The following is a 270,133-nucleotide window of genomic DNA, read 5'->3' as shown; positions in this document are numbered from 1 at the left end:
CTCCATCTTTGACGCGCTATAACTTGAGACAGAATAGGACAATCACAACACTGTCAAAACGACACTTGTAGCACAGATTGTCGTCTTTAAATAGCCGTATAATATGACCCGATGTGATAAGTACAACACAAGATATGTTTAAGTATTGCCATATATTGACAATATACGACATATCTTTTTCCCCAACCCAATATGTAGATGAAGTCATAGTGTCATATGATAGTTAAAAGGTTCGATATCTGTTTGCAGAATAATGGTTTTTATTTCTCTAAGAATTGCGAATGTATGTGTGAATGTATGAAAATTGGTTCAAACCCATAATCGTACTCTGGTTGAAATTTCAACTCGATTCATAAGGCGTTGATCAATTTCAGAATTCCATCATTAGTATGGTATTCCTTGTTGCAATATCTTTAGCTGTCTTTAGCCGTTATCTACGAGTTTTTTGGTGCATTCGGAAGGAATTTTCATCCATTTTTTGATCAAGTGGTTTTTAAATCGTTATTTTTAGAAATTTGATGGTTTCCAAATATCCTACACAGTTAACTTCCATATTTTTTAACTGGGATTGATGCTGGGAGATTGGGGAGAAGTATCAATAACTTTTGAGCAATTATAGACCGTTCCAGAAAGTATGGGCACGCTTGGAAATGACTCTAACATGCGTATTTTACGTTTTATGAAGAAACTTTATTCAGCAAATATGTTCCCTATTATCTCTAGATACAAAAAATAATAACAAAACCTTCATTTGATTAATCATATCCAAGATGGCGAACTTTTCCTCGTACGTGCGCCATAAGCTTTTGCACAGATGAGTTTCCGACGCTTGCGGCTGCTTTTTTCCAGTCTTTTTGAAACTGAGTCACTGTAGTCGATGGCTTAACATGTTTCCTGAGGTACGCCTTCACTAGAGCCCAAAAAGTTTCAATTGAGCGTATTTCCGGGCAATTTGGAGGATTCATGTGCTTCGGAACAACATTGACCTCATTATCTTCAAACCACTGCAGCGTAGCTTTGGCGTAGTGGCAGGATGCCAAATCTGGCCAAAAAACTACTGGATCCTTGTGTTGACGGATCAGAGGCAGCAATATTTTTTGCAAACACTCTTTGATGCATATTTGTGTATTCAAAGTAGCAGTTGTGACGAAAGGTTGGGAAAATTTAACCACACTGACATATTGCTTGCCACACCATGGCTTTTTTACCGAATTTTTCGGTATAAATCGATGTTTCCGTTTCCTCAAGACTTTTCCCTTCCTTTACCGTATAAAACTGCGGTCCCGGCAAAGTTTTGTAGTCCAGTTTTACATAGGTTTCATCATCCATTATAATGCAGTTTTTATTCTTGCTCAGGATACTGTCGTACAACTTTCTGGCCCTTGGTTTCACTGATGCGGCTTGTTATGGACTTCTCTTTGGCTTCCGTTGCTTCCTATATATTTTTAGGCCAAGTCTTCCCTTAGCACGCACAACATTTGAAGTAGGTGTTGTCACTTCTTTTGCTACGTCGCGTACCGATGCCGAAGTTTTGGTAGTAAATACTTCTTGTATCTTTTTGTCGAGTTTTGGGCATACTGGACCACGTTTCCGGCCAGTTTTCGGCAGATTCAGAAAGGAATTCTCCTCACCATACTTACGGATCGCAGTTCGAACAGCTTTAACGCTTACGCCTTTCTGTTTCGCCAGTTTTCTCAGGGACAATCCATTAACTGTAGTCCATTTGTGCACAATTTTTTTACGATGTTCTGCGGAAAGTTCTCGAATTTTGAAAGGATGTGATAAAAATCGACTGTGTTTGCACCAAAATGAAGCAGAGAGTGTAAACAAACGGACGTATCCAAACACGGTCACAGAAAACTAAAGGGTGTGTCACATCAAATTGCATCACGGAAAAAACGCTGTAGAAATTTAATTTTTAGGAATTATATCTTCAGCTTTCGCTTATAATCAGATAAGAGTGTATAGGTCACGTTGGCCATGCATCACTGTCAATTTTTCGTAAATTTGGAAAAATGTCGTCGAACGAAAAAGAGCGTCGTGAATTAATCCTGCGCACTCATTTCGAGAATCCGGAGTTTTCACATCGGGACATCGGTAAGATGCTGGGAATCGTCCAATCCACGGTCAGCAGAGTACTAAAACGATACTTCGAGAACCTAACCATCGACCGGAAGGTGAAGAACGGCGAAAATGGATACTCCGTCAGTGAAAAAGATCACAAGCGCGTAGTTAAGCAGTTTAGACGTGATCTGAGAAGTTCGGTCCGGGATGTCGCCAATAAGCTGAATTTGTCAAGTTCATTCGTCCAGCGGACCAAGCAGCGGGAGGGCCTGCGTACATACAAGGTTCAGAAGGCTCCTAACCGCGACGAAAGGCAAAACATGGTGGGGAAGACGCGAGCCCGGAAGCTGTACACCGAAATGCTGACGAAGCCGCATTGCCTAGTAATGGACGACGAAACCTACGTCAAAGCGGACTTTCGTCAGCTGCCGGGCCTGTTGTTCTTCTCCGCAGAGGATAAATTCAGCGTTCCGGAGGAGATTCCCAAGCAGAAACTATCCAAGTTTGCTAAAAAGTGCATGGTGTGGCAAGCGATCTGTTCTTGCGGAAAGCGGAGCGCCCCCTTCGTGATGACCGGCACGGTAAACGGGCAGGTTTACCTTAAGGAGTGCCTACAGAACCGCTTACTACCACTATTGAAGCAGCACGAGGGCCCGACCATCTTCTGGCCGGATCTCGCTTCGTGCCACTATTCAAAGGACGTGTTGGAGTGGTACGAAGCCAACGGGGTCACCTTCGTGCCAAAGGAAATGAACCCGCCCAACGCGCCGGAGCTTCGCCCAATAGAGAAATATTGGGCGATTATGAAGCAGGCCCTCCGGAAGAACCCAAAAGTTGTCAAATCGGAGGCGGATTTCAAGAGAAAATGGATTTCTGTTCAAAAAAAACTACAACCTGACGTTGTACAGAACCTTATGGACGGGGTAAAGAGGAAGGTGCGAGTATACGGGCTTGGGCTCGAAGTATGAATAAAAAGAAAATGCCAAAAGTTGTTTAATAGTTTTTATTTTACTGTCTAAAACTTTCAAAAGGATCGGTCTACTGGGCGAATTTCTACAGCGTTTTTTCCGTGATGCAATTTGATGTGACACACCCTTTATTTACAATTGAACGGCAGCGTTCTTCCAATGTGCCCATCCTTTCTGAAACGGTCTATATAATGTGGAATTTGGAGTTACTGGTTTATTTTGCCGTTGAACGGTTTTCCGTCTGTGCTCGGACATTCAAGTTGTTCTTCCTCGGCACATTACTTTTTTTTTTGGTTCAATTTGATTTTCATCAATGGTGTATTGGATCAGAATGTTTACTTGAACATCCTAAAGAAAAACATGTAGCAAAGTGTGAACAAAATGAGATTGAATCGAGGTTTCAAGTTTTACCAAGACAATGGCCCTGAGCATAAGTCATATAGTTCGCACGTGGTTACATTATAATTACTGAAAAAGTCATTGATACTTCTTCCCAATCTCCCAGTATCAATCCCAGTCAAAAAATATGGAAGTTATCTGTGTAGGATATTTGGAAACCATCAATTTTCTAAAAATGACGATTTTAAAAATCACTTGATCAAAAACTGGATGAATATTCCTTCCGAATACACCAAAAAACTTGTAGATAACGGCTAAAGCCAGCTAAAGATAGTTGCAATGAACAAGGGATACCATACTAATGACGGAATCCTGAAATTGATCAACGCCTTATGACTCGAGTTGAAATTTCAACGATTCAAAATTTCAGTACGATTATGAGTTTGAGTCAATTTTCATACATTCGCACATACATTCGCAATTCTTAGAGAAATAAAAAACAATTATTCTGAAAACAGATATCAAACCTTCTAACTCTCACATGACACTATGACTTCATTTAAATAGAATGTTCCGAAACCTTGTTTTCGACTTCCAAAAGAAGGGAAAAGAGATCTGCATGATGGAGTACGACTACGAGTTTGTATCACTGTATATAAAAATGGAGTGATGCCTTTCTGTCTTTCTGTCTGTCTGATTCTTATGGACACGGAAACTACTAAACAGATCGACAGAAAAATTGGTGTACAAGGGTTTTTGGGGTTCGGGAAGGTTCTTATGAAAGTTCCAGACCCCTCCCCTCTCTCTTAGGGGGGCTGCCATACAAATGAAACACATATTTCCACATTACTCGAGAATTAATCAAGCAAATAAAACGAAATTTGGCATGTGAATGTTTTAGGGTGCAATAAATTATTCTATGGTGGATAGATACCCCTCCCCCTCTCTTGAGGGGGGCAGCCATACAAATGAAACACAAATTTTTGCATTACTCGAGAATTAATCGAGCAAATTAATCCAAATTAGGCATATGGAGGTTTTAGGGTGCAATAAATGTTTTTACGGTGGTGAGACCCTCCACCCTCCTCTCTTAGGGGGGGCTGCCATACAAATGAAACACAAATTTCTGCATTACTCGAGAATAAATCAAGCAAATGAAACCAAATTTGACATGTGGAGGTTTTGGAGTGCAATAATTGATTCTACGGTGGATAGAAACCTCTCCCCCTTCTCTTAGAGGGGGCTGCCATACAAATGAAACACAAATTTTTGCATTACTCGAGAATTAATCAAGCAAATAAAACCAAATTTGGCATGTGGAGGTTATAGGATTCCATAAATGTTTTTATGGTGGTGAGACACTCCACCCCCTCTCTTAGTGGGGGAGCTGCCATACAAATGAAACACAAATTGCTGCATTAAAGGGTGTGTCACAACAAATTGCATCACGGAAAAAACGCTGTAGAAATTCGCCCAGTAGACCGATCCTTTTGAAAATTTTAGACAGTAAAATAAAAACTATTAAACAACTTTTGGCATTTTCTTTTTATTCATACTTCGAGCCCAAGCCCGTATGCTCGCACCTTCCTCTTTACCCCGTCCATAAGGTTCTGTACAACGTCAGGTTGTAGTTTTTTTTGAACAGACACCATTTTCTCTTGAAGTCCGCCTCCGATTTGACAACTTTTGGGTTCTTCCGGAGGGCCTCCTTCATAATCGCCCAATATTTCTCTATTGGGCGAAGCTCTGGCGCGTTGGGCGGGTTCATTTCCTTTGGCACGAAGGTGACCCCGTTGGCTTCGTACCAGATCCGGCCAGAAGATGGTCGGGCCCTCGTGCTGCTTCAATAGTGGTAGTAAGCGCTTCTGTAGGCACTCCTTAAGGTAAACCTGCCCGTTTACCGTGCCGGTCATCACGAAGGGGGCGCTCCGCTTTCCGCAAGAGCAGATCGCTTGTCACACCATGTACTTTTTGGCAAACTTGGATAGTTTCTGCTTGCGAATCTCCTCCGGAACGCTGAATTTGTCCTCTGCGGAGACGAACAACAGGCCCGGCAGCTGACGAAAGTCCGCTTTGACGTAGGTTTCGTCGTCCATTACCAGGCAATGCGGCTTCGTCAGCATTTCGGTGTACAGCTTCCGGGCTCGCGTCCTCCCCACCATGTTTTGCCTTTCGTCGCAGTTAGGAGCCTTCTGAACCTTGTATGTACGCAAACCCTCCCGCTGCTTGGTCCGCTGGACGAATGAACTTGACAAATTCAGCTTATTGGCGACATCCCGGACCGAACTTCTCGGATCACGTCTAAACTGCTTAACTACGCGCTTGTGATCTTTTTCACTGACGGAGCATCCATTTTTGCCGTTCTTCACCTTCCGGTCGATGGTTAGGTTCTCGAAGTATCGTTTTAGTACTCTGCTGACCGTGGATTGGACGATTCCCAGCATCTTACCGATGTCCCGATGTGACAACTCCGGATTCTCGAAATGAGTGCACAGGATTAATTCACGACGCTCTTTTTCGTTCGACGACATTTTTCCAAATTTACGAAAAATTGACAGTGAAGCATGGCCAACGTGATCTATACACTCTTATCTGATTATAAGCGAAAGCTGAAGATATAATTCCTAAAAATTAAATTTCTACAGCGTTTTTTCCGTGATGCAATTAGATGTGACACACCCTTTACTCGAGATTAATCAAGCAAATGAAACGAAATTTGGCATGTGGAGGTTTTAGGGGGCAATAAATGTATCTATGGTGATTAGACACTCCATCCCCTCTCAAGGGGAGAGCTGCCATACAAATGAAACACAAATTTCCGAATTACCCAAGAATTAATCAAGCAAATAAAACCATATTTGGCATGTGGAGGTTATAGGATTCCATAAATGTTTTTACGGTGGTGAGACACTCCACCCCCTTCTCTAAGGGGCAGCTGCCATACAAATGAAACACAAATTTCTGCATTACTCGAGAATTAATCAAGCAAATGAAGCCAAATTTGGTATGTGAGGGTTTTTATGTACAAGTTTTTTTTCTATGATGGTATGACACCCCTCTCTCTTCTGGAATGGAGAGGGGGTCCCATAAAAATAATACATATATTTCATCCAAACATATTCCAACCAAACATGACAATTGAACATTTTCGGAAAACTCTGAAGGAGAATGAGAAAATTCGGAAAATTCAATTCGCATATGTTCTATAATTACATATTGACAAGCGTTTTTAGTCCATTTGATGTTTGCGGAAAACGTGGATGTGATCACGAAAAATAAATTTTGGGCGGGACGAAGTTTGCCGGGTCAGATAGTTACATATATTTCTCAGTAAAAAGTAAGAAGAGAGGAGTAAACATTTAAAAATACATTTGATGTATGTTTTAGGAAAAGTAGTGTAGGCAAATTATGTTGTGACAATGTAATTTGCAAGAAAGTTTTGACTAAAAGTTTGAAATGGGTCATTTGACCCCTCGTAGTAGGTTTAGTGTTAAAGAAGTTTTCTTAGTGACCTTCTCAGGTCAGAATGGATACTATCTTTGAAATCTCATTTCGCCGAATAATTGAGAGTTAGCATTTGCAGAATCATACCAGTCACCACAGTGAATCCTGATTCTTGTTACCCATTCCCACTAACATTTTTTTCCTTTCATGATAATCGCAAGCGAACCACGCTATAGACGCGACACTTGGGTGACTGTAGCGTCATTTAGTGTGTTCATTGCGCAAATTCGCTGGCTCAAGTCAATCACGGAGAGCAACTACGAAGTGTATAGTCTATCCAAGCTCAAGTTCAAAAGATGAACGCTTCTTGAGGGAATCCGATGGATAAAAGCAGTGGCTAGCGATGAACAAAACTTTGAATAATGTTTGAATTCATTTTATCATTCAAATAAATGTGTTTTTCATGCAAAAAACGGAACGAATTAAGTTGCACATCCTATATTATGATATAAAAGTTTTCATGGCTTACGTGTCCCGTTTTTATTCCTGAACTATTTGGTCAGCCTATCTCTAAGCCATTTTGAAAACGCTCAAATTACTGGAAACACGTACGGAAGCATGTCATAAATCGTAATAATGTGATAATTGAGGAGCTTAGAATACAAGGGGTGTAAGTGCCTTAATCGATTTCTCTTCATCAACTTTTTCTTTAGTTAAAAACTCAGCTACGAGAACGTTCCAATTTGAGTTTGCTATAGAATCCGATAGATGAGGTTTTGACCTATTTTCCACATTGGTAAATACAACTGGGGATGAGTTTGTAGCTAAGTTAAGAGAGAGTCGATGTGGCGAGCTTTCATTGTAAGCCCCTCAACTATAATCGAGATTTTACGGGTAAATTTTTCATTCGTAGGACTACGTTTTTCAGTGAGGGTGCAGAATCAAAAAACAGGTCACGTGTTTATGAAATAATTTTAACGCGAGAATATCAATCGAATCGGACAATTCTCTAAGATTGGCTTAATATGCTGTGCAATACAATTCTTTGATCAGTGAAAGATTCAAATTGATGAAAATTGGAAGCATTCCCATATTTCCGTACATTTGTTCTGTCCATTTATGTGCTTGTCTACCCGTAGTGTTGTCATAACGAGCAACCAATGCCTCGGTAAGGTACAATATTTATATATTGCGAATCTGGTGCGGCTAAATACCTCGCTCATGATGCAAATGCAGCGTTCGTTTTACGTATTTAAGCTTCGTACTATAGTACGTACTATAGTTCTTACACACTAAGTAAACTGACGCTTTTTTCGCAAAAACAAGGGAAATTAAATTTTCCGAACCGATCTCCATTTTTTTAACCGATGACAGCAACACAACAACAAAACACTGTCAGGTTGCAGGCCGATTCTATACTGAAAGCAAATACAAAAACGTTTACGCGCGTCAAAACAGTACTAGAACTGCTTCGCCGTTTTTGACAGTCAGGTTTGGCCTATTTTCATATATGTTCACCAAAAGTACTTTGACGCAAACGGGTTCGTTCGCGTGAACGCTTCGCTTCGTTTTAAGTATAGCACCGGCACCGGCACATGTTGCATACTTAACCTAAACTGGATCATCCAATGATAAATAAAGTTTTGATGTTCGCGTGAAAATCACGGATTCATTTTTCCCAATTTACATCTTCAATGATTATTAGATGCGGTAAATTTTCCTTTCTTATATTTGAAGCAGTGTTCCACAAATAATGGTTCAACGGCGACGGTTTATTCCTAAGTCTTTTAGTGCATGCGAAGCCCTGTTCTTAGTTTTTAGGATAATTCACATTGCTTGCAAACGTTTTGTAACAGCTGTTCAATCCACGTTGAATATTGCTACTAGTTCTGGTTGTGCTACAATCTTCAGCCAATGCTCCTACCAAATCAGCGTTTCAATTTTTGGGAGATTTTTCATGCTGTCTGTCAAAATCATGATTTCGGAATCGTTGTTTCTTGTTCTGATCTAACTAGAAAAACCTTCTTCTTCTTTAATGGCACTAACGTTCCCAGTGGAACTTTTGCCTACTCAACGTAGGTATTACTTGCGTCAATTTATTAGTAGTACTTAGCTGAGATTTTTATGCCGCACTGGCAAAATCTAGGGAATTTGAATATGCTTGTAACTTAAATTTCAATTAACCTTCAGTGAAGTACGAAAGTCCGTACGGTCCTCCGGTTATAGTGACCATGTGCAATAAAATACGTCTAGGTTTGGTGTCGCGTAATCAATGGCGTGAGCTTTGCATATGTTGAAACGAAGATATACAAAAGTCGCGCAAGCTGAGATCAGTCAGATCAGGCAGTCTTCTTGCTATAAATCAAATCCTTTATCAGTGACGTGATGTGTGGAGCACAGAGAACTAAATCTGCGCTCTAGATAATCATCCAAATTGTTATCTTTTTATTTTAACAAGTGAATGTGAAGCTGGCGTGCAGTTGCATTTAATGGCATTCATTATTGCGTGGTAGTTCGTCCCATATTAGTGATACAATAATGTCTGGAGGGGAATCATCGACAGTACCGCTGGAAGGTGTATCGGAAGGGATCGCTGCGGATGCGGACGGCCATGGCCAGAGTGTTGACGAACTTAGTCGTTCGTTGCAGAGGTTCAACTGGCCGGATTATTTGGTGTTTGTGCTAATGTTGGTCAGTTGCATTTTTATTGGAATTTTCTTCGGCTATAAAGATCATCTGAAGCATAAGAATCGAAAGACGGCTAGAAGAGACTCCGAAGCTCTGGATTATTTGGTCGGTGGAAGAAAAATGAAAATATTTCCGGTGGCGGTTTCCCTGGTGGCGAGGTAATTGGAGATCAGGTTGCATTATTTTTGTCCTTGACTTTATACAACAATTGTTGCAGTTGGATATCTGGGATATCACTTCTTGGGACATCGACAGAAATTTATGTCTACGGCACACAATACTGTTACATTGTGTTTGCCATCGTTCTCATGGGATTTCTGATGCATTACATATTTCTGCCCGTATTCCACGATCTACAAATTACGTCAGCATATGAGGTATGTATACGCTTCAATGATTATTTTTACTAATCCATTCATCATAGAAGTTTCGTTTTATTCTATCGAAAGAGAAAACATATTGAATGATAAATGAAAATGATTATGGAATGATTATTTTGTTGAGTGTGTTTAGATACTAAACGTTTCTTATAATTGAACTGTTTTATTTGTTCTTCGACTAATTTGACTAAAAACATCACCATTGAGTGATTTTGAATGTGACACTGCCGGAGTTGTGTCATTTTTCAATTGGTTTTGCAGAAAATTCTTTAGGTAACGTTATTCCTGAGATCCATGAGGCTCAGTTTAGGACCACCCTCTCCTATCTCCTACTTTCTGTATGAAATATTGCAAATATTGCATCTTAGCTATTTGAGTGACAGTCAATCGAGAATTGTTTCATATGCCTCAGCACAAAGTTTCATAGCAACCCACTTAGTATGCGATTTTCTCAAGCTTGTGTGCAACTTTGAGAGCGAGCAGTTTCGTATGGAACATTTCATGGGCATGATGTGAGTCGATGAAACATTTCAGATTCTGTACTGTGGAGCGCTATTTTATACGGTCGTATGTCATATTCGCTGCGGAAATTCTCTAATTCAAAATTTATATTTCTAGTACTTACAGTTACGTTTTGATAAAAGGATGAGACTGTTGGGTTCGATTCTGTTCACTTTAGCATTGGTAGGTTTAATTCACCATATTCCACTCTAGAGTTGTACAGCGTTTCTATTATAGCTCTTGTGGCTTCCGATTGTCATTTATGTTCCTGCATTGGCGTTTAATCAAGGTACTCACACAAAATAAAATCCATCGCTTCTAAATACGGCTCTATTTCTCAACAGTGTCGGGAGTCAACATTCATGTGATCACGCCGATTGTTTGCTTAGTTTGTATCTTCTACACCAGCGTTGTAAGTTCATTTTTTTTTAGAAAATGGTTATTTGATTGATAATTATGATGAGTCCACTTTTTAGGGCGGTGTGAGGGCAGTCGTATGGACGGATGTCATTCAAACAATGGTTATGGTTGGCGCTATGATCATTGTCATCGTGAAGGGAACCATAGATGTGGGAGGGCTTGGAGTAGTAATTGAGCGAAATTCGGCAGGCCAACGGTTCGACAAACCAGAGTAATACTATTCACTCCCTAATGTTTGATGTTCAACTCAAACGATATTTGGTTTTAGTTTCGATCCCGATCCCACATCTAGGAGTACTTTTTGGAATCTGTTTATCGGTGGAGCTTTCTTCTGGACCTCAACGAATTCCATCAATCAAAACATGGTCCAACGATATCTTTCGCTTCCCACCTTACGCGCGGCTCGTAGGGCAATGCTTCTGTTCCTAATCGGTACAACTTTCGTGTTGTCCCTTTGCTGCTACAACGGTCTGCTGATCTATGCAATGCACTACGACTGTGATCCTCTGAGTACCGGATTGGCCAAAGCGAAAGACCAGCTGGTTCCCCTGTTGGTGATGGAAGTTTTGGCTATATACCCAGGTTTGGCAGGACTTTTTGTGGCGGGTATTTTCAGTGCTGCTTTGAGTTCACTCTCGACAGCGCTAAACTCACTCTCGGCTATTGTCCTGGAAGATTTCTGTAAACCATTTGTGAAAAGGCCACTAACAGAGTTTCAAACTCGGTACATCATGAGAGCCACAGTTCTAGTATTCGGAGCTCTAGCAGTTGTTTTGGTTGTGGTAGTCGAGAAAATGGGCGCGGTGCTCCAGCTATCGATGAGTCTTGGACCCGTCACCCTTGGACCATTGTTCGGATTGTTCTTAATGGGTATATTCTTTCCTCGGATCAATGGAACGGTAAGTTAGATGATTTGCTTATCATTGACTATTAGTTCATTTGTAACACTGGGTGTTTTTCCATATTCAATGGAACAAAACAATATGATATCAAATATGATATCGAACAATGATAAAAAGTGACAGTTTCACATTTGGCTTGGACCAGGCTTTGGTTTAATCCTAGCTGGCGTCGTTGGGATTTTCTGAGGAAGGATGTTGCCTCAGCTTATGTGTTGTACGCTGAGGAAGAAGCGGACTCCACGTCTCCTCATATGTCCGGTATAACAATACCAGTACAGAAGGTAGTGTATGTTCAACAAAATTCGGTCAACGGGTTTCGCTATGTCCTAGTATTTCGAGCTTCGTGCGCAGCGCCTCGTTAGCCAGTTGAGCTAGCTTACCCTACTGCGCCAGGGTTAACACATTTCTTGCACCAATTCGTGTCCGTTGTTTCATGCTAAACGTTGCCATTAATCCAGTTCGCACTATTTCTATTTCGATTTTCGTAATAAATTTGTTTTCGGAGTCATTGATTTATTAGCCCAAGGACCCCTATCCCCTGTAACGGGGCTGCCATCTTGGGTATAGCTTCGGAGGAAGAGTATTTCAGATTCAGTCGTTGGTTGGCAGCTGTTGAACGCGGAACGTATCTCTAAGCGGTCGAGACTTCATCGATAGGTTCGGTTTAGCTCATGATGGATTCATGAACATGATGGCTTGGGCAGAGAAGTTCATTAAAGGCTACGATAAAGAGCGGGATCAAGCACAGTTATCCATTCTAATGGAAGAGGTTTATAATATGTGAGCTATGCTAGAGGAGTTGCAGGCACAGCTGGAATATCCCGAGTAGACTGCGGAGGGTAAGAAAATCGACTCAGGACTGTTTAAAACGAATGTCAATTCGAAATCTAAATTACATTATACTGTATTATGTTTATTATGACACCGCCTATATTGATGTAATTGTAACGCTCACGCAACAAATTCTAATAACTTCTACAAAAGTGAACCGATTTTTATTTTTAAAAAACGAAAATAAAGCTTATTTTAGGACATTTTCGATGTGAACAACATTCTTCATGCACAACTCTAACATTACGACTTCGATGCTGTTGAAAATCCGAGTTATTTCTTCTTTAAGATCCTCCAAATTTTGTGGCTTATTAACATAGCAACGGTCCTTCACGTACCCCCAGAGGAAGTAATCGACGACGAGAAAAGTTGAAATTCTTACCATAAGCGGACAAAGTTCCATTAAGGCTTCGGTTGCTCGAGTAATACGATTTCACTAAAAATACACGTTTTTGTAAATTGTACATCTAGACACTAAAAACCATCCGATCAGACTGAACGAGTAGCCGAATATTGTCGTTCCGAAGTGGGGAATGCAGTATTACCATCGACGGAGCGAAAAAAAATTATAAGGAGCTATTCGATTTTTTTTTGTGTGAGCGTTTAATCTGAAAGACCCTGTAGTATGAAACTGAACTGACAGTCGCATTTCCTCAGCTCTGTCCAATATTTGATCAATAAATTACGGCCATTTTTCTTATGGAGAGCACAAAAACTCCGGGTCATTGAACTATTACAGCTGAAATGCGGCCCACTGCACACTACGAACGAGGTTTTCTGAATTGGTGATAATTGAATGAATGGATGATAATTTCAACGGTCCGCTTGAAGAGACAGTAGCGTGACTAAATTGTCATAAGACTTTTTGAAGGGAAAATGGTGGTTGGCTTGAACGACTTTTATCATTCTATTCCCCAAAAGGCTTTTTTGAAGTTCCTACTTTGGAATAGTCATAGGTTTGAGTGACATCACTTCAATCTGTGCGGCACAAGAATATGCGAACAAGTTTGCTCCTACTTATTATTCGAAATCGAAATTGAGCTGGCGAACCTCTGGAAACACGGAACTCTTCTTCTTCTGATCCAAAACTGGTTTAGAAAATCGTCTACATATGTTCTCTCTAGAAAGACTTCTGCAGCTCCGGGAAACTGGTCACTGTGGGTCATAATAACTATCTTCTTTTATAAGACTGACCGTTTGAACTTTATTGTTGTGTTTAGGCGCGAAACATTCAAAAAACAAAAAATCCAGTGTTTCATAACTATAGAACCAGATGGGAAAACCCTCAGTCCTTTACAAAATTAACGTCAATTTCACATGAATTCCAATAAGTTTCTTATTCATAGGTCATCTTTAGTTCTCAATCAGTTCAAATAACCCATTCGGGGTGATTTTGACCAAGCTGCGCCATGTTGTAGTGTGTATCTCGTTCTAGCAGAGGATACTGCTTGTTTAAGCTCTTCAAATCACTCATACTGCTTGTAAGCTGCTTCTACTATTCGTACGATAACTCCTCATTAGTTCTTGATATGGTTTTGATCTGGTAAACAAGCTGACCAGTCCAGAATCTGAAGCCCCTATTCAATAAACCGTGCCTTGGCTTTCCGGGTTTTATGAATTGATGCCAATTAACCCAATTATTACGGTGTTTTTGTTGCAAAAATAGAAGTAAATGATTCTGAAGTACTTCATTGCACTTCTGACTGTACATTGGTGTTGTTATCTGAATCAGGCCGTTTTGAAAATAATTCCATCTGGTTCTATAGTTATGAAACACTGAAATTCCTGTTTTCTTTATGTTTCGCATCTGAACACAACAATAGAGTTCAAATGGCTAGTCTGTTAAATGAAGATAGTAATTCCGAAGATGTGTTTCTTTCAATGACGTTTTTCTTTATTGATATTTGGTAATTTTTGTAATACGCTCCTATTACAAAGGAATCCCCTCGTCTGGAAAGTCCATACTTCTACTGATGACACTCATATCGAGACACTTAACAAAGATTAATCCTCGATACGCGCCACATTATTCGCTACAGCTGTCTTGAACCACGGTTCTTTAGCATGGGTAAACCACCCGGTGATGCATGGGTACAAAAAACGCTACGATATATGGACTACATATCAACCCACATTCCAGAACCCGATCGAATTTGACATATCCCAATCCGAACGATCAAGATCAATTTTAACATTCTGCCATCCAAGGTTGCAACATTCGCGAAACCCGATAGGATTTGACTCGATCAGATTCAAGAATGCAACATTGTGCTAATTTCGAATCCGACATTGCAACATTTTTTACTACTCGAACAGTGCGATTAGATCAACATCGTTTTTATTTATTTACATCACTTCTGTATTGTTTCGACGAGTTTCTTTGATATATGCCAATAACTATTCTCAAACAAAGCGCTTGATTTCATTGTTTCATTTTTTGATACTCAAATAACCAACCAGCTTTAATGAATATACTCGAGAGTAGATTCACAAGTGATATTTTTATATGAATATGGAGATAATGAGCTTCTCGGACAATCTTGAAAATCATGCGTTTTTCTGTCCACGTGGTATGTGGAAAGCCCCTATCCTACACTATATACTTCAATTCAACCGACTTCTTACATATCTCTGGAAACTCAACTCAACAACAACTTGGCATGCATAGTTTCCCGAAAGTTTATCTAGAATAACATATGGGAAGGGCTAAATAATTTTGATCATTTTTTACTCAAAAATAGTAAGTCCTACAAAAAAGTGATCTATGGAAGAGAAACCATGTACCCAGCCTACAATAGTTTTTGATCAGCATGTAAATTCCCAACGAGTTCCTAGAGAAGCATAAACTTCGGAAAATGCGCATGTGGATTGATGTGATAAAAATATATATAGTAAACCTTATCTTTCAACCCACCTTATGACACCCATTACCAGAGTATTGGAATGCTTTAACGCAATCCGCGTCTTTGTTTACTTTGCCTTGTTCCGTGAAATCAAAACAATCATTTTTGCGTGCTGACTCAATCGGTACGAAAACACTGATTTTTTTTTTTTAATATCGCTAGAATTGCACGTCAGGTAATCAAATGGAGATAATCAAGTGTAGTGGTTTTGAAAACTAGACTGAAAAGTCTTTTTCCGTATTGCTCTGAGCATTTAAACTCTCCCCATTGTTTTTTCGACCCTGGGGTATGTTGAAACCAGAGACAATCGACTATTTTTTAAACATTGCTGCAGATGCCGAACGTTATTTGTCGGTGATTGCTGTATTGTGGAACGAATATTTGAATGATCCCATAAACCTGATTAGTGGCTGTTTCTAGTCCACACAATCCACACTTCCATTTCCCCCTGATACTAATTTCATACCCGCGTACACGATCTTATTTTTACGTTCATATAAAGTGAAACGAAAACTTGATTTCTGATGCAAAAAGTAGTTACATCATTATTGGACGGTTTATTGTCTATTCACCGTGACATCAAACTAACGAACAGTTATGAGGTATGCTATAAAGGTATGCCTCAGTGCCACTCTGCAGACTACCTATTGGACTCAGGAGTGTGGTAATGGATCCACGTTTCATCTATTGTTACAAAACATCGAAAGAATTCCACTCGATTACGCTTCATTACGCCACACCGGCTGTTGAATCATCAACGCGCCGCTGTTATTGGTCGATTTTCAGCAAACGCGGCACCCATCGCGCGGATAGTTTTTTCATGTCAAAAATGTCGTGCAAAATGTATCCACTCGTTCTTTTGAAATGCCTATGGCCTCAGCTGACTCGCATTTTCTATACGAATGCTCAGAGAGTGACACTTAAACAACTGTAGTTTGTGAACAAATAAACGAAATGTCATTAAACTTGACACATAAGCTAGTGACAGATGAACCTCTCGAAATGAATCTTGTTCATTTTTGAGTGGCGCTGTCTGTTGAAAAATCCCGGGATTTTGCAGCCCACCATCTACAGCAGTATCTCAGAACTCCACAAACAGACTTCATTCATACATTTGTAGGCTGCCTTTTTCGGGTTTTATCATTGTTAACGCAAATGTATTGTTCAACACCATGCGTATTTCGAGATTGAATTCATTTGAAAATATGACGGCCCATGTTATATCAAAAAGAACTAATAGTCTACTAATAAATTTTACATTTTCTAACTTCATAATGTATGTTTCTAGTGCGCCATTATCGGGACAATCGGAGGTCTAATAACCATGTCGTACATAGTGATCCGATCCCAAATTTCCATAGCCCTGGGCGAAATAGTTTTCGCGGAGAAACCTGTCACAGTTGAGGGTTGCGTTTATGACTTTACCCCCCTGAATAAAACTTCCTCGTTTCCGTCCGATGGTTTCAACCCAGTCGGCGAAAAATCCCTTCACCACGTGTCCTTCCTGTACTACACGCTCATTGGATCCCTGGTACCTACCATAATCGGTTACCTATGCTCGGTGATCATGAGTTTCACGGTGGGAGTGCGTGCGGAGGATATGGACATTGACCCGCTGCTACTGGCACCGTTTTTGCGTAAATACTATCAACCAACTAGAGTGAGAAACATGTCGGAAGTCATACACGAGTTCGAAACAAAGGACATACAGCTTTAGATTATATGAAAAGAATTCAAAATGTATCCTATGTAAATAAAACGAAATTTCGAAAAAGATGTTTCTTTTTTTTTCGGAAAACCTGTTAGAAGTGCGATAAGCATTAACTAATATTAATATTCAAAAACAGTACTTGCAGTTGCGGTTCGACAAAAGGATGAGAATATTTGGTTCTGTGCTTTTTATGGTGGCTTGCGTAAGTATATCTAACGATGCGGGAGTAACTTTCCTGGTCCAATGGTATTGATAACGTATTCAGCAAAAAAATGCAACGAAATTAGTCTTCTGGCGAGCCAATTGGCGGATTTGATTATAATCATAGATCTTGTTTTGGCAATATCATGGTATCATGGTGCAGGTATCATAATGTAAATGCAAATTTCTTGTAATTTTAGCTTTTATGGATGCCCATTGTGATTTATGTACCAGCTCTTGCGTTTAATCAAGGTATTGCTTTTTGTACTCTGAAAATATTAGGCTGTCAAAAAAGTCCTGCGGTATTTTTTTTGAATTTTCATTTGTTCATAAAATTAGTTACAATCATCTGTTTTAAGTCAAATATGCGCCGTTTTGTTCGATGACTTGTTCCCAACGAGATGCCAACTTCATAATACCCCTATTATAGAAGCTCGCTTTCTTATTGGCAAAAAACTCGGATAGCCAATTTTCACAGGCCTCTTTTGTGACTAACTTCTGACTACCTAGCTCGTTCGGCATGGCCAAAATAGGTGGTAGTCACTTGGTGCAAGGTCCGGACTATACGGCGGATGCAAAAGAACCTCCCATCCGAGCTCCCGGAGCTTCTGGCGCGTCACCAAAGAAGTGTGTGGCCTGGCGTTGTCCTGATGGAAGACAATGCGGCCTCTGTTTATCAAAGATGGCCTCTTCTTCATGAGTGCTACCTTCAAGCGGTCCAGTTGTTGGCAGTACAGGTCCGAATTGAGCGTTTGGCCATAGGGAAGCAGCTCATAATAGATTATTCCTTGACAATCCCACCAAACACACAGCAGAATCTTCCTGGCCGTTAATGAGGGCTTGGCCACCGTCTGAGCCGCTTCAGCGGGCTTTGACCACGACCGTTTGCGCTTCACGTTTTTTTTTTCCAAAATATATATTTTTATCAAGGCTCATAAGGCGTTAGCCTGACGGGGCCGGAGTTCAATATTTTGACAGTATTTCTTATTATCTATGTTAGTAATATGTAACCGATTACTCGCGGTCGGCTCGAGGTTAGTATTACAAGTGTTCTCGTAATTGGGATGTTGCTGTCTCCAATGCTCTGTACGTGTGCCCGACACGGGATACTTCCTATTGGGATGCAGCTGACCATTAATCAGCAACGCCCCCCTAGTATGTACCTCATATCTAGCGTGGTGCGTCTTTCTCGACTCGAGGAATCCAGGATAGAATGGTCACTAGCCGGCGCAATCATCAGCTCGTGTAGAGTTGTCATGAGCGGTACAACCTTTGGCTCTTGTTGAATCATCAGTGGACTGCACAACCTTTGGCCCGTGTATCTGTAAAGAGTGTGTGTATGTATTGCCGCGACTAAGTAAAAGTTTTTATAGATCGGATAGGAGGGATATGAAACAGGGACACAACGAAGGAAACATCATTAAACGTTGACATCGGCGTTTCTGAGGAACAGGTATAGATGAAGCAGAAGATCAGGATCACGGCTACCTAAGATATCCCGGACGGGGATATCCGATTGTCTGCCTTGTGCTCTTAGTGCTCTAGAGAGCTGAGAGCGAGCAGCATGGAACCGGATACACGACCAGACAACATGCTCGATGTCGTGGTAGCCATCGCCACAATCACAAAGATTGTTTGCTGCGAGCCCAACGATAGAGATGCGCGTTTAGGTTGTAGTGATTGGACATGAGCCGAGATATCACGCGAATGAAATCACGACCTACATTCAATCCCTTAAACCAAGCACTCGTCGAAACCTTAGGGATAATCGTGTGTAACCAACGACCGAACTCATCTTCACTCCACATGCGCTGCCAACTAACGAGTGTGTCCTGACGAGGAATGTGAAAAAATTCAAGAACATTTTATCAGATCCAACTTTCCCATATTTTTCCGAAAATATCAACGGAATAACATTGGAGCGTAGGTGATCTGGTATTCCATGGATTTTTTGTCGCATGGACAGATCAAAAATGACAGAGGAATTGCAAAAGTATGGGAAGCAAACTTGGTTGGAGATGCCTGGTGAAGGGTGCACGTCGTGGGTAAGGTACTCATGGTATATAGCTTCACGCTTCACGTTGTCGTAAGTGACCCACTTTTCATCGCCAGTCACCATCCGCTTCAGAAACGGGTCGATTTTGTTGCGATACAGCAGCGATTCACATGCGTCGATACGGTCAAAGATGTTTTTTGCGTCAACGTGTATGGCACCCATACATCGAGCTTCTTTGTGAATCCAAGCTTCTTCAAATGGTTAATAACGGTTTGATGACTTATCCCCAGCTCCGATGCTACGGCTGCTACTATGCCGGTCTTTCTCGGCTAATTCAGCGATTTTGTCGCAATTTTCGACGACAGGCCTTCCGGAGCGTGGCGCATCTTCGACGACCTCTACACCAGAACGAAAACGTTGAAACCATCGTTGTGCGGTGGAAATGGAAACTGTATCGGGTCCATAAACTGCACAAATTTTATTGGCAGCTTGAGATGCATTTTTGCCTTTGTCATAGTAGTACTGTAAAATATGTCGGATTTTCTCTTTATTTTGCTCCATATTTGCGACACTATAACTCACGAACGACTTAATCAAACAAAACACTGTCAAGGACTATATTATAGCGCGCAAAAATACCTTTCCAACAAGCTATAGTATGACTCGATACAATGAATACAACTAGAACTACGCGCTTACAACGACACCTCGCGGAAATACCGCAGGACTTTTTTGACAGCCTATATATATATATATATGTTTCAAATACTCCATTTTATGTATTTTATTTTCATTGTAGTAACTGGAATCAATATCCATACGATAACTCCAATTGTATGCTTGATATGCATATTTTACACAAGTGTGGTATGTAAACGATAAAACTTGACCGTAATTTTTCTGAATTTGAATTTTCCATCTCACTGAATTCATCCTTCCATCGTTCGGTTTCCTGACAGGGTGGCATGAAGGCAGTTGTCTGGACGGATGTGGTTCAATCCGGTGTAACACTGGGCGCTCTGTTGGCGGTTTTCGTAAAAGGTACCATAGACATCGGAGGACCGGCCGTAATTTGGGAACGCAATTGGAAACACAGCCGAATTGAGCCACCAAATTTTGATCCAGATCCTACGCTGCGCCATTCGGTGTGGACGTTGTTTGTGGGCGGAACTGTTTGGTATACATACGGAGTTTCTTGCAGTCAGGATATGATTCAACGGTATCTGTCGTTGCCAACGCTCAGGGATGCAAGGAAGGCATCTAGGGGATTTATTTTTGGAATGATTTTGGTTCTCACAATTTTATTCGCGCTTGGATTACTGATTTTTGCTACGTATTATGAGTGCGATCCCTTATCCACTAATGTAAGTATGAATGAACGATTGAGGAAAAGCAGAACTAACTTCTCCTCTGATATCTTATAGTTAGCGAAAGCTAAGGACCAACTGTTGCCTCTGTTTGTAATGGATATATTTCAAGAGTATCCTGGAGCAGCTGGTGTGTTTGTAGCAGGGATTTTCAGTGCGGCCCTCAGTTCACTATCGTCTGCTCTGAATGCTTTGGCCGCAATAGCATATGAAGATTTTTGTAAACCTTATTTTGTATCGCTATCGGAAACACAAATAGGGTACATATTGCGAGGATCTGTTCTGGTGTTTGGAGCGATATCCGTGATTTTTATTTACATTGTTGAACATTTAGGAGCAGTAATGCAGCTGACGATGACGCTTAGCTCTACTGCAGGAGGGCCACTTTTCGGGTTATTCGTGATGGGTATTCTCATGCCATGGGTGAATGCAACGGTAGCGGTTCTATGTGTAGCTAAACCAAAAAAATTACAAATATTCTGTCATTGTAGGGTGCGCTGTATGGCGGAATAGCTGGACTATTATCAATGTGTTATATGTGTTTCAGATCACAAGCATCTATAGCGACCGGTGAGGTGATCTATAGAACCAAAGAAGTAATCACCTCTGGGTGTCATTATCAATTTGTTAACGTTACTAAACCAGATCCAACGTTCGATGATATGGAAAAATCTCTTCATCACATTTCCTATTTATATTTCACACTTTTCGGGACGATTGTTTCTTGTACCGTCGGCACTTTAACCAGTGTAGTGAAAAGGAAAACAACGTCCGAAAAAATTGATCCACAACTATTGGCTCCCTTCATAAGGAATTTTCTTGCAGAGCAGACACAACGTGATGAAGAGTTTCCACTAAGTTGTACGACAATAAAAAATGATATAAACATAAACATACATCAGCCGGAATAACTAGTCGTAGATAAGCCAAAAAATACTTAAAAGTGGTTTCAACATTTTAGTCAATTGGTTTAAGATTTATGTAATAAATTAAACGCTACTCACTACATTTCCGGTATAGTTCCTCTCATTTTATGTGTTTAGAGATTAAATAGTTAACGAAAAAACTAGAAGAGACCGAGTCTAGAGCCACGGACGTAAGTTTGACGTAGGACTGGATTTTTTTTCATCCCATTTATTTATTTAATTAGGCTCATTAATGTTGTAGCTGTAACAGAGCCGGTTTTTAATCGTGAACATGTTACATGTTATGGTTTCCATAAATTGTAAATTACACAGTAGTCGTAAGAGTATTGTTTCTTTTTTCCATTGTTCAGCAGAGACAGGTGATATGATCATTGTTGTGTTATTAACCCTTCCGTACTCGCGTGCAAAATCATAACACGTATACTCGCGCACGGTGTCACAGACCGAAAATTGAACTTCTCTGTAATGTTGCCATTGTCTATTTTTCAGGTTTGTGTTTCAATGTTTGATACTCCAACACAAATAACGAAATTCGAATTTTTCACTGTTATTAATCAGAAGTAAGGAACTGAATATAATTCATGGAAGTATAAAGAGCTGTAAAATAACATAAAAACGTATTAATCGATTGTGGTTTCTACAATGGTCCAGGAGATGCATTTAAGTGGAAATTAGCATTTAGAACTTGACAGTTATTCTCTAGACAAAAACTGTCTTAGACAAAGTTGTTAAAAATAGGGTGACCAAAATTGTCGATGAAATAAAAAGTCTAACTTTCTTATCTTTATAGATAGAGGTGAATATAGTTCGACAATATTGTAGCTCCAATTATTTGAGACATCTTTGTAGAGCAAAGTTTTTCTCTATCTCTTGAAATAACCGATATAACCATGAAAAAAACTATTTTTACAATAAACTTTTATATTTCAAATTTTACATGCTTTTAGAGCTTTACTAATACAAACATTTTTCAATGCTGAACTTGTCAATATCTCAACTTTACTCAAAGTTATTGATATTTCTTCCCATAAAACACACTCTTTTCATTTGTTTGTCATTGTTTCTGGGACAAACATAAAAAATGTTTGTTGACGGAATTTGAAAGAACGGATTTCAGTCTATATAATATGTGATTTTCAAAACTATGTTATTTTTTGAGTTTGAGTAAATTAAAATTGAAATCATGAGTTTTTGGATGAAAACCCATCAATAACTTTGAGCAGGATTAAGATATTGACATGTTCTGCATCGCAAAAGTCTAAAAGTCGTACGAAGACCATTTTGATGTAGAGTTTTAAATATAAAAGTTATAGTAAAAAACCGTTTTTCCATAGTTACCCTAATGCAACTCAGATAGAAATCGCTAAAAACAACTTTGAGGGAAATAGTTATTGTTTAGACAGAAACTGTCTTAGACAAAGTTGTTACATATGATAGAGCGCTCATTTTTATGTTATCAAAAACAGAGTGACCAAAATTGTCGATGAAATGAAAAATCTAACTTTTCTATCTTTATAGTTAGAGAAAAACATAGTTCAACAATGTTGTACCCCCGTTATTTCAAACATCTTTTTAGAACAAAGCTTTTTTCTATGTTTTAAAATAATCGATTTTGTGCTATTTTCTAATTTGCATTAGGGTGACCATGAAAACACGTGTTTTTTCTGCTGTAACTCCTATATTTCAAATTCTACATCAAAACTGTCTTCGTACGACTTTTAGAGCTTATTGATACCAACCTTTTGCGATGCAGAACATGTCTATATCCTAATCCTACTCAAAGTTATTGATGGGGCTTCATCCAAAAACTCATGATTTCAATTTTAATTTACTCAAACACAAAAAATAACATAGTTTTGGAAATCACATATTATATAGACTGAAATCCGTTCTTTCAAATTCCGCCAATAAACTTTGTTTACGTTTGCCCCAGAAAGAACGACAAACAATTGAAGAGAGCGTATTTTTTGGGAAGAAATATCAATAACTTTGAGTGAAGTTGAGATATCGACAAGTTCTGCATCGAAAAATGTTTGTATTAGTATGTTCTAAAAGTCTTTTGAAGACAGTTTGCATGTAGAATTTTTTTAAATATAAAAGTTAGAGCGAAAAAATAGTTTTTTTCATGATCACCATAAAGTAAACTTAGAAAACTTTGCTCTACAAAGATGTCTCAAAAAATTGGAGCTACAACATTGTCGAACTATGTTCACCTCTATCTCTAAAGATAAGAAAGTTAGATTTTTCCTTATAAAATTCGAAATGCGTCAAAATGACACGTAAATCTAGTTTTAATGGGAGTCGTACCTACTATGGTCTCTACAAACACTTAAGGTCAAACAAACTTATCAATTGCCAAAATGTTCCTTGTACATAACGCTCATAAGACCGGTTGTCCTCTACGGGCACGAAACTTGGATAATACTCGAGGAGCACTCGAGTCTTTGAACGACGGGTGTTAAGAACCACCTCGGCGGTGTGCAGGAGGACGGCGTATGGAGGCGAAGAATGAATAACGAGCTCACGCCACTCACCGGCGAACCCAGTATCCAGAAAGTGATCAAAGCTGGAAGGATACGTTGGGCAGGACATGTTGCAAGAATGTCGGACAACTGTCCTGCAAAAATGGTGTTCATCGGAAATCCGACAGGTGTGATACGACGAAGAGTGCAGGGAGCATGGTGGTTAGACCAAGTGGAACAGGACTTGGTGAGCACGGGGTGCCCGCGGAATTGGAAAGAGAGATAGCCGTCCCCTAGAGGCGAATGAACTGAAAAGTTTAAACCCTCTTAAAGCAAAAAAGAAGAAGAAGAAGAAGAAGAGCGATAGCCACGAATCGAGTTAGTTGGAGAAGAATTGTGAATCAGATCATGTTGTAAAGACGTAAAGCCAAAATAAATAAATACAAATCAGTAAACCAGAAGTCAAAATAAGATTATATTCGTTTTCCGCTCGTCAGTTATTTCCATCTCTTACATATATGATGGGGGTGTATGTCATCAATTCAGGTTTACGATGGGGGGTCGGTCCCCATTTTTTAAAGTGTCGAAAAGGGGCCTTCGATGTTGACCTCTGTTTTCCCTATTTTAACACGTCTCATATCTGTACCGGGGTGTAAGTACGAGGTTTCGAAACGAGTGCAAAGTTTTGAACGATAATACTTTGCCGGCTGAACGGAGTGGTATGATAAACACTTCATTCATTCGAAAGACGAAATGTCCAAGAGTTATATGCTTGTTAATTATCGTCCAGGAAACTTGTTTCAATAGGCTAGTGAAATCACGCTAATCTGTATATAAGTCGGTGCCTGCTCGGGTATCCATTTAGTAGTGATTACAAAGTGACAGGGAAAAAGTCTCGCTCACTCTCCTTAACACTAAGTTCTCTCCTCCTAATCCTCCTAATCCTTTCAACGGACTGAACGGTGGCTTTGGCGAAAAACGAAGTATCGATGGTAATTTGATATAGATTTATAAATGGTGTCATTAGCTATGGATTCGAAAGCAGAGAATACGAAATGTATCATATGGCGTACAGAATATTCCAGCATATCAAGCAGTTGTATTATAATAATAACCTATAATGTACACGACCGTCGCCGCTATCGATTGATGATTCAAATTGTTCAGGAGGGGAAAAGAGGGTGGGCGGGTCAATTTTGATTTACGCTTGGTTTTTCCGAGGGAGAATCGATTTCTCTTTTGGGCCATACTATTTATTTTCCTGCTCAAAAAAGTGGTATGATAATCACTTTATTCGAAAGATGAAATGTTCAAGAGATTCCAGTTTTTAACAATCACGAACCATGTCGACTAGCAAAAAAGATAGATAAAGAGTATACACTTCAATGTCAAAGTCAACAAGAATGTTGTGTGATGAATGGCCGTTGCATTTTAGGGGGTCGGGTCAGGGCCATCTTCCCCTTTTCATACGGCATGATTTTTTCCTGATATTTAGTTTAGTAAAGTTCACAAAATATTTCAAATACTAATCTTGGATATATGAACACGATTGTCTCCAAGAGGTGGAAACATGCTGATACATGACATAGATACAGTTTGGATCGGTCAACTGGTTCTCTCTCACGCAGCTAGCTAAAGGTATTCTAATACATGGATTTTTTTGAGAAGCCAGATGACAGAGGAGCTAAATCCGACAAATAGGGCAAGTGTTGCGACACTGAAATAGTGTAAAAGAGTTCTTTATTTTGTCAAGAAACTTTTTTTCTCCCGTAACCGAGACTTTTCGTAGTCGATTACATATTATTGGCCCAAAAAATTACCACATTACCCTGAATTTATTACTTATGAGCTTTTCCAGTTTGAAAATATTTCATGGGTGTAAAAACCTAGCATTTCTGCAAATATGTCATTTTTTGACGTGGGATTACATTTTCGGGAACATATTGGGGTACAAATTGAAAATCGAAAATCGAGCACATCGTGAAAATTGTCCAATTTCAAACGTTTATTGCTTAATCATTTCATGATGGATTGATGAGACTTTTACGTCAATCGATTTCGGCACTCCATAACAATATTTTACATTGAATAAAAAAATGTCATGCAACTAACTATCGAAGAATTAAAAAATCTCAACCCCTGTCCTAACGGAAACACCCACTTCTGATTGGTCGAAATTGACGACACATGCGGCGGTACATGTACTTTTTTCCCCTGTTGGGTGTGAACCACTGCGTCCATTATTTTGAACTATTGTGGTATACCCCTTTTTTATACTACACTTCAAGCTTATCTACTACTTATTGATGAAGGAGTAGACTGAAAGCTATAGCGAGATATGTGCCAATCAGGAATAATCTGTTTGATAAAATTTATAATCCTGATCGGCGACGCAGACCAAATTTCCTTGGGCTCCAGAATAGCTTTATCAAGGTGTTGAAGTCTGCGTCTAGTTAGAGCTCCGCTATTACAGAGCAAATGTTCTGAGGTTTCGTTTTCGCCATTACAAAAACGACAAATCTCATCTTGTGCTAAACCTATGTTTTTGAGAACAGGGCAGTGTCCTGTTTCAAGACCAGTGAATGTGCTGAAAACTTTCTTATTGAGGCTTATCAGCTGTTGAGTAACTTTAATACTCGGCGTAATATTTTTTTTCGCCTGTTTAAGTTTTGCGGCCATCCAATTGGCTGTCACTACCCGGTCTTCCCTTTTATTCAGCTCACTTTTCAACACACAGTCAGAAAGTCCACAGAATGGTTCTGGACCAGTGAATAGGAAGTTTGAGCCGTTCCTGGCAAGTTCATCTGCTCGCTCGTTGCCCTCTATACCGCAATGGCTAGGAATCCAGTACAACTGTGCCGAATTTATCTGACTTAATTGACGTAAAAGGGAAATAAATTCCCAGACAATTTTTGAAGATCATTCAAAAGCATTTAGAGCTTCAAGTGCCGCTTGACTGTCTAAGAATGTGCAGATGTTAGCATCTCTATATTTTCTTTTGAGACAGACATTTAAACATTCTATTATTGCAGTTATTTCACCTGAAAAACTGTTGGCCAGTATCCCATAGCCACAGAGATTTTTGTGTTGGGACCATACACTCCAGCACCTGTTCTGATTCCCATTTTCGACCCATCAGTGTAGAACATGATTGAACCATTACGAACGTTGGGACCACCTTCATCCCATACTGAACGAGAATGTTCGATTACTCTGTATGGAATGTCATAATTAGTCCTAGGTTCCATCCAATCACTGATCATCTCTGAGGCTGGTCCAATGAGTAAGAGATTCAGGATGCTCAAGTGACCAGTTTTGTTCCCGTCTAGTATTTGTACTTACAACTATTGCTCAGTTATTTCCTGATGGATTTACGAGATATTTGTATCAATCGATCTGAGCATTCCATAACAATTCATCACAATGAATAAAATAATATTTCATTCCATTCTTAATATTTCATTGAATTCTTGCAACACGTAATCCTGCCCCTCATTGAACCATTTTAAATTAACTTTTAATATTTTCACTAAAACCTCGTTGGACATAACTTTCGTTCATGGTTTTTAACAAGTTGCAGAAAACGATCCACTCTATTGCACATAAACCATAGTAAATTTTCATTCAGATTTTTTAAATGTGTTCATTACACATAAAAATCCTGTACCATTTAAGCTTCATGCCAACGGAATACGACGCCCAATGTCGTCCACGCGAATTGAATTCAAACCGTCGCGCGTGGCTTCGTGCATATCTGCTCGTAAACATCGATTTATTTCGTCGCTTTCGCAGTGCTCGCTTGATAAGTAGCAGACAGTTAATAAGATGTAAAATTGCCCAGAGGCGAGCATTCAGACAGCCACACGATCACATCAGAGGACTAAAACCAAGTGCCCGTCAATGGTGGTGAAATTGATTCTGCAGGCTACTGCAGATATTTTACGAGATGCGTTTGCGTATTGTGCAAAAAAGGTAATTCAACTACGCACCTGTATCCAAAAAGCCGTTAATTAAAGAATGCAATTTCAAGCGCTGGACCGATTGTAAACTGAAACAAATTATAATGGTTACTCAATAAACATGAACAACTTCTTTATGGACGATAATGAGATCGTAAAGTAGTGTTATTACCACTTAAAACTTGACCGATGCTTGTAAATGATACGGTAATGACTGTTTTCAACGACGCTTGCCGCTTGATTTGTGTTGGCGATGTAAGCACAGCTTTATTTTACTTACCTACTTAAAGATGAGTAATGCGATAAATTTCGCATATTTTATCACATACCTAAGGTGGGAAGAGTGTACGTAAACTCGCCGTGCGTTGCTTGTTGACATACAGACTTTTGAACTAATTGGACAGTGAGAACAAGTATTTTTTATTCACATAATTCCCGAATAATGACAATTCGATGGAGTTATTTAAGATAATTGGTTTATTTATTAATTTACAAATATATCAACATGATACATTTTCGCAATCTCGCCATCTATCCAATCACGGTAATAAGGAACATTCACGTATACCCCCGGTACACCGTGAGCGCCACATTCTGCTCCGAATGCAACGATTCCAACCAGGTAGTACTGATTTTCCGACTCTGGAATCTTACACACCAACGGAGATCCACCGTCTCCTTTGCAGGCATCCTTACCTGATTCACCTCCGGCGCAAAGGAAACCTTCGTGGAGCTGGAAATGTCGATCGTTCAGCTGTTTTCTGAGAGCTTTCTGGCACTGGCCTCGCGGCACAATCGGCAGCTTCGTTCGCTTCAAGATGGATGAATTTCTACCGTTGATGTCTTCTCCCCAGCCGGAAAAAACACATCGTTTGTTGTCGAAGTTTGAATTTTGTGGCGGGAGGCAAACCGTTCCGACAACCTCGGTGAACCATACGTGATCATCCAAGAAAAGGATTGCGATATCGTTTTGTAGCAGTTCACCATAGAAATGGGGATGGATTATCATTTTCAGTATGGCACGGTCCTGGGGTGGGTAGATTTCAATCATGTCCTCTAGGTCCCATTCTCCGAAGCGTACCCGCAGCTGGCTCGGGTGTTTTCCCTCGATGCAGTGGGCAATAGTGAGCACCACCTTCGAGTGGATTAACGTTCCTCCGCAGAGGTAAATTTCATAGTCCTCCTGGATAGTGTACACGAAGGCCATCCATGGGAATTCTCCTGAAAAAGTCAATTCCACTTATTAGGATTAGGAGAAAAATTGACAGAAAAGTTTGAACAAAATAAGAAGGATGGTCCAAGACACGAAGGTATTTTGACGTAGGACTACGTCTTTCATTTTTATACCGGGGTGTAAAATCAAAGTTTCGAAAACGAAAGCGTTACGCCGGAGACCGAGATTTTGAGCGTCAATAGCTCTTAAACAACTGACCGAAATGATATGATAAACACTTCATTCGAAAGATAAAATGTCTACGCGGTATATACTTGTTACTTTTTCATGCAAAAACTTGTTTCAATTGCCTTAAAATTGCTTTCAAAACAGGCTATTGAAATCACCAATCGGTATATAAGCGAGCGCCGCTCGGAAATCCACTCAGTTATAATTGAACAGCGATTGGAGCATGTTGTCGCTGTTCTGGTGAAGCTGACTTCGTTCATCATGAAAGCGCTGGTGCGCTTATTACTTTTATTACTTTTTTTTTATAGAGGTGAGGAACGCTCTTCCAGCCTTATCTGGGAAGGGATAACCCAGACGTCGAGTGGGGATCGCACCCACAAAAACCAAGCCCTCTACTCGTAGCCTCATTCCCCCCGGGACCACGTCTAGGCGACTACTTCAGAGGGCGGCTGTGCTCATGCACTTCACGAGTTTTCAACGCTAACTAGCGTTGATCCTTCCCTTTTTCTCTGTATATCTCATTTACGAATCCGTTGTACTCCGCCGCGCACATCCGTTGCAAAGGATTCCTTTTACCCGTCGAGACGTGTACCGATTAGGAATTGCCCTCCAACTTGACGCGCAACCCGTCACAGTCACCCTCGCAGGGTTTCTCACCTGTCGAGACGTGAACCGATTAGGAAACGCCCTCCAACTTGACGCGCGCCCCGTCACAGCCACCCTCGCAGGATTTCTCTTCCCAACGGAGCGCCGATTAGGCAGTGCCCTCCAACATAACGCGCACTCCGTCACAGCAGCTCTCGTGGGGTACACACCGATCTGATGACGCCCTCCTAGGCGCTCGCTTCGTCTAGACGACCCTCGCAGTGTTCCTCCATCCAATCCACCAACAGGCATTGCCAGCCTTTTGTTGTCCTGCTCTCCAGATTCCACTTACCCGTCGAGACGTGTACCGATTAGGAATTGCCCTCCAGCTTGACGCGCAACCCGTCACAGCCACCCTCGCGGGGTTTCTCACCTGTCGAGACGTGAACCGATTAGGAAGCGCCCTCCAACTTGACGTGCGCCCCGTCACAGCCACCCTCGCAGGATTTCTCTTCCCAACGGAGCGCCGATAAGGCAGTGCCCTCCAACATGACGCGCACTCCGTCACAGCGACTCTCGTGGGGTACAGTCCGTTGCAACAGCCCTCGCAGTTGTTTCTCTTCTACGGTCAGGGGTTATTACCACGCTGGTCGACCCTCCACTTCCGCTGTAGCTCGGACATGATGTGCACGATTACACTGTTCACAGCGTTCCAGGTGCCCTCCTCGCGACACATTTCCTCCACTATGTTCCCGGCATGAAGGGCAGGCAGCCCCTCGCGTCTTGCGGTGAACCTGGGACACTCGAATACCACGTGTTCTGGTGTTTCCTCCACGTCTTCACACTCCGGACAGAGTGGCGACGTTGCGTGCCCGAACCGGTGCAAATATTGCCTGAAGCAGCCATGTCCAGACAGGAACTGTGTCAGATGAAAATTCACCTCCCCGTGCTTCCTCATCCGCTAGGTCGACCGGTATGAGCCCATACGTCCACCTACCTTTCTCCACCGAGTCCCATTCCTGCTGCCACTTCAAGAGTGATTCTACTCTCGCTGTTTTCCGGATAAATCTGATTTCCTTCCGTCTGTAGCACTCTCCGTCTTCCGACAGAGTGATGCCAATCGGGATCATGCCGGCGATAACGCAGACTGCCTCCAACGAGATCGTCCTATACGCGCTCGCAACTCGCATCGCCATGAGCCGAAACGTACGGTCCAGTTTTCTACGATTCCGGTGGGTTTCGAAAGCCGCCGACCAGGCTGGTGCTCCGTACCGCAGTATGGACGAGGATACAGCAGCCAGAAGACGTCTTTTGCTACTGCAAGGTCCTGCGTCATTCGGCATTATTCTCGCTATCGCGCTAATGGACTTCTCTGCTTTCTCGCAGACGTAGTCGACGTGGTTGTTGAAATTCAGCCGGTCGTCGATCATAACCCCCAAGTATTTCAATCTACGCTTAGATGGTATCACGTGTTCCCCGACTGTAATTTCCGCTCGCTGCACGGCTTTGCAGTTACTCACCAACGATACTTCCGTTTTATTATGAGCAATCTGCAGTTTCACTGCTTGCATCCAGTTCTCTACTGAGACGATGGACTCGATTGCAAGCATCTTCACCTCTTCGAGTGTCTCGCCTGCCACTGTGAGAGCGATATCATCCGCGAAGCCCACGATCTCCACGCCTTTGGGAAGCTTCAGATTCAGTACTCCGTTATACATTACGTTCCAGAGCGTTGGGCCCAGGATAGAGCCTTGTGGTACGCCGGCCGTTATATTCAACGTTGTCCGCCCCATGCTCGTCTCGTAGACTAGGACGCGGTTCTGAAAGTAGCTTCCTAGAATTCTGCACAGGTACCCAGGAACCTTCATACGGTGTAGGGACTCAGCGATGGCTTCCCAGCTAGCGGTGTTGAAAGCATTCCTCACGTCGATCGTTACTATAGCACAATGTCGGTCGCCCCTCCGCTTTTGCTGTGATGCCTTCTCTGCTTTTTCAACCACTGTCCGGATAGCATCAACGGTGGACCTGCCTTTCCGGAATCCAAACTGCATCTTTGACAGACCATGGTCACTCTCCGTACATTTCGTCAGTCTGTTGAGGATAATCCTTTCCAAGAGTTTCCCGAGCGTATCCTGGTTTTGGCAGCAACACTAACTTTTGGATCTTCCATTTCTTAGGAAAGTGACCATCATCCAGGCATTTCTGTAGCACTATCCTGAAGATGTCCGGGAACGCCTGAATCGCCGTTTTCAAGGCCGCGTTGGGGATTCCGTCGGGGCCGGGCGCTTTCTTTACCTGCAGTCTCTTCGCCACTGCTACCAGTTCTTCATTGGAAACTTGAGAACGTTCGGTAGCTATTTCGGCGTACGGTGTCGGTGGCCATACCGTAGGATCATGCATCGGAAATAAACCCTCCACAATGACCTTCAGCTTCTCGGGACACGATTCGACGGGCGTCACAGGTCCTCTGATCTTCGCCATCACGACTCGATACGCGTTGCCCCATGGGTTGGCATCTGCCTCTCGGCACAGCTCCTTAAAACAGTTCGCTTTGCTCATTGTAATTTCCCGTTTCAAGGCGGCTCTAGCTGCTCGGTACACCGTATTACGTTCCACTCTATCAGCACTGTTTCGTGCTCTCTGAACGCGTCTTCTGGCTCGAAGACAGCTAGCGCGAAGGTTGCGGAGAGAGTCGTTCCACCAGTAAGCTGGGCGTCTTCCATTTTTTGGTGCAACTTTCCTCGGCATGGTAGTGTCGCATGCTCTCACCAGTAGATCTGTCAACTTTTCTGCGTTCCAATCTGAAACTCCGCTATCTAGACGAAGTGCTTCGACGAAAAGGTCCTTGTCGAAAGCATTCGTCTTCCATTTCCGCTCACAGCTTGTTGTCCTCCGAACTAGCACGTGGTTTCGTTGACCGATTCTGTACCGGATCGCCTGGTGATCACTGTGCGTATACGACTCGCACACTTTCCACTCCGTACTCGCCAACAGCGATGGACTGCAAAAAGTAACGTCGATGATGGATTCGCGCCCATCCTTCCGGAAAGTGCTGGTGGTACCTTCGTTCAGTAACGTTACTTCCAGCTTTGCTAGAGCTTCCAGTAGACTATACCCTCTGATGTTGGTGCATCTACTTCCCCACTCCACCGCCCAGGCGTTGAAGTCGCCTCCAATGACGATCGGTGTTCTACCAATTAGTTCCTCGGTCATTGCGTCTAGCATCTGGTGGAATTGATCAGTTGTCCATCTCGGGGGTGCGTAGCAACTACACATGAAGATTCCATTAATTTTGGCGATTACGAAACCTTCATGTGAACCTCCAACCACTTCCTGGATAGGATAACTGCCCATCACCTGTATTGCAGCAATCCCTAAACTATCCGTCGCCCAGCTGCCGTTATCACGGGGTACTCGGTACGGCTCCGCTATGATTGCAACGTCGCATTTTGTCTCTGTTGTCGACTGCCTCAACAGTTGCTGAGCTGTGTTGCAATGGTTCAGATTGATCTGAATTATCTCCGTTACTGCGATTCTGCTAACGCCTTCTTATACGAGGGACACTTGAAGCTTCCTGTCGCATGGTCGCTGCCGTTCTCTGGTTTGCAGAGCAGGCATTTCGGTTGCTTCGTGCAGTCTCTCGCAACGTGCCCTTTCTCACCGCATCTCCTGCACAGTTCAGACCTATCGGGGCCTGTGCAGCTTCTTGCCTGATGTCCAAAGCCCATGCACTGGAAGCATCGCTCCATCCGCTTGGTCACCCGGGGCACCATCTTCAGCGAGCGAACCGACCAGCCAACTTTTATTTTGATCGTTTCTACCATCTTATTGGCTGCGACTGTTGAGAGCCGTATCGACGCCGTCTGCGTACCACCATACGCCTTCCTCATACGGATCGTCATTGGTGTATTGTCCAGCTTACACTGTTCTATCAACTCGCGCCTTAGCTCCTCGTCTGTCGTGATTTCGTCCAGATTTCTGCATTCGAACACTGATTCCTGGGAAAGAGCCCTCACCTTCACCTCCTCACCGAGCGACTTCGCAACCAGTTCCTTGAAGGCTGAACTTTTGACCGCCGGATCCCTCTTGAGCTCGAAGAGCATCTCTCCTTTCTGGGTACGCCTGGTTTTCACCACCTTCTCTCCCAGTTCTTTCAACTCCGGATCGTCCCTCACTTTCCGTAGGAGTGATGCATAAGTCACCCCTTCCTTCACCTCGACGATCAGGGCCTCTCCCTTACTTCGCTCGCCTCGGGACCTAGGTTTTTTTGTCTCCTGCACCCCTTTCTTCTTTACTTCTTTCTTCTTTCGTTTCTCCGTCTGTTTTTCGACAGTGCGCCATCCACTGCCTTCACCTTCCTTTTTGTTTCCATGGTTATCATTTTTAACCTTCTTCAGGTCTTCTTCATCCCCTGGGGTATCCCTCTTCCTTTCGTCCGATCGTGGATTTCGTGGCGTCTTCGGCGTCTCCTGCATCTCGACGGACATCTTCACCCTTGCTTCAGCGAGTGCTTTTTCGACAACCTCTGCTCGCGTGATCATCTCCTTCTGTTCACGGTCAGCAGCCGTAACGGCCGATTTGATGCTTGTGACTAAATGTTTTATCTTAGTATGGACATTGTTTTTGTCCTTAATGAACTCGTAGAGTTCGTTCACTTTTTTCTTGACCTCCATCAAGCTTGATCTCCCGACCTGCAGCCCTTCTAAAGAAGTGGTGGTGTTGGCTTTATGCGTTAGCACTTGTATCAGGCTACTCTCTCCTTGTTGTGGATCCTGTTGGTGTCCTGTAGGATTCGCTATGGCTGTCTGGTTGCGAATTGGTGATCTCTGGAGCTTACCGCTCCTTGCGAACACGCTCGCCTCTCCTGTTGGTGTGTCTTCATTCCCGTCGTTTCGTCTGTTGAATTGTTCGAAAGTATTCATGTCTGTTGGGTCCCAACTTCGGGCCGCTATCTCCGCTCGTTGTACATAGTCGCTATCAGTGATCCCATGGTTATCTATGCAAGCAGTGAGGCCATGCAGGGGTTGACACGATCCTTCATGGGGACCGTGTTCAGAGCCAGATCAGCGCAAGTCAGGAATGTGACATCTGACGCCTAGTACCTAGTGCCTGAGCCTAGACGAGCATCGAACGTACCCGAAGACTTGCCAAGTTATTACCGGGACGGGGGCAATCGCACTATTAGCCCACACGCCGTTTCAGGAAGGTGTCACTCTTCCTTACTCAGGGAACAGGATAGTACGACTGTCAGCCTTCAGCGTCGTGTTGAAATCGTTTCCGTTACGTGTCCATTTTCCATGTCGTAACCAGTATGTCGTAATCAGGATCTTACTGGCGTCGATCCTGATGTGCTTGGCACTCCTTGCGTTGCTCCTGTACACGGTATTTCCCCCGTGCAATCTCCAATAGGCTTTACCGCGCCCTTACTCGCGTTGTCACCCGATTAGTCGCCTCATACGACAGGGACAGGGACCAAGACCCGAAGTGCTATTCTAGGCCGGCAACTCCACGGCGTAACCTGACCTGACCTGACCTGACCTGACCTGACCTGACCTGACCTGACCTTATGTTTTCTAACCATATAACACTGCGACCAAATACATTTGCTTTTGTGATTTTTAAATCAAGTGCAATGAACTGGTGGTTATCGAGTTAGCATTAACCACTGGTGGGCTTCGAGTATCGAAGAGAATCTGGAAGGACGTTATCGTTGTTGAAAAATAATCTGCCAGTTCCCCTTGGGAATTGAAAAAAAAACATTCAAGCGAAAGAGTTTATTTTGATGTTTTCTATCCATATAACACTGCGACCAAATACATTTGGTTTTGTGATTTTTCAATCAAGTGCGATCAACGTAAGACCACGTCTTTCGGGATGTTTACCCAACAATTTCTCAAAAGAGAAATGGGTGTTCTGAGAAAGGATGAGCGAACGCAAAAATAATGTAGACTAATTTGATGCAACAGATATTTTGTCTATTGGAAATGTAATACAAATCATATCACAATACAAGCAATGTATTATGCATTATACAACTTTCGTGTGATTGCTTTTTTTGCTAAATATTGTGCCTTCAACGTAACGCTCTCGTTTTCGAAGTCCCCCAAATATTCATTTATTCATTCATTCAGAATTGATTTAGATGCAACTAAAAACAAATGATCACTGAATCAACGATAGTCCTACGTCACCCTTGCGGTTATACCACAGATATAATCTACTTCCTGTTTTTTTAAAGCAGGAAAAAGAATTATTGACGGCGAGAACAATCGTTATATAAATTAAAGAATGCATTCTTTAGTACACATGAGAATGCCAATGAAAATGGTCATCTCGAATTTTCAAACGAAACTCTCTCGGAAAAGTGGATTCCCTCGAAAAACTACCCTGCGCAAAATATCAGTTCAACTGGACTTCATCGACTAGTGTCGCACTTTGACAGCTGTGAGTTTTTTTTGAAAACCGAAAAAATACCCAAGGGTGGCTACTTGAATCGGTGTTTTCAAAAAAAAAAAATGATGTCAAATATCTTCAAATTGCGTGAAACGTCGAGATCTACTGTCATCTCAATTTTTTCTGAAACTCCCGATTTCATGTACTGCCCACTTGGGTGATTTTGAGGGCGATTGTGCTGATATTTTACACAGGGTAGTTCTTAGTGGGAATCGGCATTTTTAAGAATGTGCCGTTTGGAAATTCGAAGGCAATTGGTATACATATTTGCTAAACACACAACTACCAATGGATGAATGTAACAAATAGCAAAGCTATAAAAAGTCAATTTGGACAAATTGTCAAATTGAAACTAAGCATTCCATCAAAGAACGCATTTACTTTCTTAACATCCGGCTTGAAAAGCACTGATTTTTAACGCCACTAACGCCACACGGAAACGATGCTCGAATTCACGAAAATTGACTGATCGATCACAAAAGCCACCAATAAGCCCGAACACATTCTTTTTTCTCCCAAAAAAAAAAAAGGAAATTTCTTTATATTACTTTATATTACCGTGATATCACTATAGAATGCATCGAGGTTTTACAAATAACCTGTGTTTGCCGATTGATCCTTTCACTGAATGATTCGCTTTCCTTCGTTCAAATATGATCTTACAGAAATCATTTCCCCCAGTGGCATTCTTTTGCTTTTACGTGCTACAAATCACGACACAAAAGAGAACGGGACAACTCTGCTTCGGTTCGCGCTTCATGACATACGAGCCAACAAACCAAAACCGTCATGTACGGTTTCGGTGCAGAATGTTTATTTTCTTCTTTGCCTCTAACATATAGCGGAAAAGCGGTTAAAATGAACACCCTACGCAATATGTCCATTTACTGCGTCCACATACCGCTACAATCTCTGTTCTTCGGACAATTTTACAGCTTAACTATTGTTGTTGAAGATATCAAACGGGTTTTATTATAAAAAATTGAAATAGTACATATATCTTTAAGGGGGTATTCTAGTGTAGGGATACGAATTTAGGACGTTTTTTCGAGATCCGTAAAAATGAAACAAAGGGTATTTTTACGATCCATTATATCATTATTTTTTCATCTATTTTTTACAAATAACACAAAAATTGAACGGAAAAATTGAATTACAAGCTAATGAAGTTACGGGGTTAAAAAAAAGTTGTGCCATGGCGTACACAATTCCAGCCCTTCTGGTTATCTAAAACAAAAAAAAAATCGAACAGATTCTAAATTAGTATAGATGCCGCTATCGCATGAACCTCGGACAAGTCAAAAACATCTTTTTTGATCAAATGGCGGCCGTTTGAAAAACAAAATGCGGTTCAAAACGTTTTTTCTTGCGTTTCCCGATTTTTTAAAAATTGTAAAATTTTTAAAATATCAGTTTTCTGAATGTCATGCGATAGAGAGATGCATACAGATTGTATTCATATAAATTCGATATGAATCGGTTCAGTAGAACTTGAGATATCGTGTACCCCAGTTTGAAGAAACTAGTTTCGAGAGAAACGCGTTTGTAGTTCATTGTTATGGCCGTACCGGGTTAGATACCGCATCACTAAAATGGCTCTAACTCGGTAAATAATGGAATTTTCGATAAGTCCTATTATAGATCCAATTTTCTTCTTCATGCTCTCTCAGAGCATATGACGGTAATCAGTGCTTGCGACGGAAATTAGCGCTTATAACGGAAATTAGTCCCGCATTCTATCACGATGCTTACGTAGATTTTAGGTGACCTGGTTTTCTTACGCGGACGTAACGCGGATTTTTTTATGAGGTACGTATCCCCCGCGCATAAAAAAAAACAGGGTGTACGTACACAAACGTAGAAACACATAAAGGTGGAAACAGAATGCCGCGCTATGCGTCGCGTTGCGACAATTGTGCTTTGACACTTCATTTTAAATATGAGTGTTTCCATTTAGTCGAACACAATAATGCGTTGCGTCATTAGCATCGTTGTACTAAACGCTAACTTTTGTTCTAAACTGCTTGCGCCGAATTCGCGATGACAGTGGTATGGTGTCGACGTCTGGTGGCAACTTCAAATTAGGGCCATAATTTGGGTCCCGAACTCGTTAGTGTAATCTCTATCAGATTAGAAGACACGAAGCCGGTTTTTAAATTTTAAAATTTGAATGAAAATTTTCACATCATGTTAATTGATTACTTGAAACACGTGTTTCTGACTTTCATTCAACCATATGGCTAAACAATTCCAACATTGTTGCTGAATTTTTTCATCATAATATAGAGTTGTCTTCATAAATAATTTTCATATGAGACTTTTTCAGCACCTGCAAACAAAAATGTTTTTCATTTAAATAGCTAATTTCATTCATAATTTAATTTTGAAAACATGTTCATTCCGACTGCAAATCAGCTATTCTTTCACGCTCTCCTTAACTAGTAAACGAAGCTCAATATGTCGGATATGTCAATGTGTTATTTTTAAAAACATTCAACTGATCCCTGGGCACAACAAGATTTTCATACGACTTTTATTTTTTTTTGTTTACATGACAAGTGGTGACGCGAATGCTAGATTGTGACTAAATAAAAGGAACACCTTAAAGGGCAACATGTGATAAGGGAGCTGACTCCAGAAAACATAACATTGGAAGTCGTTATCCGGTGGTGGCTCATTTTTCCCCAAACAACTAAGTAATTTCGAATGCGAATTAACCGCTGAAATCAAATAAAATATCTGTTTGTGAACAGAAGGATGCCAATGAAAATGGTCATCTCGAATTGTTCGAAGTTGCCCCCCTCCCCCTCCGTGGACAAGAGTGGACATATTCTAAACCCCTCCCCCTGTTGTCCACGTGGACATTGCCTCTCTTCTTAGAATCAAAATCCAGGAAAAAAAAATGTTTGGAATTCCATTTGAATCCATTTGAAAATTCTGTTTTACTGGGCAACAGTTCATATGAATTGTTTACACAGTTCAGAACGAACTGTGTACGGTGATCGGTGTATAAGAGGAAGGCGAACGAACGAGTGATAAATGATTGGTGCTGCAAGGTAAACAGTCCTCAAATTTAAGGAATGGAAACAAACAATAGCCCCATGATACAATAAAAATAAAATGTCGGTATTATCGTCTTCATGATGAAACGTAACATTTCTGGATACGGTGTTTTTTTTTAAATTGGATTGTTTGATAAATGAATAAAAAATAAATAAAATGTTCATGTCATATTTTTAAGATGAGGTTAAATATTTCAGTAAGATGATATGCAACTCTACCTCACCAGGAAATACAGTTGAAAGCGAAACGATTCAACAGTTTTGTTAAACAGTAAATAAATATTCGCGTTGTTGATATGAATTTTTTTTTTATTACATCTTATAGTGCTCGATAATTTTTTGATAGATGTTTGCGTTTTGGTACAGTTTTTCTATAGCAGTTATTGCCAAACATCGTAAGAAAAGCAGCGCAAAGCTAGTTTGTGCACTACGTCTAACCGGAGTATATGGGGGTGAAATGAAAACCTAAACACATACAGGAAAAAATGCAAGATTTCGAATGCTTATAACTCGAACATTTTTTTATTGATCGGAAAGATGTTTGCATTTATTTCTACGATGTATTTCTACGCGTCTATCACAATTAATAAAATGCTATTCTTCATGAAATAAAGAATTGAACCACTGTGAAATGTCAAGCGTTATCTATACGCCATAACTGCCAAGTTTCGATTGGCCCGATTTAGGGTTTCCCCAACACAGACTTCAAAATCAATCTACCTGTGGGAATCCGCTTTGCCAGTATACATGCAAGTAGGGAGTATTTTTGTTCCCATAAAGCTGTGTTTCTCTAACACGGACTTCGTTTTTTAAAAATAAAAATCGGTTCACTTTTGTAGAAGTTATTAAAATTTGTTGCGTGAGCGTTCAATCTGAAATACCCTGTATTAGTTGCTCGTTATTGATGGTACGGGTAGGGTTAGCCCACAAATCGGCAGAATAAAAGTATGGAAAAATGGGAATGCTTTCAGTTTTCATTAATTTAAACCATTTACAGACAATGGGATTGTAATGTATAGCATATCAAACAAATCTTAGAGAATTTCCGAATCGATTGTACATTGTCAAAATCTGTCCCGCAGCAAAAATAGTTATTAACGATAACTTTATTTCATAAAAGTTGATGGGTCTGAGCCTAGGGGCACGGACGGGACCTTGACATAGGACTGTGATTGTGTGCAGTAATTGCATTTAAATTGAGTTTTCCATTGTTCAAAATCTGTATTTTTTCTCTTTTGATACCTCAAATGGCTGCTATGGAAAAACCGTTTCCTGTATGTACTTGTATCCTTTAAACGGATTAGATGACATAACGTGGTAGAATTCGGTACCGCATTCTGTCCAAAAATGTACACAAAAATACCATTAAACCCCTTTTCTTCTGTTTATGCAATCATGCAGAAGAAGACAAAGAGTCATCATGTATCATTTTAAAACACAAGTCTAAATAGTTAAGACCTACATAAATATAAGCCTGAGTCAAATCAATCTATGAATACAAAAATATATAATAGATAAAAATAGCATTATCTCCTTCGTTACCACGTTGTCCGGAACATTGTTTGTAATTGTAATAACTTTAAAGCCTTGTAAGATCGCGACTACTCAATCTATCATAATCTGATTTACGTGGGTATACCCTTTCGATCTTCTAAATCAGCAGCCATTTAAATTCATTTATTGTATTTTCACATAACCAAAAAACATACTCGATATTATGACATCCTGGACTACAATTACACAAATTGTTAGTAGTGAGACCTACACGACAAATTGATTGGACAACATACAATCTATATAAATAAAAATGTAAGGCAAAATCTGTTGGTAAGCAGAAAACCCGAAGAAGGGATGGTCCGATTTTAGCCTCCTATATTTTGTTGTATTCGTCTCTTCCCGTAGATCAATATAGTGAAGAGAAAAAACGGGAAATTTTCGAAAAATCCTGAAGGAAGGTCGGAAAATTCGGAAAATTAAATTCCCACATGTTCGAAAATTACATCATAATAAACGTTGTTAGTCCATTCGATGTTTGCGCTATTGAAATTGATCTTTGTTCTTAAGTGGAAATGGATTTTCAGGCGAAATAACGCATTTCCATATCTTATATATATATAAATAAAAATGGAAGGCCAAATGTGTTAGTAAGCGCAAATCCCGAGGAAGAAATGGTTCAATTTGAGTCATTTATATTTCGTTGTATTCGTCTTTTCCTGTAGATCAATATAGCTGAGAGAAAAATCGGAAAATTCGAAAAATTGAATTCCCATATGTTATACAATTAACTAAGCGTTGTTAGTCCATTTGAGTTGGCGCTAACGAAATTGATTTTTGTTCGAAAGTGGAAAAGGATTTTCAGACGGAATTACGCATTCCTATATCTTCTATCTATGTAAACAAAAATGGAAGGCCAAATGTGTTGGTGTGCTCTAAACCCGAAGAAGGAATGGTCCGATTTGAGCTGTCTTTATTTTGTAATATTCTCTGTATCAGACATGTATTCCATGCAACGGAGAAACATATTATTTCCAAATGCTTGAAGAATCTTGAACGAGAATTGCGTCCGAAAATAATTTTTTAGTATTAGAACGAATTTCTGTAGAAGTACTAGACAATTTATAGTAAACGGAAATTGTAAGGGTTAGAGGGTAATCAATCAATGAAGAGTTCAGTGATTGGTCTCACTAACGTTCACTTAGTAAGAAAACGTGGATGTTTGGAAGTATTCAAATCAAAAAATCTATTTTGGGCGGGACCAAGATCGTCAGGTCAGCTAGTATAATATAAAATTAATGCCTATTATCGGTAAATGGAGAATAATGAATTTTACCCATCAACTCACATTATGAGCTAACGCCCGAATTTAGGCAAAAAGATTGCTCGTTGCGTTGGGGAGGAAGCGAGTGGATTGTGTAATCGATAGAAAACATACCCAATTAAATCGTCAAATTGTTAACTTTTTTTTTGCTATATTCACTGTTCACGTTTCAAGCAAACAAAATTCTGGATAAATTTTCCTGTCTAATGATATATAGGGTTTGGGAAAAAGGAATGTCGTATTTCTGATCGAAATTTGACGCTTTATTTAACATACTTAAAATTATACAATTTAAGTAAAATATGCGCCGTTTTGTTCGCAAACTTGTTGCCATTTAGAAGGCAACTTCATTATCCCCCCCCCTCTCCCTTATAAAACCCTCCCTCCTTATTTGAAAAAAAATATATAGGAGGTTGTGTCCATGATACGACCGCATTGTTGACGTAGAACTACACTATTATTTTATATAAGTCGCTTGTTTATACCTTCGGATATTATTCTATAATGCTGTGAAATTTGCAGAAACTTGCAAGTATCAAATATCATGCTACATATTATTTAGTATTGCCTCAAAGGAATCGCACCTCTAGGCATTTTTCGTACAACGTAAACCAAGCGCCAAACAAGCGTTCGCCATAGCATGCATACAGAGCCATACATTGATTGCTTGAAACTACTAGGAATATAAACACTTCTCATCATTTTGCATCATTTCAAACACTTTTCATCATTTTGCGTTAATATTGCTGGCCTCGAAAAAAGTTGCATTACTTTCTCATGCTCGAGAGAAGCGAAACTGTCACCCTTAGTGGAGGAAGTTTTGCTACTGGCAAGCGAAACCTAATCACATACAAAATTCCAGAACGACATTTACTTTCTTGGAGACTAAACAAATAAACTTTTTTTCGCATAACTGCCTTCAACTAGTATTGCATTTGCGCTAATATTGATCATAATGAAGCATTGCTACTGTTTTCCAGGTTGTTATTAATAAAAAGAGTTTATTTCGCTTGTTTAGTCACCAAGAAAGTAAATATCGTTCAGAAATTTTGTATTTTGCCAGTAGCAAACCTTCCTCCACTAAGGGTGACAGCTGCGCTTCTCTCGAGCATGAGAAAGTAATGCACCTTTTCTCGAGGCCAGTTATATTAACAGAAGCGTTTCTTATGAGAATAGCGCAAAATTATGAGAAGTGTTTATATTCCTAGTAGTTTCAAGCCACCAATGTATGGCTCTGTATGTATGCTATGGCGAAGGATTGTTTGGCGCTTGGTTTACGTTGTACGAACGATGCCTAGAGGTGCGATTCCTTTGAGGCAATACTAAATAACATGTAGCATGATATTTGATACTTGCAAGTGTTGTCATTGTTGTTATTTCCATGCAGTGCCAAAGATATATTGATGTAGTTATGAGATGTGTAATAATGGTGCTGGTTCAACAAGTATATAATCGACTGTAGCCGAGTGTATGTAAATTGCGCGAAAGGTCACCGGAATAGCGTTCGAGGTAAATTTTCAATGCATTGACATGAAATAAATTGCGGCATACGATCAGCTAGTGTATTGTTTTGCAAGGGCAAGAATGAATCATCAATCAATTATCGTCAACTGATTTTACAATGAAAAAAACATTTCAGAGATTATTCTACTAAGCAGTTGTTTCTAAAATTTCACAGCATTATAGAATAATATCCGAAGGTATAAATAAGCGACTTTCGTAAAATAACAGCGTAGTTCTACGTTAACAATGCGGTCGTATCTTGGACACAACCTCCTATAATTTTTTTCGCTTTAGGTTGTCGTACGTGATCCACTTTTCATCACCAGTGACCATCATCTTCAAAAATGGATCGAGTTCGTTCCGTTTCAGCAGTGCATCGCAACTCGTGTGGCACCCATACATCCAACTTTTTTTGGAATCCAATCTTCTGCAAACGGTTCCAAACGATTTTATGGTCTATACCCAGTTCCTGACCAATCGAGCGAGTGCTCACATGCCGGTCTACTTGGATGATTTCAACGATTTTATCGGTTTCCACGATGATTGGCCTACCAGTACGGGGTGTATGTATACCCATCGTGAACTCAAACCAACGAACTTAGACATTTATCAAGTATGCTATGAAGGTCCTCGCGTTAGAATTAGTTAGTATTAGGCGTGCAAAATAGCTCACACACAGCACGCTATTTTATACGTGTGAGTAATTTTCGTGTACGATACAAAAAAAATTAGCTCACCTGTAGCGTATGTCAAACCACGGTGAACTCAAACATCGATGGATGCATAAAGATACATGGGAAAGAGAGAGAGGAACGAATTCGTTTTGGGGGAAGTCACTTCAAAATGCAATGAGGACAATTTGAGTGGGAAGAATGAATTGATATAGTCGAGGCGGCAGAGGGAGATAGCGACTAAACCCTCGACTGACTGTCCAGTCGTTTTGGCGGAGAAACTGCGTGAAGAAGCCAAATGCCATTACTAACTGAATACGGATATAGTCAGTCGGTTAGTCAGCCGACTATCCTCAGTTGTCTATGACTATGCCGTGCCCTGGTTATGACAGACAATTAAAACTACTATTAAAAAAAGAAAATACTGTCTCGGAACCCCCAAAAAACAGATTAGATGGTGTTCAAATAATTTAAACAAGAATCGAATACTATTCTAAGAAGTTAGTTATTAAGGTTATTACCGTTATCATGAAAACATCAAAACTCAGCAGGAAATGACAATCGCTTGGCGATCCACCTGAATGCCCAAACACTGCCCCACATCGTTGAGGGGAGATGGGTACAAGCAAGCGTCGGCGGTTGAATGAAGGAAACCTATTTTTGCGGCAAACGGATTTTGGTATGCAAATAATAAATCACCAATCGAAAAATCTCTTAAATTTGTTCGATGTACTACACATTTTAAATTCCTAGATGGGTTAAATTAATTAAAATTCTAAGCAGTCCTATTCTCCCATACATTTGTTTTGCTACCTACCCGTACCGTTAATTAGAAGCAACGTTAATTAGAATCAATCGCATGTAAATCGAAACGCTAATACATGTGAACGGACACAGTGGAGAGAGGAAATATTGTAATTGAGGCTCTACCCGTTGGAAACTTGCTCACACGGTCAGAGCTTCAAAGCAGATTTCTTGCAGAATTTAACCCGTCTTGTCATGTTGTGAATGAAATCGTAGTGCGATATTGTTCGCAATTTCGAATCCAAGGTGCAACTCGATGAAATGATATAGGGCATCGGTTTTCATGCCTCCTGGTGGAGAGCGCTTGTATGTTTATGCATAAAACGCACATATTGGTGCCGGTTTTGATGCGCTACAAATGAAGCTTGCGATGCTATCTAATTATTTTCGTCCTAGTCGTATTAATCTTTTAAGATTACTGATACTACAAAATCACGGCACTTCTCACACCAAAAAAATAATATCCAAAGTGACAAACAAGCGGATTGAATAAAATTATTTTTTAGTCTTACGCCGAAAAAGCGACGTCAGGAAAGATTGAACCCTCTACATTTTTTTTATCAAAGTTAAATTAGTATGAACCGTTTCGGCATTTTACTAGATGCAGCTAGGAGATAACCTTATTCAACTGCAGGTACTAACAATCAATGCCTTTTGCGGAAATGGGAATAATTAGCACATGAGCCTCATATAGATAAGGAATATATTGCAACGGTCGGTTAATACGTTCTGCTCACTCACCATACTTCGCCTTTGATCTGTCATGGTACATGAAATTACCGATCCCGCCGTTGTTCCTAGCAGCGCACACTCTCTCGTTTTCGTCTGGCGCCTCTGTGTCCTGTAAATTGCAAAGAATCATTCACGATACTCGAAGCTCGGTTGCTGCAGCTCTTATCAGCCAACAACAAATCCTACCGGCGCTCGCACAATGCGTTCGTATGGGCAACATTTTAAGTGACCTCGTCGGCACTCGTTGGAACTGGAACGATCGATACTGGTTTTTGAATCCCCAATTATAAACATGCATATTTTGATATCATAGATATTACCTGAAAAATTCCAGATGCATGTCATCGTAAACGTTCACGCTCACTGGTCGACACAGTTCCGGTGGAATGCAAAGTCCGCCAATACATTTCTGAGTTGTAAAACAAAAAAAATATTCACTTACAGATCACCATGAACTACTCATATACACAACGATTCTCACTCGCTTTTCCTTTGCTGAGATTGTTACAACGAACTGCAACAAAATCACCAGCGAACACAATCGAATCAACATCTGTTTACAATTCACGATGAAAAGTGCAAACTTTGCTTATAACTGCCGCAGGAGATCCCTTTCACTCATTTTCAGTTTACAAGTTTGCTTAATTGGAGCAAGCGCCAGTGGGGTGATAAACGTGAGAATGCACAAAACCTTGTAGAAACGCTGAATCGATCATCGACACGCGCTGAGATGCTTCCGCGCTTTCGAGTTATTGAACGAACTGTGAACACTTGGATGTCTGCAACCGAACTGAGAGATTGTACGCTGTTTCGCCTATTGGGATGGGAGTAATCGGGATGTAAATAAATACAGTGATCAGTTGATTTAGAAGTACATTTGAAAATGCGTAATTTTCATAGTCATCCTGAATATAATCAGGTTTTTGTGAATTCAAATATACCAGAAATTCAATAGTAAATTTCTTCGAATTGTTTATTGGACGGAAAACTCTTTGAGTACTCAAATTTTAAGTTACTTATGATCGTTAAAAGACAGTTCGACTGTTCGTTGCTATACTATTTTTAGACAGCGCTCGCATGTTCTTATCAACATAGTGAGCAGTCATTGAATGAATACTAGCCTGAGAATACACATAGTTTTAATATTGATAGGTGGGGTGTAATCGAACATACTTTTGTGTTGAAGTAAAACAACGAAATATGAAGATTCTTCGGGAGCTTCATAATTCTAGTTTCTAGTACCTACAATTTCTAGAATTATAATACAAGTTTATTTTACAAAATTGTTGTAATTATTAAGATGCAACCCAATAACACAAGTGCCTGAGAAGGTTTTCAAAACATTCCTGATACTCGAGAAGACGGCTTGATTTTGACGTAGGACTACGTCTTTCATTTCTATACCGGGGTGTAAAATCAAAGTTTCGAAAACGAAAGCGTTACGCCGGAGACCGAGATTTTGAGCGTCAATAGCTCTTAAACAACTGACCGAAATGATATGATAAACACTTCATTCGAAAGATAAAATGTCTACGCGGTATATACTTGTTACTTTTTCATGCAAAAACTTGTTTCAATTGCCTTAAAATTGCTTTCAAAACAGGCTATTGAAATCACTAATCGGTATATAAGCGAGCGCCGCTCGGAAATCCACTCAGTTATAATTGAACAGCGATTGGAGCATGTTGTCGCTGTTCTGGTGAAGCTGACTTCGTTCATCATGAAAGTGCTGGTGCGCTTATTACCTGACCTGACCTGACCTGACCTGACCTGACCTGACCTGACCTGACCTTTTTTTTTTTTTTTTTTATAGAGGTGAGGAACGCTCTTTCAGCCTTATCTGGGAAGGGATAACCCAGACGTCGAGTGGAGATCGCACCCACAAAAACCAAGCCCTCTACTCGTGGCCTCATTCCCCCCGGGACCACATCTAGGCGACTACTTCAGGGGGCGGCTGTGCTCATGCACTTCACGAGTTTTCAACGCTAACTAGCGTTGATCCTTCCCTTTTTCTCTATACATCTCATTTACGTTTCCGTTGTACTCCGCCACGCACATCCGCAGCACAGGCTTCCTTTTACCCGTCGAGACGTGTACCGATTAGGAATTGCCCTCCAATATGACGCGCAACCCGTCACAGTCCCCCTCGCGGGGTTTCTCACCTGTCGAGACGTGAACCGATTAGGAAGCGCCCTCCATCTTGACGTGCGCCCCGTCACAGCCACCCTCGCAGGATTTCTCTTCCCAACGGAGCGCCGATTAGGCAGTGCCCTCCAACATAACGCGCACTCCGTCACAGCAACTCTCGTGGGGGTACCCATCGATTTGATGATGCTCTCCTAGGCTCTCGCTCCGCCGAAACGACCCTCGCAATGTTCCTCTCTCAATCCACCAACAGGCATTGCCAGCATTTTCTTGACCCTGCTCTCCAGATACCGCTTACCCGTCGAGACGTGTACCGATTAGGAATTGCCCTCCAGCTTGACGCGCAACCCGTCACAGTCACCCTCGCGGGGTTTCTCACCTGTCGAGACGTGAACCGATTAGGAAGCGCCCTCCAACTTGACGCGCGCCCCGTCACAGCCACCCTCGCAGGATTTCTCTTCCCAACGGAGCGCCGATTAGGCAGTGCCCTCCAACATAACGCGCACTCCGTCACAACGACTCTCGTGGGGTACTACACTTTGCAACAGCCCTAGCATTAGTTCCTCTTCTATGATCAGGGGTTATTACTACGCTGGTCGGCCCTCCACTTCCGCTGTAGCTCGGACATGATGTGTATGATTACACTGTTCACAGCGTTCCAGGTGCCCTCGTCGCGACACATTTTCTCTACTATGTTCCCGGCATGAAGGGCAGGCAGCCCCTCGCGTCTTGCGGTGAACCTGGGACACTCGAATACCACGTGTTCTGGTGTTTCCTCCACATCTTCACACTCCGGACAGAGTGGCGACGTTGCGTGCCCGAACCGGTGCAAATATTGCCTGAAGCAGCCATGTCCAGACAGGAACTGTGTCAGATGAAAATTCACCTCCCCGTGCTTCCTGTTCAGCCAGGTCGATAGTACCGGTATGAGCCCATACGTCCACCTGCCTTTCTCCGCCGTGTCCCATTCCTGCTGCCACTTCAAGAGTGATTCTACTCTCGCTGTTTTCCGGATACCCCTGATTTCCTTTCGTCTGTAGCACTCTCTGTTATCCGCCAGAGTGATGCCAATAGGGATCATGCCGGCGATAACGCAGACTGCCTCCAACGAGATCGTCCTATACGCGCTCGCAACTCGCATCGCCATGAGCCGAAACGTACGGTCCAGTTTTCTACGATTCCGGTGGGTTTCGAGAGCCGCCGACCAGGCTGGTGCTCCGTACCGCAGTATGGACGAGGATACAGCAGCCAGGAGACGCCTTTTGCTACTGCAAGGTCCTGCGTTATTCGGCATTATTCGCGCTATCGCGCTAATGGACTTCTCTGCTTTCTCGCAGACGTAGTCGACGTGGTTGTTGAAATTCAGCCGGTCGTCGATCATAACTCCCAAGTATTTCAACCTACGCTTAGAAGTTATCACGTGTTCCCCGACTGTGATTTCCGCTCGCTGCACGGCTTTGCAGTTACTCACCAATAATACTTCCGTTCTATTATGAGCAATCTGCAGTTTCGCTGCTTGCATCCAGTTCCCTACTGAGACGATGGACTCGGTTGCAAGCATCTTCACCTCTTCGAGTGTCTCGCCTGCCACTGTGAGAGCGATATCATCCGCGAAGCCCACGATCTCCACGCCTTTGGGAAGCTTCAGATTCAGTACTCCGTTATACATTACGTTCCAGAGCGTTGGGCCCAGGATAGAGCCTTGTGGTACTCCGGCCGTTATATTCAACGTTGTCTGCCCCGTGCTCGTCTCGTAGACTAGACCTGACCTGACCTGACCTGACCTGACCTGACCTGACCTGACCTGACCTGACCTGACCTGACCTGACCTGACCTGACCTGACCTGACCTGACCTGACCTGACCTGACCTTATGTTTTCTAACCATATAACACTGCGACCAAATACATTTGCTTTTGTGATTTTTAAATCAAGTGTGACCTTATGTTTTCTAACCATATAACACTGCGACCAAATACATTTGCTTTTGTGATTTTTAAATCAAGTGCAATGAACTGGTGGTTATCTAGTTAGCATTAACCACTGGTGGGCTTCGAGTATCGAAGAAAATCTGGAAGGACGTTATCGTTGTTGAAAAATAATCTGCCAGTTCCCCTTGGGAATTGAAAAAAAAACATTCAAGCGAAAGAGTTTATTTTGATGTTTTCTATCCATATAACACTGCGACCAAATACATTTGGTTTTGTGATTTTTCAATCAAGTGCGATCAACGTAAGACCACGTCTTTCGGGATGTTTACCCAACAATTTCTCAAAAGAGAAATGGGTGTTCTGAGAAAGGATGAGCGAACGCAAAAATAATGTAGACTAATTTGATGCAACAGATATTTTGTCTATTGGAAATGTAATACAAATCATATCACAATACAAGCAATGTATTATGCATTATACAACTTTCGTGTGATTGCTTTTTTTGCTAAATATTGTGCCTTCAACGTAACGCTCTCGTTTTCGAAGTCCCCCAAATATTCATTTATTCATTCATTCAGAATTGATTCAGATGCAACTAAAAACAAATGATCACGTCACCCTTGCGGTTATACCACAGATATAACCTACTTCCTGTTTTTTTTTCTTACATACGAGGTGTGTTGAGAAAATGAAGGGAGTTTTGAATTTTGTTATGTTAACATGCATGCCCATGACATTTTCAGCTTTATTCATTGTTTAATATGTCCGAGGCAGCACATTAGACCTGCTTTCATGATCTCGACGTTTAAAACGTTAGTTTGTTTGTTGAAAATTTTAAATAAAGTGTAGCAATGTTTGCGAAACGTTAACAAAGGCGTTGATTCTGCAATGACTAAACCAAGAATTTACATTTTTCGGATATTTTGAGCCAACAACAGTCCTCCATGTGGCTTTTTCCAATTTTCCAAAATAAAGAGAACCTTAAAGAGTCGTCGTTTCACAAGCATATATGACGTTAAAAGCGCATAACTGAAAGAGCTGAAGGCTATCCTCAAGAGATGAGAAATGATTCGAGGGCTGGAAGAAGCGCTAGCACAAGGGCCTAATATTTACTGGGGACTATTGTGAAGGCGTTATTTTCTGAACACGCTTGGTATTGATGAATGAATAGTTTTGTTTAGAATTTAATTTGTTTAAAAACACTTGGAAAAATGGTAGTCGCTAACCGATCTTTTGAATTGCAGAGGCTATCAATAGCCTGAAATTTTTGTGTTTTGACAACTTCGGGAAGACTATTACAATTTGTTTTCTACCAGTTGGTGTGGTGAGAAATATAGAGCCCGAATAAGAATATTCAAAAATTGTGTTCCAAAACGAGTCCAATGAATCTACAAATTCACAGAATTATATTGCTTTTTGTCGGCGTGAAGGTAAACTTGACACCTAACCATGCCGCTCTCACAACCGAAATATTAAATCTTTTCCTGAAGAACAAATCACGCCAATAGTAATGAAAACCATCTGACACGTCTAGAGTATACCTTTTCTCATAAATGAAACTGATCTGTCAAAAGTACACAACTAAGGCGATTTGACAATTGTTTTCTTGGTCTTCCAGAGAAAACAAACAAACAAAAAAGAGACAAACAAACAATAAAAAAACAATAAAAAAACAAGAAACAAACCAACAAACAAACAAACAAACAAACAAACAAACAAACAAACAAACAAACAAACAAACAAACAAACAAACAAACAAACAAACAAACAAACAAACAAACAAACAAACAAACAAACAAACAAACAAACAAACAAACAAACAAACAAACAAACAAACAAACAAACAAACAAACAAACAAACAAACAAACAAACAAACAAACAAACAAACAAACAAACAAACAAACAAACAAACAAACAAACAAACAAACAAACAAACAAACAAACAAACAAACAAACAAACAAACAAACAAACAAACAAACAAACAAACAAACAAACAAACAAACAAACAAACAAACAAACAAACAAACAAACAAACAAACAAACAAACAAACAAACAAACAAACAAACAAACAAACAAACAAACAAACAAACAAACAAACAAACAAACAAACAAACAAACAAACAAACAAACAAACAAACAAACAAACAAACAAACAAACAAACAAACAAACAAACAAACAAACAAACAAACAAACAAACAAACAAACAAACAAACAAACAAACAACCAAGAAACAAACAACCAAGAAACAAAGAAAAACAAGCAAGAAACATACAAATAAACAAACAAACAAACAAGAAACACACAAACAAACAAACAATTAAACAAGAAACAAACAAACAAACAAGGAACAAACAAACAAACAAACAAGAATCCAACAAACAAACAGACAAACAAACAAACAAGAAACAAACAAACAAACAAGAATCCAACAAATGAACAGACAAACGAACAAACAAACAAATGAACAAACATACAAACAAACATCAACAAACATACACACAAACAATAAACAAACAAATGAACAATAAACATACGAACAAACAAACAAACAAACAAAGGAAGAAAGAAAGAAAGGAAGAAAGGAAGAAAGGAAGAAAGGAAGAAAGGAAGAAAGGAAGAAAGGAAGAAAGGAAGAAAGGAAGAAAGGAAGAAAGGAAGAAAGGAAGAAAGGAAGAAAGGAAGAAAGGAAGAAAGGAAGAAAGGAAGAAAGGAAGAAAGGAAGAAAGGAAGAAAGGAAGAAAGGAAGAAAGGAAGAAAGGAAGAAAGGAAGAAAGGAAGAAAGGAAGAAAGGAAGAAAGGAAGAAAGGAAGAAAGGAAGAAAGGAAGAAAGGAAGAAAGGAAGAAAGGAAGAAAGGAAGAAAGGAAGAAAGGAAGAAAGGAAGAAAGGAAGAAAGGAAGAAAGGAAGAAAGGAAGAATGGAAGAAAGGAAGAAAGGAAGAAAAAAGTGAATAAAGAATGTAAGAAAAGGAAGGAAGTAAGAAATAGAGAGAGGGATAAACAAAGTAAGATAAAAAATGTAAAAAAGAAGAAAAAGAAAGAAAGGAAGAAATAAATAAATAAATAAATAACGAAAGGAAGGAAGAAAGAAAAAGAGAAAAACAGATCTGGGATCTGCTCGGTATAAAAACAACAGAGAACACACGCTCGAAATCATATTTGCTTTTGGAGGGACAATCGCAAATTATTATAATGAAACACAATAGAATACATTTTTAAACATTTTATTCAATCTCAATCAAATTTTACAATCAACACAACCAACCAAACAACTAAGAACTGAATTTTTTTTGTGTTTTTGGATAGGGAAAAGCCTCTGTGAGTAGAACAATACAAATATTATTTCTCACAAAGGCATAAAAACCCTATCATCTTTATTTATCAATAATAATAAAATAATACAATTAAAATAATAAAAAAATCAACTAATAACATAAAAATAAAATCTGTAACAATATAGCAGCATTAACTCATTATTTTAAATTATTATTCTAAATTTAATGAATAATCGATTCCGACACCTCACCAACAATAAACAGGAAGAATCGAAAACAGCAACGACTAAGTAGGCTGACTCTCGTTGCCTTCAGCCGACGATTCTCCTGTTGCAATTTGTCATTTTCTATTTTTGCTTTCCAGAGATCTCTTTCTGCCTTCAGCTTCCTGAATATGGCATCTTCGAGCTCTGAAATATTTATCGGTTCCCAATCAAACAGATCTTCGTCGTCATCCGCGAGATATGTTTCACTGGGAACTAACAGCGGCGGAGTCTCGTCCTCAAATAAATTAACATTTGATATCATTTTATCCCAATAGCATACCTGGTAATTGTCACTGGGGACTAAAGGTGGAGGAGTTTCATCCTGAATCCAGTCCTCGTCTGGATAAACGTAATCCTTATTCCATTTCTGATTCCATGTCTTGCCACACTGAGAGAAATAATTAGTAAATATAACGAATTTTTTGGTAAATACTACCAATCTATAGTCATTTTCGACCGTACTAATAAACACATATGTCAAGCAGAACCATGATTCGGAAGCCCAATATCGGCTACATTTTCTCGCCGAAAATGCACGTATCAGAATTATATCCTTATTATACCTCCGTATTGCCTTATGGGAACAATGAAAATGGTTAATACGCGCTTTTCTCACCAATTTTCAGATATGACAATATCCAAGCTTACTAATGTTATCGAGTAAAATATACTAAACTCTGGTAGGGATGCGGGTTTGTTGACAATATGTACAAAAAATTTGTACATTCTACTAATTTTGCATTACCAAATGTATTCAGTAGTTTTCGACCGAGGATTTTTCTAAGGGCAGCAACTAATCTTTCTATATATTTGAATCATGTAAAAATGGGGTAATAGTGTTTCTGAGAGAAGAGCAAAGCACGCGTAAATAGATCAATTCACTTATCAGACCATGTGGCGCTTCACTGACACGAGTCTTGGAATACATTTGAAAAAAAAAATTACAATTCAATACTAAAGTAAAATGTATGAACGATGTGTTCCGATGAATAATTGCAAATATAAATATATAGAGAAGGTGTATTTGCATATGAAGTAAAATTCCGATTATGCGCGAGCTTAACATGAGCAAATTTGTAATACATGCGAATTGGGGTTCTTTTGGTATTAACAAGTTCTTCCGCACAGCAACTCGATGTTGATAATTCCTTAATATTTTCCTTCGTTGATCGTATTGTTTTCACATATTCCATTGGAGAGCCTTAGCCCTTCTCTTTGTTGGCCGAGGCATATTGATTGAGTGTAATACTTTAATACCTATATTTAATACTTATATGTAATACGTAATACTTATACTTTACTTTACGTTTACTCATTTTGAAATCAGAGGCAGCAGTGGCAGGTTTCCGAGCTCTGCAATACAATTTTCTTAACCAATGTTAAAGTTGCTAAAGTTTACATTACACCCATTAAACGTAAAAATAATAATTGTATTGATATCAACATAATTTTATTTTATTGATTTTCGTGACATGAAACGCTGTGACTCAGGAATAACATTTTATTGAGTGGTTTTTATAGCTGTTTCGATGATGTTGTCTGACATCAGTGTCGAAAAAATAACGATGCTCTCACCAATGCAAACAAAACCATTGCGGAAAATTGAAAAATGAAAATTTAACTTTCAGAGCACTAGCTCGAGTTTTCCGACGTTTTTCACTATACAGTGCGACGGCAGATGAAAATTTCATATATGGTGAGTAATCGATTAGAGTTTGGTTGATATTACTTGATGGGAAGTGTGTGAAAGCGATCATTTTCTTCATACTGTTTCGCAAAGTTATTGATTTTCGGGCGAGAGGTGAGGAAGGGAGATGGAAGAAATGAGCGCCATTGTGGCAGCAATTTGTGGCTACCTTCCACCTTCACCTAAAGGGCATTGGAAAAGTTTTTACCGATCTGTGTTTTGCTTTGAACCCGTATCAGATTTAATCCTCAGCCTGTAGAGTGTCTCGGTTGTTGATTGGTAACAAAAAAACTGAGAAATTCTATTGACGGTTACAAGCCCGGAATTAAAGCAGAGCACTAATAAAGTAGACCGTTACTTCCCTAGCCACTTCATGATGCAAATGAGTGAAGCCGTAAGACAAATTAAAAAAATATAAGGGGTTGTGCCTACGACACGACCGCTTTTCCGACGTAGAATTGCGGAATTATATTATTTAAGGGTGGACCCCTGTCTAGAAGGACGATAAATGATGAATTTTCGTGATTTTTTTTTTGAAGTGAAGTGTTCGGGTAGTTTGGTTATTGTTTGAGGTATATTTGAAGATGTATTTTCCATTGTTTGAGTGTACGAACAATGATTATTACGCTGTTGACAGCTGGATGCGTAGATGCTGTCTGAAAATCGGTACCTAGCTGGTGGTATCGGTTCTGAGGCAGCGGGGTGTCGCAGAACAAATTCGAACAAATATTTTGAAACTTTAAGACAATACCTAAAGCGTAAAATAGGGGGTTTTGAAAATTTGAAAAATTGCCAAAATAGCGACCATTTTAGTAACAAATAATTATTTTTCATGAAAAATCGCTGTTTTGAAGCTCTGAAAACATCGAAAAATGAGATATACAAAAAAGGCTATGTAACGCTTTAGATAATTCGGTCGGTCGGATTCGGTCGAGTAGATCCTGAGATATCGATACTACCAGCATATGGTTTCGAGAAAAACGCGTTTAAAAATTCGTACAGCAATACACTGCGTTTCACAATTATAGAACCACTCATTTTTTCTGAGTTTCCAGAGATATGTACGAAGTCGGTTGAATTGAAGTATATAGTGTAGAGTACAATAACTATTATCATTTATAAGATATGCCAATTCAACTTTATTGTTGTGTTCAGGCGCGAAACATTCAAAAAACTATAATTCCAGTGTTTCATAACTATAGAACCAGATGGAAAAACTCTCACTCCTTTACAAAATTAACGTCAATTTCACATAAATTACAATAAGTTCCTAAATTGCAATAAATTCTTAGTTCTCAATCAGTTTTAATAACCCATTCGGGGTGGTTTTGACTAAGCTGCGCCATCAGTTTGGTCAGTTTATTTACCAGATCAAAACTCAATCAAGAACTTATGAGGAGTAATCGTACGAATAGTAGATGCAGCTTACAAGCAGTATAAGTGATTTGAAGAGCTTAAACGAACAGTATCTTCTGCGTAGAACGAGATACACACTACAACATGGCGAAGCTTAGTCAAAACCACCCCGAATGGGTTATTTAAGTTGATTGAGAACTAAAGAATTTTGTGCTCCCGTGGCCGAGTGGTTAGCGTCATAACTAACATGCCGGGTGTTCGGGTTCGATTTCCATACTGGTCGGGAGATTTTTCGTCAAAGAAATTTTCTCCGATTCGCACTGTGGTCTCGCCTATTCTAGAGCTTGCCTTTTGGAATACTTTCAAGGCATGTTATTTGGCATAGAAATCTCAGCTAAGTACTAATAAAAAGGATACTTCGTTTAGATGGCGTTATTGCCACTAAGAAGAAGAAGACACTTACTGATGAAGGTTTTCACATAATATTGCAGCTAAATTTGAAGAAAGATAGGAAGAAGTTGGAAGTCAAAGAGCGAATTGTAGAGCGATTAGAAAAGATTATTTTGGTTGATGGAACAATTAGGATTAACATGTTTTCGAGAGGAAATTATGTTTCTACTTTTACAATGTAACCGAATTCTTGTACTTTGAAAGTACAATTGTATTCAGTACCTTATTTCTTATCTTTCAAATCAAAACAATAGCCTCGTTTTGAGCAGTTTTAAAATTTGGGCCAGTTTTAGGTAAACGGATCCCAAAACAATAACGGTTCTATAATTTTGCCATAATTGGGATTTCACCATATGTATAGAATAATCATATTCTTCGTTCACCTTCTGAGGGTTTCTGGGTCAACTACCTAACACCCAGGATCGTTAATTTTTACACGTCGTTCGAGTGTAAATTCTGATTTTACACCCTATTAAATCATATTACATGTTGAACAATAACTAATGTCAATATGCAATAGTAGGCCGGAACCTTTTTTTCAAATCTTGTTGCAATCGAAGCAAGCATTTTGTTGATGCAATAATAATTCACACTGAGGGTTATTACAGCAAGATTGAAGGAAGCATAATAACCATCACCACCAAAAATGAAGCAAGCTGCATTTTCATCGAGGATTCCGACAGGATTGAGGGTTCCAAAAAACTCCCGGACCTACCAGGAAACTGTGGGTGATGGATGTGGAGCGAAACGGAATCGTTTTGCGGGCAAGGTAAGAAAAATCATTCCGTAATATGTAGCAAAATGAAACTAAAAAATTTGTTTTTGCAGATCGTCAAAAATGCAAACAACCAACAATCGGAGCTGGAATCAGACCCATCAAACATTGCGGACAGGACATGGAATCAGCTATTGAATAAGGAATATGTTTATCCAGACGAGGACTGGATTCAGGATGAAACTCCTCCACCTTTAGTCCCCAGTGACAATGACCAGGTATGCTATTGGGATAATATGTTTTCAAATATCGATTTAATTGAGGACGAGACTCCACCGCCGTTAGTTCCCAGTGAAACATATCTCGCGGATGACGACGAAGATCTGTTTGATTGGGAACCGATAAATATTTCAGAGCTCGAAGATGCCATATTCAGGAAGCTGAAGGCAGAAAGAGATCTCTGGAAAGCAAAAATAGAAAATGACAAATTGCAACAGGAGAATCGTCGGCTGAAGGCAACGAGAGGAGTCAGCCTACTTAGTCGTTGCTGTTTTCGATTCTTCCTGTTTATTGTTGGTGAGGTGTCGGAATCGATTATTCATTAAATTTAGAATAATAATTTAAAATAATGAGTTAATGCTGCCTTATTGTTACTTCTTTTTGTTGCAGATTTTATTTTTATGTTATTAGTTGATTTTTTTTATTATTTTAATTGTATTATTTTATTATTAAAGATAAATAAAGATGATAGGGTTTTTATGCCTTTGTGAGAAAGAATATTTGTATTGTTCTACTCACAGAGGCTTTTCCCTATCAAAAAAACACAAAAAAATGTTCAGTTCTTAGTTGTTTGGTTGGTTGTGTTTAGTGTAATAATTAGCTTGAGATTGAATAAAATCTTTAAAAATGTATTCTATTGTGTTTCATTATAATACTTTGCGATTGTCCCTCCAAAGGCAAATATGAATTCAAGCGTGTGTTCTTTGTTGTTTTCCGCTTTGTTGTTTTTATACCGAGCAGATCCCAGATTTGTTTTTATCTTTCCTTTTCTTCTTTTCTTTCTTCTTTCCTTTCATTATTTATTTATTTATTTCTTCCTTTCTTTCTTTTTCTTATTTTTTACATTTTATTTCTTACTTTGTTAATCCCTTTCTCTCTTTCTTACTTTCTTCTTTTTCTTATATTCTTTGTTTGTTTGTTTGTTTGTTTGTTTGTTTATTTAATTCTGTCTTGTTTGTTTGTTTTTTTGTTTGATTGTTTGTTCATTGTTCGTTTGTTTTGTTTGTTCGTATGTTTCTTGTTTGTTCGTTTGTTTGTTTGTTTGTTTATCTGGTTGTTTGTTTGTGTTTCTTGCTTCTTCTTTGTTTGTGTGTTTGTTTGTTTCTTGTGTGTTTGTTTGTTTCTTGTTTGTTTATTTGTTTCTGTCTTGTTTGTTTGATTATTTGTTCATTGTTTGTTTGTTTTGTTTGTTCGTATGTTTTTTGTTTGTTCGTTTGTATATATTTTTATTAAGGCTTATATGGCGTCATCCTAACGGGGCCGAAGTTTGTTTGTTGTTTAATTGTTTGTTTCTTGTTTGTTTGTTTGTTTGTTTGTGTGTATGTTTGTTTGTTTGTTTGTTTGTTTGTTTGTTTGTTTGTTTGTTTGTTGGATTCTTGTTTGTTTGTTGGATTCTTGTTTGTTTGTTTGTTTCTTGTTTGTTTGTTCCTTGTTTGTTTGTTTGTTTGTTTTTTAGTTAGTTAGTTAGTTAATTTGTTTGTTTGTTTGTTTCTTGTTTGATTATTTGTTTCTTGTTTAATTGTTTGTTTGTTTGTGTGTTTCTTGTTTGTTTGTTTGTTTATTTGTATGTTTCTTGCTTGTTTTTCTTTGTTTCTTGGTTGTTTGTTTGTTTGTTTGTTTGTTTGTTTGTTTGTTTGTTTGTTTGTTTGTTTGTTTGTTTGTTTGTTTGTTTGTTTGTTTGTTTGTTTGTTTGTTTGTTTGTTTGTTTGTTTGTTTGTTTGTTTGTTTGTTTGTTTGTTTGTTTGTTTGTTTGTTTGTTTGTTTGTTTGTTTGTTTGTTTGTTTGTCTGTTTGTTTGTTTGTTTGTTTGTTTGTTTGTTTGTTTGTTTGTTTGTTTGTTTGTTTGTTTGTTTGTTTGTTTGTTTGTTTGTTTGTTTGTTTGTTTGTTTGTTTGTTTGTTTGTTTGTTTGTTTGTTTGTTTGTTTGTTTGTTTGTTTGTTTGTTTGTTTGTTTGTTTGTTTGTTTGTTTGTTTGTTTGTTTGTTTGTTTGTTTGTTTGTTTGTTTGTTTGTTTGTTTGTTTGTTTGTTTGTTTGTTTGTTTGTTTGTTTGTTTGTTTGTTTGTTTGTTTGTTTGTTTGTTTGTTTGTTTGTTTGTTTGTTTGTTTGTTTGTTTGTTTGTTTGTTTGTTTGTTTGTTTGTTTGTTTGTTTGTTTGTTTGTTTGTTTGTTTGTTTGTTTGTTTGTTTGTTTGTTTGTTTGTTTGTTTGTTTGTTTGTTTGTTTGTTTGTTTGTTTGTTTGTTTGTTTGTTTGTTTGTTTGTTTGTTTGTTTGTTTGTTTGTTTGTTTGTTTGTTTGTTTGTTTGTTTGTTTGTTTGTTTGTTTCTTTGTTTGTTTGTTTGTTTGTTTGTTTGTTTGTTTGTTTGTTTGTTTGTTTGTTTGTTTGTTTGTTTGTTTGTTTGTTTGTTTGTTTGTTTGTTTGTTTGTTTGTTTGTTTGTTTGTTTGTTTGTTTGTTTGTTTGTTTGTTTGTTTGTTTGTTTGTTTGTTTGTTTGTTTGTTTGTTTGTTTGTTTGTTTGTTTCTGTTGTCGCATGTCGTGTGTCATATGTTGCATATCCCATATCGTATGACGCATGCCACTTGCATCATACTGCATGTTGCATGTTGGATTCATCCTGATAGCATGTTGCGAGTCGCGTGTCGTATGTTGTATGTCGCACGCATGTTGCATGGCGCATGTCAAACGTTGCTTGTTGTATTTCACTTGTTGCATGACGCATGGCGCAAGGCACAGATGGTATGTTGTTTGTCACATGTTGCATGTCGTGTATTCCGTATTACATGTCGCATGTCGCATGTTGCATGTTGCATGTTGTGAGTAGCATTGCGTTCATCTCAAACCGCATGTCATGTTGCTTGTTATATTTGGCAAGTAGCATGTCGAATGCATCACAGCTGTGATTGAAGGAATTGACAAAAAGGGCAGGAGTTTCGTAATCCTATGTCCAAAAAGCAAAGTAAAACGACTGCAAGCATACTTTTGAACACATTCCTGGAAAGGAATATTATGTCTCATTTGATCGAAACATTTGTAGCAGCAGTATTAGGAAGAAAAAAATAGTTTGTCAGTTTTGGGGTTTCATTCCACCATTGCAATAAAATTTCCTAGATACAGACCCCGTTCGATTTTGACACGGTTTGATTTCGGCGTATGTGCCAAAAACGGACGGTTTTGACGTAGGACTACGTCTAACCGGAAGATATAGGGGGTGTAATGGAAATCTAGGCACTGAACAAGTAGGAAAAAATGCAAGATTTGGAACGCTTATAACTCGAGCATTTCTCAATAGATCGCAAAGGTTTTTGCATCAATTGATAGGAAATATATCTACGCATCTATCATAACGAATAACATTTCATTTTTCTTGAGATAAATAATTGAATAATTGTGAAATATCAAGCATTGTCCAAATGCACTAAGTGCCCATTTTTGATTGGTCCATTTTGTGCTCCTCAAATCGTACCGACCAAAACGGGCAACCAGAGCAGCAGCGAAATAGAATGAAGCACGATTGGAAACGAAAAAGAAAAAAAAATGAACGAAACATTGGTCGCAGTCTCACACATGCGTAATTCTCGAGTCAGCCAGTCAGCTTAAAAATCCCCGCTCCGCTGCCGTAACGATCATTCTCATTCAAACCGTACACCACATCAGTTCGCATCACAACACATCAACAAACCAACCAAGCAGCCATGTCTGGATATGGCAAAGGAGGAAAAGTGAAGGGAAAGGAAAAATCCCGCTCGAACCGTGTCTAGTTTCAGCCGCCGAAGTGATCGAGTTAGCTGGCAAAGCTGCTCGCGACGATAAGAAAAACTGCATTCGGATCAGAACACATTCGGTGGACATCAAGACAACAGGCAGTTGCAGCGAGTGGCGAGTGGCAAACGCAATCGCAAAACGGCAGCAGGTAGCAGAAGAAAAAAGGTTTTCTTATACTTTGGTGGCAAATCCAGAACAAGACGGCATCGAGGGCGTTCGAAATGGTTTTATTCAAAACCACGAGTACAAAGTTTTCTAAATTGGAACCATTCCATAAAACAAGGCGCTTATCAGGGCCATTAAACCTTTCAAAAAAGAGTTTACGAAATACAGTGCTTTCTAAAATAATATCCAAAATAATAATAAAACACAAATTGATTTTTTCATAATTTGTTTGCCAGGATCTGATGAGTATGTGAATTTGGCAGTTGTTCTGAGCTTATTGATAGTTGGGGACTTTCCTGATTATTCAATTTTCACCAATTCTTAAATTGTTTCCAGATTGAAAGTACAGTAATTTACAATTAGTTCGACATTTAGCTAATTGGACGGACATATAATGCGACATAATTAGTTGGACATTTTTGTAAACATAGAGATCCAAATTATGACCCCATATTGAAAGCCGACACTATACCACTGTCATCGCAAATGTTCAATTACAGGTTAAAATCGCCTCCAATGCGACACTGAGTGGTGGTAATGCGACGTGCCATTGAATGTAATTTACTGTACAATATGTCACAAGCAGGATGGGAAGAAATTTTCCAACTGTGGAAGCTGTGGCGAGTGGCAAACGCAATCGCAAAACAGAAAGTTTAGCCGAACAAGATGGGGATATCGAGTGATAACAAAACAATAAACTCTTTAGATTGAAGATAATTTTGTGATCCTGAAAAGGACCCTTTTTAGCCTTCATGTGAATCCAACGAGCGAACAAATCGTAATGAATGTATTTTTTTTGCCATCGCTGCCTTTTAACGCTCTTTCGTTCGTCTCGTTGGACTCGCCCCTTTGGCTGAGTCTGCCGATTTGTCTCTATCCTGTGAGCGTGTACCGCTAAAGTACAAAACGCGCGGATCCACTGAAAAATATATCATTCTCTTTCAAACCGTAAATCAGTGTGGTTGTGTGGCATCATTTCACATCATATCGCATCAACGGATTGGTGCCGGAGCACCAGTATACCTAATAGCGGTTATAGAAATTCGGCCGCCGGAGTGCTCGAGTTGGCTTGCAAAGCTGCTCACGACAATAAGAAAACCCGCCTACAGAACAGAGCACATTCGGTTCGGAGGCAACAATTAGTTTCAGCGAGTGGCAAACGCAATCGCAAAACGGCAGCAGGTAGATGAAGGAAAAAGTTTGTTTATACAGACTGCTTTAGTGACAAAACCAGCCACCGTAAAACACCGCGCTTTTCAGGACCATTAAACCATTCAAAGAAAAGTTATTAAAAGTTATTCACAATACCAATGCATTCTAAAGTGACATAATATGACATATAATATAAACTGATTTATTTTGTTTTTTCTTGTTCTTGATTGGTGGTTGGGGCCTTTTAAATTGATCATTCAGTTTTCACAAACCCATGCTTGGTTTCCGAATTAAAAGTGGCTTCAAATTACAACACATTGTATGCAGCATGGCATTAACGAATTTTCTCGGTAGCAAGAACTGCTTTCTTTGGTTGATAACTGATGTTGAAAATTGACTGACGTTACATCTGCATTGTATAGAAAATTAACTAAGGAGCAACATGATGAGCTATGTATTTCCTGCTGCTCTGTTCTTATTTTAAAGGACTTTAATCCGAAGGTCATCCGTCCCTGTATTTATTGTTGGTTTTTCAGAACGCTTCTAGCTCGTTTATTTCTCGACAGATCGTAGAGTTCGTCTCCAAAACCTCAGTTCTTTTTCATGTTTTATTTACTTTGTATGCGGAGACTACAAATCTTACAATTCATTCGTCTCCGAAACCACAGTTTAAGGTACGGTAATGTGCTCAATAGTGAAATATATGATAGTGAATGAGCTGATGACCATCTATGCATTCCCTATCACAGCCATCATTTTTATTGTACGATATGTGTATACGCCAAAAGATGCCCGGCGTTGAACATTTAATAAGTACAAAGCCTTCAGAAAAAAACAAGAATCAAGTTTGTAAGAAAAACGCAAAAACACAACACCAAAGGTTCTTTTCAGAACCCCCAACATGTTCATGAAGAGTAAACAGTAAACTAATCCATTTTTCAGGTAGATAGGTAGGTATTCACGTAGGAGAAGAAAATAAAAAAATATATCCGAAATATATATTTAGCAAAAGCTGTCCCCTTTGTATAGTCCTACGTCACTCCGGTTATGTCCCCGACATTACCCACCCGTCTTTTTTTTCATAAATCCTGTTTTTTAGTTTTCTCGCCCTTCATTCAAACAATTTGAGCTCTACAAAAGAAAGAAAATATGATCCTTTATGTTGCCAATATGAATGGCAAGAATCGGTCAACTGGTTCCGGAATATCGCCGGAACATGTTCCGGTAATATAATGGGTATGACCAAAGTAGTTCTTAGAACCGTACTATGCCCATCATGTGACACCTTGTGTTGTGTAGCAGTTTGACAAACACACGGGATTTAAAAACTAGTTTGGTGGTCATATCTAGTGTCTAGGTCGTCATAGGCCAGATTCGGACCTTTTCCTGTTGCGTTCCGAATACTCCCGGGTGGCTATTCTATTATTGAACCTCTACTTGAACAACTTGGTGAACATAATAGGTGTATACGATATTTCTGGCCTCATCTGCCTGTGCCCCAACTTCCCCCAACTCCTTGGCAATCCATTGTTTTGCTTCGTTGTATTGCTTCTGTGTGGTACTCTATAAGAGTACGTCTAATATCAACAAGTATTCTCTCAAATATATATTAACCGCAGTCGTACACTCAACTGTGTCGACATAATGGCGGTGTAGAAGTCCGACAACGCATAAACCGTTGCGCAGCAACCGTTGGCCCTTCAGTTCACTTTTCACCATCACCGAGCACGAGGTAAGACGTTCCTGCATCAGGATAGCTACGCTGGGTGATTCCCCAAACAAGCACATCCGAGAAACTCACACATATAATGCGCCTAACTGGCATTGCATGCAAAAGTGGAGGCCATATACATACATGGCAAATGCTTACCGAATTTGTTTGGATGAATATGCAACTTTGATCGGCTATAATAGCGATTATGTTGAAATTGAATTGCGATCTAATATGAATATATTCATGAATTGTCAAAGCACCAAATACGACTTTTGCCATACTCATATACGATTTATTACAGACATGAAAAAAAACAAATGGCGCAAATCAGGAGCAATGGCTCACCCCTATTTCCACAACAGAACGGACTTGTGGAAAGCTATATGCTTAGCTTAGAAACAAAGCTATGGTGAGCGTTTCGATGAACAAAACTAGTTACGTAAAAGAGTTACGGGAAGCGATCCACGCACATAATGCTGCTACTCACAGTGTGACACAAGTAGCCCCTGAAGAAGTTATGTCAGGAAGAAAAATAAAGAGGGGAATACCGCTGTTAAATTTTGAAAAAGTTTATATCGACGACGAAGTTCAAGAGATCAAGAGGCTAAAATGAAAGGCAAAATACGCGAGGATAACCGACGGGTCGCACGACAATGTAGAGTGAAACCCGGCGATACAGTATTAATTGAACGACATACACACGGAAAAGGCGAATCTCGGTTTTCTTCTGAAAAATATATCGTTACTGAGGAGAACAACGGCAACCTCACGCTCAATGACGTAAACGGGCATGCAGTGAAACGTCACATCTCTCAAACCAGGAAGGTTTCCGAATGGCGAAAACCTGAAGCACCACTTGTGGTCAAGAATCTCCCCGGGAAACATCCCATACAACAAGAATCATCACCCTCTCGGAAAGCACGGGAAAGAAGAGCTCCAGCACATTTGAATGATTTCGTTCAGTCAGTTGACACCGATTAGTATTCCGGGAATTCCTACCTGAAATAAATAAATTAATGTTTCTCTAGATATATCTATTCTAAATAAATTTGTTATGCTGAACCATAGACAGGTATCAAGTCTTTGCGTCTGTTTATTTCATAACGGTAATCAACAAGGTCAACATGACACTGTGAGAACAAACAGAGAAGAATGAGCTTCAACCACTTTAACCGATGATCATTTGTTTACTCTCTGATATTATCTGGTTTTTCGAAAAATGTTATTTTTTTAGTTTTTGTTTTCATTCAGTAATTCTCTTTGGTGCACTTCATTTCGCATGTATTCCTGACGGGGGAATGGTCAGCAGCATTTTTCGGTATCACTCCCAGTGCAAATACAACAAGACAAAGGTGGCTACTCGATTAAAAATCAGCGTGTGAAACATCAAGTCGATATTAATTGAGGATTATTTGATCGCCTATAAAATATTATTTTCAGAAATATTGCGCATTTCACATCAATTTGTACAAACGGAAGCAATTACTTTTATGAACATAAACAATTTTTTCCGTTTTAATTTTTTTTTTTTTGAGAAAAGGGAAGATGTGTGGTACTCTATAAGAGTACGACTGATTTCAACAAGTATTCTCTCAAATATATATTAACCGCAGTCGTACACTCAACTGTGTCGACATAATGGCGGTGTAGAAGTCCGACAACGCATAAACCGTTGCGCAGCAACCGTTGGCCCTTCACTTCACTTTTCACCATCACCGAGCACGAGGTAAGACGTTCCTGCATCAGAACAGCTACGCTGGGTGATTCCCCAAACAAGCACATCCGAGAAACTCACAGTATCATTGGAATGTTACTTTCTTAAGGTGAATGTCGATGGAAACCACAGAGGGCTGCCTCTGCAGTTTTTCATCCAGCCACCCCACATTTATCGAGGTACACATTTCAATAAATGCAAACGTCTCGTTTTTGAAAGCCATATGGGCCCTTAGTTTTTCTAATTATAAATATCGGAAATTTGTGAGTACCCGTAGCATTCGCGCATGGCATAAGGGTTATTCTATATTTTTCCATCCTCAACCCCGAAGCACTCTTCAGTGTATACCATAGTGTACCCGAGGAGAACAAAAACTAAAATATTCGCGTCATGTAGTTTTTTTGGTTGATTCCTAAATATTTTTAACCACTGAAAAGATGAAAAAAATATGAAAAAAAAACCGTTCGTTTTTGGCACGGTTCGATTTTGCCAATACAAAATATTCGGGAGTGTTGCCGAAATCGAACGGGGTCTGTATTATGTTTATTTGAATTGAACATTTTCGATGCAATAAAATTCATAGTCGATTATACTTCATCTGTTGTTAAATTTATGATTCCCAAAGCTGATAATGATTCAATATTGATGCAACACGTTATGATTAACAACTATAAAGGTAACTCAGAAATAGGGTATCTATTTCGGATTTCTATATTCAAAAGAAATATACTTTTTAGTAAATTGGGATGTGCATTTATGTTTTTGGGGTTTGAAATTGTCAATAGCCATATCTGCTTTGCACGATAAATGTGAAAGAATTTATAACATCTGGTAATTTTTTTGAAAAATATATAAATACCCATAGTTTTGTAGTGAGTCTAGGGTGACAAAATATTGCAGCAGTATATCATGACCAACAATGTTTGTTTTGGTAATCAATTTATTTTCACAGAATTCCAGCGTGAAGTCATACGAAGTAATGGTCATTACGTTGGTTTAAATATCAGGTTAAGCACATGTACAGCCCGGCAATAACAAACCCGAGAAACAGAATATTCACATTAAACAAGTGATTGAGAATTCCATTTTGGGAAGAGGTGGCAACGTGCAGAGTGTTGATGTTCAAAATCTGTCACCTGGCGGTCGTCTGTTGTTGAATAACGAACGCTCTGCAGAAAGGAATGTATTCGCATGGTGTAACCAATATCACTGCCCACCTTCGAACGACAGCTGGAAAGGTGTCCGCAAGATAAGGCACTCTCCTGCGTGCTCCATGTTTGTATGCACCGAAAAAGGCAATGAAGTTGTTAATCATAATTTATAGCAAAAAATTAAGCACCGTTCAGCGTTTCACAGTTCAGATATATTACAAACACATTTCGCCAATGCGCTCCTCGATAAACAATGATCAGTTGGCTTGAGAGGGGAAGTAGTTATTGAAACCGGATGCAAGCTGCGTGGCGCCAATCGTGTTGTGTTGCATTAAAGTGCTTTCTAAATCATACAGTTTCAAGATTCCCTTCATTCGACCAGGCACCATGTAATAATTGTCTATAAAACACTTGAAATTTATTGACAAACATTGCGTTTCAATTATAAGGATTACAGAAACACGGTCGGCTTGTGAGACTTTATTTTCCAGTCGATTTGTTTTCGCTGAAATCTTTTACAAATCATTCACATTCATTCTCAGCTGATGATTCATTCTCAGCTGATGATTAATTGCCCAGATGCCCAGTTTTCCAAACATTGAGTCTAGACATTGTTCTCTCTAGAATAACAAACTGAGGCACCATCCACATCACCATAATCGACAGCTCCATTAGTATTAGCATATGTTTCTTAAAACGACGAAGCAACTGTGCAGAAGCTTTCTAAGTTGATTTCGTTCTGAGAAATTCAGTGTTTTCACGAGAATAGGTTGACTGTGGTAAAAACATGACACCCGAGTTTGAATTATATGCTGATCTAAAAGATCAAACTAACTCCGTTTTAACGCAACTCATCTCAGTTTTACTTTACAGTATAAAGAAACATACAAGCCCTAAAAAATGCAGTAACCAACCTTCCTGTAATCGACACGCATCACAAACATGAACCTAAAAAACCCAACATACAACAGCACTGGCTCAGTTTTACGACACACGGCTTGCGGCTTCGATCTTCCGCAGGTTGATAATTTATTCAGTAAGCATCCCATCACATGTAAGTGCTGTTGCTGCTGCCTAAGTTGACAAGAATCTCAGCCCGCAACAATGAGATCTTCATTGTTAGTTTGATCCGAAAGAGAAGGTAAATTTCACTCACGTTTCTCTACCCGTTGGCGCATAATTCTCATCACTAATGGTAAACGCTTTGCATACAATGAGCACCCGTGACTCTCTAGAAGTTCGTGATAGAAAAATGTTTCGATTAAGCCCAACCGTCTGGGTCCATAGTGTTGTACGGAGAACTGATTGTCGTGGTCATAATTGTGGCATATGTAGGCTGTGTGGCACTCCTGTCCGATGAATTAAAACCGTAATCAGGCAACTGTGCATGACTGCACTGGGCCGAACTCTCAGATTGCATCATCATTGTCAAAATAAATAACTTATCGAGCCGTATAAGCGCAATCGGATACCCGAAGACAGTTTTGTGCCGTAAACACTTTTAAATGAGGATTAATTATTAAGCTTCGTGATCCTGTTTGCTTTATTAAAGTTCAAGAAAACTCCAGATGTTTAACGTTTCTGTGAAAGTTGTGAAAGCGATTTAGTGTCGCATAACAGCTAAGCACTCCTTTTTCAACTCTTAGTTTTCGTTAACCTGAATCTTGACATCTTTGAATGCAGTCACGTGCCAGAAATGATGCAACACTGAATGAATGTGCCAAACGCTTGGATATTTATACAGACGATCATATACTCTGTCCAACTTCTATAAGACCACCCTGATTTTATTTGGTTGCAACACAAACAGTTTGAGTTTCAACAAGATACATTCATACATTGTTGAATGATTAGAATAAAGTATATTTCACGTCAATTTCGTTCAAAAGAGTTGTTTGTTTATTTATTGTGCTTAAATATGATAATTTCAGCTGTCCAGTTTCTATAAGACCATTTCAAAATTTCGGCTAATAACCTGGAAAATACGTGTTGGAACACTATTTACCAAATTCTGCTGAACGGATTTCTCGATATTTTTCCATGTTTCCGAAATTGCGACATTGTGCTCTTCAATCATGGTGTTCCGCTTTCCCTCGGTGTAGATTCTGCGTATAAGGATAATATTTTCAACAGAATTCAAGTCTGAAGAGCGATCCGGCCAGTCCACAAAATTAAGTTTTTGGTCCTTAATCCACTGCTTAGTTTCCTTGCTGGTATGAATAGTAGCATTGTTTTCTGGAGTGTGATTTTTTGTGACTATATGCACGCAAAAACGGTAGGAGAGAGGATTCCAGAACATGTATGCAATCCTTGAATAATGTGAAAACTATCTTGTGCTTTCCGGTTGCACAGAATCCCGCCCAAATCATGCACGAGCCTTCACCAAAATTCCTGGTTGAAAAAAACTGTTCCTCTTTTCGTAAAACATGTCAGTACCAGTTGAAAGCATCAGGACCATCCAAGTTGAATTTTTTCCGTCAGTGAAGACAACCTATATATTGAAGAACTTTTCGTTATGGTAGGGGTAGTGGGGGCAAATTGGTCATGGGGGGCAAAGTGGTCACCTGCTTGTTTGGTAGCAAATATTGACTATAGATGCCAATTGTATGTATTGATAGTCACCTTATGTTTGCAGAATTTAATGACCTTTGAGTCACCCTTTACTTTAGTAGGGCTGTCGCATGTCAAAATATAAATAAAAACCGAAATTGCTTTCTCGATAGCCATTAGGCCGTAGTTCTGTACCCATGGTATCTAAGGAATTTCTCGTGAAATTTAGTTTATTCAATCTGATATGTTGGACAAGTCATCAGCTTGGACGACTGTTCACATATTCTAGGAAAGGTGAACAGATATATTGTTTAATCTCAGCGATTAATTAGCATAGACATTATTTTCATGTTTGGGGGCAAAATGGTCACAGGTGAATAACAACTTACAATGTTCTGTTTACTAAAGCTGATATACCTCATCACATTCTGCTCTTGAAGAAGATCCTTTTGTGGCTTTGACCCTGGATAAATATGCCACTCCAACTAAACCAATTCTCATTATGCGGAACGTTATGTGTTTCTTACTACGCTTTTATATGCAAGAGAAAATTAAAATTGAGACTCTAGGTGAATAGGCCAAGCTTATTCCATGCATGTACCTACTATAACAAATAAGATTTAAACAAATTTGGACGAAAAAAACGCATAAATTATCGCATTTAGCTTGATATGGGCGGGAGACTACTTTGCCCCCACTAGATGACCACTTTACCTCCAAGCAAAACAAAAGTTCGATTTTTCACCTTTTTTCTAATGATGAAAAGTGTACTATTTTGAATTTTTATAGTAAAAGCCGTTTGCTATCTTGAACATCAATGAGTTGAACTATAATATTCTTCGAGAAACGGGAATTAAATCGGTATGTGGGCGCTGGAAATGGACATATTCCTTAGGGTGACCACTATGCCCCCACTTCCCCTATATAGCAAAATGTATTCTTTTGGAAACATTCTTGTCACAACATACCATGCCCCACTGACGGTTCATGTGAGCTTTGGCAAAACTCAGACGTCTTCCGATGTAATATGAGGAGCTTTAACTTTTCATGACCTCTTTCTATGGGGTTTTTTTTTACCAAAACTTGACGAATTGCTACCCGAGTAACATTTAAATTGAAATATTGATTTATTTGCATAAACGATTTTGAGATATTCGAAGTTGTTCTAGCTTTTTCCCGCTTATCCCGGTCAGAGAGCTTCGATTTACGTGGAACTTCCTCCTTCTTACCGTATGCCTAAGAATTCGACTAATAATTGACTTGATGGAATCGTCCAATTCGACGAGCAATTTCTCTGATACATACATTTTTTTGGTGAAATGCATCGATATGTCCTTTTTGACGTAGAACTACGTCTTTCATTAAGGGTGCCAAATCATAAAACAGGTCACGTTTTTATGAAATAAAGTTAACGTTAATAACTATTTTTGCCGCGAACGGATTTTGGCGATTTATATACCAAACGAATCGGAAATTCCCTGAAATTTGTTTGATATGCTATACATTACAATCCCATAGTCTGTATATTGTTTAAATTGATGAAAATTGGAAGCATTCCCATTTACTCATACATTTGTTCTGTCCATTTGTGTGCTTTCCCGAACAGAGCTGTCAATAACGAGCAACTTATCGACGAGCAACGAAGGGGAAATCGTAAGATTTAAAGTGAACAGAGGAAATGAAGAAGAACGAAGGGGAATATTTGCCTAGAGTATAAACAGTGGATCTCGCTGGAGCAAACTTTCATTCTTCGTGAGAAAATCGACTGAACAACATCGTTGCTGGGCGAGCTGGACGGCGAGGGGTTGAATGCCTTCCTCAAGGCAATGGGGGTGTAGGAATAATATGATGGATAAGGTAAAGTTTTCCAAGGCCTTTTTGAAGGTTAGAGACGAATGAACTGAAAAAGTTTAAAGTCTCAAGCAAGGAAAGAAGGCAAACTTTCAGTATCATTCTGTATTCAAAGCAATTCTTTCTTGTTTTGCGTCATCACATGTCTTCGTTTCGGATTGAGCTGTGGACGCGACCAAATAACTCACTCGCTGATGTTTCTAGCATTGCAATCATTGCATCAAACTAACGCCATTGCATTAAGGCTCTGAGGTATACAATTGTGTGGGGAATCATCAAGCTAGGCTATCGTCAGCTCACCAAGAAAATAAATGTTCTGGAATTTTGTCAGTGATTTGGTTTCGCATGACGGTAGGAAAACTCTCTCGACAAAGGATGCTAGCTAAGCTAATGTAGACTGGCAATATTAACAGAAAGGGCTTCTGTTGAGCAGAGCGCAGAACGGAGATGTGTGTGTGTATTTAGTTGCTTCAACCCATCGATATATGGATATTTGTGTGCCGTACACAAAACTGCTTTCAACTAGGATTGCATTTGCACTAATCTTGATCATAATGAAGCAGTGCTACTCTTTTCAAGGTTGTTGAGATTAACAGATAGAGTTTATTTCGTTTATTTAATCACCAAGAAAGAAAATGTCGTTCTGGAATTTTGTATGTGATTTGATTTCGCTTGCCAGTAGCAAAACTTTCTCCACTAAGAATGACAGCTACGCTTATCTCGAGCAAAGTATTGTTCTGCGAGCACAAGAATGAATCGTCAAACAATTATCATCAAATGATTCTACAATAAAAAAAACATTTCAGAGCGACCAAACTGGTAGAAAAATTTCAAAATTTTTGTTGCATTAAAATAAAAATTCCGCAGTTATAAACGAGCGACTTGAATTAAACCACAGCGTAGCTCTACGTCAACAATGTGGTCGTGTCTTGAATACAACCTCCTATAATTTTCTCTCTCCGTGAGAACTTTTCCCTTCTGCATTTTCCAGATTTATTGAACAAAACAACTAAAACAACGGGAGATGTAACTGGTCTTATAGAAACTTGACACTTGAAAAATACAAAAACATTCGTATACGCTCAGCACTTGCACACGCATATGAACATCATGCAATGTATGGTAGTCACCAATACATACACACTAGAATATAAGTTAAAGCATTGTTTGTTTGCAATGACACAAAGCAGCACCTGGTCGTATAGAAGTTGGACAGACTGTATGTTATTAGCTTATTTCGGTATCAGAGCAATGATCAGGTTATTATTTTGACGCGGTTTACATCGCTGCAATACAACGGCGTAGTTACAATAAACATACCTTCTATCGTTGCATCCTTGGAAGGAGAAAAAGTCACAGGAGCGTTGTGTCCGAGACACGACCACATAGTTAACGTAGGATCTCGTTAAGTTATCTGTTGCAAACTAATGTTGGATATGTTTGAAAAATTACATCGTTAAACCCTTGAATAATGATTTGGTGGCCCTGAAAGGGTCGTTTTGTTTGGTTGTTGGGTATTGTTTATTCACACTACCAGTGTTTACAATCGAGTGATGATGATAGAAGGATGGTGATTAGTCGTTGAATGGTGCGTATCACGATCGAAGATGCCGTACTGAAATAAGATATAAAGAAAACCGCCCTCTGTTGCCCTGGACGAGATATAAGGAAAAAGTAAAAAAAACTGTTATATTAGATAATCATTATATCGAACAATCATCAATTTTTCTCAACACAAAAAAAAGTTAGGGGAGAGGGAGGTAAGTTGGCGAGGGAGGCAAGATGACGAATCGGTAATTTGACCCGTTGTAGCGCCACCTACTTTTTACTGAAGATGCATCATAACAGGGCCAAACTTTGTACTCGGTAACTCTGCCGAAAACGTTATCCCAAAAAAAGTGAAAAATAAAAATGAGAAAAATCGTGATTTTGTTATTTTTTTTTCGTTTTTTCAAATTTCATTATCCACTTTATGAGAAAAGTTAAAATTTCAAAATAATTTTATACATGATAAAGGTACTCCATTGTACATATTCTGTATGTTTCCGGCGAGTTTCAATCATGAATTTTTTCAGCTAAATTTTTTTTAATGAAAAAGTCGCTTGGGGGCAAGTTGGCGAACTGCAACATTATGTTAATTTTTGGTTTTTTATTGCAGATGGTTAGAACTTATAAGCGAAAAAAAGACCAATATTGGTCGGACACCAGTTTGGGGATTGTGATGAAAGCTATAGAAGAAGGTTTGTCTGTTATGGGTGGTTCAAAACAGTTCGGTGTGCCAGAATCAACTTTGAGACGCTATCGACGAAAATATCCAGACATGGAGGTTAGATTTTCAATTCAGCATTTGCGTCTCCATGTTCTTTATGCAAGAAATATTAAATCTGTATCAATTTCAGGATACGTCGTCCAATAAAGGCCGCTTTAAAGCCACATTCAGGTCCAGCTTCGGAGAATTGCCTATTCATTTGCGGTTAAAAATGGCATAGAGCACCTTTTCAAAAGAACATGCGCTGGACGAACATGGGTTGAAATGTTTATGAAGGCTCATAAGCTATCTTTGAAAAAGCCAGAAAATACCTCAGCGACTCGATTAATGGCGTTCAATAAAGAAAATTGTGACTTATTTTGACGTAGAACTACGTGTTACATTATGGGTGCCAAATCAGAAAACAGGTCACGTTTTTATGAAATAAAGTTAACGTTAATAACTATTTTTGCCGCGAACGGATTTTAGCGATTTACATACTAAACGAATCGGAAATTTCCTAAGATTTGTTTAATATGCTTTACATTAGAATCCCCTGGTTTGTAAATGGTTTAAATTCATGAAAACTTAAGGCGTTTCCATTTTTCCTAACATTTCTGTCCATTTGTGTGCTTTCCCGAACAGAGCTGTCAATAACGAGCAACTTATTGACGACCAACGAAGGGGAAATCGTAGGATTTGAAGTCGCCGTGAAAAAAGGAAAAGTAGAAGAATGAAGGGAAATATTTGCGTTGAGTATAAACAGTGAATCTCGCTGAGGCAAACTTTCATTCGGCATCGGACTGTTGAGCAATCCAGTTCACTTTGCTTTCGCTGCGCTTCGATCTAAGATTGGACCCCACCCGTGGTAATCCAACTTGGCTTTTTCTGTTCGTTATTCGTTATGCACCCGATGTTGGTGTAGTGAAAAGCGCTCGCACTGAACCGAGCCTTCGCGAGTGTGACACCGCATCGAACAACAGCAAAATAGGTGATTTCGGCGCGTCGGTCGAAAATGTAAACGGCTTCTTTGGTGCCTTTGAGAATGCATCAATGCATTAAACTGACGTTATGGCGAAGCAAGCGTTAATGTTATGCTCCGAAAAAATATTTGGGGAATACCAAGCATCTTGAGTGTCTAACTGGAATGTTATAAGTTATTTAGGTTCGCGTGCCAGTCGCAAAACTGCCTTCAGCTAGGATTGCATTTGCGTTAATATTGATCATAATGAAGCATTGTTTCTACTACTACTACATTGTTGCTACTGTTTTCGAGGTTGTTGATATTACCAAAAAGAGTTTATTTCGCTTGTTTAGTTACCAAGAAAGTAAATGTCGTTCTGGAGTTTTGTATGTGATTAGGTTTCGCTTACCAATAGCAGAAATTCCTCCACTAAGGGTGACAGCTGCGCTTCTCTCGAGCATAAGAAAGTAATGCAACTTTTTTTGAGGCCAGTAATATTAACAAAAGCGTTTCTTTTGAGAATAGCGCAAAATGATGAGAAGTGTTTATATTCCTAGTAGTTTCAAGCAATCAATGTATGGCTCTGTATGCATGCTATGGCGAACGCTTGTTTGGCGCTTGGTTTACGTTGCACGAACGATGCCTAGAGGTGCGATTGCTTTGAGGCAATACTAAATAACATGTAGCATGATATTTGATACTTGCAAGTGACGTCATTGTTGTTGTTTCCATTCGGTGCCAAAGATGTATTGATGTAGTTAAGAGATGTGGAATAATGGTACTGGTGTAACATGTACATAATCGACTGTTGCCGAGTCTATGTCAATTGCGAAAAAGGCCACCGGAATAGCGTTCGAGGTAAATTTTCAATGCATTGACATGAAATAAATTGCGACATACGATCAACTAGTGTATTGTTTTGCGAGGGCAAGAATGAATCAGCAATCAATTATCGTCAACGGATTCTACAATGAAAAAAACAATTTCAAATATTATTCTACTAAGCAGTTGTTTCGAAAATTTCACAGCATTATAGAATAATATCCGAAGGTATAAACAAGCGACTTATATAAAATAACAGCGTAGTTCTACGTCAACAATGCATTTTATTTTATTTGTTTATTTATTTATTTATTTTTTAATTTTCGTCAAACAAATGTAGACTACACACTTATACACTAATGTTACAATGTTTTCTTAGGTTAAATATTATTTTTGCGGTACATGTTTCTTTTTAGCTGTTTTTTATTCATTGTTGTGTCAATTATTTCACAGTGCTGATTGTATATACGCATCATGCGATTGATAGGGGCGTTATTTGCATAATTTGTTCTGGATGTTTTGGTTAGAAACAAATTTCGCGTTTTTAGTTGACACCCAGGTACATAGAAATTTAGTTTTTCTAGTAATTCAGCTGACTGTACTCGTTGCGAAATTAGGTCATTAACAAAAGAAAGCATTGCAAATTCACGCGGTCGTATCTTGGAAACCACCTCCTATAATTTTTTTCGGACTTTGGGAGATATACGAGCTCAGTATCGTTTTCCTGCGTGTGACATTTACAGTGTTGATGAAAATGGCATTTCCACTGTTCCAACCAAGGATAAATGAATAATTGTTATTACATTTTGTTGATTTTTAGGTGACCAAACCATATTCGCCAACTTGACTCCAGGCATTCGCCATCTTGCCTCCACCTGGACACTTTTTGCGCAAAGCCATAGGGTGGATAAGTTTTTTAGTTTTTTTTGCCCATCCAATAGATAATATGATAGAAAACACTTCAAGCTATATGAATCAGCATCAACATTAAAAAAAAAAAAAAAATTACAAGATCCAGGGCTCGCCAAAGCTTAACGTCGCCAACTTGCCTCCCTCTCCCCTACATTATTATAGAGAAAGCATATTTGAAAAAGAAAAGGTAATTTTCTTTTATGATTTTTACTTTCTGAGTGTTTATTCAACACATATTCATTTTCGCTTCAAATCCAACGGAACACGATGCTATGTGCCTCAATGGGAATTTCAAGGTACTAACAGCACCTTATACGATATGCAGAACACATGGGAAATCACTTTTTCGAATATTCCTTCACTTTTCCATTTTTTCCCACCGTATGAAGTTTCCTTGGGAGAAAATGAACACAACAAAACAGACATCATCAATCAGACGATCAATCCTCGAGCGGGAACACGCATTGGATTTTATTCACTAAATAAATCGGTTCATATTTCAATGAATTTTTAACTCAACCGCTACAATATACAATTTTACACTTACACTTGTGCCCCGACTTGCATAGACAGGTCGGAATCGATTAATACAGTTTGAAAAACAAATTCTTATAATTCAAATACAGGTCGGATTATATACAATATTGGATTCTATTATACACAGTTTGAAAAAAAAATAGTTCAAGTATGACTTATTTCAAGAAAAAATGTAACCTTTCAACGTGAGGGTGAAGTTCAAGTGGCTATTATAAGTAGAGTGGGGTAAAAATCGCGATTATTGAAGATTTTGCTTGATTTTTCCACAGGAATTGTGTATATCGATATTGCAGCGAAATTAAGAAACATAGAAGTTGGGCGTCAAAGAACAAATTCTAGAGTGGTTTGAGAGTTGGAGAGCTGGGATAAAATTGATAATTACGCATTAAAAATTACTAACTTTTCAATTTTTCGCATTCAAAATGTTATTCAAATACACTAATTCAGATGATCCACTACTATATCCTGTACCAAATTTCTCATCTTGCAAATGAAAGCAACAGAATTGGCTTACCCAGCGTACTTTTTAATGTAGAGCCAGTTTGAGGCAACAGTGTCCGAAACAAAAAAAATACTATAACTCTGTCATTGTTGAAATTCGAACATATGCGGAGAATGACTTTTTCCATCAAATATGATTATCTATCACCTCCTGAGAGATTCTGGGAAAAAAATATTTGTTTCATGTAAGAAAGGTGTTTTCTGACTTTAAGGGGATGAATAAAAAATTAAGTTCTTTTTTTTCTTTCAATAAACGAAAAATATATGCATAAAAAACAATTAAAAAAAATTTTTTTTTGACTCGATTATATACAGGATTTGATTATATACAGTGAAAAGAAATCGGGTCTGTATATACAGGTAAACTTCGATATAACGAACATATCACATTCAAAATTGTTTGTTGTATCGAATTGTACGTTATATCGAAGCATAATAAAGTACTCACAAACGTAGTCTATAATACATTATTGTGTTGTTGTTTTAGTAAAGTTAATGAATAACTTCAATCAAAAGACGAAGCCAGCCTTTCTCATGATGTTTCCCTTCGTACTGTTGATTAAAGCTAGATTCATTTAGAATGCGGAATCACAAAACCAGCTGTATTTCGGGATTTATTGAAAGTACAAAACTTGTTTCAACATCACAATACAGATAATTCATTGTTCTATCAGAAAAAAAAATATTGAAAAAAAATTTCCTTTACACTTTGGAAATGTGTACGTTATATCGAGTGACGTTATATCGAGGGTACGTTATAACGAGGGTACGTTATATCGAAGTTTCCCTGTAATCGAGTCCGCGTTTATGACTTATTTGAAGGAAAATGTAGTATTTCAACGTTAATATGATATTCAATTAGTTATTATAAGTACAGTGAAGTTACAATCTTGATTTTTGAAGATTTTGATTGAATTATCACCAGGAATTGTTATAACTTATTGCACCGAAGTTAAGAAAGATAGAAGTTGGGTGTCATAGAAAAAACTGTTAAGTGGTTTCAGAGGTTGATAGAAACAATCAAGTTCATGATGAATTGTTGGTATAAAATTAATAATAATATCTTCAAAAACACTAACTTTTAAGTTTTTCACATCCAAAATGTGCTTTCAATCCACTAATTTAGATGTTTGTCCACTATATCCTGTACTGAATTTTCTTAACTTTCAAATGGAAGCAACAGAATCGTCCTGAGTAGCGTATTTATATTTTTTAAAGAAAAACCAGTTTAAGGCAAACAGAGTCCGGAACCATAAAGTAGTTCAATAACTCAGATTTCCCCAGGCTCCTTGGTTTTGAAGTCTGTGCTAGGGAACACATTTCGGTGTGAACAAAAGTGTGTGATAGTTAGTTTCATGACATGTATTATTTTATTTAATGTACACAATTGTTATGGAGTGCCGATTGACTCAAAAATATCATAACCCCATCATGAAATAACTGAGCAAATTGGGCATTTTTCACGATGCGATCGATTTTCGTTTTTCAATTTGTACCCCCAATATGCTCTCGTAATCCTACGTAAATACGGAGAAAATCAAAAACAACTCGTTCAACTTTCAGACCAATAATGATTGTCTTTATTCTTCGATACTTAATTCTACCTTGCACTTCCTAAATGAATCAGCTGACTAGTAGTAGGGTTAAAATTTTGTTTTATCGTCTAGTACTACATCAATTTTCTAATGACTTTTTGATGATGATGATGATGATGATGATGGTTCCGCCTCCTTCCCCTACAGAGGTTTGAGCAAGACGAGTTATCTAAAAGATAATTTATTTATTTTTTCTCAACATTGAGATCAGTATAGCAAACACGAAAAAACGCACTGATTTTATTCACAGATATAAGTTCAAAAAAATTGCAATGTCAAAAGACATGCCAATACTCAGTCATGTCCGCCACAGAGCCGATACGGTCCCGACGAGGCCCTTGCAGCCAAGTGGTCCACCAGTGCACAAGTCCAACCGCCAGCCTTGTTTTGGATTGACTATGAATATCCTCATTAAGAGAAATCGAGAAAATTTCCTTTACGAAAAATTCCTAGACCGGCCCCTCAAAATCTTTCAATTTAATATCCTTTATATCTGTGCCACGCGCGCGACGCTCAAACTTTTGTAGACTACTTTTATTTTTTTTTTCAACTAATACAACTATAAAAACAACAAAATAAAAATAAAAATAGCCCATCATCACCAGATCATGACAGACATAATAGAGATCAATACAAATTAAAAAAAAAAGATAATTTAAAAAAATTAAATAGTCTACATAATATAATCCGTCAAAAAACTTCGTCAAGTTAATTGAAAATATTAAAACAAACTACAAAAAATTGTCCACATTAATTATCCGTTCGTATAAAACTTCGTCAATAAAAATCTTCGTCATAAAATTAAAAAAAAATCGTTCGACTGTTAACTAAAGACAGCTTTCACGTGTGAAATACAGTGCCTCTTGAATTATGTAAGTGTTGTTGCGCATTTAATATGTCTTGGCATCGAGTTGAAAACATTTATTCCTTTGAAGTACAACGAATTTTGTGAAGCACATGACAAGAAATTAGGTGTTCTTAATTCATTCGCGTTTCTAGTGTTATATCTATGGAAATCACTTCCTCTTTCAACTCGATCACACAAATATCGAGGCAGCAAACCATTAACTACTTTAAAAATGAACACCATAGTTAAATAGACAATTCTTTGCTTCACGGATAACCATTTTAGAGCGTCCAGCATCAAAGATGAGGAAGTGAATCTATTACATTTTAGGATCAACCGCATTATTTTATTCTGCAAACGTTGTAATCTCGATATTTGTGTATCATTGGCTAAAAATAATATGGAAGAACAAAAGTCTAAATGAGGAGAGATGATTGATTTGTATAGCTGTATTTTGCTGCAAATAGTTAAATCGTTTTTCAATCGGCATAAGATTCCATACTTCTTGGCAATTTTCTTGATGACATTGTCAATGTGAGTATTGAACTTGAGTTTGTCATCAATAATCACGCCAAGATATTTAATCTCCCGAACGCGATCAATGGTCTAATCATCAATTACAATTGAGACGTTTTCATTAGAACGATTTCGCGAGATTACCATAAATTTAGTTTTATTTATATTCAACTTCAATTGCTTATACTTCAACCATCTACTTAAAGAACGCAAATCTCCATTCAAATATAAAACGACCTGATTCAAATCATTAGCTGCAATGAATAACACAGTATCATCTGCAAAAAGGTTAATATCACAACATCGTAAAACTCGTCGCATGTCGTTGATGTACATAATAAATAAGATACAGCCAACGTTGGTAGACCGCAGTCTAACATTTGAACAATTAGTCGCCCGTAATGCCCAGAAGTTTGCCCACCCCTGTTATATAGTATAACATACATCGCAATAACGATTTGCGTAATATCCATTTGGAATCCCTTAATTTTTCGTTACCTTTTTCGTAGAATGACCCCCCCCACCGCATATAAAAATCAAAATCGTATTCCTTCGTCAAAATAGGCACCTGCATACATGAAGCGATGCTTTGATAGCTACTCTAACTCATTTTATCCCCAAACTTAAGATGTGCATACCAGATCACAACTCCCAAACAAGTGGGTAGCGGACATGAATATCATACTTCATACTCATACGTTATACATGTGCAGCGGTTTGTAGTAATGACGTTGATACTCCAACAAAGTCAATATTAAAACAACATGATTCTGAGATCCCACTACGCCAATGAAATAAGAAATATCTGCATGATTGATTTCCATCATTTTTTGTCGATTAACAATCATTCTCTCATCCGAAAAAAGTAATATGATCAATCATTAGTCCGTATGCTTTGATCGAATATGTAAATAAAAAACAGGAGAAAAACAGAAGCAGATCCCTTCGGTAGCGGTCGCAGTCCCTCCGATTTAGTAACTCAGTTCAGTGGCTCTGGTCATCAAACTGTCATATGCACACAGAAAAAAGAGAAATATGTGCAAATGAACATAGCAAAACATAAATTCCAATCCTTTTCTGTCGTCAATCGGTCTTTCGCCGATAACGAGCTGCTGCATCAGAAGTGCCACTATGCTGTGAAGAGAGGAGAATCAATGCGTGGCTCGGGAAACCGAGAAAAAAATGAGAGTAAAGCAGAACAGCATCTGTCTCTGGCGCAACCAGTGGCGGTCAGTAATCGCTAGTAGCGAGAGAAGAGATGAGAAGAGAATGATTCTGATGAAGATGCTTCGCTCCGTAGGGAACGCATGGTGAAATATTTCCGCTGAAAGTTTTCAAACGCGTCATGCAACAAGTTTCCTCTTTCTCTCAGAGAAAGAGAGAAAATGAACTTGAAATTGAGTGACACGTGATTCTTCTCACGAATTGGGATAAGCGCGAAAGAAAGCACCTATGGGAACATATTAAAACGCCCGACATCAAATAATAATTGACCTTTCTCAACATATGCCGGCTGGAAACCGGTTCTATGAACCCATTCATAACAACATTATTTCGACAGATTCATAGGATGCTATTATATCAGAATTAGATAACATATAATCAAAGCTTTCGATTCTTTTTTCTCCAAATTCCAATATCAAAAATCATCCAGAAATGAATAGAATGGTAAAATTCAGGTTAATCAAATATAATGAAGTGCTACAAATGCTGAAGCTACGGACATAAGTTCCTCAAATGCCATTGTAAACTTTGTCCGTATTGTGCTGATTGTCATAAGTCAAAGGAGAGTAAATCGGAGTTTGAAACATGTATAAATTGTTCATGAACAATCCCGGTTTGATGCTGATAATCAGTTAGATATGTGTCATTCGTCTTTGGGCTATGAATGTAACATTTACAAGGAGAACGCGGCTAATTTATTTACTCATTCCGATGACACTCATTACACAAAACCTTTAGCGGTTATATAAACTGAAACGTTCGACTGTTGATGTTAATCTATACTTAATCTATCTTGGGATACCAGATGATGAATTGCACATCACACTTGAAACATACTGGTGAAGTTACCATATAAAATCCGGATATTCTTGTAACAATCATGAGAAAAATGAAATTGTTTTCTTGCAATGAAATCAAAACTTCAGAGCTATCGTGAAGAAAGGGGAACTGGACCGGGAACTATCAGTTCCGAAAAATGCGAAACACATTGAAAGCGAGTTTTCCATTGAACTGACCTCACAATCCGTACGAAATCGTCTTCATACGAAAGGTCTTAAGGGCAGAGTAGCTCTTAAGAAGCCATGGTTGTCCGCAAAAATATCAAAAAAATATTGAAGTGGGCTCAGTATCACATTTCATGGACCGGTGACGATTGTAATAAGGTGATTTGTTCAGACGAGACGAAAGTAATGCTATTTGGGTCTGATCGTATCATAAGAAAATGGCGATGAAGCGGTGAAAGTTTGAAAAAGGAGTGTTCGCGACCTACATTCAAGAATGGCGGCTTTGATTTTTTCTGCAGGTAGAGTCATGGTGTGGGGATCTATGGCTGCATCCGGTGTTGGAGAACTTGAGTTCATCAATGGAATCATGACCATGGGGGTTTAATTGGACATTTTGAAGCGAAAACTACCAGCGTCTGCACAAAAGCTAAATTTGGAGCGCAGATATACGTTCCAACAAGACGGAGATTCGAAGCACACATCAAGGCTGGTTCCTTAGTCGTTCAAGGAAAGGCATATCAAGGTTATGGAGTGGCCAGCACAGTCTCCCGATCTTAATCCGATCGAGCATCTCTGGTCAATTTGGGAAATCAAGCTCCAGGAGCAAAACCAACAAGCATTCAGTAATTGCGGCAGGTAATCTCAACTTAATTGGACAAAACCACCCCGAAAACAATTGCTTGCTTGTTAAAAAACTTAAAAAAAAAATCAATTCTTCAAGTTTTTTTTTTAATTTCCACTTTTTTCCAGTCTTTTTTGTTCAAATATTTCCAGCTTTTTCAAAAGTTTGGTTGGTATTTCTGGTGAGGAGTGGAAATGCGTATGTATACATCACTAATTGCAATCCTCGTACCTATCAACGCATGAAAACGAAAGCAACGAATCGTTCATTCTGAGAGTACGCATAACATTCAGTATTTCTGTATTTCAATTGATCGATGAAGATGATGTGTTTCTCTAATTTGCTTCAAACTATGATCGATCGGCTTTAAAAACAACTTAACGTATCGATTTGAAACGCTCACATGTGTTTTGGGGATAAACTAGGCTAACAATTTGCCTGCTAACATTAAAACTTATTGCAATATGTATTGGCAAAACTACAGATTTAATTTTGTATCAATTATAATAGGCCCCTTTTTAAGGCTAGAGACGGATGAGCTTGTAAGGTATAGGTTTTTTCTTTCTTCTCCACTTCATCCTCTAGCAATTGAAGTTTCTACCGATGACGACTAGCTGTAGACCAATGAGTTTTTCTGTAATTTGTTAAATGATAAATTGAAAACGCTAGAAACATCCGGCACAAGGTTACGAAAATCCATAAAAAGTTATTTTTTTTTAGAAAATTTCGCGTTTTCATGAAGTATTGATATTTTTTTTCAAAGCTATAATGAGTGATGTGAATTAATTGTGTAGATTTTTTTTAAGAAGTAGAGTCATGAGCAGAACAACAGTATTGAATGAGAAGTTAGAAATTTCTAAAGTTAAATATTGGACCCTATTATGGATTTCTAGTTGAACAGAATTTTGCTCGTTAGCTCTATTTTGCTGTTATAGATACAATCGAATGAACGATGTCGGCACAATTTTTCGAGCTATTTCATTTGCTTGTTGCATTCCTGATACAACAACATTTCAAAAAATGCAATTCGCAACTCATGACGTTCGAATAAGAACTTGATTCGATAAGATTCTATCGATTTAAAAAAACGAAAATAAGTTACATAATAAGGGGCAATATTTCCGATAGATAGTTCTTATTAGTGATGAAACGGATATTAGTTTTGCTGAATACCCGATACCGTATATCCGGCAAACCTCGAGGCCGGTTGGTCGAATATTCGGCTCTTTATTTGCAAATACGAAACTGGGAGAAACTGCATGTGTGCATGAAGCTAATGAAGGCTTACATTTTAGGGAGTGATAAACGTATGTTTACAAAGACACAGTGAACTATGAACTAGGATAATTATTCCCTAATAGAGTATCAAGTTTTCGCAAGTGAAGACCTGGACGATATGTGAGAAGAACTTACTATAGACGACATAAAGATATAAAAGATTTTAATATTAATTTTAATTTTTGAGAATGATTTTTAACAGTACATTCAAGATGCGATTTTTCTCAAATGATTTATTGATTTTCCAATAACTTTGTCAAACATCATATTTTAATCAGACATCTGGTTTTTAAGTGAATTTTTTTGAAAGAAAGATCAATCATTTTAATCACGCCCTTTTAAAAAATCAGTCGTAATTTAAATTGGTCATATAATAATGAAAATTGTAGTTTTAGGTAGTTTCCATTATTTGTACCAATTTTCAAAAAACCGTAGAGAGTCGGGTCAGCAGGCAGCTGATTTGGGGTAGAATCGCTCTATACGGGATTTGTATGAATAAAAGTAATTTGTTCATTTTGAACTTGGATTTTTCATGATCTAATGTGTTCGACTACAGTGGTAGACATTCGTTTAGCCGCGTCCTATTTTACCTCAATATTTTTAAAAATAAGTCAATTCTTTGTACAGTTTTGTTCATATTATTGTTTATTTTCATCGAATTCATTCTAAAAAAAATGTATCAATTCACTTTTTGTTTTCTAAGTAATTCAAATATGTGGAATCAAGGTGGACATTCGTTTAGCCGCATCCTAAAATTTCAATAAAAGAAAATTTGTGTGGCAAATTTCGAGTCCAATCGGTAACTAATATTTAGTATGTCCACCTCCGTTTTGGATCACTTTGAAAACTCGATTTGGCATCGAGTCAGACAGCTTTTAAAGTGTTGCCATATTGATTATAGCCCAACATTCCTGAATTACTTCCTTGAGACTGGAAATGTTGTCAAATTGTCACCCGTTTGCATAGACCATCTCAGCCAAGATTCTCCATAGGTTCTCTATGGGATTGCAATCGACTGCCAGTAGGTCATTCAAGAAGCGGAATGTCCTTCTCGGTAAACCATGCCTTCGATTGCTTGGAAACGTGGATCTATGCATAATCCTGCTGAAAAAACGACATCCTCGGTAGCGTTATTCTCAATATGGCCAATCAAAACCTCCTCCAGTAATTGAAGATACTTTTCGGAGTTCATTCGGGTGAAAATGAAACAAATGAGAAGCTTGCTGTGATAGGAAACGGCTCCCCACACTGTCAAACTTCCGCCCCCAAAGTTTCGCTTCGATCTCACGACATGCCGTTGACTTAAATTGTACCAATAGCAACTGTAACAGTCCGGACCATAGAAATTGAACTTTTTTCGCCGGAAAATACAACATTTCTCCATTCTAGTTTCCATTCCATGTATTGCCGGGTGAAAATGTTCTTTCAAAGTGTGTTAAGTAATAACTCACCACCTTTGTCTGAACGGTACTTGAGTAGTCTGCAGTCATATGACCTGAACATGCCACTTATTTCATTAACCGAAGAGGACGTATACAGAAAGCGGAGCTGTCTCGAAGCCTCGAAAGGAGCCGGACCGGATAAGCTGCAACCTTCTTTCATCAAGGCATGCAGCTCTTCGTTGGCTTTGCCGTCTACCTTGCTTTTCAACCGTTCGCTGAAAGAAGGGCAGTTTCCTGCTTTATGGAAAACTGCATCGATAATCCCTATTCATTAAGCAGGTGTCGTCCACGATGTGCAAAACTATAGAGGAATATCTGAGCTGCATCCCGAAAATTTTTGAAAGTATGCTACTGGATCTCATTTACCCATCTGTCCACCACATCATCGCAAACGAACAACATGGGTTTGTTAAAAAACGGTCTACTACAACAACAACTAAAGGGTGTGTCACATCAAATTGCATCACAGAAAAAACGCTGTAGAAATTCGCCCAGTAGACCGATCCTTTTGAAAATTTTAGACAATAAAATAAAAACTATTAAACAACTTTTGGCATTTTCTTTTTATTCATACTTCGAGCACAAGCCCGTATGCTCGCACCTTCCTCTTTACCCCGTCCATAAGGTTCTGTACAACGTCAGGTTGTAGTTTTTTTTGAACAGAAATCCATTTTCTCTTGAAGTCCGCCTCCGATTTGACAACTTTTGGGTTCTTCCGGAGGGCCTGCTTCATAATCGCCCAATATTTCTCTATTGGGCGAAGCTCCGGCGCGTTGGGCGGGTTCATTTCCTTTGGCACGAAGGTGACCCCGTTGGCTTCGTACCACTCCAACACGTCCTTTGAATAGTGGCACGAAGCGAGATCCGGCCAGAAGATGGTCGGGCCCTCGTGCTGCTTCAATAGTGGTAGTAAGCGCTTCTGTAGGCACTCCTTAAGGTAATAAACGGGCAGGTTTACCGGTCATCACGAAGGGGGCGCTCCGCTTTCCGCAAGAGCAGATCGCTTGCCACACCATGTACTTTTTGGCAAACTTGGATAGTTTCTGCTTGCGAATCTCCTCCGGAACGCTGAATTTGTCCTCTGCGGAGAAGAACAACAGGCCCGGCAGCTGACGAAAGTCCGCTTCGACGTAGGTTTCGTCGTCCATTACCAGGTAATGCGGCTTCGTCAGCATTTCGGTGTACAGCTTCCGGGCTCGCGTTTTCCCCACCATGTTTTGCCTTTCGTCATGGTTAGGAGCCTTCTGAACCTTGTATGTACGCAGGCCCTCCCCCTGCTTGGTCCGCTGGACGAATGAACTTGAAAAAATTCAGCTTATTGGCGACATCCCGGACCGAACTTCCCGGATCACGTCTAAACTGCTAAACTACGCGCTTGTGATCTTTTTCACTGACGGAGCATCCATTTTTGCCGTTCTTCACCTTCCGGTCGATGGTTAGGTTCTCGAAGTATCGTTTTAGTACTCTGCTGACCGTGGATTGGACGATTCCCAGCATCTTACCGATGTCCCGATGTGACAACTCCGGATTCTCGAAATGAGTGCGCAGGATTAATTCAAGACGCTCTTTTTCGTTCGACGACATTTTTCCAAATTTACGAAAAATTGACAGTGAAGCATGGCCAACGTGATCTATACACTCTTATCTGATTCTAAAACCAAAGCTGAAAATATAATTCCTAAAAATTAAATTTCTACAGCGTTTTTTCCGTGATGCAATTTGATGTGACACACCCTTTACAACAAAAAATTGAGAAAAGGCAGCAGGCCATTTACGTTGACTTTTCAAAAGCTTTCGACCGCGTTCCTCACGCCCCTGCTGTGGAAAAACTGTAGCGATACGGGTTTCCACTTTGGTTGACCAATTGGGTTAACTCGTATTTGACTGATCGTAGTGCACACGTACGAATTGTCTCGTCAGTTTCATCGCCATTTTCAGTTATCTCTGGCGCAGGGCAGTCACTTAGGTCGATTTCTATTCGTACTCTTCATTCACGATATTTGCGCTGTTCTTAAATCACCTAAATTAATGTATGCAGATGACCTGAAATTGTTTCGAGTAGTAACATCATATATGGACTGCTGCGCTCTTCAAATGGATGTAGATGCTCTACTGGACTGGTGCTCAATAAATGGCATGGAAGTGAACATCAGGAAATGTTACGCAATAAAATTTTCGCGGCTTTACTCACCAATCGCCTTTGAATATATGATGGGATCGAACGAAGTGGAAAGAGTTGCAGCCGTCAAAGATCTAGGTCTCGTGCTCGACATCAAGCTTAAATTTACGGAGCATATTGCAACGGTTACCGCTAAGGCTTTTGCCGTTCTCGGATTCATAAGACGCCACACTCAGGAATTTAGAGATGTCTATTCTCTCAAAGCGTTGTATGTGTCTCTCGTATGCAGTATATTGGAATACGGTGTTACTGTTTGGGCCCCATACCACGCTGTTCACATCACTCGCCTGGAACGTGTGCAGAAAAGTTTCATCCGATATGCTCTTCGACATCTCCCCTGGCGTAGCGACCCACATCTGACCTCATATGAAGAACGCTGCGCACTGATTCACTTACCGACACTGCAAAAACGACGTGAGTTTCTCCAGAGACTGCTGATTTTCGACCTTCTCAGCAATAATCTTGACTGTGGAGAACTTTTGGGCAAGCTTCGAATCAACGCTCCAGGTAGATCAACCAGACAATCTGTTTTCTTTCGGCAAACTACGCATCGCACCCTATATGGACAAAATAACCCCTTGGATATTTGTTGCCAACGTTTTAATGAAGTGTTTAATTTGTTCGAATTTGATATGACCAGAAATGTGTTTAGTATAAGGATCAATAATTAATTTTAGTCTGTCCGGCATTTTTTTTTTGCGAAGACTGTATTGATAAATAAAAAAAAATGAGATGGTTCTGCTTATGGGTGGCGGTCAGTTTCGGTTTCCCTTGGTGTTCGCATTTGTTGGTCGTTATATCCCATATTTCTGACATTATTTGAAGATATTCCGTATCACTTTCCCAGATAGACCAATTTTTGTTACGATCGAGTGATTAGAAAATTTTTGTTCACTGAATATCTTTATTATTTAAAGCCCCTCTTCCTTCAATAGAATACCTTTCGCCATTCCTTTAAATTCAACGTAAATCACTAATCTGCCCAACTTCTTAGGTTGCACATCTAATATTCATCTTGTAAATTGAACATTCCCAAGTATTTTTTCGAAAAACACAGATAAAGGCTTGGTGATTATGCAAAAACTCGATTTTTATGCCCTGCGGCTAAACGTATGTCTCGGTAAAAAACGACGTTTGAATGTTTATATTCACCGATGCCGCCTTGTGTGTGTGTGTGATTGTGACGCACGTCCTCTCAATAAAAGTGACTTAGATATACTATCACTACAGCAAATAAGTATCCTGATAAAAAGAACATTCCTAGTTGTTTTGTACGTGTTTCAAGTTTTTTTTTAAAGTGCGGCTAAACGAATGTCTATCACTGTAGGCCTTTTCATCTGATATCCATATTGATGGGATTTTGAAAAATTAACATATATCGCCATTTTGGATTTGCATTTTCACAAATAAGTATGTTCTACTAGTCAAGCCCTTTCATTTGATACCCACATTGATGGGGTTTTGATTAAATATGTAGTCCGCCATTTTGTAGCGGCAGCCATCTTGGATTTTCAAGATCATGGAATATGCAGTTTTATAACGACAGCAGAGATGAAGGCGTGCTCCAAATTTCAGATCAATCGGTCAACAGTAAGTGGGTTAAATTTCTGTTGATGTGGGACAACCCTACAGATAAACATACAAACATACTTACAATAAGTCATGCTACATAAAACCGTTTAAAAGTATAGTATAAAAACTATATTTTTATGTTTTTGATGTTTTGATTATTCTACATATCCCATATTTACATTCAAGTGCCTATTCTATCAAATTCCGTTTGAAAATACTATTAAAAAAATATGAACAATAATGAGAAACACATCGTAATCGAATGGTGACGATATAATTTCTACGCTTCCAATGTTAATGATTTTAAGGGTTTCACTTTGTTTTTTGATTCATTGGTGGTTGTATTTCGGTAGATGAGTTAACGTCGAAGGGACGCACAGTGGTCCCTGAGAAAATTTAGACGGACAAAACTCAGATTTTTTAGCTAAAACCCAATTTTTGGTAGATTGGGGCTATCGGATACGCTGAACGCATTTTTCAACTCCGTTTCTCCAAAAAAAACTAAAAGGGGGAAGGGGCAAGGAGGCAAAGTTCAAAATTTTCAGTTTTTGTCGTGTTTGGTATCAAAATGTATGTTTTCGGATCCGCAGAGTTCACGGTTTCACTAAAAACCAAAAGGGGGAGGAGGGGCAAGTGTTTGATATCACAATGTATGTTTTCGGATACGCAGAGTTCATTTTTCAACTCGGTTTCACCAAAAAAGCAAAAAAAGAGGGAGGAATTTATTTTTCGAACCATCGGTTAACTTTGAAAAATCGTAACTCAAAAACGAAAAAAATGCCTCTCTGGTTTCGACATATATTTTGTGGGAAATACTCAGCTTTTCAGAAAAAATATGAAAAAATATAGCGCCCTCGGTCCCGACCCTATGAAAACAATAAAAAACGATTTCGAACTTTCTGCAAGTGTAATATTTTTTCGAAAAAGACCAGTTGATTTAATTTAATATGTCGATCATCTTAATCGGTTTAGTAGTTCGAAAGTTATGAATTTTTGAAAATAAAAGTCATTTTTGAAAAAAAGAGGAAAAAGTTGATTTTTCGGACAACCCTAAAATGGTCACCCTACTGAAAAGTAAAAAAATACGGGTCTAATGTTTTGCGATAAAGAATAAAACTACCACTTCTCACGAAAATTTGAGAACCACTATATCGGTTTGGCATGGAATGTCTGATTTTGGGTTAATATTGAGAAAAAAAACCAAAAGGGGGGATTTCGAGTGAAAAACTCAAGTGCTGAATGATAAAAGACACTTTGAGGAACACTTTCATTAAAAATGTTTTGCGGGGAAATGCGGGGCAAGTTTTATATATCCATCCGAAGCAAAATTAAACTTCCAAAATAGTTCTTACTTTGTGTGGAGTTAACACATACTACGACGAACCGAACATAATGAGCCAAAACAATTCAATCAAAAATTTCACCAAAACACATGTTAGAAAAACACACGAAATAGTGGCACCGGCGAGCATGCGAAACTGGTATCTTATCGCGTTGCAAAAGCAATTATGCGCGCGCGGAATGGGGTGAAACACGTGATCGTGATACCTTGAACATCCTAGAATAAGGGACTGTAGGATTTTTTTGTTTTTATGCAACTTAATTTTTTGGGTTTTGGCCGCCTAAATTTTCTCAGGGGCCACTGTGGGACGTTGTGAAAGTAACAGAGGAAATTTGTTCATAGGTTCTGGATATTCTAGAAACAAGCTCTGTGTCGAAGTGTCAAAAGCTTCTAGGTGGAATAATTCAATCTTTCAACATTAATAACAACATTCTCTCAACTATCGTTAGCCCCAATAACCAGTCCGGATTATTGTCCGGATTATTGAGTTCAACAAAATGTATTTCTTTTTTGGAAATCATATGTTTCCAATGATACAATCGAAGTTCCTCTTAACCTATTCGTCTGTCCTCCGTTCTCCTACATTGGAAATCAATACCAGTTCATTGTTTATGGCCATGTAAATATGAGCCTTAGTTGGGATATCACCCATATGGAAGCGTTGCATACAGCAGGTGGTTCAACCATAGAATTTGAGAATAAACAGAATATGTATCATATTCGAAATCGTTTACATTGATTCCTATTTATGGGATATCGGAACAATCTTTCGGAAGTGGTGTCGATTGAAAATCGCAGCAGCAGCATCCTCAGCGATGTATTGCTTCGTCCCTTTGCTTGGAGCTGCTACACGACATCCGGCGAATTACCAAAGCTGTTGTTGAAGTACAGAGTATGCGATTTGTTTGTTACGAGCCTCGCGGGGCGAGACATCTCAAATCATCAGTCGCTATCGTGGGATCACGGAATTAAGACGTCGGTCGTGGCCAGTGCTTTGGTCGGATCGGTCGGTCGGTTTCGTGTTTCTTTATCGCACACGATTTCTCTCGCATCTTCTCTCCCATTGGGGAGGACCCCGGAATGGTTGGGTTGCGATTTTTTGGCCGGCAAACGGCAACGCTTACAAACGGTGCTGCTCGTGGCGCGTCAGTCATGATCCTGCAGTCCACGAGGACGGTCGGTGTGGTAAATTACTAAAGAAACTGTTCAGTGCAAAGATTTATTTCTGACCTACCGGCGGAACAGAAGTTAACTTGGTCATGGTTCAGCCGAAAATGCTCCCGGCGACCGGCATATGTTCTTTATGCAACGCAGGCTAACCGGCGGCTCAAGTGGGGACAATATCTTCCGCTCGGTGTGACATGAATGAGATGCAGTTTAGATGCAAGGAAATAGTTTCTTCCGGTCGTTTGAAGCATTCAGAAATTAGTCCCATGAGCGAACGGTCATAAAAAAAAGTAAAACAGTTTGAGAGGTGCGAATTGAAATTAAGAATGTCATTTCGTGGAAAGTGCTAAACGGAAAGGGATAAAAGAAAACAAAAATTGCATAAGGAAAAAGTGAACTGAATCGATTAAACAAATATGTTCTCATAAATAATAAGATTATGGTAATTGAGTGTTTAGTGTAAACGACGAATGGCTGTTCGTTCTGTTTTATGATCCCAGTTTTTATTGAATCATAATCGTACACAGCTTCGCGTCGGTTTCTGCCGTTAATTCTACAAAATGTGGTGAAGACAGTGGAGACGAGATACTAAATAAATTGTTTACCAGATCAGCATCGAGTGCTGGAACCAACCCGCTAAAGAACATCTGCGGCACGAGAAATTCCAAATTCATGACTGAAGGTAAATGCATGATGCTTCTTCGTGAGTCTTAATGGAGATATAATAATCGAAAAATATGTGTAGGTCTTGCATTTTCGTTATTCGGTTCGTTCCTCTGCATTCATTTCTGTGAATATGGAGGAAAAAAAATAAACTCAAGCTGGGAAAATCGTTTCTGTCACGATAATACTTAATGCAGAGGTTGCACGTGAGCTTCAGAAGCGATTATTGTTCAGTGATTAATGAGCACCTCTTGAAATAAGAAGCGGTTTCGGGCTGACTCACTTCCATTGCAATTCATTTTTCTCGCCAGTGTCACGCCACAGAATGAGCTTAAATTATACGCTAATTTCGTTTAAATAACACGTCTTTGTGGTTACACGAATCGGAAGAATACTGATTAGATGTAATTAGGGGGCGGATAAAAGAAACAGGTAACAGGTTATTATTGTATTATCAACCTGCTAATTATATCGTCAATAACATTGATATAGTCGCAAACAAACAATTTGCCATCACATTATAATGTTTGATAGCGGTTAAAGCGAATACAGTGGTGTTTATAGGATACGATACGGTGCGATGAATTATGTTGACATTAACTCGGAAGCATTTTTGTTTCGGGTGTTTAACTTCCTAAGCAGTTGATCAATGCTTTGAAATGTGTAATTATAGATTATTGATCCTTCGAGTAATTTGAAAGTTTTTACTTTCTAAGCAAGAACAGCATCCAATCGTTGTGGTAAACATGGATTCGTTATAATCTTTGATTTGGTATATTACATCAATCTTCTCGGGCACCCTACACTGTGTAATTCTGCGCATTTAACGCTGAAGATATCTCTTACTCTTGTTTCCAAAACATGATATTATATAATATTAGCATCAATTGTCTACGAATCAGGTGTTCTACAATCAATTGGCTTTTTTTAAATTTTCTATATTTCATGTTACCGAGCGTTATTTTAATTCGCTCTACTTAATTTATCGATGATCATACATAAATTTGAGGATCTAAAAACCAATATTACTATATTTACGAAAAACTGTCATTCTTTTGCTTCTTTCACTTCCTTTCTTATTAGCCCTATGAACCGAAAAAGTTTCAGTAGGAATAGTGAAACTTACGGTTACTTACAAAGCAATTCAAAGACGCTTCAGGTTTATCGGCGAGTGCTGTGAATCAACAGTTGCATTTCTTCGAAAATTTAAATTCAATAAAAAAGAATCATGATGGGTTTGAATGTCTAGAATACCTACCTAATACCATCGAATGGATATAATCCAAACATTCTAAATTTATGCTTCAGTCTCACTTGAAGATATATAAAATATACCCCTTGTTCCAGGTGAGAAACAATATATTTTTTGACAAAGCCACACGCGCATGGTTATTCCGCTTTTCAACTAGCAAATTATTCCAGTGCACTTTGAGTGGGCCAAATTTTAAGGGGAGTGATGTCCAAGACTCAACCACAATATTGACGAAGGACCACGAAATTATTGTGTTCAATTCGCCTGTTTATTACTTCAGACATTATTTAAGAACGCAATGAAATTCTATAAATAACTTTTTAACAGAAAGTTTTAATGACACTGAAAAAGGCCGATGGCTTGCGTGGCTTCGTAGAAGCAGCTGAAGATGGTTGATTGATGACGTATTCTCGCCCTCGCCCAATACACAAGGTGGTCATATGCTGCAATTTATTTCCTTATGACAATGTACACATTGAACTTAGTATTCAACGCGAACGCTATTGCAGCCGTTTTTAAACGGTTTTATTTAGCTTGCCCTGTAATCTGTTTGTATGTTTGTAACTTTGTAACATGTTTGTCTGTAGCGCTGATTCACATTAATAGAAGTTTGACCCCCTTCCTGTTGACCGATTGATCTGAAATTTGGAACACACCTTTATCTCGGTAGTCATTATAAAACCATGATTTTCATGATCTTGAAAATCCAAGATGGCGGATGCTACAAAATGGCGGATCACATATTTTCTCAAAACCTTATCAATATGGGTTTTCCAAAACCCCATCAATATGGGTATCAAATGAAAGGGCTTGACTAGTAAAGAGTGTGTCACATCAAATTGCATCACGGAAAAAACGCTGTAGAAATTTAATTTTTAGGAATTATATCTTCAGCTTTCGCTTATAATCAGATAAGAGTGTATAGATCACGTTGGCCATGCTTCACTGTCAATTTTTCGTAAATTTGGAAAAATATCGTCGAACGAAAAAGAGCGTCGTGAATTAATCTTGTACACTCATTTCGAGAATCCGGAGTTGTCACATCGGGACATCGGTAAGATGCTGGGAATCGTCCAATCCACGGTCAGCAGAGTACTAAAACGATACATCGAGAACCTAACCATCGACCGGAAGGTGAAGAACGGCAAAAATGGATGCTCCGTCAGTGAAAAAGATCACAAGCGCGTAGTTAAGCAGTTTAGACGTGATCCGAGATGTTCGGTCCGGGATGTCACCAATAAGCTGAATTTGTCAAGTTCATTCGTCCAGCGGATCAAGCAGCGGGAGGGTCTGCGTACATACAAGGTTCAGAAGGCTCCTAACCGCGACGAAAGGCAAAACATGGTGGGGAAGACGCGAGCCCGGAAGCTGTACACCGAAATGCTGACGAAGCCGCATTGCCTGGTAATGGACGACGAAACCTACGTCAAAGCGGACTTTCGTCAGCTGCCGGGCCTGTTGTTCTTCTCCGCAGAGGACAAATTCAGCGTTCCGGAGGAGATTCGCAAGCAGAAACTATCCAAGTTTGCCAAAAAGTACATGGTGTGGCAAGCGATCTGCTCTTGCGGAAAGTGGAGCGCCCCCTTCGTGATGACCGGCACGGTAAACGGGCAGGTTTACCTTAAGGAGTGCCTACAGAAGCGCTTACTACCACTATTGAAGCAGCACGAGGGCCCGACCATCTTCTGGCCGGATCTCGCTTCGTGCCACTATTCAAAGGACGTGTTGGAGTGGTACGAAGCCAACGGGGTCACCTTCGTGCCAAAGGAAATGAACCCGCCCAACGCGCCGGAGCTTCGCCCAATAGAGAAATATTGGGCGATTATGAAGCAGGCCCTCCGGAAGAACCCAAAAGTTGTCAAATCGGAGGCGGACTTCAAGAGAAAATGGATTTCTGTTCAAAAAAAACTACAACCTGACGTTGTACAGAACCTTATGGACGGGGTAAAGAGGAAGGTGCGAGCATACGGGCTTGGGCTCGAAGTATGAATAAAAAGAAAATGCCAAAAGTTGTTTAATAGTTTTTATTTTACTGTCTAAAATTTTCAAAACGATCGGTCTACTGGGCGAATTTCTACAGCGTTTTTCCGTGATGCAATTTGATGTGACACACCCTTTAGAATACGGTTATTTATGATAAATGTAAATCCAAGATGACTGCCACTACAAAATGGCGGAATACATGTTTTCTCAAAACCTCATTAATATCGATATCAAATGAAAGGGCTTGTCTATTAGAACACGGTTATTTATGAAAAATGCAAACCCAATATGGCTGCCACTACAAAATGGCGAACTACCTATTATGTCAAAACCCCGTTTATATGGGTAGCAAATGAAAAGGCTTGACTAGTAGAACACAGTTATTTATGAAAAATGCAAATCTATGATGGCTGTAACTATCAAATGGCGGGCTACATATTTTCTCAAAACCCGATTAATATGGGTATCATATGAAAGGGCTTGAATAGTAGATCACAGTAGATAATGAAAAATCCAAATCCAAGATGGCCGCAATCACAAAATGGGAAATTATTTTATTAAACGGTTTTATTTAGCTTGAACTGTTCGTATGTATGTTTGTATGTCTGTATGGTTGTCCCACATAAATAGAAATTTGACCAATAGGAACTGACCGAATTCATAAAATACCTTTATCTCTGCTGTCATTTTAAAACTGCTTATCTTGAACGATTTTATTTTAGTCTTATCAATGTCCTAGACTAATGAAGGAGAGGTGTGATAACTGCTAACTGCTACTTGCCTAATTATTTTCTAGCTTTCAGTACATTATTATGTTTAATCACAATTAAACCGTTTAACTTAAAAAGTTTTTTTTACTTATTTTATTTGATGTTGGATTTGATTAACTTCCTTAATTTCTTTCTGCTTCTTCCTTTTAGTAGATAGTGTTAGCTTATTCAAGGTTGGAAAACAACTGATCACTTGGCTACGGGGAAGAACCATACAAGGGTGGGGCTTTTTATGTAATTAGTGGAAATAACGTCTGTTGTCTGCTGGATAGCTGGTACTAGACTATGATTTGAAATCGTGAATGGATTGTATATATTGTATATAATAGGTTTAAAACGAAAGGAAAATGGAATGCAATATTTCCTATCACCACACTGTCCACAAAACTTAATAAACTTAATTTCAATAAAATATTGAAAAACTTTTTGCCTTAAATATGCACAAGTTGCAATGTGTGGAAGAGTTGTGGGGCACATATTTATCTACAATTTATCTACCTTTTCATCAAAATCTGAGATGGCCATTTAGAGAAGATCGACTTTTAGTTTTTGCAATCGATTTTTTTCAGTGTATGATTTAAAAAAATATTTTTTTTATTTTTTTTGTAGGGCCATTTTCGAGTAAAAAAAAATTATAAAAAAAATTGTCAAACATATTTGACCCTTTCCATACGTTAGTCCAGATCAGGGTTTCTCAAAGTGGTTTATATCGACCCCTTGGCGTCAATTTCGGTTTCCTAGGGATCGACAGAAACGAAAATTGATTTTGGAGCTCGACGGAGTCTGAATAGCGACCCCTATAAAATAACACAAGTTCTCATTTGAAAGATGCTGTTGAGATGCTGTTGTGTTACGTGCACCACCCTGTTATAAGAATGACCAGGGTTGCCACATTTGATCCTGTAAAATTTTCTGAAAAAAACTGTATATCTGTACTTTTAACAAAAAAAAATCGGTATCAAAAAACTAACGGGAACTGGAATTTCCATTTTGAATTTATTGTTCTTATTTATGGTTTGCCTTAGTCGTATCAATACAAAAAAAAATAACCATAAAAAAGTTTTCTCATAATAAATTGTATGATGTTTATACATGGTTCTGCTGAACTTTGCTTTTTTTTTAATTTTCCGTCAATTTTATCCTTGACGCTCCTCCTTGAGCCTATACATAGTTCTTTGCTTTCAAAATAGAGTCCATCATTGTGGAAGCCAACTGATTTCAGAATTCTGTTTTGTTGGCATTTTGAAGCGAGAATATTCACTCAACACACGCTGATGAATGAGGAATTATCAAGAAGTGTCCTAAAAGTGTTAGGTGACATTTCATATGGTTCAACATTTTCATAAATCAAGTAGCTGACCCGGCAACTTCGTCTCGCCCAAAATTTATTATTTGTTATCACATCCACGTTTTCCTACTAAGCGCACGTTCATGGGACCAATCGCCGGATTTTTAGCGTTACGTAATTTGAAGATTTGAAGATCAATTTCGTTACCGCAAACATCAAATGGACTAATAACGCTTGTCTATATGTAATTGTAGAGCACATGCGAATTGAATTTTTCGAATTTTCTCATTGTCCTTCAGAGTTTTCCGGAAATTTTCAATTGTCATGTTTGGTTAAAATAAGTGCATTATTTTTATGGAACCCCCTCTCCTTTCCAGAGGATGAAAGGGTGTCATACCATCATAGAAACATTTCTGGTACCCAAAAACCCTCACATCCCAACTTAGGCTCCGTTTGCTTGATTACTTATCGAGTTATGCAGAAGTTTGTGTTCCATTTGCATGGGAGCCCCCCCCCCTTTAGAGAGGGGGGAGTAGTGTCGAACTACCATAGAAACGTTTATCGATGCCTAAAACCTCTACATGCTAAGTTTGATTCCACTTGTTTGATTAGTTCTCGAGTTGTTCAGCACCCTCCCCACTCCCCCTCTTTAGAGAAGGAAAAGGAGTGTCAAACAACCATAGACACATTTATTGCTTCCTAAAACCTCCATTTGCCAAATTTGGTTCCATTTGCTTGATTAGTTTAGTTCTTGAATTATTCAGAAATGTATGCTTCATTTGTGAGGCAACCCCACTCCTTTAGAGAAAAGGGAGGAGTCACCATTCACTATAGAAACGTTTCGTGACCCCTAAAACCTTCCCATGCCAAATTTGGCTCTATTAGCTTGATTAGTTTTCGAGTTATGCAGAAATTTGTCTTACATTTGTATGGCACGCTCCACCACCAACCCCCCTCCACTTTGAGAGGGGAGTGCAGTGTCTTACCACCATTGAAACATTTATTGCACCCTAAAACCTCCATATGCCTAATTTGGTTTCATTTGCTTCATTAATTCTCGAGTAATGAAGAAATTTGTGTTTCATTTGTATGGCAGCCCCCCCTTAGAGAGGGGGTGGAGTATCTAACCACCGTAAAAACATTGATTGCACCCTAAAATCATGAAATGCCATATTTGGTTTCATTTGCTTGATTAATTCTCAAGTAATGCAGAAATTTGTGTTTCATTTGTATGGCAGCCCCCTTTTAGAGAGGAGGGTGGAGTGTCTAACCACCATAGAAAGATTTATTGCACGCTTAAACCTCCATATGCCTAATTTGGTTTCATTTGCTTGATTAATCCTCGAGTAATGCAGAAATTTGTGTTTCATTTGTATGGTAGCTCTCCCTAAGAGAGGGGGGAGGAGTGTCCATCACCATAGAATCATTTTTTCGTTTCATTTGCTTGGTTGGTTCTCGAGTAATGTAGAAACTTTTGTTTCATTTTTATGGCAGCCCCCTCTTAGAGAGGGGGAGGGGTCTTGAACTATTATAAGAACCTTCCCCGACCCCAAAAACCCCTACATACCAATTTTCATGTCGATCGGATTAGTAGTAGTTGCAGACAGACAGACAGAAATCCATTTATATATATATATATATATATATATATATATATATATATATATATATATATATATATATATATATATATATATATATATATATATATATATATAGATGTACCTCGATGACTCATGACTCAACGATAAAAAACAAGGTTTATTAGTGAGAAGGTAGACAGAGAAAATGAACTGTAATTAATTGAACATTTAAATTTTAATTTGAAAAAAAAATTCTTTAAATTCTGTATCTTTGCAGAAAATCTGTAATTCTGTGTATACAGATTCTGTATCTGAAATTTGGCGAAAAATCTGTAAAATACAGAATACTCTGTATATGTGGCAACCCTGAGAATGACTAATACCTTAGTAAAAAATATTATTGCTGTACATTTTAAAAACTCAACAGGACGATGAGTGTGCACAAGATGAAAGTACAAAAAGTACAAGATGAAAAATTCGGCAAGTAAAAAATCATGAATAGGTTGGTACAAGATAATCTGTTTGAGCGTACGAGTTCTTTAGGCAATTCTCTGTATTTTAAACATATAGGCGATTTAACACGAAGGATGTCCAAACATGCTCCTGATATTTTACTGTATAACAAGCTTGCTCTTAGGTTGCAATTTCATATGCGTTCTGAAATATGTTGGAGTTTGAATGATAATGTACTCAACTTCATATTTGATTCAAGAGATTACGAGGTATTTACATAGCTAAATGAAGTAAACTAGAATAAAGTGATTAAAAAATAATTCACAAAATGCTTGGTGATCTATGTGCATGGCGTAACATTTTTTTGAAAAAATTATTTCAGGAAACTTGAGATGGGTCTCGAAGAGGAAAAAATGTGATTCAATTTATTATAGACCAACAAATTTTCTCTCCAGCTGGACGAGTTCGAGCTAACTTTTAATCAATCACCAGATGATTATTTGGCACCTTTTCTGGATTTTAACTTACAAATATTGTAAAAATCATGCTGGCACACCATTTGTATCAGCTTTACATAGCTAAACCATTGAATTAGTGCATTTTGATGAACTCAATTCTGATCATGAGTTGCCCAATTCAATAATGTTATTTTGCCCACATGATTTCTATGACAACCGCGCGCTGTAGTTTGTTTATTCTGTCCTTCGCGCATAGCAGAAATAAAATTTCTCTGTGTTGAGTGTGTTGAGGCTAACACTTTGAAAACAGGCAATATTCTGAAGAAATCCATAATTATGAATGGATCAATATGATGACAGTAAACTCAAGCAATGATAAATACAACATCTACTTGAGAATTCGAATGTTTTCATTCAAAAATGGTGATTTCTAAAACCGGACAAACCATGATCATTTTTTGGATAAACCATGATCGGAGGTGGCCAAACCATGATCATAATTCTTCTTTAAGGAAAATCGTTAAAAACATAAAAATTTGAATAATCGTAGTAGTATTTAGTATGGTATGGTATTATGGTAGTATTAGCAACTAGAGACTTGGGGCTTTTCAACAAACCCAAACTCGTATCGATTTTGTGTGATTTTCATGAAGAAAATCGGTTTGCATTTACTAGTTGCGTAAAACACCCCAAATCGGACAAACCAAGATCATTTACCCTATATGAAGACTGATATCAGAGGAGAATCGATCGGTTTTTTGACTGAAAAAGCTATTTCATTGAAGAACATTGAGACTGATGGTGCACCACCAATGGTTGGTCGTCATCGTGGTTTTACAATTCACTCAAAGTTCCTGCGTAACTGCGTAAGGTACTAGCCATTCTCTGCGTGTTTTACAGACAGCATTTAGTAGCAAAAAATCTAAGCCCAAGATTGCATCAGTACTTACTATATGTTATGAGTGCTATCACAAACCTTCGAAGCAATTCTTTGAAACTCATTTGTCGAAATTATCGCAAAAGCTTCAAGACCATGTTATATTATCATATGTCACTCACTTGGACGCATTACACAAGGATTTTACTAAAATGTTTTTAGATCTTCAAAATTTTCAAATTCCACAATGGATAATAAATTGCTACTATATCACAATGCAAGAAACGTTGATTATCATCAGCACAGATGAGGCAGGAGTACAACCAAGGTTGTCATATGTTCTAGTTCTAACGAAACATTGAAAAACAGTATCCTGCGATGTGAGACATTGCTGAAAAATATCTTCTCGTTTTCCATCATCATACTTTGTCGAAAAAGGCTTCATTATGGTGACAAACAACGCGAAACCGAAGGAACCATTTAAAAATCAACGAACGCGAAGATTTAAGGCTTGAACTAACCAATATTGAACCGTATGTTGATATTTTGACGGTTGTGGATAGATTGGTTTGCGATTTGAATGTTTTTATAGTTTGTGAGTATTTTTTATTAATAATTATTTATTACACTTGATATTTATCTAAATATTCAATAAAGGCTAAACGATTTTAATGTTCAATTTTTCACATGGGAGCTCTCATATGGTGTTTGAATTTATTAAAGTAATCACTAATTGAAATTCGTGTGGCGTCATATGTTATTGATAACTTATATATGATTAGAAAAACTATTTCAAGAGAAATGTGTATATTCGGAATTATTTTAATCTAAAATAGAATTTTAGCGGTATGAGATTCACCCGAATCTGTTGGCAATATATAAATCTATTGCATTGAACCGTTTACTTACCTTCCACCATGTTTTAATGAGCCTGCAGGAGCTACATTTGTAGTCCTTAACCCTTTCTTTACGAGCGTCGTCTATAGACGACATCCGCGCGATGACCTGTGTGTACGAGCGTCGTGTTTAGACGACATCAGGGTGATTCTGCACATTGATCACACCAGCGCGATATGTATACCTTTCGGTGAATCAACTATCCAGACATTCCTTGGAAAGCTACTGACATTGCGCGTCTTTTTCAGTATATGCCGAAAAGTTGAAGCGTAAACAACACAGTTTTTTGTCACTTCGAATATGTCGAATTTCATACCAACGAGAGTGTTTTTGCTTCATTACTTCAATATTTTGGTGAAAGTTTATGGTGACCATGCTCCAACTGAGCGAACGTGTCAAACGTGGTTTGCACGGTTTAAAAGTGGTAATTTTGACTTGGAAGACGAAGAACGTTCCGGACCGCCAAAACAGTTTACAGATAAAGAATTGGAAGAATTGGAGGCTTTACTCGATCAAGATCCGTCACAAACGAAACGAGAACTTGCAGATACACTTGGAGTAGCAAACCATATCCGATCGTTTACACGCAATCATCCGAAAAATATGACATTGGGTGCCGTATGAATTGAAGCCACGAGACGTCGAACGGTCACGTGCGCACAACTGCTCCAACGGCATAAAAGAAAGAGTTTTTTTGCATCGAATCGTTACTGGCGATGAAAAGTAGGTCCATTACGACAATACTAAACGTCGGGCAACACATGGTTACCCCGGCCATGCATCAACATCAACGGCCGCGCGGAATATTCACGGCCAGAAGGTTATGCTGTTTATTTGGTGGGACCAGCTGGGAGTGGTGTATTTTGAGCTGCTAAAACCGAATAAAACCATAACGGGGGACCTCTACCGACAACAATTGATGCGTTTGAGCCGTACACTGAAGGAAAAACGGCCACAATACGAACAAAGACACGATAAAGTTATTTTGCAGCACGACATTGCTCGACCGCATGTCGTAAAACCGGTCAAAACATACCTGGAATCACTGAAAAGGGGAGGTTCTATCTCACCCGCCGTATTCTCTAGACATTGCTCCGTTCGATTACTAAATAAGTCATAAGGGGCCTGATCATGAACGTCGCTTCACGGTGAAAACGAAGTGAATTGTACACAACCTTATTACGGCTGCCACCGTGTGTGTTTGAATGCGGATGAGTTCATCCGTCGTGAGAACTTGGAATCAATACAAAACTGCCTCTCCATTCAACCTGTCTTCAATCCACCACTACTGCTTCCCCTGACATGAATATTGTTGCCCGCGTACACAACCTTATTCAACCTTATTCAAAGTGAAACGAAAACTTGATTTTGATGCAAAAAAGTAATTACACCATTGATGGGCGGCTCCATTCTTCACCCACCGTGAACTCAAACATTGATACATGCACAACGTAAATAGAATACCAGGCGCATTACTCTCAGTTTTTCTCATAGAGTGGCAAAGAAAAAAGCAAAAAAAAGATGAGAGAGAAAGAGAGATAGAGAGAGAGTGATCTTATCCTGTTGATTCATGTTGACGGAGAAATGCTGGAACTCTTTTCCAATTGATTTATTTATTTATTTATTAAACTTAATTTCTTAATGGCTTCATAGTCTTAATTTCCGATGGCTTCATAGTCCTTGACTATCAGGTCAAAGTGAAAGTTTTTATGCGGAAGCGTCGGTCGAGGCGGACTATGTCTGAGCGACTGAAGGTTCTATTGAAAATCATTTTTCTGGCAAAGAGTCATGTGATCATAAGAGCAATTCCAAATGAAATCGACAAATGACAAAACATGAGTATTTTTGATTCGAATGAAAGTGTGTATTCCGTTTGGGTTAGAGGAAAGATGAGTTTTCCACAGCAATTGGGAATTTTTTTTTATTCAAGCGTAACTTTTGAAAAGGGCGTATCGATTTGAGTAAGAGAAATCTTTGATAATTTATATCACAAAAACTAGAAGTCGTACCGAAATAGTGTCTTAGAAAGAGTTATAGCGTATTGATGGTTGAATATGAAAAAATATACACTGAGAAAAAAAATTAGTACTCTTTTTTTTTTATTTACAAAATAAAAATTCAATTTGCAATATCCAAATACATATTTTTTAAATTTTTTATTAATTTTTTCATACAAAATAGAAGTCATGCAGAAAATTTAAAAAATGGGCCCAAGATGGTAAAACTATTTTTGACGAACTTTGTGGAACATCGAATTTTTAGGAATTTTCGAATTTTTGTATGTTAACAATAATTTTTAGCCACAAATTATGAATCCTGGTGGGGTTTAAAACAAAAAAGGTTATTATTAATATCCTTCTAAATGTAGCCATTCTCGGAATATTTAAAAAAATATTTCTAATTTATAATCTTTTTTATAGTAAATAATCTCTTTTAATATGTTTGTCGTGTTATACCGTCATGTTCATGAAATTTTATGAAGTTTCTTCCTAAAAAATTCGATGTTCCACAAATTTCGTCAAAAATAGTTTTACCATCTTGGGCCCATTTTTTAATTTTCTACATGACTTCTATTTTATATGAAAAAAATTGAAAAAAATATAAAAAATACATATTTTTTGATATCGCAAATTTAAATTTTATTTTGTAATTAAAAAAAAGAGTACTAATTTTTCTTCTCAGTGTATATATTTTTTTCAAATCAAGCCAACAATACTCTATAACTCTTTCTAACACACTATTTCGGTACGACTCATATTTTTTGAGATATAAATTATCAAAGATTTCTCTTACTAAAATCGAAACTACCTTTTCAAAAGTTACACTTGAGTCAAAAAATGAACCATAATGATGTATTCGGAAAAGTTGTTGGAAATTATAAGCAAATTCATAAAATTTCATGAACATGACGGTATAACACAACAAACATATTAAAATGGATTATTTACTATAAAAAAACAATAAATTAGAAATATTTTTTTAAATATCTCGAGAATGGTTGCATTAAGAAGGAGATTGATAATAACCTTTTTTGTTTTAAATAACATCATGATTCATAATTTGTGATTAAAAATGACTGCTAACATACAAAAACTCGAAGTTTCGGAAATTCCTAAAAATTCGATGTTCCACAAAGTTCGTCAAAAATAGTTTTACCATCTTGGGCCCATTTTTTGAATTTTCTACATGACTTCTATTTTGTATGAAAAAATTTTAAAAAAATTAAAAAATATGTATTTTGGATATTGCAAATTGAATTTTTATTTTGTAAATAAAAAAAAGAGTACTAATTTTTTTTTCTCAGTGTACATTTTTTTCATATTTAACCATCAATACTCTATAACTCTTTCTAAGACACTATTTCGGTACGACTCATAGTTTTTGAGATATAAATTATCAAAGATTTCTCTTACTCAAATCGATACGCCTTTTTCAAAAGTTACGCTTGAGTCAAAAAATTCCCAATTGCTGTGGAAAACTCATATTTCCTCCAACCCAAACGGAATACACACTTTCATTCGAATCAAAAATACAAGTTTTTAAAATCTGCATGTTTAGGACGATTTCATTTGGAATTGCTGATAATAGATGACGAGTATGGGAACCGGGTACTTTACGTCTAAGGAGGTAAGCGATGACGTTATATATATATATATATATATATATATATATATATATATATATATATATATATATATATATATATATATATATATATATATATATATATATATTTCTCAAGTTCTCTCAAGTTCTCGAGGCAGGTTCTTCTGTGGTTGACGATCAGGGACAAGGGAATGGCGTGGAAGTGATGTGGAAGCTTTGGCGTCAGTTTTTGGGGGAAGGAACGTTCCTTACAAAATTTTCGATGTGGATGCTCAATTTTCTCAAATTCTCAAAAATCAATTTTCAATTAATTTCTTCAATACCTTTAAAAAATGTCATTTCTTAAATTCATGTCATCAGAAGAAGAGGAAAAAAATGATACACACGCTGAAAAGTCTCACACACATGTCGAAATGTTCGGCAACAACGGATACATGGGATTGGGGCCACAAACACGTGCTATCAATCAAAATTCCCACGTTTCATCGCATGAATAGGATGCTCGGGAGTTGAAATTACTCTCAACCAGGCCAAAATTGCAATTCACCCTCGAAGAAAGACTGTCGATACGCCGGATAATTGAATTTCGTTTGATGCTATAATTCGAGTGGCGTGTGGTAAATCCTTTTTTGGCGAGTCTCTGTTGGCTGTTTTCGAAAACCAATATATTTTGTATCCATTCGCACAGCGAGGAAATCAGCCAGTCATGTAAAACACTGGCGGAACCGATGTTGGACGCGAGTTCAACTTTTTGACAAGTTTGATGTATAGAGCGCATAGCGTTCACATCTTTCACCCACCCCCCTTTTTTGGCTTTTGGCGAAAGAACAAAGATATCGAGGAAGCGATTCTCCACCCGAGCTTGGGGTTTATTTGGTTGTACCAATAAACTTCGCAAGAGTCCCCCCACCGGCTGCTGCTTGAAAAACTTTGACCATTACATTTTATGGTTTGCTTTTTGGGGACAGCGAACAATGTGAATCGTCGCGAAAATGATTTATGCAAATATGACCGAACAGGCGATAGTGTGGAAGTAATGTTGCGTGCGAGTGGCCAACCGGAAACAACCGGCTGGGCTTGATTTTGGCCAAACTTTGGCTAGGTACCGCTCCGATAAGCTCTGTTTGAACATGAATGTTAAGAGCGTTTGTTTTCGGGTCGACCATGTTAGCGTGCGTTGTTAAACGGTAAATATGTGTAAAGTGTGTTTGGTGTAGGAAAACATTAAATCATATTATGGCCGGAATTAAATCACAGAATTTAGTATCCACATTCCACTTTGAAATATTGATGATCATCTGATTAAACGTTTGTGTGCTATATACAAAAGATGTATGACCCATGCATAGCCGTCACATCAAAGTTCCAAAATAAGATTCCATGCTCTTTAATAAATCAGTTCCAAACGCTGGAAAGCCGATCAACCGAAACCGATTAACAATATGCGCTAAATAGAATGACCACAGCAAAGTGAAAGGTGTTAAAATCGTTTTCCGACTATTTTCACCGTCTGTTCTCATCAATTCAGCTCCCATATTTTCGCACCGTTTCATCATACGATGCGAGCGTCCGATTTTTTTTGTGCATACATTTTCCCAGCATCATTTTGCTTCTATGCGGCATCTAATCTGCTTTGAAATCCGATGACGTAGTTTAGTTCGACTCGGGTTTAGCATTTTCTTTTTGTCTGAATCATAACGATACGGAGCGGAAAAAGAGAGATGTGTGAATGAAATCGATCTGTGCAAAATCTCTGTGGGCGAATTAAGCGACTAATTGTGCTCCTTCGTTTTATTGTTTACGACTATTAACCCCCGATTAGTGGACTGGTTGGTTGCCACAGCAAGCTTCTTAATGACCGGTTTTGTTTCCACTGCAAGTACTTTACCATTGGGTGCAAATAAATCGCGAACCACTTTTTATGTCGCACTTCGGAAACAGTGGGAGAAATTAAATACGTTTACTGGTGATGGACAGGGTAAACTATCGTATAAATACATTCTATGAACGCTCTGTTTATCTGCGGACAGCCCGCTTTCGGAGCTCGATTAAATGGAATCTATTTTCTAAATATGTGTCATGATGCGGAAAAATGGTTATTGGCTGCTGTATATCATAACGAGAAAAATGATATTATAATGTCAGTATATGCTAAACATGGCCAATGGTGATTTGCCGATGAAAATGATATGATGACGTGTTTATTTTCCGGAGGTAATGACATGAAAAGATTTCGACCATGGTTAAACAGATAGTGCTGATCCCTCATCCACTTGAAGTATTTTGTTGATATTTATATTACAATATATTCCATTAACGAATCAACCCATTGCGGTCGGAATTAATTTGCCTTGAAAAAGGTTCTCTTATCTTCCTACGCTAATAATATTTTGTTTATATCGAATACTGTTATCTATTACTAGCTGACCCGGCAAACTTCGTCCCGCCCAAAATTTGTTTTTTGTCATCAATACCTTCAAACATTCACGTTTTTCTACTAAGCGCAAGTTCATGAGTCCAATCGCAGAACTGTTCATTGATTGATCTTCTAATCGACCCCGTTCAATTTACCTTTTACTAAAAAAAAATCCTAGTACTTCTACCCAAACTCATCATTATAATATCATATTATTTTTAGACACAATACTCGTTCAAGATTTTTCAATCACTTGCAAATAACATGTTTCTACGTTACACGGAATAAATGTTTAATACAGAAAATATGATAGAACAAAGGCAGACCCCTCCCCTCTTCCCCCCTTAGAGAGAAGGAGTGTCTATTCACCATAGAAACATTTCGTGCCCCCTAAAATCTTCACATGCCGAATTTGGCTCCATTTGCTTGATTAATTTTCGAGTTTTGCAGAAATTTGTTTTTCATTTGTATGATAGCCCACCCTAAGAGAGGGAGGAGAAGTCTCTAACCACCATAGAATCATTTATTGCACCCTAAAACCTCCACATGCCAAATTTGGTTTCGTTTACTTGATTAATTCTTGAGGAATGCAGAAATTTGTGTTTCATTTGTATGGCAGCCCCCCCTTAGAGAGGGGGGAGGGGTCTCAAACTATCATGAAAACCTTCCCCGGCCCCTAAAACCCCTACATACCAATTTTCCGGTCGATCTGTTCAGTAGTTTCCGAGTCCATAAGAATCAGACAGACAGACAGACAGAAATCCGTTTATATATATATATATATATATATATATATATATATATATATATATATATATATATATATATATATATATATATATATATATATATATATATATATATATATATATATATATATATATATATATATATATATATATATATATATATATATATACATATATATATATATATATATATATATATATATATATATATATATATATATATATTCATAGAAACTCCATATTAATTCATAAACAAGGTCACTAGACATTAAAATACAGTTAGAAAAAAATATAAACTACAGTGGAACCCCGATTATCCGCGAAAGCAAGTTCCATAGTAAATCTATAGGCCTTCCTCGAATTTATCGGTGAACGATAGGCTCATGCCCTTTTGTTTTGGTCATGGCTTTCACATTATTTGATCACTGGAGTGTACGACCTGGTAGTTGGATAGTTTAATGATTTATGTATTGATAAAACATAGTTTTTTCAAAACTCAGGGCCCTCATTGACCATCTTTGTGTTGTTACAGAATAGCTACGTCCAGGCAACAATCATCAGCGATGGAGATCGATCCACGGTCGAAATAAGATCGATTCATCCATACAAATGCTCTGCTCTGCCAGACACATCGGGCTACTGTTCTATAAATAACTCAACAATGATCAATCAACTGTCTCCGCTGTCCGGTGGTCCAACTGGATAATGGAAGAACAGAAAGAATACTCTTACGCCTAAATGGCTACTGTGTGAATGTACCATATGTAATGGTATAACATTCATTTTCAACCACATATTATGAATCCTGATGTGATTTAAAAGAAAAAAGCTTTTTATCGATATCCTTCTAAATGTAGCAATTCTCGAGATAATTAAAAAAATGTTTCTAATTTGTTGTCTTTTTTTGTAGTAAATAGGCTCTTTTAATATGTTTAACGTGTTATACTGTCCTGTTCATGATATTTTATGAATTTGCTTATAGTTTTCAACAACTTCAACAAATACATCATTATGGTACAAATATATGTTTAGGAGTTACGTTGAATACCGTTTTGTTAAAACCCACATGTCTTCAAAATATTTTTTTTAAATATCTCGAAAGTGCTGCAAGAAGATTGATGAAGAGCTTTTTAAATCACATCAGAATTGTGGCCAAAAATGATTGTTAACATACAAAAATTCGAAGTTTCGAAAATTCATGAAAAAATCAATGTTCTACAAAGTTGGTCAAAAATAGTTTTACCATCCTGGACTCATTTTTTAAATTTTCTGCATGACTTATTTTTTTATATGAAAAAATATGAAAAATGCGTATATCAAAAAAAAAATTTAATTAAAAAAGACAATAAATTAGAAATGTTTTTTCAAATATCTCGAGAATGGCTGCATTTAGAAGTAGATTGATGAAGAGCTATTTAAATCACATCGGAATTCATAATTTGTGGCTAAAAATGATTGTTAACATACAAAAATTTTAAGTTACGAACATTCATAAGAATTCGATGTTCCACATTTTTTAAATTTTCTACACGAATTCTATTTTATATGAAAAAAAACACATATTTTAGATATTGCAAATTAATGTTTTTTTTCGTAAACAATAAAAGAGTACTATTTGTTTTCTCAGTGTATATTTTTTTCACATTTTACCATCAATACTTTATAACTCCATCAAAAAAACCCAATTGCTGTGGAAATCATCCCGAACGTAATACAAACTTTCATTCGGATCAAAAGTAGATGTTTTTTAAAATCTGCATTTCTAGGACGATTTCATTTGGAATCGCTCAATCGATGAATTTAAAACGATTCCTTTTAAGAAGTTAAATAATATTAAGTTGAAGATTTGAAAAATATTAATAGGAGTACCGGTAAGTTTCTTGGTTTTTTTCCCAAAAATTAATGCTTTATTCTCCAAAAATGGTTACAAGTTTAATATTCAAAGTATTGCCCATCGCTAGTCACAACTTTTTCTCATCTTTCTGGAAATTCACGGATCCCTTTGCGAAAATAATCGGCTAATTTGTCGGCTAACCACGAATCGACTCAATTTTTGACTTCATTAAAATTGGAGAAGTGCTGGTCAACCAGACCATGTCGCATCGGTCGAAAAAGATAGTAATCGGACGGAGCAATGTCTGAAAAATACGGCGGGTGGGATAGGATCTCCCATTTCAGCGTTTTCAAGTATGTTTTGACCGGTTTCGCGATATGCGGCCGAACATTGTCGTCCTGCAAAGTAACTTTATCGTGTCTTTGCTCGTATTGTGGCCGTTTTTCCTTCAGTGCATGGCTCAAACGCATCAATTGACGTCGGTAGAGGTCCCCCGTAATCGTTTCATTCGGTTTTAGCAGCTCATAGTAAAGGGTGTGTCACATCAAATTGCATCACGGAAAAAACGCTGTAGAAATTCGTAGACCGATCCTTTTGAAAATTTTAGACAGTAAAATAAAAACTATTAAACAACTTTTGGCATTTTCTTTTTATTCATACTTCGAGCCCAAGCCCGTCTGCTCGCACCTTCCTCTTTACCCTGTCTATAAGGTTCTGTACAACGTCAGGTTGTAGTTTTTTTTGAACAGAAATCCATTTTCTCTTGAAGTCCGCCTCCGATTTGACAACTTTTGGGTTTTTTCGGAGGGCCTGCTTCATAATCGCCCAATATTTCTCTATTGAGCGAAGCCCCGGCGCGTTGGGCGGGTTCATTTCCTTTGGTACAAAGGTGACCCCGTTGGCTTCGTATCACTCCAACACGTCCTTCGAATAGTGGCACGAAGCGAGATCCGGCCAGAAGATGGTCGGGCCCTCGTGCTGCTTCAATAGTGGTAGTAAGCGCTTCTGTAGGCACTCCTTAAGGTAAACCTGCCCGTTTACCGTGCCGGTCATCACGAAGGGGGCGCTCAGCTTTCCGCAAGAGCAGATCGCTTGCCACACCATGTATTTTTGGCAAACTTGGATAGTTTCTGCTTGCGAATCTCCTTCGGAACGCTGAATTTGTCCTCTGCGGAGAAGAACAACAGGCCCGGCAGCTGACGAAAGTCCGCTTTGACGTAGGTTTCGTCGTCCATTACCAGGCAATGCGGCTTCGTCAGCATTTCGGTGTACAGCTTCCGGGCTCGCGTCTTCCCCACCATGTTTTGCCTTTCGTCGCGGTTAGGAGCCTTCTGAACCTTGTATGTACGCAGGCCCTCTCGCTGCTTGGTCCGCTGGACGAATGAACTTGACAAATTCAGTTTATTGGCGACATCCCGGACAGAACTTCTCGGATCACGTCTAAACTGCTTAACTACGCGCTTGTGATCTTTTTCACTGACGGAGCATCCATTTTTGCCGTTCTTCACCTTCCGGTCGATGGTTAGGTTCTCGAAGTATCGTTTTAGTACTCTGCTGACCGTGGATTGGACGATTCGCAGCATCTTACCGATGTCCCGATGTGACAACTCCGGATTCTCGAAATGAGTGCACAGGAATAATTCACGACGCTCTTTTTCGTTCGACGACATTTTTCCAAATTTACGAAAAATTGACAGTGAAGCATAGCCAACGTGATCTATACACTCTTATCTGATTATAAGCGAAAGCTGAAGATATAATTCCTAAAATTTAAATTTCTACAGCGTTTTTTCCGTGATGCAATTTGATGTGACACACCCTTTACACCACACCTAGCTGGTCCCACCAAATAGACAGCATAACCTTCTGGTCGTGAATATTCCGAGCGGCCGTCGATGTTGATGCATGTTTAGGGTATCCATACGTGGTCCGACATTTAGGATTGTCGTAATTGACCCACTTTTCATCCCCAGTAACGATTCGATGCAAAAAAACTCTTTCTTTTATGCCGTTGGAGCAGTTGTTCGCACGTGAGAAAACGGCGTTTGACGTCTCGTGGCTTCATTTCATACGGCACTCAATGTCCTATCTTTAGGATCATTCCCATTGCTTTTAAACGATCGGATAACGCCGAACAACTGCTCCAACGGCATAAAAGGAAGGGTTTTTAGCATCGAATCGTTACTGGCGATGGGAAGTGGGTCCATTACGACAACCCTAAACGTCGGGCAACGTATGGATACCCCGGCCATGCATCAACATCAACGGCCGCGCGGAATATTTACTACCAGAAGGTTATGCTGTCTATTTGGTGGGATCAGCTGGGTGTGCTAAAGCTGCTAAAACTGAATGAAACCATTACGAGGGACCTCTACCGACGACAATTGATGCGTTTGAGCCGTACACTGAAGGAAAAACGGCCACAATACGAGCATAGACACGATAAAGTTATTTTGCAGCACGGCAATGCTCGGCCGCATGTCGCGAAACCGATCAAAACATACTTGAAAACGCTGAAATGGGAGGTCCTATCCCACCCGCCGTATTTTCCAGACATTACTCCGTCCGATTACTACATTTTTCGATCGATGCAACATGGCTTGGTTGACCAGCACTTCTCCGACAAACCGGCCGATTATTTCCGCAAAGGGATCCATGAATTGCCAGGATGATGGGAAAAAGTTGTGACTAGCGATGGGCAATACTTTGAATATTAAATTTGTAACCATTTTTGCAGAATAAAGCATTAATTTTTGAAAGAAAAAAGAAACTTACCGGTACTCCTATTAGATCAGATGTTGAAAAGTTTAGTCTTATTAATTTAAATTATTTTAAATTAAATAATATTATTAATCATCGATTTCATAAAAATAAAAAAGATGCGGACGGTAACATTTTAAAATAATTTATTTGCTGCAAGCCGCTGTTACTTCTACTCAATCTTTTGACAAAGATGCGGAAGCTTTGTTGGGATATGCTTATGTGTCCGGGCCTAACTACAAGTGGAACGCCCTATCAGTGACTTTTTGGTCAGATTGTGGAAATCAAAACATTTTTCAGTCAAGACTTCTTTGAGCTTTGGCTCTGCTTAACAAAAACTCTCACAATGCCATGTTGGAAAATTCTTCACGATACACCCAATTAATATCGCTCTAGCTGTTCCATCTCGCTGGCTAAAAAACAGGCGACCGGTTGGTTGGTGTTGATCAGAATACGATCTTGTTTCCACACGGAATCGTAGCTGAGAGAGCTCTTGCTTCACTGTTCAGTTCTTCTGATGCTTAACAGTGGATACATGTTGCTCCAAAGCACCAAAAACTTTTTCAACTACGATAAATGCAAGAAAAAGAATAACACTTGTGGTTATCACATCACCTGCTTGTATATTATTCTCGCGAGGGGAAAAATGATTCCCTTTTTCATACCAAAACAATCAACCAAAGTATGTTTGCAACACAAAATATTTCAAAAATCGCAGAGGAAAAAAAATGTTAACTTGTTAACTAAAAGAAAGAATGCGCTCAAAATAGACGTTAAGACTACTGGTAGTAGTACTAAAATAGTTAAAAAAAGGAAAAATGTTTTTGGGGGCAGATCTTAAATTACAAAACCAGAATGTATAAGCTTTTCATCTATGGTTCTTTCCAGTATTGCATTTTTGTACAAGCGATTAAAATGAAACCAATGATCTATAGAACAGGAATTTTCGAAAAATTTTCTGATTATTTTTCTACACAATACAAGTTATACAATACAATACAAGATAAATATTTATTGCTACCCAATAATCTAATAGTATTTATTTTTAGTTTGAAATTGTTCGCTATAAATATGTATGGGTCAAATTTGGATATCATCCAACTGGAAATTTGTGGGAACAGAATAACGTGTAAAACTTGTAAAGAGCTTTTCCCAAAAAAGATTTTTCTTCCAAAAATATGTAGAAACTCTAATTATTCTTGTGTTCCCGCCTCATTGTCCAAACCCGAAATGAATGGCCTCGTTGTTGCAGATCATTTTGCTAACGGGCTGTCTAGAGCCCTCCAAATTCTGCGAGCTCTCCTTTCGTTTGATGCGGGTCTTTATCAGCTAATGGGCCTGATCACGAACGTCACTTAACGGTGAAAACGAAGTGAATTGTATAATATCATAGACAGACATACAACTGTACTAGCGTTGTACGTGTACAGCGTTGTACAGGTACCACGATAGCATGACACACATACTTTGGTTGTACATTGTACCGCATGCCAAACTGACAATCATAAATTTGAATTTATTGCATTGTATTTTCACCAATATTTCAATGAAAAAGGTTTTTATTTAGCGTCTAAACTATCAAACACAACAAATAGGTTTCCAATCTGAGTTATTAACTCATGAGAAAGTCAATGAAAAGAATATTTACCAAGTGTTTTGATTCAGTTTGTTCATGCTACCCACCACTAACCATTTGTGGCGCTGCGCACAGTACAACTGTAGGCATGTACAGCGATAAAATAGGTCGGTACAGGTACAGCGATTGTACCGAGTTGCTTGCATGGTTCTAGCGCTGTACATGGTGACAGACATACAATTTTCGAAGTACAACGGTAGTACAGCTGTATGTCTGTCATAAGTATAAAACGTTATTACGGCTGCCACCGCGTGTGTAGAATCCGGAAGAGTTCATCCGTCGTGACAATTTTGATGAACTCGGTGTTATTATGAACAAGACGGGTCTATGGTACTAGGTGAGGCCGTTTCGTCACTAAGTTGGTTAGGGGAGCGGTATATGGAAACAGTACGGAAGAAAGCAGAAGGGGAATTTTTTCCTTGAAGTGTGAAAGAGACAGACTGATCACGAGCGAGCTTGGGCACTAGCGTATTGTGTTTTGTTTACAAACAAAACACAGTAGCCTTCCAAGATGGCTGAAGAGTGGTTTTAGCAAGTTGGCCCACCTTAGGATATACTTCTACGCGCCTTGATTATGAATACCATGATACTGTCATGTCACGGAGAAAATCAAGTATTTTTGTTACTTGTGTTTTAGGTGGTGGAAGCTGGTCACGCGGAATTGAGTAAGTTTAATTTCGTATTTATTTAGCTTTTTTGCTAACATTTTTAATCTTGTCTTGCTTTTTGGGAAAGAAAAGATAAACAAACAGCAATTTATCCGTCTGGTGGCCTTTTTGGAACGAAATTCTGACATATCTAAAGGACATAAATTTGCTTATTTGTATTCGGTAGATGCGCTATGGCATATAGTTAAGAACTAAAAATGTAGCTCCCGTAGGCCCATTGAAGCATGGCGAGAGGTCTACTTCCGATTGTCTTGAATGAATAGAAATTTTTTGTTTCTATTCTTAGGATTAGTCTAACAGAGAGTTCCAACACCATAAAATGGCAATGGAGGCCACTTAATAATCTCTTATTAGAAAGAATGATCATTACTCAATCAATCGATTCATTATTATGATTATTTATAATATTGATTTGTTGATATTTTGAATATAAAATAATAACTGTTTTTCCAACATTGCAGAACAGGTTTTTGTAATTCAAACATTCGCAATTGGTGGACAAGACCCGAATCAGGACGGTAGTTGTAACGAATAAGGCCATTCTTTTTTTTTTTCTTTTTACGTAACAGATATTTTCAAGGATATTGTTTTGAATACATTCTTTCAATTCAAGAATATTAAAAAAGTGATAATAAGTTTCAAACAAGGAAGTCTATCATTGCAAAGCATTCACAAGACACTGTTTTTAAATTATTCTCTAGTTATTTTTCCATAATTTTGACATAAATTTTGACATAAGGACAATTTGATTCACTTTCTGCTTTTGGCAAATTCCCTGAAACCCATCAGATATTTTATATGAAGATTATGCTGCTGACCAGTTACAGTTTAAATAATAAAATCAAACTTCATGTCCCGTATATCAAATTATACAGAAATTCAGAATCCCATATGGGAGTAGCTCAGATTATAGTGATCGTGAGGAGGATAAATTCGGGTTTTCTATGAGATAAGGAAGGAATTATTATTAAACAAAATTGCAGAAATGGTTCTTATAAAATGATTCTAACCTTGACCTATACTAATTGCTTCTCACTATTCAAACGAGTAAGGCAGAGCTAAGAAAAAGAATATGCGAGATGTTCATTATTATACATAATAGTCATGTTTTACCTCTAGAGTAATTTATTGAAGGGAAAATAAAATTACATTCCCATATGTTCAACAACTACATTATTCACGAGCAACCAAGTATTCCTCATCTTTGAACCAGTGTTTGATTCAGCTAACTAACGCACCAAACAAATGAATTATCGAGGTATAATTGCAAACTTGTCATTCTAAAACATACACTTAATTCAATGAAATATTATATCATACACTGTATTAATTTGACCTACATAACGTTCAAACGCCCGAAGTTATGCAACCGACATGTCTCTTATAAACGGGAATGAACTCTGTATTTCACGGAGTTTATTTTCACACGCAACTGTCCGTGACAATGAAGATAGACACAAAAAGTCACAGAAGGGTTGTGTCCGAGACACGACCGCATAGTTGACGTAGAATTCCGTTAGGCTATCTGTTGATTTCGGATATCTTTTAAGAATTATATCGTTAAAGTCTTTGATAATGATTTGGTTTTAATGTCTCTGTTAGGGAACACATTTCGGTAGGAAAAAAAGTTCCCCTCTACTTTCATGTATTTGCATTACCGATTTCCTCAGGCAGTTTGGTTTTGATGTCTCTGTTAGGGAACAGGTTTCGGTAGGAACAAAAGCTCCCCCTACTTTCATGAATTTGCAATGTCGATTTCTCCCAGGTAGCCTGGTTTTAATGTCTCTGTTAGGGAATACATTTCGGTAAGAACAAAAGCTCCCTCTACTTTCATGTGTTTGCAATGCCTATTCCCCCCGGCAGCTTAGTTTTGATATCTCTGTTAGAGAACAGATTTCGCTGGGAAAAAAGCTCCCCCTACTTTCATGTATTTGCAATGCCGATTTCCCCCAGACAGCTTGGTTTTGATATCTCTGTTAGGGACTCGCCGCATGTGTCGTCAATTTCGACCAATCAGAAGTGGCTATTTCCGTTGGGATAGGGGTTGAGATTTATCAATTGTTCGATAGTTAGTTTCATGACATATATTATTTTCTTCAATATTAAAAAATTGTTATGGAGTGCCAGAATCGATTGACGCAAAAATTTCATCAATCCATCATGAAATGACTGAGAAATAAGCGTTTGAAATTGGACAATTTTCACGATGTGCTCGATTTTCAATTTGTACCCCAATATGTTCCCGAAAGACGTAATCCTACGTCAAAAGATTAAGTGAAGTGTAAGTGACGTGAAAGCGTATGTGGCAGTGATGTGACAAATGGCAAATGACGAGTGACAAATCAAACACTCTTAACTGATTTTGACAACTCCAAAGATTATCAAATGACGTAGATTTCATTGAAATACGGCAACGTTTAAGCAGTGGGCTTAAAATATATTTTTTTAAATTTTGATCAATTGTTAAATTAATTCACGTATTTCATCATAAAATCGAGCAAAGACAAGACTTTAAGGGAACGCTTGATAAATTTATTTCGCTCGTTACGTAGACGAGAATGCAGATGTTTCGAAAAAATTCCATCTTGGCCCTTCTGTGAATGATTTGTTCATCAGGAAGAAACACAACCAAATGTGGCGGGTTTGTGTGAACTAAAATATCCACCACATCTTTTTTTCTCTGCTGGGCAGTTGGATACAGCAGATGTGACGTGGGACGAATCAATTTGGAAATGAAGATTCTGTTGTCCCCCCATCTGCTGCTGCTACTCCAGAAACCGTTGTTTTGTCACGAGTGAATAAATATCTAATCGTCCTTGTGTCGATGCCTGGTTGGGAAACGCAACCTAAGAGGAAATGAGGTCATTAGCACTAGTGGACAAAATCAGCCGAAGGACAATAGTCAATTTATTTCGATTCGGTTCTGGTTTCGTTACGCATACCCTCTAGCGCTCAATGTTCTCAGTTCAATTACATCAACGACGCTTCATTGACTTGGAAAATTTCACAAACAGTCTCCACTTTACTTGCAATCTATCAATGTGGAAGCGAAAAGTTTTAGCTAATTTTTTTTAAATCGATTTGAATATATGATTTCTTGATATTTTTAAATTTACCACAGTGTTTCACTTTACCGGAAATAAAATGGACATTAATAATTTTGATTGATGTCCAATCCCTTGTTAATTGTGCAGTTTTCTAAGGGTGGAATATTTCTCTTCATTTCTCAAGCAAAAATTTCAGTGGCATCCACCCGATATGTGAATTCAAAATATTCAGGTGTGGGCAGCGGACGAATGGAGCGAAAAACTCTCAAAACAAGCCCCAGTTAATAGCCCTGGCCGATCAATGTTTTGCGTTGGCACATTCTCGAGATAAAGATCTTGAGATGTGTTAAAAGCGTCCCTTCGTTTTAATAAATATTGTGAATTTTGGGCTGAATATTTCTTTCATGTTTCTCTTTCAATTGTGGGGGCTGCTGCGAATCGGGTTGTTGTTTTCGTAATTGAAAATTAAACTTCGAATTTATTGAAATGATTCCATTTGGATGTGTAAATCTGACGATTAATTTAAGTGGCATGGGGGCAGCGCATGAGGGGCAACAGGCCACAGAATATCCGGTCGATATTTATTAATTTTTATTGAGTATCGAAAAAAAACAGATAAGCGCTAATGATTATTTATGATGAATTTTAATTAAGTTCAAAAAACTTTATTAGTGGGTTCAGTGAAAGTCTGTCTCGTTTGATGCGTGATAACACCATTTTGCTTTCATTACCTCGGTAATGAAATATCAGTATCGGGTATCGTTTTTTTTTTGTCAGAATTATTTTAGTCTGTATATATTCACGTCCGGTATTTAGTTTAAGTATGTTCATCTCGATTCCCGGAAAAATTCGCAAAGGAAATAAGAGAAACAGAAATAACCGTAAAGAAAAAAGCGTAATGTCTCAATAGCTTACTACAGCCATTCCATGTCAAACCGATATAGTGGTTCTCAGATTTTCGTTGGAAGTGGAAATTTTGTTCTTTGTCGAAAACCATTAGACCTGTATTTTTTTATTTTTTTTTGTTAGAGTGATTTCCATTTTTGGGTGGTACAAAAAATCTAATTTTTCCACTTTTTAAAAAAATGACTTTTTTCAAAAATTCATAACTAATATCAAATTAAAGCCAATTAGCTGAAAAAATACCAGAGTTGCACAAAATTTTTATTTTGTTTTCGTTATTAATGCTTGTATTTGTTTTTTATAGTTTTCATGGTCTCGAGACCAAAGGCGCTATATCTATATAAATAAAAATGTAAGGCAAAATCTGTTGGTAAGCGGAAAACCCGAAGAAGGGATGATCCGATTCTAGCCTACTTTATTTTGTTGTATTCGTCTCTTCCCGTAGATCAATATAGTGGAGAGAAAAATCGGAAAATTTTCGGAATATCCTGAAGAAAGGTCGGAAAATTGAATTCCCACATGTTCGAAAATTACATCATACTAAGCGTTGTTAGTCCATTCGATATTTGCGCTATCGAAATGAATCTTTGTTCGTAAGTGGAAATAGATTTTCAGGCGAAATAACGCATTTCCATATCTTATATCTATAAATAAAAATGGAAGGTCAAATGTGTTGGTAAGCACAAAACCCGAGGAAGGAATGATTCAATTTTAGTCATCTATATTTCGTTGTATTCATCTCTTCCCGTAGATCAATATAGCGGAGAGAAAAATCGGAAAATTGAATTCCCATATGTTCTATAATTTGCTATGCGTTGTTAGTCCATTTGATGTTGGCGCTAACGTAATTGATTTTTGTTCGAAAGTGGAAAAGGATTTTCAGACTGAATAACGCATTCCTATTTCTTCTATCTATATAAACAAAAATGGAAGGCCAAATGTGTTGATGTGCCCTATACCCGAAGAAGGAATGGTTCGATTTGAGCTGTCTTTATTTTGTAATATTCTCTGTATCAAACATGTATTCCATGCAACGGAGAAACATGTTATTTCCAAATGCTTGAAGAATCTTGAACGAGAATTGTGTCTGAAAATAATTTTATATTATAAGGACGAATTTTTGTAGAAGTACTAGACAATTTATAGTAAAAGGAAATTGTAAAGGGTCAAAGGGTAATCAATCAATGAAGAGTTCAGTGATTGGACTCAGTAACGTTCACTTAGTAAAAAAACGTGGATATTTGAAAGTACTCAAATAAAAAAATCTATTTTGGGCGGGACTTTGAGCTAGTTATTTTATATATTTTTTTGGAAAGCTGAGAATTTTTTACATAACATATCTCTAAACCAGAGAGGCATTTTTTTTAGTTTTTGAGTTATGATATTTAAAAGTTTACCGTAATTATTTCGTAATTATTCATTGTATTTATTATTTATAGCTTACATGGTTTCGGGATATATTTTTTTTATATTGTTTCTTGAAAGCTCAATCTTTTTTCACATAACATATCCAAAAATCAGAGAGGCGTTTTTTTAGTTTTTGAGTTATGATTTTCCAAATTTAAATGTTTTTTGCGCAGGTAGCATAATGGGTAGAAAGTAGGAATAGGTATAGTTATCGGTAGAGATTAAGGACAATGAAAAACAAGTATCAGGTAAAGGCAAGAAATGTAGAGACGACTAGTGGGTAGGAATTAAAATTGTATAAAGACTGGAGAAATGACGAACAATGTTCAATCCGACGTGCAATTTCTCTAATTCAAACATTTTCTTGGTGAAATGCATCGATTTGTTCTTTTTCTACGGAAAGTACGGAAAACGCGACTGGTCTTGTACAAACTTGACACTTGAAAAATACAAAAAAAAAAACATTTGTTTACGCTCAACGTTTGCACACACACACATATAAAACTCATGCAATGTATGACAGTTACCAATGCAAATACACTAGAATATAAATTGAAGCGTTGTTTTGTTTACAATGACACAAAGAAACAAGATCATCACCTGATCTTATAGAAGTTGGACAGAGTGTACCTACTATGCATAGGTAGAGAATAGCGTCAGGCGTTCGTATAGTGATTCGTCATTGTCTCATCGTCGAACTCACAGAAGGGATCAGCGGTCAGGATTTGAAGCTCGGGCAACACTCTACCTCCAGGGCTTGTGGTGCTCCATCTGATTTTATGGATCAGCTCATCCCTGTTCACGCGGTGTTCTGAATCAAGTAACAGGAAACTGAATAACATTTGATTTAAATGAGAAGGAAAACGGTACCAGTGCTTCAGACAAATTGAACGATCACTCTGTTGATGAGGTTTTCCAGGAATTGAAATTGAAAATATTTCTACCGTTGCATACACAAATTGATAGACGTCACTCTGGCAGTAGCTAATTTTACTTTTCTCTCGAATCAATCATAATTCTTGCGCTACAAGCTAAAAACAAGCGCCGTGAAAACGCCCGATGTGATGATGAGTATGGGCCATGGGCGGAGGGAGGGGAACTTGATTAACTCTACAGACGCTGGATGGATACGCTTTGATTAATTGCATAATTCGAAAATGAAAGTGAAGTTCTTGAAAGTACGTGATGATGAGAAATGGGCTGTGACGAGGATGCAGTGAAACTTGTTGAAAACTGTTACCATAATTAAGGCGATAATTTATTTGTTGTGGCTCGTTCCGAACATAAAACAAGAAACGGTTCATTAATGCTAGGAGATGGAGAAGTTTCAAAACAATTACAGACAAAGTTTTGTCTGATTCAATTCTGTCAATTATTGATCAGAAGAGATACTAAAACATTTAGAGCATTTTCAATTCGACCCGTGTGAATTTTGTCAAATTATGATAGAACAATTCATATTCAACATGTAAATAAGACACTGGTTAACAAACGGTTATAAATCAAACATGCGACATCGAGCGTCTCCATCGATTCGCTAGGGATGTCGTCGTCTCGTCGTTTTTTTTCTGGAACTTTATATTGTAAAAATATACACAACAAATCAGCAGCAAAGAAAAAAAAACAAAAGTGTTTCGGTAATTTATGGCATTTCGTGTGCTTTTCTCGCACATTCAGTTGTTTTGCCAGCATCTTCTCCGCCGGTTCGACTGCTTCTTCTGAAGATGGATTGAAGATTATGTATATCTCTAGCAAACATCAGCGAACACACAAATACTCTTGAGCCTGGAAATATGATGTTGCACGAGTCAGAGGGATGAAAACAGCATAGACACCTTCTTTTGAGACTGGTCGTTTCTATCAGCGAGCGCCAAGGATGGAACGAGATTTTAGTATTAGATTCAAAGACCCCGAAAGGAGGCCCCTCAATAGTGTCTCGTATCACCATCAGAGCATTAATCAGGGCATGTACCGATTTTTACATACACTATTTTTCCACTTATGTTCAGCGTTTAATCGTCGAGTTTCTTGAATCGTAATGGATAATCACTCATTCCTGATGTGTACCATCAGACGCAAAAGTGCCACAGGAAGGTAATTAAATCCCGACCCGTGAAGTGTGAAAAACTACGAATCTGCGTAGCTATAAAGTGCAAAGAGTGAATGATTCGCATGCGTCGTCAATTGGGTCGGCAACTGGCGTTTGATGAGTTGAGTTGCGTTGATTCCCCCGTCATGTCAAAACGCGAGTAATGAAACTTGTTGCGAAAATTGCGTGATCCAGTTGAAGAGTTGATGTTGGTACCTGCCTATCTATCTGCTTCACTGCGTTCACATTTGTCGTATAGCACTTTCCCATTACACTTATTGAGCGGTTTGACGTCAAAACGGTTTGAACCGTGTTTGGGCTTGGCGGAGATAATCTTAACGAACGCCGGTTGTTGAAATTAGTGCGATCACGAGTGTTGGGAAGATTTATAGCGAGCGATGGGCTGTTTCGGATTTTCAGTTAAGTGGTAACGCATCTCAGAAGTGACATGCTCCGGGGATGGTTGGGAATCTATTCAGACCGATCGGGCAGGACGCAAAAAAACTCAGTTCGTCTGCGACGAATGAAAGCTATAATGCGCTTCCTTGTGTAATCATATCTAATTATGTGGCTTTCATTGCAGCAATAATTTTTCATCATTAGCATCAACTTTTATGGAATGCGTCCGACTAGTTTCCATGGTTGGGGCTGTCAGTATGATTTGTTGAAGTCATTTGCTGAGTAATTTTCTATTTCAATCATTCGCTAAGAGCGTTTCATCTTCGTAGTCAGGTACCATGTTCAGAATTTTGTGTGTTGAGAATGTAAATAAGAATTAGGTTATTTTGAGTTGAAATAAGCACATTATCAGGATAAATTGTTCATTCGAAGAACTGCCGATCACTTTTCGCTACATTACATTACACAGAAAAATAGACTTTTCGGCTAGAAAACTATTAGGTCTGGAATGCAGCTTTGTTATGAAGTGAAGTATATTGTGATGAATGCTTTGGGTTAAATTTCCATTCTGGCTGATTTACGTGTCACAACCTGACGGGACATGATTCACTTTCTCAATAAGTGTAGAGTTTTAAACAAGTGACGAGAGCGAAGTTCCCCGATTTTTTAGATGTAGCACTGCGAGTGACTCTTCAATATAGAGGTTCATGTCAATGTATCGGGTAGAACAAGTGTATAGATTTTGAACGTGAATATCCCATCAACTAATGAATGGATTTTGATTCAAATTGCACAAATTGTTCGGAATAACGGAGTGACGAAAACTCTTTAGAGCAGTATTTTTTTAGCGGCAGCTTTAAACTGTAAATGATTTATTTTCAGTAATTCAATAGTTTAGTTATTTTGAATAAACTCATACAAACTGTAGTTTCCCCTCTACAACTCCTACAGCAGATAAATTATTGAACTGATTTGCTGGAAATTTTGCCTGAAATCCTGGTGAAATTTAGATTCTATGAAAATTGGTATGTAGGGGTTTTTGGGGCTGGGGAAGTTTTTCGTGATAGTTTGAGTGGGCTGCCATACAAATGAAACACAAATTTCTGCAATTCTCGGAAGTCAATCAGCCAAAGGAAACCAAATTTGGCATGTGGAGGTTTTAGAATGCAATAAATGGTTCTATGATGGTCAGACACTCCGCTCCCTTCTCTAAGGGAGGGCTGCCATACAAATGAAACACAAATTCCTGCATTACTCGGGAATTAATCAAGCAAACGAAACCAAATTTCACATGTGAAGGCTTTAGGATGTAATAAATGTTCATATGGTGAATAGACAGTCCTCCCCTCTCTTTAAGGGGAGGCTGCCATACAAATGAAACACAAACTTCTGCATAACTCGAGAAATAACCAAGCAGGAGGTTATTTCTCGGATTTTTGGGTAAGAGAAATGTTTCTATGATAATATGACACCCCTCCCTCCTCTGGAATGGAGAGGGGTCTCATAAAAATGACACACATATTTCAACCAAACATGACAATTGAAATTTTTCGGAAATCTCTGAAAAAAAGAAAAGTTCGAAAAATTCAATTCGCATATGTTCTACAGTTACACATTGACAAGCTTTATTAAAGGGTGTGTCACATCAAATTGCATCACGGAAAAAACGCTGCAGAAATTCGCCCAGTAGACCGATCCTTTTGAAAATTTTAGACAGTAAAATAAAAACTATTAAACAACTTTTGGCATTTTCTTTTTATTCATACTTCGAGCCCAAGCCCGTATGCTCGCACCTTCCTCTTTACCCCGTCCATAAGGTTCTGTACAACGTCAGGTTGTAGTTTTTTTTGAACAGAAATCCATTTTCTCTTGAAGTCCGCCTCCGATTTGACAACTTTTGGGTTCTTCCGGAGGGCCTGCTTCATAATCGACCAAATTTTTCTCTATTGGGCGAAGCTCCGGCGCGTTGGGCGGGTTCATTTCCTTTGGCACGATGGTGACCCCGTTGGCTTCGTACCACTCCAACACGTCCTTTGAATAGTGGCACGAAGCGATATCCGGCCAGAAGATGGTCGGGCCCTCGTGCTGCTTCAATAGTGGTAGTAAGCGCTTCTGTAGGCACTCCTTAAGGTAAACCTGTGCCGGTCATCACGAAGGGGGCGCTCCGTTTTCCGCAAGAGCAGATCGCTTGCCACACCATGTACTTTTTGGCAAACTTGGATAGTTTCTGCTTGCGAATCTCCTCCGGAACGCTGAATTTGTCCTCTGCGGAGAAGAACAACAGGCCCGGCAGCTGACGAAAGTCCGCTTTGACGTAGGTTTCGTCGTCCATTACCAGGCAATGCGGCTTCGTCAGCGTTTCGGTGTACAGCTTCCGGGCTCGCGTCTTCCCCATCATGTTTTGCCTTTCGTCGCGATTAGGAGCCTTCTGAACCTTGTATGTACGCAGGCCTTCCCGCTGCTTGGTCCGCTGGACGAATGAACTTGACAAATTCAGCTTATTGGCGACATCCCGGACCGAACTTCTCGGATCACGTCTAAACTGCTTAACTACGCGCTTGTGATCTTTTTAACTGACGGAGCATCCATTTTTGCCGTTCTTCACCTTCCGGTCGATGGTTAGGTTCTCGAAGTATCGTTTTAGTACTCTGCTGACCGTGGATTGGACGATTCCCAGCATCTTACTGATGTCCCGATGTGACAACTCCGGATTCTCGAAATGAGTGCACAGGATTAATTCACGACGCTCTTTTTCGTTCGACGACATTTTTCCAAATTTACGAAAAATTGACAGTGAAGCATGGCGAACGTGATCTATACACTCTTATCTGATTATAAGCGAAAGCTGAAGATATAATTTCTAAAAATTAAATTTCTACAGCGTTTTTTCCGTGATGCAATTTGATGTGACACACCCTTTAGTCCATTTGATGTTTGCGCTAGCGAAATAGATCTTCGTTCGAAAGAGGAAATGGATTTTAATGTGATAAAACGCACTCCTATATCGTCTTCTATCTATATAAATAAATATGCAATGCCGAATGTGTTGATAAGAGCAAAACTCGAGGAAGGAATTGTCCGATTTAGAGCTCTTTTTTATTCTATCATATTTTCTGTATCAAACATTTATTCCATGTAACGAAGAAATATATTATTTGCAAGTGGTTGAGAAATCTTGAACGAGAATTGTGTCTGAAAATAATTTAATTTTATAATGACGAGTTTTGCTAGAAGTACTAGAAATTTTACAGTAAAAGGTAATTTATAAGGGTAGATTGGAAGATCAATCAATGAACAGTTTTGCGATTGGACTCACAAACGTGGGCTTAATAAGAAAACGTGGATGTGGTAATGAAAAATAAATTTTTGGCCAGGCGAAGTTTGCCGGGTCAGCTAGTATATATATATATATATATATATATATATATATATATATATATATATATATATATATATATATATATATATAAAAATGGATTTCTGTCTGTCTGTCTGTCCGATTCTTATGGACTCCGAAACTACTGAGCCGATCAACACGAAAATTGATATGTAGGTGGGAAGGTTTCCGTGATAGTTTGAGACCCCTCCCCCCTCGGGGGTGGTGGCTGCCATACAAATGAAACACAAATTTCTGCATTACTCGAGAATTAATCAAGCAAATGAAACGAAATGTGGCATGTGGAAGTTTTAGGGTGCAATAAATATTTTACGGTGATTAGATACTCCTCCCCCTTTTCTTCTATCTATGCCAATAAAACAGTATCGCTGAATGTGTAGATAAGAGCAGAACTCGAGGAAGGAATTGTCCGATTTAGAGGTGTCTATATTATATTTATTCCATGTAACGGAGAAACATGTTATTTGCAAGTGGTTGAAAAATCACTCATTTTTTTTATATTGTGCTAACGTAAGAACTGCTGTACATACACTACACGCGGGACGCGACAGGACACAACACTTAGGCTAGGCGCAAGTTGAGACGCGTATAGCGAGAGTAACTTGCCGCGATATAGCGCCTGTTTTTGTGGCTAATGAAAACAGATAGAACGGCGCAAATTGGCCAGATGACGCGAGATGGTGGAGCGCTCGTGAGACACGACTCGCGCGACGCTGTGGCTGAACCACAGTTTCTCGTGCTGGTCATGCCGGTTGTGGTAGTTGTGTTGGTGAACAATCATATAGCGCCGTGGGTTTGACACTGTATGGCTGTACTGGTCGGGTGATTGTGTTAGTAAATAAATATATCGCGCAACTCTGTGTTAATCAGTCATTGTATGCGAGTGGCATGTCATTTACACCAAACTGCGACTCAATATGCGCTCCACCACGCTACGTTTGTGGCACGTATGAGTCGTGTTGGTAGTCTCGCGTTCGCTTACGAGCGCTATACGCTTCTCAATTTGCGCCTAGCCTTATAGTTCTTACAAACGTAAAAAGGACGAATTTCTTTGCATTGGTCCGCCTATTTTTTTATGCTATGATTGACGATTGTTTCGCGTTGCAAATTATGTAGTCGTAATGATAAATATAAACAAGGAGGGAAGATAGTGGGAGGGAAATATTTACGCTAGGGTATTAGTAATGAATCTCTGCTGAGGCAAATATTCAACCTTTTTCCGAGCAGCTAACATTGTTTGTTTTCTGTCATTGTTGTTTTGAACTGACGCTATGGTGAAGCAGATGTTAAGCTTGTGCATCAAAAAATTATTTGGGGAATACCAAGTTATTCAATAAGTTATGTTAAGTTATTAATTTATTTGGGCTCGCGTGCCAGTCGCAAAACTGCTTTCAACTAGGATTGCATTTGCGCTAATCTTGATTATAATGAAGCAGTGCTACTCTTTTCAAGGTTGTTGAGATTAACAGATAGAGTTTGTTTCGAGAAAGTAAAAGTCGTTTTGGAGTTTTGTATGTGATTTGGTTTCGCTTGCCAGTAGCAACACTTTCTCCACTAAGGATGACAGCTGCGCTTATCTCGAGCAAAGTATTGCTCTGCGAGCACAAGAATAAATCATCAAATGATTCTACAATTAAAAAAAAACATTTCAGAGCTACCAAACTGGTAGAATGGTTATTTCAAAATTTTCGTTGCATTATAAAATAATATCCGCAGTTATAAACAAGCGACTTGAATTAAACCACAGCGTAGTTCTACGTCAACAATGCGGTCGTGTCTTGAACAGAACGTCCTATAATCTTTGTTTCTAGTATGAAACGATCTAAGCCAACGAAAAAGACCATATTAACGCAAGTTATTGGTGAGCGGGAAGGTAGATTTATGTGCATCGCCGATAACAAATGTACTTGAATGCTGACAAGGAAGAAAGTAGAAGGAAAAATAAAATCACACATACACGCAGATTGAGTTTTATGATGAAATTCGGAAATTGGCCAACGATCGAAATCGAGTTGAGATTTCAACCAGCGTACGATTATAAGTTTGAGTCAATTTTCATACATTAGCACGTACATTCACCATTTTTAGAGAAAAAAATCATTATTCCGAAAACAGATAGCAAATCTTTTAACTCTCATATGACACTATGACTATATCTAAATAGAATGTTCCAAAAGCGTTTTTCGAAAGAAGGGAAAAGAGATCTGCATGGTGGAGTACGATTACGGGTTTGAGTCATTGTAGCTCTCCTTTTGACGTAGGATTACATCTTTCGGGAACATATCAGGGTTCAAATTGAAAATCGAAAATCGAGCACATCGTGAAAATTGTCCAATTTCAAATGCTTATTGCTCAGTCATTTCATGATGGATTGGTGAATTTTTTGTGTCAGTCAATTTCGACACTCCATAAAAAAAATTTATATTGAAGAAAAAAAAATATGTTTCATGAAACTAACTATCTAACAATTGAAATACCTCAATCCCTGTCCTAACGGAAATACCCACTTCTGATTAGTCTAAATGCGGCGGATCCCTAACAGAGACACATGCGGCGGATCCCTAACAGAGACATCAAAATCAATCTGCCTGAGAGAAATCGGCATTGCAAATACATGAAAGTAGGGAGAGCTCTTGTTTCTACCAAAATGGGTTCCCTGACAGAGACACCAAAACCAAGCTGCCTGAGCGAAATCGGCATTTCAAATACATAAAAGTGGGGGGAGCTTTTGTTCCCACCGAAATGTGTTTACTAACAGAGACATCAAACCCAACCTGCCTTGGGGAAATCGGCATTGCAAATACATGAAAGTAGGGGGAGCTTTTGTTCCTACTGAAATGTGTTCCCTAACATAGACATTAAAACCAAAACATTATTAAAGAGTTTGACGATTTAATTCTTCAAACATATCCAGAATCAACAGATAGCCTAACGGAATCCTACGTCAACTATGCGGTCGTGTCTCGGATACAACCCTCCTGTGACTTTTTACTTTTAGAAAACGCTTTCCAACTTCATTCAGGTGCAATATTATCACACATTTTCCCAACAGCATCATTAGCTATGTGGATACTCGAGTCAACCGCGAGTAATCGGTTTTCTACCTAACTAACCATAGAATTAGGAAATTGTTTATATATAGTTATAAAAATAGAGTTAAGAATTCCAATCCCCGTAGACGTCGTTTGGACTTATTTTTTGGGTGCAATCCCTAAAAAGGTGAAAAAAGAAAAAAGAAAAAAAAGATGTCTGCTTCCATACATACAAACATTTTAATGCGTTGGGGGACATATGATTTTATTTGCCCATTTGACGCTTCCAGACACGAAAAGGTATGGTTTCTGCCGAAAATGAAATGCTTTCTGGCAACGCTAGTTTGGGTGTAGAAATAGAAAAATCTTCTATATATATATAAAAATGGATTTCTGTCTGTCTGTCTGTCTGTCTGATTCTTATGGACTCGGAAACTACTGAACCAATCGACACGAAAATAGGTATGTAGGGGTTTTTGGAGTCGGTGATAGTTCTTATGATAGTTCGAAACCTCTCCCCCTCTCTTAAGGGGGGCTGCCATACAAATGAAACACAAATTTCTGCATTACTCGAGAATTAATCAAGCAAACGAAACCAAATGTGGCATGTGGAGGTTTTAGGATGCAATAAATGTTTTTATGGCGGTTAGACACTTCTCCTCCCTCTCTAAAGGGGGCTGCCATACAAATGAAACACAAATTTCTGCATTACTCGAAAATTAATCGAGGAAATTAAACCAAATTTGGCATGTGGAGGTTTTAGGATGCAATGGATGTTTCCATGGTGGTTATACATTACTCCCCCCTCTCTAAGGGGGGGCTGCCATACAAATGAAAAACAAATTTCTGCATCACTCGAAAATTATTTAAACAAACCAAACCAAATTTGACATGTGTAGGTTTGAAGATGCAATAAATGTTTCTATGGTGGTTAGACATTCCTCCCCCTCTCTAAGGGTGGGGGGGGGGGTTTGGTTTCTGCCATACAAATGAAACGCACATTTCTGCATTACTCGAAAATTAATCAAGCAAACCAAACTAAATTTAGTATGTGGAGGTTTTAGGATGCAATAAATGTTTCTATGGTGGTTAGACACTTCTCTCTTTCTCAAAAGGGGGAGGCCATACAAATGAAGCATAAATTTCTGCATAACTCAAGAACTAATCAAGAAAATAGAACCAAATTTGGTTTGTAGAGCAAAAGCTCTGGTAAAAGCTAAAAAGGAGGCAATAAATGTTTCTAAGGTGAAATGACACTCCTCCCCCTCTCTACAGAAAGGGGGAGGGGGTCTGAATAACTCGAGAACTAATCAAGCAAATTTAATCAAATTTGGCATATAGAGGTTTTAGAGATTGATAATCGTCTCTATTATGGTTCGACACTCCTCCCCCCTCTCCGAGGGGAGGCTGCCATACAAATGAAACACAAATGTTCGCGCTAACGAAATTGTTTTTCGTTCGAAAATGGAAATGGGTTTTAATGTGATAAAACGCACTCCTACATCGTCTTCTATCTATATGAATATGAATGGATCGCCGAATGTATTGATAAGAGCAAAACTTTGTCTGATTTAGGGGTGTCTTTATCCTATCATATTTTCGGTATCAAACATTTATTCCATGTAACGGAGAAACATTTTATTTGCAAGTGGTTGAAAAATCTTGAACGAGAATTGTGTCTGAAAATAATCTGATATTATAATGACGAGTTTTGGTAGAAGTACTAGGAATTTTATAGTAAAAGGTAATTTTAAAGGTATTTTTTTCAATCAATGAACAATTCTGCGATTGGACCCATGAACAGCGCTTAGTCAGGAAACATGGATGTAATAACGAAAATAAACTTTGGGCGGGACGAAGTTTGCCGGGTCAGCTAGTTATATATATTATAACACAATTGAAAAATGTCAAGCATTTTCTAAACGAGAATACTGCGTTATGATTAGACACACTTTTCTGAAATAATGAATTTGTATGGAATTGCAGTCATCTTACTAACCCACTTGATCATCTACATCAGGGTTTCTCAAAGTGGTCGATATCGACCCCCTATGGTAGATTTCGGTTTCCCGGGGGTCGAAACAAACGAAAACTGATTTTGGGGTTCGACGAGGTCTGAGAATTGACCCCTATATTTTTTTTAATCCCAACCGTTTTTTATTTTATTAGGCTCATTTAGCAATTCAGCTGTAACAGAGCCGAATTAATTCGGGTACATTTTTTTATCTTAAGATAACTTTTGTTGTATATTACACTGTTACCATTTTGAGGCGTAAGAGTATCGCTATCTATCGATAAACATTTGTTTTATCAATAACACAGTAGCCGTTTAGGCGCAAGAGAATTCCTATTCTATCGATGCACAACACATTTCACCTTTTTTCGGCGTAAGAATATTGCTATTTTTGAATGTTCACAGTTGGGCTGTTCACAGCGGGACTGTTGATATGAGGCTTCCTTTGTTGCGTTATTAATAGTGCCAATTACCGATGCAGCAGACCGAAAGTGTGAGCGGAAAGGGACTGGGATTACCGACACATGATGATTGTTGCGTGGACATAGTAGCTAAGATGGTCAGTTGAGGGGACCTGAGTTATGAGCTCATGATCGTTCGCTTAGTAGCGGACACGCAACTAATTAGGCTACGAAGACCCCCCTACCCCTATAAAATAACAAAAGTTTTTATTTGAAATATTAAAGATACTGCATAAGTTGTGTTACGTGAACCACCCCATTAGAGGAATGATTAATATTTTATAGAAAGTATTATTGCTGTACATTTTAAAAACTCAACTTGAACATATACGCGTTAACGAAATTAACGAAAGAAGTCATTGTAAAATTCATGTCCAAACATACTCCTGATACTTATTGTATAATAAGATTTTTCTTAGGTTGCAGGTTCATGTGTGTTCTGAAATACGTTGGAGCTTGAATGATAATACACTCATCTAATAATTTAATTCAAGAGATTACAACGTGTTTCTAAATAAAGTGAACTAAAATAAAGTGATTTAAAAAGAATTCACATAATGCTTGGTTATCTATGTGCAGGGCATAACAAAAAAATAAATTATTTCAGGAAACTTGAGCTGGGTCGCGAAGAGGAAAAAATGTTATACAATTTATTAAAGACTAACAGATTTTCTCTCCAGCTGGACGAGTCTACATTATCCAGCAATGAAGCTCTGTTGTTAGAGTATGTTCAATATAGCAAAGATGAAAATATGTGGAAATGATTTTTGCTACATATATGGAAACTGATACCAGAGGATAATCGATTTTTTAGACCATGGAAAGGTTTTTTTTACCGACAAAGCTATTCCATGGATCTGATGGCTATTCCATGGTGACTGAGGGTGCATCATCTATGGTTGGTCGTCATCGTGGTTTTAGAGCTCACTCAAAGTTACAATTGCATAAGGTACTGGTCATTCACTGCATGATTCACAGACAGCATTTAGTAGCAAAAAATCTGAGCCCTAGAACGCATCAGTCTTTACTATATGTTGTAAGTGCTATCAATAAGCTTCGAAGCAATTCTTTTTAAGCAAATTTATGCTTTTAAAGCAAATTTAAGCAGAAAAGATTATTCACAGTTTCCGCATTTGTCAAAAATATAACAAAACCTTCAAGACCATGTTACATTATCATATGCCACTCACTTGGATGCATTACACAAGAATTTTACTAAGATGTTTTAGGATCATCAAAATTTTCAAATTCCCCAACGGATAATAAGTAAGTACTATATCACAGCCATGCAATGAGCCAAGGTAATTATGCAAGAAAAGTTGATTATCATCAGCACAGATGAGCTCAATCAGGAGTACAACTAAGGTAGTCATAAGTTCTGATTATAACGCAATATTGAAACAGAGTATCCTGCTTCATGGGACATTGATGAAAAATATCTTCTCGTTTTTTATCATCATACTTTGTCGAAAAAGGAACCATTTTAAAATCAACGAACGCGGAGATTCTAGGCTTTAACTACCAATATTGAATTGTATTTTGCTTGTTTTGGTAGTTGCGGATAGATTGGTTTGCGATTTGAATGTTTGTTTTATAGTTTGTGAGTAATTTGTATTAATAATTATAAATTACACTTGATATTTGCTAAATTTTATGTCTATTTTGGGTCATGGTGGACAAATTGAGACTGCCTGTGCGACTCTTCGTGCCAAAGCCCATGACTTGCAACAAATGCAAGTCAGTTGGTCACACTTCAGATTATTGTGCCAACAAGGAGCGCTGTGCAACTTGCGGAGAGCAACATGTGGGGGAATCCTGCAGTGCGACTGAGCATAAGTGTCCATATTGCGGGGGATCCCCACACGTGCTCTCAGCTTGTGAAACTTACAAGAGTCGCTGGGAGAAACAGAAGCGCTCTTTGAAGGAACGCTCAAAACGCACTTTTGCGTATTTTAAAGGGCGCTTCTCCACTTGCCCAACAACAATCAATCAACACTCAAAATGTCTTCGCCACGTTGCCCGTTGACGAAATGGAAGCGGACACAGCTAACGGGGGCACACCGTTCATTTCCAAGGGAATCCCCGGCGCAAAAATGTGACCACTCCCAAAGTTCAAGGACAAGCCCCACCGGTTATACCCCCTGTTAGCATGTCTAAAAAATCGAGTGCAGCGGACAAGCAAAATCAGGTTCCTCCTGGTTTCCGTGGGAATGGTTCACCTTTGAACGGCCCAGCACTCGAGGGGACATCAAAAACCCCAACTGTCCCTGTTTTTCCGTCTAGTTCAACTTCCCAATCGGGATTTATAAAGTTGACTGACCTTGTGGATCAAATCTTCACGTGTTTTAACGTTTCCGACTCCATCAGAACCATTGTCATCTCAATGCTTCCAGTGTTAAAGACAATTTTGCAGCGATTGATGCAAACATGGCCCCTTCTTGCAATGATTATCTCTCTTGATGTCTAATTTAAATAGAGATGTCGGAGATATCACTGTTTTACAGTGGAATTGTCGTAGTCTTATCCCTAAATTGGATTCTTTCAAATTTCTAATTCATAAATTCAATTGTGATGTTTTTGCTCTGTCCGAAACCTGGCTCTCTTCTCAAAATGATCTCTCTTTCCACGATTTTAATATAATACGCATGGACCGCGATGACAGATACGGAGGGGTACTATTGGGGATTAATAAGTGCCACCCATTTTTTAGAATTGAACTTCCACCTATTGGAGGGATCGAAGCTGTTGCTTGTCATGCAAACATCAGAGACAAAGACCTCTGTATTGTCAGTTTGTATTGGCCTCCGAGAGCTGCGGTTAGCCGCAAGCAACTTGTTGACATGTGCTCACTCCTTCCTGAGCCACGATTGATCTTGGGAGACTTCAACTCTCACGGAACTGCCTGGGGGGAACAGTACGACGACAATCGTTCATCGTTGATATATGACCTTTGTAACAGCTTCAATATGACCGTTTTGAATACTGGGGAAACAACACGTGTACCTAAACCTCCTGCTAACCCAAGTGCTCTTGACCTCTCGCTTTGCTCGAATTCACTATCGTTAGATTGCAAGTGGAATGTAATCCAGGACCCCAACGGTAGTGATCACTTGCCAATCAAAATTTCCATCACCATTGGGTCGAATTCTTCTGAATCTATAAACATGGCATATGACCTCACAAGACACATTGACTGGAAAAAATATGCGGACGCGATTGCTCTAGCCAACAATTCCAGAGATGGTTTGCCTCCATTGGAGGAGTATAACTTCATTTCTCGTTTGATCTATGACAGCGCGGTTCGCGCTCAAACGAAACCCATCCCAGGCTCCACTATTCGTCGAAGGCCTCCCAATCCATGGTGGGATAGCCAATGTTCCAAGCTTTATCAGGATAAATCGAACGCATTTAAAGCTTTTCGAAAACGTGGAACCATTGAGAATTTTCAAACGTATTTGGACCTTGAAAATCAATTTAAAAACTTGATCAAAGGGAAAAAGCGTGCTTATTGGCGAACTTTCGTGGGAGGTTTGTCACGAGAAACGTCAATGAAAAAATTATGGAAAGTGGCTCGAAACATGAGAAATCGCTCTTCATCGAATGAAAGCGAAGAATATTCACATCGATGGATTTTTAAATTTGCACGGAAAGTTTGTCCCGATTCCGTTCCTGTGCAAAAAATTGTTCGAGATATACCACAAGATAGGTGCGATCTTGATTCCGAGTTTTCGATGGTAGAATTCTCTCTTGCTCTCCTTTCTTGCAACAATTCGGCTCCAGGAACAGATAGAATTAAGTCCAACTTGCTGAAAAACCTCCCTGATGTGGCGAAACATCGCTTGTTGAATTTATTCAATCAGTTTCTGGAGCATAATGTTGTTCCAGATGATTGGAGACAAGTGCGAATTATAGCTATTCAAAAACCCGGAAAACCCGCGTCCGACTTCAATTCGTACCGCCCAATAGCAATGCTGTCTTGTATAAGGAAATTGTTGGAGAAAATGATCTTGTTTCGCCTTGATCGTTGGGTTGAAACGAATGGCTTACTCTCAGATACACAATATGGGTTCCGCAGGGGCAAGGGGACGAATGATTGTCTTGCGTTGCTTTCTTCAGAAATTCAAATGGCTTACGCCGAAAAAAAACAAATGGCTTCAGTATTCTTGGACATAAGGAGGGCCTTTGATTGGAGAAAATCCATGGAATTCCAGATTATCATCGATCGGGGATCGTTCCTACGATCTTCAATGCAAAATATGGGCGTATCAATTGTGATAATATGTACTTTACTGATGGGTCCTCTATGAATGAGTCCACAGGATTTGGAGTGTTCAACGAATTTTTTAGCACCTCCCACAGTCTTCAGAATCCTTGCTCAGTGTATATTGCTGAATTGGCAGCTATACACTGGGCGCTGGACAGCGTCGCCTCACGACCTGTTGAACACTATTACATTGTAACGGATAGTATTAGCTCTGTCGAAGCTATCCGTTCAGTGAGGCCGGAAAAGCACTCGCCGTACTTCCTTGAGAGAATACGAGAAATTTTGAGTGCTTTAACCAGACGCTGTTATGTCATTACCTTTGTCTGGGTCCCCTCACATTGCTCAATTCCGGGTAATGAGAGGGCTGACTCATTGGCAAAGGTAGGTGCAATTGAAGGCGATATTTATCAGCGTCAAATCGCCTTCAATGAATTTTATTCTTTAGTCCGTAAAAATACCATCGTTAAATGGCAACGTAAGTGGAACGAAGATGAATTGGGTCGGTGGCTTCATTCGATTATCCCTAAGGTTAGCCTCAAACCATGGTTCAAAAGTCTGGACTTGAGTCGGGACTTTATTCGCACCTTCTCTCGACTCATGTCCAATCACTGTTCGTTAGACGCGCTACTCTTTCGTTTTAATCTTGCCGATGGCAATATCTGTGCTTGTGGCCAAGGTTACCACGACATCGAACACGTTGTTTGGTCGTGCGAGGTGTATCTTGTTGCCAGATCGAATTTAGAAAACTCTCTTCGGGCTAGAGGAAGACAGCCCAATGTGCCGGTGAGAGATGTGTTGGCTCGGTTAGACCTTGATTACATGTCCCAAATATACGTCTTCTTAAAAGTTATCGATCTTCGTGTGTGATTGTCCTTATATCCTTATATTTTCCTTTTCCTTTTCCTTCGCGAGAAATTAAATCCCTTCTTACTAACAATAGAATAAGGTGAAATGTAAATACATGTTAGATATAAGATAGGCTTAAGAATTGAGTATGATGAATGTGAGTGCGAATGTGAGTGTGAACATTGTCAACATATCCTTATATCCCTTCCTTTTCCTGAAAAAAATGTCACCCTTCTAAACTCGAGCAAACCGCGAGTAATCGGTTCTCTATATCATCAACACTAGAATTAATGAAAAATGATTATATATACTTGTAACAATACAGATAGGAGTTTGGCTCCTTTAAACTTATGTAACTGAGCCTGTAAAAATAAACGATTTAATAAAAAAAAAATGCCTATTTTGTTGAATATGATGAGGAAATTTTTTTTTTCTGTATTATTTTAGTGACTTTCAACACATGTCACATTACTTCCATTTTTTGGAAGAATGTCGGGAGTGAGAATTGAACTCGTGATCTTTTACGTGAGAGGTACGGATGTTATAATGTCAAGTTTACTCATTTAACTAACTGCAATGTTTTTAAATTGATAATTATTCAGTATGAAAAAAACTAAAGATAAGATTCTCAATGAAATTTGGCAATAGGGGTCTAACGTATGACTTCATTCTGGAAAAGGGGTCTCTTTCCCAAAATAGTTTGAAAACTCCTGATCTACATCATCCATGATGTAAATTGAAAATTTGCAAAATTGTGTGCAATAATTCTGTCAATGTGTATGAAATTGACAGGATTATTGAACACAATTTTGCGTTGCATACAACATTCACGGGAACCAAGTTGAAAGAAAGAATGCATAATACATACATTACCTTTACATTCGCTCGCAAAACATAGCCCATTTATTGTCTTACGAGCATTTTCAAACACTTTCGATGCTTGGTCAAAGAAAATCCGTCCTCGATGGCCTGCGTTGCTCTTTCAAGCTCCTACTTTTTTCAACGTTGTCTGTCTCAGACGAAAAAAAGCTGAATAAACTTGCCGTCTAATGATATATATTATAACATACATCGTAGGAACGATTCTGCGTAATATGCATTTGAAGTCTCTCAATTTTTCGTAACATTTTTGGTAGGGTAATGTTACAAAGACGTCAAAAATACAGGACTGTACAATGCAATATGAGTTCGATGTTTGATTTCTCTCTGATGTTCGCCACATGTGTCACATATTTCCGAGAGTTTGAGTAGTTTAAGTTGTTTTTGTTTTTCGTGTTGAATTATAGATGCTTCAAACTCGGAGAGTTAATTCCTCTTTGATTTAAATCTTCGAAATACTTCTTCTCAAGCATCTATAATTCAAAACATCGTCATCATCACTGGAAGAAAGCAGCAGCAGCTCTTGCACTCGAACGACAGAATTTCGCATACTTTGGTGCAGATCGCTAGGAGTTTATTCTTTGAAGAGAAGCGAAAACTGCATCGCAAGCTCCCCCCTTTAGTGATTCTTTAGCCAGTCATGTAACATCCGTTCATATTTGCCTAAAGCGATGACTCTGCCATCACTATAATAAAGCTTAAACCGCAGACAACAAAATCTGCCCAATTGTCAATTAACAGTGTCATTGTAAGCTCCGCGCCAGCTCATCAGAGAGACCCCGCGACCTTAACAATGGTTTGAGTAAAGGAGAGGTCGCGTCCATTAATGGGGCAACTACCGTCGCTCAAAACGATAGGACATAATTGTGCTCGGCTTGTCGGATTTGTTCCCTTTTGTCCGTTTTATGTGGTCTTTCGTTTTCGTTTTTCAGTAATGTTAAGTGTTGTTTGTTTATAAGGTTTCGTATTAAGTCCACGTTGTTGATAATTGTGGACGTCGTTTGAATTTAAAAAGTAAAAAAGAAAAGGTAATGGAAGAAATGATTTAAATGGTGACGCCACGGTGGTTAACGTCAGCTGGTCGGATCCTACCAGTGGGCATTTTCTTTATTATCTACAGTCGAGGACACAGAAGATCGAAGAGGACGCGACAGAAGGAGGCCCTACACAAGGGATTATCAGTACCGCTCCAGTCAAGAACTGAGGCCCATCTGATTAGGGAACGAAGTTTTCCTCCCACTCACGCCAAAAGCCATCAGACCGCAAGTACCGTGTGCTGTTAAACCCCCCGAAGTCATTCCCTATTAACAAACAGCCCTGAACTTACAATTTTTGACGTGGGAATATTTTTTTTTTTTAGGGAATATTTTTACGCATCTATCGCAATTAATAAAATGTTCTTTATCATTAGATAAACAATTGAATAACTGTAAAATGTTAAGTGTTATCTAAACGCCTTAACTACTTCGTTTTGATTGGCCCGATTTACAGTTTCCCCAACAAAGCCTTCATAACCAAGCAACCTTGAGGAAATCGGCATTGCAAATACATGAAAGTGTGAGAATTTTTGTTCTCATCGAAATGTGTTCCCTAACACAGACTTGAAGTCTGCAGTGTTGGAGAAATCGGCATTGCAAATACATGAAAGTTGGGGGTATTTTTGTTCCGACTAAAATGTGTTTCCCTAACACAGACTTCTAATCCATAGAGCGTGGGGAAATTGGAATTGCAAATACATGTACTAATGGGACTAATGAGTTAACCCATTGGGTTACCCATTAGTGCCCAGCGTATAAAATTTAATACGCAAAAATGCCCGTTTTTGATGAAACTGAAGTGTTAAGTGCATTTTAAATGACACCACATAACAATTTAAGAGTGTTTTTTTGTGTCAGTATCATTTTATCTGTCATTTTCGTTGTTTTGTTGTGTATTGAAGCTTGCAAAGTTCGAGTTTAATGGAGTCGCAAAAGTAAACATAATTGATTGGACTGCATAATAAGAAATGTATGTGGCCATTGACTTTTTCAAAAATTCATAACTTTTGAACTGCTAAACCGATTCCGATGATCAACATATCAAATTGAATCCAATTAGCTATTCTCTGAAAAAATCCAATACTTGCGAAAAAATAGGATTTTGTTATTGAAATTATTAATTGTTTTTTTTTTATCGTTTACATGGTTTGGAACCAAGGGCGTCTGTTTTTTTTTATTTTTTCTTGAAAGCTATGGTTTTTTTACATAACATATCCAAAATTCAAAGCGGCGTTATTTTTTGTACTTGAGTTATGATTTTTAAAACTTAAACGATGGTAGGAAAAATCATTTTTTCCCGTTTTTCCAAAAATGGCTCTTATAAACTTTTGTACTAATGAGCCGATTCAGATGATCTATATATCTATTTGAAGCCAATGAGTCTTTTTTGAAAAAAATGCCACAATTGGATTCTATTTACATAGATTTAGTATAGTCGCATGAAATATTGAACGAAACTGGAAAAATGTTGACTTTGAAAAATCATAACTCATAAACGAAAAAGGACACCTCTCTGATATTCGTATATGTTATATGAAAAAACTTCAGCTTTCAAGGAAAAATATAAAAAAAATATAGCGCCCTTGGTTACCGCTTTTCACGAAAATCTGAGAACCACCATGTCGGTTTGGCATGGAATGGCTGAGCTAATATAGGTTGTGAATCAGTTTTTCATACTAAAACTAGGTGATATTAAAACGACAGAAAAAATAATTCGAGAAAATTTTATGAAAGCAAATATAAATTTTATCATACAATATGTGTCAATTAAAGATGAAAGAAAATTGGTGAAAGATCCATGGAAGATCCTAGAAATCTTCATCCAACCAATTGTACAATCTAGGAAGAATTTTATCAAATAATTTCTTATTAAGCTCTATAACCAATATATTCTCCAGCGTGTCATCGAAAAGGTTTGTGAGCTTGTCTGACAAAACTAGACCCAAAGCGCTAAACGCTCTTTCGACGGATATTTGATTCGAAGGAACTGCAAGCAGGATCATTGCAACATCATGTAACTCAGGGTGAGTATTTTCGCGGACCAACCAGTGTTTACACACATCGAACGAGTGTTGCTGGTGTTGTTCCAAATATAATGCGTTAAGCTGTCGTACAAATGAATTTTCCATTCTCTCAGGTAAACCTTGCTCAGGAAGAGATCCACCGAACATGTTCGTCATAAAAGCATCTAGGTCATTACAAGATGAAGCTGATATGGTTGATGTAGACTGCATTAACTGATCGGAATCGTGTGCTTCCCACCGTTTAATCCGTTCCCACGTAGCAATGACGCCTATAAAATCGATTATCATAAATGTAATTTTCAAAATACAAATTTTTAGATGTAAATATACCCGAACTTCTTCTTTCTCATCTGCAGAACATATTGAAGAGTTGAGGATCGATAAGAAGTGCAGACTTCAAAACTATGTTATCTTTCAATTGTTTTAGCCTCTTTGTAAGTGCTGTGGCCAATGAATCTGCGAATCTGTTTGATGTTGCTTTCGCAACCTCCATCACTGCCTTGATCAATATCGAATAAAAGTCACCAAGTGGAGTGTGCATAGCCTGCATGGTTTTCGTGGCTACGTAAACTGGCTCAAATGCGGTGATATATTCCGTAATAAAATCTCACTGATTGGAAAAATCTAAAAGGAAACATGATTATTATGGTCAGCTGCATATGCACAAATGTAACTGTTGAATAATTCGAACAGTTATAAAGTTTCTGTTATCAGTATTAATTGGGCGTGGTGAGTCGTTGTAACTTTCGGTGAGGCAGTAGCAACCTGAACAAATCTCATTATAGAAAGTTACCTAGCTCGGGGTACTGGGATCCAAGGTCCTTGTAGAAATCTTCATGATTTTTAAAATGCTGCAGCATATCAAAGATTGCTCCCATCCTTGTTTTAGAGTAAAGTGGCGGCAGTGATTGATTCCGTAGATCGAAAACTGGCTTATATGTAATTTTTCGGCAGTTTTTTGCAACTAAAGTACAGGGACGAAACTCCGATTCACAGTATTTATTCACGTCAAACACTGCTAGTTGCATTGTGTGTACACAGCATCTGACCGGCGTTATAGTATTCAGGAATACACTTTCGATAGCTTCAGTCAAGTCGACGGAACCATCTAGATCGTCTTCCATGCCCTCCTCTGCGGTCATAGTAAGAACATGGAGCTGCAAATATGGCTGTAATTCCCTTACAGTGGCAATCATATTTGCCCCATTATCGGAGATTACGGTGAAGATTTGCTCCAATGAGATTTCGTATGAAGTAAGGATCTCTTCAATTCTAGTTTTAATAAGTCTCGATGTATGTCTTTCCTTTAGCTCGATCATTCCTTAGATATGACGAAGCTATTGCGTCGAATGTTATCAAATATGTTAATATTTATTATTACCAATTGTGTAGATCACGATTTCTTGTCTTTCCTGATAAAAAAATTGGAGGTTTACTCCAAGAATGTGCCGTCCATAACGTGTAGCGCTATCAATTTTCACAGAAAGTAACTTTCCTTTGACTATCTTTTGAATGGCGTTACGGATCTCAACAGCTGCCGCACATGAGTGTCGTTTCAAGTTACCTCGGCTCATATTAACATTGAGTGCGTCGCTGATAGTCGCAGTGCAAAGGAACGTGATATACTGAGACAAGCCGATCATTTGCCGATCAATGGCTATGAGCTTCTTACAAACTTTCCTCCTTTTCGCAACAATTTCTATGTCTTCACGAAACAAACCACGAGCTTTCGCTAGCTCAGCATGTTCTCTCCGAATATGACGGATGAAGCTTCCGCTATCTAATTTTATGATCGGCTGACGGTATTTAGAGGACTCGGACCACCTAACCAAATCGCCTAATATTTCCAAACCAATAAGGTCTAAATCAAAAATGTCACATTGTATACTGAGCTACACTTGTTTTCACTCAATCAATAATGTTTAATCATTATGTCAAGCTTCAAACTACCAAATATATAATAAAATAAAAGAGATGATTTTTGGACATTAAAATTTGATGCGGCGTGATTTGGTCTAGTGTGTGTTTCATCGAAAAAACATGCTTATGTTTATGTAAAGTATTTTTGGATAATGTTACAATCAGTAACAGTGTTTTGGGATCGATACCAGGTGTCTTGGTGTCAGATGGTGTCAGATTCCAGACCAGAAAAATTGGATTGACACCATCTCGATTTCTGCATGAATCTTTTCACTGTTGTTTGAGCATTTTCAAACACTTTCGTTGTTGGTCAAAGAAAATCCGTTCTTGATGGCCTGAGTTGCTCTTTCAAGCTCCTCCTTCTTCCAAAGTTGTCTGCCCATTCCCTTTGTGTAATTCCATGACATCTGGAATCAATTAGATCAAAGAAAAGCGTCAAACCTGTAGGACCATTTCACCCCACAGAATCGTGTCCATGTCACCCCACACAACATGCTAAAATTAAAATGCAATTAATTTCATTTATTGTTATCAAACTTACAGTTTCGCTGCATCAAATTGTTCCTATTCTGTAGACGAACAGAACTTTACTGCACAATACTCGAAAAGTTTGTTTAATCAGCGGGAAAAATTTTAAAAGGGTGTTTATGCTACCGTTTCCTTCCACCTGTCTAATTTTACTCAAGTTTTTGACGTAGGACTACGTCTTTCATTTCTATACCGGGGTGTAAAATCAAAGTTTCGAAAACGAAAGCGTTACGCCGAAGACCGAGATTTTGAGTGTTAATAGCTCCTAAACAACCGAACGAAATGGTATGATAAACACTTCATTCGAAAGATAAAATGTCTACGCGTTCTATACTTGTGACTTTCTGATCCAAAAACTTGTTTCAATAGTCTTAAATTTGCTTTCAAAATAGGCTATTGAAATCACCAATCGGTATATAAGCGAGCGCCGCTCGGAAATCCACTCAGTTCTAATTGAACAGCGATTGGAGCATGTTGTCGCTGTTGTGGTGAAGCTCTTCATTTATCATGAAAGCGCGGATGAACGGTGTCACCAAGAGCCTGTTTGTGCACCTTAGGCCAGAAGGGAATCCATCAGGAGGAGAGTGATGCTACAAACGGTTCCCCGGGAAGATCTCGAAGCAGCCGCTACACACACACACATACACGCACGGAATTCTTTCCGTTTGGATCGAGAAAGATCCGGAAAATAATCTGCCAGTTCCTCTAGGAATTTAGAAATACATTCATGTGAAAGAGTTTATTTGAATGTTTTCTATCCATGTAACACTGTGACCAAATATGTTTCAATCAAGTGCTATTAACAGATGGTTATCGAGTTAGCATTAACCACTGGTGGGCTTCCAGTATCGAGGAAAATGTGGAAATATCTAATCGTTACTGAAAATAATCTGCCAGTTCCTCTGGGAATTTAAAATTACATTCATATGAAAGTGTTTATTTTAATGTTTTCTATCCATGTAACACTGTGACCAAATACATTAGGTTTTGTGATTTTTCAATCAATCGCAATTAACAGGATAGCTTCTGAAGATTATTCTTCCCCATCAGTAGGATATTTCCGTATCCAATATTGGATGCATAAAACCCTGTGCCTCCAACGTAACGCTCTCGTTTTCGAAGTTCTCCAAATATTCATTCATTCAGAATGAATTTCAGATTCAACTTCATACAAATGATCTCTAAATCAACGATAGTCTTACGTCACCCTTGCGGTTATACCATAGATATAACCCACTTCCTGTTTTTTACGTTAGTTACATACGGTTCAATAATAAAAGAAAATGACATTATAAAAATCCAAGTTGAGCCGCACTTTTTGAGGTAAAGGGGTGGTCCAAATCACCCCGTATGTCCAACTCACCCTGTGTTACCCTAGCGGAGGTTACCCTACATGTTCTACATGTTCACATGTAACAAATCCGTTTTCTAGAACGGTACATGCATTCAATAAAATTTCTCGGAATCTTTGCCGCTTACCGATTGATGAAGAATCTCCCATAATAAAAAGGATACGCTTAACGTGTCTCAAAAAAGAAGAACGGCTCCGACGTAAATTCGTTTGCCGTACGATTGAGGCAAAGCAAAAAGGAAGAAGTAACTGTCAAACTCTCCCGTATCAATTGAAATGTATTGAATTCAGAGCTGCAATCCATCACCGTCAATGTCACAAAAAAGCTGACCATAGTCACTCAATTCCTCTCACGGCACGTGAGATCCAAAAATTCAGTAGTGATACTCACTCTTTTGTTTCTGACACCTAACCAAATGACGGTTGGTTCCAATGCCTCTCACTGCCGATCGCTCTGTTTACAACTTTACGTTACGAGAGCGGTGGTTGTGGCGTATGATGGTAGTAGAAATGTGAGTGATCAGACATTTCCAATCATTTTTGACAATCGCGACGGTTGTTTAAATTTGTCTGTTGAAGTAAAGGCCCATTTATACGTTGCTAGTAGCTGACTTCACAACGAGCAGCTACTGACCCGGTGAACTCGCTTGACAAATGGTTGACTCGCCTTGTCCGTTCACACAATGTGAGCTGCTGACAAGAAACTAGATACTAAGTACGGGTTTACCAGAGATGCCAGACGATTTTTCAAATGTCCATCAAATAGTCAGAAACAGCAATCAGGTCCGAATTTGACAGATGATTGATCCGAAATCAACTTATTTATTGGCTGTTTTCGGCTTAGGTTTTCAGTTGAATTTATCATTACACAATTTTAAATTTTATCGCGAGACACACGCTGGCCGTGTTTACAAATACTTTGTGCTGAATTTCTTTGAACTGAGGGTACTATCCGAAAAAAGCAGAAAGAAAAAACAGGAAGTGGGTTATACCTATGGTATAACCGCAAGGGTGACGTAGGACTATCGTTGATTTAGAGATCATTTGTTTGAAGTTGAATCTAAATCCATTCTGAATGAATAAATAAATTAATATTTGGGGGACTTCGAAAACGAGAGCGTTACGTTGGAGGCACAAGGTTTTATGCATCCAATATAGGATACGAAGAATAATCTTCAGAAACTTTCCTGCTAAACTGCACTTGATTGACAAATCACAAACCCAAATGTATTATATGGATATTTTATGGATAGAAAACATTAAAATAAACTCTTTCGCTTGAATGTTATTTTCAATTCCAAGGGGAACTGGCAGATTATTTTCCAGCAACGATTAGATATTTCCACATTTTCCTCGATACTGGAAGCCCACCAGTGGTTTATGCTAACTCGATAACCATCTGTTAATAGCACTTGATTGAAACATATTTGGTCACAGTGTTACATGGATAGAAAACATTCAAATAAACTCTTTCACATGAATGTATTTTTAAATTCCCAGAGGAACTGGCCGATTATTTTCCGGATCTTTCTCGATGCTGAATGGCATCCAAACGGAAAGAATTCCGTGCGTGTATGTGTGTGTGTAGCGGTTGCTTCGATGGTCACCTTCTCTTCTCCTGAAGGATCGGCTTCTCTGTGCTCCCTCACAGTTTCAAACAAACTGCTTGCGTTTCAGGGCAGATCTCGATCCTTCGCCGTCCAGCACCCTCAGCAACGATGTTGTCTTGTCGATGTCCTCACGAAAAATGAATGCGTCTCACCACCAGAATATCGCTTAAGTATGCTTTTTGTGCGTGATTGAATCGAGAGAAAGCGTGGTTTACGATGGCAATTTGGAAGGCAAACTAGAGGGGAATGAACTCTCTGAGCTCGGAACTTTCGGCGACTGAGCAATAATCGATTGCGGGCGCATACAATATTGGATACGGAAATATCCTACTTCATAAGCTATCCTGTTAATTGCGATTGCTTGAAAAATCACAAAACCAAATGTATTTGGTTACAGTGTTACATGGATAGAAAACATTCAAATAAACTTTTTCACATGAATGTAATTTTAAATTCCCAGAGGAACTGGCAGATAATTTTCCGGATCTTTCTCGATGCTGAATGGCATCCAAACGGAAAGAATTCCGCGCGTGTATGTGTGTGTGTAGCGATGTCTTCCCGGGGAACCGTTTGTGGCATCACTCTCCTCCTGATGGATTCCCTTCTGGCCTAAGGTGCACAAACAGGCTCTTGGTGACACCGTTCATCCGCGCTTTCATGATAAACGAAGAGCTTCACCACAACAGCGACAACATGCTCCAATCGCTGTTCAATTAGAACTGAGTGGATTTCCGAGCGGCGCTCGCTTTTATACCGATTGGTGATTTCAATAGCCTGTTTTGAAAGCAATTTTAAGACTATTGAAACAAGTTTTTGGATCAAAAAGTAACAACTATAGAACGCGTAGACATTTTATCTTTCGAATGAAGTGCCTATCATACAATTTCGTTCAGTTGTTTAGGAGCTATTAACGCTCAAAATCTCGGTCTCCGGCGTAACGCTTTCGTTTTCGAAACTTTGATTTTACACCCCGGTATAGAAATGAAAGACGTAGTCCTACGTCAAAAGGATTCGGGCCAGGAATTGGATGCAAAGAAAAGGAGTAACAAATACAATACTGGAGTAACTCCACGATGATGATCCCCGAGAGTACAGAGCAGTGTTGGAAATAACACCTGAAAAAGTGAAAAAACTGTTGGATTTAATTGCTCCACAAATACAACGCCAATATACACTCATGAGTGAAACTAGAAATTATGTGCCTTTCTTCTGGAATATGGAATATATATCAGATTATTGTCGCTATTTTTTAGAACCTCGAAAGCATCCATAGCTTAATTAATTCCGAAAGTATGTGGTGCTACAAATGGCAGTCTAAAAGATTTTTCAAAATTTGATTTACTTCGCGTTGACAGCAGCTTCGTGTACCAATTTGTGAAATGAAAATGATAGTAGATTCGCCGGAGGAATAAATACGTCTCAAAAACTAAAATAATGAATGAAAATATACTTTTTTCAAATCGAATATGTATTCTGTTTCTTAGAACAATACTTTTTTTTGCAAGTTGTGAGTGAATTTTGAATGAAAATTGTGCCCGATGATGATTTTATATTTAGATTCCCAATAAAACTGTCTCAATAAGAAAACGTGCCCCGCCAGTGTGCCAAACAAAATAACAACGATTCCGTTTAGAAACTATTAGGGTTTTATTTGTTTTTCCAATATTTTTCAAGTCTATAAATATCTTCGCATATTTTCAAATATCTTAAAAATAGAGACATTTGTTTACATTTGGCATCCCTGATTCGAACGCTAAATTCTGTTTTTTGACGTTTTGAGGGATGCGAGTGCGAGTAAATTCAAAAAACTTTGAAGTAGCTCGCACGCCGAATCACACATGACACTAACTGGCATGATGTGTTCACACGGTGTGAGTAGCTGCACTGCAGTAACTGACTAGATCGACTCGTATGCTTACTCGCACCGTCTGAACCCGGCTTTATTTAGCCACAAAAACTAAATATCGATCCCGATTGAATGCAGAGCCAGATGTCCGGTTACAATTGTCAAAAATTCAACCAAAAATGACACAGCTTGCAAAGAGAAAGAACGGGGATTTATTTAACTGAAATAAATAACTGCATATTTTACTCATTGAATAAAAACACAAGAATCAAAAAGTAGATTTACTTTTATTTTCAATTGTTATGATCACATGCCCAAACTTCTTTTTTCATAACAATTAAGGCCCATTTATACGTTGCTAGTAGCTGACTTGTCAATGAGCAGCTACTGACCCGGTGAACTCGCTTGACAATTGGTTTATTCGCCTTGTCCGTTCACACAGTGTGAGCTGTTGGCGAGAAACTAGATATGACGGCACGGGTTTACCAGGGATGCCAGGCGATTTTTCAAAAGTCCATCAAATAGTCAGAAACAGCAATCAGGTCCGAATTTGTCAGATGATTGATCCGAAATCTATTTCTCTATTGGCAGTTTTCTTCTTAGGTTTTCAGTTGAATGTATCATTACACAATTTTATAGCGAAACAGAAGCTGATCGTGATTAAAAATACATACTTTGTGCTGAATTTCTTTGAACTGAAGGTACTATCCGAAAAAACAGAAAGAAAAAAGGGATTCGGGCCAGGAATTGGATGCAAAGAAAAGGAACAACAAATACAATATTGAAGGAACTCTGCGATGAGGATCCCCGAGATTACAAAGCAGTGTTGAGAATAACACCTGAACAGGTGGAAAAACTATTGGGTTTAATTGCTCCACAAATACAACGCCAAGATACACTCATGAGGGATGCTGTACCTGCAAGAGTGAAATTAGAAATGACATTGATGTGCCTTTTTTCTGGAATATCGTTCAGATTGTTATTGATATTTTTTTAGAATCTCGAAAGCATCCATAGCTAAGATAATTCCGGAGGTATGTGATGCTATAAATGGCAGTCTGAAAGATTTTTTTAAATTTTTTTTTTTTATTTATTTCGCCTTGCCAGCAGCTTCGTATACCAATTTGTGAAATGAAAATGATAGTAGATTTGCAGTTGGAATAAATATTCATCAAAAATTAAAATAATGAATGAAAATGTACTTTTTTAAATCGAGTAAGTATTCTGTTTCTTAGAACAATACTTTTTTTTGCAAGTTATGAGTGAATTTTGAATGAAAATTGTGCCTGATAATGATTCTATATTAGAGATTCTCAAGAAAACTATCTCAAAAAGAAAGCGTGCCCCGCCAGCGTGCAAAACGAAATAACAACGATTTCATTTAGAAACTATGAGGGTTTTATTTGTTTTTCCAATAATTCTCAAGTCTTTAAATATCTTCGCATATTTTCAAATATCTTAAAAATAGAGACATTTCTTTATATTTGGCATCCATGATTCGAACGCTAAATTCTGTTTTTGACGTTTTGAGGGATGCGAGTGCAAGTAAATTCAAAAAACTTTGAAGTAGCTCGCACGCCGGATTACACATGACACTAACTGGCATGATGTGTTCACACGGTGTGAGTAGCTCCACTGCAGTAACTGACTAGACCGACTCGTATGCTTACTCGCACCGTCTGAACCCGGCTTAAGTCGGGTTCAGACGGTACGAGTAAGCATACGAGTCGATCTAGTCAGTTACTGCAGTGCAGCTACTCACACCGTGTGAACACATCACGACAGTTAGTGTCATGTGTGATCCGGCGTGCGAGCTACTTCAAAGTTTTTTGAATTTACTCGCACTCACATCCCTCAAAACGTCAAAAACAGAATTTAACGCTCGAATCATGGATGCCAAATGTAAAAAAATGTCTCTATTTTTAAGATATTTTAAAATATGCGAAGATATTTATAGACTTGAAAATTATTGGAAAAACAAATAAAACCCTCATAGTTTCTAAACGAAATCATTGTTATTTTGTTTTGCACGCTGGCGGGGCACGTTTTCTTTTTGAGATAGTTTTCTTGAGAATCTAAATATGAAATCATTATCGGGCAAAATTTTCATTCAAAGTTCACTCACAACTTGCAAATAAAATTATAGGAGGTTGTGTTCAAGACACGACCGCATTGTTAACGTAGAACTACGCTGTAGTTTAATTTAAGTCGCTTGATTATAACTGCGGATATTACCTTATAATGCTACGAAAATTTTGAAATCTACCAGTTTGGTCGCTCTGGAATGTTTTTTTAATTGTAGAATCATTTGACGATAATTGTTTGATAATTCATTCTTGTGCTCGCAGAACGATACATACTCGAGATAAGCGCAGCTGTCATCCTTAGTGAAGAAAGATTTGCTACTGGCAAGCGAAACCAAAACACTTACAAAATTCCAAAGCGACATTTACTTTCTTGGTGTCTAAATAAGCGAAATAAATTCTATCTGCACGCGAACCCAAATAAATTAATAACTTATTATAACTGATTGAATAACTTGGTATTCCCCGAATACTTTTTTGGTGCACAATCTTAACACCTGCTTCACCATAGCGTCAGTTCATAACATTGATGCAATGTCAAAGGCACCAACGAAGCCTTTATGATGACAGAAAACAAACAATGTTCACTGCTTGGAAAAAGACTGAATATTTGCATCAGCAGAGATTCATTACTAATACGCTAGCGCAAATATATCCACACAATTGTGTAGCTCAAAACATTAATGCAATGACGTCAGTTTGATGCAATGATTGCAATCAAAGAGTAAGTAAGGGGCTGTCCACATACCACGTGGACAACTTTAGGGGTGGTAGGGGGTAAGAAAATGTCCACTCTTGTCCACGGAGAGGGGGGAGGGGGTATAGACTGAGTCCACGTGGACAGGAAGAATTTTCTCTGCGTATTTATCAATAAACGGATTGAGAAGCCTGAGAGTGCTGCCCAGTCAAACGTTCATATATTTTCTCTCATATCATGGATCTTCTTCAGTGAAATCTGTATTATAAAAATATCTCACGTAAATTGTGAATGACCAACTATTTCCTATGATCGAACTTTTATAGTTACGGGATATGCAGAGCCCTCATAGCCAAAACTATAAAAATTAAACGATTCCATAATGGTTGAGATTCCATGATATGCGTAAATGATTTTTATCAAATATAATTTTCTATACGTTTTGTTATATCTCGAGAACAATATATGATAATAACGTCTGTATAGTTTTTCATACAGAATTGCGTGTAAAATCATTTTTCCAAAGTATTTTCTTTCCATTAATTTCTAGGAATAAATATTTACATTTGCAGGAGATTGTCTATGCATCACTAGTCGTCAACTTAAAACAATTGAGCCAGTGTTCTGATAAATTATAGAATATTTCAGGAGGTGATAGAGGATCATATTTGATGAAAAAATCCTAGGCATGTAGTCAATTCTCAACTAGAAAATTGTTGAATTTTTGTTAAGTCTAATTTTATGTTTTGAAATAACTCTAATTTAGAAAGTACGCTCCTTAGAATAATTATACTGTTCATTGGAAAGATAAGAAAATTTAGTATAGAATGCAATTGTAAAACTTTCAAATTAATAGAACCCAGGATCAACTTTTAAATGTAAGGAACCAACTTCAAATCTTGTGTTTTTAATTAATTTTCCAAAAATGCATGATAAACTGGATTGTTTCTATCAGCCAAACTGAAGCTCTCCAACCACTCTACTGTTCCTTCCTTGACACCACACTATTATCCTTCTTGTTATCTTCCACTAATTTAAATGTGTTCACAACATAATTTTATGCAAATTTTCAAATGAAAGCATCGTGCGCACTTTTTGAATTTTCAGTTCAGTCATTTTAAGGCAAAAAACCGGTCTCAAGGAAAGTTCAATAATTCTTTCGTAGTTAAGATTTGATCATCTGCGTGGAAGATTTTTTATGATCCCCTATCTCTTCAAATTTTTCGGATCAGCTTAAGTATATATATAATAATATTATTTTAAACAGATATAATAGTTTTCGATATTTTATTCAATTTATGAGAAAGTTTTCTCAATAGTTTGAACATTTGTAAAAAAAAATAATAGAAGGTTAATGAATTTCTCAAAAAAAAAAAAAAGTTTCAATCGGGCAACAGGCTTCAGGGACATTTTTGGAAAAAATGAACAAAATTTCAATAAAATGGGGAGGATCGGAGGATTAATTTGGCGTTGAATTGCTCTCTGGTAAACTGTGACGTTTTAATAAGGATTTAAGTGGAGGAAAACTAAAGAGCAATACAAATAACTTATCGTGCAAGATTAGTAAAAAAATATTGAGTCGTGAGTTTTCTGATGTTTTTTCCCCACGAGCATTTTGGAAGCTATCTAGACACTCAATGCAGGATGGTCAATAAGCAGTTGAAAAATAAAAAAATATATATAGATATTGAAAATATTTTTAATAAGGTATTAGTACCCTTTGAAACTATTGCGGAAAAGGTTTCTATTGCGCTGATGACTAAATGTGAATTGATCGTGTGAATGAACAGACATTTCCTGTGGCGAAATGTCGAAAATGTTTTGAGTGATCTTTGAAACGCTCTAACTCTGTTATAAAATAATGCATTCGTCAAAGCATCAACTGGACCATGTATTAAATATTTCCAAGATTGCGATGAGTAGATTTGACCATCGATTTGCTGTGCGTTCATTATTTCATGAAATATTCTTAATTCGAAATCAAAGAATAATTTTTCATTCGATAGAGAATACCTCTGTAGTAAATAGTTCTACTGAAACTCTCTATGAATTGAATGGACGCAAAATAATCATGTTGATTGGATTGCTTGTAAGCATATATTCTCAAAATCTAGAGAAACTTTCAAAACAAACTACAAACGCTTCATCTGTTCTTGCAAAGTATTTTATCTACAACACATATACACATCACACACTAGAAATTTGTTGCTTGAAAATGCTGTATTTTTTATCTTAATGTCATCATTTATATCGAAGATTCAGGCGTTCCGAAATCTCTGAAAAATTTCGACCTTTTACTCCTCATCCTTTGTCAAGTGAGGATCTATAGATATCAGTACATGCTTCCTACTTTATCTTTTTTTTTTAATTCTTTTTAAATGATAGAAAAAGAGTCTATGTATATAAAATCGTTCTGTTCGTTTTTGTGCGCTTCAAAAACTCGAGCTCTGATGGAGCTCATATTAGAACACAACATACGAGCCACTTCAAAAATTGTTGTTGCTACTGCCAACGCCTCAAGAAGCTTCAAGCTTTCCACATGAAATGAGCACACTTCAGAAATAAATCTGTGAAAGTAAATTAACTTTCTAGTATTGAATATGTATTCTATGCGACAGCAACACAATTCTTTGCATGTGTTCAAGAATAGTGAGCTTAAATTGTATCTGATAGTGATTTTAAATCTATTTAATTTTATTCGATTGGCTTTGCTCAAGATCAATCCTTGGAATTTTGTAATTTATTTTCGGATGCGGATTGTTCAACTGGATATTGTGCGTTTCCGTGTTGACAAACCAGATAGCAGATAGCCTTTAAGATAATAGAAAAACAAAGTATTACAAGTATTTTAATTAGAGGCGAATGAACTGCAAAGTTTAAAGCCTTTTAAAAGCAAAAAACAAAGAACATACAAGTATTTCAAAATTAAACTCATATGGAATTATATGGAATATTTACTACTCATTTTTCTGTCATAAAACACAAATGAGCCACGGCAAACGTGGCAGGGTTCAGCAAGTAAAATTTGAAACAAAATAAACATAAATGGAATTAAAATTTAATTCATGCGCAGTTCAGTTATTTTCCGAATTATTCTAATAAAATCAAGAAAAATGTCCACGTGGACAACAGGGGGAGGGGTATGAAAATGTCCACGCTTGTCCACGGAGGGGGAGGGGGGAGTTTAAAATCGTGCTTTTTCTGTCCACGTGGTATGTGGACAGCCCCTAATTTGGTCGCATTCACAGCTCAGTCCGAAACAAAGGCATGTGATGGCGCAAAACAAGGAAGAACAAGCGATGTTCATTGTTTCGTAACTAGAATGATACTGAAAGTTTGCCTTTCCTTCGTTTCCTTGATGAATTAAAGAGACTTTAAACTTCTTCAGTTCATTCATCTCTAGCCTTCAAAAAGGCCTTTGGAAAACTCTATTCTTCCCTCATATTACTCCTCCATCCTCATTGCCTTGAGAAAGGCATTCGATCCCTCGCCGTCAAGCTCGCCCAGCAACGGTGTTGTCCAGTCGGTGTCCTGACGAAGAATGAAGTCAGCAAGATCCACTGTTTATACTCTAGGCCCCTTCGTTCTTCTTTTTTTCCTTCGTTCAAGGAGACTTGACGATAAGTCGTTCGATAAGTTGCTCGTTATTGACAGCTCTGTTTGGGAAAGCATACAACTGGACAGAACAAATGTAAGAGGAAATGGGAATGTTTTCAATTTTCATCAATTTAAACCATATACAGACTATGGGATTGTAATGTATAGCTTATCAAACAATTCTTAGGGAATTTCTGATTCGTTTGGTATGTGAATCGCCAGAATCCGTTCACGGCAAAAATAGTTATTAACGTTAACTTTATTTCATAAAAACGTGACCTGTTTTCTGATTTGGCACCCTTAATTAAAGAGGTAGTTCTACGTCAAAAAGTATTGTTCTAAGAAACAGAATACATATTCGATTTAAAAAAGTAGATTTTCATTCATTATTTTAGTTTTTGACGAGTATTTATTCCTCTTTTATGAGTGTATTTTGGCGTTGTATTTGTGGAGCAATTAAATTCAACAGTTTTTTCACTTTTTCAGGTGTTATTCTCAACACTGCTCTGTACTCTCGGGGATCATCATCGTAGAGTTCCTTCAATATTGTATTTGTTGCTCCTTTTCTTTGCATCCAATTCCTGGCCCGAATCCTTTTTTTTTTCTGCTTTTTTCGGATAGTACCTTCAGTTCAAAGAAATTCAGCACACAGTACGACCAGCATGTGTTTCGCGATAAAATTGTGTAATGATAAATTCAACTGAAAACCTAAGACGAAAACTGTCAACAAAGAAGTCGATTTCGGATCAATCATCTGACAAATTCGGACCTGATTGCTGTTTCTGACTATCTGAAGGACATTTGAAAAATCGCCTGGCATCTCTGGTAAACCCGTGCCGTAGTATCTAGTTTCTTGCCAGCAGCTCACATTGTGTGAACGGACAAGGCGAGTCAACCAATTGTCAAGCGAGCCCACCGGGTCAGTAGCTGCTCACTGTCAAGTCAGCTACTAGCAACGTATAAATGGGCCTGTAGAGAGGTTGCTGTTGTTAGAGATGACTAATTTTCCGTTTATTCGATTATCGATTAATCGTGGGGCCAATATTCGATTCATTCGAACAATTGTCTTTCAGTATTCGATTAATCGAACGAATATTTATTTCTTGTAGTTAGAATGAACAGACATTTATAATAAAAAATATTATGGTGTCATAATTTCAAAAATCACATTAAATATAATTTTAAAATAAACACGGTGCAGCATAATGGTTTTTGAATGATATTGATAAAATTATCATTTCAAAATTATATGCGGATCATGAAAACTATCCGGTTGAAAACCAACAAGGCGTGTTCTTTTTATTTAGAGTTAATCATTACCAGAACTATTCAAGTTTAGTTAATAAACGTGAGATGAACACACAAATTTTATTTTTTCATAAAACGAAAGAAAATTGCGATCTAAAAGAATCGCTCAAAAATCATCCACTTCCATTGAGGCTTTATTGAGAAACTTCTTATATAGTGTCACAAACTGCGCCACGAACACTTCCAGATGGAATATATGTTTGCTTCCTTGCTGCATCCGGTGTTCATAATACCCGGCAAAATTCAACGTTTGCGTCTTCAGACTCATATCGCAGTTTTTAACCAGATTCGGTACCAATCCACAGATTATAACATTCGATAGAACGCCTTGGGATAGCAGCTCGTATAGCTGTTTCCTCACCACCTCCAGCTTCTGTGGACTTTGTTCGAGGACAATCTGATTAGCGGTTTCTCGAAGGAATATTTGCCAGTCGATTTCCGGCTTCCAGCATGAGGATAGCGTAATTCTTTTCGCTAGCTCCGAAGGAAAGTGCTGAAATGCAAATAGTGTTGTTACATTCAAGAAACAAACAAATGACAATCTTACATTCAAAATTTTAAGAATATCCTCCTAAGATAGACCGGCACTCTTATTTCCAAGCAACGACTCCTAACCGCGGGAATAACCCGCGAAGTAGAATTGGCGCACAAAATCAATCTGCATGTAGAAAAATATTTTTCAATGGCTCTTCTCAGCGCATCCTGGGTATCTTTGGTCAGCTAATCCACCTCGGACAAGACGAGTCTCATATTTACTCTACCCGCTGGGATCAATTTGCTTGATCAAATCCGACACCACCACCTTGTTATATATCCCGGCAACCGATGAATTCAACTCGATGTGGTAATTACTGCTGATGGTCCTGATTTCCACCTTCCGGTTCGCGGGCGTTGTGAAGTTCATTATATCATTGCGTAGTCGTTCCGCGCCCGATTGGTAGTTTCCGCAGCAGACACATGATGCGAGTTTTCTTACTGGCCTGGAAGGACCGTAGAACATGTGGGAAGTCTCCCTGGGAGCAAAGATTATTCAGATGCGTAACTTGCGTTTTGTGGCAGTCCAGTTTGAACAGCTGGCGCGGTCGGTAGCGGTCAACCCAGAGAGACATAGTACACAAAACTATTTGATGTATAATGTATACAAAAATACTTGGTGACTTGTCATTTTCGTGTTGGCCTTTGTCAGAGTAAATGTCATCATCTCCAGAGATGCCAGATGATTTTTTTGTGAAGGCCTTCGACAAAAAACTGAAATGTTGATGTGTATAAATGGCAGATATTCTTGTAACCGCGAGAATAGCAAAGTAATGTATGAAAAAAGGGGTTGTTAGTGCAGGGAATCAAGTCATAAAGAGTAGAAATACCGTATCCCTGCAGTCTGCAACTGAAAATATAAGTCTGCAACAGAATAGACAGGACACTAAATATCAGTAAAATTGCGAACATGTCTGCAGATTTAGGGGCTTATTCCCGAATACACTACACGTGGAAACAATGTGTAGTGAGTACAACCTTATTCCGGAATACACGCCACTGTAAACATTTGGTAGAATTCATTATCAATACACCGAGTTCATCCACCGATGTTATTCTGATTTACACTTCACGCTCTCTTTTGTGTAAACAGTCATACACTCTCCCGAAAAGTTGGTATATATGACGAGCTTTTTGGTAAATATTACCAATATTTAATAAATGTTTGCAATACGAATTCTTCTTTCTTCACGATATGATGTCAAATCGGCCATTATAACCCAGTATAAGCAGTCGGTTCAACGTTCGTTTAACATATACAACATGTTATATTAACCCTACCTTTATGCATATATTGTTAGGAATTTATTGAGCTTTTGTATGCATCTTTATTCATTTATTGAACTATCTGAACTATTTAAAATATTTATTGAACTATCTAAACTATTGACATCTGATCCTGTTCGATTGGGTCTGATCCATGGCTACAAATTAGAAAAAAATACACAGTTATTACTATGAATAGCTACGACAGACTACTCAATTCTCACCATTACCCTCTCCCAGGACTAGCTTGTAATTACTTCTCAGCCAAACACATTCGGGAGATATCATGAAACTGACAAAACCCAGATGGCATTAAGTGAAGCTAGCTTTATGCCCCGTTGCAACATTGACTTGACGCGCAGGATACGGAACCTGCGTCGTGACGAATCCGGAAAACATCTAATTGATTGAACCACCGATCACAATCGTCTGCAAAACGTTTATGAAGTTGTCCTTGACCGAATCCAACAGGTAGAACTAGGACTCGACAGGGCTCGTTTTTGTGTATCGAAGTACCCAGATTCCTTACTATTGAAGTTCTCCCGCAGCAGACGAGCACAAATCATTGCTATCCAATATGTATAAATATCAATTAAAGAACATAAATTGAATTGATTTTCACGAATATTACTTACCTATCCCGAATCTGAGTTAATACGACCTTTTTCTGTGATGAAATCAATATCGGAAAGTAGTGCCTTGCAACTCAATTAACAACTCGGTAATTAGGCTAATAAATTTATTTTCTTCGCGGTTGCCAGTAATGACAATCGTAAAAGTTACTAACACCGCGTAAAATGAATCAATCGTTGGTAGGGATGTGTATTGCATCTGACATTCATTTTACAAACGATTGGTAATATTTACAGAAAATATGTACATTCTACTGTTTGAATTACAAAAGATTTGGAAGCTTTTTTTTAGTAATCCATTTTCTGGGTGTATCGACACAACTCGAGGATAAACAAAACAAAATACAACTGACGTTTCTATTATGGTGGGTATAAACTAGTGATATATTCATGTGAAAAAATAGGATGAGATTTATAGAAATCGCATCAACCGTTTACACTAACGCGAACTTATATACTGAATATATTCATATTTTCGGTGAATTTATTCACCTAAAGTAGAACTGCACCCAACTTTAGTGATTTCTCACCAAAGAGAAATTCACCAGCGTTTACATATGCCTGAATTTATTCTATTCATAGTGGTTATATATACCTCGAAGAAGTGTATCATATATATTCTCACCCGTTTACATCTATTTTCGTGTGAATAAATCCATCTATAGCTATAGATCTCCCAAATGTAAACGCGCCATTAGAAACGACATCGGAAATGAACACAAGGTCATTTTGGTATCCACTCCACATTCTACACGAAGTTCATTTTTACACTTCACGATCGGTGGAAACGCAAAAAAGTGAAGTGAGATGTAAGCGTAGTGGAAACGTAAGTGTAAGTGGATACGGGAATAAGACCCTTAGTATCCTTGCAATGATGAAAAACAAATTTGGTAAAAAAATCGAAGTCGAACGGGTTACAAAATACATCATTTTGCTAATTTCAAACCCGAACGGGAGCCGGAATAGAGGGGATACGCAAGGCGTGTTATTCCACAAACTAAGTACTAATACAAATGACACGTGTATTACAACGTAAAGTCGGCGAAGTGCCGCTAAAAACGTTAAGGCCGTCTGAAAAGTTGAAAAGAAAATACATGCCTGAAAACACAATATTCTTCAAATTGTATTTAAAATGAAACTGTATATTCACATCTGGCATCCCTAGTCACGAAGAACGAACACAAAGAGGCGAATGTTGTGAATATCGCCAAACACCAAACCATCAGCTAGACTTTTGAGTGTCGCACTATTCTGACATTTCAGCGACAGGACACTCACCAAGGAGCTCGGATTTCTACTGTCAAGTAGAAGCTCACCATGTGTTAGTGTTGTGATAAAACTCTTCTCACACTATTGGACTGGCTTTGGGATGGTCACCAAAGATAATCGTAGCACAAAATTTGTTGATTATCTTTGTGTGAGTACCATCACCTGATTCTCACGACAAATCGCAGCTCTGATTGAATTAACGTTATAAGCGGTGAACGCTCCTCGTGAACACTGTTGTCCGATTACAGAAAGATGAACGGTAAAATGACTAAAACGAATAAATGTCGAGATGTCATATGACATTTTTTAATTCCGCTGTCGCTCTAACAGTCGTTTAATGATATCCATCGATGACATAGCATATCCGTCTCCATGGATAGTGTTATGATGGTGGCCATTACCAAGCCTGTTCCTAACACGGATTACAAAAACGGGTACGAACACAACGCTTTGGCTTGGTTATTCGATATTGCATTGAAGGATATGCCTTCATATTTTCTACCCACTGAATTTTTAGCACTAAGTACCTGAAGTTCATCAAATCAAACAAATTCGTGGTCCGAGAAGTACGTACACTTGAGAGATGCAAACTTCAGAGGGAAATGTAAAATAAAATAATCGTTCGATAATTCTTCCGTTCACATATTTTGTCCTAGGCATCATACCAAACGTAAAAGGACTGTCATTAAATTTACTTGTAACGAATAACATAATCTATCACAATGCATGAATTGACCTTACATGGCATTTATTCAATCTCTTTACTCACAAAGCAAATATATTGAATTCGATTGAATTTGTAAATTGTTTCATTCAATCAAAAATTTAATCAATACAAACAAATTATAGCTAATCTAAACTAGTCCCACATCAACTTTACGGTTACATCATAGATATAACCCACCCATTTTTTTACGTAATAGCCATGGATAATAACTATTACAACTGTCCTCCTTAGGGGCTTTGGGCCCTCTGTTCTGTTTCTAAATAGTTTCAAATCCATCGCTTTTTTTTCTCGCTATTTATGACCCACATATAAATACTACACGAAGCTTCGAAGGAAATTCTATTTCTCAAGCATTGGAATGGGTAAAAAAATCATTTTGGATATACCAAAGCCGGATCCGAACCGTTAAACCAAAGCCGAACTTCTTAAAATTAAACTATTTTACAGTATCCAGTTTTCTTCCAGTTTTTTTAAGAGCAATCTTCCAGTTTATTGAAAAAGGTTATTGGCAACCCTGATCGTGAACACGAAGCCGAAGCACAATCGGGTGCACGAAGCCGTCACAAACACATGAAGCACAAAGCTGTCAAAGCGAATTTACTTTTGTTTTGGTTCGACTTTCTTTGATCCGACCCGATTTGTTTCGGGTTGGGTTCGGCAAGGTTCGAATCGGTTCTCGGCACGTCCACACTTATTCGGCTTTACCGGGCGGCCAAGGCCGATTGGCGTAATGTGGACGCGTCTTTACGTTGCTCTTTCACTTCGGGACGATAATCGTTCGTTTGAGTAACAACTGGAATATAATCAATCCTATCAACAAGGAGATCGACCGCGCCATTAATAACTATCCATATCAGCACACTTCTTTGCTTAAAATGATCTTTTCGATATTTTTTTTTTCAGAAAACATTCTATCGAACAAAATTTTGATCCTGTCTGATCTGTGGAAAATTTTACAATTAGTACCCAATTTATTCAAATCAGTAAATCACAATGAACCAGAACAAATTTCTCCAGCGTTGCGGCGGCATCGCATTCGCGCTCGCGATCGCATTCACACAAATTAGCACCGATCGTAAACTCCTGAGCGGACATTTATGACTGACTCTGGTGACAAATTTAGAATATGTCAAGCGCTTAATCTTGATTTCATCTGCAAACTACCGACTTGAGACGTCGCCACCACTTAACAAGTGTGAAACTATACGACCGACAAAAGCAAGCAATATCTGTCAGTCACTTTAAGACCATTGCATTTGCAGTTTTGGCTTGGGTAGTGGGTAGTAGTGTCATGTAGTTGCAGCCGTAATGGAAAAACATACGGTGATTTACATTCTTCCATTACATTTCAATTAATCCGGCACGCAAAATTCACGTTCTTTCGCTTTGAAGATTCTCTAATTGAGCGGGTTGCACGCTATTCCCCCCAAACTCGGTCCCTAAATTAGATTTCATCGGGTAGAAGTGGATGGGCCGGATGACGGGGGTTTATTTTGCAGATCGAGAATTCTTCAAAGTGGTGTCAATTAATTTTCCACGGTTTAGTGGCTGTCCGCTACTGACATTACAGTGGATTAACACCGGTCGTCTAAACGTTTGTTATGCGTGGCGTGATGATTTTACAGATGAGACTTGTCAAATGAAAGGCTTTGGTCTCTGACTGAGACGAATGGGGAATGAATTGTAATAAATTAGTTTTTGCTATTCATGCGCGTAGAGGTTCGTGTTCTGGAAGTGTTCAATTATTGCATTTAAAATACAACGTTAGCATATGAACTGCATGCAGTGTGGTAGTAATAGGCTTGCATTTCTAAGACTCATTTCATTAAATAAACAGTCAATCAGATGGATTGGGTAACATCTATCCGATAGTAATTCATTCAAATTCAAATTCATTCAAAAATAGAGAGTATGAAAGGGGAAGAATAAAGGGAGAGTGTGAGAACTATCAATGGAGGAGAAACGGAAGAATACAGGAATAGATTAGCAGAGCAAAGACGAGAGACAGATAAAAAGTCCCAGGAGGGTTGTGTTCGAGACTATTCACTCGCGAGACGCGACACGGAACTAGGACACAACACTTATAATCCTTACAAACATTAAAAGGGTTAAAATTACCTTTTTCGTCGACCGGTTTCGGGCTCGATGTTGCCCGACCCGTCGGACACCGTCCAGCAGATGGGCAACATCGAGCCCGAAACCGGTCGACGAAAAAGGTAATTTTAACCCTTTTAATGTTTGTAAGGATTATAAGTGTTGTATCCTAGTTCTGTGTCGCGTCTCGCGAGTGAATAGTGATAAATGTCCTTACGTTAGCCAACTAAAAATAAGAGTTGTGTCCGAGACACGACCGCATAGTTGATGTAGGATTCCGTTAGGCTATCTGTTGATTTTGGATATGTTTCAAGAATTACATCGTTAAACTCTTTGATAATGATTTGGTGGCGTTTTGTTCCGTTGTTGGGTATTGTTTGTTCACTCCACCAGTGTTTACCGAGTGATGATGACAGAAGGATTGTAAACAGTTGTTGAATGGTGCGTATCAGATAAAAGATACCGAAGTAGAACGAGATTTGATGAAAACCGCCCTCTGTGATCCTAGACGAGATGCCAGCCGTGTTATGTATGGATGAAATAAAGAAAAACAACTCACCAATGTAATATAAGAAAATTACTAATGCCGAACACAATCATTAATTTTTCTCATCAGTTAAAACATGTTACTAATATAGAGAAAACATATTTGAAATGAAAAGGTAATTTCTTTTTATAATTTTTACTCTCTGAGTGTTCCTTCAACCCAATGCGAATTTTAATTGGACTAACAACACCTAATACTATATGTAGAGCAAATCACTGTTTATAATATTTCTTCACTTTTCCAACTTTTCTCGCCGTATAAACTTCCTTGGGTGAGAATGAACACAACAAAACAGACAGACTAAACCAAACGACCCGACCAGGAACACGCCTTGGTTTTTATTTATGAAAATTGAAATAAATCGTTTCATATATCAAGTCATTCTTAACACTACTACTACTATTTACAAGTTTACACTTACACTTGTGCTAAATTTTTCACAATACACGATCGGTCATTGATATGAAATTTCACGAAGCAACCAACATTAAAGTTCTAAATTCAAATTATATTTGCTAGAATTAATCGTACTCACCTTACTTGCAATATAAAAATGCCCATGACTTGTATATATTTGCAATATCGATTTCTCCCGGGCATCTTGATTTTGATGTCTCTGTTAGGGAACACATTTCGGTAGGAATAAAAGTTCCCCCTACTTTCATGTATTTGCAATGTCGATTTCCCCCAGGCAGCCTGGTTTAAATGTCTCTGTTAGGGACCCGCCGCATGTGTCATCAATTTCGACCAATCAGAAGTGGCTATTTCCGTTGGGATAGGGGTTGAGATTTTTCAATTGTTCGATAGTTAGTTTCATGACATATATTATTTTCTTCAATATTATGGAGTGCCAGAATCGATTGACGCAAAAATTTCATCAATCCATCAGAAAATGACTGAGCTATAAGCGTTTGAAATTGGACAATTTTCACGATTTTCGATTTTCAATTTGCACCCCAATATGTTCCCGGAAGACGTAATCCTACGTCAAAACAGGATAGATGACTGATTAGGTATACCGATAGTCAATCCACTTCACCGAGGAAAAAAAAACGCTTGTGATGATTGCTCATTATTCTCGTGCTCCTCATATTATTCACGTGAGAGAAAGAATGAATCATGAACCTACATTCTGCAGCTGCTTCTACAAAACCACAGAATCGATCTTTTTCACCAAACCTACCTACTGAAGAGTTATTTGTAAAATTTTGATGCATTCTCAAATTATTTCCGAAGTAATAAAATGCGAATCGAATTTTGTAATTCTTTTCTGAGCGAAAGTTTTGGATGAATTTTGGATTATGTTTGGACTTTTTGATGAACTTTTTTCGATCGATCATTTTTTGTTCGAGCGTTGTTTTCGGGTTCGAAGCGGCGTCAAAGTCCAATGAATTTAAGGCCGAAAGTGAAAAAGGTATTTTCCAGCGATGAGAGTTGTGTTCTTCGGTGGAAAATTTGTTGCACTGAAGAGTTTATTATCAAATTTTTTGGTCTCGCCGACAATAATTTTGTAGTCCTACGTTAACGTTAACGATGTGTCTTAGACAAAACCATTCTAATTTGATTTTTTATTACATGAACTGGGCTCGGACACGAATCTGACCTTGCTCAAAATTATGATTTTTCATTTGTTTTACTTACAAACAACAACAGGCTTAACATAATAGCCCTAATGAAAATTAATTCTAAAATAATGCTACTAACGATAGGGGAAGTGGGGGCATAGTGATCACCCTAAGGAATATGCCCATTCCCAGCGCCCACATTCTGATTTAATTCCCGTTTCTCGAAGAACATTATAGTTCAACTCATTGTTCTTCAATATAACAAACGGCTTTTACTATAAAAATTCAAAATAGTACAGTTTCCATCATTAGAAAAAAAGGTGAAAAATCGAACGTTTTTTTTTTGCTTGGAGGTAAAGTGATCACCTAGTGGGGGCAAAGTGGTCATCCGCCCATATCAAGCTAAATGTGATAGATTTATGCGTTTTTTTCGTCCAAATTTGTTCAAATCATATTTGTTATAGTAGGTACATGCATGAAATACGCTTGGCCTATTCACCTAGAGTCTCAATTTTAATTTTCTCTTGCATACGAAAGCGTAGTAAGAAACATATAATGTTCCGCATATTGAGGCTTGGTTTAGTTGAAGTGGCATATTTATCGAGGGTCAAAGCCACAAAAGGATCTTCTTCAAGGGCAGAATGTGATGAGGTACATCAGCTTTAGTAAACAGAACATGGTAAGTTGTTATTCACCTATGACCCCTTTGCCCCCAAACATGAGAATAACTTCTATGCTAATTGATCGCTGAGATTAAACGAAATATCTGTTCACCTCTCCTAGAATATGTGGACAGTCGTCCAAACTGATTGTTTGTCCAACATATCAGATTGAATAAACTAAATTTCACGAGAAATTCCTTTGATACCATGCGCACAGAACTACGGCCGATTGGCTATCGAGAGAGTAATTTCTGTTTTTATTTGTATTTTGACATGCGACAGCTACACTGAAGTACAGGGTGACTCAAAAGTCATTAAATACTTCAAACATAAGGTGACTATCAGTTATATTATAGTTATACTACCAAACAAGCAGGTGACCACTTTGCCCCCCCTGACCAATTTGTCCCCACTACCTCTATAAGTAAATTTTAAACTTAGAAAAAGTTGAGAACAACATAATAGAGCACTTTGAGGGACGAACAATAAATTGATACTCAAAACACGAACTACAAAGATTGAACACACGACACATACTGGTTATGGGTTCATATTAGCCGTAATTTGTTCGAGATGGTGGAAGGTACAGATAGTTTCGGGTACGCAAATTGCTACGACTTATGTTGAAGTTGATTACTTAGAGTAATTCGGGGCAATCGATATTTGATAAAATAATATCAGATATAAAAAGCGCCTTGGTAACATCCCTTCGAGAGCTCAATTAATCCAGTCCTATGAGACTACAGCGATTCTCATAGCTGGGCAGATTTAATGGGATATTACATTGCAAATTACGTAAGGAAATTGAATCGACTCGTTTTTCCACATTGCAACTCCAGAGAATTTGCTCCCTTTTCAATCATCAATGGAAATGCATAGGAAGATATTAGGAAATATGGTTTTTATTTTGAGTATACAATCCGGTGAATGATCATCATACTTACTATGGTGTGATTTTTCGGTACATCAAATAGTTTGAGATAAGTCCATCAAGACCCTTAACACCTCAAGTTTCGTGAGGCGCAGACTTCCGCTCAACGACTCACCGTCGAAACGTGACCACGAAATTTTGAATGTAATGAAGTCTGTGTTGAATGTGTTTTACAACGGTTCCAAAATTTACTCCGTAGCAAGATTGGCGTGTGATTCAGCCTTATTTTTTCCATAGGTTCTTCCTGTAATGCAACAAGCATTTTACAGAGCTTGGACTTTGATCTATTAAAACTTGACGACACATAAATTTCACCTTGTATTTTGATTGGGTTGAAGCCCATTGGTATTAAAAGTACTGGCCATCAACATCCAATATTGTTCCCCTTTATTTGTTTTTTTTGTTTCATTCTCATGACCTGAATTACACGATGAATTTTTGAAGCATCTTAATCAATGCTCGCATGTTGTTTTTGACAGAACATTGAAAATTTCCAGCAAGAGAACTCTGCTTTTACTGCTGCTTATTCATTTGGGGTGAGGCATTGAATAAATTTGAAATTCATTGTTTATCAATTATTCTTTTTACCGCCAATTTCAAACCGGTACAGAACCAAATCAGACTCATTGAAATAACCGTTCCATAGTTGATCCTTTCACTTTTGATGATGTCGCTGAACCCACTTTTAGGTTCATTTTCCCCTTCGCGAATGATACCCACTACGAGCACCACATGATGATAGCATCTGACATTGGACATTATTCTACCAAACGCAGCGGGCGCCACAGAGAATAAAAATGAAAAGTGAAGTGGAATGCTGCGAAGTAGAATGAACATCCCGTTTGTAGAATGACGCATTGGCGCAGCAGCAGCAGCGCGATTAAGTCACATCGCCGTGGTTTTGGACGATGTCACGATGTCTAGATGTCAGCTTGTTTTGTTGTAAATATTTTTGTGCTTCCTTTCGTCCGCCGCTCTTGACTAAATGGAATTTGTATTCCAATTTGCAATGGGAGGAGATGCTAACAGGCGAACAAAAGCAAAGCTGCAATTACGTATGCGAAATATCTGGCTCAAAATCAACAGCATCTCAGACGCGCGTGGAAGTGGTGCACTTCGTTTGGCCGCATGCTGCACTTTTGAATCATCAATTGCGTTCTTGTCTATTTCTCATTTTGGGGTGTCAAGTTGTGGAATGAAACGGTGCTGTTGTTGGAGACACTTTTGTTTTTCTGCTGCACCACGCAGCCGACATTCTTGACAAAAGTGGAAAGATGACATTTGCTGTATAGAATTGAGCGTTGTAAGAAGAGCATTTGGTGAGAAATTATTGTTCAAATAACCAATCGTTAGTTTGGGAAATCATCATTTTATTGTGATAAGAATGTGTCATAATTATACACAACAAAGAAATTTTCTAATGAAAACTGATTAAAATTTGTGATTTTTGATCTTCAAAGCAAAACGCAATATACATATTGGACTCGATTATTCGGAGACTCGATTATCCGGGATTCGATTATCCGGAATTTTAGACTCGATTATCCGGAGTATTTTATTTTTGATTTTCGGAAAATTTGAATAATTTGTATAATAATTCCATATTGAATGGCTCATAAGGGTATCAAATGAAAGGGCTTGACTAGTAGAATACAGTTATTTATGAAAAATGCAAATCCAAGATGGCGGTCACTACAAAATGGCGGATTACACATTTTCTCAGAACCTCATCAATATGGGTATCATATGAAAGGTCATGACTAGTAGAACACAGTTATTTATGAAAAATGCAAACCCAAAATGGCCGCCACCACAAGATGGCGCCATAAATATTTTTTCCACAACCCCATCAACAAGTATATAAAATGAAAGGACAAAATGGTAGATCATGTATTTTTTGCAATCCACTTAATATTGGTATCAAATGAAATGATTTGACTAATAGAATACACTAGGTAAGAAATAAAAATTCAAAAAAAAAATAAATTTTTGAATGGCTTTGGCTTGAATGAATCTTTTTGAATTTATGTTGCTTATTATGTTTCGTGTTCTCCAAGTCAAGTCATTCAGCCATTTTTTAGCGACGGCCAAATTGAATTTTTTAAGATGATGGAATACGCAGTTTTATAATGACAGTAGAATTAAAGGTGTCTTCCAAATTTCAGATCAATCAGTCAACAGAAACGGTGTCAATTTTCTATTAATGTGGGACAACCATACAAACATTCAAACATAAATAGAAACAGGTCAAGCTTAATGAAACCATTTAACAACTAATTAGTTGTTTGGGGACTGCGGTCATCTTGGAATTGAAATTTTTCATAATCTGTTATGTTTTACTAGTCGAGAACTTTCTTTTGATACCCATATTGATGAGGTTTTTGAAAAAAATATATATGGCACCATTTTGTGATAGCAGTCATTTTGGATTTGCATTTTTCATAAATAACTGTATTCTACTAGTCAATCCTTTTCATTTGATATACAGTATTGGACAAAACATTTGCAACTGAAGTCTGCATTTGATAAAACACATTGGCAAACTTCATTTTTCCACATCATTCGAAGAAAAACTTTTTGGAGTTGTCGGCTTAGCGGTCTAGCTGCCTATTTCACAAATACATATACAATCAGCCGCTTGTTTTTATCATAACCGTAGAGTTTTGTTGACAAGTGCTTTTTCGTGTTGGTCAAAACATTTGCAACATTTCATTTTCTACTGTTGATTCCCTTCGCAAAGAAGAAAAACTAGTGTGAACTTAACTAACTTATAGTAAACTTGCTTTTTGATTGATACTCCTTTGTAACAAGGTTAACATTATAGGATTTTGCTTGATTTCTCCCAACAATTGTAAATTGTTTTTATTTGTCATGTCAAGCATCAACATGGCTCCAGGCAGTCTTGGATTAGAATTACGTGAACGGCATGTCACAAAAAAAACAATTTGTGACAAATATCGAGTGAAAAAGTCAACCGTATCAAGGTTATGTTCCAAATATCGGTCAACTGGAAAGATTGCTGTTGACCACAAAGGAGGAAGACCTCGCTCCACCACCTCTAGGGAGGATTCATTGATCGCCAGTTCGATCAAATAGGACTCAACCAAATCACCTCTCAAAGTTCAGAAGGAATTACAGCTGGGCGTGTCCACCCGCAAAATCAGACGACGTACCGTTGCAGCCGGTTTGTTTTCGCGACGCCCGGTAAAAAACCCTCTCATTTCATTGAAGAACCAGAAGAAAAGGCTCCTATCGCTATATCACATATTGGCTGGATGGTGCAGACGATGGATGGTACGGTCCTGTTGAGTGATGAATCTAAGTTCAACATATGTGACGGAATTTGTCGCGTACTTCGACCAGTAGGAAAGCGTTTGGATCTACGGTACTGTCTGAAGACTGTAAAGAACGGTGGTGGCAATGTGATGGTCTGGGGATGTTTTTCCGCTAGTGGTCTTGGTCCGATCCATCGAATTAATGGAATTATGGACCGTTTTGGATACAACAACATCCTAAGAGACGTTATGCTGCCTTATGCCGAATGGAATATGCCAATAAAATGGATATTCCAACAAGATAACGACCCTAAACACACTGCTAAAGTGGTCAAACAATGGTTCAAAGACAATCAGGTTGTGGTGATGAACTGGCCTCCACAATCTCCTGATCTTAACCCGATTGAGAATTTTTGGGAGATCGTGGACTGAAGGGTCGATCGCGAAGGAGTGCGTAACCAATACCAATTGTTGAACAAATCCAGAAAGTATGCGAAGCTATCTCACAAAGCTTTCTTGATCACCTGATCGAGTCTATGCCTCGAAGATGCAAGGCTGTAATCGACAATAAGGGATTCGCTACGAAATACTGAACGATATCAATAATTTAATAACAATTCTGTAAAGTTGCTATTGTTTTGTCCGGGAGAAATACTTCTGTTATTTGTTTTTATAGCGTTCTGACATGTTTTTGTACAAATTATGTTTCATTTTGATTATATGAACTCCTAATGTGTTGTTGAAATAAAGCCAATCATTATTCTTAAAAAGGGACATTTATTACTTTTTATACGGATAGTTTTATGACAGAAAGTGACTAGTTGTAATTATTTTGTTCAATACTGTACATATTGATGGGGTTCTGAAAAAAATGTGTAATTCGCTATTCTGTAGCGGCCGCCATCTTAAATTTACATTTTTCATAAATAACTGTGTTCTACTAGTCAAGCCCTTTCATTTGATACCCATCTTGATGGGGTTCTGAGAAAATGTGTGACCGTCATTTTGTAGCGGCCGCCATCTTGGATTTACATTTTTCATAAATAACTGTATCCTACTAGTCAAGCCCTTTCATTTGATACCCATATTGATGGGGTTGTGAAAAAAATAAATACGGCGCCATCTTGTGGTGGAGGCCATTTTGGATTTGCATTTTTCATAAATAACTGTGTTCTACTAGTCAAGCCCTTTCATTCGATATCCATATTGATGGGGTTTTGGGAATACCCATATTGATGGGATTTTGAGAAAATATCTACATAACCCGCCATTTTGTAGCGGTCGCCATCTTAGATTTTCAAGATCATGGAATACGCAGTTCCATAGTGACACCAGAGATAAAGATGTGAAATTCAGATCAATCGGTCAACAGGAAAGGGAGTTAAATTTCTATTGATGTGGTACAGCGCTACAGACAAAGCGACAAAGTTACAAAGTTACAGAATCACAAACATACAAACATGTCAACCTATATAAAACCGTTTTATAAATAAGTGCAAATCATAATTATATTACGTTTACCGAGAGAAAATTCGTTTTTTTATGAGTCGATTATCCGGAGTGAAAAAAAAATCAATACTCCGGATAATCGAGTCCGACCTGTATTATGTCTGCTGTGAATTCATCTGTTATTAGGGCTTGTACGTATTAATTTTTGACCAGTTTAACCCTCAAATATCAAGAATGGAATGTTGAACATTTGTTCGCTTCTCAGGTAATTCAGCTAAAATTAATATCTATCCCAAGACAAACATGGGCATTAATATAAATTTGCGTCCATTTGGTTTCAGATCAGCTACCGTTTGACATCTGTTGATTCCTCAGACAAATTGCCCACTAATGCAGTGCCTCTGAGCATTGATATGGAACAATGTTGCCACTTCTCACATGGGCATATCTTCGCCAATACGCTGTTCACAATCATCATCATCACCATCAGCAGCATCAACTCAATCCGCAGCCTGAACAGCATTCCAACATATCGCAACATCACGACTTCTACGCGAATCTCAGACACTTAAGCACCACGCATCATGCTCCCGGCCGGGACAGCCAAAGCCGTCAATATCGATATAACATCGATTCCATCGATGATCGGAGAGTGAACCTCCTCAACGCAACATATCCCTCGCTGTCAGCAAGCGCAACCGAAGAAGTTGTAGAGGGGCCCCTTGTTGTGGGTGGAATTGAGCCCATAAACCTAAGCCACACTCACATCAATGGGAGTAGCTCCTTTATCATGCAGCTTAGTGATAATAGCAACCATTTATTGATAACCCAACAGAGCACCTTCATCCGAGTGGGTGGCGGAAGGCGCACCGGATCATCAGAAGATCTCCAAACGGTAGTGGCTGGTAGTGTGAACGGAATTGGTGCTGAAGACGATAGTGTGGTACGTCCTTCCGGAGCAGGTGAAGCGGAGGATGCGTTGAGTATGAACATCACCCCAGCACTTTCACAGGTGAAAGCAACATTCTTTTTTTTGTCCGTTGTCAAATCCGAAAACGCAGCGCCAATATTGAATCATGAAATTTTACAGGTTTTATTAGCGCCAACGTCGTCAAGTGGATCCGGAACTGTCATATCGGCTGTTGCCGCAGCGGCCACCAAAGTCGGCACTTCCAGCGAAAACGTGACGAGTGAGGAGATAAATTCTTTTTATTTTTACGAGGTAAGTTTTACTTTATTATAGGATTTTCCCAAAAAAGGCAGCAATGTGTACTTTTGATGACACGTTTTGGAACAATGACTCGTCGAATTCTCGTACGAGCGAGCACTGCTGCTGGTTCGTAGTGAGGCTCTTCTCGGAGTGAAGTGGGATAAAATCAGCGTTTATCCAGATAAAGTGTTCCATTAAATTAATATTGAACGTAGATTCATTATACGTCGTTTAGTCACATGCGGGTTTCGTTTTTGCGTTGACTTTTTGAGAGATTTTAATGATTGTTGGATATGGAATTGACAGGTGTGGGAAACTTCTTCTTGGTAAAGGATGTCATTGCTGTCAATTGCCGGATATATTTATTATAACACTAGCTGACCCGACAAAATTTACTTTTCGTTATCACATCCACGTTTTCTTACTAAGCGCTGTTCATAGGTCTAATCGCAGAATTGTTCAGTGATTGAAAAAAATAAAATAACCTCTTACTATAAAACTCCTAGTACTTCTACCAAAACTCGTCATAATAATATCAGATTATTTTCAGACACAATACTTGATCAAGATTTTTCAACCACTTGTAAAGAATACGTTTCTCCGTTGAATACATGTTTGATACAGAAAATATGATAGAATAAAGACAGCCCTAAATCGGACAATTCCTCTCTCGAGTTTTGCTCTCACCAACACATCCGGTGATCTATTTTTATTTATATAGATAGAAGACGATATAGGAGTGCGTTTTATCGCATTAAAACCATTTCCATTTTCGAACGAATTCAATTTCGTTAGCGCAAACATCAAATGGACTAAAGACGCTTATCAATATGTAATTGAAGAACATTTGCGAATTGAATTTTCCGAATTTTCCCATTTTCCTTAAGATTTTTCCGAAAATTTTCAACTGTCATGTTTGGTTGGAATATGTGTATTATTTTTTATGGGACCCCCTCTCCATTCCAGAAGAGGCCATCATAGAACAATTTCTCTTACATAAAAACCCTCACATTCCAAATTTCGCTCCGTTTGCTTGATCAGTTCTCGAGTTAGGCAGAAGTTTGTGTTTCATTTGTCTGGCAGTCCCTACACTCGCGGTATATAATTTCTTTTTTGACACATAAACCTAATGCAAACTAAGACGCATCAATCCTAATACCGACTGTTTAAATCCGTTGCTCCGTTCTTGATCGTTAAATCGTTTGGAATGGATACCAAATCATTTTCATTCATATAGATCAAGTTTATAAACACGTAAGCACATTCACTTGATTTATTTGAAACTTATATTTATTTGAAGTTCATTGAGAAAACATAAACATAAACGAAACATTACCGTTATTGAATTGAATGCATGGTGAAAATAAAAACATTTTCATTTGAAATTCATTTTGAATAATGTTTATTTATTAATTTTTTTATTTATTTATGGTAATTGTTGTAGAGTAAGGTGAAACCTTTTGATTTACCACACCCAGATCCTATTTCATTTCCATTGAAATTCATAATTAAAGAGCAACATTTTCTATTAGCTAATTTTAACTTAACAGCTAAAAACAAATTTTGCTGATTTCCCCTGCTGAACCAAGCCACACAATCTCGCCGAAATACACTGAAAATATTTTTATTTTTAATGTCATTTGGAAGTAGATTCCAAAGAGCAATGCCCCGCACAAATAATGTATTGCCGTAATGTGATGTACCGTACTGTGGAATTAGAAAATTTCTCATCCAAGAACTTCTAAACGGTTGTAGGTTATCTTTTAAATATTTAGGAGATGGGAAATGGATTACTTTAAATATAGTCAAACATACACGTAGCTTAATAAATTCATTGAATGCGCACCCGAGTAATTGCTTTTGAAGGGGACTAACATGAGAATATCTATTCAGATTAAATACATAACGAACGCAGCTGTTTAAAGCAATACGTAGTTTATTCAAAGCTCTAGCTGAAGCATTCAAGAGGAACTCTGCGCCGGAAATGGGGTAGAATGAAAGATTTGAATGGACGTTAGTCGTAGATGCCGAAGAACATTGTATACCTTAAATGAAACCAAGGTTGGTATAATTATCAACATATTCAATAATGTTTTGACCAGGGATAACATCGGGTAACAAGGTACGATTTCTAGTCCTTGAAATAAACATCACCTTAGTTTTATCTACGTTTATAGGCAACAGGTTTGCCATCTCTTCAATAGGAATATTGATAGAAGCTATATATATATATTTGTACATCATCAGCGAACATGTGAATTTTGCAGAATTTCAGTATTGAAGGTAAATCGGTAATGTATAAAGAAAACAGTAGCGGGCCCAGGATGGAACCCTGTGGAACTCCTGATACTATATTGATAGGTTGAGAATTAATTCCATCTACTGAAACAACTTGAGATCTGTTAGACAAATATGATTGTATAAGGCGAAACGAACAGTTAGAGAAACAATTTTTTTGTTCTGACAATTTTAGTAACAATTTACAGTGTGATACACGATCAAATGCTTTTGAGAAGTCTATCAATAAAAGAAGTGCTACACCCTTTTTATCAATTATCTTACTGACATCATCATGTACTTTAAGTAAAACAGTAGTTGTACTGTGTCCAGGTCGAAAGCCTGACTGAAATTCATTGAGCAGCTGGTACGTGTGTATGAAGCTTTGAATTTGATTTTTGAGAATTTTTTCAAAAGCTTTCGATAATCCACATAAAATGCTAATTGGTCGCAAATTAAACAAATCTGAATTACGCTGTTTCATTTTTATTGGTAACACCTTAGCCGCTTTCCATGCTCGTGGAAACTTAGAAGATCTCACGCATAAATTAAAAACAAAACTAATTTACGAAGCAACTTGCGCTAACAAATTATTGTCGTCGGGTGAGAAGCATATTTTAACGTACAATTTGCGGCATTTAAAGAAGCACCTTTTTCGTTTTCCTAGTAATTTAAATAATCCATACAAATTAAAAAATGTCCTATCTAACCTAACGAAATCAGTCGTTTCAGGAAGATTTTGCTAGATGTTTTATTTTCCTCTGATAGAATCAGACGTTTGAATAATCGCGGAAGATTTTAGTAGACTCGATCTAGATTAAAGAATACCTAAAGTATCATGTCGGAAGATTCTGGAAGTAGAGACAACAATAAGAAAGGGACTCTAGAAATAATCGAAAGGTTTAGAAGTCGGAAAGGAATGCTGAATCGATCATTCCATTCTGAGCCGCTGAGCGAAACAGTTTATAAATTGAAAGTTGACGACAGTGATTTAAAAAAAAATGTTGAAAAGTACAGTAGAATTTCTTATATTAAAGCTTTTATTTTTCCACATTTTTCGAAGTGATTTGAATATTTAAAAACTAAAATCGTGAGTTGCGCGATTATTCAAATCAAGTTAAAGTGAATTTATTGGTGATGATAAGAAAAAATTTTTGTTCGTTGTATTTTTTGTAATTCTATAGATTATTGAGTTCGTTTAGTTAAATAAGAGTTTAGTTGGTTAGTGCTGCAGTATGCTTTGCATCTATAGACAACGGAGGTAATGATAACAGAAGTATAGGGTAAATTATCTTGGTTTGTCCGATTTGGGGTTTTTTACGCAACTGGTAAATGCAAATCGATTTTAAAAGGTGTTCCCCCCAACACACTCAATACAGAGAAACTTTATTTCTGCTATGCGCAAAGGACACCATAAACAAACTGCAGCGCGCCAAGCGGTTGCCATAGAAATCATGTGGACAAACCAACATTAGTGAATCGGAAAACTCATGGTTCATCAAAATGCGTTAATTTGATGGTTCAGCTTTGTAAATCTTATACAAATGGTGTGCAAGCATGATGTTTACAATATTTGTAAGTGTTATAATCCAGAAAAAGGTCTGACTACGTGCCAAATAATCGTCTGGTGATCGATTAAAAGTTAGTTCGAATGAGGGGCGCATTGACACAAATAGAAGGTGTATTTTATAATCCTTTAAAACATGTGATTACGTAAAAATATACTATTAAACTACTGTAAATCATGAAAGAGACAATTTTATTTATATGTTTTGAAACATTCGAATACCTTGTTTGATACAGGAGCGCTGAATTAGAGCATTCAAAAAAGTGGGCTAACCATGAGCATTTTTTCGATTGGACAAACTAAGATCATTTATCTCAATTGGTGTCTATAACATTTTTGTTAATAAAATGCAGTTTATACAGCCTTGGTGGCTCCGTGTTGGAGACTGTATATGTGTCCAAGTCCTTGTCTGGATTGCGTTTGCGTTCCGGCGATCAGCCATCGCCATGTGAAATCGGTGCATCGACAAATCCCCCGGAGTGGTCTATCGTCTCGTGGTTGCATACCACTATAGACCATTCTGGAGCGCGTTGGGCATCGAGAAGGAAGCTTGACCCCGTGTGTGTCGGCCCCTACTCCGGCACGGTTAGCTCAGGACGGGGAAGTCCACCAACCACAGCGAGATTTGCAAGAACTCACGTCGGTGAGAGGATCGGTGTCTAAGCGGTGAAAATCAACACGCAACTCCACCGATTTGGGAATCCCACCGCACAGGGGTCGTTCAGAAATTCTAGGTGGCATTAAATAGAAAAAATGCTTTTTTGCTACACCGGTTCACTGCATCAAACACTACGTTGCCACGTCGTTATAGCAACGGAAATCGTCACGGACACTGTTGCCATATGAGATAATAGATGCCTTGAAGGTTATAGAACCAAACTAGACCATTCATTCGGTCAGGCATTGTTGTTCATTCTTCTATTAAAGGCCACCTAGAATTTCTGACGGACCACTGTACACCGGTGCTGCGGTGGCAGCATTGGGTGATCATGTGAGATGTGGTCGATGAGCGTTGATCGTACTCTGGCAGCATTTTGCGTGAACATGCCCTGTTCAACGTTGGTTCTGGCTGTTTCAAGTTGAATATCAGTCCAGCTCTGTCATTTTATCTTCCAAACATGTACACGAGGCATTTTCCAAAAAAGGACGCATTTTTCCAATCAGTAAAACACAAAACAGTTGTCGGTTTTACCCCGAATTCACTCGAAATTTCAAACAAAGGCTTTTGAGCATCAATAAGCAGCAAAACCACCTACATTCTCTCAGATCACACTGAACAATGATCTATGAAGACAAAAAGTTTTTTTTTTCACATAAATTTACAGCCGAAAATACCTCATTTCCACTAGCGAAATTTTACACAGACCGTTTCCTGTTTGATGATCGGTTGTGTTTGGTTGATCGTTTTGATACCAACGCGAGTTACGCAGCTATAGGGTGACTTAAAACGTATCAAATGGCAAGTGCGTACAGGGAACAGGAATGTTTACAAAAAATAAATAGTTTTTTACCGGAAAAATCAAAGTGAAGCGGTTTTCCCGGAATTCCCCCATATGGAGAAAGTTAAAACAATCAACAGCGGATGTACGCTACTGCATTGAATTCCGCTATTATTCAAACCTCACAATCAATAGCTGTCAGCCCGCGATTATTTTTATCAAGATGTCTGACTGAGAAAAATATCCCTTCTTTCTTGAATGACTCTACCACATTTATGTCACAAAAATGTCATTAAGTTTTAACTACCACGAGTAGCTAATTAAGCCATTAAAACAATGCAGTTACAAAACAATATAAGTAATAGTTCATCAAGTTCCCCCGAGATTTCGAAATCGCAATCCAGAACGAGATGTATTTTTTTTTCTTCACGCCAATTAGCATCGCTCGAGAAGGAAGTACTGCAAAGATGGCCACGTATGCCGAGGAAAAGTTTCCATGGTGGCGAAAAGTTTTACTTATTTATCATTGTACAACTCTAAATAGAACCAAATGTGTACATAAATGCGTGAATGAGTAAAACGAAACTTCGCACATTTCTTTTGTGTACTATTTCCAATGACTCCCGAAACTGTCGCAGTCAGCGTTCTCTGCGTGGAAAGCGGTGTGGGAGGATATGTAGCATTTTTCTTCTTTTTTTGCCGAGGTCTCATTCGACCTCGTGCAAAAACTTTCATTGTCTCTTGTTTGTAGCTAACATCATTCCTCTTGCGATACGATAAATCTTGACTGAGAAGATGGTGTGATTTCGTATACCACTCACTTGGAATCCACTTACAACTTCAGAAAACGGAATCCAGTACTATATTTGTGGTGGGGACATTATTTGCTGACTTCGAGAAACGATCCGGTCTAGACATGTAGGTTCTACATCAGTGTAGCAAACTTGAAAGTAGATATTACCGATGGTGTGTCACTGTTTTGATTGTTCTATTATTTAGTGGTTTTCAGTAAGGCGTCATGCACAAATTACGTAACGCAAAAAACAAGATTTTTCGTAACGCTAAAAACAAGATTTTTCAACCACTTGTAAATAACATGTTTCTCCGTTACATGGAATAAATGTTTTATACAGAAAATATGATAGAATAAAGACAGCCCTAAATCAGACAATTCCTTCCTCGAGTTCTGCTCTTATCAACACATCTGGCGATCCTTTTTTTGTATAAAAAGAAGAAGATATAGGAGTGCGTTTCATCAAATTAAAATCCATTTCCAGTTTCGAACAAAGATTAATTTCGCTAGCGCAAACATCAAATGAACTAACAGCACTTGTCACTATGTAAAGGGCGAACACGAAATTATTGCGACACCGAAAATGTCAAAATCACACCGAAAATGCCAATTTTCTTATAATGTTTAGAATCAAACCAAAATTTTAGGGTAGTTTTATACATATATTTACTTCAAAAATCAAAAGAAAAGTTAATCGATTGAGACCTGAGTGTAAAATTGAACGCATTTTCGCTTGATGCCCTCCATCAAAGTCTTCACAGTGTCATCCGGTACCAGCTTCTCAGTTTTTTTTCCATTTTCTTAACATGTCCTTCTCGTCTTTGACTGTCTCCTTGCTCTTCCGAAGTTCCCGCTTCATTATTGCCCAGTACTGCTCCACCGGACGCAGCTCCGGACTGTTTGGCGGGTTCATGTCCTTTGGAACAAAATGGACAGAATTGGCCTCATACCACTCCAGGACACTTTTAGAATAGTGACATGATGCCAAATCTGGCCAAAATAGCGGTGCTTCGTCGTGCTGCTGCAAGAACGGCAAAAGGCGCTTCTCGAGGCACTCAGATTTGTAGATCTCGCCATTTACTATGCCCTTTGTCACGAAAGGCTCACTCCTCAGTCCGCAAGAGCAGATGGCCTGCCAAACGAGATATTTGGAGGCGAACTTCGACATTTTCTTCTTCTTAAATTTGTCGTCCACATCGAACTTGCTCTTGCCGGTGAAAAACTCCAACCCCGGATTTTGCTTAAAATCGGCTTTTATATACGTTTCGTCGTCCATCACACAGCAGCCATATTTTGTCAGCATCTTCTCGTAGAGCTTCCGTGCCCGAGTTTTAGTCGTCGATTTTTGCCGCTCATCGCGGTTTGGGAAGTTCTGTACCTTGTATGTATATAGTCCAGCTCTCTCCTTTGCTTTCTGGACGTAGCTCTGCGACATGCCGATCTTTTTAGCCAAATCACGGCTTGATACGTTGGGATTTGCTTTAATCATCCGATTCACCGTTTCCTCCGTCTTTTCGTTCTCCGGTCCCGGTTTTCTTCCAGCTCCTTTGCCGTGGACCAACGTCAACCGCTCCTGGAACCGTTTCAACACTCTGGAGACGGTTGAATGGTGAATGTTTAACATTTTTCCCAACTGCCGGTGCGACAGGTCAGGAAATTCCAGGTGTTTGGAAAGAATTTGTTCTCTCGACTCGTGTTGGTTCACCTCCATTTTCGTTGAATCGAAAAACACGACTTCGAGTTTGACAGCATGTAGACAATACACATCAATGAGAAAGTGTGCAAAATTTTGTTGATTTTTACCCAATGGTAAAAAAGTTATGCCCTGTTGAATGTGTCGCAATAATTTCGTGTTCGCCCTTTAATTGTAGAACATATGGGAATTGAATTTTCCGAATTTTCCCTTTTTCCTTCAGAGTTTTCCGAAAATTTTCGATTGTCATGTTTGGCTGGAATAATTTTGGTTGAAATATGTGTAATATTTTATGGGACTCCCTCTCCATTCAAAAGGAGGGAGGGGTGTCATACCATTATAGGAACACTTCTCATACCCAAAAACCCTCAAATCCCAAATTGTGCTTGATTAGCTTTCGAGTTATGCAGAAATTTGTGTTTCATTTGTATGACAGCCCACCCTTAGAGAGTGGGAGGAGAGTCTAACCAGCATAGAAACAATTATTGCACCCTAAACCCTAATCTCAATATGCCCAATGGTTTCAATTGCATGATTAATTCTCGAGTAATGCAGAAATTTGCATTTCATTTGTTTGGCAGCCCCCCCTTAGAGTAGAGGTAGCAGTATCTAACCACCGTAAAATCATTCATTGCACCATGTTGGGAATGATTCGAAAGTGGTCGGATAACTTCAACTTCACTTTTGGTTTTTAAAGTCAAATCTTTATTCAGGAACAAATGCGCGAACAATACTTTTAAACACAATTCAATTTATTCTATAGGTCGGGATTCATCAACTACAAATACTATTCTGCTATATTTCAATAAGCTTTCATTCCTTTTATCAGCTTTTTCCCTATGTGTGTTATAAAGCTTAATTATGTGTGTGTGTGTGTGTGTATTGAATTTGCCTGTATTTTATGGCATCTGAGCAGAAAAAGGGGAAACTGACAGCATCCAGCAACAGAAGGATGTTCCCAGTTGACTCATTTCATAGTACACAACACACCATAAAACCTCCACATGCCAAATTTGGTTTCGTTTGCTTGATTAATTCTCGAGCAATGCAGAAATTTGTGTTTCAATTGTATGGCAGTCCCCCCTTAGAGAAAGGGGTGAAGAGTCTAACTACCATAAAAACATTTATTGCACCCTAGAAACTCAATGTGCTCAATTTCATTTCGTTTGCTTGAATAACTCTCGAGTAATGCATAAATTTGTGTTTCATTTATATGGCCGCCCCCTCCTTAGAGAGGGGGTGGAGAGTCTAACCACCATAGAAACATTTATTGCACCCCAAAACCTCAATATGCTCAATTTCATTACGTTTGCTTGAATAACTCTCGAGTAATGCAGAAATTTGTGTTTCATTTCTATGGCATCCTCCCCTTAGAGAGGGGGGTGGAGAGTCTAACCATCATAGAATCATTTATTGTACCCAAAAACCTCCATATGCTTCATTTGGTTCCATTTTCTTGATTAGTTCTCGAGTTATGCAGAAATTTGTGTTTCATTTGTATGGCAGCCCCCCCTTAGAGAAAGGGGTGAAGAGTCTAACTACCATAGAAACATTTATTGCACCCTAAAACCTCAATAAGTCTAATTTGGTTCCATTTGCTTGAATAATTTTCGAGTAATGCAGAAATTTGTGTTTCGTTTGTATGGCAGCACGCCGCCACCCCTTAGAGAGGGAGGTGGAGAGTCTAATCACCATAGAAGCATTTATTGCACCCTAAAACCTCAATATGCCTAATGTGATTTCATTTGCTTGAATAATTCTCGAGTAATGCAGAAATTTTTGTTTCATTTGTATCGTATCGTATCGTTTTTCCAGTGTTTAAAAAAGGTGATAAACGTGAGATTTCCAATTATAGAGGAATCGCTGCTTTGTGTACCACGTCAAAACTATTTGAGCTAGTTGTTTTGGACTTTCTCATGCATAACTGTCTAAGCTACGTGTCTGAAACTCAACATGGGTTTATGACCAAAAGGTCCACTTGCACCAATTTGCTCACCTAAACATCCCTCATCATCAAAACCATTGAAGATCGCAAACAGGTCGATGCTATCTACACCGATTTTTCAGCTGCCTTCGATAAACTGAATCATGAAATCATGATAGCAAAACTAGAACGTCTCGGTTGCTCTAGTACTCTACTCGGCTGGCTCAATTCCTACCGGGTTGGTCGCTCAATGTCTGTCAAGATCGGTGACACTATATCGGAACCATTCTCAGTCACATCGGGCGTTCCACAGGGCAGCCATATCGGACCTTTCCTATTTTTACTGTACCTGAATGATGTGAACCTTACACTTAAATGTTTCAAGCTCTCATACGCCAACGATTTTAAACTTTACTGCGTAATAACCTGTCCAGAAGACGCACTTTATCTTCAACACAAACTTAATATTTTCTCCGAATGGTGCTCAACTAATCGGATGAGTTTGAATGCCGACAAATATTCTGTCATTTCATTTGCTCGTAAACGCTCCCCATATTACTTCAGTTATACCATCGCCAATACGTTTCACAAACGTGAAACCGTGATCTTTAAGGATTTGGATATTCTCCTAGATTCACGCCTCACCTTCAAAGATCACGTAGGTTATATTAGGATGTTAAAAAACAGGAAGTAGGTTATATCTGTGGTATAACCGCAAGGGTGACGTAGGACTATCGTTGATTCAGTGATCATTTGTTTTTAGTTGTATCTGAATCAATTCTGAATGAATGAATAAATGAATATTTGGGGGACTTCGAAAACGAGAGCGTTACGTTGAAGGCACAATATTTAGCAAAAAAAGCAATCACACGAAAGTTGTATAATGCATAATATATTGCTTGTATTGTGATATGATTTGTATTACATTTCCAATAGACAAAATATCTGTTGCATCAAATTAGTCTACGTTGATCGCACTTGATTGAAAAATCACAAAACCAAATGTATTTGGTCGCAGTGTTATATGGATAGAAAACATCAAAATAAACTCTTTCGCTTGAATGTTTTTTTTCAATTCCCAGGGGAACTGGCAGATTATTTTTCAACAACGATAACGTCCTTCCAGATTCTACTCGAAGCCCACCAGTGGTTAATGCTAACTCGATAACCACCAGTTCATTGCACTTGATTTAAAAATCACAAAAGCAAATGTATTTGGTCGCAGTGTTATATGGATAGGTCAGGTCAGGTCAGGTCAGGTCAGGTCAGGTCAGGTCAGGTCAGGTCAGGTCAGGTCAGGTCAGGTCAGGTCAGGTCAGGTCAGGTCAGGTCAGGTCAGGTCAGGTCAGGTCAGGTCAGGTCAGGTCAGGTCAGGTCAGGTCAGGTCAGGTCAGGTCAGGTCAGGTCAGGTCAGGTCAGGTCAGGTCAGGTCAGGTCAGGTCAGGTCAGGTCAGGTCAGGTCAGGTCAGGTCAGGTCAGGTCAGGTCAGGTCAGGTCAGGTCAGGTCAGGTCAGGTCAGGTCAGGTCAGGTCAGGTCAGGTCAGGTCAGGTCAGGTCAGGTCAGGTCAGGTCAGGTGCTTCCAGTGCATGGGCTTTGGACATCAGGCAAGAAGCTGCACAGGCCCCGACAGGTCTGAACTGTGCAGGAGATGCGGTGAGAAAGGGCACGTTGCGAGAGACTGCACGAAGCAACCGAAATGCCTGCTCTGCAAACCAGAGAACGGCAGCGACCATGCGACAGGAAGCTTCAAGTGTCCCTCGTATAAGAAGGCGTTAGCAGAATCGCAGTAACGGAGATAATTCAGATCAATCTGAACCATTGCAACACAGCTCAGCAACTGTTGTGGCAGTCGACAACAGAGACAAAATGCGACGTTGCAATCATAGCGGAGCCGTACCGAGTACCCCGTGATAATGGCAGCTGGGCGACGGATAGCTTAGGGATTGCTGCAATACAGGTGATGGGCAGATATCCTATCCAGGAAGTGGTTGGAGGTTCACATGAAGGTTTCGTAATCGCCAAAATTAATGGAATCTTCATGTGTAGTTGCTACGCACCCCCGAGATGGACAACTGAGCAATTCCACCAGATGCTAGACGCAATGACCGAGGAACTAATCGGCAGAACACCGATTGTCATTGGAGGCGACTTCAACGCGTGGGCGGTGGAGTGGGGAAGTAGATGCACCAACATCAGAGGGTACAGTCTACTGGAAGCTCTAGCAAAGCTGGAAGTAACGTTACTAAACGAAGGTACCACTAGCACTTTCCGGAAAGATGGGCGCGAATCCATCATAGACGTTACTTTTTGCAGTCCGTCGCTGTTGGCGAGTACGGAGTGGAAAGTGTGCGAGTCGTATACGCACAGTGATCACCAGGCGATCCGGTACAGAATCGGTCAACGAAACCACGTGCTAGTTCGGAGGACAACAAGCGGTGAGCGGAAGTGGAAGACGAATGCTTTCGACAATGACCTTTTCGTCGAAGCACTTCGTCTAGCAGGCGGAGCTTCAGATTGGAACGCAGAAAAGTTGACAGATCTACTGGTGAGAGCATGCGACACTACCATGCCGAGGAAAGTTGTACCAAAAAATGGAAGACGCCCAGCTTACTGGTGGAACGACTCTCTTCGCAACCTTCGCGCTAGCTGTCTTCAAGCCAGAAGACGCGTTCAGAGAGCACGAAATAGCGCTGATAGAGAGGAACGAAATACGGTGTACCGAGCAGCTAGAGCCGCCTTGAAACGGGGAATTACACTGAGCAAAGCGAACTGTTTCAAGGAGCTGTGCCGAGATGCAGATGCCAACCCATGGGGCAACGCGTATCGAGTCGTGATGGCGAAGATCAGAGGACCTGTGACGCCCGTCGAATCGTGTCCCGAGAAGCTGAAGGTCATTGTGGAGGGTTTATTTCCGATGCATGATCCTACGATATGGCCACCGACACCGTACGCCGAAATAGCTACCGAACGTTCTCAAGTTTCCAGTGAAGAACTGGTAGCAGTGGCGAAGAGACTGCAGGTAAACAAAGCGCCCGGCCCCGACGGAATCCCCAACGCGGCCTTGAAAACGGCGATTCAGGCGTTCCCGGACATTTTCAGGATAGTGCTACAGAAATGCTTGGATGATGGTCACTTTCCTAAGAAATGGAAGATCCAAAAGTTAGTGTTGCTGCCAAAACCAGGAAAGCCCCCGGGGGTACCAACATCCTATAGGCCTATATGCCTGCTGGATACTCTTGGGAAACTCTTGGAAAGGATTATCCTCAACAGACTGACGAAATGTACGGAGAGTGACCATGGTCTGTCAAAGATGCAGTTTGGATTCCGGAAAGGTAGGTCCACCGTTGATGCTATCCGGACAGTGGTTGAAAAGGCAGAGAAGGCGTCACAGCAAAAGCGGAGGGGCGACCGACATTGTGCTATAGTAACGATCGACGTGAGGAATGCTTTCAACAGCGCTAGCTGGGAAGCCATTGCCGAGTCCCTACACCGTATGAAGGTTCCTGGGTACCTGTGCAGAATTCTAGGAAGCTACTTCCAGAACCGCGTCCTAGTCTACGAGACGAGCACGGGGCAGACAACGTTGAATATAACGGCCGGAGTACCACAAGGCTCTATCCTGGGCCCAACGCTCTGGAACGTAATGTATAACGGAGTACTGAATCTGAAGCTTCCCAAAGGCGTGGAGATCGTGGGCTTCGCGGATGATATCGCTCTCACAGTGGCAGGCGAGACACTCGAAGAGGTGAAGATGCTTGCAATCGAGTCCATCGTCTCAGTAGAGAACTGGATGCAAGCAGCGAAACTGCAGATTGCTCATAATAAAACGGAAGTATTGTTGGTGAGTAACTGCAAAGCCGTGCAGCGAGCGGAAATCACAGTCGGGGAACACGTGATAACTTCTAAGCGTAGGTTGAAATACTTGGGAGTTATGATCGACGACCGGCTGAATTTCAACAACCACGTCGACTACGTCTGCGAGAAAGCAGAGAAGTCCATTAGCGCGATAGCGAGAATAATGCCGAATAACGCAGGACCTTGCAGTAGCAAAAGGCGTCTCCTGGCTGCTGTATCCTCGTCCATACTGCGGTACGGAGCACCAGCCTGGTCGGCGGCTCTCGAAACCCACCGGAATCGTAGAAAACTGGACCGTACGTTTCGGCTCATGGCGATGAGAGTTGCGAGCGCGTATAGGACGATCTCGTTGGAGGCAGTCTGCGTTATCGCCGGCATGATCCCTATTGGCATCACTCTGGCGGAAGACAGAGAGTGCTACAGACGAAAGGAAATCAGGGGTATCCGGAAAACAGCGAGAGTAGAATCACTCTTGAAGTGGCAGCAGGAATGGGACACGGCGGAGAAAGGCAGGTGGACGTATGGGCTCATACCGGTACTATCGACCTGGCTGAACAGGAAGCACGGGGAGGTGAATTTTCATCTGACACAGTTCCTGTCTGGACATGGCTGCTTCAGGCAATATTTGCACCGGTTCGGGCACGCAACGTCGCCACTCTGTCCGGAGTGTGAAGATGTGGAGGAAACACCAGAACACGTGGTATTTGTGTGTCCCAGGTTCACCGCAAGACGCGAGGGGCTGCCTGCCCTTCATGCCGGGAACATAGTAGAGAAAATGTGTCGCGACGAGGGCACCTGGAACGCTGTGAACAGTGTAATCATACACATCATGTCCGAGCTACAGCGGAAGTGGAGGGCCGACCAGCGTAGTAATAACCCCTGACCATAGAAGAGGAACAAATGCGAGGGCTGTTGCAAAGTGTAGTACCCCACGAGAGTCGTTGTGACGGAGTGCGCGTTATGTTGGAGGGCACTGCCTAATCGGCGCTCCGTTGGGAAGAGAAATCCTGCGAGGGTGGCTGTGACGGGGCGCGCGTCAAGTTGGAGGGCGCTTCCTAATCGGTTCACGTCTCGACAGGTGAGAAACCCCGCGAGGGTGACTGTGACGGGTTGCGCGTCAAGCTGGAGGGCAATTCCTAATCGGTACACGTCTCGACGGATAAGCGGAATCTGGAGAGCAGGGTCAAGAAAATGCTGGCAATGCCTGTTGGTGGATTGAGAGAGGAACATTGCGAGGGTCGTTTCGGCGGAGCGAGAGCCTAGGAGAGCATCATCAAATCGGTGGGTACCCCCACGAGAGTTGCTGTGACGGAGTGCGCGTTATGTTGGAGGGCACTGCCTAATCGGCGCTCCGTTGGGAAGAGAAATCCTGCGAGGGTGGCTGTGACGGGGCGCGCGTCAAGATGGAGGGCGCTTCCTAATCGGTTCACGTCTCGACAGGTGAGAAACCCCGCGAGGGTGACTGTGACGGGTTGCGCGTCAAGTTGGAGGGCAATTCCTAATCGGTACACGTCTCGACGGGTAAAAGGAAGCCTGTGCTGCGGATGTGCGTGGCGGAGTACAACGGAAACGTAAATGAGATGTATAGAGAAAAAGGGAAGGATCAACGCTAGTTAGCGTTGAAAACTCGTGAAGTGCATGAGCACAGCCGCCCCCTGAAGTAGTCGCCTAGATGTGGTCCCGGGGGGAATGAGGCTACGAGTAGAGGGCTTGGTTTTTGTGGGTGCGATCCCCACTCGACGTCTGGGTTATCCCTTCCCAGATAAGGCTGGAAGAGCGTTCCTCACCTCTATAAAAAAAAAAAAAAAAAAAAAAAAAAAAAAAAAAAAGGTCAGGTCAGGTCAGGTCAGGTCAGGTCAGGTCAGGTCAGGTCAGGTCAGGTCAGGTCAGGTCAGGTCAGGTCAGGTCAGGTCAGGTCAGGTCAGGTCAGGTCAGGTCAGGTCAGGTCAGGTCAGGTCAGGTCAGGTCAGGTCAGGTCAGGTCAGGTCAGGTCAGGTCAGGTCAGGTAATAAGCGCACCAGCGCTTTCATGATGAACGAAGTCAGCTTCACCAGAACAGCGACAACATGCTCCAATCGCTGTTCAATCATAACTGAGTGGATTTCCGAGCGGCGCTCGCTTATATACCGATTGGTGATTTCAATAGCCTGTTTTGAAAGCAATTTTAAGGCAATTGAAACAAGTTTTTGGATGAAAAAGTAACAAGTATATAACGCGTAGACATTTTATCTTTCGAATGAAGTGTTTATCATACCATTTCGGTCAGTTGTTTAAGAGCTATTGACGCTCAAAATCTCGGTCTCCGGCGTAACGCTTTCGTTTTCGAAACTTTGATTTTACACCCCGGTATAGAAATGAAAGACGTAGTCGTACGTCAAAAGTCCTGCGGTATTTCCGCGAGGTGTCGTTGTAAGCGCGTAGTTCTAGTTGTATTCATTGTATCGAGTCATACTATAGCTTGTTGGAAAGGTATTTTTGCGCGCTATAATATAGTCCTTGACAGTGTTTTGTTTGGTTAAGTCGTTCGTGAGTTATAGTGTCGCAAATATGGAGCAAAATAAAGAGAAAATCCGACATATTTTACAGTACTACTATGACAAAGGCAAAAATGCATCTCAAGCTGCCAATAAAATTTGTGCAGTTTATGGACCCGATACAGTTTCCATTTCCACCGCACAACGATGGTTTCAACGTTTTCGTTCTGGTGTAGAGGTCGTCGAAGATGCGGCACGCTCCGGAAGGCCTGTCGTCGAAAATTGCGACAAAATCGCTGAATTAACCGAGAAAGCTGCTGAATCGCAACAAAATCGACCCGTTTCTGAAGCGGATGGTGACTGGCGATGAAAAGTGGGTCACTTACGACAACGTGAAGCGCAAACGGTCGTGGTCGAAGCCCGCTGAAGCGGCTCAGACGGTGGCCAAGCCCTCATTAACGGCCAGGAAGGTTCTGCTGTGTGTTTGGTGGGATTGTCAAGGAATAATTTATTATGAGCTGCTTCCCTATGGCCAAACGCTCAATTCGGACCTGTACTGCCAACAACTGAACCGCTTGAATATAGCACTCATGAAGAAGAGGCCATCTTTGATAAACAGAGATCGCATTGTCTTCCATCAGGACAACGCCAGGCCACACACTTCTTTGGTGACGCGCCAGAAGCTCCGGGAGCTCGGATGGGAGGTTCTTTTGCATCCACCGTATAGTCCGGACCTTGCACCAAGTGACTACCACCTGTTTTTTTCCATGGCGAACGAGCTAGGTAGTCAGAAGTTAGCCACAAAAGAGGCCTGTGAAAATTGGCTATCCGAGTTTTTTGCCAATAAGGAAGCGAGCTTCTATAACAGGGGTATTATGAAATTGGCATCTCGTTGGGAACAAGTCATCGAACAAAACGGCGCATATTTGACTTAAAACAGATGATTGTAACTAATTTTATGAACAAATGAAAATTCAAAAAAAATACCAAAGGACTTTTTTGACAGCCTAATATAACCACTAAAGCCTCAAGAAGTCTTAGTTTCATCTTTCGTGCTGCAAGACAATTCACTGATGTCTGCCTGAAGGTTTTGTATTGCTTATTGGTTCGATCCTCACTGGAGTATGCAGCAGTTGTATGCTCTCAGATGTTTGCCTTGGAACGATCCTTTCAATCTCCCACGATATGAGGAGCGTTGCCAGTTAATCGAACTGGATCTTCTTTTGAATCGAAGAAATGTTGCCAAGGCTTGCTTTGTATCTGATATTTTGCAATCCTACATCGACTGCTCTGCTTTGTTAAACGCGTTCAATTTTGATATTTCACGATTTCCTTCGAATTCCGACATTCCGCACAAACTACGGCCACAATAAGCCAATCAGTAGTATGTATCGTGTGTTTAATCGTTGTTATTGTGTTTTTGATTTCCATTTGTCCCGCTCTGCTAATAAAAGTAGATTTCGTGAAGTGCTCCGTCAGTTTAGTTTAGCGTATTATATTGTGTCCCATTTGTTGCGAGCGAAGACCTTCCAAACGACGAGGGACTGGTATTGCTGTCCCAACTCCACGACCGACTGCCAACTAGCACCAACCAGATAATTCGACCGACTTTTATCGGATAGACTTTTGAAAAAAGACTGTTGCTTCTTCGACACTTGTATAGAGACTGAATCATATCAGATAAAAAGGGTAGATCATATTCGCGACTACGAAGCTGAATTTGACAGCTTGTGTGCGTGAAGCGAATGTCAACAAAGAATTGCAAAAAGAATGTGATTTTTAAACGCACCGTTTTTAACGTTTTTTGCAGAAATTTTCGTAATGGTGAGTGTGTATCGAAAGAACAATCCTCTAGGATGCTTATTTAGTTAAATCACATAAATTTACTGCAGGGGAAAACGTTTTCTTACCGCATCCAAAGGACACTGTCTTTACTTGTGAAAAGTCACAGGAGGTTGTGTCCGACACGACCGCATAGTTGACGTAGGATTACGTTAGGCTGTCTGTCGCATGCTGATTTTGGAAATGTTTGAAAAAATATATTGTTAAACTCTTTGATAATGATCTGCTGGCCCTGAAATGGGCCGTTTGGTTTGGTTGTTGGGTAGTTTTTGTTCACTTCACCAGTGTTATTATCGAGCTTCCGGTATCAGTGATAGAAAGTTGTTTCAGCTCCGATGCCCGTTTACGGGATGTGAGACACAACTCAATTGTTGACCGCTCAGATTCGATGCTCGTCTTGAATTTCACTGCTGCACCTTCACCATGTCAAGAAGCACGTTCTCGCACTTCTGACGGAGAGAGCGTGCCCGAAACGCTCCGCTCGTGATACTTGCTGCTGCCACTAGTAGTATGTAGTAGTAGTAGTAGTTTGCCGCTGCTTCTACTGCCATAGAAACTCAATGTGAGGCACAGCTCGCCTATTCACCACTCAGCTTCGATGCTCGCCTTGATATAAGCTGCTTCCACTATTGCTGCTGCTACTTGTTGTCCGTTCCACGTCCATTGTGAGAATGAATGATATCTACGAGTGCTTCCTCGTTTTATATCATTTGGTATGTGTGAACTACGCGCCTCCTACTTGCTTGCGATACAAATATTTGGCTTATCGGGCGCGAAAAAGCGAAGCGAAGTTTTAATATAGCTTTTAAAAGTATGATATCATAACCCTTTTCATCATCGATGCTTTTTCAACAAATAGTCGCTCAATTGATCGAATACTTAAAAACAACGAATGTTCCATGATGAATTGAACGAAAATTTTAGACATTTCTAGCCGTTATACGACGGTTCCCTGTTAATTGCACCTGGTCAAAGAAAAAGCAAAACTTAACAATATTTTTGATCATAGTTTTACATCATTTTTATGATTAGTGGAAAACAATAAATTAAACTCTTTCGTTCAAAGCAATATCGATAGTCCTGAAAAGGACTGATTGATTTCTCTGTTCATGTCCATGTTAGTCGGATGTAGGCAGTTGCTTACTTTTTAGCAGCGGTAGTTTTCTCCAAAGCCGTTGCTGCTTTCTTTGGCTTTGGCATCTTCGGCTTCTGTGCGTCGGTTTGCGTGGGGTTTCGTTGACACCACCACGGCGAGCTGAACGACGGGTAGCGTGTTTGATACCCTTCATGATGCCAAGAACACGTTCTCGTACTTCTGACGAAGAGAACGTGCCTGAAACGCTTCGCTCGTGATGCTTGCTGTTGCCACAAGTACTAAACCGGTTTCAGCAATCGTTGCTACTGTTTGCCGCTTTTTATGCTTCCATAAAAGCTCTATGTGAGGCGCAGCTCACATTTTGACCGCTCAACTTCGATGCTCGCCTTAAGAAAAGCCGCTTCCACTGCTGCTGCTATCCACTTGTTGTTATCCGTTCCACGTCCGTTGTAAGAATGGATGAGATCCACGTATACTCCTTCCTTTTATATCATTTGGTATGTGTGAAGTAGGCGCCTCCTACTCGATTTCCATGCAGCTTGCCGGAGAACGAACGAATCGGACGCGAAAATAAATGACGTCAATTTCGACCAATCAGGACTGGGTATCTCTGTTTGGATAGGGGTTGAGATTTTTCAATTGTTCGATAGTTAGTTACATGATAAATACTATTTTATTCAATGTGAAAAATTGTTATGGAGTGCCGGAATCGTTTGATGCAAAAATCTCACCAATCCATCATGAAATGAATGAGTAATATGCGTTTGAAATTGGACATTTTTCACGACGTGATCGATTTTCGTTTTTCCATTTGTACCCCAATATGTTCCCGAAAGACGTAATCCTACGTCAAAAAGTAAACAAACTTTCAGGATACTAAATTTTAATAAAAATTAATAATTGTGTGCAAAATTTATCTTCCAAACGGTTGGAAAATGAGTTTTCCTTATGCAGTGAAAAACACTTTGCCGTAGCTTAAGCTGAATTTAACTTATAAGTGTTTTTCTGTGACCTTGTTTCATGCATTATCAGGAGCCATCAGTCGGAGAAAATGAAACCTGCTACGTGGCTGTGGAGTTTGCGGATGTGTTCGATTACGCTGCGGGTGGAAGCCGTTTAGTCGTCGAAGGCGAAAGAGTATTCAAAGCTGAACATCTTTTAATAGTTGGTGTTGAAGAAGTTCACGATGAAGGCTTCAGTATTTTCTCGTCCTGCCTCCAGTCATCATCTCCAAGCTCGGAACCCCATACAATAAAAATTCGTACGAAAATCCCCTTCTCCAAATGGTTGTTTTGTATCATTTGCTTAAGTATGTTTTATTTTATTTCTTTATTATTGCACATTTTGCACCAAGTTGGACTGTTTCACACTTTTTCAAAAGTGCGAAAATGTGAAAAAAGTGCGACCTTGCATCAAATCGATTTGCTGTCTTCAGCGCACTTATTCGTTATCAATCGAAGAATAAGTGCGCTGAAGACACCAACATGATTCGATGTTAGAGCGCACTTTTATTCGTATTTTCGCACTTATGGAAAAGGCCGAAACAGTCCAACTTGGTGCAAAATGCACAATAACGTGTTTTGAATCATAAGTAATTAATTCACCTCTGTGCTTAAGGAATTACTTTGAACTCATCAAGAGGCTACTAATAAACGACTTGTTTAAAAAAGGTAGTTTCAGGGAAGAAACCTATTAAAAAAAGGCCTATTTATTTAAAAAAATATATTCTTAACATGTCTATTGTGCAGGAATCCGGTATTTCCTCTTCTAGCTTCACTGCAGATTTAGGCTTTTGACGATACTGCTTCACGAGAGTCACTGCTTTGACCATAGATTCGAGTATATCTCTTGATTTAAGTCCAGTCCATGATACAAGATCGTCATCGCTTCCAAAGGAGATCGCTGAGATACGCTTGACTTTAAGTTTATCCAAATCCGTAGTGTCTACCTGAACTGCTTTCTCTAATGTAGAAAAACAGACTTCGGAATGATCTGCACATTCAGCATCGATGGCAAGATCTGAAAGGTTTGGTGTATCATGTCTCTGGTCCATCGCTGCCCCAACTTTGGCACGGTTTGCAGCACGTTCAGCACGGCCCTCAATAAGTCTTTTCCTGGCTTCGCTGATGGGAGGTTGTGGCAAATTCAAGTCGGGAACTGCTGATGGCCTAAGAATTAAGCGATCAGTGGCACGGCTTGTTGCTATAAAAAGTAAAATAATAATAAAAAAAAAATAAAATATTATTGCTTCAAGGCGTGTATTACACTTCATACTTGGAGAGTAGAATTTCGACACGGTGAAATGGAGGCTACTAATACGGGAGGTTTTTGTAGGTTCTATCTTTAGCCGTAGTCGTTGGATCCAGTCTAGATACCGCGATTTGTCCGTTTTCGGAGGGAAGGCATAAAAAGAAATTCCGGGGCGATATCTCTGCTTACATCCGGGGACGACACAAACAATACGGCTTTTGAATTTTGCAGATTGTTCGGAGTCAGCTTCAAGCAAATTTCGTCCGACTTGCATGTTCTCCGGGCAATTTGCGCAGCTTTTGACGTCCATATTTCACACGTTCTAAGGAAAATATTTTGAAAAATATTAGAGCACTGATTGAATAGAAGCCAGATCTTTGTATTTAAGGTATTTTATGAACACTAAGCGGATATTTTTATATTAAATTTCATTAATTCGGTTTACCTCTCGCAGGTAGATTGACAGAGGGTGTACTTAAACGGCTTTTTTTCACTACTAAATGACAATAAATTTTGGTTCGGAGCATCGTAACAGCTAAGAAAAACTATTTCTCAACAATTTACACTAATTGTAAGATAAACACGGTACAAGTTTTCGAGAAATCAATATATTAATTACAGAGAAAATATGCAACGGTTTGTTTACATATTTTTCACTCACACGCGAAACTTTCATATGTGGCGACACCGTACCTTCGATGACGTGAATAGCTTTCTAAAATAATGTGATTAGTGAATAAAGAAACGCAGAAGGCGATCTATTTCCTACTGACTGTCACTCCGACTGTCATTCAATTGCGTTTTCATTATGGCAAATTTTATGGTAAATATTAGAGTCCATTAATTCAAATTTTTGATTCAACTTAATCAAATCTAATCGACGACACCATTAGTTTAATCTAGGTTTACCATTAAGTAGAATGAGATATCTGATGTTAAATGTAAGTACAGTATGTGTCATTAGGATTATTTAAATCTGTTGATGCTTAAAAGGAGGAGGTTTTATGCCCATTTAAGAAAAAATGAGCCATGAGCCACACTTAAATGGGCTTTTCCCTCACTCCAAATAAATAAATAAATAAATAAATAAATAAATAAATAAATACAATCAACGATCCCGCTATAACCCGCAGTTTATTTTCTTATTTCTAGTGGAATTGAAGATTCGAAAGGTGATTGTCTGAAGTGTTTTTATTACCTTTAAGATCACTCTTAAGTAGAGGAAACAAATAAAAAACCCAGTGAGCAAAATTCGGAGATTGAGGAAGGTGTCGGATTGTTGTGAACTCCAGTTTTGACATAGCACTAGTACACGTGTCCATTTTTCGGCGTCTGAAAACACGCTGGATAAACGCGAATTCAAACTTCGCATGTGAAATAAGGAAGACTGTTTCCAAATGCCACCTTGATTTTTGAAACTCTTCGGTCGCGCTCTATGGCCATGGCTGTTTCAACATAGAGGCAACATTGCAGATCGACGCTGAATTATAAATCCGAAATCAAAGAAATCATTCCATGGCAAGCATTGTAATTGCCGACATAAACAAGTTGAACCTGCCATCTTGTCCTAATCCACTTATTCTGTAATAGTGTAAAACATTGATATACTCACGTTTCATTCTCATCGCAATAAAAAGTGCCCAGGTAAAATGTCTAATACCCCCCTGGCTGAATCGTTGCTGTAGGTAAAATGGCTTAGCTCGCTCATAAGCGTGCAGTTTATTGATTGTGATGTTTCATAGCGATTGAATTGAATCGCTGTCTGGTCGCCATCATCATAAATTATTTTTATCCAAGTCAGGTAATGCGAAGAGACGGATAGCATGCATCCCGATAATTTCACGGTACTCTGCCAAAGGTTTTATGTTTCCCTGCCGAGTCAACGCGATGCCATCACGCTTTGCATACGCAGCAGCAGCAACAGTGCGAACGATGGTTTAATCAGATATGACAAGAGGTGCAAACGGATAGTTTACTACCCACGGATGCATGGTTCCCCTCGAGGTGCTTCCAGCTGTCCACGAGTGAATTTATAGTCGTTAGTAAAAGCGAACACATTACTTTGCTTATCTGCGAAGTTTTTTCAATAATCTAATGTTGGCTCATTCTTGAAGCATAAAAAGACAGTAGATTAGCATCAGTGGTTTGACCGGTTATAACAATGATGACTAGAGCATAATAATATTTGAATTCTTCATGGATCTCCAGCTATTACAAGAGTTAATGTTTGATATCATGACAAAATTCTACTGTCTACCAATATGCTGTGTTCCTGTATACTGCAAAAGATCTGTATCTATATGTGTGAGGCAGAGGAGCATGCTACCTAAGATTGTAGATCAAAGATTGCGCCGAAATGGTGAAGTTAAGCACATTACAGAGGAAATCATTTGGAATTTTAAATACGCTTGGTTAAATTTATGTATGATGCTGGAGTGGAAGAAAACCGAATGTACACTTTTGTAATGTTCTCCAAGCGCTTTGTGACGCACCATGTGACGTCTAGATTATATCACGCTCGGAAAAAAAATCTCGTGAAACGTGATCTATTCGAAACAAATTTTTTAAAACCGAAAAATCTTTTTGGTTCAACAAAACAAAAATTAAAAAAAAATCAATATGTATGAATCAAACATTAGTCTTCGCGTAACATGCAAAATTTATAGAAAAACACGTATTGCAATATGTACCATCCGAACACATAAAACAGCACTGTCGCATAACACAAACGAAATAATGTACACAATAGACACCACACCTGAAACATCCCACTAGCACTAAAAATACCGGTCATCGACACAGCATCTCATCTCCGTTCTTTGTAAAAAGTCACCAATAAACGAACGAAAGGGAGCAGCTGGTTTTCCATCCACCAAAACATCAGTCTTTTTCAAGACTCGAATAGAGTTAACCAAGTTTCTTATCAGTCTGCTCCAACTGTTCAGGCTTGGGAGACCTTCGAGGCAGAATCCGTGGCATCTTTGTGGTCCTTCGAACCGGATTGTAAATCCGTACTGCATTATCGCAGAATCACCGTCACTTTTGCTGTGGCATCAACGCTATCGTACATTGTGGGACAATAGGTTTTTTTTTTATCTGTATTATAGTGACTTTCACTCATTTGGCTGGTTCGTCACTTTTACTTCCTTTTTTGGAAGAATGTCGGGAGTGAGAATTGAACTCGTGACCTTTAGCGTGAGAGGCAAGGATGTTACGACTACGCCAGATCGCCTCCGGGGACAATAGGTTTCAATTTCATTTTTGGAAGAATGTCGGGAGTGAGAATTGAACTCGTGACCTTTAGCGTGAGAGGTAAGGATGTTACGACTACGCCAGATCGCCTCCGGGGACAATAGGTTTCAAATGGACTAACAACGCTTGTCAATATGATATTGTAGAAATTGTAGAAATTGTTTGGTTGAAATATGTGTGTTATTTTCATGGGACCCCCTCTCCATTCTAGAGGAGAGAGGGGTGTCATACCATCATAGAAATATTTCTCGTACCCAAAAACCCTCACATCCCAAATTAGGCTCCGTTTGCTTGATTAGTTCTCGAGTTATGCAGAAGTTTGTGTTTCATTTGTATTTCAGAAGTTTCCGATTCCATAAGAATCAGACAGACAGACAGAAATCCATTTTTATAGATATAGATTCACATTATAGTCCATTGTGAGACAATAGGCTTCAAAAAAATCCATTGTAAGATCAACGCACGATCTTGTAACTTAGTTTAGAGGAGAACACAGCTTCCTTCCATTGTTCTGTTGTGCAAGCGATTCGCGAGTATCGAGTGAAACTAGCGTGATTTATAAGTCGTAAAATAATAAGTGTTAAGCTGAACTCAAGCAGAAAGTGTAATTGAATTCAGAACAAAGCGAAGTGGACACTATTAATTGTATAGCTATACTGCCTATATTTGTATAGGAGACGTAATCACCAACACTATTAGTGTTGGAAAAACGCAATTTTGTTATTTTGACGTAGGATTACGTCTTTCGGGAACATATTGGGGAACAAATTGAAAATCGAAAATCGAGTACATCGTGAAAATTGTCCAATTTCAAACGCTTATTGCTCAGTCATTTCATGATGGATTGTTGAAATTTTTGCGTCAATCGTTTCGGCACTCCATAACAATTTTTTTTATTAAAGAAAATAATATATGTCATGAAACTAACTATCGAACAATTGAAAAATCTCAACCCCTATCCTAACGGAAAAACCCACTTATGATTGGTCGAAATTGACGACACATGTGGCGGGTCCCTAACAGAGACATCAAAATCAAGCTACCTGGAGAAAATCGGCATTGCAAATACATGAAAGTAGGGGGAACTTTTGTTCCCACCGACATGTGTTTTCTAACAGAGACATCAAAACCAAGGTGCCCGGGGGAAATCAGCATTGGAAATATATGCAAGCCGGGGGCATTTTTATTCTGCAAATTAGGTGAATGAGACGATTAATTCTAGCAAATAAAATTTAAACTTGGAACTTTGATGTTGGTTGCTTCGTGAAATTTCATATCAATGACCGATCGTGGATTGTGAAAAATTTAGCATAAGTGTAAGTGTAAAATTGTATACGGTAGCAGTTGTGTTAAAAATGACATGATATATGAAACGATTTCTTTCAATTTTCATAAATAAAACCAAGGTGTGTTCCCGCTCGAAAACGGGTCGTGTGGTTTAAGCTGTCTGTTTTGTTGTATTCATTTTCACCCAAGGAAAATTTATACGGCGAGAAAAATTGGAAAAGTAAACAAATACTACAAAAAGTGATCGCTCTACATATGCTACATATGTTGTTAGTCCAATTGAAATACGCATTAGGTTGAATAAACACTCAGAAAATAAAAATTATAAAAGAAAATTACCTTTTCCACTTCAAATATGTTTTCTCTATATTAAAGTAACATGTTTTACTGATGAGAAAAGTTGATAATTGTGTTCGGTATTGGTAATTATGTTATATTACATTGGTGATTTTTTTTTCTTTATTTCATCCATACATAACACAGGAGGCATCTTATCTAGGGTCATAGAGGGCGGTTTTCATCATATCTCGTTCCACTTCGGTATCTTTTATGTGACACGACTGTTTACCATCCTTCTGTCATCATCACTTGGTAAACACTGGTGGAGTGAACAAACAATACCCAACAACCAAACAAAACGGCCCTTTTCAGGGCCACCAAATCATTATCAAAGAGTTTAACGATTTAATTCTTCAAACATATCCAAAATCAACAGATAGCCTAACGGAATCCTACGTCAACTATGCGGTCGTGTCTGAGACACAACCCTCTTGTGATTTTTTTTTCCCAAAGCGTAACCATGCAAATATCCAATGAAAAAATCTGTCCAGTTAAAGGATATTATCGGCAAAACGAGGGCCTAGGAGATTCAGTGGATTAAAACATATATTTTCTATTTAAAAAACATTTGCGTCTATTTATGCGGATAATCAATCATTTCAATGAACATTTGTTCGCATAGCTAGACGTAATTACCAGGTTGCTCTGTCTGTAGCCTTAGTATTTACCAGCCGGGTGCTATGATTGATGCAAAATCTCAAGCAGAACTGTCAGTTGGATACCCAATTCAGGCGAAAACAATAGGGAAAATGTCAGTGGGGAACTCGATATGTTGGCTTCTGACAGTTCAATAGGGGTTCAATTTGGACGTCACCTACGTGGTATTTACGTTTCCGATAATAGTCAATACGTCTCCTTCGGTAGTTTCAGTTACTAACGGATAAAATCAAAAAGGTTTGGAAGAAATTTAGTGAAATGTCTGGAAAAGGTGCTCTGGGTTTGTTGCGAGTCTATGATAGTACTTTTTTTCTGAATACTCTGGGATATGATAAGAACAGCAGGTTCGTGTTTTTTTTTCAATTAACTGAAGTTGTAAAGGCAATCTGCAATGTTGGTAATTTTAGCAACATGATTTACCGATATCACGATCAATCGCATAAAGATGGTGGAGTAACTTACACCAACGATATGAGTAAATGCTGAGTATGTGGAATAATTCGATGTCAAATCCGAGGAGTTATAATGCTAAGAATCAATATTATTTAAATTTTACTACTAATCCGATTGTTTCATTATCTACTTGAAGATTCAAATGCAGAAATTTAGGTAATTATAACATTAAAAAAATCGAGGGGTTGTGTCCGAGACACGACCGCTTAAGACGTAGGACTACGCAATCTTTTTTTAAAATTTGTTTGTTTATCATTTCAGATATTATTTGCGAATACGTCGAAATTTCATAAATAACTCTTTAGTGAAAAATTCCAGGGACCCTGAGAAGGTTTAATGACTTGCGCGGTTTTGTAGAATCATTTCAGGAAGCAACGGTTCTTTCTTGGCTTTGCGAGAACTATACATTAATTAGTCATATGTCGCAATTTGTTTCTTTATAGCAATGCACGCATTGCACTGAGTACTTAACGAGAGGCATCTTCCGTGCATCGCCATTCAACAGGGATCAAATACTCGTCTAACAGATGCACACAGTTGCAGCGATAAAAATTAAACATTGCGAAAGCTAGGAGCTTGTTGCATCAGAACAGAGCCGATGCGCACGAGAGCAAATACGAATGGCAACTAAAAGTATCGAAGGTGTGCTATTCACATGTACAGGAAATGAACAAGTTCTAAGTTTCGCGCAACGAAAACAAGCAACACACACAAAGCCATAGCAAGCTCGGACGGTCGTGTTAATTACAATACCAGATGCACTTCAAGTGAAATATTCGCTAGCGTTCACAGCTCGAGGGGAAACATAAAACACGAAGCGAGCAGAATAAATGACCTTTGTTTTTTTCGGACATAGAAAAATTCTGAGAATTTTCCTCAGATGAGATGAAATAGGGGAAGTGGGGGCATAGTGGTCAACCTAAGGAATATTCCCATTTTCTACATCCACATACCGACTCAATTCCCATTTCTCGAAGAATATTATAGTTCAACTCATTGTTCTTCAAGATAGCAAAAGGCTTTTACTATAAAAAATAAAAATAGTACACTTTCCATCATTAGAAAAAAAGGTGAAAAAACGAACTTGTTTTTTTTCTTTGAGGTAAAGTGGTCACCTAGTGGAGGAAAAATGGTCACCCGCACATATCAATTTATAGATTTATAGATTTATAGATAGATTTATGCGTTTTTTTCGTCCAAATTTGTTCAATCATATTTGATATAGTAGGTACAAGCATAAAATAAGCTTGGCCTTTTCACCTAGAGTCTCAATTTAAATTTTCACTTGCATACAAAAACGTAGAATGAAACACATAACGTTCAGCATATTTATCCAGGGCCAAAGCCTCAAAAGAATCTTCTTCAAGAGCAGAATGTGATGAGGTATACAAAATTTAGTAAACAGAACATTGTAAGTTGTTATTCACCTATGACCACTTTGCCCCCAAACATCAAAATAATTTCTATGCTAATTAATCGCTGAGATTAGTTGTCGTTGGTCGATTAGTCGCATAAGTTGTCCGTTATTGACAGCTCTGTTCGGGAATGTACACAAATGGACAGAACAATTTTCATCAATTTAAACCATATACAGACTATGGGATTGTAGTGTATAGCATATTAAACAAATATTAGAAAAAATCCGATTCGATTGATGTGCAAATCGTTAAAATCCATTCGCAGCAAAAATAATTACTCTCTACAAAGAATGTGATTGAAACGTCGATTTAGCTTATAGCACATAATACTAACAATTGTTGATTTTCGAACGATGTATGAAAGCTGTATCTGTTATGCGGACAAAGAGTGATTTTTCGGAAATGTTTTCGAACAAAAAATGTTTGTTTGCATGTTGAGCAAACGTATTACATTGAATACACATTTTGTCGTTTACGTCACCTGTACAAACATGGGCAGAATACCCCATTATGTTTAACAGTTTAGCTTCTGGGAGTTCGTTCATTCAGTACGGTTATGAGTACATATAACAAACCATTTGGAGTTTCAAAAGAGTTAAAATAATAGATTTCTGAAGAATGAAAAAAAAATAACATAAAAACCAACCAACTTACGTCCATGCCCCTAGGCTCATATATATATATATATATATATATATATATATATATATATATATATATATATATATATATATATATATATATATATATATATATATATATATATATAGGAAATTATCAATTCTCCCAAATAAAGAGCTTAGCGTAGTTATTGTAGTTCTGGAGTTTTTGTGATACGGAAGAACTTCCCTGGTAATTTGTCGATTGAAGCGCAATCTCGACAGTAATTCTCTAAAAAAAACTGTATATACGATATCTTATAATATATCTAAATAAATCCTGCTTCCAAAAAATTACCCATATTTGTTAGGTTAGGCCAATCCTCTGTACCGCTTCGACGTCTTGAGCCTTCCGGAAAACAAACAAACGTTTCTTGAAACGGTTTAGCGCTGCACAGACGATGGTTTGAGTCATTTTTCACATTTTGTACCCGACCATGGCGGGTTTTCAATACCTTTGTTGCGAACAAGTTTTTTTTCTTTTACCTCCATCACGGGATAGTCCAACAAAACATAAACTATTAAAAACTAAAATTTTCGCAAAGGAGTTTCTCTGTGAACAAACTGTTGTCAAAGATTTCAGATCCGAACACTGTAAGTGCTGTAGGGGAAATTATGATAAAACCGACACCCCCTGAATTTTCCGATGCCCTTGCAACCGATCAACATACAGGAGTTGGTCCGTGTAAATTTTCGCTAGTGGAATTTAAGTGTTTCGGAAGTCGGAAGATTTTTGGAAAATTCGATACTTTTGTGACTCTCATTAATCATTGTTTAGTCAAAATAAGTCAAAATAAATTTCGAGAAACGAAAACGAGAAAATAAATTTATAATATAAATGCGAGGCATTTATTTACATGATGTATTTCTCGCACCACAATATTTGTAGCCTACTAGGGTAGAAGTACGTATTATCGCAATAGTACCTATTATGGTAAAACGAGTGAGTTTTTTACTAGTTTAAAAAACATATCTTATTTTTAAAGGCTTTAATATGATATTTAAACATCGGAAATCTCTTTTTTGTCGATTTTGGTACTTGATTCCATGCAAAACATTGTTCTTTTGTTGAAAAATTTAGTTTGAAATCAGTGTGTCCTATAAAATTACCCATATTTGTTAGGTACACAACTAATGTAAGCACATCATACAATACGCATTCATTTTGCATCGATGTTTTGTAATTGTCGTATCCCATGCCAAATGGTGGGATCCATTAACTCGTTAACTGGGGCTCGTTGGTATCAACATCACGCAATCGCTTAGTGGCGTGTCATTATTTGCCTAAGGTTCACCAACAGGTAGTAGGTACACAAATGCCTTAGTTCATTTCAGAATGAATTAAATGTTATCTTTATCACGATACACACGTTTGCTAAATGTCAAGATTTAATTAGATGATCACAATCGCAGGGAGTCATTACAAAGTCGTAATCCAATTTCGAATAAATATACTGCAAACAGCAGCAATTATGATATATTTAATAGCACACTCTCGTGATGAATTGCCTTAATTTTCCCATCGCCGATAGCGGCGGTTGTTCTACCGGAGGTAAATGTTCGCTGGAAGTACTCAAGATGATAATTTTATACTTTATGCGATATGTTACACGTCCTCAGCTTCTCGGCAAAAGGTATGGGGAGTGATCGTGCAAATTGCCGATCGTGTCAAGATATAAGTCAAGCAAGCCAGGAGGCGTTTACTGTTTGTAAAATGGAAAGTAATTATGATGTGGGGAATTACATGATTGCTTTCCCGTTGAATGTAGTGTGTAAATCGGAGGAACATCGTGTGTTATTAGTGAGTGAATAAATAATAGAGGTTGAGGTTGAGCTTATCCGTCTCCGCTTAGAACCTTTTTTTGAAAAGGTTTATTCAAAACCATTTCGATTGCAACGTTGCATTTGACGCTTCCATTTATACGGATTTAGACTTACCACTAAAGCTATATATAGTAAGCTCAAAATAAATCATAGGCATCATACTTCAAACTTAGGATTCCATCAACAGGAAACGCTAGTCGATTTTCATCTGTATTATAAAATTGTTCTCGATCGAAAATTCACGTGCCAAGTTATTGTTATTTCAAGTTGTTTTTTTTTAGAAAGTTTTCAGTAGGTTCATCGGATACATCTGACTAAGTAAAATTTATACTTTGTACGTTGGGTGTTTTTTTATTGAATAAACAAATAAAATAAATATACCACGCAAATCTGCGAAATAACCTGTAAACCTGTTTTTGTGTGAAAATAAGGACGGCTCAAAAAAATCGTACAAATATTCACCAGGAGCTTCAAAAAATAGTTTTGGCTACAAAACTTGAGAACAAGGTTTTTAAGTGATATATAAAAACAGCATAAAAATCCTCAAAGAAAATAGCTCAAATCCTGATGATTTCAATTTAGATCACTGTTCGATTTTATTTAGTTTTCCTGTTGTACGTTGGGACATGGTGCCTTTTCGTTTGCGGGGGGTTGTGTTGTGCTTTTAGCTGTATGTCTGAAATTTTAGCTATTAGAAATCATGTCATACACAACGTATTGTATTTGATGGAAGAAAGGAAATGACGATGGGAATGGGATGGGAGCGGAAAATTTAAATGCAAACTTGCTCTTGCTTTTTCATCTTCACTCATTAAAAGAAAGCATATAAACAGTTGGATGAATTGTTGATTTTTTTTTAAACTTTGATGTCATTTAATTCAATTGATAATAGATAACTTTACTATGGTATTTTATAAAGAATCTTATTAAACTGACTAAAGGGTGTGTCACATCAAATTGCATCACGGAAAAAACGCTGTAGAAATTTAATTTTTAGGAATTATATCTTCAGCTTTCGTTTATAATCAGATAAGAGTGTAAAGATCACGTTGGCCATGCTTCACTGTCAATTTTTCGTAAATTTGGAAAAATGTCGTCGAACGAAAAAGAGCGTCGTGAATTAATCCTGTGCACTCATTTCGAGAATCCGGAGTTGTCACATCGGGACATCGGTAAGATGCTGGGAATCGTCCAATTCACGGTCAGCAGAGTACTAAAATGATACTTCGAGAACCTAACCATCGACCGGAAGGTGAAGAACGGCGAAAATGGATGCTCCGTCAGTGAAAAAGATCACAAGCGCGTAGTTAAGCAGTTTAGACGTGATCCGAGAAGTTCGGTCCGGGATGTCGCCAATAAGCTGAAATGAACCCGCCCAACGCGCCGGAGCTTCGCCCAATAGAGAAATATTGGGCGATTATGAAGCAGGCCCTCCGGAAGAACCCAAAAGTTGTCAAATCGGAGGCGGACTTCAAGAGAAAATGGATTTCTGTTCAAAAAAAACTACAACCTGACGTTGTACAGAACCTTATGGACGGGGTAAAGAGGAAGGTGCGAGCATACGGGCTTGTGCTCGAAGTATGAATAAAAAGAAAATGCCAAAAGTTGTTTAATAGTTTTAATTTTACTGTCTAAAATTTTCAAAAGGATCGGTCTACTGGGCGAATTTCTACAGCGTTTTTTCCGTGATGCAATTTGATGAGACACACCCTTTAATACAGATACGATAGAACCGATTCTGAATGTCTAGGATTCGCATCATGACGTTTTGACACAGTTTCCAATCCACTGTACCGCTTCGACGTCTTGAGCCTTCCGGAAAACAAACAAACGTTTCTTGAAACGGTTTAGCGCTGCACAGACGATGGTTTGAGTCATTTTTCACATTTTGTACCCGACCATGGCGGGTTTTCAATACCTTTGTTGCGAACAAGTTTTTTTTCTTTTACCTCCATCACGGGATAGTCCAACAAAACACAAACTATTAAAAACTAAAATTTTCGCAAAGGAGTTTCTCTGTGAACAAACTGTTGTCAAAGATTTCAGATCCGAACACTGTAAGTGCTGTAGGGGAAATTATGATAAAACCGACACCCCCTGAATTTTCCGATGCCCTTGCAACCGATCAACATACAGGAGTTAGTCCGTGTAAATTTTCGCTAGTGGAATTTAAGTGTTTCGGAAGTCGGAAGATTTTTGGAAAATTCGATACTTTTGTGACTCTCATTAATCATTGTTTAGTCAAAATAAGTCAAAATAAATTTCGAGAAACGAAAACGAGAAAATAAATTTATAATATAAATGCGAGGCATTTATTTACATGATGTATTTCTCGCACCACAATATTTGTAGCCTACTAGGGTAGAAGTACGTATTATCGCAATAGTACCTATTGTGGTAAAACGAGTGAGTTTTTTACTAGTTTAAAAAACATATCTTATTTTTAAAGGCTTTAATATGATATTTAAACATCGGAAATCTCTTTTTTGTCGATTTTGGTACTTGATTCCATGCAAAACATTGTTCTTTTGTTGAAAAATTTAGTTTGAAATCAGTGTGTCCTATTGATGCTTGCTTCTTAGCATTTTGCTAGGGAATATGCGGTCAAAATAATGAGATTTTCATGCTGTGAAGTGGCTGTTTTGATGCAAACACAGTGTAGACGCATACATTGCAACCTTCTTGATGTTGTGATTCGACCAATTTATACGATTTTATCGGAATAAATATGTATTTTCGTATTACCATAATTGGCGCACATTTACATCTACGTACCATTTATCGCAATATTGCATGTTGCCTTGTTCCTATTATGGTTGCAGGTAATCGCTGCAAAACTGAAAATCAGAGCTGCTATGCTCCTATTATGGTTGTACGTTGTTATGTTATGGTTGTTATGCTATTATGGTTGTATCTCACGTTTTCACGCTGTGCAATTGCATATCATAGGACGCTTTTGAACGCTCAGTAGTGTTATGAAATAGCACTATGCATGTCCGACCGAAGCATATTTGTTTGATCCAGTCTGTTGAAAATTAAATCTTAGCTATCAGAGAAAATAGGCAACAAGGAGCAGGCAGTTATTTTACAACCAGGAAGCACAGAACAACAGTCTAATCTAGAGATGAAATGGATCTTCCGGATATTTAAAAAAATATAATTTTTCATTAATAGAAGATAAATCATAACCAGAACTTGTAATGATTCTTAATTTTTTTTTTATTTGTAGGTAATTAAGAATCTCATCCCGGAAGTTTTTAATTTTTTAAATTTTGAATACAAATAATTGGTTGATGTTCTTTGCATATTGAAATTATGTGGCATAAAATCTGTCTGGAAGGCCATGGTTATCGCAAGAGAAAGTCAATTAAGAGAATCGCTCAAAGCAAAAGCAAAAATTAGGCAAAAATTGCCGAATAATGAATAATAAATTATGAGTTTTCAATACTGTCTTCTGATTAGGGGAATAATCGCATTATTGAAAAAAATATTCATTAGAAAAAGGGAAATTCTTCATTCTATCAAAACTTTTTGCTGTAGTAAAATGACCTACAGGGGCGTTCTTGGAATCAAATGAATGCTGATTGACAAGGCTAATTGGATTTACTATTGACTTGATAAATAAAACACTGTGTTAATCTGCAAAATCTAAAAAACAACCAGAAAAAATCGTTTTTTTTTCCAGTATTGTTATTTACTACACATACACACAAAAAGATAGAAACATTCAAGTATTACATCTCAAAACTTGAAGTTTTAAATGAAGCTTTAAAATTATGTGTATCCCATCTCATGCGTTGTTTTTTACAAAGTTACAGCGTTTCTAAAATCACTTGAAAACTTGGACTTCGCGCTCAGTTCCCATAATTTTTGTCGAGTGTAGAATCAACGACATAGTATTGCATACTAGGAATAAGATTTAGAGGCATAGTTTTATTTTAAAATTGTTATTGAAGTATAATATGAATCCTATTAACACATTTTCCATGTGACACCGACTATTACCATAATGGGTACACTTATTACGAAACTCCAGGAACACTATTACCATAATGGCTACATGGAAGTGGCATTTTCAAACACGTTTTATATACAATTTAGTCAATTAATCATCGAAATATCACTAAGAATCTTCAAAAACAGAGTTCAAACTGCTAGAAAAAGTATACTTTTGTATACTTCTGAACTAAAATATAGTATTTATTCGCCAATTTCTGCAAGTTGGTGACATATGTCCTCCATAATTGGTACACTTACTCTACACTTTTTCTAAGTGGTTGTTTCTGTTGCAGTTGTTTACTGCGGTGATTTAATTCGGTCACGCGTGAAAAGCTTCTAGGGTTAGTACTTGGTCGTGTAATCTTTGTTACGCCTCACTTCACGCACCCGGTTCGGTATTGATTCCACCAGCTTCTGGCACGTGGTCACCAGGATGGCGTACCAACAAGCTTGGATCCTATCCCACAGTTGCTGCTTCTTCTTCGACTTCTCCGTGTACATCTAACTTTTCACGATCTCCCATAGGTTTTCCATAGGGTTCGCATCTGGTGACTGCGTTGGCCACTCCATGACGTCGACTTTGTTATCCTGGAAACAGTCGTCCAGTCCAGGCCAGTCGTTTCGGATTTTTTTGCGGTCGGGGATGGAAATAAACAGGAAGGTTTTGGATCGTCTCAAGTACTCTGCGATTTCGCGTTGGCTGCTGCCTGTCTTGGATATTTTACGGATGTCCGTCCAGTGTGTTTCCGTGCAATTATGCGCGATTTTTCGTTGACTGCAACTAGAATTCGAGAATTAAAACCTTACATACTTCTTGTTCACACGATGAATGCGTATCAGGATGCGAAAAACCCGAAATAACACCGAGAAACAATCAATTTTCTTCAAAAATCGGTCGAAACAACACTGGAAACAGTCATAACGAGGACCTAGTCCTATATATCGCGTCATTTCAGTTGTTAAGTATACTTTAAACGCATTTTTGATGAATGACTATTGTTTTAAATACAGATGATATAATTTTCTACGAACAATGTGAATAAATTATTATATATGGATTGAAGCACTGGATTGGATTATTTTTTCTCAAAGTTTTGTCACTTTCTTTTTTTTTTTGCTTGTGCAGTGGTCTTGATGTTTTGTCTGACACTGCATATGAAGATATGATCATTAAATAATGGAAGGTGTATCTAATATCTGGTAAACTGTTAAGAACAATAAAGTCCCATCCGATTACATATGCATACACATGGAAATTGATCTGTGTAACATCGACTATATTTTTATAAATACATTTGAGCAATTCCAAATGAAATTCACAAATGACAAAACATGAGTATTTTTGATTCGAATGAAAGTTTGTATTCCGTTTGGGTTGAAGGAAATATGAGTTTTCCACAGCAATTGGGATTTTGACGTAGGACTACGTCTAACCGGAAGATATAGGGGGTGAAATGGAAATCTAGACACTGAACAAGTAGGAAAAAATGCAAGATTTGGAACGCTTATAACTCGAGCATTTCTCAATAGATCGCAAAGGTTTTTGCATCAATTGATAGGAAATATATCTACGCATCTATCATAACGAATAACATTTCATTTTTCATGAGATAAATAATTGAATAATTGTGAAATATCAAGCATTGTCAAAATGCCCTATGTGCCCATTTTTGATTGGTCCATTTTGTGCTCCTCAAATCGTACCGACCAAAACGGGCAACCAGAGCAGCAGCGAAATAGAATGAAGTACGATTGGAAAGGGAAAAAAAAATTAACGAAACATTGGTCGCAGTCTCACACATGCGTAATTCTCGAGCCAGCCAGTCAGCTTAAAAATCCCCGCTCCGCTGCCGTAACGATAATTCTTTGTGTGGACACCGACTGGACAACATCGTTGCTGGACGGGCTGGACGGCGAGGGATCGAGTGCCTTTCTCAAGGCAAGAGGGCGGAGGTGGTAGCGCTGGAGTAGAATAGAGTAGAGTTTTCAAAGGGCCTTTCTCAAGGCTAGAGACGAATGAACTGCAAAAGTTTAAAGTCTCTATAATACAATACCTTCCTTCCTTCCATAACGATCATTCTTTGTGTGGACACCGACTGGACAACATCGTTGCTGGACGAGCTGGACGGCGAGGGATCGAGTGCCTTTCTCAAGGCAAGAGGGTGGAGGTGGTAGCGCTGGAGTAAAAGTAGAGTAGAGTTTCCAAAGGGCCTTTCCCAAGGCTAGAGACGAATGAACTGCAAAAGTTTAAAGTCTCTGTAATACAAGACCTTCCTTCCTTCCGTAACGATCATTCTCATTCAAACCGTACACCACATCGGTTCGCATCACAACACATCAACAAACCAACCCAAGCAGCCATGTCTGGACATGGTAAAGGAGGAAAAGTGAAGGGAAAGGCAAAATCCCGCTCGAACCGTGTTGATCTGGAGTTCCCCGCAAGGGTAGCTAGGCCGAGCGCGTTAGTACCAGTGCACCAGTCCACCTAGCCGGCGTTATATAGTTTCGGCCGCCGAAGTGATCGAGTTAGCTGGCAAAGCTGCTCACGACGATAAGAAAACCCGCAATCGGAACAGAACACATTCGGTTCGGTGGACATCAAGACAACAACAGGCAGTTGCAGCGAGTGGCAAACGCAATCGCAAAACGGCAGCTGGTAGCAGAAGAAAAAAGTTTGTTCTTTATACAATCTGCTTTGGTGGCAAATCCAGAACAAGGCGGCATCGAGGGCGTTCGAAATGGTTTTTTTTCAAAACCACGAGTACTAAGTTTACTTAATTGGAACCATTCCATAAAACAAGGCGCTTTTCAGGGCCATTAAATCTTCCAAATAAGAGTTTAGGAAATACAGTTCAATGCTTTCTAAAACATCCAAAATAATAATAAAACACAAATTGATTTTTTCATAATTTGTTTGCCAGGATCTGATGAGTATGTGAATTTGGCAGTTGTTCTGAGCTTATTGATAGTTGGGGACTTTCCTGATTATTCAATTTTCACCAATTCTTAAATTGTTTCCAGATTGAAAGTACTGTAATTTACAATTAGTTCGACATTTAGCTAATTGGACGGACATGTAATGCGACTTATTTAGTTGGACATTTTTGTAAACATAGAGATCCAAATTATGACCCCACATTGAAAGTCGACACTGTCATCGCAAATGTTCAATTACAGGTTAAAATCGCCTCCAATGCGACACTGAGTGGCGCGTCGGCACGTCGCATTGAATGTAATTTATAGTACAACATGTCACAAAGCTGGATGGGAAGAAATTTTGCAACTGTGAAAGCTGTGGCGAGTGGCAACAAATCGCTAAACAGGAAGGTTTAGCCGAACAAGATGGGGATATCGAGTGATAACAAAACAATAAACTCTTTAGATTGAAGATAATTTTGTGATCCTGAAAAGGACCCTTTTTAGCCTGCATGTGAATCCAACGAGCGAACAAATCGTAATGAATGTATTTTTTTACCATCGCTCCCTTTTAACGCTCATTCATTCGTTTCGTTGGACTCGCCCCTCTGGCTGAGTCTGCCGATTTGTCTCTATCCTGTGAGTGTGTACCGCTAGAGTATAAAACACGCGGTCCCCAAAAAAATATCTTATTTTCTTTCAAACCGTAATCCCGTGTGGTTGTACGGCATCGGCATCGTGGACGTAACAAAGGAGGACAAGTTAAGGGAAAGGTAAAGTCTCACTCGAACCGTGCAGGTCTCCAGTTCCCTGTTGGTCGCATTCACTGATTGCTCCGCAAGGGTAACTAGGCCGAACGGATTGGTGCCGGAGCACCAGTATACCTAACAGCGATTATAGAGTTTCGGCCGTCGGAGTGCTCGAGTTGGCTTGCAAAGCTGCTCACGACAATCAGAAAACCCGCATCAAGAACAGAGCAGCTTCGGTTCGGCGCTCATCAAGGCAACAATTAGTTTCAGTGAGTGGCAAAGTCTTTCTCCGGCACGTCGCATTAAATGTAATTTACTGAACAACATGTCACAAGCTGGATGGGAAGAAATTTTCCAACTGTGACAGCTGTGGCGAGTGGCAAACGCAATAGATAAACAGGAAGGTTTAACCGAACAAGATGGGAATATCGAGTGATAACAAAAACACAACACCAAAGGTTCTTTTCAGAACCATCAACATATTCATAAAGAGTAAACAGTAAACTAATCCATTTTTCAGGTAGATAGGTAGGTATTCACGTAGGAGAAGAAAATAAAACAATATATTTAAAATATATATTTAACAAAAGCTGTCCCCTTTGTATAGTCCTACGTCACTCCGGTTATGTCCCCGACATTACCCACCCGTCGTTTTTTGACTCAAGCCTAACTTTTGAAAAGGGCGTATCGACTTTAGTAGGAGAAATCTTTGATAATTTATATCTCAGAAACTATGAGTTGTACCGAAATAGTGTCTTAGAAAGAGTTATAGAGTATAGATGTCTAAACATGAAAAAAATATACACTGAGAAAAAAAATAAGTACTCTTTTTTTTTATTTACAAAAAAACTTTAATTTTCAATATCCAAAATACTTTTTTTTAATTTTTTTATTTTTTCATATAAAATAGTCATGTAGAAAATTTAAAAAATTAGTGCAAGATGGTAAAACTATTTTTGACGAACTTTGTGGAACATCGAATTTGTATGAATTTTCGAAACTTCGATTTTTTGTATGTTAACAATCATTTTAGCCACAAATTATGATTCCTGATGTGATTTAAAACAAAAAAGCATATTATAAATCTCCTTCTAAATGCAGCCTTTCTCGAGATATTTTGAAACATATTTCTAATTTCTTGTCTTTTTAATAGTAAATATTCCCTTTTAATATGTTTGTCGTGTTATACCGTGATGTTCATGAAATTTTATAAATTTGCTTATAACTTTTCCAAATACATCATCATGGTAAAAATATATGTTTAGGAGTTACGTTCAAAATAATTTGAACACGTGCGGGTTAATATAAAACGTAGCGATATTAAAAAAAATGTTTTTTTTAACTTAATACAAACTTTTAACATGTTATACATGTTGCGCCAACAGAACACAACATTTATAAAAATAAAAAATATAATTTTCTACAATTTGGTCAAATAATTCTTATATTTATCGGAGTTTAAGAGATACTAATAATAATACTAGAATTTTTTGCATTTATTTTTTATCAACATTTAATTTTATCAACTAACAATTTTGTTGTATATAATTTAATTTTTTTCATTATTTTCTTATATTTCTATACACATTATGGTAATTTGCTGCATTGTCGTTAGAGTACAACTTTGCTGCTACTTCATTTTCGGATACAGGTACAAAAGAATGATACTTTTGGGTACCTGAAATTTGTTTGTTGTTATCATGCATGCGACTCAACTCTTCCACACCCTGATCATATTCTTCTTGTGATATGTATGAAAATGACAATTTTGTAAGATAGTCTTATCTTCGCTTGCTAGCCCAGTCAAATAACGTTTTTGCACTCGTAATCGGATGTTCATGCTGCCTAGCCAAACTAGCTCTTGTTGCCATCCGTTTTAATGTACCACCAATTGCATCACAAGGTCCTTTGTCGTGTGATGTTGCAAAAAAATGCCATTCAGCGTTAATGTCGTATTCCGATTTGAGCTGACATAAACTCGCAAAATTTTTCCTATTTTTATACTGGGATGCAGCACCATCCAACATGAATTTTATTCTTTTTACCTGCATTTGATGTATCAAAAATGTTACCAATTTAGAAATAAATACTTGCACAGCTATTGTGTCATGACTTAAAACAAAGCATAAATTTGCCAGAGAACCTTTTTCATCTCTATAATAAACAACGAATGGATGGATTGTTGCTTGATCATTGTTCCAGTGATGACTTTGAACTTCATCTTGTAGCACAAATGAATAATTTTCGGAAAAATCGCAAATCACAACAACCTCATTTTCTTGCAAATTAGCTTTTATATTGTTAAGCAATGTGGACTGTTGAGTTTTAAAGTAATCATGAGTAAGTAATTTTTCTATTTTTTCGCAAAAATACGATACAAATTCTTCCACCGATTTTACAAGAGTTTCTATGTCGCATCGATCAGCAGAAATCCATTGTGCATAAGTGATTTCAATTAAATTTCGTTCCGGAAGCTCATCTAGAAACCAGTTTCCAAACTCGTCCATTGTTGGGCATTTTTTACATTCACGAAGGTAACAGTATTTTGATCTATTTGATATGTTACATAGTATTTTTTCCATATATTCTTTGCATTCAATGTTAAAGCAATATTTTTTGAGAATATGAAGCATAAGATTTACATTTCATGGAATGTACAAACACAAACGTTATGATTTCCTGAACTACTCAGCAATTTGCAATGCTTCGGACGCATTGATGCAAAAGAGCTAAATCCAATTTTGCAATTTGGATTAAGTTCCTTAAATCTGTTGAAAGTTTCCCGTAATGATGTTATTAATAACCTTTTTTGGATGTGTTGACGCTTCCCATCTTTGGCTACAGAAGCATAGTCTCTTTCTAATGATCGACTGATATCGTCGTCATTATAAAATTCCGAAACATGATTTTTAACATCTTCACTTAAACTTGGTCCATATTTGCTATGTGATGTCGACAATACACCTCTTTCGTTTGCCAGTTTTTTGGCTTGAATTGCCATATATTTATTAACGCCAAATTCTTCTTCCATTTTTTGCACGGACCAAGACTTAGGCAAAAACTGTTAAAATTCTAACCTTTTCTGATCTTGTTGTCTCTGTGTGGTCAAATTTCTCTTTGAGCTGATTGATAACCTCATCAAACTCTTTTGCCTTTTGTTTAAAGTTCGACTATTCGTCTTCTTCATGTGAAAAGGAAAGGAAAGGATTTTAGGAAGTAGATTTCTTTTAATACCTTTAGAAATTTCTTTGAATTTTTGTTCGGGGTAACTAGCCTGTCCAAGTCTTTTCGTCATTATTGGTGAAACGTTAATACCGGGGATTCCCTTGTTGAATAGCTCAATGTTGTACGCTCGGGAATACTCTGGTATATAGCTGTTTTGGGAATCTTTCGAAGATGCTGAAATGATTGAAACTATTGATGGTACTTCTTCTAAAGTATTTCCTACTGCTGTACTGATCTGCTCCTCAGTATTACACTGCTTTGGTTTGGAAGAGTATTCAGATAAGCGGCATGATCCGCAAATTTTTAAAGATGTATCTAAAAGGATATTACAACCCATTGACTTAAGTTTCTCTATCATTGACACGGTTAAGAAACGTTTTTGAGATGAACATTTCTTACCGTTTTTCGGAAACGGTCCACAACACGAAAATAAATTTTTGTAGTCCATTGTGGTATGCTGTTGTTCACTCTATAAGGAAGATTGTTCGACTGATGAACGATGTTTGAATATGAGTAACTTTATATACATTATAGAGTTAGCTTAAAGGTACCTGACTTTATATACCTGTACAGAGGTAGCTTAAAGATGCCTGACATTATACACATATACAGAGGTAGCTTAGAGATACCTGACTTCAGGTATAATCTAGGCATAACGTAAACAAGTTAATTATATTTGTACCCATTAAGTCCGGTTGAATCAACAAGGTGTATTTGTTGTTGGGATTTCAATTCTACTGTTCGTGTTTTGATTGTGTAACACGAATAATATGTTAAAAGTTTGTATTGAGATAAAAAAAAGATTTTTTAATATCGCTACGTTTTGTGTTAACCACCATGTCTTCAAATGATTTTCAACGTAACTCCTAAACATATATTTTTACCATAATGATGTATTTGGAAAAGTTGTTGGAAATTATAAGAAAATTTATAAAATTTCATGAACATGACGGTATAACACGACAAACATATTAAAAGGCAATATTTACTATAACAAAGAAAATAAATTAAAAATATTTTTTTAAATATCTCGAGATTGGCTACATTTGGAAGGAGATTTATAATGAGCTTTTTTGTTTTAAATCACATCAGAAATCTTAATTTGTGGTTAAAAATGATTGTTAACATACAAAAATTCGAAGTTTCGGAAATTCATAAAAATTCGATGTTCCACAAAGTTCGTCAAAAATAGTTTTACCATCTTGGATCCATTTTTAAAATTTTCTACATGACTTCTATTTTATATGAAAAAATTAAGAATTTAAAAAAAAAAGTATTTTGGATATTGCAAATTAAAGTTTTTTTTTGTAAATAAAAAAAAAAGAGTACTAATTTTTATTCTCAGCGTATATTTTTTTCTTGTTTAGACATCAATACGCTATAACTCTTTCTAAGCACTATTTCGGTAAGACTCAAAGTTTTTTAGATATAAATTATCAAAGATTTCTGCTACTAAAATCGATACGCCCTTTTAAAAAATTACGCTTGGGTCAAAAAATTCTCAATTGCTGTGGAAAACTCATATTTCCTCCAACCCAAACGGAATACAAACTTTCATTCGAATAAAAAATACATGTTTTTAAAATCTGCATTTTTTGGACGATTTCATTTGGAATTGCACATTTGTTCTATCAACCCTAATCAATATACAAAATAAAAAGTAAACCCACTCATCTCACACCAAATGCAGAAATGCAAATGTTTTCCTTTTAATCAAATTAAAAGTAACGAATCGGGTGACCCACCGCAGAGCACAATCTCTGCCCGTTAGAGAGGGCTCGAATTGATGAACGATTGCCAATTAATAGACCTGTATCCTCAAACGGGAATCTGTGATAACACGAATCAGCTCCGCTCGGGTAACACAAAGATGCAGCAATAGAAAGGACGGTCTCGAAATGGTGATGAACACATGTCTTAATTTCCATTATGCTTATTTGGCTGTTTGATGGATGGCCGGAAGATTCGTTCGGAGTGTCGATGCACAACGTTATGCCGTGGAGCTGAGCCTTCATCGTCGTCGTCGTTTGCGGTGAGAACGAGAAGTACGGAAGATGCTACGAAACATTGATAGTAAAGTGTTTTGCACCATGTGCACGAGTTTATTTAACCCGGATTCCGCAAGAGAATGATTTATCGCCATCATCAATCCGACCATTCATGAAGTTTGCCTGGCCTTATTAGTAACTCGAATAAGAAGTTACCAACTTCCCTAATCGCGTGTTGATCTCTTTTGTGGCGAAACAGTGTACATAAACGTACAGAGGAATGCGTCCCAAGTGTAAACAAACACGGTACGTCACAACATTCTTTTTTCTTCTACGATGAAAAAAAAACATGTATCTTGTTTTTTGCCCAAAAATGGATGAGTCATCCGTCTGCCTTGTTGAATATTTTGCAGAGGAAACAACCCGGCAGACATTGCATGCAGATTGAGATATAATCTGAACATTTTTATGCTTCCACCATTCTATGGTTGCGTAAAATCGGCTTGAAGCGAATATCAGAGGGAGCCACTGATCGTCGTCAGATGGAAGTGTTGCTTATGACGCAACGGCAGGCATCATCCCACCGGAGAAAATCGATCAATTCATGAGTACATTTGTTCGTTTTTTAGTTTTTTTGTTTAAAAACACGTGTAAGTTGGATAACATTCTCAGCGGGAAGTCAATCATCAATGTTTCGACATTAATGATTCCGGAGGTGTAAGAAATTAAAGGAACTCTGATTAAAAATTTTTGAAATAATCACAATCAAATTTGTTTGTAAGTTATAATAAAATCTATAAGTGCGGCTATCGAGGGAAATTCCAAAAATTAATATAGTGATACAACTTCTAGTTAATTGGCCACGAGATTTTCCCGATTACAATTGTTCTTTGAATCCTTAGCGACTATCACCGACAGAACCCAAAACCAAAACTTTCAGTGTAAACGATGTACTGCCATTATCCGTCGTTGCAACAACCAACATCGTATGGAAGTAGTGCGAATAAGCCAACGCAACACTTTCCACGTACAGAATGAAGATGATAAATTACACAAATCCTCCCCAGCATCATTCAGAATCCGTAATTATGGTCATCACAGATGGAGGAAGCAGCTCAGAAATGTATATGTGAACTGTCACCCATCTTCTCGGAAGCGAACACGACAATTTATAATGCGTCTGCTTCAGTTGTAATCATCGGTCTTAACGGTCTTTTATGTGGAGGGACACAAAGTGAAAGAGGCGGTCATCACTTATACGTCCTCTGTTCCTAGCTTTTCTCCATAAATTCAGTCAAGCAATAGCTATGGTGGGGTCTCCAACAAACTACAAATGCTCTTGCAAGCGTTGGCAGGTAACGGTCATCGACGTTGCTGCCTTTTGCGCTGACGACTGATTGTCTATGCAATTATTCTATTGACTTAAGCTGCTCACTATCTCTTTCTCTACCTATACGAATGTTTTAGAATATCCTCGGCTGGCAAACGTCAGGCGTTACACGTAGAAGGAAGGTCTCATTATACGCTTCATTAATTATACAACGCCATCCGCTTATGCAGTGGGTTAATGAACACACTAGAAATATGCATACAATTCCATGTTTATTAAATTAATATGATCGATTCAAGCGAAAACAAAATAAGCTGCATGTTATACAATGACAACATTTCTTTACACTCTACTCAATTTCTATTATATTTCATCCACAACAAATATATCCGAATATCGAATTCTCCAGCTTCCATACAACATATTTCGCACGTTCCAGGCTATAAGTGCCAGCAACAGATTCAATCAAGCAAAAGAAGTCCGCTTGGAGCTCGGAAGAATGCGAGATTCAAAAATAATTTCTGCGATCTAACTCTCGCCGGGGCTCCCGGAGGGGACGTGTAAAGTGGGTAAACTATCCACCAGTCTCCTGAGTCCGCATTGGCTGACTTGCCTTCTGGTGTCGAGACAAGTACGAGCCACAGCATATTTGTGCATCGTACATTGGTTGAATTTTAATCAAAACATGCTTCAAGCAGCGAAGCATTCCGAGTGCGGATTGCTCCCAGTGCACAAAGTCGTGTCGTAATATTGCTCACTACAACACATCCTTTCCGGTATCAGCGATCGACTGGAAATTGTTTCTGAGATTTTTTATTCAAACTTTCAGTCTGCGTTCGTTGACGTGTGTTTTGACGCAGGAGGATTTAGGAAAAAATTGGATTGCGTAGGTTGAGTGTATAAGCTTTACGCTCTACACGAAAATTAACAGCCATTCCATGTCAAACCGATATAGTGGTTCTCAGATATTTGTTAAAGTGGTAATTTTGTTCTTTATCGCAAAACATTTGACTCGTTTTTTTTTATTTTTTCATTATGGTGCCCATTTGCATTTTAGGGTGGTCCGAAACATTAAATTTTTATCCCATTTTTTCCAAAAATGACTTGAATTTCATTACTTTTTAAATACGGGACTGATTCAGATGATCGATATATCAAATTAAAGCCTATTTCGAAAAAATACTATACTAACAAAAAAAATCGTTTTTTTCGTAACTAATGATTGTATTTTTTTCATGGTTTACATGGTCTCGGGACCAAGATCGCTATATATTTTTATATTTTTTCTTGAAAGCTCAGTTTTTTTACAGAACATATCCAGAGATGTGTAATTTTTTGTTTTTGAGTTATGATTTTTCAAAGTTAACCGTTGGTCTAAAAATCAAATTTTTCCCCTTTTTTTCAACACAAAAATTCATAATTTTTTACCGATTCAGATAAACGACATATCAAATTAAAGCCTGATCTGTTTTGAGAATTAGCTGATGTTATTTGAGAATATTTCATACTCACAAAAAATTTTAGTTTTGTTTTCATAATTATTGATTGTAGAGTAATACGGGGCAAAGATCCTCCTAACTGTTGTCGTCCAATAACTCTTGAAATAAAAGCAAATAAAATTTCGTTTTCTTACCAAATTGTAGCTATATATATCACTTTCGAAAGGTAGTACAAGCATTTCTCTTGTGTTTGTAATTGGACAAATGCCTATTTTAATACAAAAAGACAAATGAACTTCTGAGATAACTTATACCAAAAATTTTTTTTATTTTTTTTATTTTACTACGTCTTCAGCTATAATGCTGCACAGACTGAAAACTCTTATAATATTTGCCTTATCCTATTTCTAAAACTTTGTCTACACATATTAAAATAAAAAAAAATCAGAAATATTTAATAATGTAAAGCTCCTTTCAAGAGGATGGTTTTGTCCGAGCACAGTGCGATGTCTAGCGGTCGCGAATAGCAAACGCTGGCGAGAACGTCTTGCTGGAACAAAAAAAAATATCTGCTGCAAGAGATCTGGACAGTCGATTCGGTTGTTGATTAAATCGAACGCAAACATTCTCCGCAGGTATTCTCTTCGCTGACGTAGCGTCTCTAGGCTTATCAGTCCACACCGATGTTCATATGGAGGTAATCTAACCGGATCACTCCATGGTAATCTCCTCAGGGCATATCGAACGAAGCTCCGTTGAACTCTTTCGGTCCGAGCGATATGAACTTCGTGATAAGGGGCTCAGACTTGAACACCATATTCAAGTACACTGCGAACGAGACAGCAATATAGTGCCTTCAAAGCGTACACATCGCGGAATTCAGATGTGTTTCGGCGTATGAAACCGAGAATTGCGAAAAAATTGCAGTGGTAGCAGTGATGTGTTCGTTGAATATTAGTTTGCTGTCCATTGTTACCCCTAAATCCTTGATCGATGTGACACGGTCCATTCTGCTGCTGTTCACTTCATAATTAAAATTCAGCTGTATCCGAGATTTGTTGAAGGAAATTATTTTGCATTTCGTTGCGTTCATTTCCATGCCATTTGATATGCACCAATTCGCCATGGTGTCAATCTCATGTTGCAAAGCGGCACAATCGACCGGTGAGCTGATTACTCGGTAGATCTCTAGGTCATCAGCGTACATGAGATGGTGCGAATTAAGATGATGGCTCAGGTCGTTCACAAACAGAAAGAAAATCAACAGTCCGAGGTGACTACCTTGTGGTACACCAGAAGGTGTAGCGAAGCAGCTCGACTTTGAAGACTTCTGTTTCACGAAAGCGGATCTTCCTTGCAGGTATGAGCGCAGCCACATGATGAGCCAACTTGGGTATCCAAGTTTGTCGAGTTTTTTCAGTGCTAGTTCATGAGGTACCTTGTCGAAGGCTTTAGTGAAATCCACGTATATGCTATCAACTTGACAGCGCTTATCCAAGCTAGAGTTGAGCAGGCTCGTGTAGACCATCAGGTTTGAAACAGTGGAGCGGTTTTTCACGAAGCCATGCTAACGGGTGTTAAATAAAAAATGATAATTTTTTCAATCACATTTAAAATTTTTTTTTGTTTTTTTAATCGATTTCAGTATTTTTTATTAATAACATAATGTATTTTCTTCAAAAAAATGTCAGTGAATGTTTGAGTAAGGGCCGTGGTCTGCTGTTCGACGCAACTTTGTCGCGATGCTCTCACAAGACGTTGTACGGCACTTACGTCCATTTTCCGGATTCTTGTAGTAAGTTGCTTCGTGTCCTTGGCACTCCAATTGTTTTTATACACTAGGGCACTGAGTGAGCCAAACAAATCCTCTATTGGGCGGCACTGGGACAAGTTTGTTGGGTTACGATCTTTCGGCACGAACGGTATCTTTTTCTCCTCAAGATACGCCAGCGTCTTCTTGGCGTAATGGGAAGACGCCTTCCCATCCGCGGGATGCTCGTTCAGGAACGGCAGCAGTATTTTATCGAGGCACTCTTCTCGCTTAATTTTTTGGTTGATTGCCAGACCGCTCGGCTTAAACCAAGGCTTTGAAATGCCCCGGTCGGAAATGGCGATGTACAACATAACCTTTTTTTTCAAACTTGTGCTTGAACTTGTATTTCACTTCAGGCGGTGTGGATGACTTGTCGCTGGAGTGGTAATTTTCATTTCCTGGAATATGCATTTTGGACAGCGGAAAATAGCTCTCGTCGTCCAGAACGAAAGACGTCCCGCGGTATTTTTTGGTCATCCACCGACACTGTGATTTAACCGTCTCAATCTGCTCCTCCGTGTACTCCGGCGACCTCGTCTTCTTCCTGCAGACGATTCCTTCCATCTTGAGGGTCCGATGGATCAATACGTGGGAGCAGCCATATTTCCGACCGGCGTCACGCAGGCTGGTTGCGTCCTTGTTGTCAAACAGCTTCTTTAACGATGTCTTCCTCTGCTTCGTCATTATCGTCACCGGACGACCTCTTCCGACCTTCCGCTCTACGTTCAGGGAACCCAGGATACGATATACCGTACTGACAGGTACATTTTCTTCCTTAAAATGTGCCACCGTGAACCTTTTTCCTTGCTGGAAATGCGTTTCGTATAACCGTACAATGCGTTCGCGGAGCACGTGCTGTTTCGATGCCATCTTTGCTTTGACTAAATTCAAACTAGCAAAACCAAACACGCCTACTGTTTCTAGGGAGCCCAAAGAGCAATTTTCTTGGAGAAAGAAAATTTTACGCTCTTTTTTTGAGTTACTGAAAGGTATTGAAAAAAATCTCATTTTTTTATTTAACACCCGTTAATACTGAGATATCATGGGTTTAGGAGTAGAATACATTTTGTCGTGGATTAGCAGCTCGAGTATCTTGGCCAAACAACAAAGAATTGAAATAGGTCGGTAATTTTTAACGTCATGAATGTTTCCGGATTTGTGGATAGGAGTCACCGCAGAGATCTTCCAGGAATCCGGGAAAACCGCTTCCGTCAGCGACAAGTTAAATAGGTGGCAAACAGGTGGTCCTAGCACATCACCACATCGTCGGATGAATACGGGAGGTAATCTATCTGGTCCGGGACCTTTGGCTGAGTCGACAGAGTTCAATGCACTGACAATGTCTGCTACCGTGAAAGCTGGACACGGAAAGTTTATATTATACGACGGCAATGAATTCAACAATTCCTGGGAGTCAGGCGGGGAATCAGCATTATAGACGGATTTGAAAAAAGAAGCGAAGAGCTCGACTGAGCCGTCGCTATCGTCACTGTTCCTTTGATCGAAGATCATTACCGACGAAATCGATTGTGCGTTTTTCCGACTCTTGAAAAATCGCCAGAAAGAGGAGGGATTTGCCTTGACCTCGTTTTGGATTCCAAATATATACTCACGGAAAGAAGAATATACACAGTTGTCGTAGTCAGCTTCCAGCCTTCTGAGTTCAGTGCGGCTGTGCGCATTACGATGACGCAAAAAAACGGCGTCGAGCTTTACGGAGAACATTGCGTCGATGTCGAAGCTCAACGTTCCACCATGGTTGATTGTTCAACCGGCGACGATCGATACTGCGGAGAGGCGTATGTGTACTTATGATTCTGAATAGAACTTCATAGAACGCTACAACTGCAGCGTTGACGTTTAAGCCGTGAAGAATTTCAGCCGAGTTTTGCGAACGTAAGTCCACGATGACGGCATCGTAATTGCATCGGTTGAAATCAAGATCTCTGTCTGCTTCTATCGCATGTCGGTCGTCCAATGGGCTTTGCGTGTTCAGAAAGACGACAAACGGTTTATGGTGACGGTCAAAGGGTAAAATCGCAGATGGCGCTTCGGTTTATTATCAGAAGCGGGAGAAGCATCATTAATAAAGAGTGTAGGTACCGTCCAGTATGCAGGAGGGGGGTGTTCTATGATTTTTTATGGGTGGAGAAGAGTGGGTGTTATGGTCGAACACACCACGTGGAAATTTTTGAGAGGGAAGAGACTGACAATATAATATATCCGTAAATGTCCAACATTTAGAACAGAATTCGTTTTTTGCTAACAAACTAGCTGACCCGGCGAACTTCGTCCCACCCATAATTGATACATTGATATAAATCATTTCGAACACTCAAGTTCCCACAGAAATTATTTTTATGTACGTAATCTATACTCACGGTATATAATTTATTTTTTGACATATAAACCTGATGCAGACTAAGACGCATCAGTACTGGTACGGTTAAAATCCGTTTCTCCTTTCTTGAGTTAAATCGTAAGGAACGGACACCAAATCATTTTTATTTAGATGGATCACGTTTATAAATACATAGTTACCTTCACTCGATTTATTTGAAACTCATTGTTTGAAAAAACAATATTTCTTTGTAGTTTATTGTGAAAACATAAACATAAACCAAACGAAAAGAAAAACATTTTTCATTTGAAATTCATTTTGAATTATTTTTAAGCAATTGTATATTTTTATTCCTCATCTTGGATTTCGGTTATGAGGATTCCGATGCTTTACCTTGGAGCGCTGTTGCTTCGTTGCGCTGTTGTGGGGTTCGAAGATACAAACGATGGTTCCTCATGAAGCTAGAATCAAAATCTATTCCTGCCAGTTTTGCAACTTGGTTGAATTCGTGCTGGAGGTTGTTAGCTTCCGTAAAATCAAACGCCAGACGTCGTAAATCTTTGAGAGTCATACCATAGAAAGTTTTGTCCAGTGCCCTGCAGTGCTCCACCAGATCCTCAGACTGCTCACTCGCAAATATCTATCTGAAGCCCCCTAGGTGCTCGCTGACACATCCCAGCAGAAGTAGAAATGTCAATAAAAGAAGATTGAAATTGTTAATCACTTTCTGACATGAGCCTCTTCCTCAGAGCTGATTCAGAAATACCGAGGTCTGCCGCAATCTGACGCCTTGAGGCTCCCTCCCGAAGCCTCTGTCGGGCCATTTGAGCATTTCTGGAGTGCATTTCTTTAAATCAGCTATCTTCTTGAGGGTCCCGTTAAAAATTTGGTTGAAAACATTTTATAATTTTGTTTCAGAGCCAAACGCTAGTGCGAACATTTACCCCACAGCCACTGCGCACCTTTGCCCCACAAGCAATTTTTGAACTAATCGAATTTAAAAAAAATCTCTTGAACTTTTTCACAAAAACGAATACGCACTATCATCTACTATAGATTGAAGATTTCCTTGACAGTGTAGTTTCGAACTTCCCAGTTATTTTAGGTAAGTAAATCATCATCTCCAAAAAAAGATCAAAACATCGAAAAACTCTTTTTACCTCATAACTTTTTGCCGCTTTCAGGAAATGTATCGTGTTTATATGTGTGAGCTGCTGGTATAATAATGTAACAAACGAATACACTGTTGTAGAATTTTTATGTTCGTTTGCTTCAAAAAGGCCAATGCGCACTTTTGCCCTACACTACTCTATTTGTTTTTTAGTTCACCTAGCCTCGGGACCAAAGTCGTCATATTATTTTATATTCTCTTGGTAGCTGAGGTTTTTTTCATAACATATCCAATAATATACAGTAAAGCCTGTTTTTGTGCGATTTTTTTGTGTGGTTTTCTGTTCTTGTGTGTTTTTTTTGTGCGATTTTTTTTGAGTGGTATATAAAAAGAAGCATATTTGACGAAGTTATCGTCCATTTAGTTTTTTTCTGCGGTTTATATGCATTTCAGTGCGAAAAAAAGCATATTTGCGTCTCAATTATCCACTTCTGAAATCATTCCCCTCCTCCCATTAAATGCTCCAAGTTTTTCTAAGTTTTTGCATGACATGATATCTAAAGACGCGTCCACATTACGCCAATTGGCCTTGGCCGACTGAATGTGGACGTACCGCCCGGGCCTGCCGACGTGCCGAAAACCGACTCGAATCAAACCAAACCCAAACCGAAACAAGTGGGTCCGGTTCGAGAAAGTCGAACCAAAACAAAACGAAGTAAATTAGCGTTGACGACGTAGTGCTTCGTGTGTTCGTGACGGCTTCGTGCATCCGATGGGATTTCGGCTTCGTGCACCCGATGGGGCGTCCACATTACTTAACGAACCGAATATGCCGCCTGGTACAGGCCGATCGGTATCATTCGGCAAAATGTGGACGCGCCTTAACAGCATTACGTTTCGGCATGCAACTAAAAGCACAAAACAGTCACGCGCAACCGAAAAGGCAAACTGTCCCATCGCAAAGCAGGGAAACAAAAGAGAATTGAACGGTGAACGGCGTGGATTTGAGTTATTTTCTTGGGGGAAACTTTTTTTATGCGGTCCCTATCTACCGCACAAAAAAGTTTTTTTCAAAATGTATACCGAACACGGTTTTTTAAAGCTACTGGTGAAGTTTTGCACGATTGTTTTTATGCGATTTTTTTTATACGGTCCCTTTCCCCCGCACAAAAAAGGTTTGCCTGTATGTGCTTTTTTTCGTTTTTTTGCTATGATTTTTCAAAGTTAACATATTATAGTCTTCTCCGATATTTCTATGCGTCTGGACTTCCATGTGCTTAAAATGATTTATAGCGACTGTAACAAGGTTAAATTATTAAGATAACATTTTGATAAGAAATAAGCACATGTCAGGTTCGGAATAAAATTAGTTCATCTGTTATATTTTGACATAGGACTATGTCTTTGATTTCTATATATGGGGGTCACTCTACGAAAAATGTAACGATTTATTAAGAGTTTTCAAACCTATATTACTCAAGATGGTTATTGCGACATATGTTGTGTTATATATCATTAGACAGGAAATTCATCCAGATTTTTGTGTACATTTTTGAACAGAATGCGGTACCGAATTCTACCACGTTATGTCACTTAACCCGTTTGAAGGATACAAGTACATACAGGAAACGGTTTTTCCAGGGCATCCATTTGATATATCAAAAGAGAAAAAAAATACAGATTTTGAACAATGAAAAACTCAATTTAAATGCAATTACTACACACAATCCCAGTCCTATGTCAAGATCCCGTCCGTGCCCCTAGGCTCAGACCCATCAACTTTTTTATACATATTTTTATTGTAGACATAAAACATGCTTAAAGCTATTTTAACATTTTCACAGATTGTTCTTCTTCCGATAACGAGAATCATTTTGTGATAGTATAATTTTCATTTTCCGGCCTAAAACTATGATATAACTGAGTTCCGGAAATTCGCTTCATATGGTCATAACGGGGTTTGAGTGTTCTTTCCATTGCTTTATAACCTGTCTCTGAAAAAAACCATAGTGTATTTTCGAACCGGTTTTAGAATCTGACCATGTATAGAGTTCCTTTACAGTTGTTATATAATGACCCTGTAAACTGGTTTCAGCAGCATTCCGTTTTAAGACTCCTCCTAAAGCGTCCCTTTTCTATGGTATGTATCGAAAAAGTGCACTGTGCGTTTACCTAATGAAAACCTTGTACAGCGTCTTGTACAACAAATGAAAAGTTCTCAGAAAAATCACAAATTATTATACATTCCGTTACTCTCAAGTTAGTTTTTACATATTTCAAAAATCTCCCTTGTTGTTCAGCAAAGAAATTATGCGGTGATAAAACAGAAGTTTACATTAGTAGTTTCGATTGTTGTCATATCTGGGAAATATTCGAAGAAGTTTTTTTTTTCTCGCACAGCATAGTTACACCGCATGAAGGAGCAGTGAGCAGCTGGCATTTTAATTTCAAAAAACTTTTGCACGCGTTATTGCGGGTCTATTCGGATGTCGTTCAAGACATCACTGCGGATAACATGTAAACGAGTTAAGACCTGGATAAAAGACCCCTGATGTGCGTTAATGAAAACGATTTGTTCACTAACAAACTGGTGTACTTTGAAATGGATCCAGTACATTTTTTTTCCTTTTTTTTATGATGATCGCTCCACGACAAAGTTGATTTCATGAATCATATCCTGCAGTGTTGACGACGTTTTCTGATATTTGATACGCTAGAGAATGATTTTTGTTTCTTTTTCATAAGCCGTACATCGGTCAACTGAATGAATACGCCGAGTCTGGAATTATCTCAAGCAATTTGTATGTATTGTCCCTGCCGGGGAAAGGTACTCTTGTTAACATATCGATGAACATTTTGAAATCATTCATTTATTTGTATCTATTGGATATAAGATAAAATTCATCTAAATACTATAATTGTGGTTTTTCTTGCGTTCTTTGAAGGGTAATCACTCCATTATATCATAGAGGTAGAATCGATATTGCACAAATAAATTATATACTTGAGTAAGAAGTCAAAACTATTAAGTTTGCAGAAATGTGCACTGTTCTGATACCTGTGATTCGTTCTGTGTTTTGAAACTCATAATAAAAAATTAAAACAAAAAAAATGATACCGTGAAAAGAGTTTAGGGTTAGTACTTGGTCGTGTAATCTTTGTTATGCATCACTTCACGCTCTCGGTTCGGCATGGATTCCACCAGCTTCTGGCACGTGGTGACCGGGATGGCGTACCAACAAGCTTGGATCCTATCCCACAGTTGCTGTTCATTCCTCGACTTCTCTGTGTACACAGACCTTTTCACAATCTCCCATAGGTTCTCTATAGGGTTCAAATCCGGTGACTGCGCTGGCAACTTCATGACATCGACTTTGTTATCCTGGAACCATTTTTTGACGCTTTTGGCGGTGTGTTTCCATTTGAGGGTGGTCCAAAAAATCTATTTTTTCCACTTTTTCCCAAAAACGACTTTTTTCAAAAATTCATAACTTTCGAACCACTTAACCTAGGTCATTAGCTTCAATTTGATATGTCGATCACCTAAATTGGTTAAGTGATTCAAAAGCTATGAATTTTCATTTGTCATTTTTGGGAAAAAGTGGAAAAAATAGATTTTTCGGACCACCCTAAAATGGAAATGGGCACCCTAAAAAAAATAAAAAATACGGGTCTAATTTTTTATGAACAAAATTACCACTTTTGACGAAAATCTGAGATCCACCATATCGGTTTTGCATGGAATGGCTGTATTTATACCCGGCAAACGTTGTTCTGCCATAAAAATTATTTCTAGTGAATATGTTAGTTGTAAAATAAAAAATAACTTGTGTGTTGTAAGTGTGTTTAAATGTTTCAACGATCTACACATACATACGTGAAATGTTTGTGGAATAAAGCTCCAAGTCGATGGCCACCGACAAAAATGAAAAAAACGCAAACCATTCCTTGTATTCTATTCCCGATATTTCATTTACGAATCTGACATGTTTGTTCTCTTGAACGTTAAATGTAAAGTGAAAAAAGGAATATCTTTTTATCGTAAAGTAGACGAATTATATAAAGAGAATCAATGTAAATTTCGTTGTTGCAAATGTGTTGTTCTCCATCGAACCACAGAACTTAACATTAATAAGAGTATTGGATATTTTGCTCAGCTGAGGTGAATATGGCACAGCCGAACAATTTCCCATGTCAATGTCTACGTTGTTAATTTTAATTAAAAAACTTCATACACACCAGATGGGCCAACCAGAAAGTCTGCCGGGCCGCAGGATGAGTACGGCTGGTCTAACGTCATGTGTATTGATATAAACTAAACATAAAACTTTTCTGTATTAAAACTATGGAAAAATGTCATACGGTGAGTCAAATATCTTTGATGTAATGAATAGAGATGAATCTCATTTTTCAAAAACCTATTATATTGTTATATCCAAAAAGTCTGCAACAAATATAAAATGTTTTTCACAGATATGTCTGTAAATTTAGAACATATCTGAAAATCTGGCATCTTTGGTGGTCTGACAATTTAATGCAAGAAATCGATTGAAAACATGCATGAATTTGCTTGAAAATGAAGTGAATTGAGTCCGCACCACTTAGAAATGGCTGGACTACTAAAAAGATGAATAAGTGCTATATGCAAAGAAATTCGTTCTATTTTCGATTCAAGTAACATTTCCTTTCGATATAATCCGTTTAACGTCCCTGACTGGATAGGCAATTAGCGGACATTGTCAAACTTCCAACGTTGATGTTCGCACCAATTAGGAACCAGAAATTATCGGCAGCCGGCACTCAACACGCAGTGCCCTGCAGAATGGTCATGCTGGGACAGAGACATGCCTTTGCAAGACAACGATCACACACTGCTGATTATCTTCCGTCGAATGTCTTTGATCATTGTCAGAATCCCAACAGGTACGCTCTCGCAATGCAAGTTTTTTTTTCGTTCCATTAGTTAGTGGATTTTATCGTCTCGATATAATTAACTAATCTTCCAAACACTTCATTATGAGATCCGAGTCGAGTCGATGGATACAATGATCCGATACTTGCGTGGAAGAGGATATGGAATAAAGTAGCGTTAGCAAAAAAGTGAAGGTATGAAAACAATCTGACGATGCAGCAGGAGAGATGCTATATATTTAATTCCAGAAAAAAAGGGTGCAGTCAGTGCGACCAAAAAGATGCGTTATTTGATAATACAACAGCCATAGCATGATATCGATTCAAATCCCATCTGACAGCACTGCGCTACAATCACCATCACCTCAGAGTCAGTAGAGGTGAAAAAATGCTTTGGAATGGATGCTGTTGGAAGTTGCTGTATTTTTGTTGCAGTTACATTCTATTCATTATATTCGCTTCTATGGCAGGAACTTGTCCAACTATGCTTCATTTATAGTGTGCAACCGGTTGCTGCATGAACAAAAACGACATAGGAAATAACGATACCGATACCGAAGCAATGGCTCGACAATCTCTCGAAGAGGTGCTTCAGTTTTTTGAAGTATTGATACGTGTTAATCAATATTCTTCGTATCCGTCACACGTCGGCTTTGCGAGCTATGCGCAATGTGCAGACGATTTGTGAGGAATGACGATGGTTTTTCCTCTCATTTTTCTATCGTTATCGCGGCCCACAGCATTGTGTGGAAACAAGGCGATGACATATTTTCACGAAAGCTACAGGGTACAAATGATCGCAATCAGCACTTGCGGTAGGCTCGGCCAACATCCGCCAAATGGTTTTGCTTTGTGTAACGTCTGAAGGAAAAAAAACATTACTTCTGCACTATGGGAAAGCAGTAAAAATTTCTGCGAAAACATTTGTTATCTGTTGGCTGTTAATCAGAAACAGCGAGTGTATTAATTAAACACGAATAGTTTTAGGCGTGTTCTCGATGGCGAGAAAAATGTTGTCAGGAATAGCAACCACTAATTGTTTTTTTTGCTATCGCAACAGGGATATTTTTAACCGGAAATATTATATTTTTTATGCTACATATTTGTGAACGTAGTAATGATGAACTTAATGAGCTTCATTTCAAACGAAGAGTTATTCATATCTTGTTGAATAAAAACTGAGGTATCCGTTCGCTACACATTTGTCGGTCAGATGTTTCTATATCCATGTGAGTCTAAGCAATGGGTATGAAGCCATTTGATTTTGCAAATTTTCTTGTATTCTTGTTCTTTGGACAATAAAAGTGGAAGAGTCCCTAGGGGCCTAAGAGTGGTCTAGAGGCACAGATGGAAACTTGACGTAGGACTTCAAGTAGATTTTGTAACTGTTCAGAAATCCGTACAATACTCCAATACTCCAAATGGTTGACCTGATGACCATTCTATCCTGGATTTCTCGAGTCGAGCAGACGTCTGGTCAGCTGCAACCCAATAGGAAGTATTCCGTGTCGGGCACACGTACAGAGCATTGGACACTGCAACATCCCAATTATGAGAACATTTGTAATACTAACCTCGAGCCAACCGCGAGTAATCGGTTACATATTACTGACATAGATGATAAGAAAAATTGTCAAAATATTGAACTACCGGCCCCGTCAGGCAAACGCCATATGAGCCTTGATAAAAATATATATTTTGTATAAAAAAATACTCGAAATTGTTGCTCTAGAAAAACCATTTATTACATGAACTGAACTGAAATTCAAACAGATTGTAAGAGTTGTAGTGGCAGAAGGAATCCAGAATCTTTAATTATTAATCCTGTCTATTTTCAATAGAACATTAGAGATGAAACGGATATCCGGTATCTGGCCTATCCGACCAATATTTGTTATCCGGTCGGATACCGGACAGTGACTCACTATCCGGTCGGATACCGGATATTAGAAAAAAAAATCTTATTAACATAAAATAAATTACAACACAATAGCATATAAAGGTGTGATTACTGACTTGTCAGAAATGTTATGAAAATTGAATTATTATCAACTCATATCATCAGCATTTTATTCAGCTTCATCGGTTTCGTTTCGTTAAACAGGTGTTAAAGACGGCAATGAGCTGTTATTCTCAGAAGATTCGTTTTGATAATTTTTGTCGTCTGTTTACGTCTCGAGAACTCCTAAATGGTTTGACCTGAACCTCGGGTCTAAAAATGTTCGCTAGGGGCGAGGTCTGGGGAGTAAGGAGGATGCTCGAACACAGTTCATTTGAATTTTTTTAATTGCTCTTGATTTACGCGAGCAGAATGGGGCCGCGAACACTCCTTTCGTCAATAAACCTGGCCTTTTGTTCTTAATTGCGGTTCTTAATTGGTCCAAAACTTCACAATAGTACGGAGATGAAACAAGCGTCCGGCGGTCAACGACACTGAAGAAATTTGTGACGCAGTTACATCAAACTTCAAAAAGTTGGACGATACGCACTTCGCGCTCGGAATAGAAAAACTCGTGCCACGCTATGAAAAATGCCTCGAACGTTACGGCGATTATGTAGAAAAATAGAAAATAAAACGAAATTTTACGAAAATCACCTTGCTTTTTGTCCTAACTTTATTTTTCTGCGATTTCTGAGGCACTGAAACCTATTTTTTGAACGACCCTCGTACATTAAATTGGAAATTTAAAGCTTTCCCAATTTCAAAATTAAGAATACATTAACAAAATAAGTCACGCGTTACATGCATTTTGCTTGTGAATGACAACATTGTTATCATTTTTAATTTTCTCCAAGCGTTTTCGTTATATTCATCCGTTCCATCGTACACAATTGGCTAACTCCCCAATTATAAGCGAACATGTTGTTTGTTGCTTTTCACCACAGCGCAAGCAGAGAGTAAAAGAGTCATACCAGCGTGACGTGACAACGTTTTGACTCACTAAAAACAGTTTATTTCTCGTTTTCATGTATAAATTACACGATTTCTAAATAGTAAACGATGTCAAAGTAAAATTGAGAAAATTTGCTACATTAATCTTCAGTATTCTATATTCTTTAATCTACGTTCATCATTGTTGTTGCAAAATATAGAAGAAAGTTCATCTGTATGTTTTGAAACGGAACTGGAAATACAACATTAATGTACATATAAAACATATATAATATTCATATAAAATATTCTCCAATTGATGATTCTTGTAGGAAAGTTTCCCAATTTTACTATAACACTGTTTATTTTTGTGTGATTAATACATGAAAACGTAAAAAAAAGTGCTTGGAGTGTGTCAAAATGTTGTCATATCACGCTGGAATGGATTGCATACTTTGCGTGACGTGACAACAACTTCTGGAGACAGTTGTTTCTCCTCTATATGGGACCGATCTTAACCAAATTTAGTGGGTTGTTGACCCTCATTGTTTGCTCAGAGAAACCCAAGTATAAAATGTTTGAACTTAGGTCCATCTGATTTTTTTTTGTTTTTTATCCCATTTATTTATTTATTAGTCTCATTAGCATTTTAGCTGTAACAGAGCCGGGTTTTAATCGTGTACATGTACATATGTTTATGTTTCTATAAATAGTAAATTACAGTAGTAGTAGCCTTTTAGGCGTTAGGTTTTCTGTTACATTACATTATGGTAAATTACACAGTAGTAGACATTTAGGCGCAAGGATATTCTTTCTGTTCTTCCATTGTTCAGCAGACCGGACAACGGAGACAGTTGATATTGATCATTGTTAGGTTATTAATAGAACAGCAGCCCCACGTTTCTTGCGGAGCAGAGCAGTTGTATGGATGAATCAATCTTTGTTCCACTGTGGATCGATATCCATCGCTAATGATGGTTGCGTGGACGTAGTTATTCTATGATAACACAAAGATGATCAATTGAAGGCCCTGAGTTTGAACTCACGATCGATCGCTTAGTAAGCGAACGCGTAACCATGTGGCTACGAAGACCCCCTAGGTCCATCTGAAAAAATGCTTCATTTTTGTGACGTGACGACGCTTCAAAAGACCTGTTTTTCAAATCTTTGTTTCTCACAAACTACAAAATGAAACCTAGGTCTACCAACGGTTCACCAAACAATTATTTATTTATCCATCCAATGGTATATGGACATTGAAGTTTGGTTAAGCAAGTGCAGAGATATCTCAAGAAACATAAAAAGAGTGAAAACCTAAAATATTTTAAATATAATTATGTAGTTTTTAAACTCGTCTCTCTCGAAGGTTAGCGCATAAAAATCAAGTTCGTTTCAAATAATTTATTTTATAAGTTCGTTTCAAATAATTTATTATATAACTAGTGCTTATTAAAATAAAGTTTTCAATTTTCTCCTAAAACTAGATTTGAAATTTGGTTCTCTGGTGCATAACCTCTTTTTTTTTTATCCCATTTATTTATTTAAGGCTCATTAGTATTTTAGCTGTAACAGTGCCGAATTTTAATCGTGTACATGTCACATGGTTATCATATCTATAATTAGCACATTACACAGTTGCCATTCGCCAGTATTCCTTCTATACCATTACACATGGTACATTCACGGAGTAGCCATTTAGGCGTAAGAGTTATTCTTTCTGTTCTTCCATTATCCAGTTGGACCACCGGACAGCGGAGACAGTTGATTGATCATTGTTGAGTTATTTATAGAACAGTAGCCCGATGTGTCTGGCAGAGCAGAGCAGTTGTATGGATGAATCGATCTTATTTCGACCGTGGATCGATCTTCATCGCTGATGATTGTTGCGTGGACATAGCTATTCTGTAACAACACAAAGATGGTCAATGAGGGCCCTGAGTTTTGAAGCATAACCTCTTGGAATGGGTAAAAATCTGAAAAACATACTTACTGTATTCATTAAATTGTTTATTTGTTTAACTATCTGCACTATTTGTGTTATAATAAAAAAAATGCTGGATAAATTTCCTATCTAATGGTATATAGTATAACATATATCGTATTAACGCGTAGTGCTGCGTAGTATGCATTTGAATTCTCTTAATTTTTCGTTACATTTTTCGTACAGTGACCCTCTATTAGAAATCAAAGACGTAGTCTTACGTCAAAAATGCAATTAAAGAATTTAATTGGCTGCTGATTCATAGGTTCCAAAAAGTATACACTGCATGATTTTTATATGTGTGTGTGCAAGCACTGAGCGTAAACTAATGTTTTCGTATTTTTTAAGTGTCAACATTGCATAAAATCGGTCACATTTTCCGTTGTTTTTATCAATAATTTTGTAAAATGCCGAGGGGAAATGTGCTCACGGAGAAAGAAGAAAGACAAATCGATGCATTTCACCAAGGAAATGTTGGTATCAGAGAAATTGCTCGTCGGATTGGACGATCCCATCAAGTAGTGCTCAATTATTTGGCGGATCCTCGAAGGTACGGTAAGAAGAAGAGAGCTCCACGTAAATCGAAGGTCTCTGACCGGGATAAGCGGGAAATAGTTAGAACACTTCCGAATACCTCTAAATCGCTTATGCAAATAAAGCAATCTATGGATTAAAATGTTTTCCGGGAGACAATTCGTCAAGTTTTGGTAAAAAGTTCTTACATAAAGAGGGCTTAAAGGTTAAAGATCCTAATCTTACACCATCTCACATCGGAAGACGTCTGAGTTTTGTCAAAACTCACATGAACCAACAGTGGGACGTGGTATATTACAACAAAGAATGTTCTCAAAAAAATAACTTATGTTATATACCATAACGAAAAGTTCTTCAATGTAAGATGGCATTTTCTTTACTTTTAACTTTGCTAGATTATTTTCAGTAACGAAAAATAGGTCAATTTCGATGGTCCTGGTTGTTTCAACAGTTTTTGCAACCAGGAACTTTGGTGGAGGCTCGTGGTTTGGGTGGGATTCTGTGCAACCGGAAAACTCAAAATAGCTTTCACATTCTACAAAATGAATAGTTACAGAGATGTTTTGGAATTCTCTCTCTTACTGTTTTTGCGTAGATAGCGCCGCTAAAAATTCACACCCAGCAAGATAATGTCGTTATTCATACCAACAAGGAAACGAAGCAATCGATTAAAGACCAAAAACTTGACTTATAGGATCAGCCGGCTCGCTCTCCAGACTCCTGTTGAAAATCATTGGGGGATCCTAGTACACAGAATCTACACTGAGGGAAAGTGGCACACCACGGTTGATGAAGTCATGGCCGCAATTTCGGAGACATGAGAAAATATTGAGAAATCCGTTCTGCACAATTTGATAAATAGTATGCCAACACTAATTTTCCAGGTTATTAACCGAAATGGCAAGGTTACCAACTATTGACATGTAAATCTGCCAAATGTTTTGATTTTTCATTGATATTACTTACGTATTTTGAAATGATCTTATAAAAATTGACCAGCTGAAATTATCATATTTAAGCCCAATAAATTACTCATATTTAAGCCCAATAAAATGACTCTTTTGAACGAAGTTGACGTTCAATATACTTTATTCTAAGAATTCAGCAATGTATCAAAATATCTTGTTGAAATTCTAACTGTTTGTGTTACAACGAAAAACATTCAAGGTGGTCTTAAAGAAGTTGGACAGAGTGTAGTGATCTGAATATAAGGTTGGGGAAAAAGTTATCCATCATTTTCTCAGTAGCTTGCTTTACTGATCAATATCTCGCGTCATATCGATCATACAATTTCAACTTGTTGTAAAGGAGACATTTCACACTAAAACAAATTCTTTTGCTATTTTTTGTTTGCTTCATTCAGTTGTGAGATACAGGGCGTTAACAATGGATATCAACAAAGAGAAAATTCGGTATATTTTACATTTTTCCTTTTATAAAGGCGAAAATGCAAGCCAGGCTGCTGAAATTGTGAATGGTGTTCATGGTGCCGATACTGCAGCAGCAAAATACGTGCAATTCAATTTATTAAAAAAAATTTCAACTTTGTTTTTTTAATTTTTTAATTTTTTTAATTTTTTTTAAGGCAATACACTAAATTCATATCTCTACTGTCAGAAAATGGACCGTTTAAGGCTAGCAATTGACCAGAAACATTCAGAATTGGCCAAAAGAAGAGGCGTTGTGTTCCATCAGTACGACGCAAGGCCACACAATTTCGTGAGATTGATTGGAATGTTTTAATGCATCCACCATAAAGTCCGGACCCGGCACCAAGCGATTACCACCTTTTTCTCACATTGCAAAATTTCCAGAGCCATGAGAAATTGGGATCAAGATAAGGTTGTAAAAATCTATTGCTATAGTTTTTCGCGAAAGTCTTCTGAGATAACAATAATATGAAGCTACCTTTAGAATGGCAACAAATTTTACAACAAAACGGTGTATATTTGACCTAAATCGGGCAATTCGAAGCACATTAAAAATAGTTTTGAATTTCATCCAAAAATAATGGTTAACTTTTTCCCCAATCTTATATATTTCCGCTATATATTCCCAGGTTTTTTGACGTATCTACCACATATTGCCAATATCATGCAGTGATCAATACAGGTCAGAGTTTTGAGTGTCAAATTTATTCAGTGTTTACATTAAAGCAACCACAAATCTGTTCCCACTTTTCGCTTGGAGTTACTATCCTCTGCTGTGCAGTGAATTGTGGGAGGTGTCCACACATACAATCGAATATCCGACTATTCGATTTCGAAGCTTGCCGGATATCCGGTATCCGGTATCCGGCCAAACTACTATCACTGTAATCATTAGTAATAACTGCTATGTTAAACGGAAACAAATCTCGATCAAAACTTATTTCATCTCAAATACTATGCGGAATAATAGCCCTGCCCGGGAAAAAAATTAATGAAAATTGTCATTCGGCTATATTTGGCATGGTGACCACCACAAGTAATCCATAATGGATGTCAATTAATTTCCAAAAAAGGTCTAAATGACATCAAATGATTTAGGCTTACTTTCACGCAATTTAGACTCCGGTAAGCCGGCGGTGGGTGATTGAATAATTAATTTTCTATTGATGAACCGAAAACTGTCTAACTGGACGGCGTGATTGCATCACACTGTTCAACAATTTATGGGGAAAATGTTGGTGGGTTCATGTTTTATCTACTTATTTTTGTCTTCGAATATATTTGAATATATCCTATGTTTTATGCGAGGAATATCAAAACCTAGCTAATGACGTCTTGTCTAAGACCAGTTACTACACAGCATCATCCCATGAGTGTCCCGGAAGCGAAATCTTTGATGCGGTCCTGGTTTTATTTACCATAAACCTCTTAACAGAGGAAATACACTCGGTGGAATGTTTTCATTACACAAAAAAGCTCTCTCCGCACACGTATGTTTTACAACGAATAGGAAAGCCTCGAATGTCACCGGATTTCGAACAAAGGACGCGGTTCGAAGGCTTACTTCCAGTCACACTTCAGGGCGAATGTGGTGTGTGAAAAGATTTTCTCTCAATCACCCCCGCAAAACGACCATTTCCATCACAAACATTCTGGCTTCCACATCGGAATGAAGCAGGAAGCAAATTGTCTTCCCAACTGTGGCTTTGGGTTTTGTCATGATGAAACGAGTAGTATCTGTTCTATGTTTGTGGTGGAAATATTTTCCTTTCGATTTCCGAGTATTGTGACGATTTACGATATTTCGTTGAATGTTGTATCCCTAGATCGACTTTCATTGTTCGTATGGAGGACCGGAAACGATATTTGGGTAATCTCCCCCCGTGTGGATTGGGTTAAGATGCCGATCGATTGAATGAATGTCATTGCCAATCCTGGTAGGAAGAGGGTTTCAAATTGTTTTTAGATGTGCGAAAAAATATCAATTTTTTTTTTTCGTAGTAGTTTCATTGCACTCGCCGCTGCGTTAGTTGTTCGTTGACGTTAGTTGACAAAGAAGATAGAAAGTTACAGAGATGTACTGAACATTTTGACGTAGGACTACGTCTTTCATTTCTGTACCGGGGTGTAAGTTCAAAGTTTCGAAAACGAAAGAGTGACGCTGGACTACAAGGTTTTGAACGTTAATACCTCTTCATCGGCTGAATGGAGTGGTATAATAATCACTTCATCCGGAAGATAAAATGTGAACGAATTATATGACTGTCACTTATTGGTCCAAAAAATCGTTTCAATAGCTTAAAAATTGGTGATCACAATGTGTTCCCGAACACGGACGCACAATCTAGGCACCTGGAGAAACCGTCATAGCGAATACATGCAAGCTGTGATTCGTTTTGTTCGCTTGCGTTAGTGTTTGGGAAACCATAGCGGACAACCATAAGGCTTGAGTACTTTCACTCGCATCAGTTTCTGTTCTGCTTTCGCATGGAACAGTCATGAACAATTGTTTGCATGTGAATGCGTCTGAACGAAGGAATATTCGCACCCATTTGCGGCTTGGTGTTCCCGTGATGCAATCGAATGGCATCGGTTTCTGTTCTACTTTCACATGGAACAGTCATGAAAAATTGCCACATCACGATTAAAACGAAATGAATTTTATTCAAGGTTATATAGACTTTATTTCGTTTTCACCGTGAAATGGTGCCCTCAGTTTCTATTCTGCGTATGGAGTGACCATGAAAAATCTCGTGTTATTCTCTCGAAAACAAAAATGAATCATGTATCAAACATCTTCAGTTGCTTTTACAAGGCCACTCAAATTCCTAGGTTCGTTTCGGGACCACCAACAAGTTCGAGTTGAATTTTATGTTAATAACAATTCCATACTTATACTCATCTAGCCACACACTAACAAGAAAGACTTTCAGCTATCTTTTAGAATATTCATTCATTCATGCATTGAAAATTGATTTAGATGCAAATTCAAATAAATGATTACCGAGCTAACGGTAGTCCTACGTCTACCTTGCAGTTATATCACAGATATAACCCACTTCTTGTAAAAATGAGGTAGGGAATATTTGACACCCTTGATGACAGATGTAGTCTTACATCTATCCGCGATTTTAGACACCCTTCCTCCATCGTAGACAGTTAAACGTTTACCACGTGAAATTTCTTCTCATATTTTTCTAGTTTTATTGACTTTTGACCATTTATTCAAAAAACAAATTATGATTAAGAATGAGGTACAGTAAAACCTGTTTTTGGGCGAATTTTTTATTTGTGCGATTTTTTTGTGCGGTATATGAAAAGAAGCATATTTGACGAAGTTATCGTCCATTTAGTTTTTTTTTCGATGGTTTATATGTTTATATTTCAGTGCGAAAACAGCATATTTGCGTCTCAATTATCGACTTCTGAAATCATACCCCTCCTCCCATCAAATTCTCTAAATTTTTCTAAGTTTTTGCATGACTAACAGCATCACGTTTCGGCATGCAACTAAAAGCACAAAACAGCCAAGCACAACCGAAGAGGCAAATTGTCCCATCACAAAGCAGGGAAACAAAAGGAAATTGAACGGTGAATGGCGTGGATCTGAGTTATTTTCTTGGGGGAAACTTTTTTTATGCGGTCCCTATCTACCGCACAAAAAAAGTTTTTTTTCAAAATGTGTACCGAACACGGTTTTTAAAGCTACTAGTGAAGTTTTGCACGATTTTTTATGCGATTTTTTCAATGCGGTCCCTATCCCCCGCGCAAAAAAGGTTTGCCTATACTTTAAATATAATTCGTCATTTCGTATACAACAACCATAATGTGCATAAAAAACAACCCTTCAAATTAGTTCAAAGGCAAAAGAAAGTATCGCTAAGCCATGGAGAAAAAAAAACTGTACTGTGCTTGTGTGAATGATCGTATTAAAATACCTTTGGGGGGATAGCGTAAAAAAATCTCTGAACTCTCAAATTATCTCCAGACTTTACGCCACTTATTCATTGTTGAATTATTTTCTACTTGCGTTTCTACTTGCAGACTGAGCAATTTGCAGTATTATGGGCCCTTTTCACTGTCATAGTTCTGGGAAATTCAGCGGTGCTGGTAACTTTGTTGCTGAACAAGAACAGGAAATCGCGGATGAACTTTTTTATCAAGCAGCTTGCGATAGCAGGTAAGTGAGTAAGTGCAGCATGATTGTGAAATTATGAACGTTTAATTACCTATTTCCGCTCGGGCGACAATGTGAAAGTAAAAAAATATGAAATGACACAAAAACGGTTTAGCAAAGGAATGTACGCGCTCTTGTGCAGTAGACAACATTGTTTTAATCAGTTTTTTTTTGTTTGGAAATATTGCAGCTCCTGGCAAGATTAACGTGAACTTGTTAGCAAATTTTCTGGAACCGTTGTGTTTAGTTGTGAATTTTAATGCTGCTACACGCTTGACGCCACATAATTTCAAACAAATCTGGAATGTAGATTTTTTTTCAATTTTTTATTGTAATTAAGGAGTGTAAAAAGTAAAAGTAGTCTTAAACTTTCAAATATCAAAATAAAACTGAAAACCTTCAGAAAGTGTTTACAAAAGTGGATTTAAAAAAAAATTAAGTTTACATAGCAATGAAATTGAAAAATCAAGCTTATTTTTGATTTCTGAAAAATTATCGAAGCATAGATCGTATCCGCTAGTACTCTCTCCAATCGATTTGATATAACATTGAGGACCCGGCAGCGCTCTGGAATCATCTTTGACGTATGTTTCGTCATCCATCAGAATGCACTGGTTGGGATTGTTCAAAAAACGCTCGTATAGCTCTCGAGCTCGTGTTTTAGCGCGATCTTACTGCTCCTGTGTTTGTTTGGCCATGGCTCTATTTAATCCGCTGAATCATCCCAACACTGGTTTTGAACTTCTTGGCCAAATCACAAATAGATGCAGACCTGTTCTTCTGAATATAATTTACAACTTTTCGATCCTATTCGGGATTACTTGGTACGGGTTTTCGTCCACTTCTGCTGAGATCCTCGAGAGAACACTCATTACCGAACTTTGCGACAATTCGTTTAACAATTTCTGTACAAACTTTGAATTTTTTTGCTGTTTTGTGGTATTTAATATCCTTTTCAGTGCACCAATTGTGCAGAATTTTTTTTAAATTTCCAAATCAATCCGCGACATTTCGGAGACAACTTCATGATCGCGACTAAATGACTTGTATTTCAAACGCAACCTCGAACCCGCCTCCCCCCTCCCCCCTTCTCGCGTTACGTAATTTGTACACGGTAACGGTATTGAATTAAAGAGACTTTAAACTCTGAGAGTTCATTCGTTTCTATTTTTACACAACGCCTAATAACGTGTTAAATGTTTGAGACTAATTTTCGATACACTTCTTAGGATAGTATTTGGTGGTTTCTGATCAACGTAGCGTGGCAATCTCAGATGGAATACAGTAGTTCTGAAGGCAGCACGTATTTTCAAAGTCATGTGATCCATACATATCCTAACACAAAACATCTTATTATAGCTAATGTGCACCTCAAAAATGAACTTCTTGTTGTAAAAACAGCGAAAATTCATTCAAAATATCAGTTTTGATTCGTTTATCAGTTTTTGAAATCTATCTCATGTATTCAGGGTCATTTCGAATATGAGGGCGTTGCTAATCGCGAAAATGCCTGGCTTAGACTGAACTAACCTCCACATTCCTCCTCATCTTGCTTGGCGAATGACGTATAGTAAACGTTTTACAAGGTTCAAAACCATTTTCCTATTCTGTTATGACTGAAAAACTTTATAATTTCTACAAGCATGTGTTTAGGCAATTCAGAAAGAATAACTCAATATGACCTCCTGCACTTTTAATTACTCTCTCCAAGCGATTACGAAATTGAGAGCACACCTTTATAAAGCCCACGCCTTGGTGATGGAAGCTTTCAAAGAATCGACACTTAGGTGTGAGGATCCACAGGACTTCGCTTCAACATACGCCCATATTGAACAGTCGACCGGGTTTAAATGTCGGCTCCTTGAAAGTCGAATATATTTCGGCTTAAATTGTACTCCTTCTACCAGATTTGAGTTCGTTTAGAATCGTGGCATGGTACTCATTTTTGTTGGAAAACAATATTCTCAAGTTCATCTTCTTGGATCCACGGAAACGCTTGATTTTTCAGAATGTCGATGTGGATTGAAGTCATTACTTTTAAACCCGCTTTTACGAAAACAGTAGGCACACTTCATCCGTTTGACGCAACCGCTCCAAAAACTTTGACTCCAGAGCGATGCTTGGTGGTAAACTTAAACACACACCTCACATTCTCTGGATCATTATCAGTCGTCAGAGGTGAGATATACCTATCAATTCGAGAACTGAGTATCATATCAGTCGAACAAAGCTCTTAAGAATATTCAAATGGTGCTTTGCTCTAGTCCTGGACGATGCTTTTCAGTCTTCTTTGACCAATTAATGCATGGAAGATTTCGAGAAATTCGCATTTTTAATCAGCTTCCAAATGGATCTGCTGAATTTCGCTTTACTCTCTTTGACCAATTTGACCACTTTCGCAGTGCGTGTAGATCTTGGTCATTCACTACCCAGTCTCCGTGCACCACGAAAGAGACTCGATGTTTTGACACAGTCCTTCCACCATGATATGAGTGTCTATATTATGGATAGTACCAACATCACATGACCATGAACACCACAGCGGTTGATGAATATTGTCGCTGCCAGCCGAATCAAGCAAATGAAACCAAATTAGACATATGGGAATTTTAGGGTGCAATAAATGTTTCTATGGTGGTTAGACACTCCACCCCTCTCTCTAAGGGGGCTGCCATACAAATGAAACACAAATTTCTGCATTACTCGAGAACTAATCAAGCAAACGAAACCAACTTTGGCATGTGAAGGTTTTAGGGTGCAATAAATGCTTTTACGGTAGTTCAATACTCCTCCCCCTCTCTAAAGGGGGGCCTCCATACAAATGAAACACAAATTTCTACATTATTCGGAAATTAATCAAGTAAATGAAACCAAATTAGGCATATGGAGGTTTTAGGGTGCAGTAAATGTTTCTATGGTGGTTAGGCACTCCTTCCCCTCTCTAAGGGGAGAAGAGGGGAGGGGTCTGTCTTTATTCTATCATATTTTCTGTATCAAACATTTATTGCGTGTAACGGAGAAACATGTTATGTCCAAGTGGTTGAAAAATCTTGAACGAGAATTGTGTCTGAAAGTAATCTGATATTATAATGATGAGTTTACTAGGAATTTTTTAGTAAAAGGTGAATTCAACGATGTTAGAAGATCAATCAATGAACAGTTCTGCGATTGGACTCATGAACTTGCGCTTAGTAAGAAAACGTGAATGTTTGAAGGTATTGATAACAAAAAACAAATTTTGGGCAGGACGAAGTTTGCCGGGTCAGCTAGTATACTATATATAAGTACTGTAAATACTATGCTCGCCCTGGGTAACCTCAGTTATTATTTTGCTACCGTGTTGAACGGACGTGCATAATTTTTTGCCCCAAAATGCATTCTCACCATATACAAGAATGGAACACGGGCAATCTGCATACATAGCAGAAGAGAAATATTAAATATAACACACCGTGTCGGTTTTCATACCGTTAGGTGGATAGTGTTTGTGTATGATTGAATCACACGTTAGTGTTGTTGATTTTACGCGTTGTCAATTTTCCGCCCTTACTGCATTAAGCGGGTCACTGATGTAGCTGACCTTCTTTACCGCGCAACTCGTGGGACTCACATGAACAATCCTAAAAAGCTTTTCGGGTTCCGGCAGCCCCTCCCTGCATAAAGGAGACGAACAAAATGCTGGACAGAATAAAGTTTATTCAGGTGATCCTTCATCACGCCAAGGGAGCAAGCAACATCCTAAGCAGAAGATTCATTCACGAAACTTTGGATGTGGCTCTTATTCAAGAGCCTTGGTTCTAGGATTCGAGAAACTCTACACAAAAATGTAAGCTTCTCTATGACAGCACACAAACTGCACCAAGAGCAGCAATTCTTATACGGGATAACATTAGGTATGTACCGATCACAGAATTTATCAACCGTGACATCGTGGCAACACAATTGGAGGTTCCAACGACCTGAGGGAAAACCGTTATCATCGTCGCTTGGGCTTATTTCCTAGGAGACAACGTTGAAGTTCCTTCATTTGAAGTTGCTACGCTGATACAACACTGTAAATTAAATAACAAACAATTCATCATTGGATGTGACGCCAATGCCTACATACGATCTGGGGCAGTAGCGACATCAATGTTAGAGGTGAATGTTTGCTTGAATATTTAATGTCAAATAATATTAACATTTGTAATCAAGGAAACGATCCAGCATTTGTTAACTCTATTAGACAAGAAGTTCTTGATCTAACACTCTGCTGTTCTAAACTATCAGACAAGATAAAAAATTGGCATGTGTCAAATGAAGGATATCTGATCATGAACATATAATGTTTAATAATAATTCTGGTGATCTTTTGATCGAAAAATTCAGAGATCCGAGAAAAACAAATTGAGATAGTTTTAATTCCAAGCTTCAGTAGAAAATTTTGATATCAGTGGAAAGTATTTCTTCCACTGAACAGCTTGAAATAGTTTCATCAGAATTTGAAACCAATATTAAATCCACCTTCGAAGAAAACTGTCCACTGAAGCAAAAAACTTCAAGTAAGGATGCATCTTGTCGAAACAAATAACTTGAAAGGCTTAGAAAATTGTCTAGAAAACTCTTCAACAAAGCAAAAATTACCTCTGATTGTACAGATTACAAAAACTGTCTAACAGAATATAACAAAGAAATCTGTAAATCTAAGAGAAGGAATTGGAAGTTCACCTGTGAACAGGTAGAAAGTTTACCTGTTGTAGCAAGACTTCATAAAGCCCTTTCTAAGGATCACACCAACGGACTTGGTAGTCTGAAAAAAGGAAATGGTCAATATACAACCGATTCCCAGGAAACACTTAGTATCATGATGGAAACACACTTCCCAGGCTCAATCCAATTGATTTCCGGACACGCACAGGTTTTCAATACAGCTCAATCTTGTTTAATCAGAGACGAGAATAGAGCTAATGAATTGGCTAGGGCGGTCTTTACGAAGTCAAGGGTTGAGTGGGCAGTGGATTCCTTGAAGCCCTTTAAATCTCCAGGACCAGACGAGAATTATCCGGTGCTGTTACAAAAAAAGCAAGGATATCTGTCCCTAAAAAAAAAGCAAGGATAACTGTCCCTCTTCTAGCGGAGATGTTTAGAGCTAGTATGGTACTAAGCTACATTTCTAGTAAATGCCGAGAAGTCCGGGTTATATTAATTCCCAAGGCTGGCAAAGGTGTCAGGACTCCTCAAGCGTATAGACCAATTAGTCTAACATCTGTCTTCTTAAAAATGATGGAAAAGTTCATTGATCCCCATATCAAATCGTCATATTTGACAGGAGACCATTGAACGAATTTCAATTTGCCTATCAAGCAAATAAATCAACTGAGACAGCGCTTCACACATTAATGTCAAAAATAGAGAAGTCTTTTGATGCTAAAGAAATCTCACTTACATCTTTTCTTGATATTGAAGGAGCATTTGACAATGAATCCTACAACTCTTAAAATAAAGCTATGAAAAAATGTTGTTTTGACATGTGCATCTCCAACTGGATACATGCCATGCTAACCAACCGACAAATAACAGCTAAATTAGGAGGATCTACCCTAACAACGAAACCAACTAGAGGTTGCCCTCAAGGAGGTGTTCTGTCTTCTCTGTTGTGGTCCCTAGTTGTCAACGATCTTCTTAATAATCTAGCTAATTTAGGATACGAAGTGATTGGTTTTGCTGATGACATAATCATCTTAGTGAGGGGTAAATGTGAGTATAATATTTCCAATAGAATGCAAACAGCTCTTAACTACACACTCAAATGGTGCAACTTGGAAGGACTTGTGTTAATCCTTCAAAAACAGTCATAATTCCATTTACCAGAAAAAGAAAGTATAAGATTCCACCTCTTAGATTGGGAGGTGTACAATTGGAGATTTCAAAACGAACCAAATATTTAGGTGTCATGCTTGATCAAAAACTAAATTGGAACGACCAACTGGAGTATGCAATATCTAAAGTCCAGACTGCTCTCTGGAGTTGTAGTAATATATTCGGGAAAAAGTGGGCACTAAAACCGAGAATGATTCACTGGATTTACTCGGCAATTGTGGGACCCAGACTAACATATGCTTCGCTAGTGTGGTGGCCTAGAACTACACAAATATCAGCTCAGAAAAAGCTTGATGAACTACAACGTCTGGCATGCTTATCAATAACTGGTGCGATGCCCAGCGCACCTTCCAAAGCCCTAGATGCTCTTTTATACCTTCTACCCTTGCACCAATATGTGCAACTTGAAGCGGAAAAAGGTGCTCTTAGGCTGAAACGTTTAAAACATTTTCTAGAAGGAGATCTCACAGGGCATTTACAAATCCTGGAAGATTTTCAACTGAACACTATAGTGAGCATGAATGAAGACTGGATGGAAACAAAGAATAACTTCAGTGTTCCCTTCAAAGTGATTGAATTCAATCGCAACGAGTGGGAAGAAGGTGGTCCCAAAACTCGTCCAGGATCACTCGTGTTTTATACCGATGGGTCTAAAATCGGTAAATCTACGGGAACTGGGATTACTGGACCAGGAATCGAAATGTCAATTCCAATGGGACAGTGGCGTACAGTTTTTCAAGCAGAAATACAAGCTATTCTAACATGTACAAATATTTGTATGACTAGAAAATATAGGTATGCCAATATCTGTATCTTCTCAGATAGCCAAGCAGCTCTTAATGCAGTAAAAGCCTACACATGTCAGTCAAAACTAGGGTGCTGTACACTCGAGAACTAATCAAACGAATGGAATCAAACTTAGCATATAGAGGTTTTAGGGATCGATAAACGTTTCTATGGTAGTTCGACACTCCTCCCCCCTCTCTAAAGTGGGAGGGGGCTCCCATCCAAATGAAACACAAATTTTTGCATTAGTCGAGAATTAATCTAGCAAATGAAACCAAATTTGACATGCGGAGGTTTTAGGGGGCACGAAACGTTTCTATTGTGGTTCGAAATATGTACCACCTCTCTAAGGGCATGGGGCCTGCCATACAAATGGAACACAAACTTCTGCATAACTCGACAACTATTCAAACAAATAGAGCCAAATTTGGGATGTGAGGGTTTTTGGGTACTAGAAATGTTTCTATAATGGTATGACACCCCTTCCTCCTCTGGAAAGGAGAGGAGGTCCCATAAAAATAATGCACATATTTCAACTATACATGACAATTGAAAACTTTCGGACAACTATGAAGGAAAATGGGAAAATTCGAGAATTCAATTCGTATGCGTTCTACAATTACATGTTGACAAGCGTTGTTAGTCCATTTGATGTTTGCGGTAGCGGAATTGTAGAAACGGTAGAAAACGTGATAACGAAAAATAAATTTTGGGCGGGTCTCCTAGCAATATATAAAGTAATTATCCTCACTTGCAACTGAATTGCATGACAATTTTTACGTTCGACATGTCTCAATCACTTCGTGACCTAATTATTCTCAAATTTTATTTCACACTGCATCAAAGTTCTTTGTATGAAACTGGCTCAAATAAAACATTGCTCGTTTTTCCCGTGTCCACCAAAGGGAACGGGAGTTTGTCAGCTTTAGCTGGATGAGAATGATAACCGCTCAAAAACAAAAAAAACGGACGTGGTTTTATGACCGGAAGATATCTCGGTTGATGTCCCATTTTCACGCATCTCTTGCCTCCTAGCTCTCTTCCTTGTCTCGTGGCCAGACAATGGGTGCATCGCCCCCTCATCTTCTCGTCGTGGAAGAAATCCGGAGGACGGGAAGAATTCATTGACAGCACGCTTTGTATTCACTGCTCGTGTGCTTGTTTACGATATCAACAAATATTGTATTTATGAGGCGTTATTGCTCCTAGGAGAAAAATACTATCATGCAGAAGCCCAAATATAGCTAGACAGACTTCCAATTTGCCATGTTTGACCTATATTGTAGTCCAAGATTACCGGGAGGATCCGAGGCATGAAAAATGTGTTTAAAGAGGATGGCGCATATCTTATCATTGAGGGGGACTAACACCATACATTCAGCCTCCGCAATACATATTCATAATATAAATCTTATGTAATATGATATATTCACTCACTCAAGAAAGAGAATAGCGTTTTTTTTTCTTGGTGTAGGGAAAGACGGGGCAAGACGACCACCCTAAGTATAGAGTATAATCAAACACAATGCATACAAAATTGAGGCATTTCATTACGTCAGCATCGATCTTTAGGGTGTTTTCCGCAATCACGTTGACTTCCAAAAGTTTCTTTTTATTTCAAAATGCTATATGATAAATTAAAAAAAGGTATGAAAAGCTGCTACTAAAATCATGACATGGGTCAAGTTGGCCTCCACTAAGGGTGAGATGGCCACATGAAATGACTCGCGAATCTAGGCGTATAGAGGATGGTTGTATCCGGCAAAATTGTGCTACATATTAAGGTCGTTGTACTTTAGATCACTTTTAGACTAGAGTGGGAGGTGTTATTTTTCCTGAATTACCTATAACGTGCTTAATGTGCAACCTTTGCGAAATTATCACAATTAAAAATTATTATATTTGGTATCAGAAATAAAACATCAAATTTATCATGAATGCGCCTTGAATTATTCAACCAACTATTCAAGTGGTGTGATGTTCTCATTCAATTCGTCAATGAGGCGCGTTCAACGGCGCGTTTATGACAAATCACATCTCGTACAATAGTGGCCACCTTGCCCCCGCTATGAGTCAAGCAAAAGTGTCTCAATAATTGTATGAAATGCTTTAAAAACATATCGTTTTCTATACAAACACAATTAACAGGACTGTGTGTTTACTATTCTAACATTGGTTTCACAGGACAAGTCCATATTCACCACTAAAACACTAAATTTCTTGCAAGCCAAATAACAAATCAGTGCTCATCGCCATCTGGAAATTTTATTTTTATTGTTTATCATGACGTTTCACCTATACACACGCAAAAATGGGTATACATGATTGAGTGTAATGCAATACACCAAAATAATGTATTATAATTGTCCAATAATTGATTGTTTCAATAATCTAGAGAGTGGCCATCTTACCCCGGGTGGCCGTCTCACCCCTTCCTACCCTATGTGATTTTCCGGATTGAGAAAAGCCAAATATATTGGCATTGGGTTATCCGATTTAGAACCAAATCACGATATGCTGAACAATAATCAGGAACAAACTAATTTATAGAAGTATTCAGATTTTTCATAACGCCAATCATGTGGCATCAGATGATTTAGTATTGCCGACATTGGGTAAGCGAATTCGGAACAGAGGAAATGGTATGGGAAGCAAGATTGAGTCATTCAGTTTTATTATTATATCGTGTTTTCCACACCATGTTCATTTAATATAGATTAAAGAATAAATCAACTGAATCCAAACAGTGATGCATACAAAATACTATCGACGAGCTCAAAAATTGAAATTTTTCACAAACAATTCCTGGCAATTTGTTTTCACAAATAAAACGTCAAAGGATTTTTTTTTTTCATTTTAGCGATAGTCATGCTTCTAATCGGTATTGAATATATATGTTCCGTTTGTTAGTTTGTTAGTTAATTCTCAGGTGAATGAATTAGACTTTCTAATTGCGACTCAAATTTAAGATAATAATCAATATATCATTCCATATAATATCGAGAACAAAATGATTTGTTTCACAATATGAGCCTCGACGAACTCAACTCGAGTTTAAAGTTTATCAAGGCCAGATCGCGTTGATCCACTTTAAAATCTTTCCTCAGAAATAAAAAGCTATAACTCATAGTTCATACATCCCAACGAATTAAGCCAACAAAAGCAATAAATTTTGAGTGTCAATAAAACGACAAATCAACAACGATTCTTAGTTTGAAGACGAAGATAAAAGTCTTCTCATTTTATGCTTGGGGAACAGAGCATACACATGAAGAAAGAGAACGCTGAACATAATCGGTATTGTCGCGGAAGAAAAGGAACCGCTCTGTTTGGATTATTATATAGAGAGTAGTCCCCTTCGATTTCTACAAAATAACGATTGGTTTACAACCAACTACTACTTCCCTCTCTATTTTGTTTTGAAAAATCCACACCAAATAGAAGAAGTGCGCCGCTACCAATGGAAAAACACGACTGATGATAGATCTCTAAATTTACGGTCGATTTATGTCTTTGACGATTGCTTCGTTGCACAAATAGCATCCTCCAATACTAGCTGTTTGCTGTATGCAGTTGACTATTGATACAAATATAAAACGACGAGATGCTGGACATCAATTATTAAAATACTCATAAACTTTCCCTACTCAGACATGACGTGGATGGGAATTACAACAAAGAGATTGTTGGTCTTCGAGACGTATCTCATGAAAACCCACTCCAATGATGCTCGATTCATTTTTACGAGAGGTAAACAAAACACTTATTCACCTTTCATTTCGACTGATGTCGAAGAACAACCTATGATATTGACTGGTTTAAAAAAAAAAGTTACAGGAGGGTTGTGTCCGAGACACGACCGCATAATTGACGTAGGATTCCGTTAGGCTATCTGTTGATTTTGGATATTTTGGAAAAATTACATCAGTGAACTCTTTGATAATAATAATGAAGGGTCGTTTTGTTTGGTTGTTCGGTATTGTTTGTTCACTCCACCAGTGTTTACCAAGTTTACCACGGTCGAAATAAGATCGATTCATCCACCCAACTGCTCTGCTCTGCAAGAAACATCGGGCTGCTATTCTATTAATAACTCAACAATGATCATACCAACTGTCTCCGCCAAAAATCCGATGTTCCACAAATTTCGTCAAAAATAGTTATACCATCTTGGACCCATCTTTTAAATTTTCTACATGACTTCTATTTTATATGAAAAAATGAAAAAAATATAACAAAATACATATTTTTGATATCGCAAATTAAAATTTCATTTTGTAAATAAAAAAAAGAGTACTAATTTTTCTTCTCAGTGTATATTTTTTTCAAATTAAGCCAACAATACTCTATAACTCTTTCTAACACACTATTTCGGTACGACTCATATTTTTTTGAGATATAAATTATCAAAGATTTCTCCTACTCAAATCGATACGCCCTTTTCAAAAGTTACGCTTGAGTCAAAAAATGAACCATGATGATGTATTTGGAAAAGTTGTTGGAAATCATAAGCAAACTCATAAAATTTAATGAACATGACGGTATCACAAGACAAACATATTAAAAGGGATTATTTACTATAAAATAGACAAATAATTAGAAATATTTTTTTAAATATTTCGAGAATGGCTACATTTAGAAGGAGATTGATAATAGCCTTTTTTGTTTTAAATCACATCAAGATTCATAATTCGTGGCTAAAAATGATTGTTAACATACAAAAACTCGAAGTTTAGAAAATTCCTAAAAATTCGATGTTCCACAAAGTTCGTCAAAAATAGTTTTACCATCTTGGGCCTATTTTTTAAATGTTCTGCATGACTTCTATTTTGTATGAAGAAATTAAAAAAAAATAAAAAAATATGTATTTTGGATATTGCAAATTGAATTTTTATTTTGTATAAAAAAGAGTACTAATTTTTTTTCTCAGCGTACATTTTTTCATATTCAACCATCAATACTCTATAACTCTTTCTAAGATACTATTTCGGTACGACTCATAGTTTTTTAAATGAAAAATTGTCAAAGATTTCTCTTACTCAAATCGATACGCCCTTTTCGCTCGAGTCAAAAAAATCCCAATTGCTGTGGAAAACTCATATTTCCTCTAACCCAAACGGAATACACACTTTCATTCGAATCAAAAATTCTCATGTTTTGTCATTTGTCGATTTCATTTGAAATTACTCATATATTTCCAATGCCGAGTTTACCCGGGCACCTTGGTTTTGATGTCTCTGTTAGAGACATTTTTTTTACTAGGATTTTTTGAGTAAAAGGTAAATTCAACGGGGTCGATTAGAAAATCAATCAATCAACAGCTCTGCGATTGGACTCATAAACTTGCGCTTAATAAGAAAACGTGAATGTTTGAAGGTATTAATAACAAAAAAAAATTTTGAGCGGGACGAAGTTTGCCGGGTCAGCTAGTAATAAAATAAAATATATAGAATTTATTTTGAAAGTCTTTATTTTATAAAAAGCCAATCATTTTTGAATAGGGAAAAGCCTCTGTGAGTACAACAATGCAAACGTTCTCTCTCAATAAGGTCTGAAAACTCTGTAATCATTTTTAGAAAAATGTTACCGTAAAGTAATTCAACCGAAAGTAATTTCTAATAAAATAATTTTCGAGGCTTCTCGTTTTGACATTTTCAATAAATAAATGAATTAATAATAATTATAAATGGAATGTCAAAAGTGTTGCTAAGCGTGAATTCGAGGAAGAATTTATCCAGTTTGAGCCGTCTTTGCTTCGTCTCTACTCGTAGATCAATGTTATGGTGGGTAAAAATATTGAACGTTTTTTAAAACATTGATGGAAAGTTCGAAAAACAATAATTCCTATATGTACAATGACATCGTTGTTAGTCCAATTAGATTTCGTGTTTGCGGAATTAAGCTTTGTGTTCCGTTGGTGTGAAGCGAAAGTGGCAATAGATTATCAGGTGGAATAACTCACTTTGAAAATAAAATTTTATAATGTCGAGATTTGGTAAAAGTACTAGGAAATTTATAGTAAAAGGAAATTGTGAATGACCCGTTAGAAGATCAATCAATGGAGAGTTCTGCGATTGTACCCACGAACGTTCACTTAGTAAGAAAACAAGAATGTTCGACGGAATTCATATCAAAAAATCAAATTTGGACGAGACGAAGTAAAGTAAACGCTGGAAGTGGTAATAGTAACAAAAACCCAATAATATTAATTAAAATTGTTTAATTAAAGAGTATTTCTGAATGGATAACATGTTATCAAAAATCGCCGAACAAAAAAAAAGTTAACTTGTACTTAATGACGCTGTAAACAAACTAATTGAGAGATCGAGTTCAAAATGGACATTAAGACCACTGAAAACATAATAGAAAAATTGGCAAATGTTCAGCGAGAAGATTTCAAGTTTATAATTCCCGGTATATATTTGAAAGAATGTAAAGCAACTTGTACGGAATAGAACTACAATGATTTACAACCTCAATATCGTTGTTAAGTAACCACACCTCATATAAAGTAGCTGAATTGGGCTCCAATCCTCTCCCACATTAATCGCAATGGTGTCAAGCGGTGCATTCATTAATATGAAGTTCGGTATGATGCATTGATTGCCAATATTATTTTTCAGACCTCTGCGTGGGTTTGCTGAGTGTGCTGACGGACATCATTTGGCGGATGACGATATCATGGAAAGCCGGAAATGCTGCATGCAAGGCAATTCGATTCGCCCAAGCCAGCGTAACGTATGCCTCCACCTACGTCCTCGTCGCGCTCAGCATCGATCGATACGATGCCATCACACATCCGATGAATTTCTCCGGTTGCTGTAAGTCTTGTTTTTTTTTGTTTTAAACAATTCAATTACTTTCCGAACGTCTTTGCACAGGCAAGTATGTAGTAGTTTTTGATATGTCCATTCTTATTTTCAATATATGTGTATTGCACTCATTTTAATTGAAGGTTTTGCTCGAACGGATATTTGCAGGGAATCGTGCCCGCCGGTTAGTCGCTGCAGCTTGGAGCTTAAGTGTTCTGTTCTCACTTCCAATTTTCTATCTCTATGAGGAACGTTCAATACAGGGTAAGTTCATTGCAGCGCCATTAAGCGGAAGCAATCGAGAATCCTTTGAAATGGAAGGGGGATTTTACTCACTCGAGTCTTGTTACATTTTCAGGAAGAAAACAATGCTGGATCGATTTGGTGGACCCTTGGCGGTGGCAAGTCTACATGTGCTGGGTGGCCAGTTCACTCTTTGTTCTGCCAGCTCTGATTATTTCAGCTTGTTATGCAATCATTGTCAAAACGATTTGGGCCAAGGGAGCAATTATGGGTCCAATTGGTACGAATTCCGCAAGTGAAGTGCAAATTCTCTCTGATTGAAAACTGCGTTTTCTCCTTCTTGTGCTTCTCTTCCTCACAGATCGAACCCGCAATGGAATGGCGGATTTGGCCAGCAGAAGGGCCAGCTCCCGGGGAATCATTCCGAAGGCTAAAATAAAAACTGTCAAGATGACGATTGTGATAGTTATCGTGTTCGTTCTCTGCTGGTCGCCGTACATCGTGTTCGACCTGTTACAAGTGTTTGGACAGATTCCGGAAACCCAATCCAACATAGCGATAGCAACGTTCATCCAAAGCCTGGCCCCTCTCAATTCGGCGGCCAATCCACTCATCTATTGTTTGTTCTCAACTCAAGTTTGTCGCATGATAAAGTAAGTGTGATCTCGCGGAGCGATATGTGTTGATTTTAACCCATATCATCATTTTAGGAGACTTCCTCCCTTCCGATGGCTGCTCGCATCCAAATGGTGTTGTCAAAATACGGATAGCGGTTCACGTGGAGCAATGCGTAATGGAGCAGCACTGAATGGCGGCACGAGAATGCAAAATCACAACAGCAGCGATTCCATGCGGACATTGACCACTTCTCTAACGATATCTCAGAGATCCTGTGTCCGACCTTCGCGGGTCGTTATTGTCGAGCGCCCGAAAGTGGTACTCGCAATGTCGGAAGTTTAAATGCCCTTCTAATGATTGCCCAGTGCTGATAATAATAATAATGATAGCATTAAGTCTTTTTGATATAAACTTTAAGTATTTATTGCCCTGTAAATAAGACTGTGTACTATAGATGTTGAAAAAGAACGAATTTGAAACAGCTTTTATAAAAAGGAGTGACCACTATTTTCCCACGGAAATAAAACAAACGTTCTTACGGCGTGCTGTGACTTACCCAGATCGGTTCCGGAAAATTAGCTGATAATGAGCGCGGAAAGATATAAAACTGTCGGAGCTTCCATTTGCTACGATTAAAATGATATATTGCATGAGTTTGTGGATTGTAACAACAAACAGGGAGACAGGGAAAGGCAGAGAAAGAGAGTTGTACTAATGGTTGCAGCGGGAATATCTTAAGGATATTCAATGACGAGAAGAAAAATTGAGAGAATAAACGCATAAAGCGAGAAGAACAATTAAGTTCAATGTGTCCGAGCTTTGACCTGGCTGAAAGGAAATGGAAGCAAACGAGAATGACTTGTTCCCTTTTTATGTTTGAAATAAGGAAACAGAGTCGCAGATACGAAACAAAAGCCCTAACGAAGCTAAACGAATAACAAATTGTTAACATGTTTTCTTCAACTCGGAAGATGCGCATAATTAATGTTCATGAATGTGTGACATGTTCGTTGCCACGAATGGTTAAAGCTACATATGTATTCATGTGCATATGTTTCATTCATGTTATATTCATTTCTAAACTGCAGCAGAGTGGACATCATATATGCAGCAAATGGTGTGAGCTGAAGAATAAAAAAATATATATATACATGCAAGACTTTAACATGTTGTTTTATTGTTCCCCTTATCATTCCATTCAACAAACTAGCTTCTTTTCTAATAGACATTCTATCCAAGATCGCAACATGAAACCGTTATGAGTCCATATTCTGTAAACGGGAAGAGAGAACGCTCATTGAACTTTGTTTTTAGTTTAGTTTAGTTTTAAAGCCAAAATTGATTTTGTTGTATTAATAACATTTAGAAGAGTGGTGTCCAAAACATGACCGCATTGTAAACATAGGACTGCGGAATAAATTCGCATAGCATCTTGGAATGGAAAGGAATTCGGAGTTTATTCTTCATTAGCATTTTTGTTGGTTCTAATTAATCAATAAGTCCACTTGAAAAATTCAAATTTTACTCTCAGCCTTAGCAGCCTTAACATTTTACTTACAATGATTCTATATTCCACTAAGATTAGAATTTCTCCAGGACGTTTCGTCAATAAACCCAGTCCATGGTTGCAGTTCTTCAACCTCGGTCCACACGAATCCATGCTCCACCTGGTCCAACCACTTCGCTGTGCTCCTCTTCTTCTTGTCCACAGACAAGTCCCGCACTCTAACATGTCTGGCCTTCGCACTCGTTCAGCCTTGACGAATTTCCCTGATGCTGGGTTCGCCGTAGAAATGTGCCAGTTCGTGGTTCATGGTCCTTTTCCATACTCCGTTTTCTTGTATAACGGGTGTTAAATAAAAAATGAGAATTTTTTCAATCACATATAATTTTTTTTTTCATCGATTTCTGTATTTTTTATTAATAACATAATGTATTTTCTTCAAAAAAATGTCAGTGAATGTTTGAGTAAGGGCCGTGGTCTGCTGTTCGACGCAACTTTGTCGCGATGCTCTCACAAGAACGTTGTACGGCACTTACGTCTATTTTCCGGATACAATTCCGGATTCTTGTAGTCAGTTGCTTCGTGTCCTTGGCCCTCCAATTGTTTTTATACACTAGGGCACTGAGTGAGCCAAAGACATTCTCTATTGGGCGGCACTGGGGCAAGTTTGTTGGGTTACGATCTTTCGGCACGAACGGTATCTTTTCCTCCTCAAGATACGCCAGCGTCTTCTTGGCGTAATGGGAAGACGCCATGTCCGGCCAGAAGACGTACTTCCCATCCGCGTGATGCACGTTCAGGAACGGCAGCAGGATTTTATCGAGGCACTCTTCTCGATAGATTTGTTGGTTGATTGCCAGACCGCTCGGCTTAAACCAAGGCTTTGAAATGCCTCGGTCGGAAATGGCGATGTACAACATAACCTTTTTTTTTCAAACTTGTGCTTGAACTTGTATTTCACTTCAGGTGGTGTGGATGACTTGTCGCTGGAGTAGTAATTATCATTTCCTGGAATATGCGTTTTGGACAGCGGAAAATGGCTCTCGTCGTCCAGAACGAAAGACGTCCCGCGGTATTTTTTGGTCATCCACCGACACTGTGAGTTAACCGTCTCAATCTGCACCTCCGTGTACTCCGGCGACCTTGTCTTCTTCCTGCAGACGATTCCTTCCATCTTGAGGGTCCGATGGATCAATACGTGGGAGCCGCCATATTTCCGACCGGCGTCACGCAGGCTGGTTGCGTCCTTGTTGTCAAACAGCTTCTTTAACGATGTCTTCCTCTGCTTCGTCATTATCGTCACCGGACGACCACTTCCGACCTTCCGCTCTACGTTCAGGGAACTCAGGATACGATATACCGTACTGTCAGGTACATTTTCTTCCTTAACATGTGCCACCGTGAACTTTTTTCCTTGCTGGAAATGCGTTTCATAGAACCGTACAACGTTCTTGTGAGAGCATCGCGACAAAGTTGCGTCGAACAGCAGACCACGGCCCTTACTCAAACATTCACTAACATTTTTTTGAAGAAAATACATTATGTTATTAATAAAAAACCGACGAAAAAACACCCGTTACTTCCGTATATTGTTCTGAGCACTCGGCGTTCGAAAACACCAAGTGATTGCGAGTCCTGTTTCGTGATCGTTGAGGACTACCGATCGAATTAGCAATTTATACATGGTACACTTACGGGGTCGGAGTTTGTTGTACCTTAGGGATTCAAGGAGCACATATGCGTTTTCGAATTTCACGGCTATTGTTGTTGTCAGTAATCGACGACCCAAGGTAGAATTTTTGAAATTCGTGCTCCGCATGTCGAAGCCTGCTTTCCACATAATACCTTCCAGCGCCACATTGAAAATCAGAGAAATGAGAATAGTCACAGCACGGCTAGTGCCAAAAGAGCTGAATTTTCTTGAAAATTTTCTTCACAATCAAGTGGCTAAAGACGTGTTGAATGATCAAATTTTGATCCCACGTTCATCTATAGCGTAATTACTGGCAACGAGAATCGAGTGTACGAGTTCCTGTTTCCGAAACTCAAATTACCGCTTCGTTGGACCCAATTTAACAGCATTGAAGACATGAAAACGAATTCGCTGCATGAACTGAAGCTATAAATGTGTTTCGATGACTGGATTGTTCGTTGGAAAATGTGAACACGTGACTGATGCATGTTCGCAAAAAAAAATCATGAAATAAAGATGGCCTTTTCAGAAGTTTGTGTGTAGTTTATGAACAACCCTAAACATTTAGTACCTTAGACAACACTGTTCCTGTTATTTTTAATAGACTAAACTGTTTGAAAATAGTATCGCTCCGTCTACCCTGCGGGTGGTCCTTCTTACCCCGCCAGAAAAATAAAAAGTGTTTTTTCAAATCATTTCAAAAGTTAATGTATAAAATCTAAATTATATTTATTTAGAAAATTTGATCAGTTATGTGAAATACAAAATCTGTTCATATTTTCTACATAAAAATAACAAAGCTCCATTTTGGAAATTAAAATGATTTGATAAAATGATAAAATGATTGAAATTTAACCTCTCTGTATCAAATTCTGTATCTGTATCAAATTAAATAGTATTTCATTTAAATGAAAAACACTTTGATTGAGAAGTGATGAAAACATATCATACGACAATTGTTTTTGAAGTCAATTTTATATTACATTGAAGTTTCAATAAAAATATCGGAAATGTAAAGACATATGGTTAAATACGAGTCAGAAATACATGTAATTAAATAACATGAAAATTCTCATTCAAATGTTAACATTGTATTAATTGATGGCATACCACGAAGAAAACATTTTTAAACCTAGTGATGATTCGTTGGTTATGGTCGAACAAGGGGATGTGTAAAAATCAAACAAGAAATAATCTGAATAGAAAAAAAAACTGAAACTTACACGAACAAATATCTCCTCTCTCTACTATTATGGTCTATTGAGATCAATACAAACACCTTAAAAAATAATCATGGCAAAAAGCAATGGAATATTTGACTCGTCGCCTTCGAAAGAGACACTATCCTAGATCATCTGGCGGGCGCTACTACGCGGGCGACCGGTAGACCGCGGACATACCCATGGTTTACTTCATTCGGAAAATTTCGCCTCCAACCCCGTAACTAATCAGTTCTCTGTTTACCCCCAAGGTTGTTATCACCTGTTATAGTTGACGACCTCGACCGATCAGCTGTTTGATGCGGGTCAACATTGACTGCTGTAGCATCGATCCTCTTGTCTCGCATCGCATCGCATCGCATCGCATCGCATCGCATCGCATCGCATCGCATCGCATCGCATCGCATCGCATCGCATCGCATCGCATCGCATCGCATCGCATCGCATCGCATCGCATCGCATCGCATCGCATCGCATCGCATCGCATCGCATCGCATCGCATCGCATCGCATCGCATCGCATCGCATCGCATCGCATCGCATCGCATCGCATCGCATCGCATCGCATCGCATCGCATCGCATCGCATCGCATCGCATCGCATCGCATCGCATCGCATCGCATCGCATCGCATCGCATCGCATCGCATCGCATCGCATCGCATCGCATCGCATCGCATCGCATCGCATCGCATCGCATCGCATCGCATCGCATCGCATCGCATCGCATCGCATCGCATCGCATCGCATCGCATCGCATCGCATCGCATCGCATCGCATCGCATCGCATCGCATCGCATCGCATCGCATCGCATCGCATCGCATCGCATCGCATCGCATCGCATCGCATCGCATCGCATCGCATCGCATCGCATCGCATCGCATCGCATCGCATCGCATCGCATCGCATCGCATCGCATCGCATCGCATCGCATCGCATCGCATCGCATCGCATCGCATCGCATCGCATCGCATCGCATCGCATCGCATCGCATCGCATCGCATCGCGTCGCATCGCGTCGCATCGCATCGCATCGCATCGCATCGCATCGCATCGCATCGCATCGCATCGCATCGCATCGCATCGCATCGCATCGCATCGCATCGCATCGCATCGCATCGAATACATGTTTGATACAGAGAATATTACAAAATAAAGATAGCTCAAATCTAAACATTCCTTCCTCGGGTTTAGGGCACACCAACACATTTGGCCTTCCATTTTTGTTTATATAGATAGAAGATATAGGAATACGTTATTCCGTCGGAAAGTCCTTTTCCACTTTCGAACAAAAATCAATTTCGTTAGCGCCAACATCAAATGAACTAACAACGCATAGCTAATGACTCAAATTGAACCATTCCTTCCTCGGGTTTTGCGTTTACTAACACATTTGGCCTTCTATTTTTAATTATTTAAGCCTACGAACAGATTTTGCCTTACATTTCTATTTATATAGATTATCACCAATACTCAAAATTATTCATTGGTAAATTATGATGAGTGAATAACCAATTTTCAGCAGTTGATGATGACAACCGATTATGCTTTGCTTCGTACACCAGACTTTAGCAAACCTTGCCAGTTGTGGGTACCGCTTAGAATTTAATGACCAAATATAAGAATCGTGATTGCGATTGATTCGAAATGTTTTGACATAACAGTCGCTTGCGTTAGCAATGGGATTTTATTCTTTATTCCTGAACACGACGCTGACTATTAAAGGGTGTGTCACATCAAATTGCATCACGGAAAAAACGCTGTAGAAATTCGCCCAGTAGACCGATCCTTTTGAAAATTTTAGACAGTAAAATAAAAATATTTTTTGGCATTTTCTTTTTATTCATACTTCGAGCCCAAGCCCGTATGCTCGCACCTTCCTCTTTACCCCGTCCATAAGGTTCTGTACAACGTCAGGTTGTAGTCTTTTTTAACAGAAATCCATTTTCTCTTGAAGTCCGCCTCCGATTTGACAACTTTTGGGTTCTTCCGGAGGGCCTGCTTCATAATCGCCCAATATTTCTCTATTGGGCGAAGCTCCGGCGCGTTGGGCGGGTTCATTTCCTTTGGCACGATGGTGACCCCGTTGGCTTCGTACCACTCCAACACGTCCTTTGAATAGTGGCACGAAGCGAGATCCGGCCAGAAGATGGTTGGGCGCTCGTGCTGCTTCAATAGTGGTAGTAAGCGCTTCTGTAGGCACTCCTTAAGGTAAACCTGCCCGTTTACCGTGCCGGTCATCACGAAGGGGGCGCTCCGCTTTCCGCAAGAGCAGATCGCTTGCCACACCATGTACTTTTTGGCAAACTTGGATAGTTTCTGCTTGCGAATCTCCTCCGGAATGCTGAATTTGTCCTCTGCGGAGAAGAACAACAGGCCCGGCAGTTGACGAAAGTCCGCTTTGACGTAGGTTTCGTCGTCAATTACCAGGCAATGCGGCTTCGTCAGCATTTCGGTGTACAGCTTCCGGGCTCGCGTCTTCCCCAACATGTTTTGCCTTTCGTCGCGGTTAGGAGCCTTCTGAACCTTGTATGTACGCAGGCCCTCCCGCTGCTTGGTCCGCTGGACGAATGAACTTGACAAATTCAGCTTATTGGCGACATCCCGGACCGAACTTCTCGGATCACGTCTAAACTGCTTAACTACGCACTTGTGATCTTTTTCACTGACGGAGCATCCATTTTTGCCGTTCTTCACCATCCGGTCGATGGTTAGGTTCTCGAAGTATCGTTTTAGTACTCTGCTGACCGTGGATTGGATGATTCCCAGCATCTTACCGATGTCCCGATGTGACAACTCTGGATTCTCGAAATGAGTGCACAGGATTAATTCACGACGCTCTTTTTCGTTCGACGACATTTTTCCAAATTTACGAAAAATTGACAGTGAAGCATGGCCAACGTGATCTATACACTCTTATCTGATTATAAGCGAAAGCTGAAGATATAATTCCTAAAAATTAAATTTCTACAGCGTTTTTTCCGTGATGCAATTTGATGTGACACACCCTTTACTTTCATTTGCCATTTTGTTGAAACAGTCTCAAAATGTGTCGTGAGTTTTCGAAGATTCGTCGAAAGAAATTTTATATACTCCAACAAAATTTTCTGTCGAGATGTTTCCATTTCAAGAACTCTAGAAGTTTTTTTTGCATATTTAAATTCATAGTCGTTACTCTTACTCGTTTAATAATAAAATTATTACAATATATCCACAAAAATCTCACCATTGTAGTAGAAAATCCTTATCACGAAAAAAAAATTGTTTAATTTTTTTGCAGAATGCTTTTATTCTTTATTAAAGGATACTAATTCTAAACGAAAAATTTGTTCATTGGTCATTATTTTTATGTAAAAATGGGTTTGTTTCTCCCTAAAATATAATCCTTTATTTTCTCCATCCACACATGTAGTTTCTCTCAGTTTCGTAGTCACAAGTGAAGAGCCATCCGGCCTCCAGTATCCGACCAAACTATTGTTCGTTTCATCACTAGTATTAACTCTATGCGGACGCGTGTCGGCATATAGCCACCCAATTCTCTCGCGTCTGCTGGCGTACGTCTGTCATGCTCAACGATAAGATACGCATGGGAAAGCAGATTCCAACAGGTTCCGATTTTCGTTTTCATCCAACGCGAAGCATTGTCTTCATAACGAAACGATTAAGCCTTGCCAATCATATGGTGTGTTTAGCTCACTTCCAAAATTATGTAGGACCATTATTGTTCATTTAGCCTTTCAATAGGAGATTTTCAGACTTATAAACTACACGTGTCGTGTGCGCCATTCATGTCTGAACCCCTATCCTAGATGAGTACCTACTAAAATATAAAGGATACGTTTTAGGTCCCGAATTAAATATTTGTCAAGTAGTGGCAAGTGGTCGAGTTTTTCTATGAAGAGACCGCAATATAAATTGAACAAACCTCCAGAAATCATCCTGTACGCAATAAAAAAATCTTGTTATGGATATTTCAAAGATAAAATAAAAAACATAGCATGCGCTACTCTCTAACATTCTTTATAAACTTTTTCAATGCTATTTTCATGGGTGGTTAAATTATTACATCTACAATATACACTGTAATATCAGTCTAATGATTAATACTAAGTTATAACGCTGTTTGCTTAATATACATACATTATTTTCTACGAATCTTCCGTATAAATGCATTAAAATTTACACTAAACGTATATTCAATCATGGATTTTTGTCCTCAGTTTTTGGTATACACCTGTGTATCGCATACATATAAAGCACTTATATAACGCCGTCTAAAATAGTGTCCGTAAGGCTAAAATGGTTCTCGCAACTGGCACTCATTACAATATTTCTATGTACACCTTAGCTATTACTCTGGCCAACAAACAACAAGAGTTCTCTATAAGAAGAATAATTAAATATTACCCCCGAATGTCTATCGAAAAACGATCTGCTAACTATGGAAAACCTCTCTCTAAAATTGTTTTATAATTAGTTTTAGACTTTAAATTAAAAATTTGACTAGATCTTCGTGCGCTGCTTCTATTCGCTAGCAAATTTTGTACCGGGAAAATCTAACCCCTAAGCGGTTCACCACAGAACCCCCCGGGGGCGGCTGCTGGGATCCCCTACTGTTACACAATCACCCTCGGCGTCCGAATCAGGGTGGTTGACCTCCGCGCTGAAACCGTCAACGATGTGGTGAGGGTTCTCATGGAATCACTACTGTGCTGGTTTCGTAATCGACTTCCATTTGCCGACTGCCGGCAGCCACTGTGAACGCTCGCATCCTCCGGACTGGAACAGCATAGGCCTGACGAGAAAAGCCATCGGAATGGTGGGAGTCTTCTGCGGGGGGCGAAACAAATAAATATGAATTGGGATTTAATCATATTAAAACGGCACAAGGAAAAATTAGCATACTTTAGCGTCCTGACAAAGTGCGTCGAAAAGACACAATATATTAACGGATTTGCGGCCGAGTTCAGGGGCGCTAGGCTTTGGATGAAGGTTGCGATGGCGATGTTGGTTTGGGTTCTCGGGATCTGCTCGAACACTTGCAGCAGATCGAACACTATGTACGGGGACCAGCAGAGGACAAACACAATCACTATTACGATGGTCATCTTGACGGTTTTCACCTTCGCTCGGGGAATTATTCCTCGGGAGCTGGCGCGGCGGCTGGCGAAATCAGCACTACCGTTCTGATATCGACCTGTTGTGGGAGTAGTAAATGACAAGAATTAGCTGGAGCAAGCAGTTTTCAGTACAGGAGCATATGACTTGAGTAAGTTATTGATGATCACTCATTCCGCTTATAACACTTATTTCTTTAAAAATTGAATCAAAATTTGATACTCAATGAACGAAAAAGGAATTGTTAATATCGCTGGAGTAACACATAAATAATCGCATTCAAAATACACAGGCCTATACTCACACTTCCCACCAACTGGTGCCAGCATGGATCCCTTCGACCAGATGGTTTTGATAATGATAACGTAACAAGCCGAGATAATGAATGCCGGAATCACGAACAATGATGTTGCCACCCAGCACATGTAAAGCTGCCACCGGAAAGCATCACCCAAGTCTATCCAACATTGCAGCTGGTCTGCGAAATGCAACAACAACAGAACAAAGAGGCGTCTCCAATCCATCAAGGAACAATGATTTTAATCATCATAGATACAATGTATCCCCCACTAACCTTGAATAACTCGCTCCTCGTAGAGATAAAACATGGGCGATGAAAACACGGCACTGAAACCCCATGCAGTCGCCACCAGCCGTTTAGCTCTCTTCCCTATATATAGACAAAATCATGAATAACTCATTATCAGTATGCGTCCTACGTCCTGGTTTACTTCAAAATGTTTCCCCCCTAATCACTAGCCGGTGGTTGGTAGCAACCGAACTTGCCAACAACTAGCTAGTGAGTGGGCGAGGGCAGCAAACAAGTTCGCTTTTCCACTTACAGCATCCGGAGAAGTTCATTGGGTGAGTTATTGCATCGTAGCGATCGATGCTGAGAGCTACCAGCACGTAGGTTGACGCATACGTGACCCACACCTGGACGAAGCGTATCACTTTGCAGGCAATGTTTCCCGCCAGCCAGGAAATAGTAATCCGCTGCACGATATCCGTCAGTACGCTCAGCAATCCTACACTGAGGTCTAAATTTGGTCGTTTGTTTTACCGATGGGAGAACATTGAAGAGATAAAAATAGAAATTGAATAATGTTAACGGAATGTACTTGTCATGTATGATTAAAAGTTGGTAATACTTTTTGGATTGTATGGAAGCATGCAGAATTATTCCCTACGGATTTAAAAGTTGTGTTGATTTACTCTGGCTTTTCTGGAGTCCTCCAAAACATCGCCATCTTTTATTTGATAGAATCAGAATTTATTCTTCAACATTGATTTTTTATAACATGAAGAACGGATTACACTATCACTGCACTTCAGCCTGCGCACCTTGCAGCGACCCCATAATAACAGACGGGTTTAGTTTACCCAAGTTTGTGATAGGGCCAGATCGAACCGAAATGAACACATCTTTATCACACGATCCTTATTGAGGATCGTATTAGTCATAAATAGATAGGGTCGGGATTCGGTTATTCGTAGTTCGTTTAACGATAGGGTTTTTGTTTATGCTCTGGTGTTACGATAGGATCGTGCTTATCTCAAGGAGATTGGATTGGAGAAGGAGATTGTCAATATAAGACATCCGAAATTGTCCAACATTTGAAACAGAATTCGTTTTTATTAACAAGCTAGCTGACCCAGCGAACTTTGTCCCACCCACGATTGATATATTGGTATAAATCATTTCGAACACTCAAGTTCCCACAGAAATTATTTTTATGTACGTAATTGTGAGGCCCAAATTCCACACGAGAATCATCCGCCGCATCAGAGCACTTGTGTCCGTGGACGAAAGAGGCCTATGCAACAACATGTCAGATCTTCTCGCCACTATGACGTGTTGCCAGTACCGATAATGAAAGCTTTTGAAAGCGCACTCGCTCATTCAGCTATTCAGCGTATCTGTCAAATCATAGAATCAAAACAAACGAGAAAAAGAGAACTGGATGTGTTTTTTTCGATGATGGCTGGTTTATTCATATCACTTTTTATAGTAAAACATAATCAAGTTTTTTTTTTTATCTTCGCTTATTTTTCGTCGGCCTATTTCCGCCACTTTAGTGCCAATCACCGACATCAGGGAGGCGACTCCACCTGTTCCTACCTATCAGACTCAACAACTCATGAGCCGGGCCAACTTCTTTTACTTCCGCTCCGAAGGAAGACGTAACCAGAGATTTTTCGCCTCAGAAAATCCCAACGACGCCAGCTGGGATTGAACCCAGGCCGATCGGATTGTGAGGCTGTTACGCTAACCATACAACCACTGGCGCCGTCCATAATCAAGTTGTTTATGTTTATTTACATTTCCAGTTCATAGGATTTCACTGCAAGGGCGTAATCATTCATATACTGTGGTACCATTCTTTGGCGAATGGAACGTTGCTGTGCTGTCTAGTTCATTTGATCACCTTTTTTTTAGTTTGCGATACATGCCGGTCCACTACCCAGTTTCGAGAGATTTCATCACTGATCATAGCGTCTCACCTATAGCAATAGCTTTCGATATATCCGCATTAGTCAGAAATTTAACCGCGTTTGCCTCGATCACGGCTCTTTTTCCCAGGAATTATATTCTTCATCAAACGGACTATCAATTCTGCTGTATCACCGTGACCGTTTGTCCGCGTTGTTGTTTCTTCCGTGGACAAATTCTGTCATAAAGATACGTACTGAGACGAAGTGCCCAGCTATCTGTTCGAGTAAGGCCTCTCTTTGACTTTTTCCTAGCTCGATTCAAGATGAAAGTTACTCCCTGAGCATCCGTGTGCAGTGTGAAACGTCTACCCAGACAATTAAAGCCAAGCATTAACCTGACGAAACGAAACTTTCCCATTTCAGTTTGGAATTTTGTAGGGACTCATTACATAGCTCTAGATGGTAGTATGTATTATTTAAATTAAGAAGGAGCCAGCTCTATGAAGTTTTATCTTCATTCTATCGATCAGCGGTAGACGATAATATTCTCGGTTAATTGCCTTGTTAGGCAATCGCATGTTGTCGACCATCCGGAGACGATCTTTGCCTTTAGCAACTGCAGGCATTCCGCTAATCTATTCTGTTGTTTTAGTGACTCGCCCTATCATGCCACGTGTTTCCATCACTCATAGTAAGACGCTTGTCCCCTCTCTGGAAGCCGCTAGAACATTGTAATAGACGTTCTTGACTGGGACCACATTACTGTCGATGCTGAATTTGGAATTGAATCCCGGCATTTTGGGAAACTCTTGTGTGTCGCTTGGTTTCTCATAGCTGGCTACTCCCACATGCAGCAAGCTCATGTCTCTAGTCGTCGATCTACCAAGTAACGAACGTCGCACTTCACTTGAAATCTAAATAAAGCTGCAGTTGGAGGTTTTGTGGTTCCAGGGACAATAATTTCAGCTATGAAGGCAGCTATCGGCGGTTTTTAGCCGTAAGCATGTAACCCATTTAATAGACGGCTGAACGGGATGAAGGTCGGCTCATCCTACGCGAAATTCGCGTTTAGGAGCATCCATCCCTTCGATGAGGGATGGCTTCGGAGTTTATCATAAAACTTATTGGAGTCGACGATCCCATGCTACAATCAACCAACATATCGCTCAGCGGCAATAACTTGCTGAAACGTTAGAACGTAAATAAAACAGTTTGTTCGTTAAGTTCGAAACGAAACTAGTTATTTATTCGAAACAATTCACAAGCTCATTTTGTTTATACATTTTTTGTCTTCACTCCTTTTATCAGTTCAACCGGAAGAGTTGACTCGATTGACATCACTCTGTGCATTGATTACTCGTCGCTATCAGTACAGTGCAATGAAATGGCCGCGTTCGCCGCATCCATGGCAAGTCTTGTCCAGCGCTAGACTTGTGGTACCGCTTCTGTGTGAGGGATGATAACAACGGTGGCAACGATTACGAACGATAACTGTGTGGGCTGAATATGGAACAGTACATCATGGACTGACGTGAGGCGAAATAGGGCTGGAGAGTGCATGGGCTAATATGGCGCAGTGTAACATGGACTGAAGTAAGGCATAGTAGGGCTGGGGAGTTCGATGAAAGAGTGTGTGTAAACTCTACACGAGATAAGCATTAACTGCGAGAACAACCATTGCTCGACCTCTTTTGGTATCCGGCGTTCAACGAGGTAAGACGTGTATTCGTACACGGAGCAACAATTGCTTCCTGGCTGATTCCTTAGTGGCTTCCGGAACTCCACAATAACTCGATTTACTTCTGCGAACGCCATGTGTTGCGTCCGTCATAGACTGCAGGTATCACTGGACATTGTTCACGAAGACTGAATAACAGTCGGTGTTACGCAATCTGCGTGCGCGCTCTATTCCAAAACAACGGTTCCAGATGCTGCAAGAAAATATCGTTTTCAAGCCAGAGACACACAATAGGGATGAAGATACAAATAGGAGATAATAGGTTCCTCATCCTTGAAAAGAAAATTGAACTGAAAGGGTTAAAGAAAAATTGAATCGCTATACGCTTTTAAAAATTGTAAAAAGATCAATCGAAATCAATCTAATTTGAATTTA

At 38.5% G+C, this 270,133-nt stretch overlaps 5 protein-coding genes and 1 pseudogene across 10 annotated transcripts in view; 3 read left to right on the top strand and 3 right to left on the bottom strand.

The window, feature by feature from the left end:
* The first annotated feature begins 8,369 nt into the window (after window positions 1-8,369).
* Window positions 8,370-22,524, top strand: LOC129779561 (sodium-coupled monocarboxylate transporter 1-like). Of its 2 annotated transcripts, none has more exons than XM_055787115.1 (9): window positions 8,370-8,525; window positions 9,274-9,661; window positions 9,721-9,880; window positions 17,288-17,353; window positions 17,553-17,604; window positions 20,148-20,215; window positions 20,308-20,712; window positions 20,773-21,150; window positions 21,207-22,524. In XM_055787115.1, the coding sequence occupies exons 2-9, from the start codon at window positions 9,354-9,356 to the stop codon at window positions 21,624-21,626; spliced, it is 1,857 nt and encodes a 618-aa protein (XP_055643090.1). In that variant the 5' UTR covers window positions 8,370-8,525; window positions 9,274-9,353; the 3' UTR covers window positions 21,627-22,524. The 2 variants fall into 2 exon arrangements, with proteins under 2 accessions (XP_055643090.1, XP_055643089.1); XM_055787114.1 differs by lacking the exons at window positions 17,288-17,353; window positions 17,553-17,604; window positions 20,148-20,215; ... (1 more) ...; window positions 20,773-21,150; window positions 21,207-22,524 and adding exons at window positions 10,502-10,567; window positions 10,622-10,673; window positions 10,729-10,796; ... (1 more) ...; window positions 11,073-11,703; window positions 16,729-17,209.
* A 5,510-nt stretch (window positions 22,525-28,034) lies between these two features.
* LOC129779356 (uncharacterized) lies at window positions 28,035-58,500 on the top strand. Its single transcript, XM_055786769.1, has 4 exons — window positions 28,035-28,075; window positions 57,811-57,971; window positions 58,031-58,195; window positions 58,263-58,500. The coding sequence occupies exons 2-4, from the start codon at window positions 57,849-57,851 to the stop codon at window positions 58,320-58,322; spliced, it is 348 nt and encodes a 115-aa protein (XP_055642744.1). The 5' UTR covers window positions 28,035-28,075; window positions 57,811-57,848; the 3' UTR covers window positions 58,323-58,500.
* On the bottom strand, window positions 28,522-47,051 carry LOC129779355 (phenoloxidase-activating factor 2-like). Of its 2 annotated transcripts, XM_055786768.1 has the most exons (6): window positions 47,034-47,051; window positions 46,574-46,906; window positions 46,413-46,501; window positions 46,279-46,342; window positions 46,102-46,201; window positions 28,522-29,283 (listed from the first exon to the last, which is right to left on the bottom strand). In XM_055786768.1, the coding sequence occupies exons 2-6, from the start codon at window positions 46,643-46,645 to the stop codon at window positions 28,547-28,549; spliced, it is 1,062 nt and encodes a 353-aa protein (XP_055642743.1). In that variant the 5' UTR covers window positions 46,646-46,906; window positions 47,034-47,051; the 3' UTR covers window positions 28,522-28,546. The 2 variants fall into 2 exon arrangements, with proteins under 2 accessions (XP_055642743.1, XP_055642742.1); XM_055786767.1 differs by lacking the exon at window positions 47,034-47,051 and having other exon boundaries at window positions 46,279-46,357; window positions 46,574-46,909.
* Window positions 58,501-92,815: 34,315 nt separating the features above from the next.
* LOC129776809 (cardioacceleratory peptide receptor-like) lies at window positions 92,816-257,204 on the top strand. The gene is made up of 9 exons (XM_055782675.1): window positions 92,816-93,705; window positions 172,949-173,619; window positions 173,698-173,829; window positions 241,601-241,736; window positions 255,002-255,199; window positions 255,359-255,454; window positions 255,549-255,713; window positions 255,795-256,086; window positions 256,144-257,204. The coding sequence occupies exons 2-9, from the start codon at window positions 173,029-173,031 to the stop codon at window positions 256,391-256,393; spliced, it is 1,860 nt and encodes a 619-aa protein (XP_055638650.1). The 5' UTR covers window positions 92,816-93,705; window positions 172,949-173,028; the 3' UTR covers window positions 256,394-257,204.
* On the bottom strand, window positions 157,763-158,777 carry LOC129776810 (replication factor C subunit 3-like; annotated as a pseudogene).
* A 7,267-nt stretch (window positions 257,205-264,471) lies between the features above and the next one.
* Window positions 264,472-270,133, bottom strand: part of LOC129775858 (cardioacceleratory peptide receptor-like) — a 237,690-nt gene continuing 232,028 nt past the window's right edge. For all 4 annotated transcript variants that reach the window (XM_055781019.1, XM_055781018.1, XM_055781021.1 and 1 more), the window contains 5 exons: window positions 266,427-266,624; window positions 266,159-266,254; window positions 265,889-266,062; window positions 265,372-265,663; window positions 264,472-265,296 (listed from right to left, as the gene is read on the bottom strand). In XM_055781019.1, coding sequence (XP_055636994.1) covers window positions 265,083-265,296; window positions 265,372-265,663; window positions 265,889-266,062; window positions 266,159-266,254; window positions 266,427-266,624 — 974 coding nt within the window. In that variant the 3' untranslated portion in view covers window positions 264,472-265,082. The remainder of the gene's footprint in view (window positions 265,297-265,371; window positions 265,664-265,888; window positions 266,063-266,158; window positions 266,255-266,426; window positions 266,625-270,133) is intronic.

The sequence above is a fragment of the Toxorhynchites rutilus genome, chromosome 3, assembly GCF_029784135.1.
Source record: "Toxorhynchites rutilus septentrionalis strain SRP chromosome 3, ASM2978413v1, whole genome shotgun sequence".
NCBI lineage: Eukaryota > Metazoa > Arthropoda > Insecta > Diptera > Culicidae > Toxorhynchites > Toxorhynchites rutilus.
The sequence above is the reverse complement of the archived record's forward strand: the minus strand, read 5'-3'. Positions and strand labels throughout refer to the sequence as shown.

Coding starts and splice junctions, on each gene's coding strand:
- LOC129779561 (XM_055787114.1), top strand. CDS start 9,354: ATGTCTGGAGGGGAATCATCGACAGTACCGCTGGAAGGTGTATCGGAA. Junction 10,674..10,728: donor TGCATTGGCGTTTAATCAAG/GTACTCACACAA, acceptor ATTTCTCAACAG/TGTCGGGAGTCAACATTCAT. Junction 11,016..11,072: donor CAACGGTTCGACAAACCAGA/GTAATACTATTC, acceptor ATTTGGTTTTAG/TTTCGATCCCGATCCCACAT.
- LOC129779355 (XM_055786767.1), bottom strand. CDS start 46,645: ATGTTGATTCGATTGTGTTCGCTGGTGATTTTGTTGCAGTTCGTTGTA. Junction 46,502..46,573: donor TCTCAGCAAAGGAAAAGCGA/GTGAGAATCGTT, acceptor TTTACAACTCAG/AAATGTATTGGCGGACTTTG. Junction 29,284..46,101: donor CAGATCAAAGGCGAAGTATG/GTGAGTGAGCAG, acceptor TGACTTTTTCAG/GAGAATTCCCATGGATGGCC.
- LOC129779356 (XM_055786769.1), top strand. CDS start 57,849: ATGAAGCAAGCTGCATTTTCATCGAGGATTCCGACAGGATTGAGGGTT. Junction 57,972..58,030: donor GGAATCGTTTTGCGGGCAAG/GTAAGAAAAATC, acceptor TTGTTTTTGCAG/ATCGTCAAAAATGCAAACAA. Junction 58,196..58,262: donor TCCCCAGTGACAATGACCAG/GTATGCTATTGG, acceptor CACCGCCGTTAG/TTCCCAGTGAAACATATCTC.
- LOC129776809 (XM_055782675.1), top strand. CDS start 173,029: ATGTTGCCACTTCTCACATGGGCATATCTTCGCCAATACGCTGTTCAC. Junction 241,737..255,001: donor CAAGCAGCTTGCGATAGCAG/GTAAGTGAGTAA, acceptor ATTATTTTTCAG/ACCTCTGCGTGGGTTTGCTG. Junction 255,200..255,358: donor GATGAATTTCTCCGGTTGCT/GTAAGTCTTGTT, acceptor GGATATTTGCAG/GGAATCGTGCCCGCCGGTTA.